The sequence below is a fragment of the Ochotona curzoniae genome, unplaced genomic scaffold, assembly GCF_017591425.1.
Source record: "Ochotona curzoniae isolate NIBS_2020 unplaced genomic scaffold, NIBS_Ocur_1.0 scaffold_2683, whole genome shotgun sequence".
NCBI lineage: Eukaryota > Metazoa > Chordata > Mammalia > Lagomorpha > Ochotonidae > Ochotona > Ochotona curzoniae.
The window spans coordinates 2,025,877-2,314,234 of NW_024467100.1; the positions used below are offsets into that span (position 1 = coordinate 2,025,877).

Genomic DNA, 288,358 nt, shown 5'->3' on the forward strand with positions numbered 1-288,358 from the left:
CCCAATGCCAAGATCTCCGGGCTAATGCCCTGGACTAAAGCTGCGTATTCTGTGTTTAAGATGAATCAGCAAAGGAATGGGTTGGGAAACGCAAGTCACAAATACCCAGTGGTAAGGGGGTTTTTAAATAAAGGTAGAACTTGGGCAAACAACTTAGCATGCAGCCAATAGCTCCTGCAGGAACAATCATTTTTTCTTGGCTAATTCGGTTTCAGACTGGTATTCAGAGAAAAGTGACCTCTGATTGTACAGTCGGGAGTCATTCAACAGCCTCCACCATGGCCCAGCGACACATGTCACCCCCCCCACCTGGATGTCCCCTACACACCAGGTCCTGACTCCTAGCTTTTATTCTCCCCATTATTTCACAACGTCCTGAAGCCCATCTGTCTGTGCAAGGTAGGTTTGCCCCTTCATCTGTTGTTTCAGGATCAGTTTCTTCCCAACCCGTAATATCTTAGACCTCACTTCTCAAACCCCAAGAGCCTTCACCTCGCAGCAGGGAGAGCGAGAGCCTGCTCTGGCTCTGGGATCTGACTGAGGTGGCTCCTGGCAGGGACTAAGAAGAAAGTGGAAGAGACGCCCAGGGCTCCCCTCCTCGTCCCCACTTCCCCTAGGGCGGGCAGGCAAGGCCACCCTGGCAACAACACCCCTGCTGGCTTGGGAAGAGGCTTGGAGACCCAAACTCTTTCCCGGCCAGGGACGGGCAGCTTGCACCCTCCTGCTTGGAAAAGTCCGTGGCAGCGTCTCCCGCGGCTGTGCTGGCGCGCACAGCCGTGTCTGACCGCAGACCGCAGAGGAGCTGGCGGCGGCCCAGACTCCCCCAGGGAGCCGGCCTGGGGTGTGCAGCTGCGGGCCGCTCGGTGCAGGATTGCCAGGCACGGGCGCCCTCTGCTGCTCGCTCCCTTCCCTTCCCGGGAACGCGGCTGCCGGCGAAGGAAGGGGTCGCGTTTCGGAAATGAAAACAAAAACAGCAGTTTGAACTGCGGTGGGGTAGGGAACGAGTTTGGAAACAAGCTCAGAGGATGTGTCACCCCTGTTCACATATACGTATGCGCTGCTGAAAATGGCATTAACAGAATGCTTTTTTCAGACTGGGGGATGTGGGCACAGAAACTCCATCTCGGGGGCGAGGGGAAAGGCGCTCCCACAGCCAGGCGTAGGCTCCAAACTCAGAGAAAACCACACTTCCTCCCGCCAGCCCCCTCGCAGCTGCCACACGTCCACGCCTTGACCTCCCACACGAGCACCGCCTGGCCTGGGACGCTGCAGGCAGGCAGAAGCCTGGGCTGTCCCTGGGTCACCTCTCTCAAGTGTCAGCACTGACACTCGGTCCTTTCTTGGAGGTGGAGTTTGGCACCTTTCCCCTAAAATGCATTTAATTTGAGAAAGGTGAGGGGGAGAAAAAGGGCTTTCATCCGCTGGTGCACTCCCCAGACACCCACAATGGACCGGATTCTGGCAACATCTGAACATGAGTCCTCAGCGAAACCACGTTTTAGGGAAATTGTACTTACGTCTTTCTTCCTAGCAGGTTGCAGAGCTGAGATGGAGGGAAGGTGTAAGAGCCACAGATGAGCACATCTCCAGCCTGCAGTAGCCGCCCTGCTGTAATCAGCAGTGCTTATCCAGGTCAGGTTCCTGGGGAGGAAGGATGAAGATGGGGAAGGTGGTAAATGGAGTCCTTTTCAACTCCAGCTGTAGGATCTCCCCCGTTGGCGGATTCGGAAGGCCGGGATTTGGACTAGGCCACCTCCAAGGTTCCTTCTACCCCACGGGGTCCACAGTATGCTTTCGAGCTGGATTGAAAACTTTCTTCCAGAGAGTTAGATGGAGGCAGGGGGTTCACTGTGAGGGGACAGTGGTTCCTGAGTACACTCTTCAAGATCCTGTTCTTTGGAAAGCCTGCAGTCGGAGGGTTAGGACACACAGACTGGCTGGCTCTGAGACTGAGTGGAGCACATGCTGTAGGCTCAGCACCATGCTAAACCATGAGTTATAAAGATGCTACAAGTGAAGAGATTGGAGTTGGTCAGTCGATGGCAAACAGACCTTTGGTCTCTTGTTTTCCTGTCCAACTGCTATATCCAGTGCTTTGTGGTGAGATCTTTCATATGTTTATTTCTACATCGGACATCCATGAAAATTAAATGGTATTGTTTTGTGTATTTTGAAAGTGTGCATGGATGAATTTTTTTGATGTAAATCTAAGTGATTTGTTTTTCTCCACACTATGCTGGGGAGTCCCTCTTGAATCCCTGTATAACTTTTTCCAATTTCTTTTTATACTTTTTGAGGTGTGGATGGGGTTGGGAGAGAGATAGAGAGAGATGGAGAGCTTCCATTTGTTATCATGCTCCCTCAAACACCTGCCTGCGGTTAGGTCAAAGTCAGAAGCCAGGAACTCACCGTGGGTTTCCCGCATGGCTGGCAGGAACTCAACAGCAAGCTAGTACCTACTGTCTCTCAGGGTTTGCGTTAACGGGAAAGTGGGTTTGGAAGCAGAGCTGACACTCAAACCCAGAGACCTTAGCTCCTATCCTAAATGTGGTGCCGAAAGCCTGCTTCTAACCGATCCATTCAATAACTACAGAGCATTCCAACAAGCACGTGGTAGCTTGCAACTGTCTCAGGATAGGCAGCCTTGGGTGATGGTCCTTGTTGACCTGCACAGGAGACACAGCTCCCGTTACCCCGTGTCGCTCTGAAAATGTTTGTCTGATACACAGATACAGCATCAGCTACCACCAGGGCGTGAGACGCCCACTCCAACACTGCTTCCTAACACTTGGTAGGTCTCACATTTCTGACTTTGCTAGTGTGCTGCCTATAAAGAGATACCTTTCTCTGATTGGCCTTCTTTTTGTTACTGGAGCAGTTGAGCTCCTCTCGGTGGCTTTATTAGCCATTCAGATGCTCCATTTCTTTGTTGTTGCTTATTTTTTAAAAAGATTTATTTATTTATTTTTGAAAAGTCAGATATGTAGAGAGGAGAGACAGACAGGAAGATCTTCCGTCCAGTGATTCACTGTCCAAGTGGCTGCAATGGCCGGAGCTGATCTGATCTGAATTCAAGAGCTTCTTCAGGGTCTTCCATGCGGGTACAGGGTCCCAAGGCTTTGGGCTGTTCTCAGCTGCTTTCCCAGGCCACAAGCAGGGAGCTGGATGGGAAGTGGAGCTGCCAGGATTAGAACCGGTGCCCATATGGGATCCCTGCCCGTTCAAGGCAAGGACTTTAGCCACTAGACCTGTTGATACTTGTCTTAACAGAGTTATAGACTAAGCCTGGCCCGGAGGAGTATCAGACCCCATCCCTGGTACCTTGGTATATATTGCAATATGCTAAATGTTTGTGTGCACCCAAAATGCATAGGTTGAAGCCCAAACCTCCAAGGTGATGATGTTAGGCGTGAGGCCATTGGGCAATGAAAAGGGCTGAGCTCTCCAGAAGGGGGCCAGTGCCCTTAGAGAAGAGGCCCGAGAGCCCCATGCGGATGCTGCGGATACCTCTTACCCCGCACACAGGTCCTTGGCAAGCTCTGCACTTGCCAGGACTTGCATCTTGGACTTCCCGGACACCAGATTGGTGAGAAACCTGCATTGCTCATAAGTCACTCAATCTAAGGTGTTCTATTCTAGCAGTCCGAACAGATTACAAGATTTTATATATGTATGTGTGTGTAAGGGGCGGGGGCAGGCAGTGCAAAGAGGCAAAGAGAGAGGAGGCTTCAGGAAGTTTGTGAACAGGAAGTTTGAATTAAAATACAATGCTTATTCCCCGTGAAGCTTTGGAAGCCCCATATACAGCTGAGTGTGTGTGTGTGTGTGTGTATGCATGTATAGACACATTTATGTGGATATATATCTGTATATCCTTTGTTTTCCTATTATGTTTCTTGACATTTTTCTTACCGACTGGTAGGAGTTCCTTAAATATTTTGACACAGTGGTAACTTGAGGAGTTATAGCCAGGGCAGGGGGAACATGGAGGGAGGAAACAAAGGGAAGAATCTATACCTACAAAACTGTAAAAAAAAAAAAAAAAGGAAAAAAATTGATACGTCACATCCTTGAAAGCTGTAAATGTTACAAGTATCTTGTAAATTGGGAGATTTAACACCATCTATTACCTTGAGAAGAACATTAACTTTGATTTGCTCAAACGTACCTAGATGTCACTTTCATAGCAGAAGGGATCAGGGGATGGGGACCCTCAGTGGTGAGCCCAAAGTTCCTGTGGGATTTATTCCTTAGGTAGCAGGAGTACTTGGCCTCTGAACTTGAACCTGCTTCATGCAGGTAGCAGGTCAGGCTTTTACCCATCCTCTGGCCTGGTGGAGCCATGTGGCTGGATGGATGGCTGCTCTCCCAGCCACACTAATCAGACCGACAACCAGGGAGAGCAAGGGACAGGATGGAGAGAGAAGGCCCAGGCTCTGTCCCTGTACCCCTGACGGCAGTAGAGAAGCAGAAGCCTTTCATCTTTGGACTAAAATAGAGAAGTGAGATTAGAAGGAAGTAGGGGCAGCATGGTGGTGCAGTAGGCTAATCCCTACCCTGTGGTGCTACATCCCATAGGGCCACCAGTTCATGTCCCAGCAACTCCACTTCCAATCCAGCTCTCTGCTTATGACCTGGGGAAAACAACAATCAGACTCAGAATCTGACTGGCTCTATAAACAATGCTGTTGATACAATCTCATAATCTCTTCTGTCATCCAATACTGAAGCACAGCCTGTGATCTAGCCTATAGAGGTATTCTGTCTCTTTCAAATCACAGAATCCCAGAATAATGGGACTTGGGCTGCCACTCCTTGCATCAGTTTGATACAGCTGCTGACATTCCAGAGAACAAAAGGGACTTGTCCAAAGCTGCCGACAGACAAGCCATGAAAGTTCTGTGTCAAGCCTGTGGAACTATATCATAAAATAATAATAAAATGAAAAAATAAAATAAAAGAGAAATTTATGTGTCGTTGATGAATGCATTTATATCTGAGCCTCTGTTCCAAAAAGCTCCAATGTAAATAGTAGAGACCCAACTCAGGATGAGTTCAAGGACTGGCGTTGTGCTACCACCTGTGATGCTGGCATCCCTTATGGGCACTGGTTTGTATCCCAGCTGCTCTATTTCCTATCCATTTCCCTGTTAATGATATGAGGAAGGCAGCAGGAAAAGGCTCAAGCATTTGGACCCTTGTCACCTACACTGGAGCCTTGATGAAGCTCCTGGCTCCTGGCTTTGACCTGGCTCAGTGCTAGCCATCACGGACACCTGAAGAATGAACCAGTGGGTAGAGGATCTCTCTGTCTTTGTCTCTGTCTCTCCTTCTCTATAACTTTGACTTTAGAAAGAAGCAAAATAAATCCAAAAAAAAAAAAAAAACCAAAAAACCTTGGCTAAGCAAAAACCTAAGAAACCGATTGCTTCACAACACTAGAAAGTCAGCAAGCAGGACCAGCTGCAGGCACAACAGGGTCCAGGCCCTGGAACAGGCTTGCCGGACTCTTGCCAGCTCTTGGGGTCTGCTGCTCTTGCCATCACAGATTTTTTTGGCAAGCTTGACCAAAGGAGGCTACAGGAACTCTAAGCTGGCATCCTTGCAGACTGGTAACCTAACACAAGAAGACAGAGAGCCTCTCTGTCCACATTCAGAGGGACGTTCTGGAGCACACAGTTAGAGGCTTCCATTGGTTAGAACTGGGTCCCAGATACAGCCTCGGGAACTATGGTAGGGACAGCAACACGGGCTAAGCAACATGGACTAAGACCAGGAAAGGATGCATTCCTAAAACAAAAACTGAGGTGTGGCCACAGAAGTGGGAGATCAAGCATTGAAAAACAAAGCACACACACAAATACACACAATCCCAAGATGTTAATAAAGCTGTCAAAAATTTCACATGTTGGTTCCAGCATGGTGATGTAACAGGTTAGTCCTCAGCCTGCTGGTGCCAGCATACCATGTGGATATCAGCTTATGTCCTGGCTGCTCCATTTCTGATCCAGCTCTCTACTATGGTCTGGGAGAGTGGTAGAGGATGGTCTAAATCTTCAGGTCTCTGTACCTACGTGGGAGACAGGAAAAGTGCTTGATTCCCAGTTTTGGACTGGCTTAGCTCTGGCCATTGCAGCCATTTGAAGAGTGAGGCAGTGCATGGAAGATCTCTCTCTGCTTTCTGCCTGTAATTCTGGCTTTCTGAGTAAATGATTTTGTTTTAATTCCACGAATGGCTACGGTTTTGTTTTTCTCCATTCCTGCCTGTAGTCTGCTGTTTGTGACTTGGATTGTGTACTGTTTGTGCCAAACACCAGCTACGCATTTTGTACGCATTTCCTCATTTTCTTTTTCATTTCTTCTAGGAGGTGGGAGCTACAGGGATCCCCTTTGTAATGGTGAGGACAGCAAATCTCAGGAGAGTTACGTAACAGGTCAATATCATATAAACAATCCTGGGCAGAACCCCAATGCCACCTCAGGACTGCCTTCCCCCGAACCCCACACTTTCAGCCACAGCACCCTGTTGCAAGTAAACGTGGGTATCCCACAAAGAGAAAACTGCCTGCTTCTGCAGCTAACACAGCATCCCCATCTCTCTCCCACTGTGGGACAGAAAGTACAAATCTATGTCACTGTGGCTTGGAATTTCTTTCTTGGAATTCTGGGTTTCCGCTCCATTCCCAGCCACTTCCTCCCCTGGATGCAGCTGACCACCCACACAAGAGCCAGGGGAACAAGGGAATGGCTGAGTGGGGTTGTCCCCAGCCAGGGATGCACATTTATTTGTTTTTCAGCTGAACAAGGCTTCTCGCCCCACCCCAACTTGCCTGATTCCAAACTGGCAAAACCATTCTTGTTCAGACTTTCCAAGCAATTTCATCCCTAGCATGGAAACAGAGCATGGAATGATTTGGAGCAAAAGGACAATTTCTGGACAATTATAAGTGAGTGAAAACAGGAGGTTATAATGGAAGTTGTCTTTCAACCTCAAACTCCGACATTTTGTAACCAAGAATTCTGTCTCTCAGGTTTTGGTGGTGGGGCTATAATGCTGAGCAGTTGTCTGGAAACGCTTCTAGATGTTCAGTAATTAGAAACAGCAACGCTGACTCAGGAGCCCTTGGTTGGGTTGCAAAGCTCCAACCTCACATGAGAAGACAGGATGAAAAGTGTTAGAAATGTGTAAAAATCATGCAAAAGTCAATAAATGCATCAATGTGGTTTAAAAATGGCTTGTATTTCTTCTTCCAAAATTGCATTGTCAAATGCCTGCTATCAATAAGTCCTATATGAGGAATGAGCTGAAAGAAAAGTTAGAAATTTTTTAGTAACGATGAGAAGGCAAGCTATTTTATTTGGGGGCATGCGGTCAATGGAAGGAGACAGTGCGGTTTCATAGTTAGTCAGGTGACACAACTAGGAAGTTAATTTGTCTGCAAAAATGCATTTTGAAATTTGTTCCAAGATGGGATCAGTCATGTTCCAATTTCCTTGAAGAGATTTAGCAGTTGGAAAATACCCAGCTATTGTCCAGGACTTAGACAGAGGCTTCCTGGAGACAAAGAAATACTCTCCGAAGGTCCCTTTCAGCGAAGAGATTTCTCTGGACCACCATCTTTCCATCTTGCCACTGCGCAATGCCATGGAAGGTACAAAGGGTTTGCACCGCGCATGCAAGCATGTGAGTTCATGCTGTGAGCATGACACTGCTGTGGGCTGGAACCTGAGAGAGCACAGAGGCATAGGTGGAAAAAGGATTCTCCCCCACAGCATCCAACTGGGGCTCTTGGCAAAGGAGAGAAGTGCTTTGCACTTAACAGTGAATGCATCCATCACAACAGTTGCAGATATTATTGTCACAGTTTTCTTTCCTGGTGGTGCCCAGGGCAGATGAAGCCAGATGATAAACAAAACAAAACAAACCCTACTCTGTTCTTGGGCTTTTTTCTGAAAGTGGACATGGTGGGGACTGGTGCAAAAGTCCTCTATAAATATGTCTAGAACTCACCTCTGCGGTTACAGGCTTCTGGTCCAGAGCTCTCTTGAATCTTCAACTTTCTGCTTCCCCAGGAAGAACAAAGGAATCCCAGGATTAGGGGGCAGAAAGACAGAATCCAGTAAGCTCCAGGTGCTCCTGGTGAAGCATCCCTCCAATCCCTCCGACGGGGCTGGCCCACACTGCTCTGTTCAGACTACTTTTCTGCGGCAGAGGAGCTCCCCAATATGTGTGCGTGCACACCTGTGCGTGTGCGCGTACACACACACACACACACACACACACACACACACACACACACACGCACACACACACATCAGAGGTGGCACCTGGGAACCAGCTACAGGCCTTGAACTTGGCCTTGATATTCAGTGTTAGGAGGGTTTTTGAGACACTCGAGAATCTCAACGCTCATCAAGTATCTACCATATATAAAAAGAAGACATTCACCCAGAATGAAATTTTCTACCAGGTCACAAGTCAGCACAGATATTCTGTATGATAGTATTTCTGCGAAAGGCAACTGTGGAGGAGTTTCAAGTGGTAAAGACAAATGGTTAGAGAGAAAGACATGAAGGATGCACATGGCTGTCACTGGTTACTTCCAGCAACAGGGTGGAACTAGAAGCAGTGCTAATGTGTACTTGTACTTTATTTTCTATCTTTTCACCATGAGTCTGTACTCACATTTGTCTTTTGAACATGAAGAACTTAATATCTAGCAGTACTTATCATGATTCACTGATGGAAACACATGCTGGTTATTTTGTTGTGCAAACATCAACAAATGTATTTGGACACACCTGGATGGCACGGCCTGTGTGGCTGGCGTGGCCCTTGGCTCCAGGCGTCAACCTGAACAAAGCAACAGGAGGTTAAATCAAGTATAGGAGATACAGTCCTGAGACAGGGTAAGTGTCCAATGTATTGGACTGCTGCTGGTTTAACAAATCATCCTGGTTCACAGCAATATTTTCTTTAAAAAAAAAAGTCCATTGATTTGTTTGAAAGGCAAAGTGACAGAGAATGAGGGAGTGACAAAGAGAAAGAGATCTTCCATCTGCTGGTTCGCTCCCTCCAAAGGTTGCAAAGGCCAAAGCCAAGCCAGAACGAAACCAGGAGCTAAGAACTCCACCAGGGTTCTTCGCCGAACATGGCCTTCAGCTGTAGGAGCTGCCTTGCTCAAGGTCATGTCCCTTTTCCAGGAGGTCGGCTTCATTCAGTGATTGAATCTTTGCCTTAACTTGGGATCAGATTGCAAGATGTTCCCAGCTCCTGAGCTCCTCAGCAGATTTGTGGGGGCTGTGGTTTCCATCACATGTGGGAAAACTTCTCCTTCCAGCCCAGGATGTCATTCTCACTTCTTTACAAGTCTGTCTTGCAAGAACATTCCCCAGTAAACATTCTGTACCAAGTTTTTCCTGCTTCAAGTCTGCTTCCAGGACGCACAGCCTACAACAGGGACAACTAGGGATGCATTTTTATATTTATTTTTTTCTTGAGAGGTAGTAGTGTGAGTGCTGTGACTTGGGGAGATCCTTCTAGCGTGACCCCGTGGTCTTAGCTGGAGGAGGAAGGGCCAGAGGCAGGAAGACTACTGGGAATCCCATCACAACAGGTCTAGCACGAAAAAGGAAGAACTTAAAATGAGAAGACAACAGAAATGAGAGAAGAAAGGATGCACAAGAGAATAAGGGTTGAATTGGCAGGTGAGGATGGTTAACTGTGTGAACAATGCAAAGTGACTTTAGGATTCCTAGTTCAGGATGGGGCAGCTTTTATGATAGAATGAGAGGTGGGCTTGGGTGCCCATTTCAGGACTCTAGAGTGAATAACAGGGTCCCTGTGTAGGAGAGGGTGTTTGAGATGCTGGTAGGCATCCTGACACAGGTGCAGGGAGTGGGAAGTGGGAAGGAGAGAGGCCACCACAGTGGGAGGCCTCACCCAGGGAGCGCTCTGGGGAACATTCACTTTATAAGAGCAGGAGGAGCCAACAACAGAGGCGAGGAAGGTGAGTATCCACCAGGAATACCACGCCGGGAAGGGCAGCACCGCTGGCTACTGCAATGAGAACCAGCAGGACTGTGTGTGCTGTGTGTTTGCAGTTCTGTGTACACCAGAAGTGGCTCACCCTGGCTGGAGGGGAATCAGTATCAGAACTCCTCTTCCTTAACTCCTCTCGGCTGCTATCCACTACACTCCATCCATTCAACCCCACAGACCCTTAACAAGTCAGAAGTAAATTCCATTTTCATAATAACGCACAGCTAACCTAGTTGCCACAAACTATGATCTTAAAATACATCACTCTAGCTTCCCGCAGCAATGCCACCCCCATAATAATCTTGCATTTTTCTTTCTAGACAGTACCTTTTTTTTTATAAGCCTGCTTGTGCAATCATTGTCTATTTCATTGTTCAGTGATGTTTATACAAAGATAGCTAAAATGTTCCCATACGTCAGAGCTAAGAAGTGATCCACATCATCCGATATACTCCCTTCCATGGGCATGTAGGACATTGTAATAGATGCCAGTTCCACTTTTACTGGGCTGTCAAGACGCTCAGAGCCAAGCTCTTCGTAGGCTCTCCTTAGATTTGATTTTCCTCCACACCTGTTCCCTGACCTCCTTCCTTCTGTTGATTTTTTGATGATGAGTGGTGTCATTTATCATTAAAATGTTACAAATCTGTTTTTGAAGGTTGGCCAGAAGCAGAAACTAAGTAAGTGGGAGGGCAAAATTCAACTTTGATTCTGCAACAGGCAGATGATTGAGTATTTTGGAAGCATGAGCTTTCCTCAGCATTTCTCCAGTCCTGCAGTAAATGTAGTGACCCAAGATCCAGGTGTGGCTTGTGGGACCAGGATTGTGTGCACAACCTGGGCATCCCTGCTATTGTGTAGCAAGTAGCAGATGGAGATTGCTTGTGCCAATCAGAGCAGCAGAGGCAGCCAATGCCCTGAGAACCTCGTGGGCTTGTAAAGAAGGACCACCATGCTCCTGCTGTCCTGGATGTCCAAGTGTGGCTCAGGTTCCACAGAGAGGCAACCAGCTAAGGCATCACTTCTGTTAGACAGTCCTTCCCATATTGATGATGAAAAGGGTATTAGCCTTCAGTTGCCTTAATTGAATGGCTAATTTGCAGCATGGTTCCATTAGACCCTTAAGTACTTGAATGTGCTCACCAACTGAAGCAATCGCATGCCCTGCCCTGTGCTATGGAGTCTGGCACTAGGGCCAGCCAAGAACCCAATAGCCCTGGTCACAGCACGCCAACAGAGAGTGCACTCTGAACTCTGCCAAGAGACAGCTGGGAGCTGGAAATCTTTATGTTGAGTCTATATTATTGCTGCTGTTTTTCCTCCAACCCAGTTTACAACTAGTGCCACCCATGTCGGGATGACAGTTCCCAAGGGTATGGAGATCATGGAACAGGGTCTGTGGGGAGATAGATATGAGAAAGCCTTGGGGGCAGGCTGGTTAGTTCTGTGCAAATCAGAAAAGGCCTGCCTGTTGAGTCAGTGGGACTTGAGTTTGTAACAGCAACACCCAAGGCAGGAGCACAGGACACCTTCCATGATGGAGCTGCTCTGACCTCAGTGCAAGTATACAAGTATAGGTGCTATGTCTAGAAGGTCTTTTGCTCACTGACCCTCCCAGCCCATGCAGTTCTTTCTTCCCAGACAGGGAGGTCTCATTCATGCTGGTGCAGTTTGAGAATTTGTTTGGGGCTTTTTAGAATTCTGTTGCCTCCTTTAAGGCCTCTGACTTTGAGTGACTACTAGAGTCCTGGCCTTAGATTTGGCTCAAAACATACCCACTATGAGGATGGACCCAGCCACTGAATTAGGAGAAAGCTGTTCTAGAATGATCTGTACTGTGTAAGGCCACCTACAATCAACAGAGGCGTGCGGGCTGCCCCAAGTTCTGCATTGGAATGTCTTGAGTTTAGTGGCTGGCTCCTGCCCATGACTCCAGCTTCCTGCTAATGCAGAACATGGGAAACAGTGATGATGGCTCAAGTAATTGGGTTCCTGCCAGCTATGTGGAAAACACAGATGGTGTTCTTGTCTCTGGCAGTAGCTCAACCCCAGCCACTGTGAGGGTTTGGGAAGTAAGAAGCTGGGAGCTTATTTTCTTTGTCTCTCTGCAAATAAATAAATACAATTTAAAAATAAAATCCTGCAATCTCTGAGAGTGGGTGGATGTTTGTCTTGTTAAAGCTCCCTAGGTGGTGCTAATGTGCATGCAAGATTGAAACCCAAAATGCTAATTCCACCTCTGGGAGCTGGGCCCAGAAAGGTGACTCATCAAGCCCAGTTGAGCCAGGCCTGGAACCCAAGTCTTCTAGGATCCTGTCCAATCTTACATTATTCCTGATGCATGTCAGGGTTCCCTGGACGAGGTCTGCACTGCCCACCCCCAGCCCACTTGGCCCTGCCTGACCTTGCCTCAGTCATCCAGGCTCTACCCATCAGCTAGTGTAGGAGGTACCCACCTTAGAACCTGCTTTTAGGGGAAAGATGTGTTTAGGGGCTGACCTACTCATGAAATCCTAAGGCCATATACTGCAAACCACAACAAATTGAATTCCAAAACAAGGGCCATAAGTCCCAGAGGGCCTGGAGAAACACAGAAGTTGGATCTCTCCCAGAATAGAAGATAACACAGAGTGATGGAGAGGGAATCAGTTTTGGAATCCATCAGTGTTTGAGCTTTGGATCCCGGCCTTGCTATGCTGTAGTTTTATTTGTCTACAAAATAGGGCTCGTGGGGTTGTAGTGACTGCACGAGTTCATGGATGGGAAAGCACCTGCTTTATGGGGGTGGGGGTGAGTTTGTCAGGATAAGCTCAGTTTGTGGCTATAAAATAGGCTCCCAACTCAGCGCATACAGAAATGCATACAGCGCATACAGAAATGCATACAGCGCATACATGTCCCAAGAGGGGACTCTGCAGATAGTAGGCACTCTGGGAGCCACTGGTCATCCCCACCACTATCTGAGCGTCAGGCTTTGGAGTCACAAAGACAGCAAAAGAGAACAGGGAGACTCCCACCCCAGCTCTAAAATGCATCACTCAATTCACCTCTTGGACAAAGTAAGTTATCAGGACACATCTACGTTAGAGGGACAGGAGCACAAGAGAAGGGAATCAGAAAACTCAGTGAGCACCAGCAAAGTCCACCCTGCGTGGGAGGATTTGGGCAGACAGGACAGTCCACCCTGTGTGGGAGGACAGGACAGCTCCAGACCAGCGGAGTCAGCTTTTCATGTCTACATTATGTAGCCCCAACAAATGGCCTTTAGTGATGTGACTCCTTCTCCCTTCTAAAGTCACTCATCTCTCTTCTAGCAAAATACCAAAACGAAGCATTTCTGATGTATTACAGAAACTGCTGTGCACATAGCATGGAATTCCATCATCAAGCCTTCCAGGCCAAGGACTGTTCCTTTTTTAGGGTTCATCACTCCTGTCGTATATCTAAATGGCTTATGCTTGTCAGCGATAGGACTTCATCTCAAACAATGGAATGTGAGGTATGACTTCCCAGAGATAGATCACTCTTCATCCCTTGTGTTTGACTTGGGGGTGTGAATGTCCACCCCGGGTTTCCAGGAGATTCATTCACAAAGAGCTCCTCTGCCAGCAGACCTCCCGCAGAAGTATCATCATTGTTCTCCCTAGGGGAGCCTGGCTTTTTGGGGTGTCTTCGTGCTGGAGAAGATGCTCAGGCCCACTGTAGCTGTGACCAATAACAACGAAAGCAAAGTGGCCCACGGTGTAGGGTGAGGGACTCAGCCCCTGGTGCTTCCCCAGGATATATGCAATGCATCATTATCAGTCAAAGACTTGGGGCTTCCCATCTGCAAGAGAAGATCTGCTCTGGACTTTGGGGTTCAGCAGTGAGGAAACAATTCCTTGGTCTCATGAAATTTACATTCTCAGGGAATCAGAAAAGCAGCCAAACCCATAGAGAAAGAATTCTCCTTAAGAAAAGAGTATGTGATCAAGAGAATAGCACATGATCAAGCCTTGGACTGGCAAGGGGGGAAGACGGCTATCTGAGATAAGGTGGCTGTGGGAGACTTTTCCAAGGAGCAGTGAACTAATCAAAGTTGTGAATGAAGAGAGGGGAGCAGAAACATTAAAATGTGGTAGACCTGTTCAGAAGGTGTGTGTGTGAAAGAGAGAGAGAGAGAGTGCTCACAGGCAGGGCAAGTTGTAGGTCCACTGTGCTCTGTGCCGGTAGGCTGGAACATACGTGGCACATGGTGTAGACAGGGGTCATAGCACAGATACAGATAAAGACCCTGAGACAGGGGACACGATGGCTTGCGGAACAGCCTGGAAGGTAACGGTGGACCGTGCCTGGAAAGCAAGACCTGGCTTGTTGGAGGCAGCAGGCCCAACCTTCAAATGCACCACCATGCAAGCATCTCATCCTTCTCGTAGTCCATGCTGACTTTTGTTACTCAAAATAACACTGCACACAGGAACACTGCAATTAAAGAAATGCTGCCACCACCGGCCCCAGTGGCTGAGGAATAGCACTGAGTTCTTTCAAGCAGGAGTTACCCTGTAACTGGCTTGGGAGGAAGAAAGATCCTCCTTCCCTCTGAACTCACTTCCACCCACCCCATTCCATCACCACGTTTGCAGTTCTAAATCTTTTTTTTTTTATAAGATTTATTTTGTTTTTATTGGAAAGTCAAAAAAACACAGAGGAGGAGAGACAGAGAAGAAGATCTTCCATCTGTTGATTCACTCCTCAAGTGGCCACAACGGCCGGAGCTGAGCCGATCTGAAGCCAGCATCCCGGAGTCTCTTCCAGGTCTCCCACATAGGTGCAGAGTCCCAAGGCTTTGGGTGATCCTTGACTGCTTTCCCAGGTCGCAAGCAGGGATGGGAAGCAGGGCTGCTGGGATTAGAACCGGTGCCCAGATGGGATCCCAGTGCATGCAAGGCGAGGACTGTAGCCACTAGGCTACCATGGCCAGCCTAGTTCTAAGTCTTTTTAAACTCATTTCACTACTGGGGATTTCAGGAAACTGTTGAAGAGTCTGCTAAGACCCTGAAAATCTGAGGGAAAGACAGGACTTTCTCTCTTTGAAGAATGGATTGCAGGACACAGAGATTCCATAAATGGGCAGCTCTGAGCAGTCTCCAGCAGTAGGACCTGCTGGTCCACTCAGTGGTCGACCAGAAGTTCAGAAACAAACCTGTTTTGCCCAGCTTGTCCGTGTTCACCATCTGCTTACGGAGCTCTTTCACCCTGGTAATTGTTTTTCTTGGCATTCCAGGGTACTAGGTCATCGTGAGAGTTTCTTCTTTCAAATAGTCTGCTGACATCAAAGTGGATGGGATGCAAGGTAAAAAGAAATAAATCGGGGAGGATTCCGCATGTTTCACAACTGCTTTCATGTCCAGGATGTGCAGGAATGCCGAGTGGGCACTGCTTCTGTTATCTCCCCCGGTTCAAGGAAGGATGGTGGGTGGGAGTGTGGTGTCTAAATGCAGGAATGATCGCAACTGATAGCGCAGCAGTGGGCTGCTGGAGAGCAGGAGTCAAGGGCAAGATTTTTCAAGTTGAGATAGTGTGTGGATAACACAGGGCTTGATGGAGCAATAAAACATGCAAGCGGGGTGGGGCGGGGGGAGCAGAGAAGGCCCATGTGATGGGAGGAATATGGGGAAATAGAAATGAGGGCTCAACCACTTGATGCGCAGGCTAGGGAAGGACACGTCCCCTCCTCAAGTTCCAATTTCCTCCACCATAAAGTGGGTTCTCTAAGTATGTACGAAAGCTTTTCAGTATCTCATAACTTTATGAACTAATTGGGGTACAGAAATGTATTCTGTTCTCAGACAGGAAAAAAACTGAGTAAAAACTTCATTTCATGACTTCAGCTTGGTTGAGATGAGCATGTGCAGGAGATTGCCAGTGTCCCAGGTGGCACGTCATGTGCTCAGAGAAAAGGTGGCTCACAGGACCAGTGTGGTGGCATACATGCTAGTCCCTTGTCTGCGGCACCAGCATCCATTGGGTGCCAGTTCGGGTCTTGGCTGCTCCACTTCCCATCAAGCTCCCATCCTGCCTGGGAAAGCAGTGGGGGGTGGTGCAAGGTGTTGAGCCCCTGCATCCACATAGCAGACTCGGAAGAAGTTTCTGACTCCCAGCTTTGGCCACAGTGACCATCTGGGGAGTGAACCAGTGGATGAAAGATGTCTGACTCTCCCTCTCTTTCTATAATTCTGACTTTGAAGTAAAATAAATAAATGTTTGGTTAAAAGAAAAGGAAAAAGTCTTAAAGAGGGATGCCCTGGAGAGGAAGACCCCGACCCTGGTGGAAAGAGAGCTGGGTAGCCCTCACTGGTCAGAATTGGGGGTGGGGAGAGCTTGCCAACACCTTGGCACTGGCAGAGGTGGCAGAGCATTTGGGCACACAGGGCTTAACACAAGCTGGATTTTTAATGACTTTTCTCTGTCTCTCACTTTAAATAAAACCTATACTTGTTTTTTTTTTGTAGTACAACTTCAAAAGCATCAGATCCCTTCACTCCAGCGTTCTTTCTAGGAATGAATCCTCAGGAAATAACAAAGATTCATGGTTCAAGTACCAGGCATGGCCAAAGCAATGGAGCGTTAGTGTTCCATTTTGTTCTCAAAATAAGCTTGTAGAGAAAACACCACCATCACTTTCCTCATGTGTGAATGGAGTGAGACCTAGCAACATTCAGCAAATTTGCCACAAGTTATGTTCAGGAAATGTCCCCATCAGAATTCAAATGCAAGTCTCAAGGATTTCCAAAGACTGAGTCCAAGAGCTACAATTTTCTTCCGGTGTAGAAAGTGTATATTCCTTTCTACACCGGAAGAAAATACTATGAAAAAAAATGATACTTAGAACACTTTAGTGCCATGGAAAATTATTTACAATCGAATTGTCATGGGAAAACGAGGTTATAAAGGATGCGAATAAACATGAGCCTAATTTTATGAAAAAAAAAGTGGGCAGGTACAAATAAAGTGCTAATATTTGTCCTGTATTAATATTAGGGATTGTGGATGTTTTTATTTTCTTAGGAAGTTTTCTTATGTAGTTTTTAAATCTTCTTAGAGAAAATGCTATTGCTTGCTGAAGTAGAAAAAGTACAAAAACTGTAACTTTTGGTTCACGAGACGTAAACGCTGGTCGTGAATTTCGGATATGACCTGGCAGTAGAAGTAAAGAAACGACCCTTCTGTCTGTCTGGGCTTTGTTTATCCATTTGTATTTGGGTTTAAATATCAGCTATGTTTTCAGTGGCAAAAAGAAGCAAGACTCTTCCTGCTTCTCCCTGCCTTGACTGTGGAGTCTTGGGAAGGGCAGGGCTTTTTTTTTTTTCCTCCCTCGTTATTGTATTCGTAGCTCAGGGTTCAGGGCCTGGCACGTTATGGAAGCTTCATAAATATTTGTCGAATGACTACATGGTGGGGAAGGGGCGGGGGGGAGAGGCGACAAGTTTGGCATCCACCGAGTCGAAGTGTTGCCTTGGCAGGATTTGGAGAACAGGTCACAGAGGCCAGGCCGGCAAGATGGGGGGCCATTGGGACGCCCCTCGCGCTCTTGGCTAGAAATCGGGATTTGACCGATGGGGCCACTGGGATGCACTCCGGTCTTCCAAGAGGGGATGTTACATGATCAAAACCACGGAACGGAAACGCGATTCTGGCAGCTGGGAGGGCCAGGATGAGGGCGGGGAGCGGTTGGCTGGGGCTGGGAGCGCAGAGCGAAGGGGCCGAGGGCGGGGAGCTGGGTACGCTGCCCTAGCTGGTGGCCGCCAACAGACTTCTGCGCTCGCGCCTCTGCCCCGGAGGCTGGGCTTGGCCTGGGGAAAGGAGTGATTGCGCGCTCCGCCAAAGGAGGTCGGGGGTGAGGTGCAAGGCCAGGGGCCCGGGGGTGGCGGGGGCGCCCGGGGCCCGCAGGCGAGGGGAGCTGGGGCTGCGGCCGTGCCCCCACCTCTCTGGGCTGCTCGGTTGCCTGGGTGTACAGAGGAACAAATTTGTGGCGTGGAAGGAGTCCAGGCCAGTCATCCATCATCCACTGGTGCATACTCTCCGAGTACTCATCGCGCTCGGCAGCCCTGCGTCGTCCAAGAGAGAGCTGGCTGCCGCCCAAGGGTCTGCCCAGGGCCACCAGCCAGATTCCCCCTTGAACTTTGCTCCCTTCCTCGCGCGACTCCCCAGTTTCCCTTTAATTCAGATAAAGCGACAACAAATGGTTCCCAGCCCCCTCCCAACTCGGGCCCCATCCTTCCCTGCGGTTTGGCACAGAAATCGCCTCGGCGGTGCCGCAGCAGATCACCCAACACCGCGCGCGGGGCCGAGCTGCGGCGGCGGGGCGGGTGCTGGGGCGCGCTCCGAGGAGCGCCTGGACCCGCCGCGGCTGCTCTCGGCGGGCAGGGGCTCCTCCGGGCCCGCCCAGCGAGGCAGCCAAAACGGGGCCCGACTGTAAGCCCGCCAGGAGAGGCAGACGGGAGAAGACAACGAAAGGTTCGGTCCTCAGAGTCAGACCAAAGATTTCACCCAGCCTCGGTTTCCGCATCTGTAACGATACACCCCACTCTCTGGGCAGGTGTCTGGGACTGTCTTGAGGTGGCTTAACCCGTTAGGCACCTGCAGTGTTGCCACCCCACATGGACAGCAGTGCCAGCAAGGCTACTCCACTTCCAATCCAGCTCCCTGCTAATGCTCTTGGGAAAGCAGCAGAGGATGGTTCAAGCTCTCGGGCTCCTGTATCCATGTGGGAAACCCTGGATGAAGCTCCTGCCAGCTAGGTCATTGTGGCATTTGGGGAGTGAGCCAGTAAATGAATGATCTGTCTCTTTCAGGGTCTTCCCCCTCGTCACAAAAAAAAAAAAAAAAAAAGAAGAAGAAGAAGAAGAAGAAGAGAGAAAGAACCCACCGTATTTTACTCCTTTGGGGTCAAAGTCAAGCGCAGGGGCATTCATTTTTAGGGTGGTGAGTGTGGTAGTTGTCGTTGTGAAATGAATGCTCCTATGAGTACTTTGAAGTACTAGTGATCTCACACACTACCTTGAACGATGAACAGAAAGGATACAGCCGAGAAAATGTAATTCAATTTAGACATTCTAGGACACAAGGAAAATGGGCACATGGCAGCAAAGGATGGCAGAGCCTTGGGTCAAAGGTTTGACAACTGCTCCCATTGGGGACCTTGTTATAGTCCCTGGAAAGCAGCAGCTTCGAGACATTGTCCTGTTGTTTCCGCACCTGTGTCCACTTTGAAGCACCATTGTCTCTGACCTGCAGTTCTGGCTGTGTGAGCATGCCTCTCCCCCAGTAAAGCCCCGTTTTAGAGCCATGACGGTGGCCGAGGAACCTTGTGCCCACTGGGAAGCACGGAAGAGCCAGCAGACTCAGGATGACCCAGGTGGACCAGTGATTACAGTGGAGATGGCAGCAGTGCGGTGAGTTGATCGGAGGCTGCTTTACTTCCTGCACGTGCTAGATGGCTTCTCTGCGGCCAACAAACGCAGCTTCAGTCCTGCAAAGGTGAGGCTGTTGCCAGTGCAGTGGATGCAGAAGGGAACAAGCTGTGATTACTGTCCAGCTTGCCTTATGGTCCATGGGGATGACTTCGCTTTTTGGGGTGATTAGCCCATGAGCATGCATAAAGTATGTTCCGAATTCCTCTCCTGCGGGGTAAGGGAAGTCACTTATGAAGGCTCTAGAGAGAGTTTGGGAAGCCTATTGGATAATTGCACTCCCAAGGACCGGTCTTAGAAGGCAGAACAGGAAACCTGCTGCCAGGAAGTCAAGAAATTGGTGGCGGGTTCACTGTCAGGAGATGCATTCCCTCACCTGCAAAACCAACGCTGGTGCTTCTGGCCTTTGTGCCACTCTCAGAGTGACAGAAAATAGGAAGTTAGAAAATTCCCCACAGGGAGCTTGAAGGAGGGTGCCAGGCGTGGGACCTGTGTGCTTTGGCCAGCTAGGAAGGGAGGTGGTGTCATGCCTGCTACTCAGGCGAAGGGGTGTAGTGTCAGATAGTGGGTCCCAGAGCTGACCATGGCTCTTTAAGGTCAGTCCATCAAAGCACTAAATGCAAATGTCAGCTTTCATATAAAACAACCTTGGGGGGAAAAAAAACTATAAAACTGGTGTTTTCCTTAAAAACGCACAGCTCTGATCAAACCCAAGCGTCGTTCTTTCTAATGGTAATGGCTCGCTTTGTGTGACCTCTACCATATGCAGATGTGTTGGAGTGGTGCAAAATCGTGTCTGCCATCGCTAAATGCAAGGTGCGTGCAACATCTCATCTGGAGGTGGGAATGATTTGGGTGTCCACTGTGGAGGAAGTAGCCTTCTGGGGAATGTTTTCCCAGCCTCTTCTGGGCTATGGGCCAAGGAAAAGCAGGAAAGGACAGTGGCACCCAGAGCACCGTTCCTTATAGGTATTAGCATCAGAGAACACACAGGCCTGCGGGGAGGGCTCAGCTCCCACTTTCAGGAGCTTGCGGCCTTTGTGAGGCAACCGTGACTTTGAGCAAGCACCACTGGATTGAGTTCCTTGGGATGAAAGGGCAGACCTGTGCTGTGGTTGGAAGGAGATCGCGGCCAGGCCAAGTTAGGAGGACTTCTGGCCATGTTAGAGACAACGTCTTGCCTCACAAATGTGTCCTGTGAGACCACCTAGATGTGCTTCAGGTGTGGGGTGGGCCCTGTGCTGAAGTACTGCAGACACTTGTGGTGTGTGTGTGTGTGTGTGGGTGGGAGGCTTGGCTTTTCTGGGGTGCTAGGGGACCACACTATTAATCAGAGGAAAAACAGACCAATTTATCAATGGGAACCATGAATGAGAGCTGCCTTACGAGTTACTCCATGAAACCTAGCCAATATACTCAGCCTCAAGAGTGTTCACCTTGTCATGGGCCAGGTGTAAGAGCTCAGAAGACTCCTTGAGCAGATGTTTGGGCCATTTCCCTGTCATTGTAGCCTGCACAGCTCATCCCGCTCCATGTGGGAAGAACCAGGGTTACCTGGGAAGCCGGTTGTCAAGCTTACATTGCCTGGCTGAGTGCTGACAGCTTTTATGCACTTGTGTTCAGGGAGGAGCAAGTGGGAAACCCATTGGATGCTATAGCCATTATTAACTTTCTGTGACCTCCTTGTGCATGAGTGAAAAATGCCCACACATCGTGGCATGAACTCCCTGACTTAGCAGCCCTCCCCTGCCCCTCTGAAGCCCAGAGCAGTGGAGCATCTGCGGCCTGTGTATGGCTGCTGCCTGCAGAAGGCCCAGAGGTGAAGCATGAGTGCACACAAATGCATGCACAGGACCCATTGCATTCAGAATTAGCACTCACAGGAAGTGCTCCAAATTGAAATCCACCTTCACACTAAACAAGTACAGGTTATTAGAAAAAAATTATGGGAATGTCACTTAAAATGCCTGGCAATGGCATCTAAAGGTATCCTTTAATATACATGCTGCTTCAGTGTGGTACGTCTGTCCGCATCCAGACCAAGGATGGAATCCCAGTGAAACAGTTGAAAATAGCCTGACCACAGGATGCTGGACTCTGTGACATTGTTCAAGCCTACAAAGTTGGGAAATGCTTCAATAGCAGAATGATGGATTTATAACTGTTCATGAAGGACCACCCATTATAATACTAGAGGGGAAATCAGAGGGGGAAGGGCCTTGGAGATGGGAACGGGAAATACCAGAGCCTGTGGAAGTGTATCATAAAACAATAACTTAAAAAGACATGTGAGGGCCCGGCGCGATGGCGCAAGTGGTTGAGGTCCTCACCTTGCACGCCCGGGATCCCATGTGGGTGCCGGTTCTGTCCCGGCGGCCCCGCTTCCCTTCCAGCTCCCTGCCTGTGGCCCAGGATGGCAGTCAAGGACAGCCCAAGGCTTTGGGACCCTGCACCCGCGTGGGAGACCCGGAAGAGTCTCCTGGCCTCGGATCTGCATAGCATTGGCCGTTGCGCTCACTTGGGGAGTGAATCATCCGACGGAGGATCTTCCTCTCTGTCTCTCCTCCTCTCTGTATATCTGACTTTCCAATAAATAAATAAATCTTAAAAAAAAAAAAAGACATGTGAAAAAACACACAAAAACGATGTTGCTTGTAACAACTAAAAATTTAAAATAGGGCCTGATGTTGGGGGACAACGCAGCTGCTCGTAACAGCACTGCTAGTCCTGGAGGCTCTGCTCCTGATCCAGCTTCCTGTCACTATGCCTGGGAGGGCAGAGGAAGATGGTCTAAGTGCGTGGCCACCCAATGGAAGCTCTGGATGGAGCTCCAATCTCCTGCTTGTGGCCTGGCCCATTTGGGGAATGAACCAGCAGATGGAAGAATTTTTTTTTCTTTTTTCCTTGGTCTCCTGGCCTTTCAATAAAAGAAAATAAATATTTAAGAAAAACTCAGAAAGTTAATTTTGGTGCAAAAAGACTTAAAATGCATACATTAGTTATTCCATCATATTTATTTTTCACGAACTTTTGAAGATCCCATATATGCAGGAATTTGACATTTTTTGCATCAGAATAAATTTCTTTCATCGCATTTTCCATGAATGTTTGAACTACCCTCATGTAATACATATGAAACAATTGGAGCAAGCTGTAACATGTAGTAAGTGTTCAAAAAATAGCCATTGTTGATGTTGTGGTTGTTACTAATTGTCAATGTTGCTATATTTATTTCCTGTTCTTGACTTGCATGTTGCAATTTTGTGCTTAAAGGCACTGACAGTCAATGAGAATCTCATTTTTTTTTCTGGTTAGCAAAATAACTGAATCTCAGCAAATTTCCTGCTTTTGTACTATTTTCATTGCTGCTGATGGCTGAAGGACTCTTTGATTACTTCTGGGTCTGTGGCTTTTCTTGGCAGAAGAAGTGAACTAAACTGAATTGCAATATTGAGTGTCTGAGTGCTGAATAAGGAGGGTGCCCCTGAATTTGAAAGTAATAAAAACGTATTCCACTAAAACATTTAGCAGTCTGTACTCTCCAATCAGTCACTGTGGCCTTGTTTCCCATTCGTGTGACTCAGTGAGGCCTTTCATGTATGTTGAGGGTATGTGTTTTGTATGTTTGTAAATTCTGCCCATTTTGGTGTTTAGGAATGGGAGAAGGAATGGGAATGCTTGAATCCACTGCTGAGTCCCGACCATAAACTAGCATTCCTGTACAGGCAACAGTAAACCCTCATGGAGAAGGTGTCTGCTTTGCAGCAGTCCCTCCCTGTAGACAGAGCGCAGTGAGGTCACCATCTTCCTCTTTGCAACAATCCCCATTTGTTCACTTATCCATTCCCAGGTGTACTTGCTGGCTTGCAGCGTCCATTGTTACCTTGCCCTTTGAGAGCACGAACCGAAAGCTCTTTCACAAGTGAATACAGAAGTTAAGGATGACGAATGCCATGGAAGAATCATGGAGTGAGATACCCTAGAGTGAAGATGGGGCTTGTTCACAGCATGCCGGGGACCCCTGTCTGCGTTGGGGCAATAATGGAGCAAGACCTAAGGAAGCAGAAGCAGAAACGCAGCAGGGATCCAGGGGGAAGAACAGGACAGGCTGGATAAAAGCCAGTGCACACGCCCTGAGGTGGGACTATGCTCTAGAACATATTGGAGGAAGGAGGATTGCGCCTCTGAAGGGGAGAGAGACAGGGATTTGAAAAGTTCGGAAGAGCATCACAGAGCAGATGTGGAGCTCAGCTTTGGAACACTGAGTGTTCCAGGAGACAGTACCTCACACACTTAGGCTTTGAAGATCCTAGCTTTAAAAGCAAGCCAAGACCAATGGGAAGGTTTCATCTTGTTTGTCAAATGCAGTAGATGTGAGGGGCTGTTTGATGTCCCCTGTGCAGTAGGGCTCCGAACTGCATCTTAGCTCATGATTGACATCCATTAGTGTGTCTTCCGTGAGAAAGCAGGGCTGGGTTTCCAGGACTACCCATCCAGGAAATAAAGCAGGCTCAGTAGAAGGTGCTTGTCTAGCAGCTAAATTCCCAAGAAATCTGCTTGTTAGCTGACACCCAAGTGAGATGAGTACTGAGCCCTGCCCTTGCAGTCCAACTGTGTTCATGGCACCTTGAGCTACTCCATTGCACCTGCATCAAGAGTGCAGACAGCTAGAGTGAAGAAAGGCACGTGAGAAGTGTTGCTATCTTGTCCTTCCTTGGAAAGGGGACTGAGCAAGGAATTATGATTCTTACCATCCATATGAATATTTTTGAGAAAAAACATCAATTTGTAAGTTGGCTAGGGATGGGCTGTGCTTACTCAGGAAATACATCTTAGGATACATGTGATGTAGGGGCCCAGCATGATGGTCCAGTGGCTAAATCCTTGTCTTGCACATGCTGGAATCCCATCCCATATGGGCATCAGTTTGTATCCTGGCTGCTCCACTTCCCTTCTAGCTTCCTGCTTGTGGCCTGGGAAAGTAGTAGAGGACGACCCAAGTCACCCTACACCAACGTGGGAGACCTGGAAGAAGCTGCTAGCTTTGGATTGGCTCAGCTTGGGCCATTGTGACCACTTGAGGAGTGAAGCAGCAAACGAAAGGTCTTTCTCTGGCTCTCCTTCTCTCTGTAATGTGCCTTTCCAATAAAGATAAATAACTCTTAAAAACAAAACAAACAGAAGGGAGATAGAGATTGACATGGGGTCATCACGGAGTCAGGCAAGGTAGAGTCCAAATGGAGAAACATCCAGATAGAAAAATCAGAAAGAAGAAAAAGCTGTGGGTCAATTAACTTTCACCTCCAAAACAGTGGTGCACAGCAGGGAACAAGGCTGTTGGGGCCCGTGGCCCTCACGCCCTTGCAGCCATCAGCCACCAGGGAGCGCTCAGGTTCTCAGCAATGTCCCCAAGCTGCTGCTACCCTGGCCAAATGCTCGCTGGGAAAGGACCAGCAGAGACTTCACGAAAAGGAACCCGGTGAAGAATTTGGTTGAGCCTGCCTTCCACGGGGTTGTGCTTTCTGAGTGCCACGGCCCACCAGATGGGTCGATTGCATGGCTCCTGAGGAGGGCGCTGGCTGCACTGGATCCTGCAGAGTCCAGCTTGGCTTGGACCAGAGACCCTGCAATACCCCTGCCCTCCTTGCAGGAGCCCAACCCTGCCATCGGGACAAACTGGAAAGAGAGCAGCTCCATGCCCATTTCTTGGTGTACAAGGTGCCTTCTTTCCACCAGGAGTGGGACTGCCCAGAGGAAGCCAAGCTTGAGAAGTGGAGATAATTTCAAAGATTCGTGGGAATTTGATTCTCTCTCTCCCCTCTCCCACCTCCCCCAACTCCAGCTGTTGGGAGGCACTGGGTAGTTTTAGTCTTCTGAGTTCTGCTGTTTGGATAATGGGGTTGCTTGGACCGGGTGAAGATGGGCACGATGGAGCAGGAAAAGCCCATGTTGAAGAGGAGACACCTGCCAGCCTAGATTCTTCACCGCTCCCGGGAGACTTCCTTGCTGAGCGACCCTGCTGCACTTGACAGAAAGCCAGAGGCAGAAGTCGGAGTGAAAGCTTCTCAACCCAGGCCCAGTGCCCTTCCTGCATAAATGCCCCGTGGGTGTTTGTAGATTTCACACTTCTCCTGGGCTCCACTGGGATCTGTAATGCAATACTCCCAACAGGGTCCACACCTCAGCAGAGTTCTCCATCAGTCAGAGTTCTTGGAGGAAACAGGACCTTCCTCGATGACTCGAACGGAGGGAGTTTGATAGGCATATTGGTTACCCAGGTGTAGCAATGTCTAAATAGGTGCCTGAGAAGGCATGATAACACAGGGTTATCATCTGTGTGGCAAGCACAGAAGTCTTCCTCTACCTGAAGGCTGGGGACCTGGGGAAAGGCTAGGATTACACATACTAGAGAGGAGAGGTTGGTGGCTCTGGGGCCCAGACCTCTGAGAATGGCTCTACCAATGAATGTGTCTGTGTGATGGGCACGGAGGAGTCAGCTGTGCGAGTCCTGGGGGGAATGGGTTGAGGCCATCTGTGGCAGGAACTGCTGCTACTGGAGTGCAGAGATCTGGCTGGGTGTTACTCAGAGCAGCAGGTGAAGGTAAGGAGACCCAGAGAAGCCAGCTCGTAGGAAGGGCTCATTGTCATCTTCCCCTTCCTGAAGCTGTCAGAGCTGTTTGTGGAGTCTCAAGGAAGGCTTGGTTGGAGATGAGTGACAGCACCTTAGGAGTGTATGCTTGACCGGAACAGTAGAAAGTTCAGGATTGAGAGATTCAGTTGATGTATTTTTTTTTTTTTAATTTCAAACACAGATTTGATGATAAACCATCACGATGTCTGGCAGGTTGCCTGGAGCAGAAAAACCTGTGTGGGTTCCTGTGGAAAAATATGGCCTCCTTCTTGGCCATCAAGCTGAAGAAACCCTGTGGAGGATAGAAAAGCAGGCCCATTCTCCAAATCTGGAAAGGCCGCCAGAGAACTGCAAACAGGGGGAGCTGCTGCCCTCTCGTGGAAACCTGCGGTTCTGCAGGAGGGCAAAGTGACCCACAGTGCACAGGAATCAATCTGACGGCTAACTCCACGCGCCCTTCTTGAATTCCAAGAGAAAGTTCAGCATGATTCTCCGATACAGATGAAGGAGTTCTCAGCACTGTTTTTGGGCATGATGCTTTTCTTAAACAGGAATAAAAAGCCTTAACACTGAGATCCCGTTTAGCCAAGAACAGGTCCCTAAACCTGAAAGACAAAGCAATTTCATGTCAACATCTGGTTTGGGTCTTGGAGTGTCTGTTAGAACACCAGTTGGCTGCCTTCTTCTGCACGTGGCCAGATGGTAGGGATCGTAGACTCCCCACCATGCAGTTCTGGCCATTCCGTGGTGCCATGATAGTATGAGAGCGGTCATGGGCAGGAGCTGTAAAACGGATGACTGTGTTCCAATAAAGCTCATGATGGATGCTGAAATCTAAGCTTCCTACCATCTTCACGTGTCATGAAATAGTCTCCTTCTGATTTTTACAAGTCCTATAAGACTGTAGAATGCACTTAGCTTACAGGGAGCGGGCTGGTTGGACCCAGGGTTATGCTTGAGGTAGCCCTAATTTCCAGTGTGCAGCTGGGTGGCTGAGCTAAAAGCACGGAAGCCGCTTCCACAAGTCTGTGGGCACCTATGGGGCCTGTTCCTATACAGCCAGAATGTGACATCAGGCAGGGTTATCAGTTTGCTGATTTTTGGAGTTAAAGGGGATTTCCATGGGAGAAACATTGGCTCCAGATTTTTGCCCTGTTCCTCGTTGAACTTCATATCACTGTGATGGCTGTTTGGAACCCAGCTGGGATGCTTAGAGAAGCATCGGAGCTCAATTACCGACTCTGTGTCTGATTCCAGCTTCCTGCTAATGTGCATGTTGGGAAACAGCAGGTCGTTGGGTGCCTGTCACCTACATAGGAGACCTGGAGTGAGTTTCTAGCTCTGGGCCTTGACCTGCCTGGTCCAGCTTTGCTTCCAGCTCCACTGTGGAAATTTAGAAAGCAAGCCAGCAGGTTGGAGCTCTTTTTCTCTGTCTGTTTAGCGTACTCCTGCATTTGGGTTGTAGAGTGGGAAGGAAGTTATTGAAGTTAGTGATTTGTTGGATGTGCACATAAATTCTGGAGGCTGCTTGTGACCCAATACCTAGATATTACATGTTGAGAAGTACAGAACAGGAAGCAACAAGTGGGAGACTCCTCTGTGCCCACTTGTGTACACCACCTCTCGGAGGCCACAAACATAGGCTTTTCTTTTTTCTTTGTTTCCTTCCCTTCACCTGTCAGTTGTGCTTGGCTCTGGCAGGTGCTGTAGCCCCGGAGATTCCATGTCCCAGAACCAAGCGTTCCCTGGTGATGGAGGCAGGCACTGCACAAAAGCTGGTGATGCTGCACGGCAAAGGTGACGCCAGTCTTGGAGGGAGCCGAGAGGAGAGCTCATACCTGCCTTAGGACATAGGGTGGGGACTCGGCTGCACAGAGAAAAGAGGGGAGGAGCACTTGGCTGAAGGCACACCCTGTGCCCCAACCAGGGTTGTACCCAGGATGCCGGTTTGTGGTATCTTAATCACTTTTGGAGCCTGCAGTTGAGAGTAGAGAGGAAAGGTGTGGGGAGTGGAGATGAGGTAAGAAAAGGTGGTAGGGGCCAGTTTGTGCAGAAAAATGTAGACTTTCCCCAGGATCTGGAGCTCCGCCCAGAGGCTACAACACAGGATCTAAGGCAGCCTATCCCAATGTGGGGTAGCAGTAGCTCCAGATGGGAGTCCTTGCATCTGGGAAGGGAGATTTTGGGCTGGTGGCGTTCTGGGTCCCATCTAGGGCTAACTTTGTCTGCTTGGGGCCAGTGTCTTTATGCAATCGCTGGTGCCCTGCAATAAAGCTCTCTCAGTCAGGCACACATTGAACTCTCTCACCAAGGCCCTGCTGCAGTGAGAAGGTGAGAAATGCATCTGCCCAGAGCTCAGGGGAGAAGCTGCAGCCTGTGCCTGGGAGTGAGTCAGGGATGAAACCAGAGCCCGCTGCCCGGCGGGAGGAAAGATGAGATGCAGCAGAAACTCCTCCCCACCCTGCCCAGATGTTCTGGGAGACTCTGGCTGAACTCTGGGGGCACACCCATCCCCGTTCCTGGCAAGCATGGCAGATCCAAATGTTCATGCTCGCTGGCTTGTAGCAGCTGCTGCTGCTGCTGCAGCTGCAGGACCAGCTTGGGGTGGTTGAGCCCTGGTGAAGGCTCCTAGCTGTCTGCAACAAGCAGGGAGCTGCAGGTGGGCACCCCAGGGCTGTTGCAAGAATCCAGGCAGAAGTTTGGCATTGAAACTTGGCAGCTGCGACAGGACCAGAGCAACCACAGCTGACATTCAGGGTGGATCTAACTGCACTTGCATATGAAATCAGTGAGATAATGAATGTGCAAACATTGGGAAAGTGACCAAACTTCATATTGCATCCCATCCCACAGCTCTTCCTGGAGCGTTTCTAGACTTCACTTCCTGTCCTTGATACTGTTACTCCTTCCTTTGCCCTCCACTCACCACTCTGCAGACCCGGGCCTGCCTGACTGTATTTCTGAGATGTGTTCTATGCGCTTCCCTTTCCAGTTTACTTGTCTTGCCCCTGCTGGGGCCAGGCCCTGCATTTCTTCCACAGCAGTTCATCTGTTCATCCTTTCTCGTTTGAATTCATCAGTCACACTGATAATCAGATTTAGTAATCTCAGCCTACTCTCCTGAAGATTTTACTCCTCCAATCCAAAAGTTTCACAAATTTTCTACTACCTCCAGGGTCATAAACTCTATAGCCTGGTGGTGCAAGCCTCTTGGATCACCCCACTGCCTCGTGCTCACAAAGCACTTTCCCCTCCAAACCTGCCTTGGCATTGTGCCCTCTATGGCTTTGCTCAGGAGATGCCATCCGCTTAGAATGAATGCCTTTCGTCTCAATATCCTCCCGGTAACACTTTCCTCCCTTGGATTTCAAGGTTCCAAAAGAGCGATGGACACCTTGTTGGTGGGAAACATAATGGAAGAAACAGAATCATGTTTTAGATGCCTCAACCAACTTATCTTTTCTATGGCCGTATTAGCAGATTTATGTGGCAAATATTTATTTTGGGCATGCCACTGTGATGAGGATGGTGGCAGAAGAGTGCACCATTTACTAACTTGGAAACAGTACCTAGCGCTGTGAGAGTTAAGGGCAAAACAAATCCATTACCATGGCCCTGATACAAGTGCAACAACAACAACAACAACAACAAAAAGACTTCTTGTTTTTGACCCCCCCCCCCTTTTTTTAACCAGGAATCTCGGGGGGTGAATCAGACTCAAAATTACAGTGTTCATTTGCTCATCCGGGTGTGCACTATAGCAGGTTTCGAGTATGGACTAAGAATTATGTCCTGGCCAGCTTAACTCTTGGCTGCGATGTCAGTATCCATTTAAACACTAGTTCACGTCCGGGCTCTTTCACTTCTGAACCATATTTTCTTTCAACATGCCTGGGACAGCAGTAGATGACCCAAGTGCTAAGATCCCTGAATCCATGTGAAAGACCTAAATTGAGTTCCAGGCTCCTGGCTTTGGCTGTTGTGACCTTTCAGGTAGTTGAGTTGGCAGGTGAAAGATCTCTCTTTCTGTCTTTTGTTCTCTCTATAATTCTGCTTTTTTTTTTTAAAGATTTATTTTTATTATTTTTTCATTGGAAAGGCGGATATACAGAGAGGAGAGACAGAGAGGAAGATCTTCCGTCCGATGAGTCACTCCCCAAGTGAGCCCAATGGGCCGATACTATGCCGATCCGAAGCCAGGAGCCTCTTCCGGGTCTCCCACGCGGGTGCAGGGTCCCAAAGCTTTGGGCCTTCCTCGACTGCTTTCCCGGGCCACAGGCAGGGAGCTGGAAGGGAAGCGGGGCTGCCAGGATTAGAACCGGCGCCCATATGGGATCTCGGGCGTGCAAGGCGAGGACCTTTAACCACTTGCGCCACCGCGCCGGGCCCCTATAATTCTGCTTTTTAAATTTAAAAAAAAAAGCTATTTTAAATCAGTGTCACCACAGTTTCTGCCCTCAAAGAGAAACCATTAACTCTGATATTTAGTGCATCTCTATAATTGCTTTTCTCTGTTCCCAATTTTATAGCTCTGTTTTAGTTACACGCACAAATTGTTAGTTTCACATTTATTGAAATTCTTTCTGGAATACCTAAGATGCAGTTAATATGTAAAGATAAAACTATTCCAATATTAGTAATGGCATCACAAGCACGATTTCCATTGCAAGAGATGCCCTAACTTTTGTTCTTTCATTATAGATGCTTTCCTGAAGCCAATGACCTCTACAGAGGGAACTGACAGTTTGATCCAATCACAGCGATTTTCTTTGTAAACACAGAGTAAGCATAAAATCCTGTAATTTTGCCTTTTTCTACCTCTAGTATGGAATTTTAACTTTAAAAAAGCTCATTCTGATGTTGGTAGCATCTGATGTTGGTAGTGTCCTTAAGATGCTTCTTGAAAAGTAGGTATCGTGTGGTAGTATCTGACTAAAGTGAATGCTGGAATCAGCAGGTGCATCCACCAGAAGAGTAACATCTATGTCTGAGCAGGCTGTATCTAAGCATCCCTGGGTTGGTGTCCTCAGTATGTGCAGATGTAGCTGGAAGGCCTTCTCTTCCCAGAAGCACCTGTGAGCATCCGCTTCCAGCTTAATGGAAGAGACTTCTGCACCTGTTTCAGTCTAGAACTTGTCCACACCACCTGCCTCTGCCCAGACACTAACTGCCTATGAGGCCTTCTCTGAGCTGCTGTGCCTCAGTACTAGACACCCCAGGGTTACAGAAGGCTTCAAGTCCACAGCCTGTGCCGTTGCCCTTGGCTAATCGGCCTTCGTGTTCACCTTACAGCAGCTGAATTGTGTTGGGCACAGGAATCAGGCCTTACCTCTTCACAGATCTCCCAATCTGGTTAAAATCTAAAGAGTCCATCCCACCCTCTACCACCCGCCCCAAAGCTACTTCCAGGCTTGGGTTATTTGGTGTAAGGTAGCCGAGGCAGGTGTCAAAAAGGGCCTATCAAGGCCTGGGAATGAGGGCTGCTGCAGGGAACCTGCAATCAGGGAGCTTGCCTGGGAGCTTGTGGGGTTGCAGCCAAAGCAATGCCATTTCAGTTGTGGCCAGAACCAAGATGTTCCCTCATTCAGTGCCCCGTGGCCCTCACTCAGTGCCAGTAACTGCTTTCAACCCATCTCTGTGTAATTCCAGTCACTCTGGACATCCATGTCCAAGTACTAGGGGCCGAGGCTGTGCACTTGAATATGGCCCTGAAGAGAACTCATTGTTCAGTGATGACTGTACTGATAACAATAGCAAACTATAGTCATCGATCCCTTGTCTGTCATTGTGCTATTTTTATACATTATTTTATTTACCACTTGAACACCTCAACAATGGGCTCTACGTATCAAATGGGGAGACTGAGGCTTGGAGAGCAAGGAGAACATATATGGCAGAGTCGAGCATGGACCCTGACTCTGATCTCAGGACTCATCCCGATTTTTAACAGTGTGACTACCCTCCCAGCCACAGAACACGCCCATCGCAAGGACAGAAATGCTTCGTTTGGAACAGATACACAAACTGTGGTACACTGACTCTCTGGACCGCTACAAAATGGTCCCAGCTGACGCTACTGAAAACCGTGACACTTCATGAAATAAGCCAGTACCCAAAGGAAAATAACATGTGTTCTCTCTGATATGATAGCTAATATGCAAAAGTGCTGTGTTTACACATTCACCTTCACGTGTGAACTGCACAAGGACAGTAGCAGGCCATGAGGTGAAGGTATTACACAGTGCGTATCACTGCTCCCAAGTAAAGGCAGGGCTCCCAGAGACACTTCTAAGTAGACCTTTGCACTGCTGTACTAGGTTTTCTACTTTTTTCTATACTCACCATGTCATGACACATTTCAATATCAGAAAGTTAAGGATGTAACTTGTACCGAGGGAGTATACTATCATAACATGGGGACAAGTGGTGGGAAAGGGAAGTGGGGAAGGAGAAACGGGATGGGAAAGGATGAACCCCATGCTTATAACACTCTATCTCGGAAAAGTAAAAAACTTAGAAAGAGATGCCTCGGTTACACAGTGACGGCTGCTGTTGTAAGGTGGTTTGCTTCCGGTTTGCTCACAAGAACAGGGGCAAGCCAAGGAGACTTTCCTTCAGATGCCAGATCCGCTTGTTCATGGGGAGATTGGAAAGTGACTTAAAGGATCTTTGAATATAAAGCTGACATGATGAGAGATTGTTCACATCCATCAACTCTGTGAACTGGCACCAACAACTCTCCAGCATTGTCTTATCCTACCCAAATACAGGTAAGGAAACGGAAACATAAGTTGAATAACTGAAGGTCAAGTAGCTTACACGTGTCCGAGTTGGGATTTCAAGGCAAGTCCTTGCCTTTCCAAAGCCTACATCTGCTCTTTCTAGTAAAGTGGATCCCAGGGGAATCTGATTTGGATCATTCAGGAGTTCCCAGGTCACCAGGGAGATGTGACTGTGCACAGAGTGGGTGTTTCGATCATTCCACTGCAAGGTCCATAGGCTGCAATGTATAGCTGGGAGGGTGGCATTGCAGAAGGGTTAAGAGGCTGGGTCCCAGGGTCGAACAGATCTGGGATTTCATCCTTGGCTTCAGACAATATCTATGCAAGTCCAGATGGGTCTCCTCCTTGCCCACGGCCATCGCCACCATACTGGGAGAAGCTTCTGCCTCATGCACCAGGCGCAATCCACACTTGCTCCATGTGACTTCTCTTCCAGCAGCTGGTTTGGATGGTCCCTTCACCCTAGAAAGTGCTGTTCTCCCAGCTCCATCGAGAGATCTCAATGTGAACACGATGGGAAAAGAATCCAGAGCTCAGAGTAGCGTGAAGTTCAAGCGAATCTCTCGCCTAGCCAGTGCCCGGCTGCCTCCGTTGCAGTGTTGCCGTCTGTGTCTAGGCAGTTCTGTTTCTGCTTCTTCTCCTCCTGCTGAAAATGTACTTTGACATTCTTTTTTTTACAAATAGCACAATTTTCTCTTTGTGTTTCCCTTAATAAAACACAGAAATGAGAGCAAGAAAAAGGAAAGTGAAAAAACATGTTTCTGTCATCTCCACTCTACAGCAGGAAGCCCGTCCGGCTCCCTCACCTCTTCCCTCCCGCCAAGCATCTCTGAGCCCTCATCTATGCTCCTCTCCCCGCATTCTACACAGAGCCTTGTGAGTCTGCAAAGCTTTGCTTCTGTTTTCTTCCGTAGAAAAGATAGGTCCACAGCTAGTCTGCACAGCATCTGTAAACTGTATTTGACTTCAGACAGAAGATGGCATAGAACTGGAGTAGGATCAGGGAGCCTCCTATGTGTCCTGACTGCTCTACTTCCTATCCAGCTCTCTGCTTGTGGCCTGGAAAAATAGTGGAGAATGAAGTCCTTAGGACCTTGCACCCATGTGGAAGTTTCTCAGTTCTTGCTTCAGGTTGGTTCAACTCCGGCCATTGTGGTCATTTGAGGAGTGAACCATCAGATGGAAGAGATTCTCTCTGTTTCTCTATCTCTCTTTGTAAAAGTCTGCCTTTCAAATAAAAAGATGCAATTCTTTAGAAAGAAAGAAAGAAAGAAAAAAAGGACATATTTCCCAGATGCTTTGGATCTGCTTGAAGTATGCAAGATATCCAGTGTTCAGAGCAGCCACCTACCCCTTGGTAGCAATCAGTGCACATATTCACACCAACTTATCAATGTGCTGTGACAGAGAGGTGTCCTACCAGCAGCCCTGACAGAGAAAGACTGAGATGGTTTGCTCTTTATGGCCTACAGTATGGGTCCACAGCAGCCCCTGGCCTGGAAATGCTGAAACAAAACCGGACCCCATTCTTGGGTGTTTCATTCCCTAAGTAAGGAAATGAGTGAGGCTGAATGTGTCAGCCCACAAAGCTCTAACAGGTCTGGGTGCTGCAATGTGGGGACACAGAAAGACTGTGTCATATCCAGAGAGAACGGCCCAGGATGTGGGCGGCAACTTTGCCGTCACTGAAGGTTTAGGAAGGAGGCTTTACCTTCGTGAACGAGAAACCCTGTGGACTCACTGGACCTGAGGGTGGGAGCTCTCAGAAAACCAACTTTGACCCATTTCAATCCAAATAGTTGGCCCAGACGAGCTCACGGATCACGTTTTCTTCTAAAAGTGCAGTTTAAGAGAAGGGTCTCTTCTGACTCCTGTTTACCTCATTTTCACAAACTCTCAGTTAAAAAAAAAAAAATAGTTGCCTTTTGATTAAAAGAAAACTAGCTTCCTAAAAGGCTTCTGAATAGTGGCTCTAGCTGCTTCTTTCATTCGAAGGTGAAATGACAACATTCACAATTGAAATGGAAAGCCACAAGGCATGACCCGGATGGTCCACTTGTCTGTCCACTCATGATGTGGCCACTGGTCATTTCAGGAGTACAAGCGGGATTCATGATCTTCAGTTGACTGAGGGAGGTCAGACAAATTGTGGAAAAAAAAAAAAAAAACCAAACAAACAGAAAAACCACCTCCACGTGAACAAGTTTGCATCTTTATTGGTTTAGGCTTCTCAGCCAAGTCTACGACTAGACAGCCATTAGGTGGTTGGGTTTGGGGTTGCCTCATTCCATGGAGCTATGGAAGGCCTGCTGACCTTCCAGACTGGTTTGCCCAGAAACCAGGCCTGCGGGTGCAGACTCAGTGGCCAGCCGGGAAATGGCACTGAGTTCTTCTCAGTCCTGCCCCTTCTCTTCAAAGCAGGCTTCATTTCTCCAGCAAGGTGCTTGCTCAGCTCTCCTTTGGGCCTCGCTAGCAACAAGGCCTCTAATGTGTTCAGGAGACACAGTCCCCCAAAAAGACATTCCTACCCAAAACTTGTGTAATCTACACTAATCAGGCTGCCTTCAGATGCAAGAACCGTTGGAAAGATTTGGGTCTTAGAAAAAGCAAGGATCTACCCACTGTCCGGATACTTGCTGCAAAAGGAACATTCTTCCTGCTAAATAAATGTATTACATAAGTTCAAGACTTTCAGTGGAATCAGAATTCTGTTGACCACAGGCAAATTTTCCTTCTTACTGTATTTTCTCCACTTTTTTTTTTCTTGGCAAAAGTTCTATATTACCCTAAGAATACTTGTAATTTATATAGTTAGCACACACAATTATCTAGATTTTTTCACACCCTGCCCATCCTGGGATAGCAAGGACAAGTTCAGATGTTAACAAATGTGCCAAGAACTGTTGGAGCCACGTCAGGGAAATTTCCCAGCCACAGTAAGCCCCGAAGAGTCACCTGAAACAGTGGATGAAACTGTTTGTTCTGCGTTCCTCACGGGTTTGTTGCAAGGATCAAGCAAACTCATTAAGGTGAACCTGCCCTGGAAAGTACAAAACGCGGTTCCAAGTATTATCCTCTTCCACTTTCCCCTTGCTTCTCTGGAGTCACAGTCAGTGTAGACTGGTGCCTGCTGGCAGAGCCTACAATGGCAAGCAGGGGCCCTGCTCCCCAGGAACCCCAAGCTGCCACCCTAACTTTGTCCTTAGAAATGGGGGCGGGTTCAGACCTGTGAAGAAGGCAGCAGAAAACCCTTGCTGGGTGGTAGCTCTCCTGCTCTGGTTCACTTTGGCGAATCAGTTCAGGAAATGTTACAAGAACCTCGCTGAACTTTCCTGTGGAGTGGCCTCTGGGTTCAGGGGCTCTGTGCCGTTTCCCTCACCTGTAAATGTTGGTGTATAATTGCTTCCACTCCACAGATGAATTGACTGTGTAACCAAGTTCAGTGTTCACAGACATCAGCCAGTGCTAAGGCATAGGTGATGAGCATCCACACGCGGCCAGGCACCAGTTAACCTGCTGGGATGCAAGCCCACTGAGAGCTTGCTCCCGTCCCTGGAGAAGCTAAAGTTCTGGCTTTGTAAGCTCAAGGTGTCTGCTATCTCCACCCCCCCCCCCCGACACTGCATTTCGTCAAAGAGTGTCCAGTCTCTTTCTGTCTCTGCTCTGGGCTTTTGCAAGTTCATGCAGAGAGCCCATCTCTTCCACCGATTCAAGCATGAGCGCTGTGTTCCCTTGAGTCTGTAACACCGGGTCAGTCAGTGCACAGGTTTCGAGCCCAGCAGAAATTGGGAACCTGCTTAGGAAGGGGTTGCCCGGTGCTCGCGGTCGCACGCTGTTTCTGCGGGGGGGGGGGAGGTTTCCCGCGCTGTCCCCTCTTACCGGGAGTGGCTGGAGAGCGCCCACCGGCCAGGTGGGGCGCAGAGCTCTGGGAAGGCCCTGTCCGGATGCCCCGAGGTAACAGTTAACACGTGGACACGAGGAAACTTTGCGAGCCGAGGAGGTCGCTGCGGCCGCCAAGTCCGCGGTGCAGCCAGGCTGGGAGAGAGAGAGCCCCGCAGCCCGGCGGCGGGACGCGCTCCCAGCCCCCCGCCCTGCACACCCCACCCCCTTGCCTCGGCCGCGCACGCAGCGCCGCGGGCCCAGTCAGAAACGGCGGGATCCGCCCGGCGAAGCAGGGCCGACTTGCACCCAGGACCCTGGGCCTCCGCCTTCCCCGCTAGTCCCGGAGAAGCATCCGGTCCTTCCCTCTCCGCCGGAGAGCGACGCGGGCGGGCGGGACGTCCCGGGAAGGCCGGCAGCTCGTGGACACGTCTTGGCCCGGCCCGAGCGCGCTGAGGAGCAGAGCCAGGGGCCGGCGTTCGCTCCGGTTCCCTCCCGGGCGCGCCGGAGCCGGAGCCAGAGCCGGGGGGGGGGACGGCTGCTCGGGCTGCGGCGGCAAGGGACGACGTCTTCTTGGGCCGGAGCTTCCCGTGGCGTCCCCGCAACTCCACTAAGATTCCAGTCGGGACGAGCTCGCTCGCTCGCTCGCTCACCAGGTAAGGAAGGCTGCCCTTCCCGGGTTCCGGCTCGAGCGGGCGCGTTTCTGGAAGTGCATTTGAAATGCATCCAAGAGTGAGCCCGGCCAGCCCCGGCTCCTCCCCGGAGCTACTCCTCTGCTCGTCCAGGCATTCCCGGCACTGGCCGACCGGCGGGAGGACCTCCCCGCGCGCCCCGCACGCCCGCACCCGTGCTCCCCTACCCCCACAGCGGAGCGCCGAGCCGGGAGTCAGGAAGCCCCCCGCGTCCCTTCCCCTGCCCCTTCCCGAGCGCGCACAGGTGAGGGCCCGACGACGCGCCCGCGGCCAGGGTTGCACACCCCGGCGTCCAGCGTGCCTGCGCCGCCGGGTTATGCGAGAGGGAGGACGCTCAGTCCCCTTGATGCCCGTCACACTCCTGCAGCCGGGTTCCCCTTACAAAACTCCCTAGGACCTGAGTTCATACAGGTTGGGGCGGAGCCGGACCCGGGATGGGAAACCTGAGGCTGGGGACGGGGGAGGGGGGCTGGAGAAGGAGACACGCAGCTGGGGGGCGGAGGCCTAAGTACATAACGCGCGTTGACTTCAAGTGAAATCAGATCAGTCAGGGCAGCTCGCTGTGCCTCCTCTCCTCCCGTCCCGCACAGTTCTCGGCTGGACCCAACCCTCTCGGCTCCTGCTGGGGGCCTTGGTCATCCCCCCTCCTCTCCCCTCATCTTGTCCCAGGAGTGTGGTAGCTGCGGGCACCGAGTCCCAGGGGCACGGATTCCAGACACCGCCTCGCCTCATCTATTCTACAGGTTCTCCTGGACCGGCCCGAACATGCTGGACGGCCTGAAGATGGAGGAGAACTTCCAGAGCGGGATAGAGACCCCAGCTTCCTTCTCCTCGCTGCTGGGTGAGTGTTCAGGCCGTCCACCCCCTGGCGCACCTTCTTTCCTCCAAGTCCCGAACTTGGAGCCCTGCTCCCTGGGATGTGGTAGGCCACCAAGGGGCTCCAGCCCCTCTTTCTGCACTTAGCCTCCTTCCCGGTTTCTCAGTCAGTCCTCCGGAGTCCTACCTACCCAAGTAAAAACCAACAAGCCGCCCCAGATCTCAGGCGCTGTGCTTTGAATTCCCCCCAAGTGGAGAGAGGGGCGGGCAAACTGCTCCGTTGCTCCGTGGGCATCTGAGTGGCAAGTGATTAAAAGGACCCGGGGCTGGATCTTTTTTTTTTTTTTTTTTTTTAATCACGGAGCTGATGGACGCCTCCTAAGTGTCATCGTTTTCTCGGAGGTCTTTGTGGAACATCTGAAGCCGGGAGCATCCGAGTTGGAAGCAGCTTTTTACCCCCACTAACTCCAACCCCGATTTCGGGCTTTTCCGGGCGAGTGGGCAGCGCAGCGCGGGGATTAGTCCGCACGGCGGGGCTCTCGCCTCGGCTTTAATTAACTGGTGTAGGGTCTCAGGTCCGGCGGTTCCCTCCACCCCCGCCCCAGCCCTTCTCGGAGACCCTGGAGGAGCGAGGAGTCAATGGCTTCGGAAAAGTGTCGTACGTGTGGCTCCCGGGGGCCGAGGCCAAGGGTTCTAATAAGGGGTTTCTACCCGGCTCCTGGTAATTTTGAAGTCTGGGCTACGGGAATTTATTTTTTCTTTTTTCCTACTTAAAAAAAAATACCGGAAAGAATTGTTTTTTCGTTGTGTGTTTTCAATTTCTTGTTTCTTTTCCTCACTCGGGCCCTGCTAAGGCAGAGGTATGAGACATTTCGCCTGGAGATCCTTTATCCAGACATCCGGAGGAATCGAAATCACGCACCTAGACCTCCCTTCTTTCCTTGCGCCTTGGGTGACCTCAGTTCCCTGGGGAGAGGCCCTGGCACGCCGGGGCAGCGCCTGCAGACGTCCACAGTGGGGTCGGGTTTAGGCCGGAGCTTTCCTCCTGGTCCCGGTCTGCGGCTCAAGCCGGTGCCGTGGCACGGGCAGCAGAAACAAAACGGAAGGCTCACCTAGTTGTCTAGGTCATTGCTTTTCCTAGACCCCTTGAACCGCTTCCCAAAGCCACCTGCCCTGCTGGGAGGTCGGTGGCAGGGCCCCTGGAGGAGAAAGAGGCAGGAGTATTAAAGAAGGAAATGGGTAAGGGGAGGCCTTTTCCGACCCACGCGCAAGAGCGTAGTTAAGGTGGGATGGAGGCCACTTGGAAATAGCTGTGAAATGTGAGGACGAAGGTGGCCAAGCACCTGCCCCCCACCCCACCCCAGAAAAAGCACCTCTGCCTCCCCCAGGCAAACAGGAGGCAAACAGGCCAGGAAGCAGGGCACAGCAGTTCTTGGGCTGCTGAATTTGGCGATTTCGCCCCGTGAACCACTGTGGTGCGTACCCCTATTGCCTTAGGGAGTCCGGCCGGGGGTCTCCCCGTACTTTTTCTTCTTTTTGACCATTTTTTTTCATTCCCCGTGTTTGAACACTTCTTAGGATTAACCCGTATGCAGTTTTCACGCCAGCCAACACAGTTTGGGGGTTCATTGGTTTGAACAATACTGTCTTGCCCGGAGGGCGACCTAAGTACATGTTCATTTCCTCCCCTCAACCCCTGCACCCATGGGATATTTTCGGACTAAAAAAAAATTATTTAAACTCTACCCTGTCCCCAAGTAATACTGAGTTTAACCAAAGGAAAAAAAGCAGTTAGCCTCCACTCCTTCTGTTAAAAATGGTCCAGAGACAAGCATAGTGAGTGGTTTACTGGTTCATTTCGATGCCATAAACCTGGGACGCGCACAGTACTTCGGATGTAATTGTACAGAATGCACGTACGCACGCGCTCATCCCTGGGTGTTTTTAAAAACCAAAGACCACTTATTAGTTTCTGCCCCCTTCCTGCTAGGAATGAGCCTTCCCACAAAATTTCTGATTTATTAGAAATGCCAACTTACGTTGATATGATTTTTCCAAGTCCCAGATTGGGTGAGGTGTTGAGGGCTCTCCCTGGGGGAGGATACCGGAGACCCAGGAGAATCCACGGGCGTGGAGGGATCGGGAGCGGGTCTCGGCTGGGGCGGCTCATCCGTGTGATCGTCTGTTGTGGCTACAGGCAGAGCGGTGAGCCCCAAGTCGGTCTGCGAGGGCTGTCAGCGGGTCATCTCGGACAGGTTTCTCCTGCGCCTTAACGACAGCTTCTGGCACGAACAGTGCGTGCAGTGCGCCTCCTGCAAAGAGCCCCTGGAGACCACCTGCTTTTACCGGGACAAGAAACTCTACTGCAAGTATGACTACGAAAAGTAAGTGGCCTCGCCGACGACACGCGCGTCCCCTGCTCCGCTGTCAGCGTGAGGCTGGACTTTGTCCGTCTTTTATCCCCCACCCCCGATCCTCTCCTGGGAGGCACCCACAAAACTCCCTTTCATCCTGTTCCCTGGGTGCCCCGAGCAGCGGGGCTCAGCGCCAAGCAGCGCAGCCCTGGTCGCTGCCCTGCAGAAGCGCGCGCGCGAATTTGCTTCCTTAGAGTTCATTTTTCTGAATTCGACCATCCCCAGACGCAATTTCTCTGGAGCCCCCGACTCTCCCGGGCTCCCCGTTTATTCAATGCCCATGGTGACTGTGTCAGTGACACGCGTCTTTTTGCTAGCTCCGGCTTCATCTCACCCAGGTGTCTGCGCCACCCACGCGCTGGTGCGGAGCCGGGAGCTTCTGTCCCCTGTGGGCTGGGTCCCGCTCGGGTTTGTCCTCAACAGAATGGAGCTGCGGCTACAGCTCCGAGCTAGGCGCAAGGCTCCTTGCCTTGTCCTGTTCTCTCTCCTCCCTCCCCACAGTCCTTTTTTTACCCCGGTCCTCTAGGAACAGGGGTGGTTAGGCCAGAAACGGGGGACAGACCTGAAGTCTCTTGTTCCGCCCTGTGCCTCCACTCTTGTTGCGATTTGAGTGTGCTTTGCTGCCTACCAAGCGGCGGGTTCCCACCTGTCGATCTGAACGTTCTGGGATGTTCAAGAAGCACTGGGAGCCAAGTGTTCAAGGAAGTGGATTATTTCGAATCTAGATTTCAGTAATGCCTAAAGCCAGAATGGGACCAGAAAGAGAGAACTGGAAAGATTTTCTTATTCTCGCCGGGCAAGCCCGCAGGAAGGCAGAGGATAAAAAGAGAGGGAACTAGTTTTCCTTGCGGAAAAATATCTAATTAATAGGGATGTTGAGTTTGCAGGGCTGTGGGGGGGTTTACAGGAAAGAAAAGTGTCTGGAAGCCGAGCTCACTGGTTTTGTACATTTGGGCTGGTAGCCGTGGGCGCGCGCGTGCACGCGCATGATTTTGAATAAAAGGGACCGCACCGTGTGAGGACACGCTAGGGAGGGTTAGTGTGCGTGAAAAGCTATTCCAGCTAAGTTGCCCAGATTTTGCAATAAAGGCCGGCGTGCGACAGCAGCGAGAAAGCACAGAAATGTTTTCGTTTCCACGTTGTCCAGGCTGTGAGACTTAGCGGGTCAGAGCTAGCAGACCTGGTGACAACACAGGCATTATTTCCACTAGACAGAGTTACTTTGCTATACAGTTCTGGGCATTTTTGACTGCTGCTTGGGGAAGATGATACATTCATATTTTTTTTCAGAGCTAATATATGCGTCCAAGTTTGGATGAGCTGGACAGTACAAAAATATCCAAAAAAAAAAAGTGAGCACTCCTCTAGAGGGAAGTGATTATTGGGGTTAGCATTTTTGAAAGCAGCTGTACCTGTTTCTGTTCTTGCTGGCTTGTTTATTGCCAAGGCGTCTTGAGTGTTAAAATGCATTTTTTCGGCTATTATGCAGATTTTAGCAACACAGTTCCAAGTATCACCTTTGGATAAAGCCGTAAGTTGATGGCTTTTTTTTTCTTCTGGTGCTTTTCATCTGAGGGTTTTGTTATTATTGTGTGGGTCTAATCTTTATCTTTGTGCTTATAGATTACTAACGTGCCCACATCCTTCAGGCACAGCACCAGAAAACTCAAAAGTATTGGAGCTTAGGAAAGGATTTGGGTTGTGAATTTCTATTCTGTTTGTTAAAAAAAAAAAAATCACAAATCAAAGAAAGCTTAGGGGTCAGCGCAGCTGTGTGGCGATCTGAGCATCTTTAAGGAAGTCAGGCCATGTCAAGAGGAGAAAAAACAGTTGTTGGAAAAGTGCTTAGCACAACAATGTCCCTTTAGGCTCAGCCCGGCAGGTTTGGTGAGGTTCTGTTAGCCCAGACGGGTCAGTTACCCCTAACCCCCGGCCCCCCTGCACAAGGCTATATCTACAAAGAGAAAAATTGCCAGGATCAACTTGCCAGCTGCTGACCAGAACCAAGATTTCATAGAGGAGTGCGATCTGCCTGTTTCAGAGAGGTGTTGATGTTATAATGAAGGTTCATCGTTTTTATTTAAAAATTGAGTTTGAAGCAATGTTGTTGCCTCTACTCTGCTCCTGGCACACTGTCATTTCTGGTCTATGCCCAGCCCTTCCATTTTTTTTTTTTTTAGATTCATTTAGATGAATTTGTTCTTTTTTTTTTTTTAATTCCCCTTTTCTCCTCTGTGCCGTATCCCAATCAGATTCTTCCGATCATATAGTGTTTTCATACATTTGGTAATCTTAATGGTATTTATCTGTAAGGCAGTGCTATAAAGGAAAGAAGATTTTGTTGTTGGTGTTATTTCAACACAGGGCGCATTACGTTATTCAACAAGCTTGTATTGGGCTTCTAAGTGTAAAACATTGGTGTAGATGAGGAGAGCATAACCAGGAAAGGTCCAGCACCTGCCTTCAGGAGGCTTCCAGCAGAACACCTATTCCAGCTGTGTTGTCTTAACCGGCATCTATTTCCTAAAAGCCTCCCCGACTTAGAGTTCAGGACTTGATGTGGCCCAGAGGCTTTGTGGGGGTGACCAGGTCTTTGTGCTCTAGAGGGACACAACTCAACTTGGAACAATAGTCACTCAGACACATAGGCAGCACTTTTCTTCTTGTTGCATTTGTGAATAATGACTTTGTGACTTTTTTTTTTTCCCAGGAGGGGGGTGGTGATGGTGGTAGATCTTTCAAAATGTAAAAAACAACTTGAAGCCCAAACAAGCTACGTTGAGAGGAAAATGAGATGGGAAATGAGGTGGAAGTTAAGTGGAAACACAATGAAGACATTATGGCTTATAGCGTACTGGAGAAAGTGATTCTTCAGGCAGCTCTTTCCTCTTCAAAATTCCTAAAGTTCAAACGCTTTTTCTGCAGATTTCAGTGAAAGGATGCTATATCTTCAATAACGACCACAAATACAGTCTCAGCAAAGTGGGCTTCTAGTTGTCTTAGCGATTCGTGTGTACATGTCTGCTGTTTAGCAGTTTTATATTTGGGTTAATGACTGTGTGCTAATTGTGTCCGGCAGTCGGTTAGAAGGATGAAAAGTGTGTTCTATCAATTACATTTACATCTTCATGATGTCAAATAACAGATTTTTCTAGTTGACAGTGGCATCTGGGCACACGGTGCTGTTGTCTTAGTGGGGGTTGTCACATGCATTGTGATATCCTTTAGATGGTATTATCTTCTGATTATCCAAAATCTGTATTTAAGGCAAGGATGTGCAACACTGAGTTAGAAACTCCCGAAAGTAAAAAAAAAAAAAAATGGAGTCCATCTTTGTTATTGCTATGTCATGACGGAAAGCTAACTAGTTAGATGGGATGACAACATTTACAAAACTGATGAAGATGTATGATAGCGTGGAAGACACCAGGGTGCTATAGGTGTGGATATTTCAAAGCTGAATTCAGCTGTCTCCCCCATGCCCGATAGTGAGCAGGCAACCAAAATATTTTCCAGCTATGAGCACTTCTATTTATATGACTGTTGTTCCCCATTTAACTGAGTCCCGTATGATCTGCATAGTTCGGAGTTTTCCCTGAATTTGTTCCAAACAAATGCTGTTGTTGGACTTAAGTCTGAGACCGAAGAGACTGCTGAATAACGGGAATGTGGTAATACAATGGATAATTAAGCCTTCTGGAAGGGATCCCACATTTAAATCAAGTTTAGATTGTTTCTTTCATGTGCCTGGCAGCTTGGTGGGTCGGGTGGGGCCCTCTCCCCTCACATATGAAGTTTATCATTATCCCTTGGATTGTTCTGGACATCTAAGGAGCAGTGTGGGATAGTATTGCTGTCATCAGTGCTGTTCTCAGAGCATCATAACTCCCCACATGTCAGCAAATCGCAGGCCTTGGGAAACCTTTCCTCAGAGGGCCGGCTCGTGTTTTCTTTTCTTTCTTCTGGAGAAGCCCAATTTTCCAAAGAAAGGGACTGGAACAGGAAGGGGTGTGTGTGCAAATCACATATTGAACATTTTTTTTTTTTTTGCCTTCTGATTGACCGTTTTGGGGAGAAAAGTACTTTGGTAATGATCTCTATTAAGATCAGTAATGAGCAAATTCTGCGTTTTATCAAGGTCGTATAGGCAGGGTACGTGTGTAAGGAGGAGTTAGTTTGGTTTTATTACTGTGACATTACTTGAGGATCAGAATTGGGCATGCAGTTACTCATAAAATTACAGAGGCAATTGTTAAGAGTTTTGCTTTCCTTTATCTTCTGTTGGCCCCACTCCTGGCACAATAAAATTTAAGGAACATGGAAATCAAACACAACCAGGTAATAAATCGAGGTCTGCACTGAATTGCAAGAGCTTAGCTCGGAGTTCAGTGCAGTGCGTGGATTGCAGCCGTGCTCGAGCAGGCTGACGTACCCCTTTTTGTTTTTGGTTTTAGTTTTAGAGTGTGATTGAAAGCATCCTCATCTCGGAGATGTTTTCTCTTCCTATATGTGTTCATTCCTGGGCCAGACCTTCTTGGATTCTCAGACTTAAAAATTTGAAATAAAATTAAATAGCAGGAATTAATGGCACTTTGGAAATTATAATTCTAAGTAGGAATATTGCCTTTGAGTGTATGCTGATGCAGTGTTTTGATCCTTACATAAATGCAGCACTTTTTAAAAAAAGTGATTTCCTCTTTAGCGTTACATATTGTACAGTGTTGGATGAAATTTGGATTTCTGGTAGTTCATTATCTTGCTCTTCAGTTTTGTTTTGCTTATTTACAGCTTCTGTATTAGCCAAAAGACCGTTACCAGCTTCAGGGGAGTGCCTTTGCTGTTTTTTTTGTTTGTTTGTTTGTTTGTTTTTAATTTTTGCGAAAGTGTTTGGGGCTAATGATCAGCCACTGTTGTACTAATGAGAACAAATTTGTTTATTAACTCATCAGTTAATTTATTTTAAGGTCAAAGAAATTATTTGGGTTATGGTATTTATAAGTGAGGAAAGAGCCAAGGGCTTAAATTATTCATTACACAACCGGAAACTCATTTAAGGTTCTTGGAGTAAATACAACTGCAGTTGTTGAAATTTATCAAGTTTGAGATCCTCAGGATGAAATCACATTAACTTGATTATCAAGTACGATTGTACAACACTGAGGTGAAACAAGGTGTAGTCACATTCACAACGGAAGATTTAAAAGTAATTTTTGCCCTAACGGCAGTATTCGCTCTGCTTTAGTGTCTTGCATCTTTTAAAGAATGTTTTGGAAGTGATTTTGTTAAAATACTCTTTTCTATGTCCAGAGAGGGTTTCTTAGGCGAATTACATGCAAGGTGAGATAACCAGAGTGGGCGGGTGGGGTGGGAACAACTGGGGTGGGGGCATGCCTTGTCTAGCCTCTTTACAGAACCAGGAGGTTCCTCGTTGGGAGGGCCCTGATCGTTTTCCAACAGGCCTTAGACTTCCCTTTAGGAACACGCTCTATGTGTTTCTGGAGACCTCCTAAGGATTTCAGAACAGGGTTACTGCCAGCAGCCTTTCCGGCCTGTCATGCCATCAAGTACAGCCTGCTTTCTGGAAGGGAGAGAGTGGTGCTCCTCAGCATTTACATTTTTCTCCTTTGTCTCTTTGCCTATCGGAATCCGGGTCATTTTAGTCAATTTATCCTAATTAGAATTAGTTATGTTACCATTGACCGATGTTGGCGGCAGCTTTGTGTCTCTTTGTCATATATTAAACGAAACCTATCCAAACGTCTTCCTGAAACCGAGCAGATGCCTTCCAAATGTCAAATCGTTATTTTAGTAAAGCACAATGATCTGTCTCTATATTTTTAACTAAGATGAAATTAATAAAATTGCTGTGGTCCTGGCATTCATTAGCAGGGGGATTAGAGCTGTATTGGCAAAAAAGGAGGTGTAAACACTGTAATCTTGCTACATGTTTGTTTTCACACTACTGAAAATAAATAAAATGAGACTTAGGACAGGGATTAGGTTTCTTCTGGCATTAGACAGCAGACGCAATTGGAATGCACAGGAACACGGAAGCACTAGAGAAGACATTGGGTAAGGAACGAACTGCGAGCCTGAAGCAGCTTTCCTAGCCTGTGATTGTCCTTGGGCCCATCACATACATCCCTGTCTGGGGGGCTAAAAGAAGATCATGGAAATTCCTTCCGTGGCTCCTTTCCATGGTGGGTGAGGCAACCATGTCATCTATGGAGCCTGTCACCTGACTGCCGTGTCTGGACTGCCAGATTTCCCATTATTGCCGCCATAATGTCGTAATAGCTAAAAATACAAAAATGGACTGTGCTTTTCCTGGTCCCGTAACTGAAGCCACATGGAAGACTGTGGTCTCATTCAGCCTTTCAAGCTTGCCTTTGGGGATCCTGTTTTGGGATTAGCAGTAAATATGTCTGGCTCTTCTGACACTGGGCAACAGTGTCTCTCCACCCCATTAGATTTGTGTTTTATCAGTAAGGTTATGTAATGGATGAGACCTGGTAGATACCTGGTCCCTGTGTGTTGGATAACCTTGACTGACAAGTCCGATTAAACTCGTCCATATTAAACAATAGATTGAAAGCATCCAGCCCTGCTGGGAATGTATCACGTTGTGCTGTATCTGACTTCACATCTGGCCCCTCCTCTTTCTCCTTGCCCACTCTCCTATGCTCTGTGGAACTCTGTAAACTTGACTCCTGGAAGCATCAGGGACAACTTAAATTCCATCTCATCAACTGTCTGATTTTTGGTTCAAGGCCAACTTTGTGGACTGTTAGTGCTCTTTCGAATATCGTACATGGAGAAACTTAATCAGCCTTTCAAATACACAAAATAATGCTCCTCCCATATGACCATCCAGCTAATGAATAGTTATTGGGTGAAGCTTAGATAAATACTTGACAAAGAATGTTACTCTCAGGTTTACATGATTCGTTTCGGTCAAGTGAAACCTTCCTGAAGATTCCTGGCACTTTAGTAGAGAGTGAGCTGTATTCTGCTACCTCATGTGGGTGTGTCCTGGGCAGAAGGTGTGGAGGAAGAGACAGAGAAGTTAAACGGATTCTGTCACCAGTGAACCAGATGGAGGAATCGCTGGGCAAGAAGGCTGGTTAGCATTCTGACAAGCTGTCATTGTGTCTCTGATTCCCAACACTTGGTAGTTTCTCTGAGTGTCTACTTCTTCAACCTGGAAAGGACCTGCTTATCTCTGGAGCACCTGGTTGTGCTGCTGCAAGGGGAAGTACTGGTTGGAGCCAGTTGCTCTCTTAATTCCATCCCACCCCTTCAGTTACACCTCCACCATTCCTTGACTCAAGGCACAGTTGCTCCTTCCTTATCAAGCCTCTGGAGCCTTTAAAAGGATTTTTCAAAACAAAACAAAACAAAACACCCCCTCCTGAACTCCAGATTAGCCTCTTAAGCTCATTAAAGTTCCTTTAAATACCAAAATGTTGGGCTCCTGGGGACTATCCCCCCAAACCATATTTTCATTCTTAACATTGTTGTCATTCACTGTGCAGCAGATTAAGGCCAGCTCCCTCTGGGCCCAGCAACAGTGCCCCTTCTCTCTGCAGGAGGGTCCGAATATGTCTTTGTTTGAGCACCAGGACAGCCTAGCCCAACTGGGAGCTCATGCCAGCATGGCCTGGGGTCCCAGGCTCCAGGACAGAGAAGGGGTTGATGTCTCTCCCCAGGATGGGGCCCAGGCAAGGGAATGGGCAGTTGTGTGGAAGGTCTGGCCTCTGCAGTGTTACCAGCCTGGTACTCTTTGGATCCTATTCCAGTTGCTAAGAAGAGCCCAGATTGAAGAGCTGTCCTTGTGCTAGATAATCAGGGGCGTTGAGAGTTCTTTGGCCCAGGCTTCAGTAGCACTGAAACCCGAGTCTCCTTCATCCTCCAAGTGATCCTGGTCCATGGCAGTCTGAAGGTGGATTTGCTGGTCACACCTGCCTCTTGCTGGCTTCCCCTGCTCTTCTTTCTGCCTCCTCTTCAGAGAGCCCCCACTGTCATTTCAGTCTTCCTTCCCTAAAGCTGGCTCTTGGGGAGTGCTTTCTGGTTTTGACAGTGGAACAAATCCTTTTTAACATAACCCTCCCCTGCTGCTGGCTCCCCCTCACCCTTTCTTTCCTTGTCCCTCCTCACAATGTGTCAGGGACTCCTTTTATGCATGTGTTCCCCTGAAATGACAGCCACCATCTTCACAGCAATGCAGGCCCAGCTTTGCAGAGGCAAACCTGCAGACAGTGCCTGGATGTGGAATCCAATGGGGATGGTACATGCCAGGAAGTCCTTCCCTGCCCCACCTTGGGCCCCTGCATCTCTTTTTCCTCTGGAGCCCTATACTCCTTAAATGCCTGGAATTACTCTCCTGTGCTGGTTCCCTAACCCCGTTTCCAGAATCCCAGATGGCCTTATACTTTCATCTCATCTTTGTGACCTCTGGAATTTCAGATGCCTGAACATACAGGTGGGAGCTTGCTGTCACTTCGGAGAAGGTGATAGGAAATGATTTACAATGCAGTGTCCATGACACCATGCTATTATTTTAAGGATACTTTCTAATTGCAAAAATGTTCAATCAGAGAACTGACTATTACAGGGTGGAGTTTGAGACCGTAGGGGACTGACGATGAATTTGGGCAGAAGGCAAATGGTATTTTTTTGGCGGTGGTGGGGGTTGGGGGAGGGCTTTATTGTTCATGTGTAAGCCTGACTGTGATTTTGTACCCACTTACTTTCCTGAGTTTCTGAGTTTCCTGAGTTTCTCTGAGTTCTGTGATTTGCCTGGACTTCGCATTTCAGAAGCCAGTGTGTGTGATTGGCAGGCGATCGTAGACCGGTGAGTGTGAGTGGACTGGAATCTGCATCTCTCACTGCATTATGGAAGGAATAATTTGAAATACATTTCCTTGGTTCCAGAACTATGCAAGCTATACTTCTGTTGTTTATATAAAGGAACCTAGTAAACTCACTGAGTACATTAAATAAGATAAAGGATATGAAACACCGTTGATTGTAAAGTAGTATGTGGGGTTAGGTATCAGTGTGTGTGTGTGTGTGTGTATTTAATTAAAAAACCTAGGCCCGGTGGCATGGCCTAGCGGATAAAGTCCTTGCCTTGAACACCCGGGATCCCATATGGGCGCCGGTTCTAATCCTGGAAGCTCCACTTCCCATCCAGCTCCCTGCTTGTGGCCTGGGAAAGTAGTTGAGGACAGCCCAGAGCTTTGGGACCCTGCACCCATGTGGGATACCCGGAAGAAGTTCCTGGATCCTGGCTTCGGATGGCATAGCATTGGCCGTTGCGCTCACTTGGGGAGTGAATCCTCGGATGAAGATCTTCCTCTCTGTCTCTCCTCCTCTCTGTATATCTGACTTTCCAATAAACAAATAAATCTTGATAAAAAAAAACCCTATACATAAGGAAAAAACCTATACATTTGCTTCAGAGTGTGTGCAATAACCTTACACAGTATGATTAAAGACGTAGTGAGGGGCTGGCATTACGGAGCAGTGAGTTGAGCCCTGGCTGCTTCGCTTCAGATCCAGCTCCCTGCTCATGCGCCTGGGAGGCAGAGGAAGAGGGCCCAAATATTTGGTTTCCTGCCACTCACTTGGAAGACCTGGGTGAAGTTCCAGGTCCCTGGCTTTGGTCTGGTTCAGTCCTAACCACTGTCAGCATCTGGGGAGTGAGCCAGTGGGTGGAAGATCTTTTTCTTTGTCTCTTCTCTCTCTCTGTCATTCTGCCTTTGAAATAAATTCAGTAAATCTTGAACACACACACACACACACACACACACACACACACACACACACAGTGCCGGGGTCCCATGCATCTGGGAATAAATCCTTACTGTGTTGGTCATCTTGTATATACCTTGGTTAAAGGTCTTGCTTTCTCTCTATTTCTTTTCCAATAATGGGGAGAATGGTAGCACTAACCCTCCTGGATAGTTTTGGGTTAATATTTAAAAAACATTCAGTTAATGCTTGCCTCATGGGAAATGCCATCTAAGGACTTGTTGAGAAAAAAATGTTGTCCCTTTCAGACCTCTAAGAGCTCTCATGTGTTTTACCACCATTGATCTTCCTAACAATGTTCTGAGTTAGGAAGTTGTTGTTTTCCCTCCTACACTTTGTAGCTGAGGACACTGAGGTTCTGAAAGTTTAGAAACTGGGACGAGGTCACACTATGGGTAAAGAGAGAAGCTGAGGCCCCAACGGTGGCCTCTGGTCCCATGGCTTCTGCACTAAGTCACACCATCTGCTGCTTTCTTCCGGTGTTCACACCCCAGTGAGATTTGCCCTGTGGAAGCAGCTCTTGGAAAACAAGTCCCCACCTGCTGGATACTTGAGCTTTCAGGCAGCCTCTGAACCATGGTCAGCTGTTTATTCTATGATTTTAAAGGAAATTTTTAGGGTTGAGGGGTTGCCTGTGTGTATGTGTGTGTGTGTATTATGTGTGGTATGTGCATATATGTGGAAACTGCTGGAGTATGCTCATCACTCCCGTGGTCAAGTTCCCACACAAGCATGATACCAGCCTTTCCAAGCCCATGTTGTCTGTGTTGGTCTCCACTGTCCTCTAGCATAACTGTTCTTTCTCAGCAGAAGAGCAACACAAAGACAGACAGCATTACTCTCTTCCTCCCCAGCTCTCATGGTTTGCTCTTGGTGACTTTTGTTCTGGGAGTCCGTCTGCACATTTGGCAACAGAACTGTTAAATGTCAGCTCCAGAGCCTTCCAGACACAGCTTCCATCGGGACTAGCCAGCAGCTGTCCATCCATTCCTTGGATAACCCCTTTCCAATTTTTTTTTTTTTTCTGAATTGCACTGTGTTTTCAACAAGTTCCCAGTCTTCACTTGGAAAGATCCCACTTTGAGGCTGGTTTCCGGAACTGTTGACTTCCCTCTTGTTTGTTAGTTGGCCTAGCTGGATTGAAAAGTGATGTGGAATCTGATTCCTAAAGAAACATAGTATTCCTGAATTGCATTGTTTTTGTCACCACTGCTGACATTTTCTTTTCTTTTCAAACCAGCTCCAGTTGATTTTAGAGAGATGAAGTGAGCACATGTCTGAATGTACTTGCTGTAGTTGTATGTGGATTTCCCAGTTGACTCATTCATTCATTTAATCTTTTTTGTTTTTAAAGATTTATTTTATTTTTATTGGAAAGGCGGATATACAGAGAGGAGAGACAGAGAGGAAGATCTTCCGTCCGATGAGTCACTCCCCAAGTGCCGCAACGGCTGGAGCTGAGCCAATCCTAAGCCAGGAGCCTCTTTCGGGTCTCCCACGCGGGTGCAGGGTCCCAAAGCTTTGGACTGTCCTCGACTGCTTTCCCAGGCCACAGGGAGGGAGCTGGATGGGAAGCAGGGCTACCGGGATTAGAACCAGTGTCCATATGGGATCCCGGGTGTGCAAGGCGAGGACCTTGACCACTACGCCATCGCACTGGGCCCCCATTCATTTAATCTTTAAACTTATTTAAGTTCCTGTGTATGAAAATAGAGAAAATGAAACACTGATGTTAACAGTCTAACAGAGACATAAGCAGATGCCTTAAAATAGTAAAAATATTTTTTTTAATCAAATTAATGTGAGAACAGAACTCCCAAGGGGATACTAGGGTACAGAATGAAGAGAGGGCTGAAGGTGGAGCTCTGGGGAGCACCAGTGTTCAGGAAGTCCTGTGAGACTCCACTGCAGCGAGAGCCGAGGGTGAGTGGGATTCTGGAAGAGTGGACAATGCTGGGGAACTTCCAGAAGTGGGTCCACCTGTTTGTCATTGGAATGGGCAGTTATTGGCAAATTCATGACCCATAGTTTTGTTAGAGGCATAGGGTAAGGGAAAGTACAGCATTTAGTGAACTGTAGTGTGGAAAGAAGTCAAGGGAATAGAGAGCAGATGGGGAGGCTTTGCAGAAGACGGACAGTGGGAGAACAATGGGAGGAAAGAAAAAGTTGGAGAGAGATTGGAGATAAGATGTTTTAGGAAAGAATATTTTGGAATCTACCTGATGGCTCAGATAATCTTAGCCAGGAAAGGAAGGTGACTGAGGAACTAGGCAAGGAGGATAGCATTTGTTCGATAGAGGAGGAACTCAGGAAAGACCGGAGAGCATTGAGGGCATAGGTTCTGCCTCTGTTTTGCTTTTTCTTGACCATTCTCTTTACTCTTTCATGCATTTCCCTGTGGATTAGCTAGAACAGATAACCATAGGATAGAGGCTGATAAAGAGGCTCTGCTACCCTCTGCTCCTCTGGGTCTCTCCTGGGTGTCTGCTATAGCCATCACTAACTTCCTGCTAAGTTTGTTTCTCAAAGTCACTCTGGTTCACGGGCTTGGAAAGCTACATTTCAGTAAAGTTTCAGTCTTTTTTTTCTTCTTTTTCAGATACCAATCATCTCTGTATAAACCTCTCTGTCTTCTTGCTGTCCCTGCTCTTGATTCATGCAGAGTTTTATCTGGGGACAGCAGGGTTCAAGGTAGGCCATTTGGGGCCAATTCTCTGGAACAGGTCTGCAAAGCTCCCTGTACTAGGAATCATCCAGTTGTGCCTGGCAACTAGACCAGCTGTGTGTCTCGCATTTGAAGACCTTTTGCTATCTGTGCTGCTTGGAGGAACTCTCCAGAGAAGGGAGTGCAGGATGGTATTCACATCCTGTACTCTTTTTGACTCTACTGCTGTTCCTCTGTCTCCTTAGTCAGAGAGCATGGTTTTACAGTCTCGTCCACTCTGTTGGTTCATAGGTTTAGTTCCCTTGACAGGAAGCCAGCATGTTGTAGTGGAGAATAGTTGGTTTTTCAGAATCCTTGAGCCTTAATCCTGTGTTTTCCTCTGGTTTGCTAAATGGGCCTAAGCAAGTCATTTAACATCTTTGAGATGATCCTGTTTACTGCAGTATCTTTATCTGGAACTTTGTGGAGTCTGATCACAAATTGTCTGATATGTGCAGTGGTGGTGGGTTAATTGCTCTCACAGGGAGGGACAAGCAGTGTATAGTAGGCGGGTATCCTTCCTTAGTTCTGTGGTTCTAGGAAAGAATAGGTGACAGGTCATAATGGGCCTAGACCTCTTTGCTCAAAAAGGAATTAAATTGAACTGGTGCTGCCAAAGAAGCTAGGTATTTTCCAATGGCTCTGCCTCTGTGGCCAGTAAACTCAATGGAAAAATCTGTTAGTGATAGGTTATTTGATATAATAGACATCCAACTGATTCATGGAATGAATTTTTATACTTGTCAACTGGTTGTTAAGGTTTACTTTAGACTAAACTCAGTAGTGCTACAAAGGAGACTTGGGGGGAGGACTGTAAAACAAATGGCAATGCTTACTGATACACTATTTTCCAACTTCCCTGTTGACAGTTAAAGAGCAAGGGCCAAATGGAATGCACTCTTTTAAATGGCAACATGGACACAGTGGGATTGTTGGAAAGCCATTAGTGGCCAAACCTAGTTAATATCAGCTCAGGTAAAGGCTCTCCATCACTCGCCCCTTTCCCTCAACTTAATTATTAAAGGATTAAAGAACTTCCCCAATGAACTCCCTTAAAATTTTAATGATGTGCAGTACTGCTGAGGTCGAACTGTTACAACGAAGTGATTTCAGCTTTGCTCTGGCATTGGTAGTTAATCAGAGAGGAAAGAAGGATCCAAGGCTCACATTACCTGCAATGCGGTAAGAGCCATCGTGAAGAAACTCACACGCAATTGATCCAGGGAAGCTCACATCCTGAGGTTTACTAGGTTGTACTAACTTCTGAGGGTAAGACGGATGAATTTGTGATCACTGAGTCAGTGTGGCATCTGTGTAGATAGCACCAAACAGTGTTGTTAGAAGAAGCTCATGGAAAGAGATGTGTCCAGGCTTTAGAGTGATGTTACAATTGTGCATAAGAGAGCAAGTCAGTTCTGAACAGTCACTTGTAGCCTCTTTAAATATGAAATGTAGGTTTTGAGTTGGCCTTTTTCTGGTTGTAATAGAGACACAGACATGCTTACAAGCAAGCCACATCCCTGCTGTGACTGAAAATGTATGCCCATAGGATCAGTCAGAAGTAAAACCCATGGCTGTGGAACTGACTCAAATCCACTTGGTTACTGTGGGAACCCAATCTGAATCTTAAAACTCACACGCACCAAAAGCTACATTGGTGGGATAATCAGCCACAAGCAGCCTGTGCCATGAGTATGCAGACTGCTCTGCAAATGTAGACTGCAGTGAGAAGTACAGTGAGGGGTGGGGATAACGTAGCACAGCAGCTAGACTTTCCAGCTTGGTGGCAACTGTCTTACCTTAACAAGTCTCCATGGCAAGGGACATTGAGCCCTGCTGACTACTAATTGATGAGTCATTTAGCACTTTGGAGTTCTAGACATAATTTCTAATTTAAAACTCTATTTGGTGGCACGTGTTCAGGTTAGCTGTTCAGATGCCTGCCTTCCACACTGGAGTGGTTAGGTTCCATATCAGGCTTTGGCTTGTAACTCCAGTGTCCTGCTAATGCAGACCTTGGAAGACAGTGGTGATGACTCGAGCAATTGTGTTCCTCCCACTCACTGGGGGACATGGACTGTGTTTTTGGCTCCTGCATGGGCCTGGTCCTGTCATGGCCAATGCAGGCATTTGAGGAGTGAGCTGGTGACTGGTAAATATCTTATTCTATCTATGAAGAGTTTTCTCTCTGCCTGTCCGTTTCTCCCCTTCCCCAACTCAAACAAATATATTTTTAAGTATTAAGAACTCAGCTCTACTTGGTATAATATCTGTATTTGTTTTGTAAAGTCCATTCTTTATTAGATTGTTTTCAAGTTGCAGTTCAAATCATTATAATTTTTCATGTACCCTTATCTTTCAATCTTCCCTTCTTTTTTTAAAGCTGTATTTTTTTTTCCAAAAAGTGCATACACACACACACACACACACACACACACACCATGGATGGAGAGAGAGAGAGAGAGAGGATGCGGAGAGAGTGAGAGAGAGAGAGATCTTCCATCTACTGATTCAATCCACAAATGGCCTCAATAGTAGGTGCTAGAGCAAAGCAAAGCCAGGATTCTGGAATTTCATCTTGGACTTCCCACATTGGTCCACAGGGGTCCAAGAACTTGGGCCATCTTTTGCTGCTTTTCCAGGATGCATTTCTGTGGAGCTTAATCAGAAGTGCTGTAGTCACTACTTGAATTGACACTCTGGTGTTGCAGGTGGCAGCTTAACTTGTAGGGTCACAGTGCTGATTTCTCAATTTACCTTTCCAAAAAGTGAACTCATATTGATCCAATTTCTTACTTTGGTGCTGTGAAAATGCTATTTAATTAAAGATACATTATGTTTAGGACAAGATTTAGCATTGTGATTCTAGCTTTCAGTTTTGCTCAGCCTCAAAGATATATTTTAACTGATTTATTTATCCAAATATTCTTTGAACACCTATTCTGTGATAGACGTTATTCTAAGTACTTGGGAAACAGCAGTGAACAACAGAGAGAGAATTCTTGACTATGCAGAGCTTACATTCCAGAGAGGAAGAAAAGATAAAAACAACTAAGATACCTTTTTAGGGCTTGCATTGTTGTGTAAGTTGGTTAAGTCTTCACTTGTGACTCTGGTATCCCATTTAATGTGAATCATGTGCTGTCTGCTTCACTTCTGGTCCACCTCTCTGCTAATGTGCCCATGAAAACAGCAGAAGATGTCCTAGGTGCTTGGGCCCCTGCATTATTCAGGGAGACCCAGATTAAGCTCCTGGCTCCTGGCTTTGGTCTGGCACAACACTGGTTATTGTGGACATTTGGGGAGTGAATGAGCAGGAAGATTTCTTTCTCTCTCACTCTTTCTCTCTCCTCTGCTCTGTAACTCTGCCTTTCAAATCAGTCTTTTTTTTTTTTTTCTGTAATGACATCTTTCTGCAGATACCCATAAATTTGACTCCCCTAGCTTATGGACTCAAAGTGTCCACCTGGCCATTCCTTCACACCCCATGCCTCTCCCAGATCACTGATGATCTTTAAGCCTGTGCTCTCATTTCCCTCTTGTGTGCAGCGGTGTCTTGCTTGTTTTGCCCATTTGAGCTCTGTGATCCCTGGGGTGGCTTTTTGTTGGCTGTTTTAATACTTAGTACATGATTGGCACCTATTGATTGTTGTGGAAAACTTGGGGTGATTGAATGAGGTGGTGGATGGAAGTGAAGAGAAGGATGCTCTACTGGGCTGGGTGTGTGGTAGAGCCCAGGGCTAAAAAGAGGTGAGGGTGATGGATGGAAGGTAGCTTGATTTTTTTTTTTTTTGAATGTGGGAAGAATAACATTCTGTTTTGTAGCTGCTTTATTTTATTCTTTGAAACTTTCCCAGAAGCCAGAAAGGAGGGGATGTATAGAGCATGTGAGTGAGTGAAAAATTCAACCATGCTGATGTTTAGGAACTGTCTTTGAATTAGATGTGTTAAATCTGAGTTTCTCTGTAGAATGTCTACGGATCTCTCAAATTATGTAATTATGTCCCAGAAGCACGTGTGTATGTGCATGTTTCTAGGGATGAGAATATACAGAGTTGATCAGATCGTAGAAGTTGCCTTTGATTGCAAACGATCAAGAGTTAGTGATGTGGAAGGAAGGGAAAATGTTAACAGACACTGCCTGACATGCAGAAGATAGCAGGGACAATGGAAGCCGTGGGGCTGTGCTTGATATGGAGGTTGGGTTACCCACTGTCCATGTTAGAGTACCTGGGTTCAAGTCCCAGCTCCATTTCTTTTTTTTCTTTTTTTTTTTTTTTAAGATTTATTTTTATTATTTTTTTCATTGGAAAGGCGGATATACAGAGAGGAGAGACAGAGAGGAAGATCTTCCATCCGATGATTCACTCCCCAAGTGAGCGCAACGGGCCGATACTATGCCGATCCGAAGCCAGGAGCCTCTTCCGGGTCTCCCACGCGGGTGCAGGTTCCCAAAGCTTTGGGCTGTCCTGGACTGCTTTCCCAGGCCACAGGCAGGGAGCTGGAAGGGAAGCGGGGCTGCCGGGATTAGAACCGGTGCCCATATGGGATCCCGGGCGTGCAAGGCGAGGACCTTTAACCACTTGCGCCACCGCGCCGGGCCCCCAGCTCCATTTCTAAGTCCGCTTTTCTGTTGAGGTACACTTTGGAAGGTAGCAGTCATGTGGGAGACCCACATGCAGCTCCTGGCTTCTGTCTGGCACAGCACCAGAAGTCATAGATATTTGGGGAATGAAACATCAGATGGAAAATCTATGTGTGTCTGTGTATCTTTCTGTCTCTGTCTCTCTGCCTCTCAAATTAAAAGAAAATGACAATGGAGGGCAGGAAGACTGAGACTACCTGTCCTTTTGCCATATGCATACACGGCTCATGGATCCAAATCCTAGCTCTGTTAAGCTCCAAGGAAGTTGCCTCCTTATCTCTGAAAGGGAGGAACCATCTATTTATGTTGTGGAGGTGGAAGAGTATGTTTATTTATAAAGCATCTAGTTAATATCCTCAATAAATGGCAGCTGATTATACTAGTAATTTGCTTGCTAATGTTTAGCAATATCAACCAATGGTAGATTATGCCCATATGGGCAATTTTATTCTCATATTGGTGGTTTATTTCTTTCATTACATTCAAACCTCAACATTATTTTTCTAAGAATTCTCAATGGATAGATCTAATATTTTAAAGGGATATAAAAGCTGACAGATTGCCTTGTAAAGTAAAAATACACACAATATTCAAGAAAAAAAAATCAAGAGCAAGAAATACATGGTCTGAGAACCAGAGCGTTGAAGCAGATGGAATGTACTTATCATTGTTGAGTTATATGAACTGTGATCAATTTCAACTGCAGCCATCCCAGTTTTTATTTGTTACACTCATCCTACACTGAAAAATCATGAGCAAGTTTATTAAGAAGGATCATGTTTACCCTTCTTTGCTGATTGTGATCATGTGCTGGTAACTGGAGGGTGAATGGAGTTCCTCTGAGTTGATGATGCACTTGAATTCCACAAACATGTGTGAACTATTCAGTTCTTACTGATGTTTAACAGGACTCCAGTCTTTTTCAGAAGGTGTACATAATGATTAGACTCACAAAGTTATTGACTGTTTTTCTTAAATAGGACCATAGAATGGACCCTAATTAATCAACTTGCTAATAATAAACCAGTCAATGGATACACATTTGATGTTTATATGTTTAAAACGTTGATGGAAAATGTGTATTAGAATTCTTAAATTTGTGTTTCCTTTTTAAGATCTACGGTATCTCTTAACCTCCTAATTGCCTTGAAAGAATGATGTTATGCAAAACTGATAATAATGGGTATATATAGATAACCTAAAAGCATAAAAGATCATATTTTATGAAACAATACAGATCCTTTCCAACTCACAACCTATCTTCTATCTTTCTATTTCAGAACTCAAACTAATTTGCAGGGAAAAAAAAATTCCCTCTAAATGTGAAGAAACAATAAAAGCTCTTTTCACAATGGGATGGTGTTTTGGGACATAATTCAAGATCAAAAGGTTAATGAGAATTCTTGCTGCATCTGGGAGGGCTCTATGATTCAGTCAGTACCTGGCCCATCTTTTCAGGAAACTTGGGCAGTCCTGGCCCTGCCTGAGGTGGGTTGTAGCTCTCAGACTGGTGATCAGAGTGGACACTCCAAGAGGACTTCTTTCCCTCTAGTTTCCCCCATGATAAGTCACATGATTGTGTATGCAAAATATTGAAGTGTTGGCAGGGTGCTTGGGAATCAAATCTGGATTTGAATCCTGGACTTTTGTGACCTTGGACTGACTACTTGATGTTTTTGTGTCTCAGTATCTTCCCATGTGACATTAGGCTAATGTATTACCAATCATGCAAGAATGTTGTGAGTTTTAAATGAGACATGCATGTTCATAACTTGAAACAGTCAATGTTAGCTCTGATCATCGTCATCGCCATCATTATCACGGTATTGAAGGCAATCGTGGCTGTAATTACTGGAATATTCTGCATCGGTCCATTTTTGCTTGTGCCTCTTGAACTGAACTGTGACATGGATAGTTGATCTATCCAGCAGTGCACTAATTGCTTTGTTTATATCAGTTGTGGGTCACACAGCAATCTTCTGTAAATAATGCATACTAACTCGTTCCGGATTTTGTGATGCAACTCTTTTGTGCATCTTTCCCAGCTTTGTCTACATGAACCCATCTGTCAGTTGACTACTAGTCTACTTTTCACATAACATCCATGCTGGCCACTGTATTTCACTTTTTCCTAGAATGTATTCACATATGTGAAGAAAGTATTTGTCAGTGTATGTCATATGCAGTTGTCAAATGAGAATTCTCGCTAATGATGCATCAAAAATGAAAAATACATAGAACCTACAAGGAAAAAAAAATGCAAGACGAAAGACAAAAAAAAAAAATGGAGCTACAAAATCTTCAGATTACTGAAGAATCACAGTTCTATAAGAAAACCCCTGATATGTGCAATTCCTTTTTAGCAACAAGAAGTTGAGATCTGTGAGGGCATCATTATTAATAGGAATACTGTTTGCTTTGTGTGTGTGTGTGTTTAAACAATAACCTTTAAAGCGCTATGAAATGTGTTCTTGGAGAATGAAGTTGTATGAAAATAGAATAGAGAACAAATGATTGTGTTATGTACAGAGGACTACATGGAAGATAGTAGTTACAATAGGAACTTAAAAAAATTTTAAATTTAAAATGAAAATTCAAGAGTGAGTTGGATGCTATTTGGGATTGGAAGGCACACTGTCATGGAAAAGATGGACGTAGGTGGGACTTTAAAGAATGAAAAGTAAAAGCAAATGTGAAGAGAGGGAGCAGTCTGCTGGAAAGAACAAAGACTGTGGAGTTTGTGGTAACAGACGCTGTATCATGTGATTCTCACCACACTGTCATGCATGATGAGAAGATTGAGACTTAAAGAAGCTAAGTGATGCCCCCATGTCCCATGGTTTCTAAGTAGTGAATGTGGGAATCAGGCCAGGATTGCGAATGGCGAGTCCAGTGCTCTTTGCTCTGTCACAGCTGCTTAGTCTGTAAGCAAAGCCCTGGAAATGCCGTCTGCTCTAATCACCAGGCTATGTGGAAAGGTCATGCCAGTCCTTTCCATACAATTTTAAATTCCGTTTTGGGACAGCTCTGCTGCAATGTCAATAGGTTTGGGTTAACTCTCCGAGTATAAGGGCAGCAATGTTTCTGGACATAATTACCCCAAAAGTCCATTTGGTTACTTGACAGAAGTGTTATTGAATGGGAAACAAAATATGTAGTGATGGAGGGGTATACTCAGTAAATCTTTCTTCTACCATTGTTCCTGAGTTTGAGCACACATACATTTGGCTGTTAATTACTGTAACTGCATCCTGACATGTATTCGTATCCATGTGGAGGTGTTGGATTTTAGAGACAGAAGATACTCTGTAGATCAGCTGTAGTGTAATAGTTAAAAATAGGAAATATACTTCCTGTTTTTTAATCTTTTCCTTTTAATTCATGTGTCTAGTCCATTAACACTTAATGTAGTTATAGTTATCCTTAAATTTAGGACTATAATTTTGCAATTTGTTCTCTATATACTTGGAGTTTTTTTTTCTCAGTTCGTCCTTGTATACCTTCTTTTGATTAAAATTTTCTGAGGAATCCCATTTAAATTTACATAGTGCCCTTTTAACTGTATAGTGTTGCAATTTTTAGTTTTTTCGTGATTCCTCCCAGGATTGCAATATACATAAGTGACTATTCTTACTATACCTAGGGTTGATATTGTGTCTTTGCACATGACATATATGAGACTTGGACGTATTTATGCTCATTTTCTCTTTCCTGCTATTCCTTTGACTATACTTGCCATTCCCTACACCTCCTGCCCACTTTGTTCTTCAGATTGGATGATTTCTATCAGTATCTTTACTCTGATGTGATGCTAAGTCAATCTGGGAACGTGAGAGGGAAGCATACATGTGTGTATATAGACACATGGAGCAGTGGAGCGCTCCCATTCATTGGTTCACTCTCTAAGAGCTGGCCGTGGCAGGGGCTGGGCTAGGACCAGTGCCACAAGCCAGGAACACAACGTAGGTCTCCTGCATGGTGGCAGGAACCCAATTACCTGTGACATCACTGCTGCCTCCCAGGTGTCAGAAGTGGAACTGAAGCTGAAACCACTCTTCAGGATAGTCACCTGCCCATGAATGACATTTGTGTTACAGCACTATGGATTGTGTTAACTTTTCATGAGTTTTGATGGTTGGGAAGGTAGGTGAGAGGGCAGTCTGACAGGTTTCACTAATACCAGCCTTTTCTGTTTGCTGGCACCAGGATCTTTGCTTCCTTTACTCACCTGTACTAAGGTATCTTTGAGGGGAGGATTTATTCGTGTTTTTTTTTTTTTTTGTAAGTAGTCACAAAAAAAAAGTTACCTTCAGAATTCTGTTCTTTCCTGTTTGGTGGGCATTCTCAGTTTTACTTCCTTTTGCTCTACATGTGAGGTAGTCTTCCCAGGCCCTTCTCATGCCAGTTTTTATTCACTGAATGCCTTTGGAGTTGCTGACACTTTGAGGGCAGAGAAGTCCAGTCTTGTGCAGAGACTAAACGAGCTATTTCAGCTGTTTGCACATCTTCGCTGGATGTTCTCATTCACGGACTCTCTCTTTCTGGTACACATTTTTGCATCCAGGAGCAAATTGTTCTGTGTTTTGCAACTTATTCTCAGAGAGACTGTTTCTTTCTGTGAGCTGAGACTGTCTCTGGAAGTTGCATTCCTTTCCATTTAGAGTGAGATTTTAGGATGAGACAGGAGACCCTATAGCGTGAAAGAATAAGGCATTTTTTTCTTTGTTATTTAGACAGAAACCTTAAGCCCATTGGAAAATTGAGGCCTGCTGTGTCTCAATCTAGTTGTGCCAGAAAGCCCATCCGTTGTGTCTTGTGATTATGAATGTGAGTGGAAATGAGTCTTTCTGTTGGTTCCTTTTCAGGGCCCTCTTTCACAGTGCTGGGCCTGGCAGCATGGCCTAGATGCTTAAGTCCTCACCTTGAACACGCCGGGATCCCATACCAGTGCCGGTTCTAATCCCGGTGGCCCTGCTTCCCATCTATCTCCCTGCCTATGGCCTGGGAATTCAGTTGAGGATGACCCAAAGCTTTGGAGCCCTGTACCTGTGTGGGACCCGGAGGAAGCCCCTGGCTCCTGGCATCAGATTGGCTCAGCTCTAGCCATTGTGGCCGCTTGGGGAGTGAACCATTGGATGGAAGGTTTTCCTCTCTGTCTCTCCTCCTCTCTGTATCCACCTTTCCAATAAAAATAAATAAATTTTTTAAAATATAAAAAAGAAAGAAAAATTCTTTGCTGGATTGTTCAAGTAAAGGTGGTGACTGTGCAGGCAGGTCTGTCCCCTCCACACCTTTGAAAATTCCCTGGTTAAGGCCTCTTAGTGAGAAGGATTTGCAGTTGAGACAATACTGCTTTCACAGCTTTTAATTACAGCTGACTGTTTCTGAGGCCTCCTGCTAGCAGGCACTACCTTCTGAAAGGGGCTGGACTTGGACTGAGAGCAATGTGAGGCCCTGGCTTCCCACCTGCTGCCCTGTAAGTGTCCAGACCTTGCATCGCTCCTGTAGTCCAGTAGATTGCCCCGGCGGCAGTGGGGAGGTTCCTAAGTGTTCTGGGCAATGGAAGAATGCTCTCTTCCTCAGCGTCTCACTTTTCTGTTTTCACGGGTTCCAGGATATGATGTGGAGCGTAGGGCTCAGCCACAGGACTTCTGGTGTTCTGCCGCCCAGCAGCTCTCTCTGTGTTTCTGAGGTTAGGTTTGGGATTTTTCTCGGTGTCCATACCTGTGGGGGTGGCTCCTTGAAGCCTAAAGTTGGTTCTCTGTGTTGTGAGATGCAGAGTTAGCTCCTGGTTCAGGATGGATGGGGATCTCTCTGCTCTGTGGAATGCTTCTCCCCCCTCCTTTTGACCTCTCACTGATCCTTTCCCATAGTCCTCTCCTTGTCTCTTTTTGCCTAACTTCTCTCAATCCATGGGCTTGCCCCACCCATTAGTGCAACCTCTCCTAGGACACTGACTTGGACTCTGAACTTCCTAAGCCCATCTCTATTCCCATCCACAGAGCTGTGTATTCTGCAGCTCATCAAGGAGATTGGAAGGTGACTTAGCTATCCAGTTGGTGTTGCTGGGTTTCTCATCTTATCTCCATTTGGGACCACATCAGGCTTCCCTGTCCATTGTGGGATAGTCAGCAGCAGCACTCTTGGTCTCTACCCTTTAGATGGTGCCAGCCACCTAAGTTGTGTCAATCAAGAAGGTCTGCAGACAGATATTGTATCATCTTCCCTAAGGGATGAAATCTCCTTGAGTGGGAAGTTATTGGAGAATGGTAATGCTGATCACTGGAACAGGAAGCAAGTGCAGCTAAGCACACTTTGGGGAAATAGATGAGTTGAGCTCCGGAGATTTGTTACCCAGAGGTATTAATAGAAAATAGGATGACAAGGTCCTAGGAAGAGCTGGGGGAAACAAAGTATCTGTTCACCTGTAGAAAGAAGTTGTTCTGCAGATCAAAAGGCTAGGGCTGCAGTCAGGAGTGCTCCTTACCCAGCTGGCCCAGGGACTTGACTGTGTTGGGCTTGCCTGCCTGCTTCCCTTCCTTCCTTCCTTCCTTCCTTCCTTCCTTCCTTCCTCCCTCCCTTCCTTCCTTCCTTCCTTCCTTCCTTCCTCCCTCCCTCCCTCCCTCCCTTCCTTCCTTCCTTTCTGTTTTTTTCCTTCCTTTCTTCTTTCCTTTGTCTCTCTTTCTTTTTTTAAAAAATATTCATTTACTTGAAAGATGGAGCTACAGAGATAGAGACAGAAACATAGAAAGATCTTCCGTCTGCTGTTTCACTCCTTAAATGGCTACATAAGCTGGGGCAGCAGGAGCCAGGAGCCAGGAGCCAGGAACTCCATCCAGACTCCTACATGTGTGTAGGGGTCCAAGCAGTTGGGTTTGCCTCTACTGTCTCCCCAGAAGCATTAGTGGGAGCTGGATAGGAAGTGGAGCGGCTGCAACATTAACCAGAACCCATATGGGAGGCTGTCATTATAGGTGGCGATTTTGCCTGCTATGTTGCAAAGCCAGCCATGGGCTTCAGTTTCTTTAACCACATTTACATTGGCTTGGATGAAATCCAAGGCCCTGCTAACCCATGGGTATTTTCCCACTTGCTCAGTGCGATTGGACAACTCTCAAAAGCTACCATCTCCATGTGTAGATGGATGACTTCAAAGGCAAGGAGCAGGTGAAGAAGAGACACAATTGGCTGGACTCTGTAATGCAGTTCTAATTAACAATGCCCTGATTCATAGATATTCCTAGTTAATTCTGAGAACTATGCCTCTTCTGGAAGATTTGGAGTTCCTGAAGACATTAAGTGGAAATTGGAGTCTCTGACGGTGCAGACGTGTCCAAATCCAAATTTCTTCACTCCTATCTCATCTGCCTGCTTTCCCTCCTCCCTCCCTCCAGCCTCTTTAATCATCATTTTCATCCAGCTTCCTCCAGCCTATTGGAAAGAGCTGGGAGGCCGGTGATGGATTTGACTGAGCAGTGTGTAATATAAAAGGGCAGAGCTGAGCCTGAAGGGACTGGGGGCTGCACGAGCTCCAATATTGCTTTCTCCAACAGGGCAGTGCTGGGGAGCCCCTCTGGGATTACTCACACAATATTGCTGCCACCGGTGAGGGAGGAAGGGGAGGGGAGGCTGCAGGCACGGGGGAGGGTCTTAGGCTAGCTGCAGATGAGGCCAAGAATAACAACAACAAGAATAATGGCAATCTTTTAAGAATAGTAAAAGTAGTAATAATTGTGTTTTTCTAGGTTTATTAACTTTGTGAAGTCTGGTTTATTAACTCTCCTGGCTTATTAACTTTGAGAAGTCTTTGCTCGTCACAGCATATGCCTGAGGCTTGCTGGTGTGTTTGAGTTCATCAGTCTAAGGCTCTCCAAGAGAAAGAGGGGGCACAGGAGAGAGGGGAGGAGGGAGGCACAGTGATATTTGAAGTAATTAGAGAGACTTTATTGAAATCAAATGCACAGGCAAGAAATGGTAATTAACTGAGAGGAGAGGATGCTCTGTTCTCTCGCATCCAAGGACTGTGGGGCTGTCACAGATAATCCTCATCTTGGGGGCTGTGCCTGCTTTGTGAAAAGGCAGTGTTGGAAAGAATATATATGTTTTTTTTAAAGATTTATTTATTTATTCTTATTGGAAAGTCAGATATACACAGAGGAGGAGAGACAGAGAGGAAGATCTTTCATCCGATGATTCACTCCTCAAGTGGCCACAACAGCCGGAGCTGAGCCGATCCGAAACTAGGAGCTTCTTCGGGTCTCCCACACATGTGTGCAGGGGCCCAAGGCTTTGGGCCAACCTCAACTGCTTTCCCAGGCCACAGGCAGGGAGCTGGATGGGAGCTGGGGTTGCTGGGATTAGAACCGCCATGCATATGGGATCCTGGCCCGTGTAAAGTGAGAACTTAAGTCGCTAGGTTATAGTGCTGGGCCCAGAACATGTATGTTTTATACATGGAGATTTAAATTGAACAGTGCAGGACAGGCAGCTTACCTGTGTGTGCCTAGATATCATTTGCACAAAATACAAAAATGGAGAAAATAAAAAGTAGGTAGACTGGCTGGATTAAAAATTCCAGCTTTGTCCCTGATGCTGTTCACTGGCACAGGTAATTCAGGACTGGATAGTGGCAAAACCTGAGTCTTCTAGAATCCTGTGGAGGTCAAATAGAAAATGTTGTTGAGAATTAGGATTTAGAACAGGATCTTGGGGTAAGTTTTTATTGTGTTTGAAACCGACTTCATGGTATTGGAATTTCAGGATGCAGTAGGCTGAATTTTATTAGGTCTGGTTTGGGAAGTGTACTTTCTGAGGGTCTCATAGCGGGAAACATGGTGGTTGTCTGGGGCTAAGGAGTGAGAAGGGACCCCCGTGGAGAAGTGCTGAGTCCGCTCAAGGAAGACTTCATGATGTTGCCTTTAAGCTCAGACAGTGTGAGTCTTTTGTTATGATATTGACGCCAAAGGTATTCAATATCCCTTCTTGTATTACAATTTTTTTTTTAGTATCTATTGTGTTTCATACAAAAGAAGAAAAGTGGGCCAACAAAGTGACACAGAGATTAAAAACAGCACTAGATTTTGAGTAAAATCTAACTGTTTCAGACTTCCGTTGAACCTGTTTGTTCTTTTCTGAAAAATCCCTGATAGGGCCGTTATGAGGGTGGTGTGAGGTAATGAAGTTTGAGTAGCACTCGGTAGACCGTGGAGAGCAGTCCACCTTTAGGATTGCAAGCAGTGATTCCTTATTAATATTTATGGTTATTGTACGACTGCGAAGCTCTACAGTTGCGTGGCTGCAAACATTGTTTTTCTCCCTGCACCTCCCATGGCTTTGCCATACGTTCACCCTCATGGAGCCGGTTGATAAAGGGCTGCTCTGTCAACATTGACACAGGGATTGCTCACTGTCTGCGTGTATTCAATCAGTGATTTCACTTGCAGCTTCTTTTGTCATTGCTTTGAGACTCATGGTCAAAATGCACTGTGGACATGCAAAGGCTCTCCTGTATTAGAGGGATTAACTTCTAATTAGGAGAGATCAAGTTGAGGACAGGGCCCCTCATCTGAGCAGGGCCAGTCTTGAGCTGGAGGGCACAGGCTTTGACCACAGTCCTGGGTTGAACTGTGTGACCCAGGCCTTGATAATGCTCAGACATTCAGTCTAGTCTTCTCATGCAGGCAGGCCTGCGCTCATCGCTGAGAGGGCAGGGTCTGTTCTCATCATCCAGTGTTAGCACTGATCTTATTTTAATCGCGTCATTTTTTTCTTACTGGTTGGATCTGTTTTGGGCTGTGGATATGGCTACATACACGACTAGGAAGAGATGTGAGTGAAGTGGGCTTTAACTTTATATTGAAAAGAAATCTAGCAATGGGCATTTTGTGGTGATTTTTCACTCAGGAGGGAATGTGATTCTAATACCATAAAATTCACTGTCTTTTCAAAATTTATTTTTATTCGAAAGGCAGCATTATAGAGAGGAGACAGAGAGAGAGAGAGAGGGAGGGAGAGGGAGAGAGAGAGCGCGCGTGCTTCCTTCTGCTAGTTCACTCCCCAGAAGGCCACACTAGCCAGAGATGAGCTGATCTGAAGCCAGGCGCCAGGAGCTTCTTCTACATGAGTATAGAGGCCCAATGACTTGAGCCATTCTCTGCTGCTTTCTCAGGCCATAAGCAGGGAGCTGTATCAAAAATGGACCAGTCAGGACATGAACGGAGACCCATAAGGAATTCTGGTGCCACAGGTAGAAGCTTAGCTTTATATGCCACAGCACTGACTATGAATTCGCTCTTCCTTCCTTCTCTACTTCCTTCCTTCCTCCCTCCCTCCCTCCCTCTTTCTTTCTTCCTTCCTTCTTTCCTTCCTTTCTTTTCTTTTCTTTTCTTTTCTTTTCTTTTCTTTTCTTTTCTTTTCTTTTCTTTTCTTTCTTTCTTTCTTTCTTTCTTTCTTTCTTTCTTTCTTTCTTTCTTTCTTTCTCTTACTTAAAACAATTTTCCCAGTAATATCTTTTCAATTTCTATTGTAGTGCAAACCATAGAGCTCCGCTAAATAAAGGGTTCAATAAGTAAACAGTGAAACGTCCACGGTTCAGTAGGAATACAGGCAAAGGCTACAAACCATAGTCAATGAAAGGTGTTAATTTTACTCACACACTGCAGAATTTTAAATAATTGCTGATTAGAATTGCATCTGGGAACTACATTAATCTTTGCCATTTGTATTGATACCTTAACATGAGAACTGGGCACAGCATTGCAGCATAACACCTAAAGCCATTGCCTATGATGTAGTATCCCATAATGTACTGGTTGCTCCATTTCTGATCTGGCTGTGGGCTAGTGTGTCTGGGGCAAGTAGTGCAAGATGGCCCAGTGTTTGGGTCCCTGCATGGGGACCTACATGAGGCTACAGGCTCCTGGATTTAGATAATGAGGCAATTTGGAGAGTGAGCCAGTGGATGGAAGATCTCTCTCTCTCTCTCTCTTCTCTCTTTTCTCCCTCTCTCCCTCTTCCCAGCTCTCTCTCTCCAACTCTGTGTTTAAAACAAAGTAAAATAAAACCTGCGAAAAACAGGTAAGAATTTTATTTTAATCATCATGCATTTGCCAAGATACTGAGAATCTATTAATAAATCCCTTCAAGTTAAAAAATATAGAAAAATTTCGTTTTTTAAGGTATGCAGTTCAGTGACTTTTAGTGTTTTCAGAGTTGTGTAACTGTCATCCCATTTTCATTTTAGAACATCGTCTTCACCCAACACAAGCATTCCGTACCCATTAACAGTTACTACCCATCCATCCATTCAAGGTCTCATGCATATATTTATCCTCTTTCTTTTTGTTGTCATTCTCTCTCCTTTGCAGAATATCCTTCAAGGACCTGATACTTGAGTTTTGGAGAAAAAAAAAAAGATTTCAATCTCTGCTCTTAATTTGTTTTTGTTGTCTCAGCTGGTGGTTATGCTCAGGACATTGTACCAAAGGCATCAACTTCAGGTTTTATACATTATCTGTAGCATGTACATTTCTTACTGTACTCACTGCTTCTCGGGTTGTGTTGCTCACTTGGTGAGAAAACTATCGCTGCCTTTCAGTTGAGTGTCCATGCATTAAAAACTGTGTTTTCTTGAGCTATTTTAGGGTCTGTGATAGAAATGCTTTTATTATTATTGTTTTTTTTTGTTGTTGTGAGAGAGCATTGGAGGGGTTTTCTTTATTTTTTAGATTCATATTCTAGCATTGATTAAAATAATGCTATGGGGCCCAGCGTGGTGGCGCAGTGGTTAAGGTCCTCGCCTTGCATGCCCGGGATCCCATATGGGCGCCGGTTCTAATCCCGGCAGCCCAGCTTCCCTTCCAGCTCCCTGCCTGTGGCCCGGGAAAGCAGTCGAGGACAGCCCAAAGCTTTGGGACCCTGCACCCGCGTGGGAGACCCGGAAGAGGCTCCTGGCTTTGGATCGGCATAGCATCGGGCTGTTGCGCTCACTTGGGGAGTGAATCATCGGCCGGAAGATCTTCCTCTCTGTCTCTCCTCTCTGTATATCTGCCTTTCTAATAAAAAAAATAATAAAAATAAATCTTTAAAATAATGCTATGGATTAGTAGAAACAGCAAGAAACCAAAGAATTAAAATGCATTCTGTGTAAAATCCCAGCTAAAATTCCAAAAGTGTACAGTGCTTTCATTCATTCATTAACTAAAAGCTCAAGAAAGACAAGACATCAAATATTATAATAAAGTATCACAAAGCGATTGGCAGTTTTCAGTGGTCAGAATTGTGAACTTTTCATTTGTATTCTTTTCCCAATCAAGAAAAAAATTCTTTTTTGGATGCTATATAATATACATATAAAACTAGCTAGACAAATACGTTATAGACTTAAAACAATGATTATAAATATATGATCTTACCTGTTTCTCATAGGCAATGAAGCTACTAAGATAATAAAGAATAGACAGAAATACATGTTAGCTGTATGGTGACATCCAAGTGACACTCCCATTGACCCACACTAAAACGTTACACAATACTGTCAGGAAAAAGCCTTAACAACTATATATTAAATGAGAAATTCAGTAAGACATTCAGAGATTTCAAAAGTCATGCTTTTCTTTTAATTGATCCAAAATTTTTCTCAACTATGTTTCCAAAAGTTTGTTCAGAGTCAGCAAGCCATTCATGATAAATGTGTACTATGAATGTGCATGGATTTCATATTTTTCCACTAAAATAAACATCTTTTATGACTTAAATTTTAAAAAAATTACTTATTTTCACTTTATTTGAAAGGCAGGCTGTGGAGAGAAAGGAATGGAAGGGTTTTCCATTTGCTCAGTCACTTTGCAAATATCCGTAACAGCCTGGGCTGGGCTAGGTCAAAGCCAGTGTCCTAGAACTCAGTTCAGATCTGTCATATGGGCAGCAAGAACTCAGGTACTTGAACCATCGCTAGCTGCATCCTAGAGTGCATGTTAGCAGGAGTCTGGAACTAGATGCAGAGCCAGAACGCAAATCCAGGCACTTTGATGCAGTACCCAAGTTGCATCTTAAGTGTTGTTTAAAACACCTACCCGAATATTTTGTTTTTCAGAAAACATTTATTTATTTATTTATTGGAAAGTCAGATTTATAGAGAGAAGGAGAGACAGAAAGAAAGATCTTCTATCTGCTGGTCTACTCCCCAAGTGGCTTCAACAGCTGGAGCTGAGCTGATCCAAAGCCAGGATCCAGGAGCTTCTTCCAGGTCTCCCACACAGGTGCCGGGTCCCAAGGCTTTGGGCTGTCTTCCAGTGCTTTTCCAAGTCACAAGCAGGGAGCTGGATGGGAAGTGGAGCTGCCAGGACAGGAACTGGTATCGTATGGGGGTCCCAGTATGTGCAAGGTGAGAGCTTTAGCCACTAGGCTACCATGTCAGGCCCCCAAACACCTTCTAATTTCATTTTCAAGAACTTTTTGAAATATCCTCTTCTATGCTTTAGGAGAAGAAAAAGAAAAAAAAACATCTAGGTGGAGGTAGAAATTGTACTATCCTATTGGTTGTTATGCAGAAAATTGTAACTTGGCTAAAGCTTATGATCCATGCTGTGATGGTTAGTTACGCTGAACCCTAAGGTAATTGAGTGCTTACTGAGAAACATGTGAGTTTATATGTGTTTTAGATATCACATGTTATATAACACAAACATGGTTTTATATAAGTGTTATATGTGTGATTTTTGTGACATATATACAATATATACTATAGATATATGTTGTATCATATATATCTCTGTTATATATCTATACCATGATATATGTGTGTATGAATAAGTCATACACACATACATGTAAAACACACACACATATATATACACACATACACACAAATATACAGTCAGGTGCCTGGATGTTATATATATATATATATATTAGTGGCCTCAATGGTAAGTTGTAACACTTTGAGAGCAAGTTTCAACTCCTTTAGATAAATACAGTTGCTGGATTGAACAGTAAGGATACGTTTACTTTTAGAAGAAACTACCAATCATTTCTCGGCCTTTTGCCTAAGATCAAGTGTAAAAGAAACTACCAAATTGTCTGTTAAAGTACTTTTATTATTTTTCATACCCTCCACCACCAATAGCATGCTTTATACAAATTTAAAATACACATCTTCCTGTATCTTTGATTATTTCCTTTGATGAGTAGTGGAAAGATCGTGGCATAAGATGTAGTAACATTTTCATTGCATCTGTATTTAAGACACTTTTCAGACCTTTTCTGCCAATTTGTATTCTTGTCATCAGTGTATGGAGGTATTAGGCCTCTTTCTTTTTTTCCACGCTGACTGCTGGTGTTTGCGCTGGTGTGAGTTTATAGCAGCATTGAGCTGAAAGTGTAGGGATTCTCCATTAGCACCTTCCCCATGCATGCATGACTTCCCCCTGTCAGAGTGGTCAATTTATTACAACTGACAAGCCTCCACTGGCATATTCTAATCACCCCAAGTCCATAGTTTATGTCATGGTTCACTCTTGGTGTTGTGCAGTCTGTGGGTTTGGACAAATGTGTAATAGCTGCTTCCTTGTTTGTTTTGATACCTAAAGTCCTCTGGCCAGCACCAATCTTTCACTATCTCCATAGTTCTGCCTGATCTGGAATGTTGTGTAGCTGAGATTAAATCATAAAGTCTGTGGCCATTTAAAACTCACATAGCTTTTTTGAAAAGCAAAAAGACAGCAAGAGAGAATGTGAGAGACATGCACCTATCTGCTACTTTGTGCCCCAAATGCCCTCAACAGTCAGAGCTGGATCAGACCAAAACCAGGTGCCTGGAAGTTAATCCTGTTCTTTCTCAAAGGCAGTAGGGATTCAAGTACTGAAGCCATCATCTGCTGATTCTCAAGATGATGTTAACAGAAATGCCTGCTTGGAACTGGACACTGCAACTCCAATAGAGAAATACAGACAATCGAGGAAGCAGCTTAACCACTGCACCAAATGCTGAATCCCGCTACATAGAATTCAGATTAATTTCTTCACTCAATAATACATAGTTACAGTTTCTGTAAGCCTTGTTATGGGTTGACAACTGTCTCTTTTTATTGCTAAATCGTATTTCCTTATTTGGATGTGCCATAGTTCATCCATTCGCCTACTGAAGGGCATTGTGGTTACCTCTGAATTTGGTGACTGAATGAAGCTGCTGTCCACAGCTTCACTGCCTCACTTAATGTGAGTATACAGTCATATATGACTCCAAGGGGTTGGTAATTTGATGTAAACATATTTTCAAATGTTTATTGGCCATCTGTACTTTATGCTTGTGTTTTCCCTTTTTTATAGCATAGTTTTTGTTGTTCTTCATTTTTGTGTATGAGATAACCCTTTGTATGTCATATCTCTATCAGTTGGATGTATTTTCCTAGTCTTTCATTTGCCTTATAATTTTATCACATATGCAGAGTTTATTTTGTAATTAGATGGCTTTTTGCTTTTATTCCATGCCATTGATGTTAATTTGTCAAGAAATATGTAGGGAAGCCTTGTGTGCCAGGAATAGTGCCAACCACCAGAAAAGAAATACTGAAGCTGTAAGTCTGTCTATCCTGAATCTTCACGGACTGTCTGAGGTTACCTCTAGTTTATTTTTGTTTTTGAGTTTCATTTTTATTTATCTATTTATTTATTTTGCAGGCAAAGAGAGAGAGAGAGAGAGAAAATGCTGCCATTTTGGTGGTTCATCTCCAAGTGCACTTAGCAAGCTGCACTGGGCTTGATCCAGCTTTGCCTCCAGTTTTTGATTGTTTTTCCATTGTGATAAGAATTAAGTTCCAATTCTGAACTTCTTTCTTCTGTCTCATTCATTCTATTTTTGAAACTTTCCACTGATTTTTTTTATTTTGCTCTATTGCATTCTTCACTTCCAATAATTCAGCTTGATTTTGTTTCAGTATTGCTATTTCTCGTGTTACATACTCCTTAAATTCCTTGAACTGCTGTGTTTATTTCTCGTTGGTGATAAGAAGCGTCATAATGAGTTTTCTGAATTCTGTATCCCCCATTTTTTCGATGTATTACTCAATTAACTCTGAGGTTGACAAAGACTTTCTCCTTTGCAGAGGAGTCTTTAGTAATATTTATTGTGCCTCTGTCTCTTCTTTGCACTTGGTCATTGTACTTCTGGCTAGAAGATTCTTCTCCTTGGGGCAGGTTTCTAAGCTGTGGCACCCACAGGTCTACAATTCGATTTTACCGATTGTATTCAGCACCTGGTTCTTCATTTGAAGTTACTTGTGCCACTCCCTCCAGTGGTCTCCATAGCCACACCTCCTGTGATCTTGTGCTGAGATTGCAGCGTTGCCTGTACGGATTTTCTCCTACTTCTGGTATGAGCAGTTCCCAGGATTAGGGAGACACCAGGTGTTCTAAATAACTAGGTTGTTGTTGGTGCTGGTCTTGAAGGAACCTGCTGGCCATTAAGTGTGAGAGCTACATGGACTTATATTGAATTGTAAGATGCCAAAGCTGGTGTTATTTTCGGTGTGGCACCAGTGCAGCATGCTGAGCTGGGAGTGAGTTGACTCCCAGCTCAGCACCTGCACAGCTCACTGTTGTCCCTGCAGTCTCAAAGCCTTTGCCTTCCTGTACAAAATGGTGCCTGATGTACCACTGGTGGAGTGCTTGATCTGTTGTTTGTTAGGTCTGAGGGTCATCTGTTTTGGGTGGAATCTGTAGGACGCCATGTTGGTGCAATGCACTGAGCCAGAAATGAGTTCACTCTCTTAGTGCATGCTCAGTCTTGTCTCACAGCCTTTGCCTTCCTGCACAAAATGTTGCCTGATGAGACTCTGGTGGAGGTCTGAGCTGTGAGAACCACCCCGTTCCCGTACTCCCAGTTTGGGATCTACTGCTTCTGTCTCTGCTCCTGATCAAATCAAATGAATCAGCAGGACAGGCAGCTCTTTGCCTGGGTTCACCTCCTGAGCTCTTGGGGAACTCCTCTTCCCACCTGGCTGCTGGTGGAGTTCTGGCCACTGGTGGTGCTCAGATCGCTGCTCGTTGACTGGTTGCTGTAGCACCACACCATTGTTGTTGCTGCTTTCATGTGTCTGTGAGTCTCCAGGTGCCCCTCTGCTGCCAGTCTGTCCTCTCCTATTTTCTGGAATGTGCCTTGGCTAATGTTTGTCTGTTTAAATGTCTCCTCACCCTATTTTGCTATCTTGACTCTCCTCAGGAATTGTCTTTCCATCATTAATTTTTGCTGTCTCTAACAACATAAAAATATTACTTTTTTATACAGTTTCCTATCTCTGTACTTTATGACATCTAGTATTTTTAATATTTTCTTTGTATTCTTGGTTCTACTTATTTGTAAAGTGACTATTGCATCTTATTAGTCCAAGTAACTTCATCTCTATGAGTGTGTTTCATTTGTTTCTTTTATAAATACTTATTTTATTATTTTTATTAGGAAGTCAAATTTATAGCTAGAAGGAGAAATGGAGAGAGAGATCTTCTGTCCACCAGTTCACTCCCCAAGTGGCCACAATAGCTGGGACTGAGCTGATCTGAAACAAGGAGCCAGAAGGCATGAGCCAGGAGCTCCTTCCGGATCTCCCATATGGGTGCAGGGTCTTATGGCTTTGTGTCATCCTTTACCGCTTTCCCAGGCCACAAGCATGGAACTGAATGGGAAGTGGAACATTCAAGATATGAACCAGCACCCATATGTGCTGGTATGTGCAAGGTGAGGACTTTAGCCATTGAGCTACCATACCAGGTGCTCATTTTTTTCTTAGGATATAACTTCTGAGGCATTTAAATAGAAGATGTAGTAGAGAACATTCTAATCTTTCATGGAATTCAAGAGGAAATGAATATCTTCTATTTTAAAAAGATTGATTGATTTATTTGAAAGGCAGAGTTATGAAGGGATGGAGAGAGAGATCTTTCATCTACCGAGTGAGTCACTTCTCAAATGGCTGCATTGGTTGCAGCTGCACAGAGGTGAAGCCTGGCCCCAAAAGGGAGCTTCTTCCATATCTCCCACATGGGTATGGGAGCTCAAGCAGTTGGCCATCTTTTGCTGTTTTCCCTGACAGAATATCAGGAAGCTGTATCATACACGGAGCACCCAGGACATGAACCGGCACCCATATGGGATGCTAGTGTCATAGCAGGTGGCAGTTTTACTCTCTATGCTTCAATGCTTGCCCCACTGCTGACTTTTCTTACTGACATTATTATTAAAAATAATCAATATTATGTTGAGCACTCATTATATGGTACAGTTCACATATACTGTCCTCTTCAATATCAGTAATTACTTGGTAAGATAGGTACTTGATTATTTTATAGATGAGGAAAATGAGAAGTTGGTAAGCACACTGCCCATAACAGCACAGCTGATAAAATATAAATCTGGAACATATTTAACATTGTTAGTGTTCTGTAAGAACTCAGAAACTGATATTATGCTCTTTGAGTTTTCAATATTAGCAGTGATCACCACTACCACTTCAGAATTGTCACAGCGTATTAAGTATTGCTTGATTTCAGAGTTTCACAAGCTAATAATTTGAGTCCCATTTGCTGATGATAAAAATGCAGACGCCTGTGGAGCAGAGATCTCTGTCTCACCCTGTTTTAGCCAGAGTGGAGTTTCTTTTTCTCACCTTCCAGGAAGCCTGGGGTAGGGCAGCATAGAGGTGGTGTAGTGGCTCCTCATTGCCGTTAGTAATCTGGGACCATTCTATGTTTCTCTCCACTGCAGCACGTTGGCTTTTATTCCTTCCCCTCCCACCCCCAAAGATTTAGTTTACTTGAAGATTGGAATTACAGAAAGAGAGGAAGGGCAGGGGAAGAAAGAGAGAGATCTTCCTCCATTAGTTCATGTCCTAAATGGGTACAATGACCAGAGTTGTGTTGGCCTGAAACTGGGAACCAGCAGCTTCTTCTGGGTCTCCCTTTGTGGGTGTAGATACCCAAGGACTTGGGTCATCTCCATTGCTTTTGCACGCTGTTGACATGGAGTTGGATCAGAAGTGGAGCAGCTGGGACAGGAACAGGCACCTGTATAAGGTGCATATGTCATTGGCAGAGGATACATTTGCTTTGCCACTGTGCCAGCTCCTGGTCTTTACTCTTATGGCTACAGAAACACCGTGCAGTTGCAGCCTATAATCACATTCCAGGTAAGAAGAAGAGGGACAGATGAATAGGTGAAGTGTTAAAGGCCCAAGAGTTACAGTGGATGAGTTTTTTTTTTTTTAAAGAGTTATTCATTTTTTATTGGAAAGTCAGATATACAGAGAGGAGGAGAGACAGAGAGGAAGATCTTCCATCTGATGATTCATTCCCCAAGTGACCACAACAGCTGGAGCTGAGCTGATACAAAGCCAGGAGCTTCTTCCAGATCTCCCACACAGGACCGTGCAGGGTCTCAAGGCTTTAGGCCATTCTCAAGTGCTTTACCAGGCCACAAGCAGGGAGTTGGATGGGAAGTGGGGCTGCTGGGATTAGAACCAACGCCCTCATGGGATCCCGGCATGTACAAGGCAAGGACTTTAGCCACTAGACTTGTGCCAGGCCCAGCAGATGAATCCTTTCCATTAAAATTTAATTTATTTGGCGTCAACTTTATGGCATAGCAGATAAATCTGCTGTCTGCGATGCCAGTAATGTTGGCTTGCATTCCAGCTATTTCACTTCTTGTCCAACTCCTTGAGAATGGCTTGAGAAAAGCAGTGGAGGATGGCATGGTGCAGGTGCTCAGGCCCCTGCTCCTAAAATGAGAGACCTAGAGGAAGCTTTGGTCTTTAGCATGGCTTGGCCCAGGCCTGATTGTTGCGACCATCTAGGGAGTGAACCAGTGGATAACCCCCTTGGCTACCTCTGTTACTTTCTTGCTCTCTCTCTTTCTGTAAGTGTAACTTCCAAGTTAAAAAAATTTTTTTTCACTTATTTGGGAAGGAGTGAGAAGTAGCGATAGATGGTCATCTGCTGGTTCACTCTCCAAGTGCCTGGATCGCTGGGACTGGGCTGAGGTCAAGGTTGGGAGACAGGATCTCAGTCCTGATCTTGGAGTCAGGAACCTAATTACTTGAGCCTTTATGGCTGCCTTGCAGGGTCTGCTTTAGCAGAAAACTGGAGGCACCTTATTTCTGTCGAATTCACAGTTACCTGATGGGGGATATGGACATTTTACGCATTAGGCCAAATGCCCACCCTTTGTTTCCTCCTAAAAAACAAAAAACAAAAACTTATCTTTTCCCTAGATTTTAAGGGAAGCCAATGACGTTTGAATTTTCAAGCATGATGTTATTTAATATTTTTATTCTTTATTATGTTTAAGGTTATAAGGCATATAGGTTTCTTTTTAAACTTATGTGTTATTATGTTAAACAGGCAATTCTAATGTTAGACTTTGGAAGGGGTCAGAGGATGCAGATTGTTCAATGAACCAATAGCATGCATCACTGTTTGCAAGCAAATGGCTTAGAACCTCTTGAGAAGAGAAATACTGCAATGTCTTTAAAACTACCCAGGACCTGGAAAGAGCTGACTTTGTTTGAATTCTGCTTCTCTAATCTGTGCAGAACCAGTCGACTCTTTTTCTGGAGGGGGCGGGGTTCTTGGCTACCTAGGAAAGTGTGAGTGTAGGTGAAGTCAAATCCTGAAAGTATTCCTGCTTTCATTTCCTTTCCTCATTAGGATCATTTGGCTTGGGTTAATGAATAAACTGCTTTTTATGATTGTTATGGTGTTGTTATTAAATTATTTTTGCACGAACAAGATGTTGAAGAAGGGATCATGGACAGCTGGTAGCAACAGGGGTAGTTCTTTTGAGAAGCCATAGAAATAATTTGCAAAGATCAGGCGACAGAGATGATGCTCTGCAGCCAGCAGGAGGAAGATGGAACACATTAAAAAAAGGATTCAACCCTTCTTCTCGGTTTGCTTCTTTTTCCTTTCTGCCTTGGGCTAAGAGAAGTGCCTTGCTTTAAGTTCTATTGAGAATAGCACCCTGAATCATGCTGCTTTTGTGGCAACTATTAATTGCTTCCTGAATTTATAAAGCATAAATAAAGTAGGTTGCCAAAGAGTGAATTACCCAGTGGATAAATGGTGGGTCATTAATGTAGCGTTGACCCTGAACCCAGAGGATGACGTGAGATCCGCGAGAGCTCTCAAGAAATTTACCAGAACGCATTTCAGCTGGAGGTGATGTGTTTTAAATCCCCCTGTAATACAGTGAGGGGAATCAAATTAGATAATAGTTTGCAGAAATCTGCTCAGCTGGGAGTCTTGCTCAGAAGGATGTTATCATCTGGCACTACCATACTTCCCATTTGGGAGCTGTACCTGTGCCTCAGTGGTACCCATAATGGGAGAGCTCAATATGATATGCATGAAATGTCCTGATGTTTCTATAGGTTACATCTATTTTGTCTTAGTAAAAATATCCAAACTACACCTTATTTTGGAGTCTCAGATTAAGGAAAGAGTAAATTCAGACTACGTGGTGCTCCCCTCTTTGCAACTTTTTCCTTTAAAAATGTCCAGGGTACATTCTCCCTGCTTCCCATTAAAATCATTTGAAGGTATACTTTATTAATATTGTAGATAGTTTCACTTCTTTTTTAAATTAAAAAAATGGTAAAAAGCATATGAAATGAACAGATTCCACATATTTCATAACATAGATTTAGGAGCACAGTGCTACTTTCCACCTCCTTTCCATCCTTCATGCGTTCCTCACTCATGCTCCTTCTTCCATAGTTCTTCCTAGTAATTTAAAAAATAGTGTGTTTTCATTTCACTTTGCAGTCATAGGCTTCATGCTTCATTAAAACATAACAGTACTTCTATGGGCTTCACACACTCACACACACACACACACACACACACACACACACACACACACACACACACACGACACCTAGGTTTGGAACAGCGGAGGCTCTGGTTTTCACCTCAGCTGGCTCCAGTGGGTTTGCACCATCTCGGAGCACCTTGGAGAGGGACAGTCATTAGCACTGGTTACAGCGTATCACACAACTGTGGATAGTGCAGGGTGGCTTTCTGACTTATTTACAAGTAAAGATTCATGGATAATCCTGACAGGGCACTTGTTTCCAGAGTATATTTTTTTCTTTTAGTTTTTCCAAACTGCTGCTGACTGAACCAGCTCCCGACCAGTAGTGTATGAATACCAACTCTTGTCAAGGGCAGAAGCTTTCCAAATCAGGATGTACCTTGGGACTCAGGTGCGAAGGTGTTGATACAAAGGAAGGATGTCTACTGGGCTTTCCTCAAACTCTACCTCTTGGATTCTTCCATGTTCCCCTTCTGTGCTATTAAATACAAGTATACATGGCTCCCTGGGCTGGTTTTGTGTGTGACTGTGATGTCCCTGGGTTCTCACCTGCATGGATGTACAAATGAGGGGAGTATTAACATAAAGATCCTGGGGCTGGCATGATGGTGTAGTGTTAAGCTGACAATTGTGATGCTGGCACTCCTTATGGGCACTGGTTTGAGTCCCAGTTACTCTGCTTTTCATCCAACTCCATCGTGATACACTTGGGAAAGCAGCAGAAAATGACCCAAATGCTTGGGCCTTTGCCACCTGCATGGAAGACCCAGATGGAGTTTCAGGTTCCTTGCTTCAGCCTGACCTGTCATTGCTACCAGTAGGGGAATGAACCAATGAATGGAAAACTTCTCCTTCTCTCTTTCTGTGTAGCTCTTACAAACAAACAAACAAATGCTACAAACACATATATCCTCCTTCTAGTTTTTCACTATCTCCCTGTTCTGTGTATCCCTCTATCTCTGCTTGTCAGCCTGTCTCTTGGCACTCAGCTTTATTTCACTCTTGGTGTCACTTAGGGAAGTCACAGGCTTTGCTACCCAGGCTGCTAGTGTAGGGCCTCCTACACTACTCTTTCTCTCTCTCCCTCCCTCTCTCTCTCTCTCTCTCTCTCTCTCTCTCTCTCTCTCTCTCACACACACACACACACACACACACGACAGGACAATGTTCATTAGCTACCGCACTAAAAAAGAAATCTTTCTGCTATGAGAAGGTGATAGGCCTCAGTGCTCAGCTGGGCAGTGCTCAGTTCCTTCTCATGACAATGACTGAAATATTTACCTTGGGGTGGAGGGGGCTGTTCTGGCTGCCAGTTTGCAGAATTCTTGATTTAAAACCTGTACTACTGGGAGGGGTGCTCCCTGAGCCATTTCTGCAGGCAACACCCTGGTGGAGCCCCGCTGTCAGTTGCTGGTTCTGTGAATGCCATGTGCCAGGACCAGATGGGCCTCCCCAGAGTGTCATGGTGCCTCCTTGCTGGTTTTGAGCTTTGCCTGCTGACTAGAGGGGCCCATGTGCAAGGCTGTGAGTCCAAGCAGAGGATTGTGAAACCCTGCCCTGTGCTTCAGACTAAGAAGGAGTCAGGGTGACAAGGATTTAGTTTTACAGTGTTGGATTAAGGACCAAATACAAGATGACTTGGATAATTTTCACTTTGCCGGCTCCTTAGCTACAAGTAATTCATTCTAACCTTTTCCCATAATGTTAATTACAGCTGTTAGCACATACTTCAAAGCCAGTATTCAAAGCACAAAACTACATTTAGGGTTTCTGGAGTTCTTGTGCTGATGTCTCCGGGGGGGCTTTAAACCAAGGTTGGCGTGAGTGGAGATGAAAAGAAGTGGAGTTTTCCTGGTTAATGTGGATGCTTGGGAGAGGGGGCTTGAGGAAGGAGGGTGAAGCCAGCCTACAGAAGGGCATGGCAGGCTGTGAGGTCTCCTGGGAGCTGTGGTGTGGTCTGTGCTGACATCTCCTTTGTGCCTGTAGAGGCTGTCTTAACCAGAATGGTTGTCACTAAGCAGGGAGGGTTAAAACAAAGTGAAAGGGAACCATGAGGAAATGGGACAGATCTCCTAAGGGTCAGAATTGATAGGACACAGTCTTGCTGGACACATGAAAAGATGCATGATGGTGTCCTACCAGACTCTCCTTATGCAGGGCATCTGATTAGTTACGTAAGCCTGATGGAAACCAGGTGGCTAGGCGGTCTTAGGAACCCAGGGGTGCAGCTCTCCAGAGCCTCTTCCTGGGTGAAGTGAAATGTCTTGTGATCACTGTGCTTCCACCTGAGATAGAGTGGATGTCACTGTCCATTACCTGTTGGAGGTACCCTTCTTTAGATCATCGGGTTTCCTACTATCTAGGGCTCCCTGGGTCAGAAGCCCATGTGTCATACTAGGCAGAGAAGGGAAGCAGCTTTGCCTAAAGGGAGAATGTGCTGGACCCTAGAAGTCTTGTGGGACTGGAAACAATCAGCATTTTTTTCCTCTGCTCAGGTTCGGGACAATGAGAGGAAAGGGAGTGAATCCACAGAATGAGAGATGAAAAGGAAAAATAAGGGTACTGGTATTAAAAAGAAAGGAGAGAGAGAGAGAAAGGAAAAAAGGAAGGAAGGAAGGAAGGAAGGAAACATAGAGGAAAAGCTAGAAAAAGAAGGCAAGACTTGAGGAATAAAGAAAATTGGTGCAGTGGCAGACCAGCTAGAAAGCAGGCAGTGTACAGGAGGGCTCATGTTTGCTGTCATGGGTGACATGGGCTGGAGACACCCTCTGTCCAGAAGGCACTCACACAGGTAAAGTTGCTCAAGTACGTTTTGAAGCATCTTGGGAAGTTGTGTCTATAGAGGTGGACCACAGGACAATCACAAGTCTTCTTGTCCACACTTGCCCCTATTTCCTGGTGCTTGGGAATCTTGTGTAAGATGACTGTTGCCACCGTTGCAAAGGTATCTCTCACTTACATGACTGAGGTAGCAGCTGTTTCTCAAAGAGTTGTCAGTTTGGGAGATGTTTGCTGCTTGGCTCAGGGAGTGGGTGTAGTGCCGCCTTCATATGGCAGTGGGTGAGATGGGACCCTGGCATCTCTGGCATGATCATCAGTGCCTGCCGCTGCCCAGCTCAGCCGTCACTTCTGAGAGCAGCTGGGGAGATAGCAGTTGGGGGTTTCTCCTGTGATGTGGAGCTTTTAGTTTGGGACTAGCAGCAAAACGTTGGGATTTTCTAGAGGACTTCATACATTTCCTTAGAAATAGGCCCTGCTTTAGTGTGTGTTGCCATGAGGCTGGTCTGCAGGTGCTGCCTCTGTGTGCAGCTGTTCTCTGGCTTTTTTCCATCGGCTCCTTGAAGAGCACTGATAGCAGAGCTAGGACCAAAAGGACAGTAAGGTTGAATGTTTGTTCTGGCTGTTTCCCCCATGGGGTCCCTACAAGTTTGTTTTGTCTTTTGCTCCAGAATCTTTAACTCTTGTCCTAGGTTTCCATCTATTCAGCTCTTCCCCCAACCCTCTGGGTTCTAGTAACTTTTCCTAACTTATACCTATTCTAGTGAAGAGGGGCCATAGCTCTCTGAACTTTACACACATAGAACACCATGCTATTTTTGGCTATTTTTCCTTAAAATCTGCCCACATCTTTAAAAAAGAGGGAAGAATGTGAGTAAGTAATATGAGTTCAGTTGCCTTCACAATGTGAAGTTGATTTTGTATGGCTAGTGTGGAATAGGTTCAGAAAATAAGCAGAGAAGAAGTCTTCATAGGATTTAGGATGTATGTGCCTTGAATATAACTCAGGCCATTAAGCTGAATTGCAGGGCCAATTTCGAAGTTTAAATTTCTGCTGTTTCCTCTTTAAATTCTTTAAAATTTTATGTAAGTGTAAATTCTAATTCTTCAGAGCCTGAAGTTTTGCTTTGCTTTTAGGGCCCCTAAATTATGCTGATCCTCCTGGGATAGGCTTGCCAATGGACTTGATATTGCTTTGAATTAGACTGACAGTCTCACTCCCTTCTGCCAGTAATGAGAATGAAAGTTTGTTAGAATAAAATCCTACTCTTTAAGGGGACTTTCCCCTGATGTTCACCCTCGTTCTGTGAGCTTAAGAGCTGTAGTTTAAAAATAAGATAAGTTCTCTGTATTCCTCCTCCTTAAAATCTAAATATAAATTTTTGCTACTTACTGAAATTTAACAAACCAGCCCAAAGTTAGTAGTTTGAAACAACCACCAGTTTGTTGTTGTTGTTGTTGTTGTTAATCAGCATGTGATTTGGGTAATGCTCAGCAAGGATGGCTTTGGTTGTTGACTGTAGCTAGGGTGGCTCAACTCAGAGTGGAAGTTCTATTTCTTAGATGACTTGTGCATCAACCTACTAAGTTGACCAGGAGTAAGCCAACTAGTTCTTAGCCAGGAGCTCAGCCAAGACTTTGGAGGAAGGTCCTTTTCTTCATGTGAGTCTTTACACAGGTTGCTTGAGTTTCTTTATAGCGTGGTGGTTGGATTCCAAGCACAAGGGAGACCAGGGACAGAAAGTGGAAGTTGTGGGTTTCTTCAAACCTGGCTCAGGAATTGGTATATCATCACTTTTTCTGTCACTGAGTTCACCCATATTCGTGGAAGAGGGGCATAATCCCAACTCTTGATGGGAAGAGAATCAAAGGACTTAGGACCAGTTATTTTTCTTCTACCAAAAACAACTACACCTATTTTATATGTGAGAAAATCAAAGATAGCAATGCAATACAATCTTTTTCAGAGCAGCATCAAATATGGGATGGAGGGGATTTAGTTACCTGAAGTTTTTGATATGTCAGACTTTGCTCTGTCATGAATGCTCTATTGCTATTTTGCTAATCTAATTAGCAGCAATAACTCTTCTCCATCCTCCCAGTCCCAGTTCTCAAATTCAAAATACAGTAGGATAATAGTAAGGGAGATGTCAACTCTAAACTGCTAACATGGAATCTAGTCATTTCGAAAACAAAAAGAAACATATTATTAACAACAAAGACAGTTCTTCCTCTGGGCTGATTATGCAATAGTGGCATCCTACTGTTTTTTGCAAGACAGAATAACTCAGGACTTCCTGCTTAGTTGGACTTGATGGTATTCGGAGTTCTTTCCTGGGTGACTTTGAAGCCTTGAGTTGAGAAGTTTTTTTTTTTTTTTTTTAATGATTTATTTTTATTGGAAAGGTGGATATACAGAGAGGAGAGACAGAGAGGAAGATCTTCCGTCTGATGATTCACTCCCCAAGTGAGCGCAACGGCCGATACTATGCCGATCCGAAGCCAGGAGCCTCTTCCAGGTCTCTCACGCGGGTGCAGGGTCCCAAAGCTTTGGGCCGTCCTCGACTGCTTTCCTGGGCCACAGGCAGGGAGCTGGAAGGGAAGTGGGGCTGCCGGGGATAGAACCGGCGCCCATATGGGATCCCGGGCGTGCAAAGTGAGGACTTAACCACTTGCGCCACCGCGCCGGGCCCAGAGATGGGAAGTTTTTTAATATCCCTTGGCCATTATGAACAGAACATCACACACTAATGCCAGCTGAAAAATTCCATGTAGAATTAAGCCTTCTATCAATCATTGCCCCATTATCTCTCTTTTTAAGGAAAGACTTACTTACTTTTATCAGAAAGGGAGATTTACAGAGGGCAGGAGAGACAGAGAGAAAGATCTTCCATTTGCTGATTGACTCCCCAAGTGGCTGCAACAGCCAGAGCTGAGCTGATCCAAAGCCAGCATCCAAGATTCAGGATCTTCTTCCAGGTCTCCTGTGTGGTTGCAGGGTCCCAAGGCTTTGGATCATTTTCTGCTGCTTTTCCAGGCCACACAGACTTTAGAGAATATCACTATGCAGGGGAGCCTGAAGAGCTCACTTGCCCAGGAGTATCTGGGACAAGCAAACCCTTTTCTTTCTCTAAGTGGAGGATCTGCTGATGAGAATTCACAAAACCCAGGGTGATTGCCTTTAACCTTCTATATTTCTAAGAAGGAGGTTGATAAATCTCAATGTTTGGCATGTGCAACCCTCTGGTTGCAGCTCCTACACTCAAGTGTGTCTTTGAAGTAGCTTTTAGGGCTTGAGGCTAAGAACCAGCCAGAGGTCCTCCACCTCTGTGAAACTGCAGAACCTGTGGTTGCACAGAGCAGGAGAATCCGGTCACCTCTTAAATAGAAGTGGATTGGGCACAAGTACTTTCAATTGTTTCAGAATTCGGTCAAGTAGGATTCTTGTTGAACAAGCCTACACGGAGCTGGGAGTGTGGTGTGGAAATGACAGAGAAAGAGACACTTTACACATGGCAGATCGTTCTTCATGTGATTATGAACTTCGCGTATGGAACATTTGAGGCCTTAATGTCCATCGCTGTGAAACGCTCTGATAAGCTGACATAGTTTATCTGACTGCTCTGATTCCAGGCAGACATTCCTAGGGAAGAGTAAGGAGCCCTGGGACAGAAAATATGTGGCTGTTGTTGAGTGAAATGCTTAGTTCTTGGTATTCTGTTACATCAGTGGGTAAGATTCCAGATAAGTACTAAACACTTGGAATGTTAGAACACAAAGAAGTGGAGAAGTCACAAAAGAAATAGATGCTTGAGTTTGGGAGCCACGGTTCTAATGATAGCTTTCATAGATGAAGTTTTTTTCAGTGTTCTGGGGCTAGTCACACCTATCCAGGATTGTTCTAGGAGGCATAGGTCTTTACAGTGAGTTGTCTTGAGTCCTGCTCCACATAGCACCTTTCATACAGCAAGTACTTCAGTGCCTGTGGATAAAAGGGAGCTGAGGTCTGCAAACTCTGCTCTGGCATTTGGTTGTAATTACTTTCCAGTAGATCTCAGGAACCCAGCCCTCACATATCCAGAGTCTTCTGCAGAAGCACCTGCATAACTCCCAAAAATCACTCGCAAAGATTAAATAAGCCCAAATTATAGGGGCAGGGAGAAGGAAAGGGGAGGAGAAAAGTGTGTGAATGACATCTGCATTTCTCCCTGGTTGGGTGCAGGACCCTTCTGTTAGTTGCTTATCAGCACAGAAAGACCGATTTGCTTTGCTTCTACTATGGTCAGGGGCTGATGAAGACCAAACATGCGTGTTGACTCTATTACCTGTTCTATCTTGGGTACCCTGTTTTGTTTTAAACTATTTATTTATGTATTTATTTGAAAGGCAGAGGGACAGAGAGAGAGATATCTTCCATCCATTGGTTCACTCCCCAAATGGCCATAATGGATAGAGCTGAGCTGATCTGAGACCAGGAACCAGGAGCTTCTTCCTGTACTTCCACATTAGTTTCAGGCTCCCAAAGCCTTGGGCCATCCTCCACTGCTTTCCCAGATCATAATCAGAGACCTGGATGGGAAGTGGAGTGGCTGGGACATGAACAGGTAGCCGTATGGGAACCTGGTATTTGCAGGTAGAGAATTAGCCTGTGGAGCCATTGTGCCAATCCTTACCCCTTGGCTTTTGATTGAAGCAAATATGAGTTACAAATGTTTAATGTGATGACTTTCTGTTAAGAACACAATAGCTCTAGGTCAAAAAGAAAATATTACTTCTTTTTTTTTTTTTTAAAGATTTATTTTTATTATTTTTTCATTGGAAAGGCGGATATAGAGAGGAGAGTCAGAGAGGAAGATCTTCCGTCCGATGATTCACTCCCCAACTGACCGCAATGGGCTGATACTATGCCGATCCGAAGCCAGGAGCCTCTTCCGGGTCTCCCACGCAGGTGCAGGGTCCCAAAGCTTTGGGCCGTCCTCGACTGCTTTCCTGGGCCACAGGCAGGGAGCTGGAAGGGAAGCGGGGCTGCCGGGATTAGAACCGGCGCCCATATGGGATCCCGGACGTGCAAGGCGAGGACCTTTAACCACTTGCGCCACCGCGCCGGGCCCGAAAATATTACTTCTTAACAGCTCACCCCACTTATTCATTTTATAATTCAAAGCAGGTCAAATTTTCTAACCAGAGCTTGGGAGAAGGGTACAAAAAATCAAGAAGGTGGAAAGAGACCACATTTGCATCAAAGAGGAGCTGTCATTGTCACTCATTACTGACAAAGAATTTGAGATTTTACCGCAAACAGGTAGGATGAATTTTGGTGAAACAGCAAGTTTCTCTATCTTCAAGAAATCAACCAGGCCACTCAGTAAAGGGGGTAAGAATCTGGGGAGCTTGAAGCATTGTGAGAGCAAAGAGCAATATTCTTTCATCACAAGACATGAATTCAGATTGTGATTGCCACTTACTGGCAGTGGAACACTGGACGGTCTTTTGTATTCATGGGGATTTGTTCATTAGTAAAATGAGAACATTTGTGTCATGAAATGCCATGAATATATAATGAGGTAGCTCTGAAGAAATGATTGTTCAGAATAGTGGACTTTTTTTCTCACTTCTGTTTTTCTTTATGAAGTCAGTAGTGGGGTGGGATGTGGCTTCTTTCTGGCACTTCATAGTATCACATTTTTGTAAAGATTTTGATGCTGTGATTTATCTTGCCAAGACCTGACTTCCAACAAGCTTCTAACTCTAGACACAAGGACTGCTTGGGTCAGGAGGACGGTGGAAAGTCACTTGTCTTCTTGGGCATCTGGCAGTGCTAGGGTCACAATGGAGCTTGCATTCTTACTCACTGGAGACTGCTGTGAGCTGTGTGAGGAGTGCATATGATCCTAGCGATCTTCAGTACAAGCTGGACCTGCTATAAGGATTGGGTGCTATTTGGCTGGAGGTGGTAGAGGCAGCTTCCTTGAGGAAAAAGAGAAGAAGCTACTCTGTAGAAAGTTGCTTCTGTTGTTGGATCAGAGGCAGAAGGCATGGGGGAAGGTCACAGGGTGCCCTTGCATCGCAGGCAGGAGGTAACAAATGAGCTGACAGTCTGCCCTCCAGCCCCCAACCAGGACTTCCTCAGTTTTGCCACTGGAGGCTCTTGCTAGGCAGAGGTGCCTTCCCTGCCAGGTTTTTGTTATTAAAGTTGATCCCATGTATCAGAAAGTGGAAAGCAGGCCTTGGAAATCGGCATCCAAGTGGGATTCCAGGCTCTCAATAGCAGCGTGTGCCAAGGGCTGGGGGTGGGGAGTGTGCAGCGAGCTCTTCGCTCAGCATCCAGGAGCGAGCCCTCAGCATCATTCACTCTGTCAGGGTATCTCAGTGGTAATCACTTCCAAATGGCGGTGGGCTGAGGAGGGGGCTCCCCTCCAATCACCCAAGGAATGTCTTGACTAAGGACGGAAAGGGAGGTTTTCCATAAGCATCTCCTCTTTCCAAGGGGGACCAACAATAGAATATGAGACGTCCATGAGCCTCTCTTAGCATCATCTATAATAATATCCATGTCAACAGAAGGGAGGGGGAGGGAGTGATGATGTGGAGTGGTTTTGGGTCCCATCGGCTGACCCGGGATGAGCAGCCCACCCTTCAGAAATGACACATTACCTCCCGGGCGTCTTCTGAGCCTGAGATTGTGAGAGTGTAGGCACAAGCTCTGTCTCAAAGTTGACAGATAGGCACAGTCAGTGTTACTTAGTAGACATGAACAGGCCCAAGCTGTAGGATGGAAGTGCTAGGGAATAAAAAGTCACTCTATGTTGCCATTATTAGCTCTGCAGTTTTAATGGAGACACTTTGTTTTTTTGAGCCTCAATGGTCTTACCCACAAAATGGGGGTGGTAATGTCTATTTAGAGAACTATGAAGACTAAATTATTAAAATTTCAGGACATGTGACTTGCCAAGTAGGTACTTAGTGTGACGTTTAGAATTGTCTCCTGTTCAATAAGTTCAGGATCATTTTGAAGAGATTCTAATTTTTATTTGGAAGGTAGATTTTCAGACGGAGAGAGAGAGAGGAGACAGAGAAGGAGAGATCTTCCATCCACTGCTTCACTCCCCAAATGTCTGCATTGGCCGGAGCCAGACCATTCTGAAGCCAGGATCTTCTGCATTTCCCACATTGGTACAGGGGACCTAAGACTTGGGCCATCTTCCTCTGCTTGCCCAAGTATATTAGTAGGGAGCTGGATCAGACGTGGAGGAACCAGGACTCAAAATGGCTTCCATATGGGATGCTGGTCTGAAGCTGGAGGCTTAACCTACTATTTAGCACATTGGCAGTCTTGAAGTTCAGATCTTTCTCATCACTCTACTTCAGGACCTTGCTCTCTTCAATTGTCACTAGACACTGTGCAGAATCACACAGTAATGTTTCGAGTGTCACAAATTTCAGAGCCAGCAGTGCTATGTTATTCTTCCATCTGCCTCCATTTGCAGCTGAAGATCTGAAACTGGGGATACTGGTGTGTCTGGCCACATTGCTCATGTGTAGGCTGTCCAGACTCTTAGTTTAGATCCGCTTCCTAGCATCTGGCTCTCAGAGCTTTGGTCCCAAATGCCTCAGGGGCCAGTGAGCATTGCCAGTGGCACACAGGCTGCTGTCCTGCTGTCCTGGGGGAGTGCTGAATATGGTAGCATCTCTAAATCCTGTTTCAGATTTGGACTAATGATTTTCTTTTGAAAATGCTGATTGGTTTTGTTTCCCTTTGGAATGATTTTTTTCTTTCCACTTGTAATTCCTTTTCTTTTTATTTTTTTCTCTGACATTGGCAGGTAGACTCCAGAAGTTCTTTTCTGGCCACTTGACTGCCTATAGTGGTTCTGTGACTCACCTTTGATGGGACTAAGGGGGAAGGGCACAGTAACATTTGTAACCATAATTAGTGGTCTTTGGTTAAAAGTTTAAATTTAAAATGTGCTGTTGTACAGAGGCCATTTTTCATTTAAATCCTAAGTGAAATACTAATTCAAATGCAGGTGGCTGGGTGAGGCCCCAGTTGGATACATGATGCTATGGGCCAAGCACCAGTGGATAGAAATTTTCTGGTTGGGTCAGTACCGAATGCCTGGACCAGCCGATCTGGGGTAGGCTGGCTGCTTGCCTGCAAATTGAGATAGATTTGTTGCATGGATAGTGGAGTTAATAACATTCCTAAGTTGTGCTATGGCCTTGAAGCTGCTCCAACCAGCCCATTCTGTCTCCTGTCAATATGGTACCTTAGCTGTACAGATTTCTTGTGGAATGTCAGCCAAGTTTTCTGCATAGCAGTTATTTATGACTTAAGTCTTTTGGAACTGCATTTGGTAAGGTTTGGATGGACAAAGTTACAAAGGCCAATGATGTAATGGAGGTTGATTTTCCCACAAAATTCAGGGTTCTTCTCTCATTTCATTGTCCTTTCTCCCTTTTATCTTTCCACCCACTTTGCTCTTATTTCCATAGCTGTGCCCTGGCAATTCTTCCTGTGCTGGTCAGCAATATGAATTTCCTGCCATTTGTTTCACTTTCGTTTCTGGAACGAGAAGGGAAGTTTGGCCTGCTTTGCCTATGCTGCCTGATTCCCTTGCACAGAGCCATAGGGAGTTCTTATTACCACTGCCCATATGCACAGATACAGCATCTGTCTTCTGCCCAAGAGGACATAGGGAGAGTTGCTGCCAGCAGCTCAGAGCTGAGCTTCATCTCCTGCTGTCCACTCTGTGTGCTGCCTGGGCAGCAGGAGAAAAGGGAGGAGGGTATAATGGCACACACAACTTCCAGTACAGACTGGCGTGGAAATCTTGCTGATGCTGGGCAATCAGCAGAGGCAGCTAAACCACCTCATCCTGGGAAGTGTTAGGCACTGTATGCTGCATGTACAGTGGTGTGAGAGCCACCAGCAGGCTTTTGGTGATGTACAAACCATCCGGTGTAGACTGCAGTTGGGAAAGAACTGCCATTATGTGATACAGATAACTGGAGAACAAACTAACACTACATCTTAGTGTTTTTCAGCATTTTATTGGTTAGTAATTGCTGAGGGAATGCTGCACATTGAAGCATCGTTAAGCATAGCGGCTTATCAAAATCAATCATTTACTCTTCTCACTCTTGGATCTCTGGCTTGATAGAAGCACTGTTTCAGGCTAAGGACTGTCTGGACCTGGTAGGCTGGTTCGGTTCTTGTTGGTTAGATTGCTCTCCGCTGTCTGGATCAATAGCCACCTAGACGCGTTCTTAAGGTTTGTTGACAAAAGGCAAACCATATGTTCACATTTAGGCATATAGTCTATTACCAAACAAACATATGATGATGTCTACTATCACTGAACCAGAGTTTATTCTACATCAGAGGGAAATGGAAGGAGAGGAATGTTTATTGAGTGACCCTCTAAAGTATCATGTGAAATTGTTTGTCTAAAAATTCCATTATCCCAGGCTCTGAAGATTCAAAGTATAGGTTGGAATAAGAAAGATGTTCAGGATAGAATGAGGATGTCCAAGTTTTCCTGGAGGGTAGGGAGCAGGATCCAGGTGGGAGTTAGGGAATGAGAAGGCTTATTTTTCTCTGTAGGTGCATCTTGGTCAGATAGCCATGCTGGTTCCTGCTTGCTAGGGGTCTTGGTTGGTCAGCCCTTGCTCTATTCACCATGCCTTGCATTTAGGCTCTGACATTGAAGTCCTGATACTAGCCCTGTTGTAGTTTCCAGGGAGCTGTGATGTGGGCTTTACGCCTGTCAGTAAGACCAATAATAAAGACAAAAAGAATCCAGGCTCAAGTTGGATGCTGCCAGCACTTGGGTCAGAGCCACTGATAGATATCCAATTTGATGTTTCCATTGTGGATGTGCAGCCAAGTTCTGCCTAGGAGCCGTGTCAGGAAAAACACAGGGACTTTTCTGCTTCTTAAAGCAATCCCTATTTTGCCTTAGTTCTGTAGAAAGAGTTTTATTTTAAAATACAGTATTTGGCCTTTGGAAAATGTAAGGTCTTTTGGAACTTAAGCTGCAAGCTTTTCCTTTTGATGTCTTTCCTTTACTTTGTCCCCCAATTCTAGTTTTATAGAACATTGCAGTCCATGTAGTGTCGTGTCACTCCTCCTCCCTTCCTACATTCTCTGGTGCTGGGAGAATTCCAAGTGAAGAGGCCTCTTATCCAGTGCCCTGTCACTACTGGGTGCAGTGGGTATTGGAGTGGCTCAGATCCCATTACTTGGGTAGGAAGTTATTCATGTGAGTTATCCTTACCTGTAGAACAATTTAGCTATACATTTCTCTCTCTTTCCTCCCTGTCTTTGTTCCCATAGGCACCTATTATGTGCTGGGTACTTGGTTCACACTCAAAAAAACCAGATTTTTTGTGGCCGGCACTCTACAGATCCCATTAGGCAAAGACTAGAGATCAATGTCATATAGAGTGGGGTGCAGGTAATCCCTGGAATGGGAAACAGTGTGCCCTAACTTGCTGGTGGGGTGGGAGTAGGGCAGGTATGTGGAAGTAACCAGAAGGGGGTGGTACCTGAACAGAATGGGTAGAGACAGAGAGGAGAAGCATTTCAAGATGGTGGGAAAGCATGAGAAAGAGATCCAGACAAGGAGGAATATCTTGAATACCAGGAACAAAGAAACAGCTTAACATTGCTGGGTTATAGAGGCTGAGGCAGGGATGGATAGGTAATGAGGAAGGAAAGATCAATAGGAGTTAGAACTTGAAAATCTTTGGCTGTTTTTTAAAGGAGTTTGGCTTCAGGGATCTATGGAAAGGCCTGAATCAAAGGAGTGGCATGGTAAGATTTACAGCATTGTTTATGTCAGAGCATTAACCATGTAAATAATTCTTAATTATCTGGGTTTAAGGAATAGAAACAAGGCACAGATCCAATAATAAATCATTTCCATCTTTCTCTGCACACTCAGACCATTTTGTCTTTGATGACCAAACTTACAGGAGGCACAGGAAATGTTTTGTTTGTGAAAACAGTTGAGAGAAGACTGAACTCTGATAGTTATGGAGTTTCTTTCTCTTTCTAAGACCAGGCTATGATTTTAGAAAACAGAGTTTTTGATGAAGGAGAATCTTAAGCTTGCATGACATTGATCCCTGAGCCTAATACTTACTAAGGGCTTCCCGGTCCTGTGAAGTGGGTGCATTATTGTTCCCATTCTACAGATGAGGATATTGAGGACCAGATAGGTTGTGTTATGTTTCCTTGTTAGTAAAAAGTGGGGCCTGATATCACCCTCTCAGTTTTAAGCAATTCTATTGCTGAATTTTTCGCCAATAGATGACATAGTGACCATCCTTGATTCCTATGGAGGGTCTGAGCACCTTGGAAGCAGGGAAGGTGGGATGATCTTTGTGTTTCAAGAAATCAACGACTTTGGTCTAGGACAATCCTACTTATGTACCAGATACACTGTCCCATGTGGAAGATGAGGCCTCATTATAGCTCCCTTGTTTCTGCTTTGCTTGATCTCAAGCTCCATAGCTGGGAGCAAGGCTGGGTTGAGGAAAGTGGTGGTTAGGACCGAGAAGTCTTAGAATCCAATAGAGGACTGAACATGGAGGATATGGCTTCCTTCTTGGTCCTGTGTTGACCTCTCACTTATGTACCCATCTCCTTTCCGTCTTGCTTTGCCTCTGGGAGACCCAGAGGGCTGGTGGTCTGAGTGAGGAATCACTGGCTGCATGCCGGCATAGGCAACGCCTCGAGGAACGAGTCATTGGGTTGCTGAAGCCAAATCCGTGACCAGCGCTTTCCCAGGAGGACCAGCAGTTTGTGGTTACTTGGCCACTCTTCCAGCTCAGGAATGTGCTTCCCTCTTCTCATTTGTCTTGCACTTTTGTAAATTCTGATGAGGATCAAGAGCAACTCACAACACCAGCATGGGTACAAGGCCAGCCAACCACAAAGCATTTTCAGCCCCCAGCACATTTGGGGTAAAACCGATGTCATTTGTGAGCCCTAAAGGAGGTACTCACTTTTGTGGGTCAATGCAGTAGTGATGTCACAGGCCACAGAAAGGTGGAGGCTCAGGAAGTCGATCCCAGATTGACCTTCACATTCAGGAGCATCTTGGAGTTCTCCGTCTGTTTCATGTCATAATCTTGGCACAAAGTCGTGTTCTCACTAGCTCCACATTCCTGGTTTGGGACCAAGATGCATGAAAATTATACATTATCTTTCTTCTCAAAGCTTGAAAAGTCTTGAGAGTTTCATTACAATACTACACCCTTCCAAAGAAGATTTGAGGCGATTACAATAAAGACAAAGAGGCACAATAATAACATGATTGAACAAGAATTAAAGAATGAGAGCAAAGTAATGAGGGGGTGGGGTGGGTGGGGAATGTGGATCCATGTGTTCCAAAAAGTATTGCTAAGGGCACCACCTCAATTGAATATATGAAGCCCTGTTTGGGGATTCCAAGGAGCCAGGGAGGTCAGGCATCCATGTGGATTCACAGCGAGCTCAGCCTTGAGCAACTGATAGCCTCCCCATGCATTTGGAGAGAGGAACCTTCCCTGGATCTTCTCTCTAAGGTATGTTCATCCTAGGATTATTGGGCAACTTAATAGATAGTAGTCTTATAAAAACCATCTTACTCCAAGTTCAGTAATATGAAGGCACTTCAAATGCTTGTGGAAGATGAAATTTAAAAAGCGTATTCACTGTGAAATAGTTAAAACACATTTATAGTTTTCTCATTGTAGGCATTTTTCACGAACTTTTTGAAAACTCCTCATATACATGGATTTCAAAAAATAAATATTATATAAATATATAAATATAAATAAATATTTAAATACCACTTTTCATGAGTTTTTAAAAAGTATGCTTTCATTGCTCTGCCATTCATTCATCTTTATGAATTCAAATGATTAGGCACCCTTAGTTATGGTGGACAGAAAATTGAGGTTCAGGAATCAGAGCGTCACTGTCAAGGACAATCAGTGAGTGGAGAGTGAGGTTTGAACCAGTAGTGATGTTAACATCACCAATGTCCTTTGCTCTGAATAGCATAGACACAGGGGATAGGGACCCGTATCTCCTATGGTCTTTATGTGGAAGGGTCTGTCTGCATGACCTTGGGAAAGTCACTTCGTAGTGGCTGAGCGAAATGCAGGCTTTGTAGCTTCCTTCCCTCCAAACAGAGAAGGACAGTGACAATTCGAAGATCCCTTTGTACTCCAGCACTTGGCGATTCGTTATTTCCCCTTCAGCTGAGAGTCACAGACTGAAGTGGAACCAAGTGAAAGAAGTCCACTCACCAAGAAATACTTCACCTTGAAAAACCAAGTGGCTTTCCAGGGCTAAATAACTTGGCAGCAGTTGAAAACAAAGAAAAAGAAAAGAACCAAGAAGCCATATTTCTTTCCACCTCTGCTTTTTTTTTTTTTGTTTTTGAGTCCTTTCTGTATTTACTCAATATCCCATTGAGTTTGCCTTGATTTTGCTTTCTTTTTAAGGAACATGTTGAAACTGCTTGCTATTTTTGACACTGAAGGAACACATTTAGCAAAGTATTCTTACTTTTTTTTTTTTTTTGAACACCGAATTCCTGCAGGTTGGAAACTGCTTGATTGTGTAAATAGAGGAGGGTACTTTTCAGAGTGAGTGCTGAGTGAGCAGGAACCAATATCTTGGTGTGATGCAGCTTATTTCTAACTCCCTTGTATCCTCCATATGTGTGTATGTGTTTGAAGTGAACGTTAGTTATCATGTTGTGCTGGCAGAAGAATGTGTTTTGGGTGGGGTTGTCTTGGACTCATGCTAGTTTTGGGTGAGCAAAGCTCTGTGCAGGGGCAGGAGGCTGTGGAGTTGGGCACTGAACCATGCAGGTGCCAGGTGGGCCAGTAGGCGGGTGGGTTTAGCACTGAAGAGAACCAGAGTTGCACAAAGTTTGCTTGTTAGATGGGAAGGGATATTAAAACAGAGCGTCAGGGTTTTCCACAGATGGCACAATGCGGGTGCCTCGCGACTCCTTACTAGGTTTGCAATTGTGTTAAGCCATCCATCCCTGAGTGTGGGTGATTTTGATTCAGCATCATGCATATTTGCACAGTGGGCAAGGAGGAGGAGGGTTTTACTCTAATTTCATAGAAAAGAAAAGCAGATATTTGGGCTCTGTTTAATTATAGATTGTGTCTGTTGCTACCCAGCTCCTGCAGCTCACGTGCTTAGGCCTTAGATGCCACCAAGAGCATCTCCTGGTTAGCTTTCTGGGGCAGCGGGCAGTCTTTCTGCAGTGTGCCTGGGTCCACAGGTAGCCTGGAAACCAGGAATAATGTAAGAAGGGAGGGAGAGTTCTGGGCATTTCCACAATATTATATGCAAGTGCTCTGCAAATAAAATGCAAATTAAAACCCAGTGCTTCTGCACTGAGCAAAGGTGATGCAAATTTGCTTTTAATTTCTTCTCTGTGTAGTTGCAAGTGCTGCCAAGCCATCCGGGGAACTGTCATGGGAAGTGGGGAAGCAGGGGATCTGAGGATGTTTTGTGGTCAGTTATGGACTTGGCTGATGAGGCTTCCTGCTTGATGCATGCGTAGAGTGTGCTTTTCCGAGAGAACCTGATGAGAACCAATTCCACTCGGGAGTATTCTCGGCACTTAGAAATAAACAAGTGGAAAGAGAAGAGTGATTTTCTTGGGAGAAAGACAAGCATTTAACCTGGGTCAGCTCAATGTTTTGAGGGGGAAGCAGGATGACTTAGGCACTTCCTTGCAATTCTGAGTAACTGCATTGAGGAAGGTCTTTGAAAGCTGGCCCAAGTCAAGTGAACATTAATGATGAGAAAAACCTTTCCAGAAGGTGAAGGGGAGAGTTCAATGGGTAGGTCACACATCAGGCCTTAGCACATTTGAGTTAATGGCAGGCTCTGATCAGCTCAGGGCTTACATACGGAGTTGTAAGAGTTCAGGGTGTCAGTCAACAATGGCATGTAATTGAGATTTGGACCCTTGAGGGTATGGCCTGAGCTGAGCTGATGGAGTCATGCTCAGTAAGGCATCTGATGGCATCAGATCTTCATGTGAATGACTCTTCTCAAAGGGGCTTTTGGGGAAGAGTTTCCTGAGCAATGCTCCTTTTCCCAAGGAAGGTTTCTGGGTAGTCAGTCCTAGGGATGTGAACCAGTGATCACGTTGGTCTCAAGTCAGAGCGCCCTCCTCTCACTGCCCAATTTGCATACCTACAAAACCATATCATGAAAATGATAATGATAAAAGATTTAAAAATAGAAAACTAAAATTTAAAAAATAGAGAAAAAGAGAAAATATGTAGCCCTCAATGTGTATATGTGTGTAATATACACACACACACATATATATCTATATATACATATAGATAGATAGATACCCCTGCCCAGAGGGAAGATCAGAGGAGGCCAAGAAAGACCAGCTACCACCTAGAATGGTAGCATTCCTAGAAACTTTCATTTCATTTTTTAAAGCATATTTCTTGGTTGCCTGGTTATCAGTCATACATGCAGGAGCTGCGAAAGAGAAATATGTTTTAACGTCCTGAAACTGAATTATTAAATGGGGATTAACTGGATGTTGACTTTTCTTCATGGCTGATTTGCAGTATGAACTGGGTTTAAGGCATCTTTTACTAAACCTTCTGGATTTCAGCATATCACATTGGGTGAGCCGTTCATTAAAGATTTCATGCTGATGTTATTTGTTTAGGCTTTGGTGCCCTTTTTCTGTTTTCCCTCCCCTTTTATTCAATAATGATATCTTTCAGGCAGAAAATACCTTCCGTCCTGTGGTATTAAGGGCTTTCCATGATACAGCATAGCCTCGTGGCCAATGTCTAGGCAGGAAATAAGAGAATTGTGGCTCCTGCCTCGCAGATCCCTAAATAGCTATACAGCTAGGACTGGCTGCAAGCGTGGAACAGGTACTGGATTCCATGTTTGGCAATTGCTTCCCCTTCTTGGTTACTGAAACCTCAGGCCCATTAACAGGGGAATCTATCTTTTATATTTTCCTCCGAAATACCCAGGGAGAAGTAAAGGCTTAAATTCATGCAGATGTGGAAATGTCCCTTTCCACTTATTAACACGGCAGATCTGAAAGAAGATGAAGGAGGGGATGTCTGAGATTAAGACACAGCAGAAGGACAATGGCTTTGAGGTGAGGGGCGTATTGCCTTTGGACAATTATTTAACCTGCTTGAGTTTCATTGTTTCATCTACAAATTGGGAAAAATAAAAATAGCTCTTGATGTTGAAAGGAATAAATAAAATAACTCTTGGAAAAAGTTCAGAGTATAGTAGCTGGTCACATTTGTTCCTCTCCACATGCAAGCACACTTCGTATAGCTGAAATCCTGGTGCTGGCTAATATGCTAACTCTGTAAAATAAGCACTTTCTTGGAGTGTTTCGCTCAACAGTTAGGTTGCTAGCATGGCACCTGTGTTTTACGTTGGTGTACCTGGGTTCACTCCCTGGCTCTGGCTCCTGACTCCAGCTGCCTGCGATTGGAGACCCTGGAGGCTGCAGTGATGACTCAAGTAGCTGGAATTCTGTTTCCTGCTTGGGAAACTAAGATGGAGAGTTCCTATTGCCTGGCTTCAACCCAGCTGCTGCAGGCATCTAGGAAATGAGCCAGGGATGGAGCCCTATCTTTGTCTTTCTGTTTGTCAGATACATAAATTAGAACAAATATAAGACAAAGCACTTTGATTCTTCAGCTTTTCTGCCATCATTGTGGGTAGGGTAGCTGCCCCATAGTTTGTGTGGAGACTTGCTGAATTTGTAATTGTTGATCATTTTGCTGGTTTCCAAAAGCTGCAGTCCTTTCTGTAGGTCTCAGGGGACTCTTTCTGAGGGGAAAATGAACATTGTGTGATTTCATAACAAGAAATGGCCAGAGCACTGTGACAAGGGATAATCTCTAATGATGTGGCAGTGTTTCACACTGGCCAGCTTCCTGGACAATGGGTAGGGGAAGCTGATAAACTCTGGCATGGTGATTATGTTATCATCGCCAGCCATTTGGGCCCCAGTAAACAGCATGTCCTTGCACCTGTACCTGCCGACTGCATCCTGGCCCACAGCACTGTAAATGTCCAGCTCTCTTTTTAGAGCCACTGGGCTGACTGTGCAGAATCCTTCCACCTGACTGCTGATGTCTGCTTAAGCTCCAGGCTATGCTTTCTTTCTGATCCAGCCACAGGCTGAAGGGACTACATTTAAAGTCCCTGGAGTCATCTTAATCAGCCTTCAATTGACTGAGGTCCTCACAGAGGATAAATTGGTTCTCATCTCTCTGATTGGCTGTGTGAAAAACAGTGCTAGCAGAACAAAGCACATGTTCCTGAGGCCCAGGCCCAGCTGGTGAACGAAAAGAAGATGACCTGTGAACTGGAGGTGTCTCTCAAGGAACACTTCAACTGTTAGCTCAAGTTCATTCTGTTTCTTTCAGGAACATCTTATCATGTAGCAAGGGTTTCTTTCCTGGCTTAGACCATGGGAGTTGGTTAAATAAAGAGATAGACCCGTTTCATACATTGTCATATGGAGGCCTTATTTCTAGCTCCATACAGTGGTCTGGCCTTTGTTATCCCCGTTTTATGGATGAGAAATCAGACTGGGAAGGCTGAAATGATTTTCCTGGGATCCCAAAGCTGGAAGGCGTGGAGTCTGACTATAGGGCTTGGTTCTGCAGGCACGGACTTGAAGTGGCAGAGATGAGTGAGTCTCCCTGCTTGGCCTCTTCCCTCCATCCGCAGGACTGACTGGGAACTGACTGGGAAGGGTCTTGGAAAAGCTCACTGGGGTCACATCCTAAAGATCACATTAAGAACAGAAAGTCGGAGCCTAGAGTTTCTTTCTGTTCCTCCAGTGTTGAGCCATTGGTCCTTCCTGATCCCTGCTGTCTCCGTCTCAAGCACATTCCCCAAGGTCTTCGTTGCTCCTTTGGTTTTCAGTGTTGTATTCTGATCCTTACCTGCATACCAGGATGATCAGACAATTTTAGACAGCTTCAGTTCAGAGTTTAGACCTACTTGTAGATTTGTGTTTCTCTGCTATGATAGACGATGCAGTTCTTTCTCTTTTGTCAACTTTAGGGGACTACTGAAGCCCAGATGCTATCCAGGTCAATTACATGAGAATATCTAGGAATGTGGCTGAAGCCTCTTAGACTTTTTAAAGCCTTCCCTAGGAACTGAAAACCTTTATTTTAATCTCTGAAGGAAGGAAATTTCTTTCAAGCACCTGAAAGACACAAAGGCAGATGTGGGAGAAAGGTCAAAGTGAGCAGAGGCAGAGACAGAAAGTTCTACTTGGTTCATGGCCAAGCACATTCAGAGGACTGCGCTAGATGCAAGGCTTGAGGAATGTTGAAGACGACTTCACAACTCAGGTGGTATTGGATCTGGTTTTCTAGGAGCAGATCTTTCTCAACAGAGCCACGCTCCCTCCATGTGGTGCACTGGACACTTAGCAGAGTCAGCCAGCACCTCTCCGATGGGATGATAAACTCTCATGTGCCTTATGGGACCTTCCCGAGTCTCTTCTCCTGCCTGTCCCTATGTTACTTTCCAGACCCTGCAATGCATATCTGTGCCTTAAACATACTATTCCCTGACTGCATCTTTCCTGTCTCCCCTCAACTCACTACCTTCTTTCTGTCATTCAAATTTGGGCCAGGCTCCCTATTTTGTAGCAAGATTTTTGCTATAGCTGAGAGTTTCAGTTTGGAAAAAAAACTGAAACATTTCATGTAATTTGCTATTCATGGTTTCATTTTGTTTTTTAAAAGTCCTCACCTTGCACACCAGTATCCCATATGGGTGCTGGTTTGTGTTCTGGCAGCCCTGCTTCCCATCCAGCTCCCTGTTTATGGCCTAGGAAAACAGTCGAGGATGGCCCAAAGCCTTGGAACCCTGCACCCATATGGGAGACCCAGAGGAGACTCCTGGCTTCGGATTGGCTCAGCTCCAGGCATTGCGGCCACTTAGGGAGTGAATCATCAGACAGAAGCTCTTCCTTTCTGTCTCTCCTCTCCATATATTTGACTGTCCAATAAAAATAAATAAATATTTTAAAAAATATTTCTTTATTTATTTGAAAGGCAGGGTGACAGAAGAGATTAGAGAGGGAGAGAGAGAAGGATTAAGGGAGAGAGAGAGAAAGAGAGAGAGAGAGAGAGAGAAATCTTTCCATCCATTGGTTGACTCTCCAAATGGCTGCAATGGTTGGAATTGGTCCAGGGTGAGGTCAGGAGCCTGAAACTTGAGCCGGATCTCCCATGTGGCAGGGACATAAGAACTTGAGACGTCCTCTGCTGCTCAGGGAGTTGGATTGGAAGTGAAACAGCTGAGACTTAAACAGGTGCTCCAGTGTAGCACAGGTGGTAATGCAACCCAGGGTAACACAATGCAGTTCTTCACTTTGTCTTTTGAGGAGAATAGCATGTAAACAATTTGTCAACAGGAGGCAGAGGAAATTTGGAAAAAATATCAAGTTGCATTTATTAGTTTCTGTTTATGTTTTGAGTGGAGACTGCTAAACTGGATATTTCATCATTCCTCTAAAGGTTAGATAATTGGTTAGGGACGAGTAAGAACTAGCTGGGGAAGAGTAAGCCGTCAGTGTATCCCGCCTCCCTCCCCAGGTTGTTGAGTGTAACCCATCCTCGATGCACAGACACCAATCTGTTCTGTGCGGTAATAGTGACTTCAAGAATATCCCAGTTCTCCTCCAGCCTGTCCTGTCGGGGGTGGCTTTCTTGTGGGCATTGGCAAAGACCTTACACTTAGAGGATCTTCTCAATTTTCTGTTTACCCGTTCGATACACACTTGTCTCAACGTATCTCTTAGGGAAAAGGCATACCTACAAGTATGTGGGATGTCCCAGGATCATTGACTGTGCACTGAAGACGGATTTGTCTCAGATGCCCTTCTCCTTGGACAGGAGCTTGCATCTGAGAACTCAAAAAAAAAAAAAAAAAGAGAAGAAAAGAAAAAGACAATACCTTTGTTACTTCTCTTGAAAAGATAATTATATCTAATTATATAAGTTTGATTTATGGTAGCTCATTTGGCTCATATGAAAAAATCATAAAGAAGCAAAGACCAATGAATCTCACTATTATGTGTTGGTTTCTCATCTTCCATGGTTTTCTTTTTCCTGCTCGTGTGTGTGTGTGGTGATCAGGATATTACATACCATACCTTATTCTCTGCTTCTGCCTTTAACAACTTATCATAAATGCTTTTGTGTTGTGAGAAGTTCTTTCACATTTTCAACATCATCTTAAACAGTTACATGGCATTCAGTTCAAGTAATGTATCTTATTTTGTAGATGTTGGGCATCAGTGTTTTTTTCTTTAGGGAATTTTAAATGAAACTCAGAGATAGGCTTCAGACTGACATCGATATATCCTGTGTGATTGCCTGCCAAGGTTCATTGCCTTTGAAGAATCATAGCATTTATTAGATATCCAAAGGGTTAACTGCTTAACAATCAAGCACAGATAGGAAATTTGCCTTAATTAAACTCCTAGAGGAGGTGTTGCAGCGTTTAAATGAGCTGTGCATTTTGAGGCTTGTAAGATTGTCTTCCCAGAGGACAACTGTGGTTATTTCTATCACCCAGTGGCTTATCCTAGCAGTAGTAAAGGGTGCTGGTTTTTCTGAACCTGGCCCGACACTGGCCAACCTTGACCAACTCTGGATATTGTTTCTTTTGCAGTTTGCTGTCAGCTGTGCTGGCTCTTGGCTTATACTTTTCTCTCTAGCATGGTAGAGTTAACACTACTGTTGGAGTCAACAGCCACATGAAACTAGTGCAGAGGTCTATGAGGTTCAGCTCAAAGTACTTGTGTTTATAGCTAAGAGCTCTGCGTTCATTCCCTAATCAGCATGGCATCTGAGCTGAGCTTACCAGACATTGCTGGTTAGAAATGCAGCTGTTGGGTTCAGATTTGATTGTCGTTTGACTTTACTTTCTTTATTTCTAATTGTGTTACCTCAACACAACGTGCATGAGACGTATCTCTGTTCCTTTGTGGAAATCTGATGGCTTTGGTGTCTTCTTTATATGGCTCTTGTGAAAGCCAGTGAGAAGATTGGTACTGTGACTTTGCTTCGTGTCCAGAATGTAGGAGGCCACAGTCTGAGTGCAGGTTATGCACAGAAATCCTAACCCTCTCCAACATGGTATTAGGAGGTGGAGCCTTTGGCATGGAGCCCTCATAAAAGGGATCAGTGCACTTATAAAAGAGGCCCATGGGAGCTTCACCTATCCTGAAGATGCAGCAAGAAGATTCTTCATGAACCAGAAAGCTGGCTGTCTCCTGTGCTGAATCTGCCCTATCTTAGACTCTGCAGCCTCCAGACCTGAAACAAATTTCTGTGGGGTTTTTTTTTTTTTTATGAGCCACTGGTCTGTGGGGTTCTATTGCAACAGACTGAATGGGCTGAAACAGAATAATACTCAACAATATTAGCTACCATGACCTATGTGAGAGTATAGGTCAGTCTGGCTTCCCAAGTCTTAAGTGTGTAGCTGTGAGCTATAGCCTTTTTGAGATGGATCTGAAAAATATTCGTACTCAATTCTCTTATTCTACAATTGAAAAAATTTAAGTCAGAGTGGTGATTAACTTGCTACATGATGTGAAAACTATATTTTAGACTTACTCACAAGTCCTATGTTAGCTAATTGAGCATTATCTAGATGAAGAATAAGTCTCCAGGAGAAATTGGGTAGCTAGAACCCTCCCTCAACTAATTCTTTCTGCGCTGTCAACATTTTCCTAGGGGTATCTGGTCTGATGTCCCACATGTGGTGTTAATCTTGATAATGACATGGAGTGTGATAAGGTAGCATTCCCAAGATATCAGATAGAGGTGGAAGATTGTGTTCCAAGGTTCTGCTTGTTTGTCCCAGTCTTCCAGGTCTTGTTCCTGTCTGAATATCTACCTCACAATTTCAGAGAATGAACTGATGAGTATGGCCTACCTAGAAGAAATAAAAGGGGAATGATTTTCATTGTTGGGCATTTTAAAGTACATGCTCCTGGCTGAGGGAGCCCAGATGGGTGCAGTGACCTGAGCACTCCTGCAGCATAGGTGGTGGCCCACGAGGTGGACAGCTGCCTGCTCTGCTGTGTGAGCCCTCAAGCTGCTTTCTGTGTCTCTCATGTCGCTCCTTCCCTTTCTGGTTTTCATCTGTAACAACTACTCATACTATCCTATGACCTGCTTCCAGCTCTTATCTGTGTGGTTCTCAGAGCTTTACAAATGAAAATAAGTGTTTTCAGAATGGGCAACTATGATATGGGCCTCAGTAGCCAAACTCATTTTTAACTGTGTGTTCAAAAAAAAAACTCCAACATCCTACAGAAACATGATACCAAATTTTGCTTTTTAATTAGTTTATATTGCCTGTCTCTTGAAACCATAAACAAATATGAGGAATATTCAAGAAATCCATGGAAAATGTGTACTATGAAAAAACTAAGTATGAATTTCAACTTTGTACTAAAATTGATGTCTTTGAATCCCATTTTTGCATAAATTATTTGAAGTGCCTCTGTATAACCAATTGCCTTTCGGAGACATCCCTACCCATCTCAGTCCATTGGGAGCAGATATGCAGCGTACTGGGTAGGAGTAGAGTCAGATCTCAACTCCGTGTTTGTCCAGCTCTATGATCTTGAAAAGGCTATTTAAAATATCCCTGTACCTCAGTTGCTCATCTATAAAAAGACAATACCATAACTTCACAAGACCGAAATAACTCGCAGATTTTAAAAACAGTAACTACCACATGTTATTCGGTATTGGGCATTATGATTAGTTTGAGTTCTTGTAGCCCTTCAGATATTCTAGGAGTCATAGAAAATTAGATGTCCTACCATTCATTTACCTTATGTTCCAGACAAAGAAATTGAGCCACATAGAAGTGAAGGGATGGACCAAGTTCCAGTCAGCTATTTCAAAACAGGTAAGGAGAGGCAAGCTGAAGCACTGGCCTCTCCTCATCCCTCAGCCAGCATCAAGTACCAGCTTCTGCTTCACACTGATGTTCTACAGGCCTTCCACTGGTTCTGTATCCTCAGCGTCCTGTCTGTAAAATCAGCACCCATGTGTTATATCCCATGCCCAGGGTCGTGCTGTAGACCAGACATATCCATATAATCTTGAGCTTCTCCCTAACCCAAGCGCAGGACTGTGTATATTGCATGTGTTTTGTTTAGGTTGAGAATATTGCTGATATTCTAATGTTTGTAGTATAAGTGACTGCTAATAACAATTCATAAATTTTCTGTTAATGACTTTCAGCTGTTTCTAACCATTTTAACTGTGAGCAATGGGATGGGCAGACATATAAAATGGTATCATTTAAGCAAAGAGAAAGAACGCCAGAATGTAGGAACTCTGTTACTCCAGCCAGTGATTTTCTAACATGAGCATGCATCAGAATCTCCTGGAAGGCTGCATTAAAATACGACATTTGTAGGCTTTGCTACTGAGTTTTTGATTCAGAAGGAGCAATGAGCAAGAATTTATCACTCCAATAAGTTCCCAGGTGATGCTGATGGGCTAAGGATCACACTCTTTGAACCACTGCTGTGATGTCTTTTCCAAGTCTGAGAGGCTATGATTTTAATATCCCTTGAGAATCACTGCTGTATTCTCCTCGCTAAACATGATGCCTGATTTATCGTAGGTTGAAATATTCCTCAAAGGTAATTCCTACAACAATAAGTAAACATTATTTTATCGAAGATGTGATTAAATTAAGGAGCTTGAGATGAAGGTATAGGCCCCAAATACCCACACAAGTGTCTTTGTCAGAGAGGAGTGGAGTGAGATTACATGCACACACACACACACACACTGATATACACATACCCTTAATGAGAGAGAGAGAGAGAGAGAGAGAGAGAGAGAAATGGAGAGAACATACAGCACGAAGACCTCCAGAAAGATTGACACTTTGCCAAAGAGGAGCGGAGGTAGATTATGTATAAACACACACACACAGCATGCACTGTGAAGACCGAATCACACAATTACACACAACTGCTAAAAGTAGCAACCATACTGTGAGATACCAGGAGCACTGAGTGTCGTGCCAACAGACCAGTCACCTGGATCACTTCATTCTTCCTGGAATACTTTATCCATCTGGAGAATTATTGGGGTGGTGTGGCCACAAGCTGAGGGTACTGAGCACTGTGGGGAGAAGCAGCAGCTGGCAGCAACAAATTTTCCTGTTGCGCCTCTGGAGGGAGCATGGCCTTGTTGGAACTTCCATTTTAAGTCTAGAGAAACTGAGTCTCAACTTCTGGTCTCTGAGAGGATACATTTGCTGTTTTAACTGACCAAATTTATAATAATTTGTCATAGGAAATGAGTATAGTTGATATTCAGGAAGCCTTGGTGAAATGAACAGAGGAGCTAGAGGGACATTGGATTGGCTCTCTCTTCCTGCGTCTTCTCAACAAACCCACTGTGTATGTATGCATGCAGTCAGGGCACCCACATCAACCTGTTTGCTGTCCACCAGCCCAGTGATTGTCATCCGCAGCTGGACACGAGGAAGTATAAATAGGAATCCCTAAAGTAGGCAAGTGCTGAGTTTTGTTCTTGCCTAAGAAGTCCTGCAGGTAGGGGTCAAAAACTACCTAGATCATGCTGCTTCAGGGAAACCAAGAAAACCTCCTGGGGACCTGTAAGAGCAAAGTGCAAGTGGCTTTAGCTTTTGCCAGGCATACCAAGCAGATTTAACCCCATGAGCCAGGGACAGGTGGGACATCCTTATTCTCCAGATGGATAAGATATCCCAGGAAGTGATCCAGGTGACTGGTCCACTGGCACTACACCCAGTACTTCTGGTATCTCACGGCATGGTCGCTATCTTTAGGAGTTGTGTGCAATTGTGGATACTTAAAGGCGAGTCACACAGAATTGTTGTCAGTGCCATGGCTTGGGACACTGAAGAAGACCTGAGGCTTGATAGCTAAGTTCAGAAGGAGTTTCAAGTTTACCTTCAAACCAGTTCCTGGGCATTATGCCACTGATGCCTGGCTGGGTGGGGGTGACAAACAGCCTCGACACACATTAGTGTGCTCATGTCATCAGAGGGTCTGCTTTGGCATTAACTAGATCCCCAGGCTGTGTTCCTGGTGCGAATTTTGGAGCAATTGGCTCTAATTCCCCCCCCCCCCCCCTTTTAAAATCTACTGTTAGAGACAAGCAGTTGGGCTCACAAGCCAGTGAATTTGACTCGATGGCTCTTTAACAATTTTAATCAGCAATGCCTTTTCTCCTCTCAACTCCAGATGGATTCATAGTCATAACTTCATAAATATGACCATGAAAGATTAAATGAAGGCTCTGGGCAAGCAAACTGGAATCTGTACCGTGGGTACCTTTTTAAGATACCCCCAGCAGGGGCTGGAGGTCTGTTTGCTGTGTCTGAGAGTCACAGCTGCTAGCTCCAATGATTCACTCTGCCAATTGGATATTACCTAGTGATATTTTATGGAGTTGAATGTAAAGGAAATTTGAGTAGGAGATCACTTCCTCTATTTTAATTAGAGTTCTGAGACTGTTTTGGACTCAGACACAAGCTTGCCCTGCACATCTGTAGCAGGCTGGCTGCAGGAGCAGCAATAAAGCACTGTGGATTTTGACTGTCTGCAGAGAGTTATTTGAAGAACTGGGTCGCGATCGCCACTGCCTCCTGAGCATGTGTGAGCATAAATGTGTGTGTGTGTGTGTGTGTGTGTGTGTGTGTGTGTGTGTGTGCGAGCGCCTCATACAGATGTTTGAACAGTCTCCAGGGAACACACATTTTCTGTTGTAATAAAGGAAAACACAGTCCTCAGCTGTAACCTAGGAGACATGGGATCCCACCAGAATTGGAATCTTGAACCACACCGTGGCTGCTTGCAGGATCAGCCCAGGAGGCGTCCTGTTGCCTTGAAGTTCCCGGTGGCAGCCCCAGCAGAGGAGACAGCTGCCTGCTGTTCACTCACACATCAGTCCCCAGGGAGAAATAAGAGCTAAGTGGTTGCTACAGAGGGGCTGTGGGTTTGACTCCCACGGCCGGTCACAGCGACGTTTTTGGCTCAGGCAGACCGCATTTTCTCATCCCGAGACACCTTGCTGCCCCTGATCTCTGCGTGTTTTGGAATCACAGGGCTGGAAGTGGACTCAGGAGACTGTCTGCCCATTTCCTCACTGCTTGTCAATTCTTTATCCAAGCCAGCCTGGCTCTGGAGAGCTGTCCATCTCCAGGACCCCCTGGGAAGGGCATAAATACTGTTATCTCCATTTAATAGCATGGAGCTAGAATAAGGGAGAGCAGATTTGTTCCCGGGGAAATGACAGCGGTTTTAAGCCTAGTGACTTGGAGGTGATTTAAACTCCTTCATCTGGATTTGTTTAACACACTTCAGTTTTATTATTCGGTTTCCATACAGGAAGTTAATGAATAACTCAATCTGTCTCTACAGCTACACTACCAAACAAGGGACCCTAGCGGGGAGACTCTCCCTCAGGACAAACGTGCCTCAGTTTGTACAATAGCAACATTCCTGGGAAGTTGTCTGTAAATCTGTTTTTTTTTTAAGTAAAGAGTTTTGAGAAGAACAGTCAAAACAGTCATTAAGCGTGTTGTACACACACACATACATTTACACATATACATACATTTTCTTGCGGTGCCAAGGTGCATCTTGGAATATGAGTAATTTCCCCCGATTGACATTTTATAGAATTTCTAGGTTGACCTGTTCCCCAGGGAGCCTCTGTTTAAAGGCTGGGAGTAGTTGGGGGGGAGGTGGCAGTGCAGGTATGGCTCTTGTAGGAACTGTTGCCCTGGAGTTGAGTGGAACAGTGTTGCTGGGTCCTGGAATGTCTGGGATGAAGACCCCGTTGGGGACAGGGACCTACCTTCACTCTTCCCAGATGAGTAAGCAGGGGACACACCAGTGCTCTGGGACACAAAGGAATAACATGGCTCTAACTTGTAACCCAGCCTAAGAACCCAACTCCCACCAAGTCTTGTTACTCTCTTCCTTTTGGTTAATTATTTTCTGAATTCCAATGTATTTAATTAGGGTTCCTGCTCCAATTTACCTGCTTGGAACACACTGAGAGGGTGTGGAGTTCTTTAAGTCGCTTAGAAGAGTGGACTGGCTCATGTGCGAAGAGGATATCAGAAGTCACAGATCCTTTTCTGCCTTTGGAATTGGACTGGCTCATGGGTGTTATCTGAGAGATGCCTCCCCTGCTTTACTTGGGCTTCTCATTGGCCTGTATTCTTCGCAGGTGCATAGTTAAAGATTCTTTGCTTCCTATTATGAAGACAAACACAGGGGACCATCTTGATTTCTTCTTTCTGATAACACATCCTTAATGTCCATCTCATCATATTTGCTTCATCAACGTTCACCTAGTTGGGTAATGAGAAAGGGAAGAGGGGTGAGGAGCTTAAGTTGGGTTCGCTTTTGCCTTAGCATACTTATGATTGGTTACATTCTTAGCAGCAAATAGCCTTTATAGTGTGATATTATCATTTATTTCCCTCTAGTTGTTTTCAGACACAATCTCAGAAATACATAGAACACCTCTGGAAGATGTATACAATTGGAGAGAGTTTTGTTCTCCAAGTTGAGTGGGCTGGGTTTGAAGGCAGGTATCAAATTTGAATGCTGATTTCCAGTAATTTCCTGAATTTCCCCAGTTTTCTCTTGTGCAAGATGACTCAATGGCAGTAATCCTACAGGAGTCCTAAGAGGATTCAATGAAAGAAAGTTTAGTGTGCCTAGCATGTGATGGGCACTCTTCCCCTAACTCCAGATGCTCTCGTTCCTTCTTCACTAAGAGTAAACAGAGGCACAGGGACCTAACATAATTTTCCCAAGACAAGCAAGGTGTGTGAAGTTTAGACACTGGTTTGGGTACCTGTAGTCTTTCATTGCCCAGATGTGCAGAGCTGGGGTCACTGAGGCCAGTTGAGGGTGCAACCTGACATGAGTCAGACCCTCCCTGGCTCCTTCCTGGCTTCTGTCTTCTAACAGAATTCCTGCAGTCTATTAGGTCACAGATTTAGGGCCGGCAAGAGAAAAAGAAGAGAACTGATCGTTATTGAATGTCCAAATAGTAGATGCCTTTATGTATATTATCAGATGCAAGAAGCTTCCAAGGTTGGAACTGCTAAACCCATTTAACAGATGAGGAAATTAAGGCCCAAGGGGTTTGGGCACTTGATCCATTCTTGCACAGAGATCATGAAAGAAGACATAGGAATCAACCCAGTCTCTGCTCTGCAGGCATGGGCCCTCATGACAGTTCCACTTGCCTGGTATGATGACCACCTGGGAGTCTTGCCTCCCCTTGCATTTCAGCTTTAGAACCAGGATAAGGCTTGGGTTTGTGTGTGTGTGTGTGTGTTTTACTGGGCAAGGAGAGGGTTCAACTCCAAGCAGCAATTCTGTGTGGCTGCCTTTCCTGCACATTTCCATGCCCAGAAAACCGAGTCCCCTCAGCTGGACCACAAAGCTGATAAAGGCATTTTCAAAAGGGGCTTGCATGTCTGTCTCAGTAAGTGGTTGCTGTGTTTAACCCTCCATCCTGGCTGGGAAGGCTCCCCTATTTCCAGCCTAAGCTCCCGTCCATCAGGCTGAGACCATTCCTTTTCATTTGATCCTCGGTGGAGATGGTGAACAGCTGGCCCTCCCGGGCTTCATGATAATCCTCCACAAGGAAGCCCATATGCACACGTTCACCTTGGAGACTGAAACCTTCTCCTGTCTTCTGTGCATGTCGCCTGTGCCTCCAGGCAGCCCTGAGACTCTTAGATCGGAAGAGGTCTGCAACATCTCTGAGCCTTCCCTGATTTCCTTGCAAAGGCTCCCTGGTTGTGTAGGTGTTGTGGGAAGCAGCGAGAAGAATCAGTGAATTGCACTGTTCGTAACTGGAAGCATTGTGTGGCACAGTGTGTTCCAACCATCTCGTTTTACAGTTGAAGACTCACCCGGAATCCAGAATGAGTGAGTGGTGTTTAGGGCTCCTACGGAACGCGCTTCAACTAAGGGTGCCCTTCCAGGTGTGGGATGAGTTGTAACTGTGGCAGTAAGAATTCTTCTATTTCCCTTACTTGTATCCGGTCTAGAAGAACCTGATGCCAGTTTCAAATTGAAATTTGAATCAGAAACTTTTTTTTTTTAAGGACAGAACTGTGGGTATGTGAGTAGGGTATAAATTTTTTCAAATTTCAAGTGCTTCCCGGCTATCAGTTTCAACCCATTTTATAGACAGGTGATGGAAAGACTGAGGCACTTGAGCTCCCCTAAAGCTGATGGCCACATGTGCATTTATTTCCTCTGCCTATGACTGCTGGATTTGGTGGCTATTGCAGGATGATCAGAAATGTGAAGACAACCTGCTGTTTGTCCACGGGGAAAGGGAACAACACCCAGATGGACGTGGCCTTTCTTCCCAAGAGGATGTCCAGTGAGTGCTGGGCAGCCACAGCTTTGTAGAGGGAAGGACTTCCATGTTGGCAAATCTGCTTGCACTCCGCAGACGCGCCTATAAATCTTGCTGAAAACAGATGCTTTAACTAGAGGAGGAAAGTTTAAAAGGCCCTGTGGGCATATTCTAATCACTACTCACTAATATCAGCCAGCTCTGATTCTGAACGTGGCTGTTCCCAGAGGAGAGGGTCTGGGTAGGCACCATGTAAAATGCCGCCGGCTGTAATTAACTCTGACCTCTGCAGCCTGCTGCTCACTCGTTCTTAATATTAGCTCTGACTCCCACAATGAGTCTGCACTGTTTTATTGTTCAAAATTTTTCTTCAGCAAACTCTTTTTTTTAAAAAAAAAAACTTTTATTCCAGCCCTAAGTACCACACACATATATACACACAGCCAAGATAATCATATGGCATCAGATGAGATCAATAATCAGGTAGATTTTCGCAGTCAGTGCTAATTCCACTCATTTCAGTCATGCTAATGATCCTTGTGATACAGCTCATACTTTTTACTGTGCAGAATTCAGATGTGCAGAAGGGCTTCCATACCCTTATTTGTTCCTCATTACAACCCTGTCAGGTGGGCAGGGCTGATATTATAATCATTTTGAGATGAGAAGAGAGCTCAGTGAGGAGGGTGGAGCCTGTTTGACATCCCCCCTCTGTAGTAAGTGTCTGTGCCTAGGACCTTTTGGCATGTGGCTTCTTAAATACCAGTTTCTGAATGGACTCCTGAGATGGATTTTTATGATGAAGGTTATAGAAATGAGGGATATCTTGTATCTTTTCTTTTATGTCTGTGATTTGAACTAATAATGATGCAGCAGCTTCTTTCTTCTGCCACCTGCAGCAAAAGGGGTGTTCAATTTAAACCAAGCATTGGCTTATGGTTTGTGATGGGTTGTGGGCCCTATTAAAGGTGAGGACAGTTGCATGGAATGTATTACAAACTAAATAGTGGTGACTAGGAGTATGTGTTTTGTGTTGGTTCTAAGAGCTATACATTTGAACACTGTTTTGAGTGTCTGCCACGTGCCATGCCCTCTGTTCCAGTCACTCAGAAGTGGGGTTTCTGCTTCTGGAAATACAGCAGGATGGGAAGAAAAAAATCAAGAATAAAGAGGCAAATAAGAAAAGCAAGTACTATGTAGATGATGTGGTAAAGGCACCGGATGAGTGCTTTGATTTGAATGATCAGGGAAGATCTGTTGCATTGACTGCTGGTTTCATCCCTGTAAAAGAAGGAGGAGCTCCCAGACAAGAAACATAGTCAGTGAAAGGTTTGTATTGGAAAAAAAAAACACTTGACATAGTTGGGGCCTAGAAGGAGACTGATGCTCTGTGCTGAGAGTGAGAGGGGGAATAGTGCAATGGGGTTGCACACAGTGGTAATGATCGACCTGGAACTTTTGGGAATCAGAGTAGTGATTTTGGCTTTATTTCAAATCCATCAGAAAATCACTAGAGGTATTTTTCACAAGGGCATGATACTTGGGAGATCTTTTTTTTTTTAAGATTTTATTTATTTTTATTTGAAAGTAGTCAAATACGCAGAGAGGAGGAGAGACAGAGAGGAAGATCTTTCATCTGGTGATTCACTCCCCAAGCAGCCACAATGGCTGGAGCTGTGCCAATCTGAAGCCAGGCGTCTCCTCTGGGTTTCCCATCTGGGTGCAGGTCCAAGGCTTTGGGCCGTCCTCGACTGTTTTCCCAGGCCACAAGCAGGGAGCTGGATGAGAAGCGGGCTGCCAGGACATGAACTGGCACCCATACAGGATGCTGGTATGTGCAAGGTAAGGACTTTAGCCACTAGGCTACCGGTCCAGGCCCTTGGGAGATGTTTTAAAAAGCTCACTCTGGCCACTGCACAGCAGCTAAAATATGCAAAAGATGGAACTGGCAGTGGAAATGGTGAGGGAACTGTAGACATGACTAGGGGATACTCTGTAATCTTGAATAGGCCAGGTAGGGCATAGAGAGGAAACCCCAGTAACTACTAGGTAGATGGAGCCCCAGGAGCTTCCCTATGCATGATTTCAGGAGTGGATGCAGAGCAGGCAGGGCTCCCAGTGCCAGGTAATTTGAGATGTGTGCTGGAAATGTCAGATAGGCAACGGATGCATGCTTGTGTACCTTTATTTTCAAACAGCACTCTGAGGTCTCTCTCCCCCTCCCCTCCACCTCTCTCTCTCTCTCTCTCTCTCTCTCTCTCTCTCTCACACACACACACACACACACACACACACACACACACACACACACACTGTCTGTGAGTAAATCTGGTGGAGGGGTGTTCCTTAGCAAACAGTCCCTGTTTACACGTAAATGCCCACATTGATCTCCCAGTGCAGCTGCATCACTGGGTAAAGCCAGCTTTCCTTTTTGCCTGTGGTCAGTCCTGAAACCTCCCTTCAGTACAGGTCCGTTTGACTTCACTTCTTGGGGTCCTGTGGTCTCGACTGTCTCTGAGAATGGAGCCAAACTCTCTTGCCAAGTTCTGTACTTGCAACTTGTCCTAACCTCTGTGTTTGCACTGGCCACCCCAAAACCAACCAGATCTGAATTGCTCAACATTTGAGTCTCAAATCTAAATAGACCCTAGGCTCTGTTGATCTCAAAGGCCAATTTCTTGCCTTTGGGTTTGAGTGGGCCTTCTCATTGACACTTTCCAGCTGGGTATTCAAGGTGGCTGCATAGAGGAAGCTCCAGGAACTTGAGAGTCCTGGAAATTTTTCAGAAAGTATAGAGCATTGCATTTCTGCAGTTTCTTTCTCAGAAGCACTCAGTGCCTTCTCTTCCTTTTGCCAGTCACCTGTGGATAGGAGTTCCATGAGGGGTAGCCATTGGCGTTCTCACTTTACAGAGAAGTCCTTAACAGAATCGACTAGGACACAGGTCTGACTCTAGTCCCAAAGGCTAATTTTCCATGTTCTGTGGAGCAGTTCCTTCTAATGGCAGGAAAAGTATCAATCCCGTTATATTTGCAGACAGTATTTATACAAAGAGCCTAAAATAGCTTCCAGATCTTAGGTTCCTGGTCCTGACAAAAGATCCAAAGGTTCCATCCGGTACCTTGATGCCTTGGACCTGGAGTCAGCGATCAGTAGAATATCACAAGGGGGTGAAAATGAGTGGGCATTGTAGTTAATAATACTGAAATCTAGTGATATGTGTGTTTGGTCTGACCTAGATGTATAAGACTATTTTCATGCCTCCTGCCATTTCTGTCTCATCCCATAAATTCTGCAGTAAAAAAAAAAACCAAACTCAAATATATAGCCACACCTAACAGTTTGCGGAGTTGGCTTTCTGTGTGGGTGCCCGAGCCCTAAAAATACTGATTGCTACTGCTATTGTTTTAAACCTAGCAGTGATAGTGTCTAAATCAAAAATGAAATGAGCTCAAGCTGAATGTATAGGAGCGTTGCAATAAACAACCTTAAGTAAATAGGGGAGACATGGAGGGAAGCCCTAAACTGAACTCCCTTTCCTTGGTCTTTAAGAAGCTGGCCCTTAACCAATTGAAGAGGATTGGCCTGAAATGAAGACTGTCAGGGATAAGGGATGCTTTAGGGGGTGGGGAAGGTGCTTTTGAGAGTTAGGATCACATTGAAAAGTGTCACCATTTACCTTGGTTGCTAAGCCCCCCTGAGCTTGAGGTGAGGAATTCTGATTGGCAGAATCTGTAGGAATTTTGAGGAGGGGAGCGGCGCGGAAAAACGAGAAAACTCCGGCTGGGGAACCCTGGCTGTAGAGTCACTTGGTGCTTCAATAAGCCCGAATCTGCTGAGAATACATTTTACGAACATGCAGCTAAGTTGGCTGCCTTTGTTTAGGGGTTTGTTAAGCATTATCTAAAGAATGCCATGGTTCAGCCTGCTCGGTGTGAAGCCTAATTCTTCCCCTTTCTGGAGCCACAGCCTGGTGTGTTCAATTTTTCTCTCTCCATAGGGCTGCAGGCTCTCTGGTACTCCAGCCAAAAAAACACTCATATTTTAGCCAGCTTAGTCCCAGTCTGGTTGCCAGGCAGTAAAACGAGCACTTGCCCGCCCCAGGGAGAGGGGGACCATGAGATGGAAAAGGGTCATGTAAACCCCTTGCTCAAGCCCTCCCCCCAGATCTACACTCAGGCAGCCCCAGGGCAGTTGATATGTTTATTGATGTGGAGGGACACTGCTGCTGAGCCCCAAATGGAGGCCATTGGTCTAAACTAATGATACAAGTGATTTTTATTATCAGAGTGGTGCGAAGATTTGGCTCAGTTCACCCTATGACATTTCTGTAGGGTCTTAGATAAGTTCATTTTGAACAATGTTGTTCTGGGCAGATGGCATGAAGCCCATTTAACTGATGGGAAATTGAGGTCTGAAGATGCTGAGCTTCATGCATAGAATGAAGGGACAAGCCAAGCATTGGAACTACTCTCTCCTCTCAAAAGAGAATGGTGGTAATGTAGGAGAGTTTATGCCAACTGCTTGTTCATTTTTTTTCTCCAGTACCCATCTATAGAAAGGCCTGCAAAAGAGAAAGTTATTACTCTCTGGAATTCTGGAAATTTGTAACTGTGATTGCTAGCATGAATAGGACACTGAACTGGGGCAGGAAGCCAAGCCAGGCTACTTGCTGGCCACAGTGGTTTCTGGGGACTAGGCTTCTCTCCATGGGCTAGAGTTCCCACTCATTTATTTCTCATAAGTTGCAGAGTCCCTGTCAGAAAGTAGCAGACTTCAGTCTGCACTGGACATGTCTGGTGAGTTCGCAACCCATAGTTAAAAGGCTGCTGATTCTATGCTGGAACTTGTTGACAAATGAAAATGTTTTGATGCCCATAGGATATGTAGTTGGTGGTACAAAGTTTAACCTCCAGGCTCTGCAAGCAAGTTTTCCGGTAATGCCTTGCACTGACAGGGAGGGGAAGGCAGGGTGGCTTTCATTGGTGCCTTATGGGCTGAGGTTCCCCCAGGGTTTGTGTGACAGGGCTCACCCCTCGGCCCCTGGCTGCTGTGGGCCTTGCCCTCAGGGACAGGGTTAGTATATCCATGGCGCCCTTTTGGCCTCCTGAGTGATTGCCTGGCAGGCGAGCTTTCTCCGGGTGAAAGCAGGACTTTTTCTCTGTAGCACTGCAGACATTGCTGTCCCTTGCGGGCCTGCAGGGAGAAGGAAAGGCCATGCTGAGTTTTGTCCAGTCCTTCCACCTCTTATCCAACTGTCACTCAAACCAGGAGGTGATTTGGAAGCCAGTGCTATGAGCTGTCCTGGGGGTGTGTGTGGAGCAAGTGAGGCTCAGAGGGAGAAGGGCAGATCAAAAAGAGAAGAGACAGAGAGGAGAGTGGATGTAACAGGTAGGCAGAGGGAAACGGAGCTGCAACAATGAAAATCCAGTGTTTGATTAAGGACCTGGTGACATCTAAGTGCCCAGAAATGAGACAGAGGTTATTACTAAAGAAGCAGCAAGCTGCCAAAGAGATCCTTGCTTGCACGCACCATCCTACTCTTGAGTCCCCTAAGCACCTACAATGGACCAGGTACAGGTCTGGCTCCTTGGGGTTTGAAGGAGTATGAGGCAGAGCCATAGAACAAGACATCATTAACCCTGTTGAAGCCTGTGAGCTCACTAGAATTATACAGCTCAGAGTATGAAATGTATAGGGCAACACTTCAAGATGGCTTTAGGAGCAGGGTCTCTGGAACCTGGTGACCTGGTTTGAATCCTGACTTTGCCACATACCAGTTCTGTGGCCTTGTGCAAATTATTTAACTTCCTGTTAATCGCATTTCTTCATTTTTAAATGGAGATGACACACAGTGTGTATCTTCTAGGTAAGGACTGAATTGGCTGGTAGGTGTTGCACTTCTGTGGAAGAGCCCAGCACATTGAGGTTGACATTATGAGCTGTTATAGTGATTTTCAGAGCATCCCATAAACACCTCAACACTAAGAGACAGTTTCTGGGGCTTTGTAGAGCCTCTGCCATCCGTCCACTTGCCATCTGCCTTTATGTTACCTGGCGAAACTGAAGAAGATGGGCCACTCCCCCAAAGACACCAAATCCCCACCCACTTCCTTCTCTGCTGTTCTGGCAGGAAGCATTTTAGGTGCTGTGGGGGTGCTATGGAGGAGATGGAGAGAGTATACTCAACAGAAGGATTGGACCTGCCTGTGGCTACAGAGAATGGAGCACAGAATTCCAGGAATTTGAAACTCAGAGATGGCTGGCAGAACAAAGGAGAACTCAGGTTTTGCTGGCAGCCAGGTACTCTGTTGAATTCCTGTGGAACAATGAGAACCTGGGATACATTCGTTGCTGATGCTAACAGACGTTTACCCATGATGGGGGGAGTATGACAGGGAGGAATACCCAATGAGTGACATTGTCATGGCACTACTCTGCTTGTGGCTTCTGGACAGTCTTTTAGACTGGCCCTGGAATGCCCCATTTCCTGAGGTGAGGATTTGGCAAAGATGCCTTCCTGAAGCTGGCGCTCCTGGTAGTGAGCCCTGGCGAAGAGTGGGGAGGTGGGCAGCTGCCAAGACAACTTCATCGGGTAGACATGCCACCCACGGAGACTTTCTGGCCCTTGCCTCCCCTTGCCAGCATCATCCCCTTCTGTCTCATGTTGTACTCAACAATCCACTAGTTCCAGTGAACTTTCCGTCACATCCCTACTTGAACCTTCTAATACTGAACCCATATGGGTCTCTTCTTCCTGTTCCCATTGGTCAAATGGACATCCCCAAAGTTGTTGAGCTGTTGTGCTTTGTGCAAAACTTGTGATGTTCACTGGTATCTTCTCCCTGTAGATGGTGAGCAATATCAGAATTGTGGCGTGTCATGTGTGTCACTGATTTTATTGATTTGAGATTTTACATCTCAAATCTTGAGACCCTGCCTCTGCTCCACTAGGTCTTTCCTGTTCAAATCCCTACTTCTCTTCCTGTAAGTTTGAATTTTAAACAGTATCCATTCAATATCAAATTATGTATTTAGAATTCCCATGCATTTAAAAATATTTTAATGTGAAATATGATTTATTATTCATATCCTCTTGACTGTGTACTGTTTCCCAACCACTTTCTTAAGCACTGAGAAATACATTGCAAAGAAAATGACCATCAGTTTTACTTAAAGCCTGTTTGTATCTCTTGATACATGCCATATATGATTGGTGTGGTGCAATGTCCTTCAGGGTGATTTTGGTGTCCAAATCAGGACAGGGCAATTATAACCTCAGCTTTTGATTTCCATGTTCACCTTGGGTGAAAGCACAGTCAGTCAAGGTTGTGGATCATCTGGTTTTCTGTCTCTACAAGAATGGGAAATAGAGACTGCTATTCATGATTGGGGTTGCACAGGCTAATTCTTCCCACAGACCCATAACTGCATTCTTGTGCCTGGATTTTGCCAGAGACAGAAAGAATGAGTGTAGAAGGTAGGTTGCTTCTTGTGTAGGCATCTGGTAAAATATTTTAAAAAATTATTTAATTATTTGAAAGAGTTACATAGAGGCAGAGAGGGAGAAACAGAGAGGGAGATCTTCTGTTTGCTGGTCCCCAAGTGGCCCTGAGGTTGGGCCAGGCCAAAGCCAAGAATCAGAAGGCTCATCCATGTCTCCATGAGGTAGCAGGAGCCCAAGCACTTGTGGACCATCTTCCACTGCTTTTCTCAGGGCATTAGCAAGGAACCAGAACAGAAGTAGGACAGCAGGGACATCAATGAATGCATGTATGGGATGCCAGCACCACAGGTGGAGACTTTACTCATTACACCACAACATTGGCCCCTGGAATCTTTCATGTTAAAAAAAAAAGTCCTTCATCCTCAGGGTCTATTTTTAAAATTCCAGCAGGCTCCTGGTATCAGAAAAGGAAGATCTTATTTCACTCAGTACCCAAGAACTCTATCAATCGATTGAATGATTGACTGGAAAAAGCAGAGGGTGGGGGCTCCCATAATTCTCCCTTTCGGCACAATCAGAAAAATGCATTGTCAGGACTGTAATCAGTCATCCTAGAAAAGTACACTTTTGATATTTTCTCTTTTCATATTTCTCAGGCACCTGCCCTCTGCCTCCTGCTTCCTGCTCTAGATACTCTGAAAGAAGACACACACACACACACACACACACACACACACACACACACACACACACACACCCCGTAAATATTCTACAAACCAGACAGGTGGAGCAGTCTTGTTGCATGCTGCACTTTTCCAGCCCTGCACTTTGCTCTTCTTGCTGCTGACCCCCTTCTACTCTCCCCACTTCCATGGCCACTTGGTTGACTTGACTGCCTGCAGAACAGCTCTACTCTGACAGGAGAAGGATATTTTGGTGTTTGGTGTCTGGCTTTGTTCTGTAATAGAAGAGAGAGGTTTTTATGAAGGGTTGGACATGAGGTTGAGGAGATGGAATGAGATGGAGAGGGGACCTGTAGGGATATGTAAAGAGGAAAGTATTTTGGGACAACTGAAATTACCTAGAAGGGAGCAGACTTCTGTCACCACAGTCAGATTTAGTGCGACACTGATGCTTAAATTTTTTTCCTCATAAAACCTGAAGAACAATTACATTGGGTTATCTGGCACAATGCAGGCTGCTGCTCATTGGGGTTGTTATTTACACTTATTAAGGAATGATGGCCAATGGTAGATTAACTAGCAAAACCAAAAACATGATAGAGGGGCCCAGAAGCAAATTAGTTGCCAGGAAGAGGCCAAGTCCAGTACCCAGGGACACTGGGTGCTGTGAAGTTGGGAAGGGGTGACTTGTGTAGCTCTCTGGCAATTTCATATATCTATCTGCTTGTATTTGGCAAAGGGAAGCCTCATTTACTACAAATCTGAAGTTTTCTTTTACCATTCATCCCAAGAGTTCCTATAAGTCCTGTATTTAAATTAAACTTCAACAGAAGACCAAAAAACAATGACTCTGACAAAATGAAATCATATGGGAATGGGGATTGCGTTCAGTAATTGAAGCTGTACTCTGTGCCAAGCATTGTGCTTCATGTGTGTTCTTTTATTTAATCTCCCACCTCCCTTCTTGTGCATGTTACCTCCATTTTACAGATGGGGAAGCTGAGGCTCAGAGAGGGCAAGGAATTCCTGGCTGTCAGTGAAATGGTTCCCACCAGCATTTCACCGCTAGAGGAATTTCAGTTTTTTCCTCCATGGTAGGTTACATCCGTGACCACCATGGCAACAATGCTATAAAGTTTCAAGGAACTTAGCAGCCCTGAGGCTGTTGCTGGAGACTGCATCCCACAGTTCTTTATGAGGGTGGCGACCATCCATCAGTCCCACTGCCACTTCTGAGATCTGCCGTAAATACTCACCCCTGGAGTCCAGTGCTGGGAAGGTGGATTAGCTAAGGGCAGTTTGGTCACCCCTCAGCTCTTAGAGACAGTGGGCAATACACCGTGACTTCTCTGCCCCCACCTCAAACCTCAAATCCGTTCAATTCAGTGCAGTTTAAATCGATGTGACGAGTGTTTATTAAGTATCTAATGATGTATGTTAGGTAAGATGCTATGATCTGTGAATTTAAAAATGAATGCAATGCTATTGCTTTTTTTTAAATGTAGTGAGAGCAATATGTATGAGAAATTTGGACGTTAAGCTAGAATAAATGTCCCCAAAAGTCCTAGAACAGAAAATCAAAAGTAGAAATACCTGTGAGTGACGGGTGCTTGAAATGGGAATGGCATAGGACTGGGCAATGAAGCCTGCATTGTTGCCTAAAAGGTAGAAAAGAGAGAAAAATGTTATTTCAGGGATCCAGGCAGGCAGGTATATTTTGCACAGAACCCAGGAAAGATACATTGTAGTCAAGCTAGGACCAGATTATGTTATCACTCAGATCTGTGTGTCCAGCTGTGTAACCTGCAAATGTGGATAGTTATGTCTGATTCAGCTGATTCAGGGGTGGTTCTGAGCAGTGAATGACTTCGTGAAATCTTAGAAGCTCCTCAAGGAGCATCTTGTGATGAACACTGCTGAACAAGATGAGACGCTGCTGGTTGTGCCCACTGTCTCTACTTGGTTCTACCCCATGGCAGCAATCTCTGGTCCTGCATGCTCACCTGGGATGCCTGATTTGTGTCTGGCACATTCCATGGAAATGTCCTCTTATCTCTTCATCTTGAATTCTTACTCAACTCTTGCACTGAACTTCCAATTAAAGATTTCTCTTGGTAACAGACAATATAGATTTTGATGACACCATAGCCTAGAGTGACAATAAAGTGGGTGCTACATCCATATGTGTTTATTCTAAGTAAGATAGTGCATAGCAAAGCACTGAGAAGTATCTGGGGGAGGAATCACATCATAGGGAAAAAAAAAACAGGAGTATGGGTATATTGGTGTCCTACATACAAGAACCTGGATAAGAGGGTGAGGGCAGACTTAGTGGACAGGAAGCCCAACCCCTGATCTCTTGGCCTCACTTTTTGGGCTGGTTTTCCCCCCTTTGATGTTTGTTTGACTATGCTGGATGAATGCACTCCAGAGGAACACATGATGAGGACATGCTGCTTAAAGGTACCCACCATGGGGTGAGAGGTCAGGAACCCAAAATCCTCCTTGGAGAGCACCCACCCTGCTCACTCTGTAAAATTCTGGGGATTAGGCCTTAGACTGGACTGGTCATTTGGTAGCACGTTTCACCTCCAATACCTTGTTCAGGAAGAGTTCTCTCTTAGTCAGATAGACATTGGGGCTCTTTTATGTACTGAGGGAGAGAAATGGCTCCTGAGACCCCCTCCGTGGTGCTGGTCCTGGAGCAAGAATGCTTATTGCTGCAGCTCCTCCCAGCTGGGGTCATGCAAATTCCAATGACAAGATGCTGGGATGGGTGTTCTATAGGTTCCTCTTCCTTTTTTTTTTAATGCCAGCGATGTGCTCCACAGCCCATCGAAGAATGTTCATGGGAAGCCCAGGTCCTGCTATCCTCCCAGCTGTCCAGGTTGTTCGGGGATTTCCGTGGGCTGCATCTTAAGCACAGGCCCTTGTCAGTCCCAGGTTTACCCTCCCTGGCCTCTTCCTAAACCACACCATCAATAACTATCACTCATACACACCATGCGGACCCCCAGCAAGTCAGCCTGGATGCTCCAGGTCCTCTGAGGCTGCTGGGTTTCTCTGTACCTCAGATGTCAGCACTCACTGGACAGCAGAGCACAGCCAGCTGCCTTCCTGGTTCATCCTCATCCTTCATCTTTCCTGCCATTGTCTCTCTCTGCCTCTACAGCCCCAGTCCTCCCAACTCCCCCGCAGTGCTCTCCCTGCCTAGGCTGATGGAGTGATTGTACACTCAGGGTTGCACCTGGAAGTGTGTACTTGCTTGAGGCCAATGGAAGAAGAGACAGATTTCAGGGATGGATACAGAGTGTGGTGAAGGTGAGAGAGGGATGAGGGTCTCTTCTACAACTAGATTGCCACCCTCACCTTGTTCCTGCTGCTTTCAATGAGTGAATCAGGGTAGTGGCTGCTTCAGCCACCGGTGTAACCAGATCTCTGTGGGCTCTTGAAGAATGGCGTTCTCTTCAGCAGCAAATGTTTGCAATTAACTTTAACATATGGTGGAATTTGTTTCTGTGTCTGTAAAGCATGATCGGCAGCAAGGATCTGGCAGGGAATGCACCCCGCTTATCATGCCCTGGGCTGAGCTGGGGGGAGGGAAATTTTTCCACACAGTTTGGAGCAGTGAGACTTGGTAGGTTGTGTGGTCATAGGTGAGTTAGCTGAGCCCTTGAACCCTTTCTCTGGCTCATTATATCCCCTTCCTGGCAGTATTTGCACCTGCCTAGCAGCAAGGACAAAGTGTAGCTCTCTTGCTTTGCGCATGGGGGTCAACATCCTCTTGCTCTAGTGATGTTTGCTTCTCTGTTTCAGCCACTGCTCTCCTCCCACATTCTTGGTATACTAGGCCTTCTTCTATAAGGATGAAAAGCAGAAGCCACATGCTGTGGTAAGCCATGAGTCATAGATCAGCTTTGTGAGCAGGGTTTGGGTGATCTGTATGAGTTTAGCAAGTATAGGGTTGTTGGAAATACAAAACAGGATGGACAGGGACTTAAGCCAGTAGGAGAATTGCTGTTTTTCCTAAGCCTGAGGTCTGGAGAATGTGTTACAATATTTCCCAAGTAGTTCCACACTAACATCAGTGTGACCCAGACTTCCTCGAAACTACTTCCTTCCGTCTTTTATCAGCTTGTCCCCTATGCTACAAAATGGGTCCAGAGTGAGAACGAAAGGCCAGAATCTATGATTGTATGCATTATTTACCTCTCAGTGTGGAAAAACTAGTTTTCAAAAGCCCCAAACAGGGCCTGCCACGGTGGCTTAATGGCTAAATTCTCACTTTGCAAACACTGGGATCCTATATGGGTGTTCGTTAATGTCCCTGCTGTTCCACTTCCATCCAGCTTCCTGCTCATGGCATGGGAAAGCAGTGGAGGATGACCCAAAGCCTTGGGACCCTGTACTTGCCTGGGATACCTGGAAGAAGTTCCTGGCTCCTGGTGTTGGGATTAGCTCAGCTCTGGTCATTGTGGCCACTTGGGGAGTGAACCAGTGAATGGAAGATATTTCTCTCTGTCTCTCCTTATCTCTGTAAATATGATCTATTTTTTTCCAATATAAATAAATAAATCTTAAAAAAAAACAGGCTTCTTGTATCTTCTTAGTCATGACTGGGCTGCACATCTACCCTCTGGCTAGTCACTAGCAAAGGGAAAGAAATTGGTATTCCCGGCTAAGTACATCAGGATTCATCTCTGGAATGAGACACCTGCTACCCAACAGAGTCAGGGTTCCTTTAGCCAAGTGAAAAAGTGGCTGAGCAATAGCTGTTAGGAGGAACAGCCAGCATTGTCTGCAGTAAGTTGCTGTGGTACTCTTCCTCTGTGGTCGCTGGAATGCCTGAAGTTCCTGGAAGGGGAGAAGTGCCTTCTGGAAAGTTTTCCCAGGCTCCTTTCCTGTCTGCCTTGCATGCTAGCCTTAACTGTATCCTTCCTGTCTCAGTTATTGTCCAGCCCCTGTGTTCTTGGCACACTGTACTTTCTACTCTAGGGATGTTGAGCTGGAATCATATGCCTTAGCTGACAGTAGGATCCATAGATCAACCCTGTGACCAAGTTCCAGGTGATCTATATGAGTTAGAAGATGTATTACTGCAAATATCACAAAACTAATGGATAGAAGTTTAAACAAGTTGACAAACACTTTTTCTTACCTTACCCCTATGCTCAAAAATAGGTCAAGATTCCCCGTCTCCTATGAATTAGAAATGGAAATCAGCTTAGCATTCAAGGCCCTCATTCTACGTGCAACAACCTCACATCTGGCAGGAAACACAAATTTCCTGTTTTATCTCCTGAGCAAACCAGATATTCTTAAAGTTTTATTTGTTTATCTGAAAAACATGGAGACAGATAGATACAGAGAGAGATCTTCGATCCAGTGGTTTACTCTTCTATTGTCCGCCATAGCAAAGGCTGAAACCAGATTGAAGCTGGATCTTCCAAGTGAGTGGCCTGGAGCCATGGCCCACGGCCTCCCAGGGTGTACATAAACAGGAGCTGGAACTGGAAGTGGAGCCACATCTCATACCCAGTCACTCCAATATGGAATGTGGGCATCCCAAGTTTTGTCTTAACTGCCATACCAGATGCTGACTTCAAGTTGGTTTATTTTCTGTCTTCTCAACACGTTTGTGCAGTTTGCCTGTACACCTTTTATTACTCTTAAATCTCCATTTGGCCATTCTGACCTTATAACTCTGGTTCCTTGCTCTTTCAGGTTCTCATTGATCATTTTCTTTGATACATCACCTTTCCTTGATTTCATCACCAAGAAGTCTCCCTCAGTCTTTTTGAAAATTTCTGCAGAATGGATGGTCTTGAGCTGGTTCTTGAGGTCAGAACCATGCCAGGCAGCTGGGACAAGATGAGATCATCTATAGGAATGCACTAGTTTCCACTTTCCTTTTTCTGTAATGAATCTTATGATTCTTTTTCCAGTAGGATGTGAACCTGTGGCTGTCAAATTGGATAGCACAGAGTGGTCATTTTATCACTGCACAATGTCCTCCTGGATGGTGCTGATCTAGCATGTCCCCAGGAGTGGAGTATGGTGGAACTGAATTATGGACGTGCAAGGACACTTCCCACAACGGTTCTTCCTGATTCCTGAGCTATCTGAGGGATGTGTAATATGAAGGTGCATATGCAAGCCGTGTGAAAACAGGCTTTCATGAAGCTGATTCTTGGCAGGGTGCTCTCAGAGGTGCTGTTCTCAGTATTGTCAGGAACAGTACTTCTGGAAGTGGTCTCTAGAGAGTCTAGATGCATCATCTCACCCTCTTTGGGCTCTGAGTCTCCAGGCAACTGAAGTGCACTTGGGGAGATGAAGGGAGCAAGTGGGGAATCAGAAAGTCCATCTCTGGCAGACCCTTGCTGAGCCCCCGGTGCCTTCACTGAGGAGGAGGTAATGAAGAGACCAGCACCACTGGGTTTGTTGGGGATATTCATGTTCTGTTCTGTGGCTTTGAACTGAGTGCACAGAAACTACAGCTTTCTCTTTCGGAATCTATGTTGCCTGCCTTATGGTCTTTGCCATGGCTTTCAGAAATTTTTATAGAATGTGAAGCACATGAAGACAAACATAGCTAGTGGGTAAGTGTAACCAATTCCATTTCACAGTTGAAGACATTCAGGCTCAGAAAGGTTAAATAGCTTCACTGAGGTAATAACTGGTAGAGTGGGGACTTGAATCCAGACCTCTGGGTGCTGCTCTGCTGTATCAGAGTTGCCCCTTAAATGATATTTTTAAAAGGCGTTTTGGAGCATGAAAGTATTTGGGTTCAATTCCAAGCCCCAGCTTCAGACCCCAGCTCTTGCTAAAGTAGAACTTTAGAGGCAGCAGTAGGTGATGCCTCAAGAAGTTGAGTTCCTACCTCCCATGTGGGAGTCCTGGGCTGAGTGTTTAGCTCCTGGCTCCAGCCTAGGCTAACCGAGAAGATGTGGGAATTTAGATAACGAATAAGAATAGTAACAGCGTCTCTTTCTCTCAGTTTTTAAAAAGGTTTTTAAAGCTCCTCCACTTTTCTGTTTGTACCCATTGTCAGTAAGTATGGAGATTTTCTTTTTAAGTATGAGGATATTTATTGGTGGTTCTATAAAAGCAATTGCCACATCCTCTCAGTGTCTTAGCTGTGGCCTCGCTATTGTGTATATTATTTAAGGTGGAGCTTAGAATATCATCATTGCTCACTCTGGTGCCATCTGCTCTATCATTTAGGATTATGGTTTTAATATTATCTCAAGGGCCTTGTGAGGGGAGAGTACCTGGGACAAAGCATATCATGCAGTCAAATAATAGCCATTTGGGTTATTCAATATTTAGACTGAAGCTTTGCTTTTCTTATTACTACCACCACATAACGCAGTGTAGCCAGACCCAGACTCCTCCCAGTGTGAGTTTCTAGGCATTTTGCCTGCATGTCCGGGAGACTTTGCTTTCTGTAGGTTAAGGTGGATGTTCACTCTGGGTTTGCTCTCATTTCTTCCCCTCTCATTTGCTTGTGGGTACCATTGTGGCATTTCCTTCTGATCTTTCCCTAAATCCTTCTTATCAGCAAACATCCATATTACTCCAGTTAGTGACTCTAGATGGCCCTCCATCCATCACTGTGTTTCTCTCTGTGTGTTAGAAAAGCTCCTTAGCACGTCCTCCTATCCCCTGAGGTTTTCTCCCACATTGTGTCGCCTCCGCTGATCTCCAAAGTGCCGTGTGCAATGAGTGGTCCATGTTCAGCCCTCCTCTTACTTGATCTGTCAGCAGCACTGGATGGGTTTTAGCACTCCTGTTTCATTGAAGTGCTCACCTCCTTTGATTTCAACTCCACATCTCCATCTTTACTCTAGTGGCCCTGGTCTCTACTTCTTGTTTTATTGTCACCTCTCATCCATAATTCTTCGATAGGTACCTAGCTTTTCTGCTTCAATTCTTGTCCCCTCACCCCATAGATATCTCTCAATGCTGCCATGGTACAGATCTTATAGAAAATTCATTCTGGACATATATCCACAGAATTGGAAGCAGGGACCCACGCAAATACATGCATATATGCGCACAGTAGCACTCTTCACAAAAGCTAAAAGGTGGAGACAGACCAAATGCCCATCCATGGATGAATGGATAAGCAAAATAAGTCATACAACAGAATGGGATTTATCCAAATGGGGAATGGAGTACCAATATGTGCTACTGAAAGCAGCCAACCTAGAAAGCATTACAATGCATAAAGAAAGATAGACCCAAAGGATTTCAAATTGTGATTGCATGTGGTATCTCTAACCAGTGAATCAATACGTGCAGAATATAAGTGAGTATTTTCCTGTGTTAGAAGGCAGTGAAGAATGGCCAGAAACTGCTTGTGCGTGAGGGGTATTTGTTTTGGAATAGTGCAGCTATTGGGAGACATGGAGGGGTGATGATTGGGAATACTGCAAATGTACTAAATGCCATGAAATAATTCCCTTTGGAATATATGTGAGTCTCACTTCCATACATTGATAGGATAAAAGAAGAAAGAACTTTTATATGTAAGATTCCACTGCTCTGTAGACTGCTGTCCTCTGACTTCTACAGGAAAAAATATTGAAGTCCTCTGATTTACAAGGTTGCTTCTGGCTTTCCCAGCCTTTTTCCTTGTGACATCTTTGCTTTCAACTGTTAGGACTCTTCCTCTTGCCCAACCCATTCCAGCCACATGGGACTCCATGCTACTGCAATAACCTGCTGGTCATCTCTCAACTTCAGGTACGTTGCACCTGCCTTCTCTTGGCCAAGAGCGTTCTTCCCACAGACACTGATGAGGCTTACACCTGTCCAGCTCCCTCAGGTCTTTACAATTACACTGAAGGGCTGAACAATTTTTTATGCCTGGAACTTTCCATCCTGTCTTACTGCTTCATGTTCATCTGTTGCACTCATCTGGCATTTCCTTTGATACCTGTTTCTTCCAGTCTGACTTCAAGAGCTGCGACTTAGGCTTTCTATGTTCACTTTTACATTCTTGCACCTAATAATGTGTTGATATTAGGAGCCAGAAAGGCAGTAACCTGATAAATATTGATCAATATTGAATTAAAACCATTTCATTGAATGATCTATCTGGTGTTACAACTTCCTCCCCAATATTTGCTGCTTTTGAGGATCTCTGTGTCTCTTTGTGATGAATGCTATGAAATTCTTAATCTCCCCCTCATCATATGCCCATAGGTGGAGCTGGTTATGAGCTTTTAGTTCCTTTGTTTCCTCCTCCTATTCTACCACCTGGGCAATGGCTCTAAGTGTTGGTGTTTGGTTGTAGGGGATCTGGACCCTGCATCCAGATCATGAAAAGGGCCTTTCTCCTGGAACCATCAAGAGAAGACTCTGGATTATGTCCTGATTTGAAAGAACAGATCGGCAACTTCCTATTTCTTAGGGTTGCAACGAGGAACTGGAAGGTCTCCAGGAAGCAGGGAGTAGTGGAATCCTAGATTTCCTCTTCCTTTGTCAGCCTCTTTTCACTGGTCCTACCTTATGGAACACAACCATCCCTAAAAGCTTATGCTGTCTTCAAAGTTTCCTTTGTTTTTTTTTTTCTTTCTCGTTATTTATGTTCTTGGTGGAAAGGCATTGTTCAAAACATTTCTTCCAGACTACTGATTATAGTATGCTATAAAGTCAAATGGATCCCGAATCTAAGGAGAGAGGTGTGTGTGTGTGTGTGTGTGTGTGTGTGTGTGTGTGTGTGTGTATCTGTCATGTGCATGTGAGCATGCACAGGTTATACTCAGTCTTACACATAACTTGCCACTGTGATTCCAAAGCAGGAATCCTGTTTCACAGAGATTTTTGTGGTTCTTTAGTTCTTCATGTCTGTCCCTGTTCTGTAATCCACCGAATGGAGCTGAGTATGCAGAGTGGAGCCATATGAAAGGCATACAAAATGAAAATTATGTTTCAGACTTGCACATGAGTGTTGTGGTTGGTGTGGGCTGGAGGGTGGGCTGCTTGATGCCACTATACACTTGTCCCCGCCCCCCCCCTCCCCGCCTTAGCCCTGGCTTTTCCATTTTCACTACTTGATTATTTTAGCACAGGCTGCGAGATTGGTGCTTGCCTGGGTTAGACCCAGCCTGCACATTGCTTTCAGGACCTGAGCTCTTTTCCAAGAATCAGAGGGCAAGCCCTGGTCTTTCTTTCCCAGCGTTGTTGATAGATTCATTCTTTCATCCTTGTGTTGTCAGAAGATTCAGCTGCAAAGTCACCTACAGCTTTTAACTTTCAAAGGACAGTCATGTCATCTGATGGGCAGACCCCATGGAGCCTAAGCAGTGATATAATGGCAGGCTTGATTTTGGTTTTGGCACTCTCATGTGCTAGCTATGTAAAGTTGAGCAAATTACTTCAGCCTTCCTAACCATTTCTTTTCTTTCAATTTTATTTTTTATGATATAATTCCATAGGCTCGGGGGTTTCCCCTTCCTCCACTCCCGTTTCCCATCCCTTCCCACACCGACTGATTTCTCTAACATATACAGTAGTATAGTCCTTCAACAACAGTCACAAATCCCTCTTTCTGCTATTTAAGTATATCCTGACATTGTGGCTAACCATTTTTTCCTCACTTTTATGTTGGGAATAAGTTTGAAGCACATGAATGATGTCGTTGGATCTAGTTCTTGCTAGGACTGCTCTGACTTTCCAAATGGTAAAGAGGAAGCAAGTGGTGCTGGTAGAGGCTGTTGAGGTAACTCGGGAATATGTAATGGAAGCATGGCATTCAGTGGCACAGTGAGCTGAGATGTGCCCAGTCTTCTTTTATGAGGGCGTGTCAAAAATTTCATGAAAATAGGGTTAAAAATATGTATTTTGGTGCAAAAATGTTAAAATCTGTACTTTTTAAATAATATGTAGCCATGAACTTTTTGAAGACCCGTCATATGTATATATTTCTCATACTCAAGGCAGCAAAAATAATATCTGTTCATTCCCTATTTTTCACAAACTTTTTGAAGTAATTTTGTGTGTAAAAACATATTTGCAAAGAGGGAGAATAGGTAATATAGCCTTTGAGTAAACATGAGGTGATAAAGTCCAGTGCCTAACAGGGTGTGGGGGTACACAGCAGGCATCAGATAGCAAGGGAAATCCCTTTAGCAGATCAGCATGTAACAGCCTGGAGTAGGACAGTAGGACCATGATTTGCTTTATGTACCTGCATCCTGATACAATGGGTGAATCCCAGAGAAGCTGCTCAAGATGGCTTTCAAGGAGTCAGGCTTCCTGGAAGCCTTCACAGAACTTCCAAGTTAGCTAATCTCTTGCTGGAAAGGAAGGCAGCACAGGGGGCTATGCAAGGAGCTTCTGGGCCACGGGCCTTGTCTGGGCACAGGCTGTACTCAGAGGATGTGTGAAGTGCAGCACCTTTCTCTGGTGTCAGTTCGCACTTTGAAAGATGGAGATCATGGAGTGAGATCATACGATCCGACTCATTTCTCACTTGTTGCAGGGTTGGGTTGCTACACAAGACTGCATGTGATAAGCATCCTGGAAATTCGCATAACCCAGGGATACTTCCCAGCCTCATCTAGAGAGTCCCTCAACAGCTCCCTGCTGGATTCCTGTTACAGTGGAGTGTCTTACTCACACTGCCTGTGGGCCTTTCTCTTGTGGTCTGTGTGGAGGATAAGGGAGAGTGTTACAACGATTAAAGTTTTGAACATTACCATGTGCTAAGCAGTTCACTAGATAATTTAGGAATCAAACCAGTGTCCTACTGTAGTGCTATTAGTTTCAGCTGATTCTTGAATTGTGGCAGTATGGTTTTGTTTGTTGTTTGTTTTTGGACATATATGGCATTAATGAATAAAAAGTAATGTTGACCAAAGCAGATAGGACCTATGGAGAGGTCTGTGTTGCCCCCTTCTGGGATCTCAGAATCTTTTCCATCAAAACACCCTCAATAATGCTCTTGTCTTTCATGTTACACACACACACACACACACACACACACACACACACACACACACACAACCTAGGAAACATATATTCTTTGTAAGGATATGCACTGAATTGGCTACATGCCATCCGGCCAAGTCAAAAATTGTGGAACAATAGGAATCTTGTATCCAGATTAATAAACTAAAAATACCTCATTCCCCCTGTTCTGCTGTTTGCTGGGTACATTTGAGAGTGTCCCAGGAGGTTAATATGGATGGGAAGAAAGGAAAACTGACCTTTTCAAAGGAATCCAAACCTTTCGTTGCCTAAAATGAAAGCATATAATTTCTGAGTCTGTTTTATGTTTCTTGCCATTTTTGCTTGCCGGTGTGACAACATGGAAAGTCTATAAACTAAGTCATGCCACCTTGGCTTGAGGTATTGGAATCCACACTCTCATTGCAATCTTTTGTTCCATGGCCTGACTTGTAGGTGGTTTACAGGTTTGGCAAAGAAGGGGAAAGGGAAAAGAAAACTGTGAGTAGGAGAGCTGCGCTGTTCCCTGCTCTGTGCATTCGTTCAGCCTACCTGGCATCACCCATTTGTTGAGCTGGTCATGCACAGTGTGTGCGTGGTGGGGGACTGTGGCAGAGCAGGTTAAACTATCGCCAGCTCCCTGCTAGGCCACCAAGGAAAGCAGGAGAAGGTGGCCCAAGTACTGCCAACTGTTTGGAGCATGATACAGCAGATAGAAGATCTCTTTTCCATCTCTCTCTTCCTCTGTAACTCTGCCGTTCAAATACACGACTAAATATTTTTTAAAAAAAATTAAGCTGCAGGCACAGATGCCTTGCCGTCCATGGTTGATTCTCTTTAGTTTCTTGGACATTGACTGAACTTCAGGCTTCCTGACAATCAGCTTTGGTATGGGAATAGGTCATCACTCTTTCCTAATCTCAACTTCTTTCCATTTGTGAGATGAGGGAATGGACAGACTGATCTCCTGGGGGTTGGGGGCTGTCTCACAGTGAGGGGAGCATGATAAGCACATGAGTGTCTCAGTGTAGGTCTATGCAGTGGTCAGCAGCCTCAGAAGGAGCAGTCATCTGAGAGCTGAAATGATCCGGGGAAAGGGTCTGGTCCAAATATTTGTCCGATAATGTCAGCATTAACCAAATAGCAACTGCTGGATCTGGTTGGCTAAACATGGAGATGCCGACTTCCTGAACATATGCTGGGTGTTAGGCAATGAATGTGGATGTTGGTCAACACTGGGTGGCCGTGTCAATATTTACCTTGAGGTAAGGTAGAACATAGCCATGGCTGCCTGAATGAAATGAACCCCCTGGTTTCCCCTCAAGTCTTTTTTGTTTGTTTTCTTTGGTCTCTACTAACATATGAAAGGCTTGTTGAAGGTTGATTGAACTTATTATAATAATGAAGAATAGAACTTTGATATGCCTACTAAGTTCTAATTTCAGCTCAATTTGCCATCTTGAAATAAATTGCCACATTCAAATATTTACATGGGCTGATATGTTAAATTGGTTTCAATAAAGGGAATTAGTAGCAACGAGTTATCGAGAGCAGCTAGTATATGACAAGTACTTCAAATACATGACCATATTTAATTTCCGAAGTATCTCATAAGGTAGTTTGAGATACAGATATCATTTTGTAGATAAATAAACCAAGGCTACAGGGGAGTGTGTAACTTGCTTATGGTCTTAAAGATGGAATCAACTTTTGAATGCAGGTGAGTTAGGCTTCCTCACACTGTGTCTTGTTGACTAGAGCAGAAGGTTTGTGAGAACAAAGATAGTGCTTTACCTACTATTTCCAGGTAAAAATCCACACTGCCCACAGTACTTGTGAAAGGTGAAGTACCAAGTGCATTGCTTTGCTTTTTGCTGGGATGCCAGAGGACCACAGAGGCCCTGGGACTTGCAGCCCTCATCCTCAGCATCTCTTCATCCTATTGTTTGGTCCTCCATACAGCTCCCCAGGAGCTGTGGGGAGACAGAATCTCTGATTGGCTCTGCTAGCCCCTTATTGTTTTCCATTTTCTCACCACTGCGGAGTCTTGAGACTGTCTCCTGTAGATGATCCTGCCACTTCTATTGTCCCTGCCGACTTTCCCACCGTCCCAGGACCACGTGCTCAGTGGCTCATTGTGGTGCTGTTGGCTCAGCCTCAAGGACAGAGACCTTGAGCCAGCTGACAAGGTTGCTTGTGTCACTACTTCTAAGGCCACAAGCCATGCTTTTGGTTCCCAGTACTTTTGAATACTCTTCTTTCACTATCGCTCCTTCAGTTTAGCCACATGGTCTCCCAGACTCCCAGCAGCAGATTTTCCAGCAGACAGTTTTGGCTTGTGGCCAATCCTTGTCTCTGCCTGGGTGACCCTAGTTACCAAGTCAACATGGCGCTTAATGAATGCTGCTATGCTGCCCCCTGGTGGAGAGGGTGGGAACTGGGCGAAGGACAGGTTTCTGCCCTCTTACAAAGGCCTGTCCAAGACCATCTCCTACTCACTAAACTTAGTGGTTTCTATTCCTGATTGGAGCTAGTTTTGGCAGTTCTAAAGGCAAGGAGGCATAATTTTTAGTAGCTTATTGTTCAAGGCTATAAGAGGTGCTGATTTCTTATTTTGGAGGGCACAAAAGCTGCATAACAGCTAAATTTGCATCAGGATTTTTCCATGTGTTTATGTCATCCTCGGTCTATCCACTCATTTGTCTATGGTGTGGAGTCTTTAAGAAGCTCCTCTTACGGGGGGGAGAGCGAAGATGGCCGACGTAGGAGGAAGGCTGTGAGGGAGCGTCTAGTGAGAGAGGGATAGAACGCTACAGAAGCAGCAAAGAGGAACAGCAGGGAACCGCAGGGAGAGGTCCGTGAAGCTCCCTGGGACAGTGTGGAGCCAAAAAGATCCACACAACTCGGAAGAACAACGAGAACGGAGCAGGGCAAAGTCAGAGAAACCGACATCCCACTCTAGACCTGCTGAGTCACTTTTGAAAACGGCCTGACGGGAGACGCGGCCAGCTCGGAGGCAGGGAGATCAGGGGGATCGTCGCTGGCGGGAGGCCTTCGGCAGCGGTGGAGGCAGACTGCAGCAGCCGGACGTTTGGTGAGCTCGGGGTTGACGTGGCAGCCTCCGCATTTCTCGCCCCCTGCTGAGATTCCAGCCTCTGAGAAGGCGGAGCAGGCGGCCGAAACTGTTGGGTCTGTGTGGAACTACGCACAGTGGTGTTGTGTTGGTGGCTGAGGGGGGCCGCGGGAAGGCGCCTCGGAAGTTCCTGCGCTGAGGGGACCAGTGCGGCTCGGTGCGCAGAGGCAGCTGGCGAGGGTCTGGAGTCCCCCACATCCTGCCTGGTGAGTGCACGAAACCACCGAGCGCACTGGTGAGTGCGCGCCGCACCGAGCGGGCTGGGCGCCCCGCCTGCAGCAGCAGCACCTCCGCAGCGCAGGTGTCAGGTGTCAGGAGAGCTCAGATTTGGGAAGTGTAGCGCTGTGTGTCCCTGACACGCAGGTACCACTCCCATAGAGTGAACTGCTCACTTCTCGCCTCCCACCCTGCAGTTCTGAGCGTGGGCGACCCACCAGGAGAGCCCTGAAAACTCCTGCACCAAACTGACACGGTGCGAACCTGCCGTGAAGTCATTATAACAGGGCGCCTGGGTCACTCCTCCGCTAAGGGCCTGTGTGGGGGAGCCACACGGGAGCAGGGGCTCTGAACACCCACACACCACGAGTGGTGGATTCACTGCACAAGAGCCACGCCTGGAAAGTGCCTCACCCACAGTCCCGTGTGTGGGAGACGCACCAGGTGGGCTCTGAAAAACCCTGCAGTCCCTGACACGGAGAACGCAGGGAGAAAGCACATAAAACCTTCTACGCCCTGCGGATTCCCGTGAAGGGGGCACACCCAGAGAGCGCCTCCATCCCTCCACGCCCTGGGGTGTCACACCTGTAGAAGAGGTGCCCAGAGTGTGCCTGGAATCCACTGGGCCCCCAAGGTGGTGCTCTACAGCCCCGGGCCCTGAGAACGCACCAACGGTGCCTTGAAAATAACCACGCCCGGCAACACCACGCCTGCAGGCTCCAATCTCTACAGGAAAGCACCTGACAGCCCCTCAACACACGGGTCCATTTGCCTCACCAGAATACACCAACGCAATGGGAAAAACCACCAGAAAGAGTTGTGCTCCAGATGAAAGAGCCAGCACCCCACCAAACAAGGGCCAAAAGCCATTATCAATATCGACGATACGAGATGAAGACATGGAAGTGTTACCAGCAAAGGAATTGATGAAAATAATGCTAAAATTTCTCAGAGACGTGGACACAAAGCTGGAAGACTACCAGAACCGCATAATCACCGAAATACAACAAATCAAAACCAAACTGGACGCCCAAGATAATAAGATTGAAAGCCTCATCAACAGAATAAATGCGGCAGAGGAAAGGATCTCTGAAACAGAAGACACACAAAATGAAAGTGCCCAGCGAATCAAACAGCTGGAGACAAACCTCAGCAAAACTAATAAAATGATGCAAGAGATGAAGGATTACCTTAGAAAATTGAATATTCGGATCATCGGCCTCCCCGAGGGAGTAGAAAGAGAATCTGGGATGCAAGCAGTGCTCAATGAAATTATACAGGAAAACTTCCAAATCATTTGGAACACGAATCCACCCCGCATACAGGATGGACAGAGAACTCCCAACAGACATGATCCAAAGAGATCTTCACCCAGACACACGGTGCTCAAGTTCTACTCCAATGAAGACAAAGAAGGAATCCTGAGACAAGTACGAAGTAGAGAAAAGATCACATACAGGGGAAAACCCATCAGAATCACTGCTGACTTCTCCGAAGAGACCCTACAAGCAAGGAGAGAATGGACAAAGATCTTCCAAGTCCTGAAACAAAACAACTGTCAACCAAAAATAATCTACCCAGCAAAGAAGCTCCTCTTACGGTCTGGGGGACACTGGGTCAAGGTCACCCAAACATACTACTTGTTCAGGAATTGTATGGAGTGTTGTAATGGAATTTCCCTTGCTCCTTGCTCAGCCCTTTTGAGTCCTAAAACCCTCAAAAGCTTTGAGGTTACATAAGAAAGTTATACTTCAGTTCACCTCTTGGTTTTTACTTTGATATACAAAATAGGAAGAAATTTCAACCAACCATGCCAGAGGATCTGGCGTAAGAACCTAGTGGCTAAATCCTCCCCTTGCAACTGCTGGGATTCCATGCGAGTGCCAATTTGTGTCCCAGCTGCTCCACTTGCCATCCAGTTCCCTGTTTGTGGCCTGGAATGACCCAAAGCTTTGGAACCCTCTTTGGAGCAGAAGCTCCTGGCTTTGGGTAGGCTCAGCTCTGGCCATTGTGGCCACTTGGGGAAAGGACCAGTGGATAGAAGATCCTTCTGTCTCTCCTTTCTTTAGACCTAACTATCCAATCAAAATAAACAGATAAACAGATCTGTTTAAAAACATGCCAGAATAATTAGTTGGATGTGTTAGGATTCTCCATAGAAAGAGAACAGAAAGTATAGAGACTTATAAGAAGAGATTTATTGTTTGCTTAATCTATCAAGCGACTGAGAGATCGCACCAGTAATGTAGCTCTCAGTTCAAGGCCAGAGGCCTGAGAACCTGAAGGGATAGTCCCAGAGCCTAAAGGCTGGAGAAGCTACTGGGTGGTGCCCATCACACTGGGTGGTGCCCATCACACTGGGTGGTGCCCATCCACACTGGTGCTGCCCATCACACTGAGTGGTGCCCATCACACTGGGTGGTGCCCATCACACTGGGTGATGCCCATCACACTGGGTGGTGCCCATCACACTGGGTGGTGCCCATCCACACTGGTGCTGCCCATCACACTGTATGGTGTCCATAACTTTGGGTGCCTGTCCATATTGGTGGTGCCCATGAGCACTGGTGTTGTCCATCCACTCTGGGTGGTGCCCATCACATGACTGAGGGCAAATCTTCCACTGATTAAAAGGCAAATCTCCTTCAAAAACACTCTCACAGATATACCAGGTATGCTTTACCAGGTATCTACATATTCCTTTACCTGGTCATGTTAAATCCTAAAGTTAAGCATTACAGTTAGATAAATCCTGGTTGGATCCTCTGCATGCAAATCCTCTCCAGAGCTCACCATAACAGGTGATAACTCAGACCTAGGAGGTGTTCCTGGTTCCCTTAGACTCTCTAGCCTGCCTTCTATCTGCAGCCAGCACCACTCTGACCTCTGACACTCTTGTATCATTCATGGCCTACGTGCTGATTTACTTGCCCAATCCTTCGCTTTCTTTCAGCCTATGACATTATTATTGATTGTGTGTTAAAGGACTTGTTTCTGTCTCATATTTCATATCGAGCGGTCTTCTCTGCCACTGTCATCATGTAATAGTGGTAATGATTTAATTGAGGATTTATGATGTCAAGCACAGTGCTAGCAGTCTTCATGTGTCAGTTAAGTTCATTCATGTTGAAACTCTGTGAATGAAATCCATCATTGTTCCCATTTTGTAGATGAATAAACTAAGACTGCTGGTTCTGACCAAGGTGACACAGCTAAGAAGTAATGAAATAAGGATTTACGTGTGCGTCCCACCATATTGCCTCTTTGTGCATCCCTTTGCCTAACACAGTGTCTCTAGGTGGGTTTTTTGAAAAGAAATTCCTCAAGATCCCCATCCCTGCTGGCCTGTATGTTAGCCTACATCTTGAAAACAATGACCCACCAGATTCCCCAGTGGATGGTAAGAACTTTCTAGTAAGAACTTTCTTGTTTCCCATTCTTTAGAGATCAAAGTAGACTCTTGCATGATGGTGCTAGGGCAAGGAGTCACAGAGGATAGGCCTCTTTCAGGAATTCCTTTGGATTCTTGGAGTCTGTGAGCTGAGCAGCCTCAAGGCTAAGAAACCAGCTTATTTTATCACGCTTGCCTTTCGCCTACCTGCCTGTGGGCGGCAGAGTCTTAGGAACACCCCTGAAATCATGAACCCATCCAGAAACCCTCTCACGAGCAGAGGTTCCCATCACAGCTTCTCAATCTTGCCACTGGTGTCTCCTATGAAGATAGTGTTAAAAAGGAAATGGCAGAGAAAAATGGGAAAATAATTAGGACTCTACCCCATCCCCTCCAGAGTATCTCCTACTTATGCTGAGGCATTGTGAGCCCAGCTAAGCTGAAATATGCATAATTCTGAATTTGTAAAATAGTTCCATGAGGGCACATCAACGTGTCTGTAAAAAATGAATGAAAAAAGAACACTTATTTTGCAGCAAAAGATTTTGAAACATAAGTATGATTTTTCATATGCTACTCTTGCATGAAGTTCATCCTTTCATATTTATTGTTAGTCCAAAATTTTGGTGAAATGATAAATAAAAGAAATGCCACAGCTTCCAGCAGTGAGTGGGTATTCCATAAAAATTAATTTTCCTTTTCTTGTCCTCTGCAAGTGTCTTTTTTGCTTTGCAGTAATGTGATTTTGGAGACCTAAATGTATTGTGTTTATGACGATGCCAGTATTCGGAAGGGTGGGTGACTTCCGAAGATCGCACAGTAAGCATCAGATCCCAGACGCCCAGGCGCGTGCTGGCGTGTTGTCACCTGCTGATGTACTTCTTACTTTGTTGGGTGTGCTGTGCTTTGCCCAGTTCTGTGCCTCCTTGCTGGTGCCGTAGTTGTTTCTCAAGTGTCAAACCTTCATTTTTGTCTTGGAGACATTCTTGTCTCCTCTGTTATAAATGAGACATTGCAACCCTGCAACAAAAAAAATTACATAAAAATGGGAATGAACTAAGAAATTATCCAAGCTATTGGATTTCAGACATGATTTAGAAGTAAAATGCTGTCTTCCAACTTTTACTTTTGTAGAAATATCGAAATAGACACACATATTTGTGTGTAGTATGTATACTTTTCTGGAATTACACATATATACAAACATGCATACATGCATATACTGTAATACGAATGAAATCAGTGAAAATAGAATTAAAAGAGATTTATTTTGGTACAAAGTAATTTTGAAATTCATGTATATTTTTTTGTAATTTGAGTGTGCCATGAACTTTTCGAGGCTCCCTCGTGTATTTGTCTTTAGAATTTTTGGTACTAAAATGAACTTCTAATTCCATTTTCATTATTTTTAAAGTACTCTGATACACACATACACACACACGTATGTTGACAGTCTGATGGAGGGTGTATGTGTTCTCATCTATGTTCTTTAGGCTTAATGTACTTTCTATATACGTGGAATGATATTAGTTTGGGCAAAGACTTTGAAGAGTTCCTGTAGCAAGGCTGTGTCATACTGAAACACTTCCTGGAGACCTGGATTTAACTCCAGGCAGTGTGGGTTGCTTTAGGGTTGAAAGTGTAAGTGAGCAGACACGGGAACTAAAGAGAGATTCTTCCCGTGTTGCTGAAAGCTAGGACAGCAATTCCCCATTGAGAAACTGAAGCCCGGGAAAAGGCAGTGGCTCTATACACAGGTTCTCACGTAACCTTCACTAATACAGGACTGAAAGTGTCAATCTGGTTTCAAGTCTGTGCCAATGGAGGCTGCAAGAGAAAAAGGGATGTGCACCAAGTCAGAGTGCTCAGAAGGGAGCCCAGGCTCTCGCCCCTGAACCTGGTGTACATCCTGTAGCTTCTGGCTGTTCCAGAAAACATATAAGCAAGCATTGCATGGTGTCTTGGCCCTCCTTTGTCTCTGCCTGGTAGAGTGAGTGGGAAAGGAAGCAGGGAAAGGGGTGGGGAAGGAAGAGGAAAGGAAGACATGCAAAAGAAAAAGAGGACATTCAAGATTCTGAGGCTAGCCCAAGCCAGGGGTAGGGATATTTCCCTGTGCCATTCTCACCTATTTCTCCATATCTGAAACGCATCGTTCTGTGGCAGTGTTCTTGAAGCTGCTGCAGACCACGAATTCCCAAGCACATAGCTTATTTGTTAAGGACTCACCAGTGTGGTCCCCTGTCCTGCCCCCATGAAAAGGATAGCACTGAATGCTTTGTCTCTGGGACAAGCACTGCACTCAGTGCTGTTCCATGAGGGAGACACTGTTATTCCCAGCTACAGGTGAGAATTAGATGAAAAGAAGAGATAAAAGATCACGTAAGAGCCTTATGAACAGGAGAACACACACACACACACACACACACACACACACACACACACACACACACAATTTTACTTATTTGAAGGACAAAGCAACACAGAAGGGGAAATCAACCATCCACTGCTGCCTCCTCTTAAATGGCCACAACAGCCAAAGCTGGGTCAGGCTACAGCCCAGATCCTGCAACTCCATGTGGGTCTCCTAAATGGGAGGCAAGGCTTAAATACTTGGGCCATCATCTTAGAAGGGAGCTGGATCAGAATCAAAGGGACTGGCACTCAAACCATTGTGCCCATATTGGATGCTGGCATTGCAAACAGTGGCTTCAACTACCACACCACAATGCCAACTACAGGAGAATTTATAATGACGAGGGAAGTTGAGCCCTGTTGTAAATGCCTAGATGAGCTAGATGCTTCTGGAAACCTTGCCCAACTTTCAGGGGCACAGCATGTCTGCCATTCTCCTAACCCAGAGTGAGGTCTCATTAGCATTCGGAGGGAGAAGTGATCATGAGGGATGCTGTCCAGAGCATCGGGAAGAGACAGGCTGTGCTTTAATTATGACCTGCACATTGGAACAAATCATTTTCTCTGCTGGTTTGACCCTTAGAGAAAACAACTTGTGGGAAGTGTGCAGTCTGCAGCTGGGTCCACAGTGGTACTTATACAGCTGTGTACACATCTGGCACACAGGTGGTGGTAGACCGCATGTGCCTGTTTCCCTTGAATGCCCTGGGGTCAGTGAAGGTACCGAGAGCCAAGATAGCAAGGAGAGGATGAGCTGGTTGGAAGCAGGACTGATGGAGAGAATGGAGAGAAATGAGACTACCCCTTCATCCCCCAGTTTGTAATCTCCTGTGACCATGACCATTGAGTCCGAATAACTCCTGCCACTTCCTCTTGCCACTCTTGAGTCAATATGATGGGCTTTCTTTTTGTGTTCACTTCAACCCTCCCTTCTCCAACGTAAGGGAAATTTTTGGAGTGGGGGGTTGAAATTAAGAAGGGAAGCAAAAGAGGAGGAGATTAGCAGAGTAGAAGTTAGACAAGCACAGATGCTACCACCTGCTGCTGCGGATTCTCAAGTGCTTGTTGACTCCCTGGGAGCGTTTGCCTTGAGTCTGTTTAACAGTCCATTCCAGGGCAAGGGGAGGAGAAGGAGGGCTTGGGGACAAAAGGCCTTTGACCAGCTCCTGGAAAAGCATTGATTAGTTTGCTCAGGTTGGCAAACAGTGACTAGGGACAGGGGGCCCAGGCGTAAACCGGGTGGATTTTCTGCCTGATGCACAGCATCCAAATGGGGGAAGGGAGTAAAGGCAAATATTCAAGGGGCTAGTGTGCCCAGAGGTGCAGACATGGAAAGAAAAATCACGCTGAGCAGCTGGAGGAAGAAAGAGGAAAGGAGAGCTATGGGTCCCTGGAGTTGTGTTTTGGGGGCTCTGGCATAGCTTGTGGGTGATGACAGAGCCACGCCTTGAACTACTCCTCAGTTCCACCCCAGCTTCTCAAGTTGAAGGGCAGGGGTGTGCATCTTGAGATGAGTGTTTTGGAGCTGATCCTGATGGCCAAGAGCAGGAAGGAGCAGAGTGGTGACTGAAGACCCATGTTGGCAGAGACAGCACCTGCACTTCCATCCCCGCGGAATGGATGCCGGTTCCCCTGTGGATTCGTGGGAGGTGGCCTCATTCTCCTCTCCCAGCTGTGTCTTCCCTCTTTCTGTAGCCAATCTGTGTGTAATGCCTCCTTGGGAAATCCTCCTTAGCTTCCTCTTTGCTCCACCCTAAAAACGCTTCCCATTTTCCAGGATGCTTCCAAGATAAACACACTTTAGTCATACATGTGTGATCAAATATTTAATCAAATATTTTAATTATTCTCATAGCTTTATAAATGGGACATTGCTTTGTATTGTTCCTATGTTGTTTACTAAAGGTAAGTCCCAGAGGAAAGATATTATTCATCTGTTAACTTTTGTTTTGTTTATTCGCGGTCCCCAAGGGCATGTGTTGTGTGGATTTGGAGATCTGTCTGTTGTCCTTGGATGCCTGTGGTAATGCCTGGCATACAGCAGGTACTCAGCATAGACTTGTTTATTTATATATGGGTGCTACTGGTGTCGTGATTTATGTCCCTCTCTTCCCTGTCAGGGGACAGAATGATATAGGGTGCACTGTAAATGCTTCTGATGAAATAAGAGACCTCAGGTAAAACAAACCAAAAAACCCAATGAATGAGTAGATGCCTGTGAGAAGAAGTTTTGAGAAGGGATTGGCCACACTTAGGTTGTCGTGGTAGCTGGCTTGACTATAGGAAAATACTCTTCAGTTGTTCTTGTTTCCTTAATGCCTGCCAGGGTGGGGCTCGCTAGCAGAGCAAGCTGGCATCTGCTCCTTGGCTCTGCCCTCAATCAGCTTGTGTCTGTCTGTGTGAGGAGCGGCAGAGTGATGTGGGGTTCTGTGTGTTCACTCTGGCTGCTCTAGTTCTCCTTGCCATTCTTTCCCTTCCACCGCTGGCTTTTTTACCCACCTCTGTTGACTTCTTTGGTATATGGTTACAAACAGAGAGTTTCTGAGATCATTTTCTCTGCCTATTATGTTGCTACTTGAACAGAGAAAACAACTCTTACATTGGAAACAATATAACAAATGCTATAATGAACAAATCCAAGAAATATGTGTAGGGTATATTATCTCTGTGTTTAGGTCAGAGCCTTGACAAATGTAGTTATGGTATCATCAGGAAACTTAGAAAACAAAGACAGATTTAAAATTAGAGATTTCATACTCCACCCTGGACGATTATTGACTGGGGTGGTTTGGAAGACATTTATTATGCTCCTGTTAATCTGTTAGCTCCAGTGCTAACAAAGGTAGGCGTTTGGGCTAAGGGTTAAGATGCTGACATATCAGAGAGCCTGCGTTTTACTTCCAGCTTTGGCTCTCAGTTCTAACTTCCTGCCAATGCAGATCCTGTGAGGCAGCCGGCAGTGACTCAGGTTGTTGGGTCCCTGCCACCCACATGGGAGATCTGGATTGAATTCCTGGTTCCTGGCCCTGCCTGGCCTTGGCCCAGCCCCAGCTGCAGCAGGCAGCTGTGGGAGTGGAGCAGTGTATGGGAACACTCGCTGCTTTTCTTTCTGTGTGTATCCCAGCCTCTGAAATAAGTACATACACATTTTAAAATAGGCAAAATTGATTTTTATAAAAGGAGGATGAGCAAGTTAGAACCATATGTGAAATGAAATCAAATTTTGCTAAGTCCCTACCATACATAAGAGGCTGTGCACTGCATAATAGTCTAGAGGCATTGGTTTCTTGAAATATGAGTTGTTGAAAACAATGTTATGAACATGGAGAAATTAAAAATAATGAAAGAATTAAGATAATACTTCAAGTCCTCAATAGGAGGCAATAATTATAGAAGTTTCAGCTCTACGAGAGATGGGTCTGGCCCAGCATTTCTTTTTACTCTTTAAGGTTTATTTATCTGAAAGTCGCAGTTACAGAAAGAGATAAAAAGAAGCAGAGAGAGAGGGAGAGAGAGAGGGAGAAAGATCCAATTTCCTTTTTCATTACCCAAATGACCACAGGTGTTGGAGCTGGGCCTTCTGAAACTAGGAGCCCAGAGCTTCTTCCGGATCTCTCCAAGTGGATCCAGAGGAAATATTCCTTTATTTTGCCAGGCCTATTAGCAGGAAGCTGGATCAGAAGTGGAGCAACAGGAACATGAACTGGTACCCATATGGGACTCTGCCATCACAGGTGGAAGTTTTACCTACTGTGCCACAGTCCCAGTCTCTGCCCAGAGAAACAACAGCCAAAGAAAAGGAAGTGTAAACAGGACGCAGCCTGCTTGAAGATTTGCACACACAGTTATCTGCAGAGCTGGCAGCAGAACTCAGGCCCCTCCAGCCGATATTGCCTTTTTTTTTTTAAAGATTTATTTTTATTATTTTTTCATTGGGAAGGCGGATATACAGAGAGGAGAGACAGAGAGGAAGATCTTCCGTCCGATGAGTCACTCCCCAAGTGAGCACAACGGCCGATGCTATGCCGATCCGAAGCCAGGAGCCTCTTCCGGGTCTCCCACGCGGGAGCAGGGTCCCAAAGCTTTGGGCCGTCCTCAACTGCTTTCCCAGGCCACAGGCAGGGAGCTGGAAGGGAAGTGGGGCTGCCGGGATAGAACCGGCGCCCATATGGGATCCTGGGCATGCAAGGCGAGGACTTAACCACTTGCGCCACCGCGCCGGGCCCCGATATTGCCTTTTGATGAAAAGTCTCAGGCTGTCTCCTGATATCTGCCAAGTGAGCCGCACAGTCAGCTCATGATAGAGGCATTCAAAGCAGGAGCACTTGCTCAAGGCTGGCGAAGGATTCAAGGAGAAGGAGCCGTTGTGTCATGGCTTGGGTTTAGAGAGATGAGAGAGTGAAGGGCTCTCCCGTAGGCTACAATCTCATATGCAAACCCAGAGAGAGGAATGAGGAGTGTTGTTTATAGGAGCCCCGGTTTTATCAGCTCTGAGCCTCTGAACCCCTTCGAGCCTCCCTCATGTTCCCCATCTCTCAATTCTCCCGGATGTGGTTCTTGCCCTCCTCTCTCTGCTGCCATGTGAGTGCTGATTCTCTTTTGGTAAAATTTTACTTATTTTCATTTTATTTAAAAGGTAGACACACACACACAGAGAAAGAGAGAGAGAGAGAGAGAGAGAGAGAGAGAGAGAGAGACTTCCACGTGCTGTTCACTCTGCAGATGGTAAAATAGCCAGAAGGACTGGGCCATTGTGTCTTAGTTGAAGCTGAGAGCCTCGAGCTCCATCCTGGCCTTCCACTTGGATGGCAAAGACATAAGCACTTGGCCCTCATCCCCTACGGTCTCTCAGGGTACACATTTGCAGTCCAAAGTGGAAGGGATTCAAGCAGGCACTGTAATAGGGCGTCAGGCGTTCCAAGCAGGGACTTAAGCTCTGTGCAAGATATCCTCTCTGTGAGTGCTGGCTCTGGTCATTTCTCAGCTGCTCTTTTCATCTCTCTGGCTCCACTTCCATCCAAGCTTTCACTAACATCTCTCACCCCACAGTCTAATAATCAGTATTCTATGCTCATACTGAGGTTTTTCTTGCTTTCTATACGTGAGAAACAACATATACTATTTTTTATTTCTGTGTCTTACTTGTTTTTACTTAATGTCCTTTACTTCCATCCAGTTTGTATAAATCATTGCATGACAGGATTTCGTTTTTTATAGCTAAATCTATTTCATTGTGTGCATGTAGGTATTTATGTAATTCATGGGTGTCTTAAATGCATCGATCTGATATTGGGCACTCAGGTTGAGTCTGTATTTTGACTGTTGTGAATAGCGCTGCTATCAATATTGTGGTGAGGGAATCTCTTTGATAACAACATGTTCATGTATTTTGGATATTTATCTAGTAGTGGGATTATCGAGCCATATGGCAGTGTTATTTTGAACTTTGAAAGAAATTTCCAAATTGTTTCCAAAAGTGGATGCACTCATTTATCTTCCCAATAGCAAAATACAAGCATTCTGCTTTCTCTGCGTCCTCACCTGAGTTTGTTGCTTTTCTGTCTCTTCAACAGAAGCCGTTCTGGCAGGGTGGGCTGATTTACATTTCCCTGATGTCTAGGGATACTGAGCATGTTTTTTGTGCGTCTTTTGTATTTCTGTATGTTTTCTTTTGAGAACTGTCTATTGAAATATATTGCCCATTTCTTAACTGGATTGACTTTTTGTTGTTGAACTTTTGAGTTCCTGATGTGTTCCAAATATTAATCCTCTGTCAAACTGCAAATACTCTCTCCCATTCTATTGCATGTGTGTTCACTCTTTTGATTATTTTCTTTGCTATGTGGAAGTTTCTGAGTTTGACATACTTCTTATTTGTCTAGTTTTGATTTTGTTGCTTGTGCTTTTGGGGTCTTGTCCAAGAATTTGCTGCCTCCACCAATGTCTTGAAGCATTTATCCTGTGCTTTCTTCTGACAATTTCATAGTTTCAGATCTTTTATTCTGATCTTTGATGCATCTTGAGTTGATTTTTGCATATGGTGAGAGATAGGGATGTAATTTCATTCTTCTACATGTGTATGTGCAGTTGTGCCAGCACTATTTATTGAAAAAATGTCTTTTACCAATTTATATTCTTGGCACCTTTGTCAAAAATCAGTTGGCTGTATATGCATGGATTAATTTCTGGGCTCTCTATTCTGTCCCATTGATCTCTGTGTCAGTTTTTGTGCCACTACCATGCTGTTTTAATTACTACAGCTTTTTAGTATGCTTTGAAATCAAGTAATGTGATGCCTGTAGCTTGATTTTTTTTTCCATTCAGGATTGCTTTGGCTATTCTGGGTATTTTGTGGTTCCAAATGCATCTTAGGATCATTCTTCCTTATTCTGCAAAGAATATGATTGATGTTTCAGTAGGCATTACATTGAATTTATAGCTTGCTCTAAGTAACATGAACATTTAACTCCATGAATACAGATTATTGATCAATATGATGATGTTATTTTTTGATTATATAAACATTATATGAAGCTTGTATATGAAAACATTCTTTTAACGATTTCAGTTATATTTTAGGATGTGTGTGTGTGTAAATTCACTACCACCAATGTACAACATTATTACCGTATGCTATAAAACATGTATAAAATATGTAAACTTTTATAGAAACACATAGGAAAGGCAATGATCAATCTCAGTATCTACCACATTTTCCGAGATGTTAAAAAGAAATCCAGTATTACGTTATAGACAAAAAAAGTCAACCCCTTAGCCAATTCTCACCTTATATTTTTAATCCTTTTGAAGTTTGCATTAACACAAGGACCTACATATCTTCTAGTGTCTAGTGCGATATTTCAACAGATAGATACAGCATGAACCAATGATAATAGCAACTGGGTTCTGCGTTGACTTGGTGGCAGATGACATTGATCGTCACTATTATATGGAGCATAGAACACATGACCTTATCACTCAGTCTTATCACATCCACCATTTCCAGACTCTCACATCTGGGAAGCTTGTGAAACATGCACACTTGGGGATCACCCTTTTGCCTGCTGGTGGGAGTAGGCCTGGCCACTTTCAAAACTGTTATTGTTGATTTAAGTTGTAGGTTCTCCCAGCAATTCCAAATACTCTGTGTGGACCAACCGTGGCAGGACAGCGCCACAGGCCAAACAAAGTCCACTCTGAGAATGGGTTCAGATACTCTTCTTTAGTATTCTTTTCTTAAGCCCTTGTGAGAATAATTCACCTACATGCTGCAGTTCGACTTCCCCAGGGAATAAATAGCCTGGGTTCAATGTGTGTTTTAGGCCAAGTTTATTCATTCCTGATATTAAAGACCATATTTAGTTATTTATTTATTTTTATTTTAATTTACATCTCATTTGAAAGGCAGAAAAACAGACAGGAATAATTTTCTTCCTGCTGGTTTACTTCCTAAAAGTGAGCACAGTTAAGGCTGGGCCAGGCTAAACTCAAGGGCCAGGAACATTTTCCTGTTTTCCCTGTGGGCGCAGGGGCCCAAGAATTTGGACTTTCTTCTCCTCCTTCCCCAGGTGCATTAGCAGGTAGCTAGATAAGAAATGGAGCCGCTGTGACTCCAGCCAGTGCCCATAGAGCATGCCGGCACTGCAGGCAGAGGTTTAACTGGCTGTGCCACACCACTAATCCTTTTAATAACATTTCCTTTTAATACTGACCTAAGGGGAGACCCAACTGAAGCCAAATCTTACAATGTAAGTCTTCCCTTTGTGCTCTCCTGCCAGGCTGTTTGCTGTCAAGTGCGGGGGCTGCTTCGAGGCCATTGCACCCAATGAGTTTGTTATGCGGGCCCAGAAGAGTGTGTACCACCTGAGCTGCTTCTGCTGCTGCGTCTGTGAGCGACAGCTACAGAAGGGAGACGAGTTTGTCTTGAAGGAGGGACAGCTGCTCTGCAAAGGGGACTATGAGAAAGAGCGGGAGCTGCTCAGCCTGGTGAGCCCAGCAGCCTCAGACTCAGGTGAGTGCTGATGCAGTGGGGGACTGGGGCCTTCTACCCCTTCTGGGTCTTCCTTCCCAGAGGGACAGCTGTGTGCACAGCCTTGCTCCAAGGCAAGGCAGTTCTGGATATTCTGGCAACTTTCTTTGTAAGTCTTGAGTGTTTCTTCTTAGTAACTGCATAACCAACTATGCAACAATTCCATGGAATACAACCATAGACATGTAAACATTCAAAGACCTCTGGGTTGAGTGGAGTGACTGCTTCAGGCCTAAGATTTTCAGGCTAGCTACTGATAGCTGGGCTGAGCTCTGAGTTGCAAAGCAGGTTCTGATCTCCTTTACGGGATTCATTCTGGGGTGCAGGTTTGTGGAGCAGCAGCTGCTGGTATTTCTTGGTGGTAATCTAAGTGCAATAAAGTATGCCCAACCATATGGACATGTTTCACACATCCTCATGTCTTCTTATGTCCCATTGGCCAGAACAAAGGTTAGGATCAGCTCTATGGCCACTGGAAGGGGACATGCACTTAATTCAGTGTAGAACCTTGCCAGGCCTCCATGCATCATTACCTCACACACTGTATACAGATATGCAATAGTGTTCTAGGCAACAATGAACTAGAACCCACAATTCAGTCTACCACAATCATTCAGCAGTTCCAAGACTCTGTCTTCTCATGGGTAAGATGTACTCCATCATAGGCTTGGTGGGTCCCATAGAGGAAAGAACTATAATGTAAGAGGGAGCCTCTGAAAGCTCATAGGGAATTCACATAATCTTTTAACTGCACCTTTTTGCAAACTGTTGGAACCTTTGCATGTGTTTTTCTTGCCCATCACCCACCCAAGTCTCAGCCATCACTGTTCTGGAGGAAGGAGAAATGGAGGAGAACAGAGGGGGTCAGAGATGCTACAGAGTTCTTTCACAAGGCCGGGGAATGAGATTACACGAAGCTGGGTCAACGTTGCCTTTCCAATGAGAGTGTTGTCCCCACAGATGGGTGTTTGTCTTCTCCCCAAAACTAAGACCCAGGGAGGCTAGACCTGTGAGAGACTCAGGTGCCTTCTCCAGGTCTTGCACTGTCAGCTCCATTTCACTCTCATGCCCCTTAACTGGTGTCCAGGCTCTCTCGGAGGCTTCACGCTGCCCATTTGCTCAGCTATTGGGAGAGCCTGTGTCCCTTCCATTCTGACTTCGAAACCTAGCACTGTCATTCACTTACTCGCTAGTCTTAAAGGTCTATGTTTTCCCTGTTACTCTCAATTTCTCTTGTCTCAATAGCATATCCTCTGAGCTTCCTCCTACAGGCCACTTCATCAGAGAGCCTCCCACTCCCTAAGCTGGCTGAGCATACCCTTAACTTCTTCAACTGCAACACTATCCCAGGCCATTGTGCCTGAGTGCATGGTTGCTTGTTATTCTTGCCAGAGCAGTAAGCTCCATGAGGGACAGCGTGTGTCCCTAGGGCTTAGCATAGGCCTGGAACATTGGAAGCACCAGATAAACTGTTAAAGAATAAATAAACACATGAAACAAGAGTATCCCTGCATGGTGCTTCAGTGAAAGAACTTGGGAGGCAGGCAAGTGGGTGGCTTTTCCTGGCCATCCCATTTATGTAAATGTAACTTTGGGTAAATTTCTGAAGCTCTATGAGCCTCAGTTTCCAAGGCTGTAGGATGGTGGATAACGATGCTGGCCAAGTATGCGTATGTTGGGCAATAGAAGATAAAATGCATACAAAAAGTTGGTGTTCATTCACTGCCGGTGCTTGACATCTGCTGGCTGGGGTCAGCAACCTCATAGCAGTTGTGTTTTTGCTTCCTTTGCCTCCCAGTTGGCTTTTCCCACCTGACCCTGCTTGCAGTCTCAAGTAAGCTGACACCAGGACAATCCTGATTTCTACTGGGCTCCTTGGTTGTAACATTTTCCTGGATTTGTTTTAAGCTGGGGGAAATTTCTCTTTGTCAGAACACTGGCGCTAGCATAGTGAATAACTCCTTCTGGGGGAATTAAGCCTATTCTTAACTGAACTTCTTGGTCCAAGCTTGGGATAAGATCAGCCTACCCTGTCATTTCCCATCAGATGTCTTTCTTTGCCCTCCCACGTATGCCTGCTTCCCAGAATATTGCAAAATCTTTAAAATCCCAAAGAACTTAGGTGCTGTGGTGATCAGAATGCCAAAGATGTGCACACCCAGAGGGACATATATCTGCTAACTGCCAGGGAATACCCTTCCTCCATATACATATGTGTGGTGTTTGATCACTAGGTTATCCATTTGGCCTCGGATATTAACTGCTGCAAATACAACAATTGTATAATTATCCTTCCCATTGTTTGCCAAAAAGAGACAAAAATAAAGAAGCTAGATCTAAGCAATGCTCATACAATTATAATTGTCAGATCAAAGAAACTGCAAGAAGACATTTTGGCACTTTTTAGCAATAGATTTATGTTTCTAAGTATTTCTCTATGTGGCTGATATTGGAGAACTAGAACTTTCCATTCATTAACTTCTGCATTCATTCAACAAAGGTATATCATGAATGCTTGTGCATGCCAAGCATGGAGTCATTGTATGAATGACAAGAAAGGTTCAGAAGTAGGCAGGTCTTACAACCATGTCAAAGGAAGGCATTAAAAATGTTCAGGCTAAAAAAATAAAGACTGAATGCAAACACCATTGTTGCTTGCATCACTTCTGAGAGCAGAATTAGAGTTTATTCACAGAATTATGTAATAAAACAGCTGAGTATTTACAATATATACAGAAAGATACTAGAAGCAGATTCTGACTCAGAGAATGTTGGGAGCCATTTTAATTGTAATTCTGACAAAGAGTTGGGCTACTTAAGAAATCAGCCTTTCAGGTTTGGAAACCAGTATTGTTGGAATGGAAAGTGAAGGCGGTTCCAGAGGACCTGTGTCATCCCTTTCATCTCTAAATATCTTTGATTGTAAGTGAAGTTACAGTAAAGGTTCAACCAGAGTCAAATAAATTGCCCCTACCACTGATTCTCTCAGTTATAGAAAGGCTGTTTGTCTTACATCATAAAGTGTTTTGTTAGCCAAACCTTGCTTCACTAGTGAGAGGACACATTTCTAGAGGACCAGGCTGTGGCATTTAATTTCTTTTTTTCCCTTAATAAAGCTTAGCATGATGTCAAGAGAAGTACAGATGACAGATAGGTAGCTAATGAGTTGAATTAGCTCTTTAAAGAAGGAAGGCCACTTCATGTTACAGAGAACAAACAAACAAACAAAATTAGGGTCAGTCCCAGTACAAATAAAATTTCTCACATGATTTCTGTCTTGAGTGTCTTACAATGTTGTTGGTACTTGACAAATACTTCATGAATGAATACATGACTAACCTGTCCCATTAACTTTTTAGAGTGATTTTGATAAAGACACAGAAGGCAGGTTTATTCAATTTGAAGATGACACAAATGTGACAGGGAATGCTGTTCTGACAGCTGATACTCTTAATGTTCAAAAAGATTTTGACAACCTAACAGAACAGCACAACATCAGCAAGACGAAATATAACCACTGGATTCCAAAATTCAATACCAAGTGTTGTGTATGGAGCCTTTTCTATGGAATTTCATAGAAATTTCATGTGGGACTATACTTGCTAATGTCAACAAGATTCAAAAGGATGCATGCTTCACTGATAGAAATATGGTTGGTGTCTCCAACATGTAATTTTAATTGTATTATTATTTTTCACATTGGTCAGAATGCATTTAGAATATTTGGGCTAATTTTAAATGGTGCATTTGAGGAAGCCACTAGATAAAGTCTTGGCAAGAGGAGTTAGTTTGTTAAATTGTGTATTAGCTTTGTAAAATTAAGGCTGTGGGTGGGCATTGTGGCACTGAGTGTTCAACCTCTTCTTGGGACACCCTTATCCTGTATCAGGATAGATAAGTTCAGGTCTGGCTAGTATACACCCAATCCAAGTTCTTGCTACTGTGCCTGGGAAGACAGCTGATGACAGACAGCCCAAGGGCTTGTGTCCTGGTCGTTCACATGGGAAAGCTAGGTGGAGCTCCTGGCTCTTGACGTCAGGCTGCCTCAGCACTAGCTCTTGTGGGACAGTTGTAAAGTGAAGTAGTGGATGAAATATTTCTATGTCTCTGTCATTCTGCCTTGCAAAAAAAAATTACACAATATAAATCTTTAAAGAAAAAAACAAAGCTAGGGGATAAAGGAATCACATCTAAGGTTACACATCCATTTCACTGGGAGTTTTGGGCTCTGAGTAAAACTGCATCTGTAAAACACGCTTTGTTGTTACTTCAATGACAATTCTCCAGTGAATTTCAGCTTGCAGTTTGGAAGTTCCAGTTCAGGATCAGGTGACTCCTCAGTGTGGTTTCTGGTGGAAGCAGATCATCTTGGACGCAGTGAAATATTGTAAGTTAGAGGAAGGAGAAGCTAGACAGAACCTGAACTCCAAGAGCCTCACCTTCCATCACATGCCCCTAGTGACCTAGTGATCTCCCACTAGAACCACCTGTCATACACCATAATTAGATCAAGTCTTGGTCCAGCAACTACTAATATTAAGGCATCACCATTTAAACATCTGCGTGAATCTTTGGCAGACAGGACCTACTCAATCCACAACACTTCCTTTAAGTAAATGAACTTGCTTCTCTTTTGATTTTAATTATAGATGGTAGAGGATTTTGTTAGTGGCATCTAAGACTGCTGGAAGCTAGGATTCAATCTATCATTTCAGGATATTGACTCAGCTGTGGTACACAGCAGCATGTGTCACAGTCACAACTACATGGGACACCTAACTTAGGAGGCTTCAACTGCTATTTACACTTCTCTGGTGTGGCCCAGCCTCTTTTTGTCAGTGGTATTGAAACAGCCTCCAAGGCAGATGAGTGAAAGCTTTGGCCAGAGCCAGAGAAATTTGTTCGGGGTCACTGGAAAGCTTGAATACCCAGAGTCTTCAGGAAACACCTTGTAAATACTCACGCTTGATCGCTTATCTTCCACCACGAAGTCACAAGCTCTTGCAGCTGATATGCATATGAAGGGTCACCCAGTTCACTATATCCTATGCTCCTGAGCCTCTCTGTGAGTGTCTACAACCAGGGGAAGCTAAAGGGACATGAGGAAATACAACCAGATCCTGTTCGTCTCTCTGCTGTCCATTCAGTATAACGCTTCTATCATCAGATAACCACACACCAAGCAATTCCCCAGCATACCAATTCAAGTGAATTCTGACCTAATCTGCCTGGAAATAATGTGAGATTCCACAAGGGCTCAGTCCCACGAGTCTGCCTCCTTTCATTACTTCAGATGCCAGTTTCAAGGTGCAGGTTGTCTCCTATACCTGTGACTGACTGAATGTAAGTTGGTGTTCTCGGGTCCCTCTCTTTGGCTATTCAATGAATTTGTTAGAGTAGCTCACAGAATTCACGGTAGAATTTTATTTAAGCTTATGAATTTACGAAAAAAGGTACAAATGAGCAACTTGGTAAGAACACATAGGCTGAGGTGTGTGGAAAAGGTTTGGGAGTTGCCATAGACATGCTAGCCTCCATGTTATCAGCTACCCAAACTTTGTCTTTCTGAATTTTTACAGAAGCCTTGATATAGGCATGATTATCTATGTCATTGGCCTTCTCCCTTCTCCTCCCCTCTGAGATTGAAGTTGGAGCTTGATCGTAAGTGGCATAGCTGGGACTTGACCAGCTCTCAAGTACAGGATGGAGTCATTCCAAGGGATGACTGAGATGCTGTACCAAATATCTACCCCCAAACTATGTTTTCTATTCTTTGTGGTGGGGCTTATGCATTCATCATTTAAACAGTTTCCTCCTAAAGACCAGTGTACATTGCGGCCAGATTCTAACGCTGTAATCATGCCTCAATCCTCTCAGTGACTCTTACCTTGCAGTGACGTTGGGGACCTCAGACATCAGTCATCTCATCAGCATACAGAAGACACTCCAATGACCCCGAGATTCCAGGGACTTCTGGCAAAGGAACTGAAAAAAGTCATCTACACACACACACACACCACACCACACCACATACGCATGCACACACACACTTGCACACATGCACCACACATGTGCAAACACATGCACACACACACGTGCACACATACAACACACACAACACACCACAGCACACCACACCACACATATACACACGCACGCACACACACCACATTTCACTGTATCACAGGAACTTTCAGCCTCACATTCTGTGTTAGTATTGTCACAGTCGTTATACTGAATTCCAGCATTTGTCTCTGCAAGTGGCCCCAGGCCTTGGAGTTCATGCTACCTTCCAGAACTCCCCCAAATAAGTCAGCCTCCCCTGTATATGGCAGCCCTTTCAAATGAAGACAGACTTGCTCCCTGAGATCTTAGATTCACTAAGTCTTTGCTCTTCCCCATTTAACCAACTTGCCCTTAGTCAAATTTTCACTGTCTTTGTGAAAGTAAAAATGCATCACCGAGAAGGTGATAGTATTTTCCACATGTGGTCTGCTCTAGCACAGTGTGGCTATCATGACCTGCTTTGGATATCATATTCTGTTGATGCAAGTTGTGATTTCATTAGCTTTTTTGGACCTTTAGTTTTTTGGTGGTGGAGGTGGGGCTTAGGGCCTGACTGTGAATAATCATGACTCCTGGCTGGACCATGTTGTATTCCTTAATTTGCTACTACTTTTCATATATATATATATATGCCTGTATATACATATATGTATATATACACATGTAATGCATATATACACAAATATGCAAATATTTTAAGTTTTAAATATTTGATTTAAAATATATATGATATGTATACATAAATGATACATATGTATATATATTTTAAATCAAAGATCGTTTAAGAATGTCATGTGCAGTGACTTCTTTTAATTAATTTCTTTTTATTGCGAAGTCGTTTACAGAGAGAAGGAAGGACACAGAGAAAGATCTCCCATGTGGCCCCAGTGGCCAGAGCTGAGCCAATCCAAAGCCAGGAACCAGGAGCTTCTTCTGGATCTCCTATGTGGATGCAGGATCTCAAGTCCTTGGGCTGTCCTTGACTGCTTTTCCAGGCCACAAGCAGGGAGCTGGAAGGGAAGTGGAGCCGCTGAAATACGAACTGGTGCCCATATGGAATCCCAGCAGATGCAAGACGAGGTTGTTAGGCACTAGGCTGCTGTGCTGGGTCCCATGTGCACTAACCTTTTTTTCTCTCGCTCTGTCTCTCTCTCTCTTTTTTTTTTTTTGACAACGAGCAACACCTATTTATTTTATTAAATACAAATCTGAAATGATAAGAAGCTATCACAGATTCCCAGCAATTACATTCCAGTCTCAAAATGTCCTACTGGTACTTTGACAACTAAAATAAGTCTTTGAAAGGTTTTCTACAAATTTCCTACTGAAAAAAAAAAACACAAGGGTCCAAGTAGGGTATACAAAACAAATGAAATCCAAAATGTGGAAGAAAATTCAAAATGGACTGGAATCCTAAGGTGGCTGTAAACCGTTTACTTTCAAATCTCCATAGCAGAAACTGGTGTCGCGTGCTAGAAAGCCATTGCAGCAGACCAGCAAGACACAGGCTTGGCATGACTTCTGGGACGTAATTGGAATTCCAAGCAGGAATGGAAACAGTTTATCAGAGGTATTCACTCTGCTTTCATAGAGTTCACAGCACTGTGGTGTGACCTTTTGTTCGGGACAAAGTGCCTTCTTATTCCTGAGCATGAGCTGTGCATAGTTATCCTTAGTGGCTGCTTCTGTGCTCCTTGGTCTAAGGAGGGTGATATATTCTGTCTTTGAGTGAGTTTCTATTGGAGTGGATTACACTTCTTTGATGCAACACTAAGTCTTGAAAGAACATTGGATCTGGCAACTACCTGTTAAGTAAATCCATTGTATAGTCAAGGTCAGAGTCATTGTCTTTATTCCTCAGTAGGTCTGTTACTGTTTCCTTCCGACACACCGTCATCTATTTATGTCCTCCTAGGCAGTCATCCTACTAACCTACAACTCACCACATTTTCTATAGACACCTGTATTGTGTCGGGCTTAGGCACAGAAAAAGAAAGAAGAGTTGGCGAATACTGAGCGCAATTGAGAAAACTATCTGATATTGGAGGACAGTGCCCCAATTCTGATATAAAGGAACTGAAAGGTAAAAGAGAGCCATCCATAGTTTTGCCATTCTTATTTTGACCAAAAATAAATAAATAAATAAAAATGGTGAGTCGCTTTAAAACACAACTTGAGAAGATATTGAAAAGTTTTTAACTTTGTTAACTTTAGCAATTTTTTCTTGTAATGAATTATGCTTTTTTGAAAATTATGTTGTTATATTCTTTTTTTTAAAGATGTAGTTTATTCATTTGAAGGGAGAGTTACAGAGAGAGGGAGAGACAGAGATGAGATCTGCTATCCTCTGGTTCACTCCACAGATGGCCAGTACAGCTAGGGTTGATCCAGGGCCAGGCTGAAATCAGAAGCCAGGAAACTTGATCTGGGTCTTTCAAGGATCCAGGAACCTACGAACTTGGAAAATCTGCTTTTCCAGGCACATTAGGAGGGAGCTGGATTGGAGGCACAGCAGTTGGGACTCAAACTGGTACCTTATATGGAATACCAGTGTTGCACATGGTCACTTAACCCGCTGTCACCACCACCAACCCCCAAAATATTCTGATAAACATAGGCTTGTGAAAAAAATTATTTTAAGCCCTACTTCACATTTTCCTCTAATATAACAATTTGGAAAACCTCTCCTCTGCAGTAGTAATTTTCAGAAACACTTGACTGAAACTCAGCTTAAAAGTGCATTTTTAATCATGACCTGCCATAAAAGGTACTTCAAAAACTTTGCAAATTAAAATAGCTATTTTTGCTGCAAACTTTTGAAATCAATAGATATGTTTTGTTAGCATATATTCTCTAGGACTTTTTGAAGCTTGTTTTCATATGTGTATGCATAAAATAATTTATAATACTTCAACTGATTTACTTCTTGACCTACATACTGATATGTTCCTCTTATTTATTTTTTTAATATTCTTTTTTTTCCAGAGTCCTTCTTGTTTTATTATATTTTTGACAATCTTTACATAGTTTATTAGGATAAAAAGGTTCAAGGGCTATAGGAAAGTGGGTAAGACTATTAATTCCATATTGTTTCCTTCATGTATCTGAGGTAAAGGGGGATATTGAGGGAGAAGCCCCACCTAGTTTCCCACCAACCCCAGGTCCCAGATGTGGGGCATGCTCTGAGATACTTGCTCAAGTGGTTTTGATAGTTCACCAGTTATGAATCACTGCCAATCTCGCCACTCCAAGCACAATGAGGTCGCTGAAGAATCCACTGATTTTCGTTTATTTTTAAGTGCTAGTCTTTATTTTTAAGTGTTAGTCTTAGCTCAGTATACTGCATAAACTCCAGGTTATTTGTAACCTGAACTTAGAAAAATACTGCCTCAGAGCACAATTACTTACAAACCACCCTCAAGTTTTGCAGTTAGTATACATGCTTTAAATTTCAAGCTTGTAAATGTTTTAATTATTTGTACTGTGTCAGGTTCAGAGAACAGAACAATAGGCACGAACTATATCATCTCTGGTCTCCAAAGACTTGGTGCAGTGCTGGGTCTAGAGCAAACATGTGATAACTGGTATCCCTTTTTATTGTTGTTGTTATTACGGAGACGCGAGACACATGTATTTATATCATGACTGGCACAGAAGTCTGTATGGACATTTTCTGATTTATTAATCTAACTTCTCTGGATGGTAGACAAGAGGCAGTTATAATTACCCGAACCTTCGAGGATGTTTTCAAAATCAACAATTTTGTCTCTTGTTAGTTATCACAGCCACAAAATTGAGTACTTGAAACATTTGTTGTCCTCTGTGTGAGGCTCAACATTTCTTTCTTGTACTGAACCTTTGTCTTCTAGTGTCTTTGTTTTGTCTTCATAATATAGGTAGAGAAATAAAGACATAGGATACTCAACTCGTGGATAAGCCAGGGTAAGAACTTAATTCTACCAATTACCGAGTCAGGACACTTGATACTGAAACAGAGGGCGCAGCCTCTGCTGTAATTGTCAGCCGGGTAGAGTTTATCTTTGGTGCTTAAAAAGTTACAGGCAATATACAGATTCAGACAGTGCAGTATTTTCCATAACTTCATCTTAGAAATATGCTCACACTTGGTTTTTTTACGAAGATCAATTAAACACACCCTAGTTGAAATTAGCACAGTTGCTTCATAGCATATCTACTTTGTGATAGTGTACTATCTATGTGTTTTCTTCTGCATAAGCTCTGTGAGAAGAGGTTGGCTAAATGCACAACTGATAATTGTGATTTTTTTCTATGATGACCGTGATAATGATGGTGGCAGTTACTGAACAGAGCTGAACAAAGCATTGCCTTTAAGCACTTTGCATGCATTAACTTTATCTTCTTATCGAGCTGAGGAGGAAGCAATCTTAAGACCATTCTCTTTCTACAGAAGAGAAAAATGAACATGGAAAAGTTAGTCGTCTGCTGATGGTGCTCGAGCTAGTCAATGAAGGGGCCTGATTTTGAACCCAGGCAGTGCAGCTCCAGGGCCATTAAGCACCATGCTGTTAAAGATGTACTTACACACGCACTCGGGCCTCGTGTTTTGTTCTCATGTTTCACTGACAGCTCTCCATGGCTCTGCTCCAGGTACTCAGTAGGACTCCTGCCTTGAGACACTTCAGCCGTAGAACCTCTCACATGTAATTAAAGCAATGAGAGCAAGGCGCTATGAACCAAGTGTCCACTCCCTCCCCAAATCAGTAGCAAGTTCACCTTCTGCTCTCACCTCCAGAAATCCCTTCATCATAAATTGCTGTCACTATCACACCACCCAGCAGACAATAGGAAGATCTGTAGTATCCACAATCAACATGGCACACAAATGTGCAACTTTGTAAACAAAATTGCCTGCAGGGTATTTGCAATGAGTTTTTTATTTGCTTTGTTTTTACAATTACTCAACACATTTCTGGTACTACTCCTGTTTGATGGTATCAGGAAAAACTGACCATTTTATGCAGATGAGAGATATCATCTGAGCGAGCGACAGCCCTTATTAACTAGCTGAATCAGAGCTGAGCGGTACAGTACATCAGAACGTAGGAACATGCCTTTTACTGGGGTTCTTCTACAAACTGACCTGAGATTCCTGTCATCTGTTATGATTTCATGCTCTGGAGAAATGAACCCAGTTTGTTTTTCTCCAGGTAATGATGGTTTTTTTTTTTTTTAAATTTACCTCTACTATCCACTTGGACACTGGCTCCTCCATGGGTATGATGGCAGTACTTACAGTATGACTGTTGAATGTGCCAGTGCAGTCGCCAGACACGTATACCTAACGCATGACTTTGACTTTCAGTACTTCAGGGAAAAGATCAAGGATTCATTTTCCTCACTTCATGTGGTAAGGGTTGGGTGGAGGGGCAGGGGATGTGCTCCACTCCAGCCAGTCCTATCAACTTGAAGATTTCCCGCCAAGAGGCTTAAGACAGATCTGAAATTGCTTTAGGATATATCTTTTTTTTTTAAAGATTTATTTTATTTATTTATTTTTATTATTGGAAAGGCGGATATACAGAGAGGAGAGAGAGAGGAAGCTCTTCCGTTTGATGATTCACTCCCCAAGTGAGCGCAACGGCCGATGCTATGCCGGTCTGAAGCCAGGAGCCTCTTCCGGGTCTCCCACGTGGGTGCAGGGTTCCAAAGCTTTGGGCCATCCTTGACTGCTTTCCCAGGGCCACAGGCAGGGAGCTGGATGGGAAGTGGGGCCGCCGGGATTAGAACTGGCGCCCATATGGGATCCTGGGTGTGCAAGGCGAGGACCTTAACCACTGTGCCATCGCTCCAGGCCCTTTAGGATATATCTTGACAGTATGATACTAACTTTTTTACTTTTGCCTAAACCTACAATACTAGGAATAGCAGACTGCTAAACTTGTAACTCTTATGAAAGGACTGTACTACTGTGATAATATGGGGGTGGAGAGGGGAAAGAAATGGCTGGAAGAGGAAATGAGAAGAGATGAAGGGGAGGGAGAGGGAAGAATCTCTACCTATAAAACTGTATATGGAAAACAATAACAATAAGAGAACATTTGCTGGGTGAGTGGGTGAATCACCTCCAGTTGTTCCTATTCCGTCAGTGTCCACAACCCAGGAGAAAGCTGAAGGTCTAATTAACCAAGGATCGGTGGGAAAAGAGGTTATAGCTTCATTTAAGTGGTTTGGTATAGGGTGCTGTAAAAGTATGCGAAAACTGGGTAATTTAAGAACTGCTTGGATTCCTAGTGGCCCAACTTCAGGTTTTCAGACTGGCAGACAGAGGCACATCTCAGAATTTTGTTGATTCTGACCTCAGATTTGAGCATTGTGTATGTATGTGTTTGCAAGTCGGGGGCAATCAATGGACACAAATATAAAGGGTCCAGGTATTCGTTCTTAGCAGTCAATGAGGATAGGCAAGCAGTAGCTAGAGCAACTTAGCTTAGCTTCTTCCAGTCTTGGGAATCTGCTGAACACTTGCACAGAGCCAAAATTGGGCTTGGGCATGGAACATGTAGAAGTCTACAAGCAGGGGCAGGGATGCTAATTCTGCTCTCAAGAAGTTCCTACCTAGCAGGTCATGTCAATCCCGTGGGAGGTGGACAGCAACCCAATATGTAAATAAGAAAATACATGAGCAAAATATATGCACAATACATAAACAAACCTGAGGTTCTCCCTCAAACTAGGCATTCTGCAAGATTTATCCTACATATGTCTTAGGAATACTTTGGATTCCGTGGAATGGATCTTGGGGAATGAAACGGTCTATCTAGAACTTCCTCCCTGGGCAATCAACTGTGAGGTCAAGACTGAGAACGCTGGTCCAAAACCATGATGTTTCTGCCCATGGAGTTAGGTTACCTGAAATAGCTCTTCTTTACGTTTGCACAGCTTGCTGCGAAGCCGGGGGATTGTGCAGCTAAAACAGAAGGCAGTATTTTTCTTAGGGTGAGGACATTATTTAGCGCAGTGAGATATAGCAGACAAAATTCCAGGGTACTGATATTAAACTTGAATTTCTGATAAACAATGAATCACGAATCCGTGTGTCAGATGTAACAGAAGAATGCTTGTCTACTGGAAATGCAGTTTCAACAATGTGTCCTGTATTTTATCTGGCATCTCGAGAGAAGATGGGAATCTGGCTCCCGGTGGGGGGGGGGGGGGCAACAGGGTGGCGGTCAGCGCTGGAGCCTGCAGGGATGCATGGATGAATGTGTGATTGATGGACAGATGACAGGGAGAAAGAAATGTAATTCTGTCTCAAGCCACCCGTGCTCCCACTTCCCTTGTGTACGCGGACTTGGCCTCAACCAAGCACAGGCTCCGCTCTCCGGAGCCTTGGAGGCAGGCGGGTGGTGGGAATCTCTCGTTCCCTTGGCAACGCCCTCCTGCGGTTTGCGCCCCCACAGTGACTTACACCCCCGCCACGCCGTCACCAGCCCGCTGTCCTTTCTTTCTAACTCTGATTTTCTCTCCCAGCGCTCAGGCTGCAGGCGGCCTCGGTGCCAGCCTGGTCGTGCGAGGTTTCCAGGAGCGGCCCGCGCCGCGCTCCTGACAGCGCCACCGAGCGCAACGTGCGGGCGCCTCCTGCCCCCCGCGCACCACTGGCCCGCTCTTCAAAGGCCCTTTAGAAATGTAAAAGGCCGAGCGCAGAAACACACACGGACGGCAGTTTTATGAGAAAATGCAGATAAAGAGCCTGGCGGTAGGGCCATATGTTCCCCATAATCTGCAAAGCCGTCCCTTCAATTAGAGCCTCCCCTGAGTTCTAATGCCCAATCCTGAGTAAACAAGCCTCTCTGAAAGAAGAACTCGGTTTCCAATTAAAAGTGTACTAACATTTCTCCTTCCCTTAATTCCCGCCGAGCAAAGCCCCGCGCGGGCGGAGGCGCGGCCGGGTCGCGGCGAGGTCGTTCCCGGGGTCCGCGCCGCCCCGCGCCGCTGCGCGTTCCCAGGTGACGTCAGGCGGGCCTGGGATTAGGGCCCACCCTGCGCTCCCCGCGCCGCGCTGCAGAGTTAATTAAAAGTAATGCCACGGTAAATCCGCCGGCTCTATGGCGGCCGCGCCTCGTCTTCGGCGCGCCTGCGACAGGGGGCTTTCCGAAACAGGTGCTGGGGATTTGTGTGTGCGTTTGGGTGCGCATGTATGTGTGTGTGCGCGCCTGTGCGAGTGTGCACCTGTGCTTGTTGTGCGCCTGTGCGGGTGTGTGTACCCACGCACTATGACGAAGGGTCAAGTCGATGTTTTTAACACTGCCCGCTTACTCTCACGCCTCTAAGCCCTCCGCAGTCTCCGGGAAAGAGGCGCACTGAAACACTTGACACTTGACCTTACTTTCCATCGGGCTGCCGCGGCCCTGAGCCCTGCTCAGGTTGTAGCTCTCCCGCTGCCCGGCTCTTCTGCCTGCTATGCAGTGGGTGAATAGTCTGTCCAGGCTATTTGCTGTCTGTGCTTGATGCCCTCCACATCCCCTCTGCCCAGCCCCAGAACTCTAAGGGCACAAATAAATGATGGCCAGATGTGAGGTTATTCAAACACCAGGAAAGCAACCGAACACCTCCTGGCATTCATTCTGTAGGAGTGCTTGACAGCACTGAGCTTGAACATGGCAGGCCCTTCAACCTCTGCATTAGGACATTCTTAACACTTGGTTTCTATTGATGTTTTCTCTTTGGCAGAACTCACGGAAAGTTGCTCAGTTTCAGATGGGAGAGTGATTGATAGATTAACTTTCTGGCCTACTCTCTATGCCGTGAAAGAATCAAAGAATTGAAGCCATTATCTGAAAAATTCCAGAAACATCAATAAGCAGAAAATCCTCACTAGATCATTCAAATGCAAATGGTTTTCCTTCTTTCATGAAGTATCTACCCAAGTAATTACTTTAGTTTTCAGTTTGGCCTTGGCGGTGAAGACCTCAGAGAATTATTCTAAGTCTGTGAGGGTTTATTCCTTATTCTCTGATTGATGCTGACTAAATTAAATTGAGGCCCATTCAGCAAACATTTCGAAGACTCATCTGTCAGACACTGGGTTACACACTAGTGCTTACAAGAGGAAGGGAAACCACCTGTGTGATTCAGGTACTTGGATCCCTAGAGAAAAAAAAAAAAAAAAAAAAAACTCCTGTAGTAAAAATCATTGCAGGAGGGGCAGGTGTTTGAGTGGTTAAATCACCTCTTGGGAGGTGTCCATCGCTTCCAAAAGTGCCTGGTTGAAGTCCCTTCTCCTTGCTTCCCAGGCAATTTCCTGCTGATGTGAGTTCTGGAAACAGCAGATAATGGGCTTCAAGGACTTGGATTCCTGCCAGCCAGGAGGGAGACCCACAAGGAATTCTAGGCTCCTGACTTCAGCCCTTCCTACACCTGACTATTTTGAGCATTTGAGCAGTGAGCAAGCAAATGGAAGATCTGTGTCTCACTGCCTTTCAAACGATTTCAGTAAAATAGAAAAGAATCAAATGCTATCGTAGAAATGCAAAGTGCTATGTGGTAATCAAGATGAGAACAATGACTCCAGTCAGTGTGTGTGTTACAGAGGACTTGGAGAATTTTTCTTAAGGGTTTGCATGTTTATTTGAAAGGCAGTGATATAGAGGTAAGGAGGCACATGTGTGTGCCATACACACACACACACACACACACACACACACACACACACACACACACACACACACATCTTCGATCCACTGGTTCACTTCCCAGTGACACTAAGGCCAGGTCAGGAGCCAAGAGCTTCAATTGGGTCTCCCACATGAGTGTTGGGGGGGGCAACTATTTTGTGCCATTCTCCTCTGCTTTACCAGGTGTGCTAGCAGGGAGTTGCATCAGAAGTGGAACAGCTACGATTTGAACTGGAACCCACATGGGATGCCAGTGTTGCATGAAATGGCTTAGGCAGGCTGCCACATTATCGCTTTCATTCCTGCCACTAAACCATTGGCAGCATGCTTTCCATGGCTGTGACATTGCCCCTAAGACTTGACAGAGCATGTTGTTTGCCGGTGATGAAAGGCAGATAAGTGTGCTGTTAAAAAGAATATTTCTTAGCATGTGCTAATACCCGTTGGGGTCTGAGATCCCATGGTTTGGCGATGGTAGGATTGATGGCAAAATAGGAAGTGTTTTATACATATTCTTTGAATTTATTTTGAGGGCTGTGGGAAATTAAATCACATATTTTTAAGTAGGATTGCAGTGTTAATCTGTTCTTTCCAGAGAGAAATAGGGACAGAGATGGATTGGAGTGGAATGTCATTGCTGGCAAGGAGGATGCTCAGGAGGGTATTACAGTGTCCCAGGAAGAGATGATGGCGTAAACCAAAGCACAAATGAAAGAGAGATTTCAGAAATTTAATCCACTTGTGTATTCCTTCAATATTTAGTGAAATCTTCCTACGTGCCAGGCATCATTCCAAGTGTTAGAGATACAGTGGTGGAGAAAACAAGCCAGCTATCTTACTTCAGGGTGTTTAAATTCTAGAATTTAAGTGACCACTCAGTGCAAGAACAGAAATTGAATTTGAGGATGATTTTGAGATTTCTAAACTGTATAAATAATGATGTCATAAGAAAAGAAAATTTATAAGAGGTTGAACTCGTGAGTATAGTATGGCCATGCTGAGTTTGAGGATTTCTATGGACCATGTACATGTGGATGTCTGGCAAGCAGTTCAGCATATGGCTGTAGAGTTCACGGAGCAAGTTAGACATGAATTTGGAAATCACAAAAATCTAAACATTTAAAACTTGCTTGTCTTCCAAAAGTGTCTTTATGCAGTTGTCTGAATCGTGTGACTGTGGGAAATACACACACACACACGAGAGAGAGAGATGGAGAGAGGCAATAGCAGCACTGATGGCAAACATGAAGCAGAGCAGTGTTTTTCAATATGTCCTGAGACCAGAAGTGTCAGTATCTCCTGGGAGCTTGTTACAAAAGCACATTTACAGACCTCACACCAGACCTACCATGTCTTGATTCTGTTGTCCTGAGAAGCCGAAGAATTACTCAAGTAGAGTATTGCAAGATGCCTATCAGATACAAGTCATAATGACTACAACTCAAGTGTGACCAGTGGTTATCTTCGTTGTGTCAAAGGCTCAGCGGTTGAAGCCCAGTCCAGGGCAGCTGCATTACTCGGATTACTCCAGGGAACATCTGGACCTGGACAGTATGCCCTGCACTGTTGGCTTACTGTCTCAAATTTGTTTTTCATTGTAGAATTATCCTATGACATTGTGGAACTTCCTCCCTGTCCTTCCCACCTGACTTTGGCTTATCAAGTTTGCTGTCTATCCTTATTTTTGCTATATCCCAACTACACAGTGAGTACATGGATATGGGAAAACTTAGGCATCGGGTAAGATTTGCACAAAACAGTTTCTGAAACTCCTTTTAGTCTGAATGGATGATATAAACGATGCATATATATGCATGTGTGTATGCACACACACATTCTCCAAGTCCCTTCTTGCCACCATCACCTCCAGTGTCATTCATTCTGGCAGTGCTTGAGTCTACCCTCTGTGACCAGCCCCCTGGCCACCCACGGAGCATGAAATAACATAAAAGACACTGCCTTTGTAGTCCAGATGAACTTCAGCACACTTGAAACAATTGACGAATAGATCTTCATGAACTGTGAATATACTGCCGGTGATTGATGTGCAAGTGTTGAAGCGATTTAGAAAAGAAAAAAGCTGGCGAGGGCAAGAGTAGTCAATTATTGAGACAACACATTATCTTTAGATGAAAGTTTTAAGGCTGTGAATGGCTGGATTTAGTTCCAAGATCACCTAGCTAATAGCTAAGTGAGCATGTTGAGCTTCCCCTTTCCCTAAGTGTTGTGAGGCTTGCACAAGGTCATATAATATAAAATGCTTATTGTGGTGTCTGGGCACAGGGCATAAGCACTTATAGAGGGAAGCCATTGCTATGCATATGTATCGGAGATTTCTGCTGGTTCTTTCAGCACCCTGTTCATACACTGCCCAAGGAAGAGAGGCAACACTTCAAGGACATCTTCTTGACTCACAAAAGTGACCTTTTCAAATAGTGGGAAGCCTCATGATAGGATGTTTGACAGTGGCACAAGCAGCCACAGCTGGCATTACCTATTCTAACAGCTGGGGTGTGACCGGAGGGATTTTGGGTTCTTGAAGGAGGGACAAAGGACATCGGCTACAATCTCTGCAAACGTGCCAAAGGGGGGTGACGTGGATTCTAGCACTTTCCTTACGAATTGACTTTGATCTGTGTCAATGGTACACCAGTTTGTTTTGACTTGAGTTTATTTTCTTCTTATACAGTTGCTACAGCTTGAGAAGCTCCTTATCTTTGTAGAAGTATGTGATTTCCTTAGTGCAGGGCAGGCATTGATACCAGAAGCCGACTGCTTGAAGTTTAGGGCAATGGCTCATCTTCCACTGTGTTCTTTGCTAATGCCCATGGCTCTCCAGGGTGCTGTAAGCATACTCCATACCACATGTAAGGCAGACCCCTTTAACCTAGTATTTCCTTTCAGAGACTGCTGGGCCATGCATTGACTGGCATTTTCTGGTGCTTTTCCGGTGTTGAAGGAAATAATGGAAATTGTTTCTCTGTCTTGCTAAACTCTGAATCTCTGGGCCTGGATGCAATAACTCCCAATAGGAAAAGTTAACAGCAGGGCTGTCGCTGTCCCCTGATGAAGTGAGGTTCTGTTGGACCTCCTGGCTCTCTCTAGCAAAAGATGCATTTCCAGCATTGTCCACATGGTCACCTTCAGATTTACCCTGATTCATTTTCTTTGACGTTGGATGTGCCCAAGAATAAGTGGAAGTAGAAGGAGATTTTTCCTGCTCCTTGTCTGTGCGAACTTCCTTGGGAATGCTTTTCAGAGCTAAAAGCCATACTGCTTTCAGTTGTTATGCTGAGCTTGATGCGTTTAGATAACCTGGATAAGAAAACTTCTAGTAATGACAGAAAGCTCTACAAATTTGGCAGAAATTCATGTCAGAGTCTCAAAGTATTGAATTGTCAAATAATAAGCTTTAAGATTTAGCATTTTCAGAATGTACAGAAGTCTATTATATCACTTTAAGGGGGAGGAAAAAAGGATTATTCAGATTTAATAACTATAGCAAATTTTGTACCAAACATTGGCTCATGGAACGCCAACTAACTACAATTCTCAATAAAGTGCAACATATCATTTAAATCTTCCTTTATGGCAAATAAGAAGCTAGTCAAAATATATCTGATATCAATTATTTATTAAGAAAAACAAACTTATGGGGTGGGAGAGCAGAGAAATCTTCCATCTCCCTAGAATGTGTGAGGAAGACATGAAGACTATCAAGAACATATCAGGTAACGTATAAACAACAGACTTGAATCAACATTAGACAATAGTAAAACCACAAAGACATATAGGGGGAATCAAGTGTGATCCTGACAACTCTGTGCATATGACGTCCTGTTAAGCAACAGCCAGGAGCCCTGAGCGGTGTGCAGAAACAATAGAACAGTAAAATCCCTTCGGGACTAGGAAGAGGAGCTTTCTCTGGCCCTTACTTAGTTCCAACTTTGGATCCCCACCCTCTCTCGTGATGACCATCAGGGTCGCCCCGGAGCACCCCCCCCCAAAAAACAAAACAAAACAAAACAACAAAATTAGAATAGATAGACAGAGAACAACAAAGAAAGCCTAGAACCTGACAGGAAACAGCGGGGACTCACATATACCTTACTAGGTAGGACACGAAAATAAGTTACTCCTCACTGGGGAATTGAAGATTTCTCTGCACACCCCTCCTAAAACTGTTCTTGCCTCAACTGTAGACATATGTCTTGTTAAAGTTATAAGCCAGTTTGGACTATCCCAAAATCTGCCAAGTTCAGTAAAAATTATGCTCCAATACAATAAACTGCTAAATACAAAAATGAAAATAGACATGAGACAGCTGAATAGTATCCTATAGTCATGTTTAGGTGGGTAGAAGATGGTTGTACATAAACTGAAATTGAAATGTCAATGAAGTAGACACAGGATGTGATTAAGAACTTGCATTTTCTAAAATATCAGTCACTCAATTCCATGTCATTTAACTCCATGATGTTGTAAACTGTTATCGATGTTATGTTATGGCTTTTAATTGGTCTAGATGATGTTCTGCCAGCTCTGCTTTTAGACCAGAGATGGTCTCCCCAAGAAATGGTTGAATTTATCTGGCCAATATGACGCTGGACTCTATGCATGGTACATGTTTGCAATAAAAGAAGCATGGCTGGATTTGAACTGTAATACTGCAATAAGGTGGAGTAATCCACCATGGAGTGAGGTACGGGGAGGGGATGGGGGAACCTCAGAGCCTATGAAACAATGTCATAAAATGAAATGCAATAAAAAAAAGAAAAACAAACTTGAGGAAATGTTTTTCCATAGTTGATCTGTACTATAGACATGACCTCTCGTATTTGCTTTTTGCTTGTACATTTGTATAGAGCAATTGCTTCCACTTAGGACAAAAACATGGGCCCAGCGCAGTGGTCCCATGGCTAAATCCTTACCTTGCATATGGCAGGATCCCATGTAGGTGCCGGTTCATGTCCCAGCTGCTCCACTTCCCATCCAGCTCCCTACTTGTGCCCTGGGAAAACAGTGGAGGTCCCAAAGCCTTGGGACCCTGTACTTGTGTGGGAGACCTGTAAGAAGCTCCTGGCTCTTGATTTCAGTTCATCTCAGCTTGCCAAGTTGTGGCCACTTGGGGAGTGAACCAACAGATAGAAGATCTTTCTCTCTGTCTTTCCTTCTCTCTCTAAATCTGCCTTTCCAAATTAAAACAAATAACTTTAAAAGATGACAACATTCAGGGCTCTCCAAAAGATCAAGAACCACCAAGAACAATGAATTAAAATTGTGTCCATAAACTCTCATCTTAGCAAACCAGGAGCATAGAATAATTTTTTTAGAAAGTTTCTTGTCCATACCTAATAAGAGTATTACTGCTCAACCCTTTGAGTTCATGGAGTCAAGAGCAAGTGGACAAGTGCTCACTAGCTGCCAAGTCTGGACTATCCAAGACTGCTTCCTTTCCCCGCCTATGGTAGTTGGTTGGCTGGGGCAAGAGCATTAGATGAGGCAAGAGACTTAGGTCCTACATTTGGGACTACTCAGCAGTGATGTGGTTTTGGACAATCTCTTTTATCTACTGAAGCCTCAGTTTCCACATCTGAGAACATTGAAGGAATGTGAGGCTGTTGGTCCATCTAGATGTTCTCCAAGTTTCTTTATCCTCTGGAGTTGTGCTGTTTCCCAGCAGGCCCCAACAAAGGGCAGCTGGAGGGTATGGTGTCACTCCACATTCATGTGATTTATGAGGAATTTGATAGAGCAGTGGGAAACATGGAGAAATCACTGTTTGCCCTGTGCATGGAGTGAGTACTTCACATGTAGGGCTGGTCCTACTGTCAAGAAAAGTGAGACCTGAAAAGTTCAGAGGAAAATGTTAGATTCACATTGCCATATAGGAAATAAATTGTGGATTTTATTTAGGCATTGTCTTAATGACAGCTCCTATAGCTATCCACATTAAATCATTTAAATACAATGATATGAGAAAAGAACTAATTATAGAAGTACGCCATAAGCTCTGAGATTTATGTTCACTGTCATAAACATCTCAGATGATTTCTATCATCTACTTAGACTGCAGTAGTAAAATGCTATAGACTTGGTGGATTCTAGACAATAGAAATCTGTTATCTCTTCTGGAGGCTAAAAGTCCAAGATTAGGTGCCAGACTAACCGGTTTCAGCTGAGCACCCTCCTAAACTATGAAATTTTCATTGTCTCCTCACATGGAAGAAAACAAGCAAGAGAATTCCTAAGGATTCATGTTATAAGGGTACTAATGCTATTCATAATGGTGACACTATCCCAATGACCCCACTTCCTAAAACCATGACACTGGGGCTTAACATTTCAACCTAGAAATCTTGAGGGGGACCCAGAAATTCAGCATACAGTTACCTCAATGATCATTTATCAGTTGGAGCACTACTGGCACTTTCAGGGAGAGAGTTTGCAATTAAACATGCATGGTCACCATCCACCAAGCACCAAAGAGCCTGTAACATCTCTGTAATTCTCCCTGGAGGTCTGAACATTTCTGAGAACCAGTGATGAATTTAGTGATAACCAGAGAACTAATCTGTTACTATTTCCGTTTTGATGTGCAAACTATCTCAAAGTTCTCAGAAAATACTCAGGACAACATCATTGCTACTGGAGAAGACATGTCAACAACAGGCTTTCTCCACTCCCAAACCCCACTGGAGGGCTCCTTTGGTATTTTATAAGCTTGGCTAAAGAGAGATTTGGGAACATGCCAAGGATTTAGGTCTAATATTATAAATGATCGAAGGGCCATCTATAACTTCTACTAATGAGTATCCTCCCCAAAGTCCCAAGCTTCTAGAATGACCAGTCACTTAAACAATTTACCTAGTTTAAGAGGTTGTGTGGGCTTCGGATGTCTTCATTTTCTAGTCCCTTATTGCATTTTAACATGTTCAAAATTGGTGTATAACTCACCATTGTATGATGAAGAAACCTTGCAACTAAGTTTAATTGGTCCATTATTTCTCTTTCCTGGTGATCTGTGAAATAATGACATGTTTTACAATTAGAGATGTCTTATATTTGATAAAAAAAAATATATAATAGCTCATTTCTAGGACAGGCTGCAGAAGTCATGCCAGTTTTAACTGTTCCAAGAGGTGGTGTAGCATCGCAAAAACCTGTCTTTGTAATTGTTTGGTCTGTATGTGACTCATGAGTAAAAATGTCGGAGATAAATTTAAGAGGGGCTCTTCAAGCATAAGTGTCAAAGTGTCCACTTTTTCCAGTCCCTGGAATAAGTTTTCTTTAATGTCCCTTTGACTTCTAGTTTTTGTCTTGCCCTCCTGGATCTGGCCATGGTGCTGACTGTTTAAAGTACCATAGTATGAATCTCCAATGAAATTTCCACCTAAGGCTGCATCTTGGTGTAAATGTTTTCCACATCTTATTACTAAGGTGCTACTCTGAAATTAGCCTTGCAAAGGCTGTTCCAAGAAAGATAACAAAGGAAGAAAGAAGATGATTTTACTTAATTTTCAGTATGGTTAGTGAAATGGAGTATCTGGAAATGCTGACCTGGCACATGAAAGACAGTCACCAAAGTTGTGGAGTCCGTTGTTGGTCTCAATACCCAAGCCATCTAGGGTCCAATATGGAGAGAAACACATCTGACAACATTTCATACAGAGTGTACTACAAGGAAGTGATTATATGGCCGTAAAGTCATGGAGATTTCATCAATTTAGAATACAGAGACAGTCTACAAATCAGGAAGAAGCTGTTAACACCCCTGAGCAGGGCAACCCAGCATGGAGGTGATATGTCTTTTGAGACATCTAGTAAAAGCTACAGCTATCAAGTGTAAGCCAATACCATGGGAGAAATTTAGCAGGTCCAGAGATTCAACCCAAGGCAGGAGGAGGCTGAGGAAATACTATGGTGTCTCTCTCCCTCCAACTGCATTGTAAATGCCTCTGACTGGCTGAAACCAAACATGTGCAACAGCATATGAGGATCAGCCCTCAGGTGACACAGAAGAGACAAAAGGGGAGGTGAAGAATAAATCTGAGGGCCAAAGAATGGCATTTGGCTTGCGAAGTCCAAAGAACAGATGGGGAGAAGATTAGGGGCATCTATAGTAGTGGAAAGAAAACTTGAAAACGATGATTTGTCAGCAGAGTTGGGACTTCCTTTTTGCATTGAGTGGAGAGAAGGTATCTTGATCTCCTAGGATGGCTTAGGCAGGAGCAGAGTGTAGAACTAACGAGGTGAGAGAAACAGGAGCTGGGATTCTACTCTGATGTTTTCCATTGATTAGTTGAGGGCTTCCCATTGTACTTGGAGTATATCCAGAGTCTCCATCATGGCCTGCATAGCTTACCATGTTGTGTGTGCTACCTGCCTCCTGCCTTTCTTCTCCTTACGGATAATGATCTGGCAGTAACAGCTGAACATATTAAGCCTGGGACATCCCCTCTGTGTGGCACATCTTTCACTGAGCACTTTACCTGGTTCAGTCTTTCTTGTCACCTTCAAATAACACTTTCTCATTAGGGTCTTGACTCTGAGAAAGCTGACCACCCTATCTACAATAGTACACTGAGAATGGAAATTAGTTCTGGTGGTTAGTAGAATAGTAGAGTAACTGCAGTCTAAAAGTGTATGTTCAATTTTAAAACAGCTGAAGCAGGATAAAAAAGTCAGATGTTCCCAACACAATCTTTTTTATTTGATAATTACACATTTTATACTTACATTAAATTATTGTATTGTAGCTCATAAATAAGTACAATAGGTCAATTAAAATTTCAAAATACTGCAAGATGTATTAGCTGTTCTTCCTCACTTATCATTCATCATAGTCACCTGTTTTCAATCTCTGCTTGCCACTCCACTATTTAAAATCCATCTTAGACTTCAAATTGATGTAGTACATTTTTTACTTATAGGCAAGTTGCTCCCTGTGTGCCTAGGTTCAAATATTTTTTTAAAGATTTTAAAAATATTTTTATTGAAAAGTCAGATATACAGAGAGGAGGAGAGACAGAGAGGAAGAGATCTTCCATCTACTGGTTCACTCCCAGTTAGCCTCAATGGCCTGAGCTGCGCAGATCCAAAACCAGGAGCCAGGTGCCTCCCCCAGGTCTCCCAAGTGGGTGCAGGGTCCCAAGGCTTTGGGCCATCCTCTGCTTCTTTCCCAGGCCACAGGTATGGAGATGGAAGGGAGATGGGGCAGCCAGGATATGAAACGGCACCCATGTGGGATTCCAGTGCATGCAAGGTGAGGACTTTAGTCACTAGGCTATGGCACTGGGCCCCTAGGATCAATTCTTGATTCTAGCTTTCTGTTAATTTAGACCCTGGAGTGCAGAAGTAATGGTCAACTAATTGAATTACATCCAACAATATGGGAGACTTGGAATGACTTTCTGATTCCTGTCAGCTATCTGGCCCATTCCTGATTGTTGCAGGCTGTGGCAGAAATGGAATAGAAGCTCTGTTTCTCTCTCTCTCTCTCTCTCTCTCTCTCTCTCTCTCTCTCTCTCACACACACACACACACACACACACACACACACACACACCAACGTTTCCTGCTTCTCAAATAATTAAAGGGTATATTCTAAGAATATACTTCAGGCCCGGCATAGTTGCCTAGCAGCTAAAGTCTTTGCCTTGAATGTGCTGGGATCCCATATGGGGACTGGTTTATCTCCTGGCAGCCCCGCTTCCCATCCAGCTCCCTGCTTGTGGCGTGGGAAAGCAGTGGAGGACAGCCCAAAGCCTTGGGACCCTGCACCATCATGGGAGACATGGAATAACCTCCTGGCTCCTGGCTTTGGATCAGCTCAGCTCTGGCCATTGAGGTTAACTAGGGAGTGAACCATCAGATGGAAGATCTTTCTTTCTGTCCCTCCTCTCTTTCTGTAAATCTCACTTTGCAATAAAAAAATAAAATACATATTTTTTTAAAAAAGGAATATACTTGAATGACTGCCTCTCTAGTTGATAACGTTTTCCCTACTTAGGTTTTTTTTCCTTCATTTTTAAAAGCACAAGCATGTGAAAATCTTTTCATTATTCCCATATTGATCAGACTCTTGGAAGGAGTATATAATGATGCTTAATACTATTATATACATTTTATATATGTACACACACACACACTATACTGTTATTGTGACTAAGACTATTAATGATTCGAATTCCTTGAATGGTTTCTGTGTACCCAAGACAAGAAGGTGAAATCTGGAGAAATTTATTAGCTTAGTTTCAAGAGTTGCTATTGAGCCCAGGTTTTTCTGACCCTAGAGTCACAGGCACTATAGCTTGCTATCTATCATTTCCCTCTACTTTTATTGTGGTTTACAAAACAAGGTGCCAGGCCTCCGTTTGCCAGCTCTGCTTATACTCCTTCGGTGATCATGCTCCTGTCTTTTCTCTCATACCAGATCATTCTTGCTTCTTCCTCCTTTAGGTTAAATCATCCTGTTAGGCTCATCCTGTTCTTCCTCCAGGTCTCCATAAAGCAGCCTGCTCTGTCCGCCCAGGGCCACCTTATTGTCACTTTGTTGTATTCCTCAGCATCCTGTTATTTAGCAATACATATCTCTCCTGTTTTTTAAAGAATGTTTACTGATTTTTTTAATTGGAAAGTCAGATACTTTCCAATTAAAGTAGGGAGGAGGAGAGACAGAGAGGAAGATCTTCCATGCGATGGTTCACTCCCTAAGTGGCCACAATGGCTCGAGCTGAGCCAATCTGAAGGCAGGAGCCAGGAACTTCTTCCAGGTCTCCCATGCAAGTGCAGGTTCCCAAAGCTTTGGACTGTCCTTGACTGCTTTCCCAGGCCACAAGCAGCGAGCTGGCTGGGAACTGGAACTGCCAGGATTAGAACTGGTGCCCATATGGGATTCCAGCACATTCAATGCGAGGACTTTAGCCACTAGGATATGGCACTGGGCCTATCTCTGTGTTTTGAGGCTTCTTAACTGGCATCTCCTCTACCAGACTGTAATTCTTTGAGCCAGGCACTCTGCCTTATTCATGGATGTACTTGAAACACTTTGCCATATAATAATTTCTGGATGAATGCATAAATGATGGAAGTATGAAGATTGTTTGCATATTGAAAAATATTTATTTCTGAAGATAAAATGAGTTCTAGGGGAATATAAAATTCAAATTGACATAAGATTACTCTATGCACAACTTCTCAGGAAATGCATGCAATTTAGAGAGAAGCTATATTAAGTTAGAACATGACAGCAATGTTAAGCTCCAGCTGCTGGTATACTGTGTTAGCCACCCACATTTTCCAAGAGCTCAGCTATACACAGCATGGCAAAGGGTGTCTGCTGTGCCACGCTTGCCTCTGAACCCTTGCTGCAGCTCTCACTGACAGCTGTGGAAAGGAAACAGCTGACTGCAGGGCTGGACGCAGTAAAGATTGGCCTGGGACACCAGTTAAATGGACACCTTGGATGACATACGTGTTTTGTGAGCAGTGCACAGCTTTGAAGTCTTCTGGGTCTTGCAAACAGAAGGGCTGCTCAACACTTGACTCTGTCCTGGAAGAGGTGATAATGAAGAGAGGTGGGAAAGAGCGACTTGAGCAGGAGGGGAAAGGAGAGATGAAACCTGATGCCTTTCAGGGCCCACTACCCATCAGCGTGGGTAGCCATAGCTCTGCTCTTTGGTGGCTGCTGGGTTGACAGAGAGCAGGCAGAACTGATTTGTGCTTGGCAGGACACTTTAAGACCATGCATGCCAAGAATGAACCCTGCCTCAACCTTTTATTTCCTGAAAGTATCTGTTTATTTACCTGAAAAGTAGAGTCAGAGAGAGAGAGTCAGAGAGAGAGAGAGAGAGATCTTCCTTCTGCCCGTTTACTCTCAATTTGGCCTCAACAACCAGTACTGACCAGGCTGAAGCCACGATCCAGGAGCTTCTTCTGGATCGCCCCTGTGGGTATAGGAACCCCAGACCATAGCCAGGCATACCAGTAGAGAGCTGGATCAGAAATGGAGTAACTGGGTCTTGAAATTATACTCCTCTGAGATGCCAGTGCTGTAGGTGGTGACCAGTGTTAGGCCCAAGTCCAGTCAGTCTTTTCTTATTGTTTTATTTATTTGAAGGTCAGAGCTACAGAGAGAGAGAGAACTTCCATCTGCTGGTTCACTCCCCAGATAGCTGCAACAAACTTGAACTGGCACCTGTTGGAGTTCCCAGAATCCCAGGCAGTGGGTTGATATGTTAATCCACAGTGCCACCCACTCCGCTCCCCGCCAATCTTAAGTAACCACGTGCTCGCCTTCGCTTTTTCCTTCAGTCATACCACTGTCTTCACAGAGGAAAACACGGTTTATCAAGTGTAGTTCTATTTTCTCTTATTTACCACCTCTAGCAAGGATCCCTCTGAAGATCTGGTCCAAATAGATGACAAGCTATGAAGTGAGTTGAGTGTAAAAGGTGTGGTGATTCTTTACACCTCTTCAGAAGCCCTGACCGGACATCCTCTAGCACTGTGACAGGGGAAAGCTAAGTGTCTGGCATATTCCAGATCATCACTCTGCATCTCAAACTGTGGTCCTGGTCCAGGAGCATCAACCTCCCTTGGGAACCTGATAGAATTGGAAAGTCAGAGCTCCCACCAACACCCACTGAATCAGAGGCAACCATCTGTGTTCTGAGCAGCTCCCCTGGTGACTGGTTCTAAGAGCTGCTGAATTTGAGCGGACTGCCCTGGAGTCTGAACTATAATTACAATGTTCTGGGATTTAGAGTAATAGCATATCCCATTTAACTCCCTTTGCAACAATAAACTCTGCACTTAAGAATGATGACAGGATTGGGAAGAGGAGTTCTTAGGGTTAGGAAATCAAGGCTGGTTAATGACATGCAGTGTTTGCAGTGGTGCTGTTAGGACTGCGTCGTCATTGAGATAATCCTGAGACATCTCGTTTTTTTTAGGATCATAGTCGTAAATTCTTCCCAGATGGTTGTGAGGAAGTTCACTGCACATGGTTCTACTCTATTTGCAGTTAATTTAGGGGAAAGTTTTCCCTGTGAAGAATATTGACGCTCTCCTGACTTAATCTTGAGGAGTCTTGGGGGAAATGGCTGTTGAAGATCCCTTAGTATGGGAGGGAAGCCCAGCCTGGAGGGGCTGCGGGCCTTCTGACCAAGCTTCCCTCCTCCCCATAAGCTGTCCTTGGAGGCAGCATCTTCCAGTGTCTTGTGATTAGGCACCGTTTTGTGTGGCTCCCGTTTTCAGTGCTGCCCTCTCCCACCCCCCTGTTCTCTGTTCTTTCCATCAACCTCCTTGCATCCTCTCCCTGTCCTGAGCTGTCATAATTTTGGGCACGTTCTTTTCATAGCCTGCTCAGCAACTTGATAGACATTGAAGAAATGGGACCATCATAATCAAAATTAAGATGAAGGAAAATTTGTGAAGTTCATTTTAGCTTGGTCATCTAGGCAAGTTCTGTCCTCCATGAGATCCACAGTAACTTTGGGCCTGCATTCTTACCATATACACAGGGAACTATGGTTGGTGTTAGCAGATACATTTAAAGAGACAATGGAAGGATGGGATTTTGTAACATGCTTTTCTATGCAGTGCACTGGCAGTGTGATCATTATTTCTGTTTATTAATTGATCACGAACCAGTTGATAGATACTCATCAATTTCCTGCAGGCTCAGCATGGTGTTATTTTGTAGGGGATATAAAGATGATTTGGGCTTGATCTCTGTTGTATAGAAGTTTGTAATATGGAAGATAAAAAGTATGGTCATGATGGTATTTAAGCAGCATTTTATTAAGTTCTTACCATAGGTTCTGCACCATAAACACAGCCTAAAAATTATCTCATCTGATTCTTAGGAATATTCTGTTGGGTAAATGATTTCAATCCATTTTATGAATAGTAAAATCTAAGGAATGCAAAGACAGCTTACTTAAGACCACTAGCTAATAAATGATGGCGTGAAGCATTTTAACTCAAAGTACTGTTCTCAACCATTATGCTATATGGTCTTCAGAAGTGTTTCATAACAGAACCTTAGTCTATAAGCCTATATTTTAACTTAAAATGTGTTTTCAAAATAAGTTTATGAGTATGAAAGAGGAGGGCAGGGTGGGAGAGAAAGAGAGAGAGAGCGAGAGAGCGCTTCTATCATTTTTCAAATGTCTGCAGTGGCCAAGGCTGGCCCACACTAAAGCTGCAAGCTAATAACTCAATACAAGTCTCCTACATAAAAGGCAGCAGAATATGAGCCATCACCTCTGCTTCCCAGGGTGTGCATGAGCAGGAAGCAAGAGTCCGGAGCTGGAGTTGGGCCAACTTCCACCTAGCTGTTGCTATTATTATTGCTGTTATCTTAATTCACACTTTTCCCAGCAATGACTGGAAAATAACATATGAAGTTTTCTTCTAAGTTTCCTATCTGGAGTGACTAGAGTGAGAAAGACAAGTATTGCTGTGGGTGTTTGGAAAGGGACTAAATCAACACAGATAAGAGGCAAGGAGGCTTCAAGGAAAAGGAAGGTTTGGATCTTTTCATTGGCATTGTTATGGGACCTAAGGAAGCCATCCCCACCCCCTTGTTCTTTTGCCAGTTGATTTATAGTGGTTTCTTCCCAACAGTTAACATTGGTGAAATTGAATTTCTTTCTTTCTGTACTCTCCTTTGAGAGGTAGGAAGGTAGGCTCTGTTGCTCTTGTTCCCCTCCCTAGCCCCCATTAGAGACGCAGCTGCACATAGCAGACCTGCTCAGATGGAGTTGATGAATGAGGGAGCTTCAGTGTCAGGAGGCTGTTTCATAGATGTCAGGGGGCTGTGTGGCCTCCTTACTCCTATAGTAAGTTCCTGAACAGGTGGAGGCATCATAAAAATATTTCAGATACCTTACATTTTCATGACAACCTTTTTTTCAATTTACTTGAACTGACTGCATCTTTACTGAGACCGTAACAATCCTGTCAGAGTCCACTTGACAGGTCTTTGTCCTTCTGATTTTATCCATTAGGAGGGTATGCTCAGAGGAGTTAGGTCATTTGCCTTAGGCCACACAGCTGGTGAGGAATGATGGTAAGAACAAAGACTGTGTATCTTTGTTCAACCGACCAGTGACATGGAGAATTGACTGCACTGTGAAGGCACAAATCCAGCTGGAAATTTGCCTTAGCTGACCCTTCCAAACGAGCAAAGGGCGTGGTTGAAGCCAGGATCTTGTAGTCAAGGGCTCGATCATTCTTACCAGTTCAGTCATCAAGGCAAACTCTCTCCACTACGACCTCCACACCCAGTGACTTTGACCCTGAGGGTTTGTTAACTCCCTCATGCTCCCCAGGTGCCTGTGAGGTTGTTGTCTCAAATTAACCCTGTGTCTTCCAACTCTGCCTGGAAATCATATTCCTGGCTGATTTACTTCCGTCTCCTTCCCAGACTAGTAAAACTGCGTTACTCCAAAGGGAGAGAGAATTCTATCCACTCAAGTCACTTCCTAGTTTGAAGGGAACACACTCAAGCCTTATTAAAAGAAACTGAATACAGTGTCATGCATATCACACCCTGTGCCTGCTGAAGTCCCAGGCAGAAGGACTAACCAGCTTTCTCTAGAGTGAGCAACTGGTTCAGATCTCTGAATCAGCTTGTTTATGAGCCTCTCAGCCCCCCTCTTAGGGCTGGCCAAGTCAAAAGAGAACAAATTAAGGCTTTCATTTAGTGTGTGTAACCATTCCTAGGTTGAGCACAGTGATGTTGGTACAGAAGAATTCACTGTTAGGCTGATTTGCATCCTTTGAGTGGCCAGCATTTACACCTGTACTCATCAGGGCATGTGCATGTGGCCATGCTTCCATCAGGATGGAAGGAGAAAGATACAGAAGCTCAGAGAGGGAAAGGCACAATGTGAGTGTGTGTGTGTGCAGGGGAGGGGGGAGAAGAGGAGAGGCCAGTTACGTATTAGCATCAGACTTTACAAAAGTGAAAAAAAAAAAAACTCAATCTGCTGCAGATCAGCACTCATGCCACCCATCAGTACCAGTGCTGCCCTGCGTCTCTGCAAACTTCCCAAGCACAACATCTCCCTTCATGAACACCAGCCAGATGAGGGAAGCAAAACCAGAATATCACACTGGTGGCGGGCTGCCAGCACTCGGAGTGCAGACATAGCTCCCCTTTGGGGCCTTGCCTGCTTGTCTGAGCGGCAGTGCCCTCGCTCTGACCTGCCTGGCCCCTCCCCCTACCTGGCACAGAAACCCCTGTCTGCAGTGGACATCTCTGAACAAAGGTGTCTTTCTTGAGATGCTTTACCTACAACCCGACTCAGGAGTGCAGCCTGGCTTCCTTCCTCTGCTCTTGAAATGCTCAATCCACTGTGAGAGCAGCAGTCCTCTGCTTGACTCTGGACTTGCTCTCAGGGTCCATGGCAGGCAGCATAGAGGGGCATGGGAAAATTAGGATTTAAAATAAACTCTGTCCCTTCTGGACTGCGCAGAGTGCTTTTTCCAGCAGCGGCTTGGGGGTAGGACTTCCATCCCCAAGCAACCTTCCTTGGATCCTTTTCTTTCCTCACTTGTTAATAACAGTACCAGTGTTCTCCCGACCCTAGTTGGGCAGCACCTGTTATTTTGTAAGCACCAGGTATCCGTCTATCTTCAAAACAGCCGTACAAGGAGCTCAGACAGTAGGGGGAGGGGGCAAAGAGAAGGCATCCCAGCTGTGCCCTTGGGCTAGGGATCACCTCCCCTCCCTCTTGGGCCTTAGTTTACCCATCTGAAGGATAGCACTGCCTTTGCTGCTTAGAGGATTGTAATGGAATCAGTGAAATAATACCATTGTAAAATGACACTATACCAAGTGTGAAATAAGAACTCTTATATCACTTTGTTGGTAGACAAATGAAATCTCAAAAAGTGTGAGGTTTTATCCAAGGGCACATAATTTAAAAGCAAAATGAGAACCTGAATCCAGGTCTCCTTTGCAGATCATTTTTTTTTTCCTGCTCAATGGACTCTCCACCAAAAAGAATGAGCTTTCAGTGGTCTGGGGGAGACAGCACATTTGGATGTCCCCACACCTGGGCCAGGACATGCCCACGTGACTTGCCATTTACAGGTTATGAACCTATTTCCTTCCTTCCTGGAAGGCTGTTCCTGGCTGTGGATTTGGAACTGGATTAGCATTGCATGAAACCTAGGCCAACCACCTGGGACCTGTGTGTGTGCTAGGGGAGGGTCCTGAAGCTTTCTGTGGCTGTATTTAGCCCAAAGTTAGGAGGAAAGATATGTTGAGGTCTCCTACATGTGCTGCAGTAGAATTGGGAGAGAATATGTACACCAGACACAGGACTAGGCAGATTTTTCTCATTTGCTTCCGGGTCTGCTTGCCTAGAGCTGGAACCCAGCAGACTTCAGCCCAGTCTCAAGGTAGACCTGTGGACTGGGGTTGTCACTCTGCAAGAGCACAGCAATGCAGAGCCCAGTGTCTGGATTCCCTCTGCTTCAGCGCATCCCAACTCTGGGTCCATGCTCTCCGCAGCTAGCTCCGGTCACAGACCAGCCCTTAGGATCTGTGCTGACTCATTGTAGATGACTTTGGCTCTGGATCATCAGACCCTGCAATGAATCCAGGTGATCTCTCCGCCCTACACTGCTTCCTCCCCAATGTGCACTGTTTGCTTGAGGCCCCTACTCGCTCCTACACACTCTCCCTCCCTACGCTTCAAGTTTTGGCTGGGCAGGAACCTTCCCTAGTACTTGTGGCTTTTATTTATTTTTTTGGTAAACTTTTGCTTGTTTGCCATTTTTGTGTATTTAAAAGGCAGAGACCAAAACAGACAGAAGAGATATTCCATCCTTTAATTTTCTCTGCAAAAGTCCCCCAAAGTTAGGGCTGGGTCTAGCTGAAACTGAAAAAGTCCAGGACTCCATTTGGGTCTCTAATGTGGGTGGCAAGGATCTAAGGACTTGAACCTTCCTGCACATTAACATGAAGCTGTTTGAAGAAATAGAGCCAGGACTCAAATCTAGGATTCCAATATGGTCCCAAGTAGCATACTGGACACTGCACTAAATACTCATGTCCCACAACTCTGGCTTTCCAGTCACACTCCTTCCTTCCTTAGCTAAGTCTCTTCATTAGCCTATCTGGCTGATCTGTTCTCTCTTCAGTATGCTCACATTTTCACTTCTGCTCTTTGCTGTGCCTGAGGAACCCAAACATGCACTATTTTTTGGGACCGTTTTGCCCCCTCCTTGCTTGCCCTCTTCCGATGCAGTGTTCTGTTCCTTAAGAGCACAGGATGAGTCTCACACTTCTTTTCAATTCCTTTGCATACACACTAAAATTTTAGATTTCAGGAGCCTTGTGCTCTACCCACCCCCTTTAATGTCTTAGTTCCATATCATGAAACATTCTTTTCTACCTGGCCTCTCTTTCTCCTTTCCTGCCTGGCAACTTGTGTTCACCCATCTTGTCCTTTGTTTGCAGCACAGGTGGCATTTGCACTGTGCAGCCTTTTCCAGGCTCTATCTCTCACTCCTCCAAGCAGAGCTTGCACCATGTTGGTGCTGGGTCTTTCTGCTCTGCTCTTCAGATGTCTCTGGGAGGCAGAGGCTGAATTTTCATCACTCTGTTTCACAGTGTCATCCTGTGCACAGCCCATTGGCAACTGCCTCTCAAGCATATGATGAAAGCAGCCAGTGGAAAGTCAGATCTTTCACTGGAACCTGAGCAGTGTCTGAGTTGAGATCACCGGGAAGAACTATGAGTGAGGTATCGTCCAACAGTAGCTACATGGTCTCTGCTTTGTAAACAGCTGCGCTTTTGCCACTTGGATATTCAATGCTGCTCTTGAAGTGTGTCACACCCAGAGCTGACCACTGTTTCTCAAGATGAATGGAATTCCAGGCCCATGGCGCAGGACGTGGACTTAAAGAGCTTCCTATACACTCTGTCTTCATAAATTCCTCCCCCTATCTTTTCCTTCCTCTCTCTCCCCTCCCCCAGAAAATCCCAGGCCCTTCCTCCACTCCCGCAGCCTGAGAGACATTTATGAGGCTCATCACTGGGGAACTATCGGAGGCTAGTTCCTGCCTCTCCCTCCCCGCCCCTCGCCTCCTGGGCCAAGCTCAGACATCTCTGGCCATGTTTATGAGCCGCTGGGAGGGTTCCAGAAACCTGAAATGGATCTACAGGGCCTCACAGGTAGTGCAGCTCCATCTCCATGCCATAAACCATGGCTGCGGCTTTCATCTGCAATTGCTTATGTCATAATCGAGTAGGAGGGACAGTTAGGGGGAGTAACAGTCCTGAACTGCTCCAGATTTTTTTCCTTTCCACAAGAAAGAGGAGGAGGAGAAAAGCCCTGAAAAGTATGTTCCATCTCTGTCTGTGCCAAGCTGATTCATGTCACTCCAGTAGACTGTGCATGGAGGCCTAATCTCTGGGCTTCCCCACTAGGAGTCAGATTTATACCATGCTTGTGTCTAAGTGGCCTGTAGGATGCAGACATTTCTTGCTGGAGAGCAGTGAATGGTGTTCCTTTCATCTTTGCTGAAGGGTGTTAGGCTAAATTACGAGGGATTGCTGGGCGTGGGAGTTCCGGGTAACAGAGACAGGCCGTCACTCCCTCCACTCTGCTCATTCGTTGTTTTCAAGTGTTTCTTCATCTTATGTTCCCCAGCACTCCTGCTGGTTTCAGGAAAAATCCTCTGGATCATTTAGAACTTTTCCTTCCCTTGTACAAAGTGGCAAGTGTCTCTTGAGACACTGCAACTTTTTGTGGAGAAGCTGGGATCTGAATCAGGCAGGTCTACACTGCTGGCAGAGAAGAAAGAGCCCCCCCCCCCCACGGAAATTCCAGAAGCATCTTGGAAGTGTCCTGTGCATCAGTTCACACGACAGACACCATGAGGCCTATGACATTGACACATAATAGATGAAAGCTGGGTGGCGCTTAGCAAAGACCTGCATCTCCACTGTAACAGGGTTGCAGCATCAGTCTGTGCTTTGTGAGGTGTCCAGTGGCTTCTCCATCTCCCCTTTGCAGAATCTGTCTCACTCTGACCTGCAGAGACACCTGAGATTTCTCACTGGTGATTGCTTGGGTGGAAGCTTTTCCTGCTCGGTGTGTTGGGGGTAGCACATCAGACCATGGTAACCGTTAGTTCCACAGTACTTTAGATGAGCAGGGCTTCCAGACCCTGGAGTCAGAGCCCAAAGAATGGGACGAGGTTGGGAGGGAGGAGGGGGATGATAACCATGCTTTGGTGAATACTAGGAAGTAGGAAGAAGTCTCGAGCTGGGTTCAATAAACTATAACCAAAGCTGGCATGGTGCCTGCTTTTGAAACAGCAATGGATTGTACGAGGCCATAATGGTTCATACATATTGTCTGTGTCTGCATTCATGCTGTAATGCTGGAACCAAGTAGTTGCCATAGAAGTCACCGACCTGCAAAGACCGAAGCATTGACCGTCTGCCATGTTACAGAGAAAGTTTGGAGACTCCTGGCCTAGGGCATGAATGGTTTTTGGAGGGTAGCATGGGAGAGTTGCGGAGTCAGAAGAGAGAGGGAGATACTGAACAATGAAAAAGGTGAGTGAGAGGGAGGAAAGACATTTCAAAGAAACAGACACCCTCCAGAGAAGACCACCATGATCCTTCCCCTTCTTCCTCCTCAAGACAAGCATGTTTTCCTGTCTGCCATCATCCCATCATCTATGGGTGTGGAGGGAGTGTGTGAACAGCCACCTGCAGGCCACTCTGTCTCTTCTGGAAACGGGCCTTGACATGACAGCTCCAAGAGAAGATGGTGCTCCGGGGTTCCTGATGGGGCAGTAACTCTTCAGAAATGGATGAGTGCCTTAGGCCAGGCTGAGTGCAGGGCCAGAAAACTGAGACCTCTGGGCCCTCAGCCTTCCTGCCTCTAAACATACATCAGGAGTTGCTTCTTGATCCAGGAATCAGCCCTGTCTCCCCGGCTCTCTCTCTTCTCTTGCAAGCACTTACACACTCACATTCTACAACACTGACTCACTGTGTTGGCTAGGGCGTATCTGCAAAGAGAGAAATAAAACAATGTGTTGTAAAACCTTAGCTTGGGGGTGTGTACATTTGGCCTAGCTGTTAAGTGTGTTCAGGTGCCCATATCCCACACTGGAGGACCTGGTTTCCATCCCTGGCTCGGCTTCCCTGTTCCAGGCCCTGTAAGGTAGCAGGTGGTGGCTCAAGTAATCAGGTTCCTGCTACTTATCTAGGAGACCTGGACTGTGTGGCTTCCACCTCCAGCACTGGCCCAATCTTGGGAAGTTGCAGGCTTTGGAGGAATCAACCAGATGGTAAGGGTATTTTGTGTGTCTCTCTGTCTCTTGAAAAAAAAAAAAAAAAACAAAAACCTCCTTTACTCAGTCCCTCATGGATATGAGACTGAAAACATGTGCCCAAGACTAAGAATACATTTTTATATTGAAATGATAATACTATTTATTGAGGACCTAACTGCTAAACCCTTTGCATATATCACCTCATTTAATTTCAACAACACTGATGCTCTTCCTGTTGAGAAAACAAGAGTCCTGAGAATAGATTCAAAATTACACCTAGTAACTGGCAGAGGCAGAGAGCCACCTGAGTTTTGTTTGTTTTGGTTTTGGTTTCTTTTGGCTGCCAAGTCAGGCTCATAGATATACCGCCACCTGGCTTTCCTGGTGGCATCAGCAGACATGAAGCATTGTCATTATTTTGACTTGGTTCTTTCCTTGGTTAGCTTGTTATGAGTTACCACTTTGCATTTGGATCAGCTTCTGTGAGGAATGTAGGAATATCAGATTTGACTCTACGTGCATGGTGTGTAACACTTTTATTGATAAAAGCGTGACGTTTATGATGCTACTATAACTGTCTTTTAAATATACTGTACAGCTCTTTCCCCCTCATTCACAATGTTGCTTCAACGTATTCCAATATGGGATGCTGCTGTCACCAGTGAGTTACCGCACTACATCATAATGCCATTTGCTTAGTTATCACTTATGCCTTGCATTCTCAGTTTTCTTTACTTCTAGTTCCTTTCATGCTGGTCTTCTATGATATTCTGAACAGCCCTATTTTCTGTTTCCCATCAGTGGCTAGAATTGCAATCCCAGTCTTGAGAAAGTCATCTAAGAATCATAATCGGCATGTACTGAACAATTCTTATATATGCCAAGCAGCGTTCTAAATAACTGCTGGAAATTAGCTCATCTAATGCTCATGACAAGTGCAAGGACAGGACTTTACTTACATTATGGTTCTGCAGGTGGGGACGCTGTGCTGCAGAGAACCCAGCAATCTGCCCAGGGCTACCCAGCTGGTAAATGTGATAACGCTTGAGATATAAAGGTGGACTTTCTGGTTCCTGCCTGGGGTTTTGAATCATTTCTCTTAGTCCAAAACTGCACATTTTCAAATCAGCATCCTAGAAAACCATCCTGGAAAGGAACCCACATGCCTTGCTGTAGAATCACATTTAGCTCCAGGAAGTGGCTTTTAGGGGAGATTTAATATTCTTTTTTTTTTTCCTGCTTCTTTTAGGCAAAAGTGATGATGAAGAAAGCCTTTGCAAATCAGCCCACGGGACAGGAAAAGGAGCCACAGAGGATGGCAAGGACCACAAGCGTCCCAAACGCCCCAGAACCATCCTGACAACCCAGCAGAGGAGAGCATTCAAGGCCTCCTTTGAAGTCTCCTCCAAGCCGTGCAGGAAGGTATAGGAGTAAAGGCAAGAGGGAAGAGCTCCAGTTCCCACTTCTCTGAGTGCACCTGGGCCTCTTTGGGACCTCAGCAGGCATGTGGGGGTCAGAATGGTAGGAAGTGTTGTTCTGACAAAGCCTGTGCAGGTGGATCCAGGCACTTTCCATCCAAGGCAGAGCTGACCTCTCTGCCTAACACCTGCCTCTGGATGACAGATGTTTAAGCACAATTCTTTGTGGTATGGATCCCAGTGGTCTTGGTACATGGGCCCTGGTGCTTTGTCTGCCTCAGAGCTGAGTGCTTGGCAGGGTTGGTATCCTTTTGGCTTTTATGCTCTTTGCGTAGGACTCATTTGGGGTGGCAGTGAATGTGAATATCCTTGGACACCCAAAGTCACATAAAACTATGTAGGCCAAAATGAACAAATTGTAGATTAACGAATTTAAGCGAGAGAGTTAGAAGTGGTTTTTACTCCAATTTCTCCTTAAGTGAGTGAATAAATATAAGGGGCTTACAGCAAGAGCGTGGCAGTAGACTTGTAAAGTCTGAGAGGTCTGATTTCCAGAGTAAGGGGAACCTTGAATACACCTTTAAATGAATGGTTGTTAAATCTTTTTTTAACCTGGTGAAAGACTTTCATATCTGAAGGGTAGCATGATCCTGGGTTTGGGTGTGTGCCGAGTCCTCACACTGGTCAGCTTCTCCTCTGGGAGAAGAGCCTGTTGACCTTCCCTGCACTACCGACACAAGCTTGCCCGGAATCCTGCCCACGTTTCTCCATTTCTATGTTCAATTCTTTCAAGGTGAGAGAGACTCTGGCTGCAGAGACAGGACTGAGTGTCCGTGTGGTCCAGGTGTGGTTCCAGAACCAGAGAGCTAAGGTAATATGCGTCTTGTTACTTTGGTCTGTCTCCCTGATGCTGGTTTCTTGAAGTCCTGCTCCTTGCCCTTGCTGTTAGGTTTTCTGACCTGGAACCATTTGCTAGCATGGCTCTCCCAATTAAAAAGCCCTGTTAGCGATCATTGCTTCAGTCTCAGAGGCCCTGCAGGAGTTGGAAGGCAATGACCCTGAATCAATAACTGTCTCTGTGTCTCTTAGTAAAAAGTGTGTTCTTTAATTTGCATCTGTTTAATGCTATACTAAAGTTCTTTGGAAATATCAGGGGAGTGTTACATCAGCATACATGATGGGACAGCACAACCTGGGCATGGTGCACTGCCCACCTTCATGCTCTCTCCTATGGCTGTTCCACACCAACATGGGCCCACACCATCCTGCTGTGCTCTGGGTCCAACCAAGCCTTGTATGCCCCCACCAAGGTCTTTGTTTTAGACCCGTCACTCATTTACCTTGCTGCCTCCAAACAGGAACCTGTTCTCTGGATCCCTGACCTTGAGTGTGTAGTGAGTTATGATTGCACTGCTTGATGGTGATCATTAGGGCAGCATTTCCCCCACAGAATCCTCAGATTACGGTTGTTGGTGTGACTACAGGATTCCAGAGGCAGTGTGCTGGAGAGACCCATAAACTCACAAAGCAGAGGAGGGTAGCTGCAAAATTTGGGGGAAGCTTGGAGTAAGGAAACAATTTTAAAAGTGGCATACTCCATGCATGCTCAACTATGCTTGGACATCTCACAGAAACTCGGTGTTCCCCAGAGCAAGTATTTCATTAGGAAGTAGGGGGTTTGTATTTCCCTGTAGTTGTCTCAGGCACCAAGGCCAGCAGATAAAAGGAGTAGTGAGGGAAACTTTAGCTGCTTGGCTTGTTCCAAGTCACACTCTGTCCTCAGCCCATTATCCCTCATGTGGGTATTTATGAATCTGTCCTGTTTGCTGTTCCCACAAAGACAAGCTACAGCCTTACTTTTTGGCCAGCTACAAGGCAGATGAGCCTCTGCTGTGCTGCCTCTGACTCCAGGAACTAGTCCTCAAATGTGGCTCTTTCATTGATTAGCAGCTGGGGAACCACTCGTCCCTGCTTCGTGAACAAGCCCTCACAGGGCATCCTTTCTGGCTTTCCCCTAACCTTGTGAGCCTGCTGCTGCTTGTCACCGACTTTTAATCCTTCTGGTACTTTCCCCATCAGATGAAGAAGTTGGCGCGGCGGCAGCAGCAACAGCAGCAGGATCAGCAGAACACTCAGAGGCTGAGTTCTGGTAAGTTGCCTGTTTCTCCCTGTTAGTCCTGGCTGGGATCCCAGCCTCACCCACTGGGGGCCTCCAGTTCCCCAGCTCCTTGATGAACATCTGCACACAGTGAGCCTGTCCACACTGCCTGAGAGATGAGACCTTTGAGAGAGGGCAGAGCTGGGAGGACCTTGTGAGAGGGCTGAAGGCACTGAATTGCAGGTCTGGAATTGCTAAGTATAGATAGTACTAACTTATTTGAATCCCCTTTGCTTGGGTCTGCCATAGTGTGCAGAATCAAAGATATGTCTGGGCTCTCATCTTGCCCAGTTGTGTTAGTTCATTGGCTGTTGCTGTACATGCATACCCAAGGCTGAGTATTTTATGGAGAAAAGAGGCTTCTCCAGGTCACACTTTAAGAGTCTGAAAGGCTAAGGTCTCACCTGTTTGGCCTCTGACGAGGGCTCTCCTGGTTGCATCACAATGCACAGGAGATGCAAGAAGGGAAAAACCACTTGCAGAAGAGATCATAGTATGGAGAGACAGAGCCAGAGGTTTCAGGACTCAGGCTCACTGTTATGACAGCCCCTTTTCTTTTTTAAGATTGCTCTTACTTGTTTTGAAAGGTAGAGTTATAGGAAAAGACAGGGGAAACACACACACACACACACACACACACACAGAGAGAGAGAGAGAGAGAGAGAGAGAGAGAGAGAGAGAGAGAAAGCTTCCATGTTCCGGTTCACTCCCCAAAAAACTGTGATGACTAGGTCTGCACCTGACTGAAACCAAGAGCTAGAAGCTTTCTTTGAGTCTCCCACCTGGCCTTAGGAGCCCAAGCACTTGGCCATCCCCTGCTGCTTTTCAAGATGCAGCAGGAAGGAGCTGAACCAGAACAGCCAAGACTTCAGCTGGTGCCTGTATAGGCTGCTGGCGGTAGAGATGGCGGCCTTACCCACTGCATCACAACACCAGTTCCAAAAGCCCCTTCTTGCAAAAATTAAGTCACTTAGTATTGATCTCCGCTGAGGCTCATGGCTCCAATGATCTACAAGATTATTGATGATTGATCTATGAGACCCTGTACAACTCTTATTGTCACTGGCTAAGTGTCATCCACAGGAGTCCATGGAGTCCAAATCTAAGCCATAGCACCAAGTCCTCCTTCCGGGTTAACACTTAAATAAGGACACTTCTGTGACATCCCTGTTTCCAGCAAAGAATAGAATAATAAAACAATTTTAGCACAAAGATGCTCACCTCTTTTGCTATATACTTTGAAGAGCTATCTTCAAAAAATTCATGGAAAATATGTATTATGCATGGATTTCAGCCTTTTTTTGGCACCAAGAAGATTTTATCTTCCAATTTATTTTCTCTATATCAGAAAAGATAATTATTAGAAACATTCCTTTAACTCAGCCATTCAGGAGAATTTCTTAGGTGCCTCATACTATAGTGTGCAAATAGATCACCTGGAATCTTGGCAAAGTATATATGCTGATTCATAAGCGCCAAGTATGGCCTGAGAGTATGACTTTTAAAAAAGATTTATATATTTTTATTTGACAGGTAGAGTAAGAGAGAGGGAGAGAGGTCTTCCATCTGCTGATTCTCTCTCCAAGTAACAATGGCTAGAGCTTACTGTCAGTTCTCTCATTAGGATGCAGGGCCCAAACTCTTGGACCATCCTTTGCTGCTTTCCCAGGACATTAACAGAAACTGGATCAAAAACTGAGCAGCTGAAACTCCAGACAGTGCCAGTATGGGCTGCCAACACCACAGCCATTAGCTTTATCTTTCACACTAAGGCACTGACCCCAAGAATGCATTTTTAACACATTTCTGGGTGATGTCATTGCTGCTGGCCCCTGGATCATACTATGAAGATTGCGCAACATGGCTCTGGTTCTTGGGTCCCTCTGAGCTCTTTATTCTTGTATGGACTTTGCCTTGTGTTTGATCTCTGAGCTAGGGTCAATCTAGAATTCAATCTTGTAACCAAGAGTTCCCTTAGCTTCGTAGCCTCTAGGCTAAATAGTATTTTAGCAACAAATAGAATGCAGGGAGAGAAAAACAAACAAGGGCACAAGTGGTGAGAAAGGTAGAGCAGCTGAGTCAAGAGAATTGATTTCTGGGCTCAGCTCCACTTTCAGTGCTGTTTGATTTGGGACCACCATTTCCATTTATTTGTGATGCTTTAGGTTTTGTGTCCCTCGGTGGAGTAAATAATACCTGGCGGCCCTATCTTGGAGGGTCCAGGTGAAGTTCAAAAAGGGTCGTAGACATGGGAGGGCCTTTGTAAAGAACCATGCAAGTTGACTTCATGTAGGCCAACAAGTTGAGGGAGAGAAGAATGCATAAGGGTATTGTGACAACATAAGCATGTGGTGCTTGGGGCTGTGTTAAAACATTCCAGGAGCAGCTCCTACAGTAGACCTAGGAAATCAGAGGCCAGTGGGAAAAGTCTCTGATGGTTTATGGAAACCAGGTGAGGGAACTACAGCATGACACGATGGTAACAACTGAATCCTCTTTTTTCCTCACACAATTCCTTACCACAAGCAAAGCAAGCTGTAGTCATAAAGCACTTGTACTCCCATCTTATGGAATCATCAAATTAGCCCCAAGGTGGCCAGTGTAACAATTCCCACTTGACTGGTGGGTTTGTAGTGGGTTATTGCTGGAAAAACCTTTAGATTCATCTGCTCCAGAAGCTTGCAAATTTGTATATAGCATCAAAATCCTGTGTACGTGATATATGTCAAAGATCTATCTTCAGTTCCACTGTCCAGCCACCACCACCACCACCTCAATTCATCAAGATAATGGCCTTTGGTAGGGCATGTGCTGGGAACCACTGATATCACCTGACTTGTCCAGCCATGATCACACAACGTGGGCAGATGCAGCCTGTCAGAGAGCACTCTATGGTTTTTGCCTGCTGGTACCTATACTGTAGTGTGATTGCTTTCAATATCTGACCTAGAGCATGATTTTTGGAGCCGGGCCATCAAAGACATGTTTGTTTCCATTCTATTCTCTGTTGGATCCCTGGTTCTTGTGGAAGCCGACTGGATGCTCAAGGATGGGGAAGAATGGACACCTGCCAGTGAGGAACGTGCAGCCTGGAGGATGCTCTGTGGCCCTCACAGCGTGGTACCCTGGGCTGCACTGTTGAGAGTGACATGCTTTCTTCTTTGCCCTGCAGCTCAGACAAATGGCAGCGGGAATGCTGGGATGGAAGGGATCATGAACCCCTACACGGCCCTGCCCACTCCACAACAGCTGCTGGCCATTGAGCAGAGTGTCTACAGCTCCGATCCCTTCCGACAGGGTCTCACCCCGCCCCAGATGCCTGGAGACCACATGCACCCCTATGGTAAGAGGGACTTAAGTCCCCAGCACCCTCTCACAACTTGCTCATGTGAGTTTCTGCTCTCCCAAACACTTAGGTGCAGTTCGCAGTTCTCCAAAGTAAAATAAATGTCTCACAAAGTAGTGCTAGAACAGATGGTTAGCAATTGCCACAAAAAAAAATAACAAAGAAAGACCCCTGTGCATATTATGTTTCCATTGATTCTAGTTTTCAAAACATTTGCTTGTTTCAGTAGCAAGTTATGCTTCCACCTGCAGGTTGTGGTTGAATTCCACAACTTTCATGCCAGTTACATGTTCAGAAGGAACAGTGGTGCTAATGTAGGCAGAAGACCTGAAATAAGCAAACATTTACCTACAGAAATAAACTATTAAAGTACAGAAGATGTTTTCTAATTGGACAGTCCTACCAGTAGGGTCTACCCTTAGGGGTTCTAATTTTAATTTATAAAACACAAACTGTCCTGTACATTGAAAAGTATCTTTCCTGTCTTCACCCCTTTCAAATTAGGATTGATTTAAATGCTGAGTATGTGGATAGCTGAGCTGCCAGCACTTGTCCACACCGATATTGAAGCCAAGAGACAACGGCTGATGTCCTAGAGAACTTGTCAAGGGCAGGGTGAGATGGCGAGCCCTGGAGTAGAGGCTCAAATTCAACCTCAGGGCTATGTTTGAGCCATTGAATTTTTGTACAGACAAGGTTTCTGGTGTATGCAGTAAATACAGCATGTTGATATATACTGTGGAATCTGTGATAAATTACCCTGATAACTAGAAAATTGTTTTATTCAGTAACTCTTTAAAACATGAATTTTAGAGACATATGCCCACATTCACAGATTTTTGTCAATGTTTTCTTTATCGCCTTCAATTTTTTCCCATTTTTTAAAAATAAGAAGCTCAGTTAAAATAAACTTTACCTTACACATCCATTCAACAGACATTTACTGAATTAATGAGATGGGCCCTGTGCTGGTTAACCTCATTCATTCATACCCCTGTGTGTCCATGCTCCTCAATTCCTGTGAATATACGTGTCGTGTCTGTGCTATTCTTCACTTCATAGCTGTAGGAAAACATGGCAAATGATTATTTTTCCATTTGTGAAACTGTCTCCAGGATGCTGTGATTATGAGCCTTTTACTAAGATGAACAATGAAAGCCCCATGATAAGTGCCCTAAGCTCTGTTGTTCACCTGTCCTGTTTCCTTGAAGTGGAGGTCAAAGGTACCATTCAGGTCCCACTGCAGTGGTCCCTCCGCTGATTCTAGAACACCCTGCTGCTTCGCTCCTGAGTGTAGATGAACTGAGTGCAGGCTGCAAACCTTCCTCTTCTCTGCAGTGCAAATCTGGGGAAGTAGCAGGTGCTTCCTATGTGTTTGCTGTTTGAAAGGAGACATGTCATCATGAGAGGTCTCCTTAGCCTCAATCAAGAACCTGATGTCAGTTTCTCCACCATTCTCCTTGAAGAGCCATGTCATGCGGCCTAAGTCCTGTAGGAGCCCTGCTCCTGTGCTTCTGTCTCTGGTGAATATCCTGCTCGCTACCCCATGAACTGTCTAGACATCTGACATTTGCTTATACTGCACTCAATTTAGTACTGTGTCACATAACCATGTATGCTGTTTTTACTTGTTGCACTTTGGACACAACTACTCCCAAGTGGCTATGGAGCCCAGGGCGTGCCTTTTCCTGTCTTTTTGTGTAATTGTCCTCCTGAACACCCTCACCTGTTCCCCAGCACCCAGGTGACAGTTTCATCTAGGGAGGTGCATCTCGAATTCAGCTGCATTTTCTAGAGGTAATGGGAATCACTGCTTCTAGACCCTCATGCCAGTGTTTCATCTCCATTTCAGGTGCTGAGCCCCTTTTCCACGACCTGGATAGTGACGACACCTCCCTCAGTAACCTGGGTGACTGTTTCCTAGCAACCTCGGAAGCTGGGCCCCTGCAGTCCAGAGTGGGAAACCCCATTGACCACCTGTACTCCATGCAGAATTCTTACTTCACCTCTTGAGTCGCCTCCCTCTGGAGTTCCATGGCTAGGCTCCCGTATGGAACAACCATATCATGGCAGACAGGGATCACTGGCTTGAGGACAGGGAGGCTAGGAAAGAGGTGGGCTGGGGAGGGAGTTTTGTTGGGGATGCTGTTGTGTAATGATACGGGGTAGCTCAGCATTTCCAAAGACTGAATACATTATGGGTTGCATAGTTTAATGTTTCTAATAAGAGTCTTAGCATTAGATATGAAGATGTGTTTATCATTAAGGACAGGGACTTTTAATATAGACCTTCTCATGCAAACTAGATACCTAGGGACTCCTAACAACTTCCCGTCGTTTTGGGGAAGCTCTCTTCAGGAGGTGCATATTTCTATCCACCTCCACACCATAGGCAGACAGACAGGTAGATGTGTGAGTGTGTGGTCTTTCATACTTTATCATCAAAGTTTATTCTTAATTGTAACAGACACCAACTGTACAGCAAAAGTAACTTTATTTTCAGTGTGAACTATATTTAAGGAAATGCTTGATGCACTTAAGTTATAAAATGAGATAATTTACTTTTATAAACTTTATTTTTAGTTTGAAGAGACTTGTCGGCAGGGCAGAGGAGGGCGCTCCACCCAGCCCAATAGCTTTGAGTGCTTGAGTTTATTCTGTCTTCAGAGTGTCCTTGAGGTCTGGAAAGCCACTCTAGGTGGCTGATAGTGTTCTCTTGTAGAGTCTTGCTTGCTTAGGGGTGCTGAATCACTGGGCTGTTGTGAGCTAGAGCGATCCCTATTGTGTTTTTTTTTTTTTAATGGGAAGCCCAATCTTGGGGTTTCTCGTCAGTCCTGAGACATGGTTGTCAGGCAGTGTTAGGAGGGCTGGCTCTTGCCATTGAACTTCAGCATCTGCCAAGTGAGGATGAGGCTGACAGCATGCACCTACCTCACTGGGGGCAATGGGGATAGTTCATTCCCATGGCACCTGGGCAGGGCTGAGACTGAAATTTCGCATTGGCTTCAAATTCTCCTGCATTCCTCAGGCAATGAAGGAGTATGCCTGGGGCAACATTGCCTGCCAGGACCCTCTGTACTACATGGGTTGGTAGGGACAGCAGCATGGGGCAACTCAGGGGATGCCTCATCCTTCAGAGGAGAGGAGTCCCAGGATGAGGGGAGCTTGATAGCAACAAGCTATAGCTTCAGGGCCTGGTTTTTATTTTCTAAGGGATTATTTTTTAAAAAGGAGGAGAAAGTGATGGATTAGATGTAAAACCTGAGAGTGGCCATCTCAGACGTAACAGGTTGAGGGCCCTTGTTGCAGAGAGTCATTTTCTAAACTGCCTCATAAAACTCATGGAGACAGGGAAGCCCAGCGCCCTTCGCCTAGGCTCAACTTGTCTGACCTTGGACATGGATGACCCAGCAGCGTTTGTACAGGAAGTCAGGTCCACACCCTGATCTCCCATTGCAGTGCTGGGAGGCCTTTGAGGAAGCCAGAGTGAGTAGGTGGAGAAACAGAGGGTCAGCTTGGACTCATGTCAGAGGGGCGATGCCAGACTGACCTCACACCCAGGAATGTTATCAGAGTCTTGAATTGAGCGTCATGTCCCCTTCACTCTGCAAGGCCAGGGGGAACATGTCCCTTACAGTAGAGTCTGTGTTGTGTAATTTTTGTGCTCTTGTTTGTAATTTATGCAAACCACCAAGAAACCCGAATCAGTCTGGTGCGTGAAAATTATGCAGCTGCTGTATGGCTCCGCAGGCTTCTGTGGTCAAGATCAGTTGGAGAATGTGGCAGATCCTATGTGACTGAAAATGAATAGAGATCCTTATTCCACTCCTTAATGACATACTGAGATGAAATTAAAAACCTCTTACAAAGTGAATTGTTGTTTATTCGGGGCTGGGATGATGGATAAGCAACCAGGGGAAAGTGGGGGAGGGGGCTGGAGTTGTCCCCAGATCTATAACGATGAGCTTTCAATGAATAGAAAGAATGATGGCAGCAAGACATACAGAGGTATTTTCTACCTTCTGCCCGGACGAGTGCAGACCCAGTCCTCGCCACACCCCCACAGAAGCAGGCACTGGAATCATTCCATCATACCATGGAGAGCGCTTGTGGCAGAGTAGCTTGTACGAGGCACTGTATGAACATGTATTTGGAAATCAGAACAGCATTATAAGGCAGGAAAAAGATTCCTTCCTCAGAGCTGAACACAGATGCCTAGCCAGGTTGTGAGAGTAGAGCTGCAGATTGTAGCTCCATCATAGATTCTTCCAAAGTTCTTAGTGAACTGAAATGTTTTGTTTTGTTTGAGAGAGTAAAGCAGACATACAGAAACAATGTGCTCACATACTCAGCACTCTCATCCACCGTCTCCTGGTTCATTCTTTTTTTTTTTTTAAGATTTATTTTATTTTTATTGGAAAGGCGGATATACAGAGAGGAGAGACAGAGAGGAAGATCTTCATCCGAGGATTCACTCCCCAAGTGAGCACAACGGCCGATGCTATGCTGGTCTGAAGCCAGGAGCCTCTTCCAGGGCTCCTATGCAGGTGCAGGGTCCCAAAGCTTTGGGCTGTCCTCGACTGCTTTCCCAGGCCACAGGCAGGGAGCTGGATGGGAAGTGGGACCGCCGGGATTAGAACCGGCGCCCATATGGGATCCCGGGTGTGCAAGGTGAGGACCTTAACCACTTGCGCCACCACGCCAGGCCCTCCTGGTTCATTCTTTAGATACCTGCCATGGACAGGGCTGGTCCAAATCAAAGCCAGGAGCTGAGAACGCAAACCGAATCTCTCAGTGTGGGGACAAGAACCTAATTACTTGAGGTATCACCACTGCCTCCCAGGTCTACATTATGCAGAGTCTGGAGTCTGAAGCTGAGGCAGGGAATCCAGCCCAGGCACTAGATGTGGGACAAGGATGTCCCAACTGGCACCTTAACTACCTGGCCACCTGGCCATTCGGTTTAAAAATGTGATTGTGATAGTTTTAGCATTCCCTCATCTGAAAATCCAAGATATGAACTGCTCCAAATTAGGAAACTTTGAGTGCTAACATGAAGCAGGAAGTGAAAATTCCACACCTGACCTCATGTGACAATTTGCAGTCAAAACATGGGTGCACTAAGAATATATGACAATTGTATATGATTACCTTGGGCTTTCATATAAAATAGTTATAAAACAAATGGGTTTTGTGTCTAGCCTGGCTCTCATCTCCATCAATGTGTTTATACATATAATTCAATATCTCTAATGTATGTACTTATGCAAATATTCAAAAAATCAGAAATCTGAAGCACTTATTTTTCTAAGTGTTTTGGATAAGCGGTATTCAACCTGTATATGAATGTGCAGTTTTTATGGTTCTAGGGGAAAGTAACAAGCAGACAGTATTAATGTAAGAGCAGGCAATATACTAAAAGGATGACAGCATTCTTCCTGTGTTTTCTCATCCACAATTACTCAGGCCCCATTGTCCCTGACAGGAGGAGCCCACCAAGAAGTCTGTGACTCGGCCAGGACTCAGCCGAGGCAGCTTCAGTTTCCTGCTCCAGTTCAGGCATCTGATTGCCAGCTGTCGCCTGCCACCTGCCAGCTACCAGATACCTGCCCATCAGGATAACTGTCCTTGGTCTTCTGAAGAAGCTTGCATGGCTGGTTGGATGCGACACAAGAGAATCGGGCTAGATAGTACAATAGTTCTATTATGACAGAAACAGACAGAGAGGTAGGGAAGAAGAGATTAGATAAATACATGATAGATAGATAGATAGATAGATAGATAGATAGATAGATAGATAGATAGATAGACATCCTGCATCAGTTGGTTTAGTCTCCAGTTAGCCACCACAGCAAGGGATGGGCCAGGCTGAAGCCAGGAACTTCTTTGATTCTTTCATGTTAGTACAGGGCCCCAAACATTTGGGCAATCAATCCTCTGCTGCTTTCCCAGTCCATTACCCAGAAGCTGGATTGGAAGTGGAGCAACCAGGACTCAAACTGGTGCCACATGGGATGCCAGTGTTGCAGGCAATGTGTTAAACCCCTATGCACAATACCAGCCTCTGAACTGTATAGTTTTACCCAGGCAGAAAACCCAAGAAAGAGCTGGGCTAGAAAGGTGCCTTTTCTTGTCTGCCCCTGGGAACAGAAATGGTCATTTCCTGACCCTGGCCCAAATCCCGGCTCCACAACGTGCTAGATGTGTGGCCCTTGAGCAAGTTACTTTATTCTCCTAGGCTGGTTGCTTATGTATGGTAAAAGGATGATGCTTGTCTCTGCCTCAAACGGATTATGAAAGCAGTTGGGCAAACTCATACATAGCACTTAGTCTTGCCTCGGGTGTGTGGTAAGGAGCAGGCGCATTTGCTACTGGTCCGTGAGCCAGATTCCAACTTCCCTGGAGTTTGACCATTGATAAAAAGGCTTTGGAAGCCTCAAACCCTACCTGAAGAAATCAAAGAACACGGCATGGTATCTCTTCTCATCATAAGATTTTTGTCTTAGTGGGTGTCTTAAACAGCCTGAGCCAGAATTGTGGGGTGTTGGCTTGTGTTTGGTGATCATGTGAAGGCATGTAGATAAACCCTCAATTGTGAAGACCCCTTTGGAGAGTGGTCAAGTCACAAGAGATTTCTGCAGCCATCTGTTTCCTCTTTATGTGATCTGCATCAAGGAGGAAGGCATTAAGACTGGTAGTGGAGTGGAGAGCTTGGATCCAGAGGCTAAATCTGTACTGCTTAGAAGAAATTTATAGTGGCCTCAGCAGAATCACAAGTCAGAAGAAAATGAAGTTAATTCATCAGACTCAAACTCAAAGACAAAGTAAAACTTTGCTGAATTGCAACTGAAATTAACATCAGTCTGCTTTTAAAAAAAAAGATTTATTTTTATTGCAAAGTCAGATATACAGAGAGGAGGAGAGACAGAGAGGAAGATCTTCATCTGAGGATTCACTCCCCAAGTGACTGCAATGGCCACTGCTGTGCTGTTCCGAAGCCAAGAGCCGGGAACCTCCTCCAGGTCTCCCACACGGTTGCAGGATCCCAAAGCATTGGGCCATCCTCGACTGCTTTCCCAGGCCACAAGCAGGGAGCTGGGTGGGAAGTGGAGCAGCCGGGACTAGAACCGGCGCCCATATGGGATCCTGGCATGTTCAAGGTGAGGACTTTTAGCCGCTAGGCCACGCCACCGGGCTCTAGTCTCCTTTTTGTTCTAACTCAGTCCAACGTGGAATGAAAACTAATATGATTTAACAACAATGAAACTTACTGTCAAGAGTCACAACAGAGCTACATGAATGCACTCTTTTTCCTGAATCCCTTTGTGATCTTGTAACGTTATGTTCAATGGCAAGAAGGGTATTGCTGTCTTTAGGGCTCACTAGAAGGACCTGAACTTTTTGATGTTGACAGTCCTTGTACATGTGGATGATAGGTAGAATCAAAGATAGCAGCTTAGGTTATAAGTGGAGTTCCCTAGATAGTCAACTTTAAGCAAAGTTCGGATCATTTATTTCCTTACCTATCCAATGGGACCAAGAACGTTTGCCTGATTACAGTCTAATCATTGTGAACATTGAAGAAATAACTATAAAATGCACCACTGCAGGGTGTGAAGTCTCATACAAATTGCAAAGTGTCTTAACATTTTGTCTAGGTGTGAATTGGCCCCTGGGGAATCATGACAGCATGCACGCAAGTGTTCTAGCTTACGGGCTGCCCTTATGAGGAGGGGCTGTCCTTGATCCAGGTGTGAGTAATGGGTTTCCTCTTCCCAGCATTTAGGATTGCTGCTGCCATGGCCTGGTGGATCTTCTACCCCTCTGCCCTGTCCCTATGGGAAAATTCTGGAAACTGAGCTTCGGGTGGCCCAGCCTCTAGTAGGTGCTGCATTAGCTGTCACTATTTCTGGCACTTTATGTGCTTAAGAAGGGGAGATAATGCTTGACCCTGTCTTGTGGGGGGAAGGTCCTTCCTTGGTTAGTTGTGCAGCTGACCAATTTCCTAGTGCTTTTAGCACATTATTATTTTATTTACTCATTCATGTCATCCAGTTAATAAGTATTAAACACCTAGAGGACACCAGGCTCTAAGAGAGTTCATAGAAATGCAGAGATGTGCAAAAAGAAGTAGAAGCTATGCCTCATGAAAATTATAGCTTATGGGAGAAAAATATACATTGGTCCAAAATCTCAATAAATTTAATTTGAACTGCACTGTGAGTCACAAAGAACACTTAAGAACTGTAAGCGTGGAATATTAAGGGGACTAGCCCTGGCCAAGAGGCTCAGTAAGGATTTCTCTGAGCCAGTGATAATGGAACAGAGATGTGAGTCCTCTCTTCCACTGTCAAGCAGCGATTGTTTCTCCTTCTGATAATCTTGTTCTCATTTCCCTGGATAGAAGGAACCAGATGAACTGGTGCTCTCCAAGGTGTTCACTCCTAAGGTTTAGTGCAAGATGACGTCAGAAATGTAAAGAATGGGCCATGGTCACTCAGTCATCACTTTCTTATTAAACCCCGCAGAAGTGGACACTGACATTCATTCACCCTACTTCTGATAACATCACTCAGACTTCCTTTGGGGACCTGACCTTCCTCCTTCAGGGACAGTCTTTGTGGGACTGTAAGTCAAGGTGAACTGGGCTGCTGTCACCCAGAAGGTGGAAAAGCTCCCCAACTCTTTTCTAGGACTGGGATCTGATGGAGTTGCCATAAAGTTGGAGATTTGATTGGAGCCAGTTCATTTCTGCAGAAACCTCTGATGTGATGGGCAAACAAACCCTGCTGCCTGGACCCTGGAGCTGCCCTGGTGCCATCTGTTCCAAGATTGGGGTCCAGATACCCTTTGATTCTGTGAGGTGTTTTGTACTGTACAAAGACTGGTGTGTGTGTGTGTGTGTGTGTGTGTGTGTGTGTGTGTGTGTGGAGGGGGGTCTTTGGTACAGCCCTGTGGGTTAGTTAGGCAGGAGCAGCTTCACGTTACAAATGAGAAGCCTGAGGCTCAGTGATAATTGGGGTCAGATACAAGTTTCTCAGTCATCTTTCCTGCCTCCTGGTCTTAAACTTGTTTCCTGAGCTTTGACTTCCAAGTGCCACGGTGTATAGGAGCACCTGCAAGCACAGGCACTGTGAGGCACAATTGAGACATTCTGTCTTTCCTGTCTTCAAGGAACTTACAGCCTAGTAGAAAGGAAAAGACAATGCATGTGAACTTAACACTTATGTTTAGGTATTACAAGTATCAGATTGCTGGTGTGGACCATGTGTGCTGTGGGACTTCAGCAAAGAGAGATGTTATTGGAACACAGAAGGGAAAAAGAGTCTTCCAAGGAGACAGAGCTGGTTCTAAGCCTTCAAAGGGGTGGAGGTGGGGAGGGAAGAAGAGGGTAGTCAAGTGATGTATCAGGCTAATCCTCTGCCTGCAACACTGAATCCCCTATAGACAGTGATTCACGTCCCAGCTGCTCTGCTTCCCATGCAGCTCCCTGCTAGTGGCCTGGGAAAGCAATAAAGGATGGTCCAAGGCCAGGGGACCCTGCACCCGTGTGGGAGATCTGAAAGAAGCTCCTGGTTCCTGGCTTTGCATTGGCTCAGCTCTGGCTGTTGTGACCATTTGAAGAAGGAACCAAAGGATGAGATTTCCCCCCCCCCCCCGCGCCCTCACTTTCAAGTAAAATAAATACATAAATTTTAAGGGTGTGGAATAGAATTTAGATAGGATGAGAAGAGGGAGGGCATTCTAAACAAAAGCAAAGTGGTTAAAATACAACAGAGCTATCCACGTGCATACGTGACTGTACAGACTGTTCTGGTGGAAACGGGGCACTGGAGGAGATGGAGGCTAAGGGATTTGTGACAGAGACCTGTTGCCAGTAATTCCCCAGTAGAAGGCGCTGCATTCTATGATGTGACTGAGGCTGCCATCATTTCCCATGCCTATTCTCCTCTAAGATAACACCCTCATTCTTCACTGGTACAACATTGCTTGGAATAAAAACTACATCTCTCAGAATCCAAAATGTGTCCTGAACTGTGAGATAAACACAAGTGTCACATGGTATCTTTTAGGTCCATTCCTGAAAAATAAACCTAGCACAGTCTCTTCTTCTATATTGCTTCCTTTCTTCTGGTTGGCTGGAATGCAGATATGATGGCTGGATCTGTAGTAACTCTCTTAGGCTGTGTGGTGAACTTGTGAATGGAAATCACACATAATGAAACCACAGCACGGAAGTCGCCTAGATTCCAATCTTCAAGATTACTACCAGGAACCAAGCTGCCATTCCAGCTCTGAACTATGTGTGTGTATGAAATAAACTTTTCTCTTCTTAAAACTTACATTTTTTTTTTGTAATTTGTCATAGTCAAATCCAATCCTAAGTGATACACAAAGCTAAACTTGGTTAGGAAAAGTTATAAGCATATTTTGTTTCCCCTCATGCCACTAAGATAAAAACTCAAACAATACAGTCTTAGGTGGTGGGGTAACCAAGGCAAGGCAGACAGAAATGGAATGATGGCCTCTTGAGTTTCAAATGTGTAGGTGATCTGCAGAGCACAGATTTTGACCTGGGTTACCTTGACTTCTAAAGAAAAAAAGATAACAGGATCACTTGCGTTTTGCCCATGCCAACCCAACATGCTTTTCTAAATGCCTTTTTATATATCTGAGCATCCACCACCAATATAGAACTTCATCGGACTACCCACCTTCCTGAAGGAGAGTGAGAAAGCAATTCTACATATCTATTTCCTACTTATTGCAGTTCCAGTATAACTTAATAAATAAATAAATATATGTGTGTGTATAAACACATTTGAATGTATATCTGCACACCAAGGTGTGTATATGTACACACCAAGGAGATTTGTTCAGAAATCACACTTTCATGGCTGGCCCATTGTTTTCTCTTAACTCTTCATTATAATCTAGACAAAGTACAAGGCAGGGGTGTGTGTGTGTGTGTGTGTGTGTGTGTGTGTGTGTGTGTAAGGGATCCAGGAGAAAAGGGAATGGAAGAAAATCAAACTGTGCTTCTCATCCGCTCCGGCCTGCCTCTGCCATCCGTCAGCTACACCTTTGGGCTGAGAGGAGCAAAGAGGGAACGGAAATGGGACTGTAGGGATGTTTGCTCCCTTCCTGAAGTAGGGACAAGGGTCTCAGGACCCCAAGATCATCAGACCTACCCAGCTCAACCTGGGACAGCCTTCATGAAGGCTCCAACTAAAAGCGTTAGGAGAGGATTAAGGCACTGAGGGGCCAGATGGAGTGCAATTCATCACGAGGTATGTGTCATGTCAATAACCAGGTATTTGTTGATTTTAGAGAGGAGCTTTTATTCCTGTGGGCTCAGGTTTCTGTGTAGAGAATTCCTAGGGAAACGCTCCCTGCCTCTCCAAGTGCCTTCTCCTTGTGGGAAGAGGGTTATCCCTCTGACTGATGGCTTGGGGAAAGGAGCTAAGCAGGCTTGGCTCAGTGCTGATGGGTCCATGGTCACTGGTGTCTCTCTGTGACCTGTACTCCACACATGGGTGTTTCTAGTTCATCTCAGTAGGGGCTAACAAGTTAAAAATGAAGTTTGGGGGGTCCAACACAGTAGCCTAGTGGCTTGAGCCCTTGCCTTGCACTCATCAGGATCCCATATGGGTGCTGGTTTGTGTCACAGTTGATCTACTTCCCATCCAGCTCCCTGCTTGTGACTTGGGAAGGCAGTGGAGGACAGCCCAAAGCCTTGGGACCCTGCACCTGTGTGGGAGTCCCAGACGAAGCTCCTGGTTCCTGGCTTTGGATTGGCTAAGCTCCAGTCATTGCAGCCACGTGGGGAGTGAACCAGCTGGGATAGGATCTTTCTCTCTGTTTCTCCTTCTCTCTGTAAATCTGCCTTCGCAATAAAAAGATAAATAACTCTTTTAAAAATAGAGTTTGGAGAAGAGTTCAAGGAGATTGCAGCAGGGATCCTAACATGGACTATAGATCTAGGCTTTATCCTTTAGGTTAACCAATAGAGCTAACTGTTTTTATTGTTGTATAACACAATTTGATAGGCATGGTGGTCTCCCTTCCCCCTCTCCAAGCTCCCTCCCCTCCCCATTGTTATCCCTCCAGTCTCATGATAGGTGTTTTTCGTGATTTTTTCCACAAATCCATCATTTCCCAAAAGCTCCAGTAACAGGGCACCCAGCGGGAACTCTACAAAAGGCTTATCTATTGTGTGATGAGCTGTGATGAGCTATGATTACTCATCTACCCAGCATTTGCTGGCTGTGCAGGCCACTAGGCTAGGCTAGTGAGTAGGATCTCAGCTTGAAACCCCGGTTTTGAAAAACAAACAAACAAAAATTTAAATCTATTTTTATTTTATCTGAAAGACAAACAGAGAGAGACAAAGGCAGATCAGGAGAGAACTTCTACTCATTGTCTCACTGTTAAAATGCTCACAGCTATTAGGTGTGGTGCAGATCCAAATCAGAAGGCGAGAGCTGAATCCGGGTTTTCCATGTGGGTGGTGAGAAGCTAAGTGTTAAGTCATCATCTACTGCTTTTCAAGGAATCAATATAGAGGAAGCTGGATTGAAGTGGATTCCAATGTTGAATGAAGTGTTGACTTCACTACTGGACCACATGCCTGCCTCCACATCATCTCAGTTTTAAAAATCATTATAGTTTATTTGAAAATCAGAGTTAGAGAGAGGAAGAGACAAAATGAGACAGAGCTTTCCTTCATTGGCTCAGTCACCAGAAAACTGCAATGACCCAGACTGAGCCAGGGCAAAGCCCTGAGTCAGAACATCCTGGTCTCACACACTGGGTTCTAGAGGCCATGCACCTGGGTTATCTTCCCCTACTTTGCCCCATGCCATTAGCAGAAGTGCATTATCTGGGACACAAACCAGTGCCCGTATGAGATGTTAGTGTTTCAGGTGGCTTTACACCCGAAACGCCACAGCTCCAGCCCCTTTCTATTTACTATATGGTAAACTAGTGTTTAGGTTCAGTTCCTTTTCCCGCTAGCTGAATTTCTCACTCCAACTCCCTGTCCCTTTGATGTGGTTAGGAAAGGTCAAGATACCCTAGGAACTAGAGAAAGGGCCCTTCTGCTCTCACGAGAAAGTTCCCATCAGCATTATATATTCCATCAACATCTTTCTGAATGGCCACCAAGATCTGCCACTAAGCTGGGCACATTTTGATGTCATTTCTCTTGTGTCTTCCAATAATTCTACTAAGAAGTCTGCATGATCTATCATGCTTTCTCCTTTTTCCTTAATCGGGCCAGGAATTCCATTTGAATATGAGGAAATGTTTTCCTGTAGCATATTTCTGATCAAGATGCTGTGTCTGTGTCTTGAAATTTTACTCCTGGGCCTTCATTTAACACTGCTGAGATAGAATAAAAGAGTGCTTTAGGGGCATCTGTTTTCCTAACACACTGGGTTCTGGAAATAATCTTCCTTGCAGAGTATACTTCCAGCTGGTGGGAAAAGATTTGTAAACATTTCATTAGGCTTGAATTGAGCCCTTCACAATGCTGTATGCAGAGTTCCAAAGCGAAGTAGAGAAAGAAGGCTAAGAAAGGCTTCCTGCTGAGGGTGATATTGAATCTATACCCTGAAACATGAGGACAATACCAGGAATACAGATAATCGAGAAAGATGACATAATCAGAGCATGAGAAAAATATACTGTTTATGTTAAAGAGGGCTACGAGACTGGAAGCGTGAGGGAGTCTTAGTGGTGGTCACAAGGCTGTGACATTAGGGTCATGATGGTTGAACAGGATCTCAGATGCCTCCTTAATGTGTAGACTTTCGCTTCTAGGCACCAGTAGTGATTCAATTCAACAAGCCTTTATTGAGACTACTAGAAGCAGGTACTACCAGACATGCAGTCAAGCTAAGGAGAGCTTCCAGCGTAAGAGTTAGAGGATAAGTCATATTATCATCTGTCTATGGTATATGTATCAAAAGATATAGGACAATTTATTTACCTATGATCATAAGACAAATGCATAGAAAACAAGAACCAGCCATCTAACAATGACTTACATATAAATCCCAGCAAGTCAGCCAAGAGTCACTGAATCCCCTGTCAGCTGAATGCCTGAAACAACCAGTGTTAGGGATTAACTTCTTCACTTTTCACTCAGACTTTGACCAGTGGATCAACAGACACAGAAAAGGCTTTGATTGTTTCTTTTTCCATTACATGGAGATAGAGAAGCCAGCATGGACAGAGCACAGCTTTGGACTCAGTCAGATTCGAGTTATAATTCTGCCATTTGACACCTCATAGCACATAACCTTGCTTCCGCAACAAATCCCTGTTTGTTGTTATCAGCAAATGAGAACAAAGATGCCTGCTTTTCAGACCGGTAGAAGAAAAAGTGCAAGGCAACTAGCTTCCTGGAATGTGTGCCTGGTAACTTCATGCAGGCCCATAAGAATGGAAAAAGGGATTCCTGATCATCTTTCAGACAAGTGAGAGTTAAAGACATTTTGAACTTGAGTAACTGGGAGCATGATAATATTTTTACAAACAAGAATATTGGGGCAGATGTTTGGCACAGCAGTTAAAATACTCCTTGGGATGCCTAAATCCCACATCAGAGTGCCTGGGTTTAGGTCCTGGCTCCACTCCTGAGCCCAGCTTCCTGCTAACAGCACCCTGGCAGCAGATGATGGCTCAATTAGTTGGGTCCCTGCCACCCATGTGGGAAACCCAGTTTGAGTTCCTGGCTGCTGGCTTTGGCCTGGCCCAGCCCCAGCTAGAATGAGCAGCTGGGAAGCAAAGCCACAAATGGGAGATCTCTTTATCTCTCTCTCTCTCTTTGGCTTATAAATTAAAAAAATACATAATTTCATATCACAATTAAAGAAGACTGAGCAAATCCTGCCACATTCTGTTACACTTGGTCTAGGAAGATTGCCTTTGATGGCTACATGTTGGATTTGTACCAGCCCTTGGGAATGTCAGGCAGGTGTCTGGGATTCTGCTTCGTAAGGTAAGCTGGTAGAGTAAGTTTGTCAGGAGGTTCCATTTCCCAGCTCAGAGTTGCTGCTAACTGTGGTACAGGGGGGAAACTGGGGGGCTCAGAGATGAGGATGTCATTTGCAGGGGGAGCTTTGCAGGCGGAGTGAAGTTCTTCTTAGGTGCAGCAGGAGAGGAGAAAGCAGGGTTGACATTGACCTTCCCGGAGAGCTAGGAACGCTCCATCAACGATTTGCCCTTTGTCTTCACCTCTTGCCTAATGGCCAAGCTGAGATGTGCTGGGAGATTGCCTTTCTAGGGGCAGTGCAGTGATGGTATCAGGGGAGGCAAAGAGCTGGCTCTGAGTGATCCCGTGTTAATTACCTCACCTTGCAAAGGCAGGCAGAGTCCTTTCTTAGAGTTATGTCAGAATTCCTCGCCAGTGAACATAGGCAAAGGGCTGGCTTAAACTTTTTAAAAGGGCAAAAGTCTTCTGCTAACATGATTGGTTGATGAAGAACTTGAGGTGTGGTTCAGATCCACACTGTCCGACAAAAATAGGAAGCCAGTCATCTGTATAAGTAAATATTTTTGAAAGATCTATTTATTTATTTATTTCAATGGAAGGTTTACAGATAGAAAGAGAGAGAAAGAGATCTTCCACCTGCTGGTTCACTCCCTAAATGGCTGCAATGGCAGGAGCTGGGCTCATCCAAAGCCAGGGGCCAGGAGCATCTTCTGGGTCTTCTGCACAGGTGCAGAGGCCCAAGGACTTAGCCATCCTATGTTACTCTCTCAGGCCATAAGTATGGAGCTAGCTGGTTAGTGGAGCAGCTGGACATGAACTGGTACCCATACAGGATGCCAGCACTGTGCATGAAAGATTAACCTGCTAGGCCAGTGTGCTGACCCCATAAGCAAATATTTTTCAGCAACTATGTTTAAAAGGTTAGCATAAATCTGTAGTGCTATTAATAGATTTCATTAAATTCAGTATATCCCCAATATTATTTTTTAGCCCATTCTAGCAGCCACACCTTAAGTTTGCAGGTGCCATGTGTAAGCAATGGCTGCTGTATCTCACAGAGTACATTTAGACAATATGAGCATTTAAAATACTGATTAAGCAGAAAAAAGAAATTTTTTAATATGTTTAGCTGGAAGAAGTGGATCAATTGCAAAGAAATTTGTTGGCATTTGACTGACTTTTATTAAGTACATCATTAATTGAATTCTCTGATGGGCATCTGGGTTGTTTCCATGTCTTTGCTATTGTAAATTATGCTGCTATAAATATAGGATTACAGATCCTTTTCTCACATCCAGATTTCATATCCCAGGAGTTGGATAGTGGGTCATATGGCAGATCAATTTTCAGTTCTCTTGGCACTCTCCATACTAACTTCCATAGTGGTTGTACTAGCCTACACTCCCACCAATAGTGAAGGAGTGTATCTTTCTTCCTAAATCCACACCAGCAGTTGTTGTTAGTCCAGTTCTGAATGTAGGACATTCTCACTGGGGTTAGGTGGAACCTCAACATGGTTTTCATTTTTGTTTCCCTGTTAGCTAGGAATCTGAGCTTTTTTCATATATCTGTTAGCCATTTGAATTTGTTCTTTTGAAAAAAAGTCCTCATTTCCTTCACCTGTTTTTTGCATTGTTTGTTTTGCTGTCGTTGAGTTTCTGAAGGTCTTTGTAATCTTGGATATTAGTGCCCTATAAGTTGTGTAGTGTGCAAAGATTTTCTGCTATTCCTTTAGTTGCTTCTGCACGTTCTCGGTTGTTTTCTTTGCTATGAAGAAGCTTCTTAGTTTTACGTAGTTCTATTTTGTTTATTTTGGCTTTGACTGCCTGAACTTTTGGTGACTTTTCTAAGAAGTCTTTACCAATTCCTATATCTTGTAGAGTGCTTACTATGTTTTCCTCTAATAATTTAATGGTTTCTGTGTGCAGATTTAGGTCCTTGATCCATTTAGAGCTGAATTTTGTGTAAGGTGACAGGTGTAGGGGGGTCTTGCTTCTTACTTCTAAAAGCTGATATCCAACTGTACCAACAGCATTTGTTGAAGAAACTAGGGTTTTTCCTCTGGATTATTTACAGTTTTCATGTGAAAGATTAGTTGGGTAAACATGTGTGGGCTCCATTCTGGTGTTTCTATTCTGTTCCACTGATCTTCTGTTTCTGTCTCAGTACCAAACTGTTTTGCTGACCACTGCTCTGTAGTATGTTTTGAGGTCGAAATTGTGATTCCCCCAACTTGATTTTTACTCTTCATGATAACTTTGGCTATTCAGATAAACTTTTGTGTCATGTTCCATTTCTGAGGAGAATGTTAGGATTTTGATTGGGATCATGTTGAATCTGTATATTACTTCTGGTAATATGGATATTTTGATGATGTTGAACATGCTGATCCAGGGAAATGGTAAGTTTCTCCACCTTTTAATGTCATTTTCTATTTTTAAAATGTTTTATAGCTTTCATTGTAGGCATCTTCCACATCTTTGGTTAGGTTAATCCCAAGGCATTTGAGATTCCTCTCTGTTATTTTAAAGGGAACAGTACTTACACTTTTTTTTTTTCTTAGCCATTGAGTTATTTGTGCTTGCTAGTGCCAACAATTGCTGTTCACTCTTTGATAGCCTGGTCTGTGCCTGGCTAAAGCCAGGAGCCCAGAACTTAATGTGCATCTCCTATGTGGTGATAAGGACCCAGGTGTTTGAACCCTTGCCACTGAGTACCAGGGTGCACATTAGTGAACAATTTGATTGGAAGCACAGTACCTAGGACTTGAATCAAGCATACAAGTTACCATAAAGGCATCCCAAGTGGGGTCTTTTTTTTAAGATTTATGTATTTTTATTGGAAAGGTAGATATTCAGAGGAGATATAGAGAAAGATCTTCTATCTGCTGCTTCACAGCAGATGGCCACAGTGGATGGTCAATCCAAAGCCAGGAGCCTCTTCTAGGTTTCTCATGAGGGTGCAGGGTCCCAAGGCTTTGGTCCATCCTTGACTACTTTCCTAGACCACAAGCAGGGAGGTAGATGAGAAGTGGAGCAGCTGAAACATGAATCAACAAGCATATGGAATCCTGGCACATGCAAGGTGGATTTAGTCACTGAACTATCACGTCGGGCTCCCAAGTTGGGTCTTAACTACACACTTTCCATCACTAACCAATCTTGAACTTTTTCTATGTCTATTTAATGTTGTAACATTATTCATTGGTCTTTTGGCAAATGTTCACTAAAGTACGTAGATCTTACCAGTGTTCACGCATTTTGTTACATATTTTTATTTTTTATGAAAATTGAGTTGTTAACAATCATTGATTGGGAACTATTTCGCTAACAGCTAGGTCATCTCTCAAGCAATCACAGAAGTGCTTTGTGTATTCTGGGCATATCATCATTTTGAATATTCAGATGTTTACTCAAGAATCAAAATTCAGTAAAATGAATAATTTTATTGGCTCATATATTACATTCATAAGTGAAAATAACCTTTTAAATTTTATTTATTTGAAAGGTCTAAAGCAAGAGAGAAAGCTCCCACTTGCTGGTTCACTACCCAAATACCCACAAGAGCCAGAGTTAAACTAGGCCAAAGCTCGGAATTTGATCCAGATCTGCTTTGAGGGTCACAAGGGACCCAACCTCTTGAGCCATCACCTACTGCCTCCCAGGATGTGCCTTAGCAAGAAGCTGGACTCAGGGGTTGGAGCTAGGTAGTGAACCCATCTTCAGTGGTGTCTTAAACACTAAGCCTAATACCGCACCCCTCCCACACACACACACACACACACACACACCCCAAACACTGGGGATGTGCATAAAAGAAGAATCCAAAAGATTAGGACAATTTGAAGCTATTGCAGGGGGTCGTGCATAAAGCTCTAGGGGTTTAGCATACATTTCTTTGAAGAAAAAGAAGCAAAGAAGTGAACTGATGAAAAATAATTTATACCAGATCCCACCAGCAGCAGAAGAAAGGATCATTTTGAGAACAAGGGACTTGAAGTAGTTGATGGGTTGCCATGGTCCCCAGAACAGGTGGTGAACACTAACAACCACAGACACCATGTCCCTACTTGCTCTGGTCTTGTTCTCTGCCCAGACATGGCAGCCTGAGGGTGGAACCTGCCCGTGTACCTCTGTGGATCCCTCTAGGAAGAGATTCAAGCAAGGCAAGAATGGATTCTTGCCCCATGAGACTCTAGTACAAATGCCTACTATGTCCTTCCTCAGATGGCTGCTTCTAATGCTATGGGAAGGGAACTGCTGCAGCATCAGGAGCCTCTGTTGGTCTTCTTGGGATTCTTTGAACCCTGTGCATAATAAACTCTCATTCCCACCTTGTCTACCACAAGAACCAAGTTTGGATAATAACCCTGTTCTGCAGTTTGCATCCTGAAGCCATAACCTCATGAAGGCATGTTTTTTAAAAGATTTATTTATTTTTATTACAAAGCCAGATATACAGAGAGAAGGAGAGATAGAGAGGAAGATCTTCATCTGAGGATTCACTCCCCAAGTGACTGCAATGGCCACTGCTGTGCTGATCTGAAACCAGGAACCAGGAACCTCTTCCGGGTCTCCCACGCGGATGCAGGGTCCCAAAGTTTTGGGCCGTCCTTGACTGCTTTCCCAGGCCACAAACAGGGAGCTGGATGGGAAGTGGAGCTGCCGGGACTAGAACCGGCGCCCATATGGGATCCAGGCACATTCAAGGCGAGGACTTTAGCCACTAGGCCATGCCACCGGACCCATGAAGGCAAATTTGATGCCGTCACTGTCACATGCTAAGCATGCCTCACATGGGAACTTTGCACAGGTTGTTTGCCCTAAGCCTTCTTCCCTCATCTAGCTAACTAGCTTAGCCTTAACTTTTCAGATAAGAGACCTCTTTTCTGAGGGCTCTGCTGACCGCTCCTCCGATGGCCAAGACCTCTGCTCTTAAGGGATTTGCCATCTCCTGCTGGACTGTATCAAAAGTCATGGGAGGGGAAGGCTGTTTCATTCATGAGTTCATACTTCAGCTCTACTTTATACCTAACTTCCTTAGCGTGGTCTCAAGCGAGTGTTCTGGTGCACAGTTAAGGTCACCACGTGCCATGCCAGGACCCCAAATACAAATTGGTTCAACTCCTGGATGGTCCACTTTTGATCCAATTCCCTGATAGTGCACCTGGAAAAGCAGCAGAAGATGGTACAAGTGTTTGGGTCCTGTCATCCATGTGGGGACTCAGGGAATGAACCAATCAGCAGATAGATCTCTCTCTGTCTCTCCTTCTCCATCTGTAACTCCACCTTACAAATAAAAAAAAATAAAAAAAATTAAAAATAAATAAATAAATAAATCTTCTTGTATTTGTTAAAGAAAGCTAACTAAAAAACACAATGCTGCTCTCAATAGCAAGAAAGCAGAGAGCTTAGAAGAGCAGTTCTGGAGTCAGACGCCCTGAGTTCCTAACCAGGTTCGGTAGCTCCCTATTTGCAAGAATCCGAGCAACTAGGCTGATGTGGTCCCAAGCATTGAAGGACATCATGAATAGAAAACTGTGGTATACAGTGTTCATACAACAAACTATACCTCTTACTGTTTTATTGTTGCTGTGCTTATCTCTTCCCAGCAGCTCCCGATCTCATTGTGGCCAGTGCTCACTCCACCTACACTCCCTATTGCAGTCTTTCAACTCCCTAGGACTTCTGCATAGAATTGTGGCTGCCACCAGCTGCCCTGCAGCTTGCACCCACTAATTTGAAAAGATTCTTCAGCAGCATCCCAACACCTGACTCGTGGGATGTAAAGTATGTGCGCTCTCCTGGGATAGATGCTAGAAAGTGGAGGGGAGGGCTGGCAGGGTTGGCATCCCAGCCTTGGTCTCTACTTAGGAGTAGGGCTCAGGCAGCTCTCTTCTGGGGTATGTGGGCTTCTTTCCATGGGAAGGCTTGAGCCAAGCAGTGATTCTTTCCTCCCTGTAACCTCAGCCATCCACCTCCTGGGACTGTACCTAGATTCAGCTTGGATGACATGCCTAAGCCTTCCATCTTTCAGAAGTCAGGGGAGGGGGCTAGGAGTCCCTGAGTGATGCAGGTGAAGGCCTTTCTCCTGAGGTGAAGAAAGGATTTGAATTCCAGCTCTCTCCCTGGTCCCCAGGGGCCTCTCAGTTTCTTGACCTGAGCTCATTCCTGACCTGGCTGTGCCCTCTTTGGGAAGTCGGCCCCAATAGGCAGGTGAAGCTTATTGTCAACACCCATTCTGCCTCCTTATCTCTGATTGCAGGAGGAAGATTTTGTCTGCTATTCAAGAGGCTTCAGTCTGTGGCCACAAGAGAAGGAGGGGTTTATATCCCCTTGGGACCACCAGAGACCAGTGATCCAGAAGGTTGTTTAGAGGGAGCTCTTAAAACCCTGGGGCCAAATCCTTCATGGAACAGCTACCATTGGCACCAATCTGATCACTGTCTTCCAAGATTTGCTGTACTTTGACTCTCTCCACCACACAGTTACAGATGGGTTGTAATCCTTTAAACCCAGAAATGGTTCTCTACACTTAATTGTCTTGGGGCCTGGACTCAGTCTGAGGACTGCAAGGTCACAGATTATAGAATAAGGATTGAAAGACTGCAAGAATACAAAATCTGGAATGTCATCTGTGTTCACTCACTCCTTCCTTTCTTCCAACCTGTCTTTCTTCTTTCTTTTCTTCTATCCAATAAATATTTAATGAGTACAAAAAGTCCTTGATTGACAATGGGTTGATCTAGTCTAGCAAAAGCAAAATGTAAAAATGTACAATTTGATACAGACCAGCAAAAATGCAGTACCATGATGTTGGGCAGCAGCTGTGGGCTGCAGTTCCTGGTTAGTCCTATGATAATGAGTAAACAGTCTAGACTCTACTGCTCATGCTGTTGCTGAGCTCTGATGTCCAGTAGGTTAGGGATGTCCAGTGCACTTTTCACTTCATATATTTTTGTTGCAATGGGAGTTTTGCAATGCAACCTCATGACAATTGAGACAGTGACAGCCTTTGCAGGGGCCAAGATTCCAAAAGAGAGAATAGCCATCTCTGTCACAGAGCTTTATGCAGAAGTTGCATGAAGGCTTTGGTCCCAAGGTAGTTTCTTTTATTTTTTAAACTGTTAGATTTAGTTTTATTTATTTGAAAGGCAAGGTTACAAGGAGAGAGGGAAAGATACACAGAGATCTTTCACGTGCTGGTTCACTCCACCAAATGACAGCAACAGGTATGGTTGAGCCAGGTCAAAGGCAGGAACGCCACCTGCATTTCCCATATGGTGGAAAGGGCCCAAGTGCTTGGGCCATTGTCCATAGTGTTCCCAGGTACAAAGGAACTGGATCTGAAGTGGAAAGTGCCAGCCTCCTATTCAGTGCTCTTTTTTTTTCTTTTTTATCATTATCATTTTATGATACAGTTCCATAGGCTCTGGGATTTCCCATAAACCATCTACAAAACTATCCCCCCACCACACATACCACACACACTGAGTTTTCCCATATCATTACAACAGCATAGTTCCTCATAAACAATCATAATTCCATCATCATCATGGGCATGGACAATGGCAGAGAGTCCAGCATCCAACTGTCAAGACACATTCAACAGTTTCACTGCGAGTCCACCCTCAATCCAGAAGAAAGATGCACACTGCACCATATCCTCACATCTGGACACATCAGTCTCCACTACACAGTCACTATAAATCCCCCAGGTGGAAAGCAACTAAGCAAAACCAACAACAGGAATGAAAAACAGAAATTTACAAAGCCACAAAGTTAAATAACATGCTACTAGATATGATAGTCTCCATTACACAGTTACTCTACTCCCCTTTAAATGAAAAGCCACAAAACAAAATCAGCAACAGAAAGAAAAAAAAGTTTTAAAATGCCATGAAATTAAATAACATGCTACTAGATATGATAGTCTCCATTACATAGTTACCATACATCCCCTTAAATGAAAAACCACGAAACAAAATTAGTAACAGGAAGAAAAATTAGAAAGTTACAATGCCATGAGATTAAATTACATACTACTGAATAACTAATGTGTCGCTGAAGAAATGAAAAAGAAAATAAAAACTTTCTTGAAGAAAATGATGCTAATATATGATCTATAGCTCATTAAAGAACTTAATGAGCAAGAGGATGATTTTGAAGAGATGAAACTAGAAAAAAATCAAAATCCATGAGATATAGTTTCCATTGATCTTGGTTGGTGAGATGTATCTTCTGTAGGCAACAAATAGATGGGATTGCAGTTATTAATCCAGTGTACTAATCTATGTCATTTGATAGATGAGTCTAATCAATTTACATTCAGCTTTAATAAAAATAGATGGTAATTTGTTCCCATCATTAGCAATGGTTTGTTCACTGATTTAGTCTTCTGACGTTATTTTACTGAGATGTTCTTCATAATTGCCTTTGATTTGGGTGGGTGCTATTCCTTTACTCTGTCAAGAGAATATTTTTAAGTAATATTTGTAAGGCAGGTTTAGAAGAGGCATATTCTTTTAATTTTTCTTATTGTGGAAGAATTTTATTTTTCAAAGACAAAGGAAAGTTTTGCTGGGTACGTTATCCTGGTCTGACAAATTTTGATTTTGGAATCTGGAATATGCCATTGTAGTCTCTTCTGGCCTGTGAATTTAATTGCCATTCCACTGTATGTCAACTAATTTTTCTCACGTGCACATTTAAGGATCTTTTTCTTCAGGGTGTGTTTGGATGAGTGATTTGGTTAAAGGTGTATTGGTGTAGTTAGTTTTGGTACTTTAATGTGGGGTGTATGGTGGGAATTGGGATGGGTTGTAGATGTATTTATATAGTGGGGTTTTTTGTTTTTTATGGTTATTTTTAAGGGGTTTAAATGAAGAGAGGTATGGTAAGTATGGGTATTAAATGATATGGGTATCTGTAAGTGGTGTAGTTGGGATATGTTTTAGTGATTAGGGTTTTAATGGTGTGTAAATGATAGGAGTAAGAAGGTGGTGGTATGAGAATTAGGAATATTGTATTAGATTATTTTGGATTTTTGGATGGGAGGAGGAATGTGGGATTTTATTGTGGGTGAGGATGTAAGTGGGATTAGTGTTTGGGATAGTTGTGTAAGGATTTAATGGTTGGATGTATTTGGGTTTTAATGATGTGGTTAGTTGAGGTGGTTGAAAATTAATTTTTATAGGTTTGTGAGGATAATTGGTGTTGTTAAGTTTTTATTAATATGTAAGTTGTATGTTTAAAAAATCTGATAATTAAATTCATATGGTTATATAGGGGGGGGATTATTGTTGTTGATTATTTCATTTGTGGGAGTGGTAATTAAGGGATTTAATGGTGAATTGGGAGAGTAGTGGGTGAAGAGGGGTATGGGTTATGATGGGGGTGATGTGGAGGAGAATTTGGATGGTGTAATTGAGGGGGATAAATATGAGTAGGATAGTGTTTTTTATCTTTTGGTGGGTGGTATATGAATTAGTGGGGGAAGTATTAGTGTGAAACTAGAAATAATTTGTGGGTAAGAGTTATATATGTTGTGTATGTATTAATAATTGGGTATAATTAGATATGATGATGGATAAGATAGATAAATAATGTTTTATGTGAAATGTTGTTGAAATTTGTTTGGATATTAAGTCTAGAAGTAATGGAAATTGCAGTTCCCAGGATTAGGGAGACATCTGGTGTCCTGAATGGCTAGGTTGTTGTTGGGTGCTGATCTTGCTGGAACATGCTGGCCCTTGGGTCTGAGGGCCACCTGACTGATTTTTGATGTGGGACCAGTGCAATGTACTGAGCTCGGTGAGTTTATTCACAGTTCAGTGCATGTGCAGATCACTATTGTCCCTATGATCTCAAAACCTTTGCCACACTGTACAAAATGGCTCCTGATGCACAACTTGCAGAGTTCTTGATCTGCTGGCTGTTAGGCCTCAGGTCTACCCATACTTGTTTTGGGTGGAACCTGAAGGATGCCAGGTTGTTTCAATTCACTGAGCCTGAAGTAAGTTTGTTCAAAGCTTAGTGCCTGTACAGTCCTGTCCATAGTCTTTGCCTCCCTACACAAGATAGCACCAGATTGAGCTGTACTGTGGATTTGAACTATGATATCCACCCTGTTCCTGCACTGCCTGTTTGGGATCTGATGTTCTGTCTGTGCTCCTGGTCAAATCAAACAAAGCAGCCAGATGGGCAGTTCCTTGTCTGGGTTTACTTCCTGAGTTTCCCATGAATTCCCCTTCTCACCTGTGTTGAAGGTGGAGCTCCGGCTGCTGGTGCAGTTCAGATCGCTGCTGGCTGAATGTTGCTGGGATGTCTGGTCCTCCCTTGAACTCGCCCGGGATCCCATATGGGCGCCAGTTCTAATCCCGGCAGCCCCGCTTCCCTTCCAGCTCCCTGCCTGTGGCCCGGGAAAGCAGTCGAGGACGGTCCAAAGCTTTGGGACCCTGCACCCGCGTGGGAGACCCGGAAGAGGCTCCTGGCTTTGGATCGGCATAGCATTGGCCATTACACTCACTTGGGGAGTGAATCATCGGACGGAAGATCTTCCTCTCTGTCTCTCCTCTCTGTATATCTGCCTTTCTAATAAAAAAAATAATAAAAATAAATCTAAAAAAAAAGACATTTGCTTTGGAGCAAAAACTTTTAAAATTTTTGAAGTATTTTTTCATAATATGCATTTTCCAAGATTTGTCTGAAGATCCACTGTATGTATTTTGTTCTAAGCCATTTTTGACTCGATATTTTTTGCCTGGAATTCATTCTTATTGTTACATGTAACTGCAGTCTATCCATTTCCGCTGCTGAATGCTATTGTACTGTAGTGCTAAGAACACCGTATGTTTATTTATTCTTGTATATTTCACTTGTCTCCTATCTGGGGATATTATGAAATAATACTCTCATGTACACCTTTTAAAGATTTATTTTACTTATGGGAAAAATAGTGTGATGAGTGTATGGATTGGAGAGGGAAGGAATGAGAAAAAGAAAGAGACAGAAAGGGAGGGAGAGAGAAAAATCTTCAGTCAACTGGTTCACTCCCCAAATGGACGAGGCCGAACCAGGAACCTGGAAGTCCATCTACATTTACTACGTGGGTGGTAGGGTTCCAAGGATTTGGATCAGCTCTGATGTTTTTCCAGGAACATAGCAGAGAGATGGATCAAAGGGGGAGAAGCCAGGATTCTAGTGGGCACTTGGTTATGAGAAGCTGGTCTTGCAATAGCCAGCTTGATGCATTGCACCAATACTGGCCCCTGTCACAAACATTTCAGTGTAAGTTTTCTGGTACATATATGCTGGAGCATTTTGGCAAATCTGGGTGGTGACTCAGTTCCAGATCAAGTAAAGCTGAACGCATCAGAATCTGCAACATAGGAAAAGAAGTGCTGTGTTTGTTTTCCTTTGATTTGTTTTGAATGTACTGTTTTCCAAAGCTTTTCTTATATGTGGATTGTTCTCCACGCGTACCCACGAACACATGAACACATGCATGCAGCACCCCACTCTTCACATCACAGGCATTTCAGTGCAGTACTGAGAGGTGCACAGTACCTCCCCCAGACGGCCTCCTGAGGGACAGAGCCACACATGCCAGTGAGTGTGTGTGTGGACCTGCATGCCTGCTGAGGCTTGATATGCAACATACATTATTTTTATTGTGGGTGAAGTCAAAGACTTTAAAGTTTTTGAGTGTGTACACAATTGGAACCAAAAAGTCATTACAAATGTGAATTTTTAGCTTTATTTAGGTGAATCATTTTACAGTGTGATTTTTCCATGCTATCTACAGCTGCACGTTACAATTTAATTATTTTTTGCATTTAGTTTACCAGCTTTTTAAAGTCATTGGCTAACACTGAAAACTATGATTAATGTTGTGATTTCAGTTTTTATAAAGAAGATGAAAACCCTTAAAAAGCTTTATTTATTTTTTATTGGAAAGGCAGATCTACAAAAAGAAGGAAATACAGAAAGAATGATCTTCCATAAGCTTATTCACTCCTCAAGTGGCCACAATGGCTGAAGCTGAGCTGATCCAAAGCCAGAGCCAGGGGCTTCTTCAGAATCTGCCACGCAATAGCAAGATGCCAAGGCTTTGGTCCATTCTCCACTGCTTTTCAAACCACAAGCTAGGGAGCTCAATAGGCAGTGAAACCACCGGGACATGAACTAGTACCTATATAGCAGCCCAGTGGCTCCAAGCATTTAGCCACTGAATCATCATGCCTGGCCCATATCATCTCACTTAATTTCCTTATCAATCCCATGTCTTTTTTTTTTTTTTTAATGGGAGGAGAAGAAATCCCCAAAAGCTGGGTTAGCAGTTGATTCATTAAGTTGGGCATCTTGCAGCTGTGTCCAGTTCTGTCTTAATAGTGAGAAAACAGGTTTACAACAAGTAGGACCCTTTTCCACTGATTAGATCCATCATATGGCAGGCCCAGTTTTTAAAAACTGTTGGTTCTCAAAACTAAGTAAAATAACAGGTTCTTGTTTCTTAGCTCTTTGGAAAAACTTAGAAATGGATTATGAGATCTTTAGTTCTATGTTTTACAAACATTTTACAAATAGGAGAGATATTGATTTTCCATTTAAAAAATCTATATCTGACCTTTGTCTTTTCACGTACACATAGTCCTATTAGTTGAGGCACTATCACAGGAATAGAACACATTAGGAAACCAATCTTCTAAAGGCAGTGTTTCTCAAATAAAGAAATTTCCAAAAGTAAGCTGGTTGAGATGAATGAGATCTAGACATAAAATTAGGGACCTTGTTCCCAGTTCTATGGTACTCATGCCAGTAAGTAATAATCTTAGAGCACATTATATTGGAAACTAAGAAAAATTATACTAAATGGTTGGTCTATGCCTTCATGCTATTCAAGAAAAATAAAGTACTTAAAATGTCAAAAGACTGATTAGGGGGCGGCACCGTGGCGCAGCCAGCCTCTCTCTACGGTGTCAGCATCCCATATGAGCCTGGGTTTGAGTCCTAGCAGCTTCACTTCCTGCTAATAGCCTGCAAAGGCAGCAGAGTATGGCTCAAGTTCTTGGGCCTCTCCACAACATGGGACCCAGTAGAAGTTCCTGGCTCCTGGCTTTGGACTAGCCCAGTTCCAGCCATTGTGGCCATTTAGGATGTACATCAGCAAATGGAAGATTTTCTTTCTCTGTCTCCCCTTCTCTTTCTATAATCCTGCTTCTCAAATAAATAATTTAAAAATACTTAACTATTCAAAATTTAAAATATTTAAATATTTAAATTTAAACTAATTTAAGTGGGGGGGGGAGGTTGACTAGTATCATTCACATAGAGATTTACCAAATCAGATGCTGCATTTTCAAGGTGAACTGATTTTTATCAACACAACAGTAGACAATTCAATCAATGAGAAGCAGAAAAAGTAACACTGATTCATGTGAATTCAACAAGAAAGCAGGTAATCTCTGGGTGTCCCTGAACCGTGATTTTCTTTCTCACTTTCAAACTAGGTGTTATCGCCACCCAGCTCTGAGAGTTCAATCCAGTGGTGTTTCATCATATTTCAAATTCATTGGGTGATTACACAGTCTCTTAGTTTTCTATCCAAATGGGACAGAGTATTGATTGGATTAAGGCTTTGAAGTTAGCCTCTGGAGTTAGTTAGCTTGTGCTACTAAGTAATTGGGCCTCTAAAAGTTACTTTGTCTTTCAGCATCAGATTTCTTTTATGTGAAATGGGTACTAATAATAATGTATGCCCACAATAGGGTCATTATAAATATTTAAAAAATTTTTTCTCATTTATTTGAGAGGCAAAGAGAGATAGAAATGAGGTAGAGATAAAGACACAGAGAGATTTTGAGGGAAATAGAGAAAGAGAGAGGGAAAGAAAGAGAAAAATGCTCCCATTCAATTTTCAAATACAGTGGTTAGAATTAGGCCAGACTAATGACAGGACGCAGGGACTCAGTGCAGACTTCCCACGAGAGTGGCAGAGACCCATCCACTCAAAGGATCATCTGCTAATTCTCAGGGTGTGCCTTACTTAGCAGAGAGCTGGACAGGGAGCAGAACCAGGACTCAAACACAGGTACAGTGACTGGCCCAGCATCTACCTGTGTCTCAACTATTACACCAAAGCCCATCTACCAGTGATAATATACCAAAACACTTAGAGAACGGACCAGCAAATATCTGCTTGAAAGTTAATTCCTCAGCCTTCAGTAGCAACAATGGGAATGGGAAAGCCAAGAACACAGTCTCAAGTAAACAAATAATTCTTAGGATCTTGAAGCCAGACATTTCTAGGAATATCATTATTTGCTTTCCTGTGGTATTGGTGCTCTAGCTCTGAGCTTATCTTTACCAATATACGCAAATGAGATATTTCTTATACCCCCTAAACAACAGGTCCAGGTAACTTCATCCAATCAACAAAACTGCAAAAACATTATCTCCTCCAGACTATGCTGAGTGTGTTGCGTGGCATCCAAACTTCATTGAACAGGTCTAGTTTTGGAGAACAAATATGCAAGGATCATAAACATTTAATTTTTAATTTGAAAAGTTTCTTATGATTCCCCCACCTTGGCCATCTCTCTTCTTAGTGGGTAGATTGATCTTACTCATGTCTGTAAGATCACAACACATCCAGCTTGGACATATCTCGCTATGGATTTCTGAGAAAGCAGAACTGAATCTCAGGTTTAATAGCGGAGACAGGCTATAAGGAGAAGGTGTGTGGCACAGGCCTATCTGTACAAAGCATGGAGCAGAGAACTGACCTTCAGCATAGGGGACTGATCGCTTGGTCCCACTGGCTGTTATGGGAAGCCCTATGAAGTACATTTCAAGATCCTCCGGGGGGAAACAAGGGGAAAGGACTTAGCTATTGGCCCATATCTATTGCTCATGAGAGCATTAATGCCCTTTGTATGCAGGGTTGTGCTGGGGTGAGGGTTTCAGGAGTTTCTGAGGTTACCCCGCAAAGCACAGAGTCAATAGAGAATGCCAGAGGAAGGAGAGAAGCGGTTAATGAGGACTGTTCATCACAGCTGTGTGCAGCAAGTAGGCCAAGAAGACTGAAGTGAGGCAAAGGCAGCGTCCAAAAGGAGGGCATTAAGAGACATATCAGAAGGTGTTTTTATTGTATTCTTTCATGAAGCACCTAGATCAAAGACTAAAATGTGGTCATTTCAACCAACTGTTTTCATTTTGTATAGTAAGACCCTGATAAATGACATGCCCTAAATGTTGATAAATTTCTATTTGTTCCATTATTGGAGAATCTGAGACTAAAATTAGACTAAACTCCTGAAGACAGTTCTTGCCTCCATTATACAGTTTGTGCATCTGTTACATTAAATAGCTATGCCCAGTCCAGTACCAGCTGATATGAGTTTGATTTCAAGCTGGGATCATATTAGTACTCTTCTTTTGTGACGGGGCCATGATCCCCACCTTCCCATTCCAGTATACCATGCCCTGGGCCTCTGGGTCTCACTTGATGGACAGTCATGAGCACTCCACCTCCTACCCCATCTGGTACATTGCTGGGATCCATCCAAACCCCTCCCATGCAGACCCCACTCTGCTCTCCTGACACGGTGCTGTGCCAGCATCTCATGATGGAGAATGATGTGCCCAGCATGACACTGTGCTCCAGGTGCTCTCACATGTGACGTTCCTCATCACCTCTGTACCATTCTATAAATGTGCTGCCCCTTGCCTTTGAAATGCTCTTCCTATATCCTCTGTTGTAGTCTATGAAGCAGCTAGATTCTCACTTTTCATGAGACTGTTCTACACCAGTCTTATCACAGATCTGAACATTTGTTCTATGCTATGACTTCATGTCTTACATGTGAACAATTAGTAATGTCAATTTGGTGTGCTGGTCAATCTGCTCTCCCATTGAACAAAGAAAAATCTGATGTGGAGCATCTGCCAATTTCCATGCGGTCAATATTTTCACAATAGTCTATTTCAAGCTGCAGACAGTGGAATGACTGGTTTGCAAAATTCCTAAATATTTAACCACGGACTCTGCTGAAAACATCACTGATGTATTCCCACAATAGAGTTGATAGCTACTGATTTTCATAACCATTAACTCGGGTGGTTGTACTTAATTGACTCTAATGTGGGTGCATGATTGTAGCAAGAGCAAAGGTTCTGGAACTAAACAAGGGTTCATAATCCTGGGTTAGCATTGCTGGTGATGTGATTTGCTTAAATGATTTTTTTTTTACCCCTCTCTGCCTGTTTTCTGATCCTAAAATGGGTAGATTTGCCTTTGCACAGCCTGTTACATGCTATGGCTTCTCCTCTCCAAAACCTGTGTTGAAATTTGACCACTGTTGTGGCAGTGTTCAGAGGTAGGACCCTAAGGAAGTGATTAGATGGTTAAGAGGGATTCAAATGCTTTTCCCACGGGACTGGTTTAGTTACTGCAAGAGCAGTTTGCTATCAAGTGAGGTCTTTCCTTGTGTTTTGTTTCTCCACAGGAGGCCACTTTCCCTCCCTTTGCTGTGCTGGTGTGTGCTGGTAGGCCCTCACAGGATGCAGTCACCTGACCTTTAACTTCTAGTTTACTGAACTTCTTCCCTTCATAAAATCAGTCCATGTCAAGCAGAAAACAGACTAATGCACTGTGCAGCAAATCGGTAAAAATGCAGCTGCTGAAATACTACCCACTTGTTAGTACACAGTTCTATAGATCAGACGTCTGAGTATGGGGCTAGCATTGCTGGTATTGTAGTGCAACAGGCTAAATCTTATTAAATGTGTTTGCATCGGATTATGTTTTGTGATGCCAGTATCCCATCTTGGCATTCTGGTTGAAGTAGTGGCACATTATGATCCCAGCTGATGTGCTTCAGAAGCCAGCGGATCAGGGCACAAGGACTTGGGTCCTGCCACCCATGAGGAGATGCAGGTGGAGTTCCTGGCTTCTGGTTGTGGCTTTTGCCTTGGTTATGGCAACTGTCTTGGTTGGGGTCATTTACATAATGAACCAGTGGATGGAAGATCTGTCCATTTGTCTCCATCTCTATGCCTAGCAAATAAATACATTTTTTCATATATATTTTTTAAGAAGCCCGAGCCTGGGTGCTTGCTTCAGGGCCTGACAGGCTTAAAGATGTCCTCAATTGTGCTTTCCTCTGGAGGCTTGGCAAGGGAAAGATTTTTTTGCAGATTTCTTTCTACTCCAGTTTCTTCTTCATGTCTAAGGTCTCTGTCTTCATACTGGCTGTTGGTTAGCCTGTTAGTTGTTATTCTTCATTCCTTACTGTGTGGTCCCCTTCATTGTCCAAGCCAGTGGTGGCCAATCTCCTCATCAAATACCTCTCATCCTTTACAGTTCTCCAGGGACCCCAGTTTCCTTTCAGTGTCCACTGAAGTTGATCAAACTCACCCGCGATAATTTCCCTTTCTTGAAGTCGACTGATTAGGGACATTGATGGCATTTACACAGAGCCATGGAAGCAAAATCTCAAGACACTATCAATGGAAGGCATTCTACAAAGAAGGAAGTCATTTAGGGGATCTTAGAATTCTGCCTTCTCTCCTCCAACTGCTAATTCACTCTCCAAATGGCCGCAATGGCCAGAGCTGGGCTGGTCTGAGGAGCCAGGAGCTTTTCCAGGACTCCCATGTAGGTACAAGGGCCCAAGAACTTAGTCCATCCTCTGCCAATTTCCTAGCCATTCAGAGAGCTGCCTCTGAAGTGGAACAGCCAGGGCTAATACTTGTATGTACACGGAATGCTGAAATAGCAGGTGGAGGCTTTGCTTCATATGCCATGGCTCTGGCTTCAAGAACAATTCATAAAGAACATTATTCACCCACTTTTCCCTTCTAATCCAGTACTCTTTCATAATTCACTGCATTCTATAAGCCTTACCATTTCCAAAAACGTTGTGTATTTTCACTTTCATCTTGCTTGTGATATCTGTCCTCTCCTAAGATTTAAGTTTCTTGCAGGAAGGAACTTCTGTGTTTTGTGTTGTTTGCTGAATCTGCAGCTGCTGGAAGCATGTTTGGTAGAAAGCAGGTGCTCAACAAGTACTATTGATTGGGAGCATGGATTGGTCATGGGAAAAGCTGTGTTATGAGAAGGTGCACCAGGCTCCTTTCTTCAGCTCCTCTCAGAGCCCTCATTCTAGGAACATGGGTCCAGACTGCTGGAGGGAATGTGGTGCCCTGTGGCGGTCCCCTGCCACCATGTGTCAGACAACACTGCTCTGCAGTTAGAGATGCACTCACATTTTCTGTATCACCTTTCCAATGAGGAAACTGAGACCTGCTGAGGATATGTGACTTAGCCCGGATCTATCAAGTTCAGTCTTTGGACTGGAGTAGCAAATCTGCTCACATTCAGACAGCCATTCTTTCAACTACACTCTTCCTAAGGCATCATTAAATTCATTCCTCTGTCAGATAATGGCTAATATTTTAAATGATTACCCTGGTCCAAACATCTTTTATCAGGTAGAAGCATGAAACTTGATAGAACAGCTTCCAGCTATAAGGAAGGTATGAGATACCTGAATGGACAGATAGATCAGCTCTATATGAAATAATGCTGTGAGTCATCTAAATTCCTTCCTCATAATGGAAGGTAATTATGATTGTACTCACCTGGAGCTATATTTTTGGGAATTCAGGAAGAATATATCAGGCATCTAACCTCTTTGATGGATTTGAAAATCAAAGAAAATGTAATGATAGCAGGAAGGAAATGTGTTTCTCTTATACACGCACGTGTACACTCACACATACAGGTATGTTACTCCTTGTCAGCAGGTTGTGTGCCTCTTACAGGTCTTTTGTGAGATGCTGAGAGCTCTTTGGAGGAAAAGACTGAGGGCAGTCAGTGGGTGGAACAGCCTGGTACCATGGAGACAGCTGTACCCAGAAGCATCCAACCTGGGTTTTCTTCTGTCTCTACCACTCACCAGCCATGAGTGTTCAGGTGAGTCTCTGCCTTCAGGCTTATTGGCCCCAAGGAAAAGGTCATTTCACTGCTAGGAATGATTAGTGGGACTGATGGATATTGTTTTATGCTTAGTTCCAAGAGTTTAGGCCCTAGGCTTACCTCGTAGGGAAATAGATGTCAAATTTCCAAGTACATTAGTAACATTTGAATGCTTGGCAAACACTTAGATTCCAGGCTGTGTTCCCAGAGACCATCACTCAGCATCTGTAGGATACGCCTTGAGAATCTTCAGGTTTGCATACTTTCCTAGAGATTCTGATGTAGCTAAATAGAATTTTACACTATCAGACCCATTGATCTAAACTTGCGGGGTTTCCATTCCATTTTTGGCCAACTGATCAGAAGAAAGTCTTTATCTCTGAGATCAGGTTACCATGATGCAGAATTATTGCAGCTCAACTGAGAGGATTATTATTATGGTAAGGGTGGGGTTAAAGCAGGGGAAAATAAAAAAGAAACAGTACTATTGTCTCATAGGAGCAATTAATGATCTCCCATCTGCATATGTCAGCAATGTCCATGGGCTCACTGCACACTTTCCTCAGGCCTAGGTCTAGTTGTCAACAGAGAGGAAAGGAGACAGCTTCTGATGGATCATTAACACAGTGGCCACAGTACAGTTAATCTTCACAGCCTCCTGCTAGATTGATATTATTTACTTCTCAATTTCCAAATGAGGAAAATAAAACTTATGACTTACCCTAGATCATGCAACAAGTAAGCAGTAGAAGTGGATTTTGAATGCAGAATTTTCTGATTTGTCATATGTGGTTTATCATATCACACTGTCTCTATGCTAAAGGATGTCTGTGGATGTACACAGGGTCTTCAAAGCATTCATGAATCACTCAGATACTGAAAAGTTTAAAAAGCTATGCATGGGGCCTGGCGCGGTGGCGCAAGTGGTTAAGGTCCTCACCTTGCACGCCCAGGATCCCATATGGGCGCCGGTTCTAATCCCGGCAGCCCCGCTTCCCTTCCAGCTCCCTGCCTGTGGCCCGGGAAAGCAGCAGAGGACGGCCCAAAGCCTTGGGACCCTGCACCCGCGTGGGAGACCCGGAAGAGGCTCCTGGCTTCGGATGGCATAGCATTGGCCGTTGCGGCACTTGGGGAGTGAATCATCGGACGGAAGATCTTCCTCTCTGTCTCTCCTCTCTGTATATCTGCCTTTCCAATAAAAAAATAATAAAAACAAATCTTTTAAAAAAAAGCTATGCATGCATTCAGAAACAATTTCCCATGAACTTTTTAAAGTACTCTTGTATAAGAATGCTCCTGCAGGCTTGTCATTGATGGAATAGAAAGGGAAACACAGTAGAAACTGAATACTTTTCAAAAAATGGAGGATGAAAGGACAGAAAATGCAGACAGAAAAAAAGGCAAGTAACTACGGTGAAGAATATAGCTGAGTTGCTACTGTCTGACAGACACCCCACATTAGGCAGGGCAAAAAAATAAAAATACTTAGAAAATTGGTAACAGGGTGACATTGATTTTAGTAGTTGAAATTCACCGTACTCCCGACTCTCTTAACTCAGACCACAGATCCCAAGGCTTGGAGTGCATGATTTCAAGTTTGAATGACTGGTAGGGTTCCAGGCACAGGCTTCCCAAAGGCTTGTCTTCTGTCAAGGCAGCAAGCATGACACCAAAAGAAAAGGTGTTCTGTGGCAGAATCTCTAGCCAAAGTTGACAATCAGAAGTTGGTAAAGTGCCCTCCCATCCTGCCTTGCATCTGAGGAAGCAATCCCAGGATGTAAGGAGCTTCCTGCTTTACTGCTGACGGCCGCATCCAAGCACAAGTGGGCTCTTTCCTAGAGGGCAAGTTGACTCCCTGGACCTCATCCTGCGGATTACAGGTGTACCTCGATGTTGAAAGAAGGCTGACTTCAGCCCATTGTCTTCTGATTAATCACCCGTTTCTTTCTTTCACGTCTATTCCCATGCTCCCACGGAAGGCAGAGCCCTTCTTCCTTTTCAGGGTAGCCCCAGGGCTGGCTACTGAGTGATCGCCACACCTCTGACAGCCACCTGCAGCTCCTTTGTGTGACTGGTCACTGGCTGTCACAAGCAGGGAGACCTGTGTTATCAGGAAAGCATCCCTGACCTGTACAAGGTTTCTTCATTCAGGTCAACAACCTCTGCAAGCCCTTTGAGGTCTGGGGTCAATGACTTAAGCAAATGGTGTCCATGATTCTTGAGAGGTGCCCTTAGGGAATAAGCCCTTTGCCCTCTGTCATTTGATAAGAGAAAGTTTGCTTTCCTCACCAGCCAGCAGCTGCTGCCAAAGAACAACCCCGGAGGGTTCCCATCCTGACGCTGCCGCTTGTGGGTACTACCCAAGGATTGCAGAGTTGACTTTCCCCCAGTCTTTTGTGTCTGTTGACAAGTAGTGATGGAGCATTATGTTTGTCAGTCCCTGTAAGCCCACAGGCTAGCGGGGAGGCAGATGAGCGCACAAGTGATTGTCACCTAGGGAAGGGCAAGTTGCTACCCAGACACACATGGGGTGGCAAGTACCTTCTCTGGGCTAGGACATAAAGATTACTACCTGCAAAAATGACCAGTTAAGGCACATCATAGGGAGAATGTGTGTGTGCGTGTGTGTGTGTGTGTGTGTGTGTGTGTGAGAGAGAGAGAGAGAGAGAGAGAGAGAGAGAGAGAGATGGTAACTTTGTGACATAATTTATCAGAGTTCCTGATTTCCCTAATTCTAGGAACAAATCTGTAGCTATAGTATAAAGCAAAGGTTAAGAACTTGGCCTTACTCTATCTGTGTCTCCCACTGGAGTACCTGGATTTGATACTTGACTGAAGCTCCTGAATCCAACTTCCTGTATTGTGGACCCTAGAGGTAATGGTTATTCCTCCAGTGGTCAGTTCCTTGTCCCCCATGTGATGGGCCTGGGTTGAGTCTCCTGGGCCAGACACAGTCCTTGGCATTGCGGGAAGATGGGAAGTGAACCAGTAGATGACAGCACTTTGCTCTCTCTCTCTCTCTCTCTCTCTCGCTGTCTTTCAAATAAACAATAAAAGATATTTTAAAATCCCAAACATTTCAAATGAAGCAAATAACTATTTGAGCTTTCAATACATCACAGCTACCATTATTTGCAAGTTTTAACTTAAGACAAAATTAGCTATTAATGCTCTTTGCTAGAAACGTTGTAACTATGCAAAATAGTATATACATATAAGCAAAATAGTATGTAGTTAAAAATATGTGGACAAACATCAAAATGTAGCAGATGGTTAATTCATAAAAATGCATCGCTCCTGGATTTTATGTTTATTGTACATTATAGCTGCTTACTTTTTATAAGTTTTTGTTATATGAATTTACTTTTATATCAGAATTGATTTATAATTTTATGTCCTCTCTTTCAAAAAGCTTCTTCTTTTTACTATTATAAATTGAATAAATTTTTATCTCAGACAACCTGGGTCCACTTTGGCTACACCTGTTGCGTAACCCTCATGTATTATGTTTTGGTGGTACTGAAGGTGGTTTGGCTGAGAAGGGGCTACTCAACTTGGTCTTTAAGGAGGGAGTCTCTGTGAAGTGTCCTGCCCAGCTGGGTGTCGGGGCATTGTAGTTCTAAGAAAATTTTATGGAAAACTTAATGAATCCTATATAGAAAGAACAGAGTCTAACACAGTCATAGGGAGTAATACTGCCCTAAGCAGACAGATTTTGCAAGGGAATTTTTTTGTCTCACTTTGCAATCATAGGCTTAACATTCAAATAGGTAAAAATATGAACACATAGCAAATAGAAGAAAAAATAGAAAAGAAAAAGGAAACTCTACTATTCCTCAGGAGTGTAGATAAAGGCTGTAAATAATAGCTAAATCACAGCATACTAATCCCTGGATAAAGGAAATGCAGTGTATATACACTATGGAGTAGTACTCAGCCATACAAAGAGTGACATCTTATCTTTTGTAACTAAATGGATCCAACTAGACAGTACTATGCTCAGTGAAACAAATCAGTCCCAAAAGGACAACTCTCATGTTTTCCCTGATCTGTGATAATTCCTACGCAGAGTCCAAAAAAAAAAAAAAATGGAATCACTGTGTGTGAGAAACATCCTGGGTAAATGAACTTACATGCTAGAGCTGAATCTTCTTTCCTTTTCTCATCCAATGCTTAGTGTAGAACCTGTTGATAACAGATGTTAAGTAGATGTTCTTGATGGTGGGATGGAAGAAAGGAAGAATGCAGTGAGTTAAAGTTCCTTGACAGCTCTTTGTATGAAAATTATCCATCATGTAACTTGGGTTTCCTTAATCTGAAAGTCCAAGATCTGAACGGACTCAAATTTTGAAACTTTCTGATGTTACTACAAGTGGGAAATTCTGCATTTGATGTTATAGAACAACAGATCATAGGCAAAACACAGGTATAATCAAACTACTGTATAAAATTAAAATATGTGTATAAGGTGCATGTGAAATGTGAATAAACTTTGTGTTTGGATTTGGGTCTCATCTCCAAAATACGACATTATACCTACTCTATGCAGATATTTCAGAATCAGAAGAAAACCTGAAATCAGAAGCACTTCTGGCTCCAGGGATTCTAAATAAGTGCTCAACCTGTACTGAACAACTGTAAAGATCAAGATGGGCAGCACTAGTGAAAAAAGTTAATGACCCTTTCACCTGGAGGAATATCTCACAAAAGTGAAAATTGGTACAAAGCTTATTGAAGACACATGGAAAAGCAAAAATTCGGAAAAATGCTCACACCTGTGATCATGTGGCAGTTACACAGGGACTGGGTAGCAACACAGTCCCAAGTTTTTGACCGTGTAACAATATCGAGCACAGAGCAAGAGAACAGACATGCACAGTTGTGGATGGTGCCTCCAAGCATCTGCTTATGTCTTACTGTGATATGTTTTCAAAAACAAGAACACATAAGGGTAATGGGCTTGCTAGAAGCCCAGCTGACCTCTCCCAGAGGTCATTTCCCTTCTGACCAGGTAGTCTCCAGGTTTGACTATATCCTAGGTTCCTATATCCTAGGTGTGGCTGTGTGAACCATTTTTCTCAAGTGCATCCTGAGAAAACATAAGGAAACTAAACATAGTTTGCAGAATGATTCTACATCCTTGCCACATAAAAAAAAATACCATGCGAAATATTCCCTGAAGTCTTTAATTTGAGGCCAGACTCCCATGTTCTGAGCAAATCTTGGAGGGGATTTGATAATCAGAGTTTCCAGAACTCACTGAGGATAATTCGGATGTATGCCAGATAGTGGATGGGTAGTGAGTGGTGCAGGAGAAGAAAGTACATGGCTTTTTTATCAGATGATTTGGGCTTTGGATTTTATTCATCTATTTATCTATTTGCAAGGTAGACCTGCAGAGAGGAATTTGCTTGCTGGTTACTCCCCACCTGGCCACAGCTGGCAGAGCAGGGCCAGATTGAGGTCTGGATTAACTTTGGATTTTGGGTTTTCGCTTTATCGGCTGAATAATTCAGAGCAGGTTATTTAGTTTGATTTTTGTAATTCATTGCTGTTATTTCTGTGACTGGGATAAAAATGACCTAATTTGATGGTTAATAAGGAAATAGTACTTGTTAAATAATCAAGTGTATATAATCTATGCTCAAAAACTTTGCTAGTATGAAAAAAATCCACACAGAAATCAAGTTAAAATAAGTTTATTTTGGTGCAAAAATATTTAAAATCCATGCAGTTTTTTCATTATACATATATTTTCATGAACTTCTTGAAGACTGTACATCTACATGGGTTTAAAAAAATTGCACCAAAAAAAACCTTTCAATTCATTTTCCATTAGCTTTTTTGAACTCCTCTGTTTAAAAAAAAATATGTATTTTTATTGACAAGGCACATTTGCTGAGAGAAGGAAAGACAGAAAGGTCTTCCATCTGCTGGTTCATTTCCCAAGTGAACACAACAGCCAGACTTGAGCTGATCTAAAGCAGGGAGCCAGGAGCTTCTTCTCGGACCCATGCGGGTGCAGGGTCCCAAGGCTTTGAGCTATGCTTAGCTGCTTTTCCAGGCCACAAGCAGGGAGTTGGATGGGAAGTGGAGCATCCAGAGCAGGAACCAGCACCCACATGAGATCCCCATGCATACAAGAAGATTTACCCACTGGGTCATTGTGCTGGTCCCTGAAGTACTGTCATAATGTCTCTGCGACTCAGTTTTCTTTTCTGTCCATAGAAATTTATTAGGATTTATAGAGTTGGTATAAAAATGAAACACTGTATCATGTAATGCCTGGTCACTCACTGAATATAGTAGGCAATAAATCAATGCTACCTGATTTCCATTTCTTATTCTCCACTTACTCAAGCTTTAGTTTGGCTTCACTTTCTTTTCCAAAATCTTCAGGAGGAGTTTGGTATACATATCATTCTGCCTCCTACTTGCCCTGCATGATCAGAGGGTGGCACAAATGATCTCTTTAAGGTTTGGCCACCAGGTTTGCTCCTCATCATGCCTTATAGTCACTTGGTGTTCTGAGGGGACCCCACAGGGCTGGAGCCAAGGAAAGCCACATTGTCCCTTCCATCCAATGTCAACTGCAGCCTACAGAAACCTATACAGTTTGGGAGCTAAACGTTGGGAAAGAAAATGCTCTGATGACTGCAATGTTAATAAGAACTTAGCCTAAATATGATTTGCTCCTGACAGAGGCCACTCTGTCCTTGGTCGGCAGTATGGGAGTCCTGTTTCAGCTCCAAGCCCGGCCACCCTGGCTCAGCTGCTGTCTTACCGCGTGCAGCAGGCCAGGCCTACCTGATAACATCACTCAGGCATAGTGGCGCTTTGTGCACATTCAGAGCTCCAGTTACCTAGGGCAGGCAGGATGCTGGCTCTGGGGCCGGAGGCCGGGAGGGAGGCAATGACTAAGTAAAAACAAGCATGAAATAGGAGTGTTTTGGAAACCCCAAAGGAAGCTTTCTTCTTCCCTGTATCCTCAAGGTGCTCCCCAAGGAGGCTGCGTGATCACTGCCATCCAAATGGGTGAAGGAAGGAATTCGGGCAGCATGTTTCAGCCTTTGGAGCCCCTGGGCTTGTGTGTTTTTACTTATGCACCAGGGTGCTGCTTCAGATTGTGATGTCTTGTCCCCAGAGACTCCTCTGTGAGCATCACAGGCAAGCTGCCTTCCCTGCACTGGGTTAGTAGCTGTGAACTTGCAGCACAAGTCAGATTGGTTTCTCAGTTTTGTGCACTGGAGAAAGGCAAGCCAAGGAGTCTGTGTGTCAACCTTTTTGGTCAGCCCAGAGCCTGTGTGGAACAGGCAGTAGAGGATTTGCTGCTCTTCTGGGGGAGACCTGGAGTCTTTATTGAGTCAGAATCCAAGAGCTTTGCACTGGAAACTACAGCGACACAAAATTGTGGAGACATCAAGGCCAGCAGTACAGGAGTGGGCCAGGTTGAGGTCATCTCTCTAGTGCCCTGATGGTGGCCCTACCTATTGCACTTTGGCCTCACTCATCTCAGATGCTCCCGTCCTAGTCCCCAGGGTGTTCCATTGTGCCCCCTCTCTACCCTCCATGCTCTGCCTGGGTCTGCTCTTCACTCACTTCTCTGCAGCATTTCCCAATTTCTTCTTTTCTCTTTCCTACAAGACATACAGATGCCTGGGGCCCAGAGATTCGAGCATTTGGAAAGTAGCAGAAGCTATTATTGGAAATGATTATTAAGGCATTCTCATGTGCCTATTGGAGTAATTACTACAAACTCAGAGGCCTAAAACAATAGAAATTTATTCTTAAGATGTTCCAACTGTTGGTTCAGCCTCAAGATGGCTGTAACAAAGCCAGCAGGCAGAGGCTTCTTCCAAGCTTGAGTGCGGGTTCAGGGGTCTAACCACTTGGGCTAGCCTCCACTGCTTTTTCTTGGATCAGTAGCAGGAAGATGGATTAAAAGTGGAAACAGTCAGGTCATGGATATGTCACGCTGCAGCCCATATGGGATTCTAGCATCCCAAGTAGCAATTTCACATGCTAGGTTGCTACAACACCCACCTCCCAAAAGGAGACATTCTAAGTACTTTTTAACACTGTGTTTTATTTACATGGTTACAAATGTAATTGCACTGCTTTGATTTAAAAGGTTTATAGACAGTGGTACCTTGGAAGGATGCTGGCAGGCAGGCCTGTGGGGGCACTTTGGAGTCTTGCTTTCTCCTTTACTGGCTTATGTGGTTTGCAAACTTCACTCAAGGAGACAAGCTTCCAGTTTGTGTGACTTGAAGAGGATGTGGTCCCTGAACACAGATGACAGTGGCCAGAGCAAAGTTCGTGAGAGTTGTTCCCACAGTTCTCTGCATGACAGACTCCTGGGGACACAGGGGACTCCTTTGAAGCCAGGATCTGGGAAAATCCCTGCCCACAGACAGATGGTTACAATCTAGCAGGGTCTTGGAAGGAACAAGGAAGAAAGGGGGATGTCCCTCTCCCCTAATTCCCAATGCTTGCAATTCCCGAAGCACAGGAAACCAGGCATTCCCTCTCCTAGAGCTGCTGAAAGAAGCAGTCTTTTGGGAGACCTATTGTCCCTGTGTCAATGCCACATCCCATAATCCCAGGGGATGCACTTGCTCCTGCTGCTTTTTTGTTCTTGGGATGACTTTTCCTCCACAAGGTGGCCTTACATCAGGGTGGTCTTCCCTGGCCTGCCTGGAGAGGGCACATAGTCTCATGACTCTGCATCCCCTTTCCTGCCTCAGGTTTTCCTTGGACACTGGTCACCTGTCTTGAAGGTGGAGCTTTATGTGGATTACTCACTAACTGTTTTCAATCTCCCTGATATTTAATGGAGCGTAGAAAATGCTGGTAAACAGCGCGATGGCGAAAGTGGTTAAGGTCCTCACCTTGCACTCCCGGGATCCCATATGGGCGCCGGTTCTATCCCGGCAGCCCCGCTTCCCTTCCAGCTCCCTGCCTGTGGCCCGGGAAAGCAGTCGAGGATGGCCCAAAGTCTTGGGACCCTGCACCCGCGTGGGAGACCCGGAAGAGGCTCCTGGCTTCGGATCGGCATAGCATCAGCCGTTGTGCTCACTTGGGGAGTGAATCATCGGACGGAAGATCTTCCTCTCTGTCTCTCCTCTCTGTATATTCACCTTTCCAATGAAAAAATAAAATAAATCTTAAAAAAAAAAAAAGAAAGAAAATGCTGGTAAACTAAATAAACTGTGGAACTGGAAGAGATCCCTTTCACCCAGACACCTGCCTTCAGTACGGAAAGCCGTATCATGACCTGTGCTTCACGGTAGGAGCAGGTGAGACCTTGGGAAGGGAGTCACTGCTTGAGGCCTCAGCATTTTACAAGATGAGGATATGAAGCTTGAAGCTTGTGATTTCTGGTTTCAGGACATTCCTGTTAACTGCTGAACTTGAGTACATCTCACTCTGGTTTAGTTCAACGAGGGGCTTCACCTAGGCTATTGGTGTCTTCACACAGGGAGCGAGATGAATGTGCAGAAGTGTTCTTTAGATCAAAGTGCATGGCCAGTGAACCTCAAAACAGAGAGCCAGCTATAATAGCTTGAGTTGGAATGTGTTGTCCTGCTGCTGCTGCTGCTTTGTGTGTGTGTGTGTGTGTGTATGAGAAAGAGAGAGTGTGCATCAATGCATGTGGGGAGGAAGCTGTGGAAAACAGGGCAGTCAGTCAAATGTTTTCATTGTAAGTTATTTGTTTTCCTGAACCTTCTCTGTCTATCTGTGCAAGGATCAAATTTTTTTCTAAGCAGCTTTGTTCCCTGGGCACTTTGGAAATTAAGATTTCATTTTTCTCTCACTCCCCCTGACTGGCCCAGCCCTTGTGCCCAGTGATCCTTACCAAGCCAAATGACCTGGGGGAGGTAGATCTCGGCCTGTCTCTTACCTCATCACAGCTGTCCGTAAGCAGATGTAGACTCACCTGTGTCCCGATTCAAGAAGCAGTCTTTATATGCAACTGCTTAGCTGGGTCACAAAAACTAAAAACAGAACAGAAACAACAGAAATCTGAGGAAATGATTCAAGGCTTGGAAAAGCAACTTCAAATAAAACTGCAAGAAAAGGTGCTCTTGGCCCTGGGGAAATGGGACTGAAAGGAGTTGGTCTGGCAAGGAGACACAGCCACCTGGAACTATGTGCAAAGGGACCTTGGCTAAGTGGGTCAGGTGAAAGCAACACGTGACATCAGGCCTGGTCCCAGGCTGACAACATTAGCAAAGTCCTTAAACTTTCCTGGAACTTGATGTCCTCATTTCTGAGGTCTCCAGAAACTCTCCCAGCATCATACCTCTGTAGCTCTAGATACACGCTTCATCTCATCTAAAAAAAAGCAGGGTAAAAATGCTCTAATTTTTTTGCTGATCCTTCTATGTCCATAAACGAATCCCAACCTGAGATGTTTGCATAGATTTAAGTTGGAGTGTGATGCATTTTTGTGAGCCTGGGTTCTCGTATCTGGCAGACTGAGGTGAAAAGCTTGGGCTAATCCCTTATGCTTGCTTTCCTCACCTGAGCAGTGAGCATGATGGAGTCTTCCTATTAAGCTTGTTGAGAGGGTTGAATTAGATAATAGTAGCCAGCATTTATTACCCTAACTTGGATACTAGGCAAAGTTCTTTACTTTGGTTTTTCATTTAATCTTGATTCACGTACGTTTAGGTTTTATACATGAAGAACTAACTTTAAGTCAGTGTAATGGAGGAGTCCAAAGTTGTACAGTCGTCTGCTTGGATCCAAACCCCAAATCCGTAGCAGTAATATTCAGCACCCACACTAATCTTGCTCTCATTCGGACTTGGTTACAAACAAGTGTCACATTTCTTTGTCGATAGCTAAAAGTTCCTCTCTGGTATTTAAACTTTATAGTTTTCCAAAAAAAGAAATAAAGGTTTTTGTGATCATATTGGCACACCCCAGAACACATTTCTGGAGAATCATGACAAATACAACAATGTAGCACAGATAACTTTTTTAAAAAGGATTCATTTTATTTTTATTGCAAAGTCAGATATATAAAGAGGAGGAGAGGCAAATAGGAAGATCTTCCATCTGATGATTCACTCCCCGAGTGACCTCAACAGCCAAAGCTGTGCCAATCTGAAGCCAAGAGCCAGGAACTCTTCCAGGTCTCTCACACAGGTGCAGGATCCCAAGGCTTTGGGCCATCCTTGACTGTTTTCCCAGGCCACAAGCAGGGAGCTGGATGGGAAGTGGAGCTGCTGAGATTAGTGCCAGCGCCCATATGGAATCCCGAGTGTTCAAGGCGAAGACTTCAGCCGCTAGGCCACGCTACCAGGCTCACGGATAACTTTTAGTATTCATTTTCCATGAATGAGTTTTAGTAAATGTTATGTGGTGCCAGTGATAATCAGGGCAAGCAGATTAAGACAAATTTGTTGTGGATTTCCCATTGTGCTGTGGCAGATATTAATGAGCATAAAGAAGAGCAAATCACATGAAGGAACACCAGGAAGGTGATGTGTTCCAACAACAAGAAGAAAAGGAAGAAAAAAAAGGATGTGTGTGGATGGAGCAAGAAAGAGAAAGGAAAAAGGGAAGGAAGGAAGGAAGGAAGGAAGAAAGAAAGAAAGGAGAAAGAAAGAAAGAAAGAAAGAAAGAAAGAAAGAAAGAAAGAAAGAAAGAAAGAAAGAAAGAAAAAGAAAGAAAGAAAGAAAGAAAGAAGGAAAGAGGAAGGGGAAAGAAGGCAGCAGGGAAGGAAGGAGGAAAGAAAGGAAGGAACAGGGCAGGCAAGGATTGGACTGCATTTTTATTGAAGGTGGTTCAAGTGGACCTACTATGAAGCTGTCACTAAGTTGAGACTTGAAAGAGGTGAAGAACTGAGCCCAGTGATTATTTCAGAGTTCCAGGCGGAGCCAAAAGCTGGCAGTGAAGAAAGTGACAAAGCAACTGATTGCTGGATACATTTGGAGGGACCCTGCCCCATCCCCAATTTCCTAAAAAATTACCTAAATTACCTAAATCCAGATTGAGTGGTTAAGTGGGAAGGAGAAAGGCTTGTGAAAGACTCCAGGGTGTTGACTAGAGCAACTAGAAGTACAAAGAAAATGTTACCTAATAAAATGTTATCTAATATAGGGAAGATTAAAGATGGAGTAAGGTTTCGAGGAAAAATTATATAGTCAGTATTGGATTATTAGATTTGTATTCATTTGAAAAATTAAGTAGTAAACCAAACACATGAATTCATTAAACAGGGGGAAGGTTTGGACAGTACATATAAATGTGGGAGTTATCAATGTACATTGACAAATGTATAGGTGTTTAAAGCAATGGGCCTTATGAGCTCGCCAGAGAAAAACGTGTGAGTAGAGAACTGAACCAAGGGCACAATTTCCAAGGCTCTAGTCTTGGTTATGAGGAGACAGAAATACGGAGGGAGGCTGAGGAGGAGAAGTAAGAGAGGCAGAAAGACAGTCATGAGCATCTCATTCTGGAAAGTCCGCCAAAGTATTTAGAGAGAAAGGGAAGGGTCACTTGCTGAATGGTATTGATCAATCAGGTGATGTGAAGACCAAGGACTTGGGCCATGAATGCAACTCCAGTGAATGCTTAATATAAAGGAGCCTCTAAACACGTTATTCAGGGAGCTATTCTCCAGTGTTGTAACTGCTGACAGTTATGCTTTGCTTGCCCTGCTTCTTTACGATGGACTCTTTCCATCTGGTCCTAGTGCTGTTTTCACGAGCCCAGGTTATTCTTACAGAACTTACTTATTTTATGATGAATATTTCAATATTTTCTCTGAGTGTCTCCTTGGAGAGATAGTTTTGTATCTTAGTCACTTTTTAGCTTACTCTTACTTTGCAACATTTTTGTACCCTGATTATTTTCTTTTCACATTTTTCCTTGTATGTATCAGTGTTATGTATTTCCTTCTCTGCTAATGATGTTTATATATTCTTTTCCTCAAACAGAAGTCACTTTACTTCACTGTTCTCTGATTAACATACTTGCTGAAAATCCAACAGATATTACAGAAAATAAAATTTTGAAAAGGTACATAATAACTCAGCGGAATGAAATAATTGGCCAAGAACTCCGCGAAGCATGTTTTGCAACCCTTCCTTCTCTGGGTGTGCCTTGTGTGGATGTGTATATACATATGCCTAAATGAAATCATAATACTACCAGCAGATGGCCTGTCATCCGTGTGTCCTCACTTAATGACATTTAACATATGTTGAAACAGAAGATAATCCCCTTTCTAAGCAGAAAAACAGTGACAGAAGAGTCTCAATATGGATGCTAGCTTTTCTCATTTTATTTACCTGGTAAATACTTCTTGCGTATCTGCTTTGTATCAGGCTCTCTGATAACGCTTCAGTTTCTACACGGAGTATGAGTGTTTGAGGATATTCTTTTTTTTTTTTTTTTTTTTTTTTTTTTTTTGCTGTTTTTTACTGTTTGGACTGTTTCCTCATTCCAGACAACATGGTGGCGTCCTACTTCCCCTTGGAGTCTGGCTGTGGACATAGGGCTTGGTTTTGTTGGTAACATGTGAGTATGTGTCACTTCCATCCCAAATCTTTAAATTAGGGCAAGACTTGCCATAGTCCTTTTCCCCCTGTGTCTGTACTGGGGAAACACATGTTACTATGGAACTTCTACCAGTCCAGATCCTCAACTAACTATATCCACAGCCAGTTCCTTCGCTATACGTACTGAACGAGAAGCTTATTTTTACTACATTTGCTTCTGGGATTTTTTTAATTGATGTGACTGCGGCTACACTCTCATATCCCGACTGATAATATCTAGGCAGTTATTATTAAACTCTCCATCTCATAGGAGACTGCCTCCCTTGCCTTATAGGTGCCAGATAGTCCATAGCACCATTTCCTCTTGATCTGCCAGGCTAATAATTCTATGGATGTGAGATGAAAAATTACCTAAATCCAGAGCACAGTGGGAAAGTTGTGAGGTAGTCCGTGTTGATCATAATCTGGTATAAAGAATACCCACACCAGATTATTTAATGGATGCTTAGTTAATGGAACAGAAATCAATAAATTTGAGTTATAGATCTCAAGGTTCTTCAGATATACCAAGCCACTGGTGCAACATGTTCACTGTGTGAACATTTGAGGGGTCTGGAGAGGAAGGGTAGCTACAAAGAGTTCCTCAGTGTTGAGCATGTGTTTCCTACATGCCAGAGATGATTCTGGATTCTGTTAATACATAGACAAAATAAAATTCCTACCCTGAAGAGGCTCAAGACTGTTGTAGTGGGAAACGTTTTCATACGCAATTAGTTTTAATCCGTTATAAAACAGAAGGCACCACAAAATGCACAGTGAGCTCCAAAGCACAGGTGGTTACCTAGACTTCATAAAGACATTGCTGTTTAAACTGACCTGACAGGCATGTTTAGAAAGCCACTATAACTAACCAGAAGTTGATAGGATTATGACGAGGAGGGACCCTTGTAGTGGGATCTAAGAAAACACTTAAGTGATGAAACAGTGGCAGACAACACTTTCAGCGATGAAGAAAGTGATTTAAAGCAGGTATACATGCTCCAAGATTTGTCTCTTGTAAGGAAGAGAAGCTTAATGGATGCATCTTGGTGGGAGCAAAGTTGGGACTTGGTTGCTTGAATCAAAATCTGGTTTGTCCAGCTCCCTGCTTTTGACGTCATTTGACTTTCTCACCACACCTACCATTTATTCTCCTAGTCTTCTTCAGGAGAAAGTGATCCTGTCAGATAAGATAGAAAGATACATTCCTATACTGGCAGCCCCAGCAGAGAAGGTTCCTGCTGGAATAGAACTAAACCTGTGTTAAATCATAGGCCCAGACAGACTAGAAGTCAATGTTGCTGGTTGATCCACAAATAAAAGCCTGAACCTGAAAATGCAATGCCCTCACAGGCTCTCAGGATATAGGGCACATAGCTCTTAGCTTTCAAATGTAATGCTTCACTGGGATGCTGAGTAAGATCTTCCCTTGAAGCTGGCTTGAAGGAAAATCAGGAGTGTGCTGGATGTAAGGAAAAGCCTTCAGCTTCCCCCAAAGTGTTTGCCTCCTCTCTGAAACTGTGTGGCCATCCCATTCTGTCCCAACAGGCATTGCACCCTAAGGGAAGGGACTAAGTCTGAAGAATTTGCAGCATCTGCGGGAGAAATCCAATCCTGGCAGGGAGACTGGAATGCTGAGGTCCTAAAGTCATGCAGCTTGGAGAACTATGGAAGGAACTTGAGGGTTAGCTTGCCCAGAAGAAGATTACGCGAGTCTGAGGATGATGACTACTAGAAAAATGACTATGGAAGAATAGAATAGACAAGCAGAGTAAGAACTACTGCATGGAAGTCTGTGGAAAAGACATAGAGGCAAAATGTAAGGATGAATTTTCCAATAATAATACTTGCTTAACTGTGATGTGAGCTGTCTTTGGAAAATGCATTCATCTACATCCTCAATGATCGTTACTGGAATATTATCTAAGCGTCAGGTGTTGTGGTAAGAGGTGATGATATAACTTCATAACATATAGCATTCTCCCTGGCAACGCTCAGAGACTAGTGCCAGAAACAACTGTAGAAGTAAAAAGATTAACTCCAGTACAATATGCTCAGATGGAGTGAGGGCAAAGTGCGGAGGGATCTCAAATTATGGATAATGGATCTGCCCAGGTGAGTTGGGAGTTTTCCAACGCAGATATTTGATCAGGATCTTGAAGGATGGGTAGGAGTCTGCTATCAACAGTGTGGAATTCCTTATTGTTGGAAGTGTTCAGAGACTGAGTGGCCACCTGTCAAAGGTGTTTTAGAAGGATTTCTGGGGAGGTGGGGATACTGGTCACTCAGGTGACCCCTAAGGCCATTCTCAACCCAGGATCCCATAAAAGAGTCATAGAAATGAGACTTCATTGTCCCAGCATATATGTTACCATCCATCAACAAATCATTCCCTTCTCTGCTCACGGGGCAAAAGGGGAGTGCTGTCAACCTGAAGGGGGTTTAAGGTGGGATCAGGAAAGGGGGAGAAGTTCTGTCTTCTTTGCCCCGAGGGTGAGTATCCCTTTACACTTCTCAACTGAATATATCACAGAGGGTAAGAAAGCTGGACTTAAAGAAAAAGCACCGAAGATTGGAAATGGGAAGGAAATTTGCTTCTCTCTGCACTTGGCAGAGTTGTGGAGCAGCAATGTGTGTGTGGGGGGCGGGGAGTGGGGAAGGGTAGAGGGTGTTCCTTTTTGTCCAGGTGGGCTCAGATTGTTCCTGGATGGGCAAAAGATCTGAAGCTGCTTCCTGTGTTGTGGCACTGTTGGCGTGAACCAAGCAGCCGTCTGAGACTCCCTGCCTGCCACCCAAGGCCACCTGCACCCTTCTGCCAGGAAAGCAATGAAGACAAAGGAAAAATACCCACAGAGAAAGGTGCATCCAGCGGCTCTCAGTCATCACAGCTGACTTTCTCGGCTGCAGGATACTTGAATTGTTCACATTCTTGACTCTGCCCAGGGGAGCACAGGTGCACTCAGGTGGCGCCTCCATCCTTTCTCTTCACCTGGGGGGCTGAGAGGCCCCACTGACAGGCGGGCAGACAGACCTGCTATTGTCACACTGCATGAAGTGGTATATCAAGTGCATCTTAAGAAGGGCTTGCGGCTTGAGGCCTGTGGGTCTCCCAAGTACAGACTTACGAGAGAGATGAAGAGGCCTTTAATACGTAGATTTTTTTCTCAGGATGAAAATGAAGTACCTAGGCCAGGCAATCCAGCCACTTTTTGGTGACTACACATGGCCATCAATTGCACAAGTAAATCACTCTACTACCAGCCTCCAAAACACAAACCTTGGCTTTCACACTCGTTAAACTCTGGAACTAGTTAGCACATCAAGCTTCTTCTGGGATGTCTGTCAGGACGGATTAGCAGGCAGTTGATGGATGTGGGTTCAGGCTGCAGTGAACTTGTAATATCCATTCTGCTCAAGAGAGCTGGCTCAGCATTGCCGGCTGACCCCTGCCGGCTTCGCCAAGTCAGTAGGAAAAGCAACCTGATCTTACTGTGTGGTGTATACAGATGGTGCCTTACTGTAAGCCAGGCGAAATCCTGGCACGAGCTATGTCAGGGAAGTACACATGCATCTGCTCATTTCTTCCAAAAGAAACACAGGAAGAATAAGCCCAAGGTTTGTGTAACTTGTTACATGTAGGTGATGGGGTAGGGTGCAAGGAATTGGCTTGGAGAGGAGAAGTCTTTAACATCTCTTTGCACAGTTTTAACTCCTGGAGCCATGGCAATGTTTACTACTTAGCAAAGTGACTTTGGAAAGGTGGGTAGAAAACATGAACAGGTAGATCTGTTTGCATTTCCTAACATGAGAAATAAAATTCATTCAAATCATCTATTTTTTTCTTTTTTATTAATATTATCATATTGTTATCATTTTATGATATAGTTCCATAGGCTCTGGGATTTCCCATATGCCTTCTACAAAACTACCCCCCCCACCACACACAACACAAGCTGAGTTCTCCCATATCGTTACAACAGCATAGTTCCTCATAAACAATCATAATTCCATCATCATCATGGGCATGGACAATGGCAGAGAGTCCAGCATCCAACTGTCAAGACACATTCAACAGTTTCACTGCGAGTCCACCTTCAATCCAGAAGAAAGATGCACACTGCACCGTATCTTCACATCTGGACACATCAGTCTCCACTACACAGTCACTATAAATCCCCCCAGGTGGAAAGCAACAAAGCAAAACCAACAACAGGAAGAAAAACAGAAATTTACAAAGCCACAAAGTTAAATAACATGCTACTAGATATGATAGTCTCCATTACACAGTTACTCTACTCCCCTTTAAATGAAAAGCCACAAAACAAAATCAGCAACAGGAAGAAAAAAAAAGATTTAAAATGCCATGAAATTAAATAACATGCTACTGAATGACTAATGTGTTGCTGAAGAAACGAAAAAAGGAAATCAAGAACCTAATTGAAGAAAATGATGCTACTAAATCGTCTAGGCACCAAAAAAAGGTGTTTTAAAGAATTGAAACTAAAAACAAGAACATCAAAATCCATGAAATATCATTTCTGCTAATTTTTGTTGGTGAAATGTATCCCCTGTAGGCGACAAATAGATGAGCTTTGCATTTTTAACCCTGTCTACTAATCTGTCATTCGACTGATGAGTTTAAGCCATTTACGTTCAGGGTTAATATGAATAGGTGGTAATTTGGTCCTGTTATTTTAGCAATGGGTTGTTCATCGATTTAATCTTCTGATGTTATCTTACTGAAATGTTTTTAACATTTGCCTTTGATTTTGGTGGGTGCTATTTCTTTACTCTGTCAAGAAACATCTAAGTATCATTTGTAGCGCAGGTTTGGAAGAGGCATATTGTTTTGAATTTTTATTGTGGAAGAATTTTATTTCCTTTTCAAAGACAAAGCAAAGCTTTGCTGGGTATATTATCCTGGGCTAACAATTTTTTTGCTTTTAGAATCTAGAATGTAAAGTTTCCTGTGAGAGATCAGCTGTCAATCTAATTGCCATTAGTCTATGGTTCAATTAAATTTTTTCTCACGTGCACATTTAAGGATCTTTTTGTTATGTTTGATTGAAGAGAGCTTAATGATCATGAGTCATGATGAAGATTATGTTGCAAATTCTGTGACCTTCTTAGATGTTGTTTCTCAATTCTCCAGATTGGGGGAAAAAATTATTATTTCATTAAATACACTCTGCTCTTTTCCCCATTAAATATATTTTTATTCCCAGCTTCTCATTCTGTACCTTCTGGGACTCCCAAAACTCTTTATTTGTCCTTTTAAGAATGTCTCTTAATTCTTGAATACTGTTTTTTCAGGTTTACCCAGCTATGTTTCCAGCCTTTTGATTACATCTCCATTGTCACAAGAAATATCTTCAAATTCTGATATTCTTTCTTCTGCCTTTTTCATTCTATTGTTGATGCTTTCCATTTCACTTTAAATTTGCTCTATTGTGTCCTTCATTTCCAGTAATTCAGACTGATTTTTTTCCAGTGTTGTTATTTGCTGTGTGGCACATTCCTTAAATATCTGAATGTGCTTCTCCTTGTTGATGAGAAGTTTTATAACAAGTTATGAATTCTGTATCCCACATCTTCTCAATACATTCCTCAGGTAACTCTGAGGTTGGCAAAGGCTTTTGCTCCTTTGTGGGAGAGTCTTCAGTGCTATCCATGTGCCTTTGTCTCTTCTTTTGCTCTTGTTCATTGTACTTCTGGTTAGCAGATTCTTCTCCTTAGGGCAGGTTTCCAAGCTGTGTCACCCACAGATCTGCAATTTAATTTAACTTATTGTGGTTGGGACATAATTCTTTGTTTGCAGTCACTTGTGCCACTCTCTCCAATGAGTTTCAGGGTTAGGCTCTTATGTTAGACTTCCACCATGGTCTCCATAGCTCAGCTGCTGGCTCAGCACTCTACCTCCTGTAATCTTGCCCTGTTGTTGAGCCATTGTTTGCACAACATTTCTCTCAGTTCCAGTCCATGCAGTTCCCAGGATTAGGGAGACATCTGGTGTCCTGAATGGCTAGGTTGTTGTTGGGTGCTGATCTTGCTGGAACATGCTGGCCCTTGGGTCTGAGGGCCACCTGACTGATTTTTGATGTGGGACCAGTACAATGTACTGAGCTCGGTGAGTTTATTCACAGTTCAGTGCATGTGCAGATCACTATTGTCCCTATGATCTAAAAACCTTTGCCACACTGTACAAAATGGCTCCTGATGCACAACTTGCAGAGTTCTGGATCCACTGGCTGTTAGGCCTCAGGTCTACCCATACTTGTTTTGGGTGGAACCTGAAGAATGCCAGGTTGTTTCAATTCACTGAGCCTGAAGTAAGTTTGCTCAAAGCTTCGTGCCTGTACAGTCCTGTCCATAGTCTTTGCCTCCCTACACAAGATAGCACCAGATTTGACTTTACTGGGGGATTGTTCTGTGAAATCCGCCCTGTTCCCACACCACCTGTTTGGAACCTGCTGCTCTGTCTGTGCTCCTGTTCAAATCAAATAAAGCAGCAGGAGGAGCAGCTCTTTGTCTGGGTTCACCTCCTGAGTTCCCAATGAATTCCACCTTCCAACCTGGTTGCTGGTGGAGTTCAGGCCCCAGCACAGTTTAGGTCACTAGTTGCTGAATGCTACTGGTGTATCGTGTCACCAAAGCACCACACTGTTGTCTCCTCCTTTTCCTGTGCCCATCAGGTGCCTTTCTGCCTTGGGTCTATCCTGTCCTATTTCCCGGAAGGTGTCTTCTCTGCTTCACCCTGGCTAATATTTCTCTCTTTAAATGTGCTGTCACCCCATTGCACCATATTGATTTGCTGGGGTCCGTGTGATGGGTGTGGAAGACAGGAAGGTGTGAAGAGTATCATTCTATTGCAGGCAAGGCCGCAAGGAACTTCCCGCTGTGTGGCAAGGCCCGGTGGATGTCTCTACAACACCTGAATGCAGCTCTGCCTCCTTTTGCATGGACACCGGACAACCCCATTGAGATTTCTGTAATCTATTTAGGCATTGTCTGCCTCTGCGGAGTTACTGTTTAATATCAATAGGAACTTAGAAGCTAATGTTGCTGGTGCCAAAGAGCTATTATCGCTGTTAGGGCTGCATCCTGTGGCAATATGCTAATCAAGGGTGCTAACTCCCCTTCTAATCCTATGCTAATCAAGGGTGTTCTGTCTTCAGGTGTAGTGGGAATCTATTCTTTGATCTTTTAGGTCCCTTCCTTCCTTGACTGTCTCAAGACCAAGCTGTAAAGTAATTGTGGTAGGAATGTGTTAGTGACTGATATGCACCATCTATTGAGAACCTTTTCCTAGCCAGGTGCCAGGTGCCAGGCACCAGGTGGTTAACATTCTAGCCTTAGGTGAAACAAATGGCAGAGTTATCTTTGGAAACACCCACTTGACCATGATGTGAAAAGTCTGAGCCAGAGTTCGACTGATTTTGTATAAATAAAGCGGACAGCTTTTGTGCGTGGTCCATTATGATGATCAAGAGTTGCTAGTGGTCCGTCTCTTTCTTTCTCTTTCTTTGCGCCTCGTCCACGCACCCTTCGCGAGTTCCGAACTCAGCTGGAGCTGGACTCCGGCATTGATTCCTCTCAAATCACTTCTGGACCATTTTTTTTACCAAGTACTTTCAGTGTAAATAGAAAAGGAACTACAAAGGAATACTGAATTCTACTTGGTGATTTATTTTCACACTTCATAGATATATAGTTCCCGAAACTATTGTGTGGCTACTGCAGCACTTGGAAAATTAATTAACACAGTGTGCAAGGGAGTCAGTATTCTTACTCTCAGAGAAAGGAAATACATGGAAGGGAAGGACTGGAACAGGCTGGTAACAAATGGTCGAAATAGGGCCCGGCACGGTGGCGCAAGTGGTTAAGGTCCTCACCTTGCACGCCCGGGATCCCATATGGGCGCCAGTTCTAATCCTGGCAGCCCCGCTTCCCTTCCAGCTCCCTGCCTGTGGCCTGGGAAAGCAGTCGAGGACAGCCCAAAGCTTTGGGACCCTGCACCCGCGTGGGAGACCCGGAAAAGGCCCCTGGCTTTGGATCGGCATAGCATCGGCTGTGGGGAGTGAATCATCGGACGGAAGATCTTCCTCTCTGTCTCTCCTCTCTGTATATCTGCCTTTCCAATAAAAATAAAATAAATCCTTAAAAAAAAAATGGTCGAAATAACCATAAAGTTCACTATCTGTGTTTTTTTCTTAATATGTGTCTTCGATATAATATATATATATATGTTAGATGAGCTGTCATAGAACAATGTGTTTATCTAAGTATTCTTCTGTCATTATTGGAAAACCTTTTAAAGTGATTCCTGTTTGTTGAGGTGGTGTAAGCGTCATGCTCCTGGGAGGCCAAAGGGAGAAGGGGAAGGCAGATGGAGAGGGAGGATGATTAAGTAAATGTAACAAACCGTAACCCATTGGTCCACTTGATGTATCTGGATGAAGAAACTGCAGGCTTCTTTGGACTTTCTCACAAAGGTTCTGTGGTTTGAAAATTATATCAAAAAAATGAGACAAATGTGAAAAATTGTTACTATGAGGAAGACGATGATCCTTACCCCCCCTGCACTGAATGGGGGAGAATTAAATACCGATTAAAGAATTTTATTTGTATACTAAGTGTACTACATGCTTTGCTTTCACATTCACCATCTCATTGGAGTCTCACAAGAGCCTTTGAAGAAAACAAGACAGGTGTCTGATTTCACTGACTTCGCAGAGCACCCCGGGTTACACACCTGAAATTCCCTTCTGAGAATCACACAACTACAAAGTGATAAGGCTAGGAGTCAGACCCGGGGCCTTCCAATGTTTTGACCTGCTGACAAAGGTCATGTCTTTGGTCCCTGTGGTATGTGACCTCTGACATCCCTAGGTGCTAAGGCTGTATGGATCTTCTGCAGCCGCAGCTCCTCACCGTACCTGTCATGGATTGTACACTCCTGGAAGGTTGCTGTCTCCTGACAAAGCACTCTGGGAACTGCACTTATTTCATATTTGTTTCATGGTAGGTCGTCCTACCAGAGTCAGTGCCCAACATTACTGTAATGAATGGACATCTCATTCCCCTCACTTGTGCTGCTGTAAGTTAAATATTTATGTTCCCATGTATCTTTGTGTGTGTGTGTGTGTGCTGAAACCTTAACCCCCAAGGTGAGTAAGGTGAGGTGTTTGGGAAGTCATGAGTGCTTCTCACTTGTGAATGAGATTGGTGCCCTCATCAAAGTGGCTGCAAGGACCCTCCTTGCCCCTTTCAGCATGAGGAGTTGCCATCAGAAAGCATCCTGTTCTGAAGGGGATACCTTGCGGCTAGGTTCCCCAGCCCCCAGAAGCGTGAGGAATATGTCTCTGATGTCATCAGCCATCTGGTTGCTTATGATGTTTTGTTTCAGAGGCAAAGGCAACAACTTTGACTTTGCTTGACAACTGAGAAACCAGCAGCTTGGGATACATATACTGTCTTAGGTTCCTGAGCTTGTTTCCTTGAAATTATTCAATCCCAGGTAGTAAAACTCTTCCATCAAGGAAGGGTCATGGGCAAGTTAAAAAGATGCCTTGGATGGACAGCGGATGAGACAAAAAAGCCCGGGCTGTGGGAAAGTCAACAGTACACCAGGGGCATTGGTCTACTGAGCAGATCCTGGGAGTATTAAACTCCACTCTTTCAGACTCTTTCACTTAAAATAACCAAAATCTGAATTTCTGGGGCTACTCCTGTCCCCTCAATGTAAATGTACTTATTAACTGAAATATAGAGTTACAGAGAGGCTTGCAAAATGTACCTTTCATCCCCTGGTTCATTCCACAAAAAGCCACAAAGGACTGTGTCAGACCAAAGCGAGGAATCTTGAACTCACTCTGGGTCTCTCCTGTGAGGAGGACATCTTCCTGGAACATCTTTTACTGGTTTCCCAGGCACATTAGCAGAGAGTGTATCTGAAGTGGAACAGCTGGGACTTGAACTGGCACTCATACGGGATGCTGGTATTGCCGGCAGTAACGTAAACTACTATGTCACGATGCCAGCCCTATGGTAATGGAAGCCTTTGTCACAGAAGCTATTCAGATCAACTCCAGTTCTGGTGTAAGCATTGATTTTTTTTTTTCTTTATGGACTTTTGGGGCTCTGCCTGCTCCATGGTGATTTGCCCTCATCTGAATCCTAAACTCTGAAATGGTTTGTGCTTTGGTATTTACTTTATCCTAAGTACAGGTGTTAGGGACTTGCACACAATAGCACACATACTCCTTAACTGGAACTGATTTCTTACAAGATGCCAAGTCCTGTTCCTAATCTTCATTCTCCTCCATTTATGTACTGCAGGACATGACTAGGGCACATTTCTGCTAACCCATACCTGTTACCTGAAATCTCAATCATTCCTTCACCTGAATCCTCTAGGTTAATATTAGGAACAAGCCTTTTTAAAAAAATTATTTATTTCTATTGCAAAATCTGATATACAGAGAGGAGGAGAGGCAGAAAGGAAGATCTTCTGTCTGATGATTAACTCCCCAAGTGACTATAATGGCCGGAGCTGTATTGATCTGAAGTCAGGAGCCAGGAGCTTCTTCCAGGTCTCCCACACTGGTGCAGGGTACCAAAGCCTTGGGCCATCCTCGACTGCTTTCCCAGGCCACAAGCAGGAAGCTGGATGGGAAGCAGGGCCACTGGGATATGAATCAGCAACAATATGGGATACTGGCATGTGCAAGGTGAGGACTTTAGCCACTATGTTACTGTGCCAGGCCCTCAAAACTGGTTTTCAATAGGCCTCTGCTTAACTATAATTCTTTTGCATCAGACTTCTCTGAAAAAAGCACACTATGAAGTGTGCTTGCAAAGAGAAAGATTGGAATATAAAAGAGGACTTACGTTATGGTTACAGAGAGCTAAATCCACTGTTTGTGATGCTGGCATCTCCTGTGGGAATGTCAGGTTGAATCCTGGCTGCCGTTTCCAACCCAACTGCTTGTTAATGTGCTTGGGAAAACAACAAAAGATGGCCCAAGTACTCAGGCATGGTTGTTGTGGCCAATTGGGAAGTGAATCATTGGTGGGAAGATCTCTTTCCACTCCTGCTGCACCCTTCTCTTTCTGTGTTGCTTTGCCTTTCAAATAAAGACATTTTTTAAAACGGGGTGGGGAGTGTTACAAGGTGGGGACAGAAAGCCTGTCGCCTGGCTCAGCTTCCACCGGCAGCTCTTCTTTCCTCCCCCCCGCCCCCAAACATCAATCCAGCCTCAAACACTTGGATCACTTTCCTATATGATGCCAAACATCAGAATTGACTGCCAAGGTTTACAAATTGATCAAATGTTCTGATATAAGGCAGACATACCTTTAAAACCACACTGTGAGCTTCTAAAATGCTTTCTGCTTCATGGGGATGTTTGGAGATGGATTACACCACATCTGGGAGTGAACTCTGAGCTTCTTGAGAGAAATTATTACCCAACACTCTTTTGCAAATCTTTTCCAGAATTGCCAGGTGGCCAAAATTGCGTCCATCCCACAAAATTGACTTTAGCCCTGCCCATGTTTGCAATGTTATATCTTAATCAGTAAGTTGTCTCTTCTAGTTTCTTTCCACTTCGTGTGGATGAACAGGAATTCAGGGCTACTGCTGACTCCAACAAGGGCATTCCCTGCTACAATTGTTGCAGTTGTTGAGCGAAGCAGTGGAGAGCAATAACAGCATGAGTATGGCTGCCCAGACTGGAAGAATACACGATATGATTTGGACATGAGCCTTACCAGACAAGCCTGATTTTGTATGTCAAAATTTGCTACGGTAAGTTCCTTGATGTTTTAGTTTCCCAGAATTCTGACAGGTGTTATAAGGGAGAAAAATCTCATCTGCTAGAACTTGGTGGGACAACCTGGTGACTCATCATCCATGAGTAACTATTTTTAGGATATGTTGGCATGCAATAGAAAATCAGCGAAAGTTTGTTGAGTGACTACACAGATAAGTGAATCCTTGAATTTCACAAAAGTTAATGTGCTTATTTGCAACGGGGTGGGTCGAATTGTCCTAGAAACAGGTCCTGAGGTGAGGATTTATGGGGCAATTTATGAAGGCTGTGTTCCCCACAGGAGCCAAAAACGGAGGGAGGAAACGAGTTAGGGAACAGAAAACCAATGAGGGGAGTAATTCCAGGTGACTCTGTTTCAGGCTGCTCTGGAGTTTCCAGGACTTCATAGGTTCATAGAAAATCCTGGCGCGAGGAGGATGGGGTGGAGCTTCCAACCCCACCTCTCCATCCATTTTTGCTGTCATTGGTGGAGCCTCCAGGAGACATGAATGCTGAGTTGGTTCAGGCTCTCCGCACACCTCCAGTTCCCAGAAGAATGCTGGGAAGGAGCCATAAGCCAAGAAAGATCACGGAAAAAGGTAGAGATTTTCAGGGGTTAGAGAACAACTCTTTCTTCCAGTTTTAAAGCCTTCACTCTATTGATACAATTGGTGAATGAACAAGGGAAAAACTGAATACTGTTTTTCAAATGCCTGCTGAGTAGGTCTTTCCCCAAATACAAGTTGCATTTTAAAAAAAAAGACATTGTTCGTTTGAAAGAAAGAGGGAAAGGGAGAATATTTTCCATCTGTAAGTCCACTTTCCAGATGGTCACAGTAGCAGGGTTGTGCCAATCTAGAGCCAGGAGCCAGGAGCCAGGATTCTTCTAGGTTTCCCATGTAGGTGGCAAGGACCCAAACACTTGAGCCATCTCTGGCTGCTTTTCCCGGGTTATTAACAGGGAGCAGGACTGGAAGTGGAACAGCCAGGACACAATGCAATACCCACATAAGATGCTGTGTCCCAGGCTGCAGTTTAATGGCAACCTTACTATATCACCCTCTTGGCTGTTTTCTGTGTGTGTGTGAAACTTCTTTTGGAAAATGCTGCTCATGTTTTGTTCTCCCTTGTAAGTTTAAAGTTCTGTAAGGAGACAGAAGATTTTCTAATAATTCCCAGGCTTCTAGCACATGCCCGCTGATTAGCTTCTGCATAACTGATTTGACAGTGAAAGATACATAACGTCAGCTGGGGTAAGTGATGGGGTGAGGGACATTTGGAATTTAGACATTTTTGTCTTAAGATTTCAGGGACCTGAGGAGCATGCATACCAAAACAATAAGTAAGTATAACATCTTTATACCTACCAAAATGCTTAAGTTGTAAAGTAGCTGAGAAGGAGGCACTTTTTAGATGTCTCCCTGCCGGGTGTGTGTGTTGTGTAGCTGAAGAGGCTGCTGTTTGTGATGCCCACATCCCATGTCGATGCTATAAGAGCACTGCTTGAATCCTGGCTACTCTGCTTCTGATCTGCCTTTTGGAAAGGCAGAGGATGATGCCCACAGTGTCTTTGGATAGAAGTCCTGGCCCCATCACTGGCTGTTGCAAGCATTTGGGAAGTGAATCAATGGGTGAAAGATCTCCGTTTCTCTCTCCTCCATCCCACTCTGTCACTCAGACTTTTAAATAATACATAAATCTCTTTTAAAAAATGAGACTTTTTTTTCCCCATGAATTCAGCAGTGGGGCAGGTAATTTGTCTAGTGGTTGTGATTCCAGTTAAGACACTGACATCCAATAGGGGACTGCCTGGATTGGATGTCCTGGCTCCAGCTGGAGTGTCCTTCTAACAAAGATCCTGAGGATGGCAGAAATGGCTCCAATAGTTGGGTTCCTGCCGCATCTGTGGAAGACCTAAGTGAAGTGCATAGGTTTTGCCGTTATCCAAACCTGCCAGTTACAGACATCTGCAGATGGAACCACTAGATGGTTAGTAATATTCTTTCTTGATAACACCCCTGGCAGCCATTAACCCATGGATAGCAAGTCCTGGCTTTGCCCACCTTTGTTCAGAGAGTGAGGAAACAATGTTCCAAACTTCATAAGTTAGTTTCAGATATGAGAAACGAGCAAGGATGAAAAGAGTGTGGGTGAAGGGACCACCTGCCAGCTGCTCCATGGGCAGGCTGCACGTGTGCTCCTGCCGGAAGCCCTTGCAAGACAGCAATCGCCAATATCAAAGCTGAGAGTTTGTATTTTGAATCCAAAAGCATTTGGAGAGTCTGTAAAAGAGGAAAAATATCCCAGTCCCCCAGGTATCAAAGGGTACAGGCAGCAGTTGGGTTCTGTGCAGTGGGGGACTCTGCTAGTATAAAAACAACAGATTGGCTTTCTGCATTCAAATGTGCAGTGCCAGAGCCGAGCCACGCGGCTGCTGGTCCATGAGAATGTAGCAGCCTGGTGGTGTGGTTCACACACTCTGACACCCTCTGCTTCAAGTCAGAAGAGATGGTGACTTTCAAGTGCTTCTGTTTTGCTTTTGATGTAGTTTCTATCCCAGGAGCAGACATCTTTTTCCTTTAGTAATCCTTTATTAGAGGGTTACCACTCTGAAGTGGTTGAGAAGTACAAGCTGCAATTTATTGTGGGCACTTACTGGTGTTATAACCAATCGGAATCATGTAGACAACAGCTTTGCAGAAAATGTGTGAGCAGGCCTGGAGCCCACACATGGACAACTTCCAGGCTGCAGGCCTTTAGCCTTGGCTTTGCATTTACACACATTGTTTTTCAATGAAAGTGTGTGTGTCCTCACTTAATTTTTCCATGTATGTAGAGATGGGTGTTTTATACAGCAGTTGAGACATCCCACATTCGCACCTGGTTTGAATCCTGGCTACTCCACTTCCAATCCAACTTCTCATCAATGCACATCTCGAGAGGCAATGGGTTATGGCTCCAGTACTCTCTGCCACTCACCTGGGAGACGCAGATGTAACTCTAGGTTCTCTGCTTTAGCCTAGCACAGTTCTTGTTTTTGAGGCATTTGTGGGAATGAAGCAAAGGGTAAAAGATCTCTCTATGTTGTATCTCTGAATTTCAAACACTTTTTTTAAAAATGGAAAATATGTGTATCTATTTTCTCTTAAGCAACAAAATATTATATAGTGCTTTAGCTCTAAATTACTGTATATTCATCAAACTCACACTGGGCTGAGATCCAATATAGCCAAAAAGGAATATTAACCCAGGTGATGAGCATTTTCTTAAGTGGGAATGGGAGCCTTCCCATGGAGCCTGTCTTTAACGCTCACTGTCTATATATTTTTAGTACAGCCAACTCAGTTCTCAGGTAAGGTGCCCTTGCGTTGACATTGCTGTTTCCTTTATGCTGGAGGGTGGTGAGAGTGCCCTCTGGTGGTCACCTGATTGGAAACATAGCTTCCCAGCCAGGCAAGGGAGACTACTTGGGAGTGGTGTACATGGAACAAGAACCGGTTCTCTTTATTCCTCCTCTGTGTGGCACCTTCTCCCCCCATGGTGGTCAGAGATCACTGTCTAAATTAGCTTTGTTCCATAAAGCTTTCTGCAGCGATGGTAGTGCTCTCCAAGGTCTGCTCAATGTATTAGCCACAGCTGCCAGCATTGAAATGTGACTAGTGATGCTGAAGACATGAGTTCCTTTAGTGAGGTGAAATAAAACCTAACACAAAAGGAACCATTTAAATTTATACAGTGGTGCAATGGTACAGTGCTGTTGTGCGTTTATGTTGCTGTGTGAACAGCATCTGTCCCGAGTTCCTAACTATTCTCATCACTCAAAAGAAAATCATATAGTAAGTAGTCACTTTCCATTTCCGGCCTTTCTTCAGCCCCTAGCGACCACCACCAATATGCTTAGTGCCTCTATAGGCTGCGCCTTCTGGGTAATACAGAGGCATGGAATTGCACAAGACGTAACTTGTTATCTGTCATTCCTTGTAATGTCTCTGAGGCTCACCCACATTAGGGCATTCCATTTTATGGATAATATTTCATTTAATGGCTATGCCACATTTTTTAAATCTTTATATCCTTTGATAGATACGCAAATTGTTCTAACTTTGGGCTATGATGAATAGGGCTGCTATGAGCGTTCAGGTACCAGGATCTGTTTGCGTATCTGTTTTCAGTCCTTTTAGAAGTACATTATGGAATGGAATTCCTAGATCATATGATAAGCCTGCATTCAACTTTTTGAAGAACCACCCAGATATTTTCCAAGAAACTGAATTATTAATGTATTATTTTAATTAGTTGAATTCCAACGCTGCAATAAGAATGAATTATTCTAGAGCATTGTGATTCCTTCTGAGTAATTGTAACAGGTTGTTTGAGATCAGTTGAGGCAATTTAAAAAAAGACTAAATGAAAGTTATATCTTATAATTTATAGTTATAAATTATAATTGTAACCTTACCTCCTCTTTCCCACTACTTTACAGAGAACAGATTTCAGATTGCAGGAAGTAAGAACTGAAAAGAACTTAAAGGACAGTTCTTCTAGTTCTAGCATTTTATAGATGAAGAAACTGAGTTCAAGAGGATGATTTTTTTTAAGTGTTCAGTGCACACACCACTTGGGGCAGGACTGACAGTCCAGCGGCAGTACAGGGTGTAGGTGTCAGCACAGAGCAAGGGGCTAGTAACAAAAAGGAGGCTTAAGGAGGTTACTGCAGAGAGATGAGACCTACTGTGTGATGCAGTGACCAGGGGCTGGGGTTGGCTGCTGCTACCTTGCCTTGGTTTAAATTCAAATGTCATCTTATTGTATCATAAGGAAAACTATTTTGACCCTACCTTCAGATTAGATCCCAAGTCCAGTTAAGCCAATTTTCACTACCACTGCCTTTATCACTCTGGCACAAGCCTATACTATTGCCATCAACAGTTTCCACTGAGGCACATGAGAGTGGTTCTGGAATGAACATAGCAATCGTTTCTAGAGTATCCATTTCAGGGGTAATTAATTTAAATCATTGTTTGGAGCATGGGTAAACTATAGATACTACAGATGATACTATTCCATAAATGCTTAAGATAAAGTATTAATCTTCAAGGACTGCTGCTTGTGGAAGGCTGATTCAGTCTACCTTCCCAGGCCCCTTACATTCATGTCCCCCAAACATACAGGCTCCCATTACTCTCTCTTTTTTTTTTGAGTATTTTGATGGAACAATATGATATACGTTATAGAGGTGGTATTTGGTCGTAAGAAATTTGCATGGTTTGAGCAGTTAGTTGAGAGCAATCTTGGGCCAAAAGTTGATTGGATTATTGTGGCTTATCCTAAATAGAGCCCAGTCATCCTAAAACCTATACTTCATCTCATTCTAAAACCTAAACCTCATTCTCTAAAACCTAAAACCTAAACCTTATTCTCATCTCCTGAGAGCATAACCAACTTAATCAATCTGGATCTGACACAGGTTTCTGGGAGAAGATGCTTTAGTTGGGTTCCAAGAACCAGTATCAGTAAAAGTATTTCCTCAACATATATCCATTGCTTTAATGTGGGGTCTGGAGGTCCTTAGCTTTTCAGGTTTTAACAGTGGATATTTTACCTTCCTTAGGATCCTGTTAGTGTCTTTTGGTCTTTGAAGCAGCCACTTGGGCCCAAAATCACCCAGAGGTTTATAACTCTCGATAGGTGAGATGTTTGTGCATAAAAAATACAACTATACAAAAACAAAAAAACAAAACTCGATACAACAAAACATGTATACATCTATACAAAAATACAAAAACAAAACTGTGAGACCTTCATAGTGCCTGCGGTTGGTAATTTTACTTAATCATAAGGTTAGTTCCGGGATTGCATAGTCAAAAGTGTAGACTAGACAGTTCAAAAATTCATCTTGTGGCCGCCTCTGTGTTCTTCATTCCTGGACCAGCTTTCTCAAGTTACTCTCCTTTTGACCAAAGAAAGTCATAATCACAGGGAAAGGACATCAACCGAACATCTGCTAGGGAAACAAGTAGTGCTATTCACCTGTATAATCAAAGAGGCTCCTAAATTACACAGGGCACAGTGGTGACCTGGAATCCACCCACAGGAGCAGCCATACTGGAGGTCCTTCTTCTAATAAGATGTAACTGATTGACAGGGAAAATTGCTCATGGTGGGCACTTAGATCCAAACTTAATTCAAAGTTCCAGTCTTCTCTTAGGTTGAAGTTCACTTGGGGGTCGGAGGAGTGGGTGATAAGAGCCAGAAGAATGATGCTTCATGGGACATGTGATGGCAAAAGAAGATTGAAATCCACTGCTGAGTGGAACCATTCCTTAGAATTGGTTGATCCTCTTTCTGGCAGATATAAGGCTTGTTGTCGTAGAAATAAGCTATGTTTGGTGGGCATTGAGATGTTAGTTGCTGAAAAAAAAATCAATCTTCCCTTTTGTTCACTTGTACAGTGGTCCCAGGCTCTCTTTCACAGCAAGATACTCTTTGCATAGGTTTGGCTCTTAGAAACCTCCTTTACTTTAACCTTGTAGAAGTTGGAGAAGCTTCTGAGCTCCGTGGTCCTCCGGGACCAGTGATTTCTGCTTGTCCCCAGTCGTATTAGTGATGCTGGTTACGATATTGTGAAGTTGGGCATGTGAAGAAGCACAGGAAGTTTTCGTGCCTTCGGAGCTTGGCCAAGGACCCATTGCCTTATCTTTCTGTCTGGGAGACCCTTGTTCCTAAGCTGACAGAGAACCAGGCAAATGCTCACTCATGCATCCACAATGTGCTGGGAAAGAACAGGAAACGTTGCTCCTTTCCACAAGAGCATGTGCTGTCACCAGCTATCTGTGGTTTGCAAAGTGCTCTGTCTGGGTTCATTCTAAGGCTGTCACGTGCACAACATGACGTTCTGCGAAACTCTCAGACACATTTTCTAAAGGTTCTTCCATCCTTTGGAAACCTACTGTCTTCTCCCTCTCTTTCACTCCCTCTTTGTTTCTTCCTCTTTGTTCCCTCCCTCCCCTCCTTCCCACTTTCTCCCTTTATTCATTCATGATACATGATTGGTAGGAGAGAGAGGAAGTTGGAAGCAGCCCTTTAGGACCACAGAGAACAGTCATGAGGCTTCACTTGGGCTGGCTATCTATTTCGAGTTCTAGTTCAAAAGCCTCAGCTTTGTGAAGCTTCCATAAGTGCTTCAGACATCTATCTGGTATTCCAATCAGACTCTAATTTTGTGTTCAAACATTCATCGTAGAATTTGCTGCTTTGTGTTATTCCAAACACAGTAAAAGCTGGGAGAGAAAGAACTTACCTTACTGACTGCTGAGCCTGCATTGGAAGCCTGTTCTTGGTCCACAATATCTGCTGTTAAGTGTTGCTTGGATAAGTGAATGCGTAAAATACGTCACTGGTTTACTGTGATCTGGAGAAGTGTCAGAATCCCTTAGGACAATCATCATTTCCACATACTCCGTTCTCAGCTTGCTTGGTCTTTATGTTGTTACAATCTAAACCGCCCACAATAAGCTGCGTATTGCCTCCTTCGGACACAGCATGTGTTCCCACCTCCTTCTCTGAGCAATGGTCCTGTCTCCTGTCCAACAGCATACTACTTAATCATTTTTTCACAGTGGAATTCACTCTCCATCCTCTGTGGAGACTGTCTCAAACCTCTTCTTCGCTGCTTTCCTATTCTGAAATAGCCATAGGCATTCAATCATTGATACCTTGCAGCATCTGTTACAGTGTTTTTGAAATTGCTCAACTGTGGTTGATAACTTCCCAAGAGTGCCTTCTTTGTCTTCTGTAAGCTTCCTGAAAACAGGAATGATGTCATATGCCACCTGATCCAAGCTCTGCATGTCAGTATAGGGAACACAGGATCTGCCAAATGCTTTCACTGAATGAATGAATGAATGAATGAATGGAGGCCAGGTCAGAAAAGAAAGAATGTGAGCAACCCAGACTCAAGGGAAACCACAGAGACATGCAGAGAATTTAAGGCAAAATAAGAGAAGGTGAAATACTGGTACTTTGAGAAGTTTGTGAAATGTGGAATTAAAAGATAAGCTTGTTGTGATGCAATGTTTTTGAAGATCTATTTATGTTTATTGAAAAGGTAGATCAGATTTACAGAGAGAAGTCAAGAAAGAGATAAAGATCTTCTGTCTACCAAATCACTCCCCAGGTGTCTGCTGAGCCAATCTGAAGCCAGGAGCCAGGAGCCTCTTCTGGGTCTCCCGTGTGGGTGCAGGGTCCCAAGGCCTTGGGCAATCCTATGCTGCTTTTCCATGCCATAAGCAGGAATTGGATGGGAAGTGGAGCAGCTGGGACATATTATCAACCAGCAGCCATATGGGGTGCTGGTGCTTGTAGGTGGAGGACTAGCCAGTTGAACCCTGGCCCTGATGCAAAAAAAAAAAAAAAGAATTCCATGCACATATGAGTTCTTCATATTGAAGTTCATGCAAAAGTGTATGTTCATGAAGGACTGCCCATTGTAATACTAGAGGGGAAATCAGTAAGGGGGGGCGCGAATTTGAGAAGGCGGTGGGGAAGTCCCAGATCCTATAATAACAGTAACAATGTGCATGTTGTGAAAAGAACTATTCATGAATTTTATTATTTTTTTACATGAGGATGAACTTACCTTTTGATTCTGTTTTGCATGAGCTTTTTGAAATATCCTCATCGTTCCTTAGAAAATGGCACCCACAAAGATGTATAGCTTCCATGGCAGGACTTGGTGCGAAATGCAATCAGAACTACTGTGATTCCTTCGCATGCCCGCGCAGCTGACAATGCACCGGCTCATTTCCTCTGTCTTATCTTCATCCACATCCCTCAGTCTCCTGGATTCCCATGCAGCAGAACATCTTCTAGAAATTCAGAATTCTTTCATGAGGAAGAAGAGTTGAACTTAGGGTTTCATTTAACACCAGCAGCTCCATCTAGTCCCATTTTGTTCAAGAGAGAGCTGGAGGCATATCAAGCTGTTCAGCTGAAATTGTTATGCATCTTTTGCCCTCTGCTCTCAGCACACCCAATTCCTGTTGGTCTTTTTGTAACTCAATTGTGTCTCATTTACAATGGTAGTGGGGTGGAGGCGGTGAATGTAAGCCTAATGTTTACCTTACAGTGTGGGTCCTGGATCATCAGCAGCCACAGTAGCACCTGGGAGATTGTTGGAAACACACATTGGCTGAATCAGACACACAAGTGGGGCTCAACGTTACCTGGGAGGTCATTAGAAAAACACATGCGCTGAGTCAGACATGCAGGGTTGGACCAGCAGTCTCCAGATGTTCCTGATGGACCATCCTTAGCCGTTGAACTCATTGAGGGACACAAGAATACAAGTCAGGACTGCTCAGATCCATGCCATAACACAGCCATAGACCACTGGATTTAGCAGTTAGGAGCACAGTGGCCCTGTAGTTTGTTTTCAAACTCTGATGTCCTTTCAACAGGAGGGGGAGAGCTACCTGTCTGTCACCACACACGCCCTGATCTTTTTCTTTGCTGCCCTTGATTTGCACTTAGCTTCCCTGTCCCAGCATCCAAAGACTAAGAAGAGAAATAAAGACAGTACTTCATGCGAGCAAGCCCTCCTCTAGCCCCCTGTGCTATGCATGGCATCCCTGCAGCCTGGCCAAGCCACCCAAGCCCCTGGTCTGCTGGGATTCACCTGCGCTAGGTAGACAGTGAGGGATTGTTCAGAGCAAAACACTGTGCAATCAATTGGAGATAACAGAGGCACAGGGGTCAGGCGGGCTGCCCAGAGCATCTTTCATCTTTGACTTATATTGGTAGGGTGTAAAGTGCGGCATCAGCGCAGCCCGCCTGGCGGTCAATGGCCGCCTTGTTCTGCCCCCCATTTATCTGCCATCTCTCTGATGTCACAGGTTTCATTTGGGTAGCTGACTTCAAAGGTGCTTTTCAAATTTTTTTAATTTTTCTATTTCAGGGATAATAGCCCAGCTTTTCAAAAGCATTTTGCTCTGCAATCAAATCAAATATTCTTAAATGGACGAGGCCAAGTTATCCCAGTGCAGGCACACAGGCTCCCGAAAGCTCGCCAAGAACCTGGGGCCAATTCTGACAGGTGGACAAAGGGAAGCTGTTTTCTGTTCTCCTCCACTGTGTTCTCTTGCTTTCAAACCCATCCTTGTGCCCAAATTTGAAAACTAACAATCATCCTTTTGCCTTCTTTGTCCTCTGTGTGCATAGACTCAAGTGTGGGATTTTCCACCAGGATCTGCTCTATGCTACCAAGGAATAACTGGTCAACAGAATCAAGTGACCAGGTCACTGGGACTTTCTGATGGCCTGGACCTTGGTTCCATGGAAAAGCCAATTTGTATTCTGGCCCCCATGTGTTGCAGATTCATACAGCATTGGAAGCCAAATTGCCAAATAGATTAAAGAATCTGCCACTTTGTGGTCTGTTCCTTTGCCGTATTATCATCTTGATGGTTCCTTCATGCCTAAGTGCTCTATCGTGGGTTACCTGGATCAAGTGGTAGCTTGGCCAGACTATGAGTGGACACAGGTTTGTCCTTTCAGTGGGAGGAAAGGTGTTCAGTAAATACTAATGGCATATTTTGGTTGACGTTTGTTGGTTTCAACATACAGAGCTAAGTGGTTTATAGACATTACCATACTTAATGTTTATTCGGCACTCATAGTATTACTCTGTGTCAAATTTTGCTATTACTACATCTTAATAGATGAGAAAATGTAAGGCTCAAAGACATCCCATATCCGAGGACTTGAGCTTGATGCTTGATTTTGACTCACCAGTCTAGGTAGCTTCCTGTTGATGTGCACACGAGGAGGTGGTAACCCAGATGTCTGAGTTCCTGCCACCTATATGGAAGACCTGGCATTAGTTCCTGACCCCTGACTTTGGCTTGGCTCAACCCTGACCGTTGCAGACATTTTGAGAACAAACCAGTAAACGTGCAATTTTTTTCTATCTTTCATGTCAAAGCTAGTGTCTAAGCTCAGATCTGCCTTTCCCCAGAGCCACCTTCTTTGCCCTAGTATTTAACTTCCTAGTGCTTGCTGCAAGAAGCATCTGATAAGTGGAGTGTAGAGAAGGGGAAGAGAAGGGAGCCATGGTTTTGAGCAGAGAATAATTTCTTCTGGGTTTCAGAGAAAAAGAAAGAACTCTGTAAGGGTTGAGATGAGAGGAGCCAACATTTATGGGTATTCACCTTCACTTACCCTCCCCTGTGAACCCAAGTTCTGTCTTTTCTCTAGATATATAGAGTCCTCTATCATCCCTATGAGACAGGAGATTACTTTGCTGTTTAGAGTACTGTGTCTGAAGAGTTAAGCTCAAGTTCACTCTAAAAGCTCAAGGTTTTCAGCAGTTGACTGTTCATGGCACCAAAGTGTTTATAGAATATTATGCCTATGCTTTTCTAAAAAAAAATTTAATGTCTCTGCTGTTACCTTGGAAAGGGTCTGATGTTTATTTTTATTTTTATTTGAAAGGCATTTCCCAGATTGAAGGAGAGGAACATGGTAAAATATCTTCCATTAGCAGGCACATATGTCCAAATTGCCACAATGGCCAGAGCTGATTTGATCTTATTTTAGGAACCAGGAACTTATTTTAGGTAGGAGCCCAAGAACTTGGATCTTCCTCTGCTGTTTTCCCAGATTATAAGCAGAGAGCTGAACTGAAAGTGGAGCAGTCAGGACAACAACTGGTGATCATATGAGATGGTGATGCTTGAACAGGAGGATTACCCTGTTGGGCCACTATGCTGATGCCATGTACATATTTCATACTTTATAAATTTAATTTCAAAAAGTTCAGGAAATAAGAAATTCAGGGAAAAGAGAGAAAAATCCACATATTAGCACCAAGAGAAAAAGGTTCCTTGATGTAGAAGTCCTTTAGTAGCCCACAGCATAGAAGACAGAAGGAAAATCACATTCAGAAAAATGAATGCAAGTTTCTCCGGAAGTGAATAGCAGAGGTTGGGCATAAAAGGGGCATGGAGAGGATGTGTATGATGTGACAGATGGACAGATACTGTCTCCCTGGCTGCTGGAGGTAATTTGCAAAAGCTAAGCCATCTTATGGCAAAAACAAGTGGGGATTTTTACATTTAGGGCTTTTTTTTTAAGTAAGAAAACCCAGCAACCAAAGGGCAGTTCCTCTGTGGAAGCTCAGTATTGAACTGGGAGAGAACTTGAATTGGAACCAGATCACGACAGAGATCAGCTACTTACAGGTCCTTTTGCTTCTTGGGGAGGCAGGATGGAAGCTGGGAAGGTCAGCACTGAACGTGAATCCACAGGGATTGAAGCCCCCAGAGAAGGGGACAGCAGTGATGGGGGCACCTGGTGCCCCACCTGCAAGCAGGTCTCTCGGGAGGAACAGACTGCATCCAGGGAATGACATGAACTTGCACCTGACTTATCTGCGGTGACTTTGGAGGGATCCTGAGAGCCCTGGTGATTGAAAAATAGGCTTGTGAGCACTGCGCAAGGAGGTGAAGGTCTCTTGGGTCCAGCATGAGTGTACTACGGGGGCAGGTGATGCCAAAACTGGTATCACAGGTATTTAATGAAACCTTTGATAAACCCCTATGGTTTGAAGCTGGAGCTGCTAACTAAAATATTGGGTGAGAGAATTACAATCCCAGAGGCTTGGCAGACTGGGCCAATAAAGCAAATTCAACAAGATAGACATAAAACTAACTACTATGGAATAGGACAAAGTACCTTTGAAAAACATTAGGGTTTCAGCCACACATAAATGCGATAGGCATGTTGGATGTAATATTGTCTAATCAGTTAATTCAGACTTTATCTGTGCGCATGGAAATGCAATGTTCGGAACCAGGAATACAAGGAAACCTGTATATTTTAGAGGTTTCTGCAAAATGCTTTCAACTACATCATCTCGCTGTTTTTCCACAACCTATAAACCTCACATTTTACAGACGAGTTAGGAGTTCATGACACAGAAAGGCTAATTAATTTTCTCCATATCATGTAGCCAGAAAGTGGAAATGTCAGAGTTCAAACTCAGGTCAGACTGATTGCCAGGTCCTTCTCTTTGCACCGTCCCACAATAAGGCTTTTAGAGACATGTGTGGGGCTCCGCTTACACGGCAGCACAGTGCTGGGCTTGGCAGCAGGAGCGGCGATGGACTGAAGGAATAAGTACCCTACAATATTTGCAGAGGGGAGTCCTCTGCATCCTGCTCTGGAGTTGGTTCAGGGCACCAAGTTTTTCTGAGAGACAGGACAAATACGGTATGTAGTCGCAGTGACAAGATATCTGAACTCTGTCGTGCAGGGACGTACTGACAGTATTCAGACCATCAACTAAAGCTGTAGGAGCAATCTGAAATGTGAATGTGTGCCACGAGGAAGACGCAGAAATGCTCTCCTTACTCCTGAGGCAGATCCGGAGCCAATGGGGCAAGCGACTGGAGTGTTGGCTTCTGATCTGTGTCAGGGTCCTGCTGCTACTATTACAAACCACACGAGCCTTAGCGGTCCCAGTGCCACCAGCGTGCAATCCCACAGTTCAGCAGGTCGAAAATCTAACATGAACCTCAATGGACTAAAACCAAGGTGGTGACAGGGCTGCTCCTGGTGGCTCCAGCAGGCCGATTCCTTGCCTTTTTCGGTTCCCCAGAGGATACTCACATTTCTCAGGTCATGGCTCCTTTGCTACACCACAAAGCCAGCAGTGCTGCCTCTCTGCAGCTGCTCCTGGGCAATCACATCTCTCTCTCTCTCTCTCTCTCTCTCTCTCTCTCTCTCTCTCTCTCGGCCAGAAAAGTCTCACTGCTTTTCAAAAGCAGGGTAATTAGATCTTGACTAATCAACGAGATGCTCCTTATGTCTAGATTCTTCAACTTTTAAGAGATTAATTGATCTGTTTATTTGAAAGTGAGAGAGAGAGAGAGAGAAATCTATGCACTGATTCACTCTCCAAAGGGCCACAATAACCAAATCTGGACCAAGCTGAAGTCAGCGGCCTGGAACTCCATCCTAGATTTCCATATGAGTGGCAAGGCCTCAGGTGCTTAGGCCACTACTGCTGCCTTTCCAGGTGCATTTGCAGGGAGCTGGGTTAAAAGTAGAGCACCCAGGACTTTAACTGACATTTCCATAGAGAATGCTGATGTCTCAGGTGGTGGTTTAACTTACTGTGCCACAACCCTGACCCCAGATTTGTAAACAACAACAACAACAACAAACAAACACAAACTCCTTTTGTCACGCAAGGAGTAGAATTTCCAGGTTCCAGGGGGAAAGACCTGGGCATCTTTGGGAGGACACTACTCTGCCTGCCACACAGTCACCATAGGCTGGCTTCCTGAGAAAGCTGCCCAGAAATACCAATAACCCTGATCCTGCAAGTAATCCAGCAGAGGATGAGCCGACTTCTGATGGTGATACTGGAGAAGGGATTTAAGTACCTGATGAGAAGATGATCAGATATTTTCCTATGATTGCTCCAAGTCTGGGAAGAGGACTCTGGCACAGACAGTACAGTGGATTGAATAAGGGCCCTCCATGATGCACATCTATTTGGAAACACAGAATGTGCCCTTACTTGAAAGTGTGATTTGTCAAGGTGAAGACATGTAGGATTAGGATGAGTGTAAATCTAATGACATGTGTTCTTAGGAAAAGAGAAGTTGACACACAAAGACGTGGAGTGAACAAGGCCCCATGAGGACGGAGGTGAGATTGGGAAGGAGGACGAGGACAACCAAGGAGTGCTGAGGGGAGCCACCCGAGGGGATGAAGACCTTGACTTCAGACTGCTGGGCCTCTAGGCCTGGGAGAGAAGAGACTTGTGCACTCCTAAACCTGCCAGTTTGTATTGCCAGTTTGGCAATGTATTACAGCAGCCCTGGAGACTGACACTGAAAGAATTAGACATCTCCCAGCTATTATTTTGTTTCAGAGTCTTGGTAGCGTTCTAGCTGTAGTCCTTTGGGGCTTGCTGCAGCACATAATTTTCCACTCCGACCAGCTTCCTCCCAACGGTGAAGGGAACGGGCCTCAGAGTCTAACGGTTCAGAGCTGGGCACTCAACTTCTTGGAGTTACTTTTTTCTTTTGTAAACCAGAGTGTAGAGTTGTAAAATGGTTTAAATCGAATTATCTCTATTAAAAAAAAAAAGTGCTCAGGGCCACCGCTCAGCTTAGTTCTCAGCATGCCTGTATCCCCCCTCAGCATGCTTGGGATGGGTGCCTGGTTCTTTCTTCTGAGTCCAGCTTCCTGCTGATGCAGATGCAGATCCTGGGCAGCGGTGATGATTCAAATAATTGAGTTCTTGTTTCTCATGTGGGAGACCAGGTTTAAGTTCCTGTGATGCCTGAATTTGTAGCTCAGTCACAACCAGTCTGGGTATTCTGGAAGTGAACCAGCTAGATATGGGAACTCACCCTCAAAACTTCATAATTTAAATATAGAAACTTTCAATAAAGTGTCCATGCTCATTCTATGATCGTTTATGGGTGCCCAAGACATTCGAGTGAACCATGCAGATAAAAGCCACTGGGACCACCATGCTTAGACTCTAGCATGCAGCAGGAAACAATGAAAAATAAAAACAACAAGCATGCAAATTTCACAATATTCTAGCAAAATGTAATAATTATGGGAGGGCCCAGTGCGATAGCGTAGTGGTTAAGGTCCTCACCTTGCACATGCTCTAATCCCGGTGGCCCTGCTTCCCATCCAGCTCCCTGCTTGTGGCCTGGGAAAGCAGTCGAGGATGGCCCAAAGCCTTGGGACCCTGCACCCACGTGGGAGACCTGGAAGAGTTCCTGGCTCCCTGCTTTAGATTGGCACAGCATCGGCCGTTGTGCTCACTTGGGGAATGAATCATCGGATGGAAGATCTTCCTCTCTGTCTCTCCTCCTCTCTGTATATCTGCCTTTCCAATAAAAATAAATACATCTTTTTAAAAATTACAGGAAAAAATAAAGCTTTAGAAGTATGTGTGGGGAGTTGTAAGTACAAATGTTAAACAAAGTCAGAGAGGGTAAAATTTGCTCAAAACTTGAAGATGAAGGAGTTAGTCTGGGAAAGAACATTAAAGACAGAAAAGAGGTAGTGAAAGGCCCAGAAGTAAGGATATTCCTGGTCAGTTAAATGCCTGATAAGATGTAGCTGGAACAGAGCGATGATCATGCTGGCAAAGGGAAAGGGGGAGATAGGGAGGGAGAAGAGAAGCAATGTGAATTTGTAATACCTGAAGACCTAAGATACTGATTTTGTGTGGAGACTACATTACAGGAGACAGAAATCATGCCTGAATTTCATGGAGTAATTCCTGGAGAAATATTGACTGTTGACTTCTGCCTTACTGAATTTGTAGCCAAGTATCCTTGACCTTGAGCCGATGTGCCTAAACTGCATCTACATAATTTCTCCTCTGCTAATGAGAACTTCATCAATAGCCACTGCAAAGAGCAGAGAGCTCTAAGCACCAACTCCTCTTTGGTCTTCAGTTTTTTCCTCTGCAATTCTGAAGTATTCTGTTCCTTTGGTGGTGGGGTACAATTGGGGAAGAAGTAGGCTATGGGGCTCCTTAAATGTCAGTAAATTTTTTCATTCACTATAAAAAAAATAACGAATAGGAAAAATTTGCCACCCACCTCTGCAAAATTTCCCTATTCTCTGTATTTTTTTTTCATCTATATTTAAAATCTAATCCTGACCCACTTTCATCCACCCAAGCACCTGCTCTGGACTTGATAAGGGTGTTTTCATTTAAAAGCATGAGAAAAAGAATGAGCTCTTGATCCCCTCAGAGACTTGAACTTGTTTGTAATCTCAAATACTAGCAAAAACCAGAAGAATCACCCAGCGGCTTAAAGTTCTCATTTTGTCTCGAGCTTAAGCTAGGAGCTCTCTGTCTTGAATCTTGTTTTCAAATCAGTCCCAGCCTGAACTTGGCCTGAATGTGAGTATGTACCCCTGGCCCGGCACTTCCTAAACCCAGAGATACATACAAAGACCTGTTTAAACCACACATCCCAGAGCCATACCCAGAACCGCTGGACCAGAAACTTGCAGGTGTTAGGCCCAAGACTTTGCATCATCTAAAGTTTCATTGTTGATTCTGACACAGATGGTCTCTGGATTTAGTCTATGCTACTTCCTAAAAAAAAGATGGGACTCCCAATTAACTATGTAAAGATTGTCCAAAATATAATAAAAAAAAATAATTAAAAAAAAAAGATGGGACTTACACTACCTGAGGTACCACTCCTATTTTTAAAGACATCACAAAGAGAAGTTGTTCAACCCACCTCTGCAAATCAATTTTCTAATGAAAAATAAACAGCTGCATTTTGAAAGCTTTTGCAAGTTTTTTTGGAGTGATAGCTATGCTTATTATTTATTCCTTTTACTAACATTGATTAAGCCAAGCCATTTGCTAGCTCATGGAGATATAGCCATAGACCAGACACGATCCTGACCCTATTTGGGCTCTGCCTCTAGGGCAGAGACAGGCACGTATCCAGTGCGTCATGGGAGGCAGGCAAATAAGCAATGCCCCGGGTGGGGGGTACTAGCAGGCACGCCCTACACAGATACATGTGTATTGCATGCGTCAGGACAGGTGTGTGCATGGATCCATGCAATTTGCTCATAGATCCTTTGTATCTACATCACCCTCAACTTCCAGGCTGGAAGGGAATTGGTTGATTTGCTAGCTATCCCTGTAAATGGATTTCCTAGATACCTGTTGAGTATTTCCCTATGCAAACCTCAGGGCTGCCAGGCAGAACACGGGCATATATCAATGCAAACACTCCAGCCGGCGGAGCTGACATCTCGAGCAAGAGCGTGACGTGACTCACTCTGGTTTACCAAATACGAGTCCAGACTACTGCCAAGGACTGGACGTGCATAGCGCTCGTTCTTTATGTCAGGATCAACTTCCTGCATGGCTTCATGGTTTCCTACATAGCTTCCTATGCACCACCCTGCTGTTCATGCATGCTGTGCAGGTTACCTTTCTATTACGCCTATCAAGGCCCTGCAAATGGTTCTGCATTTGTTTGTGTTTATTTCACAGGGTTGGCAATGAGTGTCCTGAAGGAAGAAGGATAGACTGAAGAATTCTTAATAGCAAAACTTTGATGCTGTGGGCGCACACACATGGATCATGCATCTATATATACAGAGACACATACACCCACACATAGCATATATAAGTATACAGTATATATACAGTATATTACATACAATATACACCATGTGTAAATATATAACGTATACATTATATAGTATATATATATACACTATATATATATAGTATATATAAAGTATATTGTATGTGTTAATTCTCTCTATACATATACTGTTAAGGATCTGCATGTATGCATTGAACCTTTACTATTTGTGGGTGGCGTGCTTTCATGCTGTCCTGAAATTCCTGTGAAGAAGGTAGGGGCAGAGGCTAGTGCACTCATTTTGAAAAAAAAAAAAAAAAAGAAAAGAAAAGAAAAAAGAAAATTAAAGGCTTAGTTTGTGTTCTCTCTCAAGTTTCCTAGCTAACAGAAGCCTGAATGTGACGTTTCTAGACTGTTTCGTGCGTGCCGTGAAGGCTTTTTGGTGCATACCCTACCAGCCTCTTGAAAAGTTGAGTTGTGGCTTCCATGAACTTCTCTTTCAACCACCTCTTAGCTTGGGATCCGAACTGAGGATGGCGCCCTGCTGACTGAAGTCTTGAGCAGAGACAATCACCCGCCCACTTGGTCGTGCCTGGGATGCCTTTGTGCAAGTATCTCCATCACACAGGTCGTGCCCAGGCACCACTGGCTGTCTGCCCTTCATGCCTACTCTTGGCAGAGGAGTTGGGTGACCTGTTGCAAGTTCCTTCCCATCTCTCTCCAAGATGTATCTCCCAGTAACCAAAAGAATGGCTTGTGTGTAATGGGAAAGGAACACACTTGCTTGGGACAAGTCAGAGTGGGCTAAGATGCGGATTCGCGCAGCCCATGTGGCTCCTGTCCCTGAGCACTGCTGTCATTTACAGTAATGCTTTACATGGATTAAGCCCCGCTGCCTTCCAAGGTACAGGGAAAGGATAATTCTGCCGTTATGAGATGTCACACTGAGGTCAGCAAATAAATGTCACGGGCACCTAGAAAAGCAAGTTGAAGAGGTTAGGGGCATGGAGTCACGCCTCCAGGGTGACCGGGGGTGGTTCTGCATACCCCACACAGGCTGCACCGCTTGTCCTGGTCTGCGGGAAGGGCAATTCCCCAGAGCCTCTGCTTATTAGTGGGACACCAGCTGCTCCGTCTTTATTGCTGTCAGTCACTGAGCTTGCTTCTGCCAGTCTGCCCATACGCGGAGCGGTGGTTGGGGTGTGGCGACTCACGTCTGGGTTTGCTTTCTTTCGCTCGGCCATTTCTTTCCTTCCATTCCAGCGCGGCCTTACTTGGTTGAGCAGTTGCCTTGATTCCATGGGCAGCTTGGGGGACAATCAGTGTCGGACAGCGCCACCTGCTGGGTCGCAGAGTGACCCAGCTCTGAGCAAGAACCTGGATCTTTGGCCAGCCACCCATCTCCACGTGGCTGCCTGCTGGATGACTTACACATACACTGCCAAAGCATGCAGCTTGCAAACAGACAAAGCGGAATTCTGGTTCCCAGGGGCTAAGAAGAGGAGAACAGGTACTGTTTAATAGGTACAGAGATTCAGTCATGCAAGGCCATCAACGGTCACTTAATGTAACTGTGTTTTAAAAAACCAAATTCCTAGAACTACTCGAAGAAATAATTTTCCAGCAAATGAAACACTTCATTAGATCATCAAAAACAAGTAAATATCTTGAGAAGGTGAATAAACAAAGAGATAAATAAAAAAGAATAAACTGAATAGACACAGTTTAGGAGGACTTTCAGTTCTAAAAGTTCTTTCTTTGTATATCATTGATCTCAGAAAAAGGTATGCTACATTTGGAAATGGCTCCATGGCATGAGAGGGTTCGGCTCCCCAGCTCTACAGCCACCAAGAACTAAACTTTTTGAGTTGATCTACTAACTCATCAATTGCAAGAAAACAAACCCTGGATTTATTATTTTTTTTCTCTAAGTATGCACATTTATGTGTTCCTTGTGAAAGCAACAATTTGACTCCCATTCTGGGTGTGGTGAAGGTGGCTGAGCTTATGTTGAGGCTTTATGCAAGGAAAGCAGAAGGGAAAGGGCATGCTAACGCAGAGACAGGAAGCATCCCTCAGCTTGGTTGCGGTAATGCAGATCCTGGGAGGTATCCGGCTGATCCTCGGGGACAGTATTGACCCACGTTCTTGGGTTCCTGCCACTGGCATGGATCGAGTTCCTGGTTCCTGGTGCTGATGCTGGCTGTGGAGGCATCTGAGGCGTGATCCAGGGACTGGACCTGTCACTCAGTCCCTCTGCCTCTCAAAAACATACAATAATTTTGAAGGAAAGGTATGAAACTACCTGGAGTAGGTGGGACAACTTTCTGATTGTTCTAATTCATCAATGGTCTATGAAAAATGTTGGCTTTTTAAGTTAATATTTTTGTTTTAAAAAATAGAAAGGATCTGCCTACGTCGCCTGGAGGTGTGGGGTAGGTGTTACATTGCTATACTTACATTTCAGTTATCTGTATGTCCGCCTGCACCTTCTAGTTCATGATTCTGGATGAGAGAAACCAGACTAGAAGCTCCGCAGAGGGTTGGGGGGGGGGGGTCATTCCTCTGTCCCCCGAGGACCGAAACAGCAAACCACATTATTTGACTGGTGGTTATCCATTAATCCATTATGTCAGTCTCTCCACGCCATACCACATCTAATTTGTTAGTGTGACTTTTTGTAAATCAAATATACACAAAATGCTGCAGGGCCTGGGTGGAGACAGTAAATGGACAATTCTCAGTGTTCCATTCTGCAGGCCTTGGAAGCTATTCCTCTGAAATATGGCCATCCACCAATGATCTCACTGGCTGTCTTTTCCAACATTCCACTCAGTAACTGGGCAGTTGCCTTTGAGCGACCTTTGCAAATGTGAGTATAAAATCTCTTCCAAGAAACAATGAATTAAGGTTCTTCTCATTTTTTGGTGAGAAGTTGTTTGTGTCCACATTTTAAGACATGCCCCCCCCCCCGAGCTGGGAGGAGGCCTTTGAAAAACTCCTAACATTTTCTTTTAAAATTATGTGCCAATGAAATAAGATCATAATAGTGGGAGACTATAATAAATGAAGAATTTATAACCCCCTTGCCTATGTACTTAGTGTTACTCAAGGATGGTTAAATTCTGTAAGCACAACTACCCCAGAACTCAGAAACTTCACAAAATATGTACAGTATTTTTTATTCACCCTGAAATTCAGGGCAGTCCCCTTGGTTGGCTGGTTCTTCTGGGGGCCTCTCCTATAAGTGGTGACTCAGTGTCCAGGTTTCTTCCATGACACCTGTTCAAGGCCATTGTAGAAGGGCAAAGAACATGGGAAAGGTGCCCTGGACATGAACAACCTTGGCTTAGAAGTGACATCACATTGCATATGCCAGGACTGGTCACTCAGTTACGCAAAGGCCTGGGTATGTAGCCCTGGCTGGAGAACAACAAACTCACACTGGGGAACACGGACCTCTGTTAGTCACTACCACACCCTGCACTTGGCAGAGGTAAGTATCTTCAACATCTGCTGGATCTGTGGGGGAGGGGCAATGTTAATGGGTGAATTCTGTAATTAGTGTATATATTCGTGACTGCTGTTCCATCTCTTGTTTTAATTCAGTTTAAAGACTATTACAAAGCAAAGCTTTTATTCATTTTTGCTGCTTTCCCTGGAAGATCTTCCAAAATTACTTTGTATCTTGTCTCAGGTTTTCAAAGATTTTTTTATTTGTTTGAAGGTCAAAGTTATTGACAGAGAACAGTCCCATGCAGGTCCAGCTGTCTCATGTAGACAACAGGGGCATAAAGTGTTGGACCATCTTCCAGTTCTTTCCCAGGCCATTAGCAGGGAGCTGGGTTGGAAATGAAGAAGCTGGAACATAAACTGGCATTCATATGGGATGCAGGCATTGGAAGTGGTTCCTTTACCTATCATGCCACAACCCTGGCCACCACAGAAATTTATTCAGCAATGTGATAAGTGCATCTCAAATCCTTTCTGACTTGTACTGTTGTAAATTAGATAGTACCCATCTTGTCCTTGCCCATAACCCATCAAGTAGTTGGTTCCATGTTCTGTTACAGTAAATTTGATTCCGCTAATTGTGAGATGTGTTTAATGTCCTTGGCAGTGTGGTCTGAGTTGGACCAAAGCTTGGATCCATGATCTCAATCCAGTTTTCCTACATGGGTGGCAGGGTGGCAACTGCTCGAGCCACCACCTGCTGCATCTTGGGGTGCGCATCAGCAGGAGGCTGGAATTAGGAGCAGAGCTGAGACCTGAAGCTCGGTGCTTTCACACAGGAGGCAGATCCTCACACATGTCTCAAGCGATAGATCAAGTGCCCACCTCTATCATTGGTTCTGACATCATAAGAAAGAATACAAAATAATATGTTCAGTGTTTCCAAGAATTATGGTCACAAGAGATGAGTGTTCGTGAACGTGGATGAAGCCTCTTGAGATTTTCTCTAGTTTGCATTTTGTCTGAAACCTCTACGTATTCTAGAATCTGATGGCTGTTAATTGATTATCCCTTAATCAATGCACCAAGTTGACTAGCACTTTCCATTTCTTCCATAAACCTGAGAGACTGAAGTCCACAGTGGCTTTCCTGGAATGGAAGTCTGGAGGCGGGGAGCCAAGGCTCACTTTGGCAGTTCCATCAAGGTGCTAGGGATCCAGGCTGCCTCTGCTCTCTTCTTCCCTGTCTCCAAAAAGCAGCCCTTATCCTCATGGCCCTTTATGGATCCCAGAGCACTAAATAGAGTAACAGGTGGTAAGCCCATTTCTTCTAATTTAAGAAACTTGTGGAAAATATTCTTTATTAAATCAAAATGTCTAATATATGTTTGTATCATTTTTCTTTTTAAAGAGGTGTATGCATGGAGTCAGCAGTGTGATGTCGCATGTTAAGCCACAACCTGCAGTGATGGCATCACGTATGGCTGCTGGTTTGAGTCCTAGTTGCTCTATTTCTTATCTAGCTTCTTACTAAAGGGCTGAGAAAAGAAACAGAAAAATAGACCAATTATTTGGGCTCCTAAACCCACAAGGGAGACCCAGATGAAGTTTCTGATTTCCAGATCTGGCACAGCTCTGGCCATTATGCTTATACGGGGAGTGAAACCAACGGATGCAAGAGCATTCTGTCTTATTCTACCCTTCAAAAAATAAGATACATTTCTTTAAAACAACAGAGTAAAGACAGAGAAGTAGAGATAGAAGTCTTCCATTAGCTGGCTCACTCTAAGTAGCCTGAATGGCTAGGGCTGGCCGGGCAGCAAATCCAAGAACCAGGGGCTTCATTTGTATATCCCACATGGGAGGTAGGGGCCCAAGAACTTGAGCCTTCTTCTGCTGCTTTTCTCAGGCAATTAACAGGGAAATTGATTGAAAATGAAGCCTCTGAGACACAAACTGATGCCCATACGGGATGCCAGTGCCATGGGAAGTGGCTTAACCCATTATGCCATGAAGCAGTCCCCTGAATTGTTTCTCCACTGTAACCAACTCCTCTAGATTAAAAATCAACGAGTAACTCTAAAACTATCTGATAAAAGAGCTTCTCATTTAGTTTTCTCTGATTTTGGATACCAAATGAGACAAGGATATTTTTGTAGAGTGAATTAAACATTTAGGGGAGATATGGACAGTGAGGACAGCTGGCAGGCAGTTTTCTCATTGGTCTTATACATACATGGTAGTCAGATTATGTTATGGTCTAAGTTGCTATGACACCAAGATCCAAAAATGCAGTACCTTAAATTAGGTAGGAACTAATTTTTTCTTGCAGGTAATAGTTCAGTGTTAATTTGGTGGTTTGGGGCTGGTAGGCTTGCTCTCTTTGTTTTGGGAAAAGATATGTTCTCCAATGGGGAGGATTTTTTTTTAAAGAGTCAGAGGAGAACATACCTGATCTTTTTTTTTTTTTTTTGAGTCCCAGGGTGGTAGGAGCTAGCGTTATAATGCAGCAAGTAAAACTGTGAACTGTAACACCTGCATCCCATGGGGGCACCGGCTTGAGTCCTAGCTGCTTCCCCTCTTCTATTCCAGGCCCCTGGGAAAAACTGAGAAGAATGGCTCAAGTGTTTGGGAACCTGGACCCACATAACAGAGACAGAGATATAGAGATAGAAATAGACATAGATCTTTCATCTGACAGATTATACCCCAGACGCCTGCAATAGCCCAGCTGGGCCAGGCTGATGCCAGAAGCCGGGCACTCCATGAGAGTCTCCCTGATGTAGGTGAGCAGCAAGGGCTCAAGTGGATGAGCCATCATCTGCTGCATTGGAAGGAAGCTGGACTAAACGTGGAACACCTGAGCCTCAAACCAGGCACTCCGACACGGGATGGTCATTCCAACTGGGCGGTTAACTGCTACGCTCCGTGCCCATCCCACTTGTGCTAATGTCCAAATAGAATGACTGTCTTCTTATTCTTGGTTGCAGGCACTGTATTCTAGATAGAGTCTCCTACCAGATGTGAAGGGATTCTTCAAATGTATATAAAATGTGTATTACAAAAACTTTGCACATAAATTGCAGATTTTTGTACCAACGTAAACATATTTTTAATTGAGTTTACACTGTCTGAAGTATCTTTGTGTATAATCTGCAGGTCTTTTTTCCAAATTCTGTGAGCTGTGCTTTTACTCTCTTTGATGATGTCAAAGACAAAATTCTCACCTGCAAGTACAGTACAAGGGAGAATTTGATTACAATGAACTAATTAAAAAAAAAAATCCCAGGTAGAAAACAGATTTCCTTTTGGCCTACCAGTTTAGTCAAAATAGCAGGCAGTCAGTAAAATGCCTATCTGACTGGGTTTCTTTATCAGTATCTTGAGTGACTGAATCAGCAGGTCTTTCGGAAATTAAAAAATTGTCAAAGAACCTTACTGTTTCTCGTTTAACTTATGACTGCCTTTTTTACTCTACTTGGTTAAAAAAGATTTACAGCTGACTTGGAACAGAGAGGAAGTCAGAGTTGCAGGCAAGGGGTTGGTCTTTTGTTTCACGCTGCCAGGTAGGGCAGAGAACAGAAGCTTTCTGCCCTAAGTTCCAGGCTGATTCTTTCCACTACACGGCTCCGTTAGTGGCCCATGGCCCACTCTGCCCAGCTGCCTGTTGAACTTGCTCTCCTGAAACGCTGCCCTAGGAAGTGAGCATGTCTGCATGGTGTTGTGGGCTGACCGCTGAAGCAGGCAGGGCGGAGGGTGGCTGGGCCCTGAGCTGGAGTCCCTGTGTCCTCTCCTGGAGCAGGTGGAAGCCTCTCTCGGGTTGCCAGGGGCTTGGCGCACAGAATCTGTCAGCGAGACCTTCTGGCTGAGGCTGCTCTTGCACAGGAAGAGATGACAGGTCGGCAGGCAGTCTGTCCCCTTCTAGGGAATAAGGCAAGGATTCCTTTAACACAATGTGACAACTAAGCTCTCTGTAGCACCTGACTGAGAGGTTTTAATTACTCCTGTGCTATGCACACGTGATTTCGTAGACACATCAACAGCCGGGGCTTCTCTGGTTTTCTGTTGCTTTTGCAGAGGACATAGGAGCAGAGAGGGTTCATCCTGCATCCTTCTCCTCTACCCCTCCTTGCTCCGGCCTCTCCCTGCCTCCTTTGTTGCTTCCCCTTTGCTTTCATGTCTTCTTAGTTTGCGAGAAAGGACTTATCGGTTTTGTGCTATGAACATAAGGCCGGGTCCTTCAGCTCTCCTTCCCCTCCCAGCTAAGGTAGCAGCCCAGTAGTCTCACAGAGAGGAATGTTTTTCACAGCCTTTCAGGCATTCCGACAAAATTCAGATGAAGATCTCTTTAGGAGGGGGTGCGGGCTGGTGTGTGGGGCTGGCAGGAATTTCTGCCAGCCAAGGACTTAGGCTGTGAGCCAGATCTGAGCCTGTCTCCCCATAATTGAACTCTTGGTGTCATTTACCAAATAAGAAAATAAACACCTCAGGCCTACCATGCCATGCGCGTGGATATTTTGAAATCTCAGGATATTTGGCTTTGATTAGTTGTTTGTATTCAAATATGAGGTGACCCAAATGACCACTTCAAAGGAGTATTTGAAAAACTCATCTGTATAGATCTTCCTCTCCGTAGACAAAACAATATTGCAAGAGAAGGTACGTTTTCTGCAAATTAAAATATTGGTCAGATGTTTTTGAGAACCAAGGCCTCTCTTTCAAATAAAATCATTATTTATTTGAGAGTCAGGGCTAGACGGGGACAGGAAAAGACACGGCAAGAGATCCTCCAGCCACTGCTGCACTCACCCAGTGGCCGCCACAAGCAAGAGTGGAATCAGGCTGAAGACGAGAATCCGCGGCTTCTTCTGCATCACTCACTTGGGCGCAGGGGTCCAAACACTGAGTCGGCTTCCATTGCTTTTCCAGGCATATTAGCAGGGAGGTAGACCAGAAGTGCTGATCAAACTGCTGCCCATATGGGATACCAGTGTTGCAAACAAAAGCGTTACGTGTTATACTGCCACGCCGACCCCCCGCCAAGGTTTATTTTAGAAGTTCTGTGGTATTGGATTGACCAGAATTTAAACATGCATGCAGCAGTACCTGTTTTATTGAAATGGAAAGATATGATAGTATCAGTTTGAAACCATGACAATGATACAGGGACCAGAATGAAGCCAATGCTTGGTGTTCTGTATAGCATTGTAATTCCAACCTTGTGGGGGTGGGGGAGTAGTGTCTTTTCTTTAAGTCCCATGTTATCTCAACAGTTGGTAGAGAACTGAGAACCTGCAACTTTTTCCTCTCAATCTCAGATATTATGAAACACAACACCAGAGATAATGTGAAGAGGTGAATTGATCCACTTAATCTGCTACCAGGAGTTTTGATGGAAAGAAAATTTAGTCATCCCTGCTCCCCGCGCCAGAAACAGGCTTGAGGTCCACAGGGTTCATGGTCTAGATGGGCTTTCCTTGGAGGACTTATGAGTTTTCCTCCTGTGTATCTGAGATCTGGTGTCTCACCCTCTGTTCCCCGCTATGCTGCCCTTATCCTCAGCTGCATGACTTACTTTGGCCTGGATAACCTCACAAAACTCACAGTTTCTGCGTGCGGTTCTGATGATGCCCCGCCAACCTGATCTTGCCCTTGGCCTGACCCTTTGGGTTGTCCTAAGTTTTGGCTCTACTCATTCTTTACGAATCCATGGGATCAGGCATATTGCCAAGGCTGGGATTGCTTTCCTCTTATCAATAATCACCCTGTAGCTTTCATTTACTGTTCCATCCCCCGAGATGCTCTTCTCTTCTCAATGCTGTTATCAACATGTCGAAACCCTACACAATTTTAAAGATCGGATCTGAAGGCTTAAGTTTTCAGGAGCTTCTCCTTTAAATTGCCATTGAAATTTGAAATGTATTTGCTTAAGCGATATGGAGAAGGGGGTACGTGAGAAAAAAGGAGAGATGGAGCGAGAGGGAGAGAGAGAGAGTGTATGCATGTGTCCCAAGTGCCGGCTCACTCCCCAAATGCCTGAAACAGCTGACTTTGGGCCTAGACTAAAGCTGGAATCAGGAAAAACAATCCAAATTTCTCACGTGGGTGGCAGGAACCTGATGATTTAAACCAGGCCTGCTGCCTCTCAAGGAATTCATGTCAGGAGTCTGAATTAGGATCCTCAGACATCTTAATCCAGGAATATGATGTGGGCATCTTAATTACTAGGCTAAATGCCTGCTTCCCTTCCGTGGCACTTTTCCCAAAAGATTTATTTGTTCATATATTTGAAATGCAAAGTGCCGGAGAAAGAGTGAAAGAGAGTGATATCTTTCCTCATGTGTTCATTTCCCCAATGTCTGCAACAGCCAGGAGAGGGCCAGGTGGAAGCCAGAAGCTGAGAACTCTGTCTGCATCTGACAGGGGCCCACATGCTTGTGCCAACTCCCTTTGCCTTCCCACACGTGTTTGCAGGAACCTGTCTCTGAAGCAGAGCCACTGAGACTTCAGTCCGCTCTTGGATATGAGATGTCAAGACTGCGAGTGGCACAATACCAGCTCCAAAGTGCTTTTGCGGCAGCACTGTGGGAATCTGGAGTAGCAGAAGGGGAATGGATGGGTGTCAAGGGGCGATGCGTGAGCTTCACTATTTTATGAATGCAATAGGGTGGCCTGAACTGTCCCTCAGTGTCCCTGACCCTCACTTTTCCTCAGGGGGTCAGTGGGAAGGCTCTGGGTTGCATGGCCTCTGCAGTTCTTCTGCTTTAAGTCTGGTGAATCTGTGACCATTGTTCACATTCCTACAAACCTTCTTACTCCTTTAAAGCAGTACTGACAGCTTATTCAGCTAACTCTCTATTCTTTTGCGCGATGCCTGTTGAATGGTAGTCAGCAATAACTACGTGTGAAACGGAAGCGTGGCTGAAGCCTTAGCTCTTGCTATGTCAGATCACAGTTTGCTTTTGGACAGGATATGGATAAGAGCTGCCAAGTCTGTTTATTTAATAACTGTCCATGACCTCCTTGTGTTCACGCACAAGCCTTGCTTTGCCTAAACATTTCTGTGCCAAAGAACAAATGTGATTTAAAAGGAGAGTGTCCCATCTTTGTCTGATTGTCTTTTTCTGTGAGCATATGTACTTTTTTTTTGCTTTGCAGAATAAATTGTGTGCAAAAAATATGAAGTTGTTTGAGTGTGTTTGTTTCAATGTTCTGTCTTCTGTCGCAGGAGGGGCAGGCTTTGATTTTTGCCGAGGAATCTGGTGCCTTTAACAACAGCTTGGTTTCTCGATCTGTCAGTGCTGATTGGCTGCCTGGAGTAGGTGATCACCGAACAGATGTGATTTCCAAGGTCTGATGAGGCAACAGTCTTCCAACCCCATGGCTGTCATGAAAGAACCACTCTTTCATTCTAGAATGTTCTACATCTTCCAGAGCAGCCTGGCAAAATGACATACCTCAAAACGAAACACCTTTTGGACCAGAAACATGTGCCTCAACTGCATTCTACATAACTCATGCTCCATGAGGTGCTCTTAGCTGTTGCATGAAAAGGGGGAAGAAATTTGCCAGGTCCAGTAAACAAAACAAAGAGATTGTTCCTAACAGTAGGACCTGAAGGGGTTAATGTGCATAGTGACTCTTCATGAGAAGGATGAAGTAAGCCATATGCAACTTACACGGCTACTGCATTAGAACCCTGGCTGTCAACTCTCTTATTTTTTTTTTTTAAAGTAAGCACTCCACAAAGTCTAGATTTCCACTGAACATGTCTGGGATAGCTGCCAGAGGAGGTAACAGAAGCTAGCCAAATTCAGAGAAGCAGGAAGACTGGAAAAAAAAAAAAGCCACGGCCAAGACAGACTGCCACTCAGCAAAGCTCTGTGTGGCAGGTGGAAGTGCTGAGCAGGTGGTAGCGATCCCAATCCTGCCCGAGCCTCTGCTCTCGCCTCTTCTCTCAAAAGCTGCACCTGACTCAGCTCTGACTTGCTGTCCTCTCACTTCCACTAGGCGACCTTGAGGGATCCAAGAAAGCAATGTGCTTTCACCATCTGGGCTCGTGCACTTGGCAGAACGGAAGGAAGCCTTGTGGATTCTGACTCAAGGACTTCAGGTACGATGCCCAGCAGATGTTAAAACTACTACTATTTAATTCCGTCCAATTGTATAGGGCTAACACTGTGGCACAGTTGGTTAAGCTGCTGCCTGCAGCAGTGGCATCTCTTAGAGCATATGTGTGAGTACTGGTTGCTGCACTTGCATTCCAGCTCTCTGCTTATGTACCTGGGAAAGCAGTAAGGTGGCTCCAATCTCTTGGCCCCTGGCACCCATGTGGGAGACCTGTATAGAGTCCCAGACTCCTCACATTGGCCTGGGTCAGCATGACTTGCTGTGGCCACTTGGTGAGTGAACCAGTTGATGGAAGATCTCTCTTTCTCTCTGTCTCGCCTTCTCTTAATGCAACTATGCCTTTCAAATAAAAATAAAATGCATCATTTTAAAACTCAGTCTGCTCTGGAAGTTGCTGTCAATGGCAGGTGAGGGCAATAGGAAACCAGTAAAGTCCATTTGTGACAATACAGAGTGAAAAATGTAAGTAACCACTGATCATTTGCTCTCAGCCTTCCAAAAACGTATTGGATTTTTCAGTATGTAAAGTCCCCTTGACTAACAGGTTGACTACAAACTTTAGGGAGTGACTTAAGCTGTAGCTTGCGACATCTGCATCCCAAGTTACCACCCCTTGCTTCAAATTTCATCTCTACTTCTGATCTAGTTCCCTGCTAATGCACATCCCGAAAAGCAGCAGAAGATGTCTCAAGTACCTGAGTATTTGCCACTCACAGGGGGAGTCCCACATGGAGTTCCTGGCTCCTGACTTGAACTTGTCACAGTCCCGGTTGTTGTGGTGTTTGAAGAGCAAACCAGGGGATTCTAAGATCTTTTTCTCTCTGCCTTTCAAATAAATAAAGATGGAAATCTTAAAAGAGTTCCCAATAAGCAGCTACATGCACCATGGTCTAGGAAATGCAGGCAGGCCACTGTCAGAGGCACCTGGGGATAAAGAATAAGAGAGCAGTGATGAGCGTGGCCGAGCTCTGAGAAGCTTCCGTGGGAATCTGATGCCCACAGGAGGTGGACGGTGGTCACATGGGAAGAGTCAGTGAGAGGGCTGACTGCTGCTTATCCAAAGTCCTCCTAGGGCATATACTGTGCCCTGACTGAGCAAGGCTCCTTGGGGCAGTCACAGTCAGCGCAGCCTCCCTGTCGCAGCCCCATCCTGCTCATCCCATCCACACCTGCCACTCCTGCTCCTGTGCTCTGTCAGCTCTACCATGCTTTCCTGTCTTCGCCTGTGCCCTTCCCGCTATGTGCTCTGTCTGGGATATCACCGGCTTCAATCTCCACCTTCCCTGTAAGCTGTGCAGCATCACTGGCCACAGCTTCTAGGTTAGTCACTGTAGTCCCAGGCAATAGTACATAGTAGACTACCAGTCAAGAGGTTTTTTTTTTTTTTTAAGATTTATTTTTATTTTTTTATTTCTAAATACTTATTTATTTTTATTGGAAAGGCAGATTTTCAGAAAGAAGGAGAGGCAGAGAGAAAGCTGCTCCATGCACTGGTTCACTCCCCAAGAGTCCGCAATAGCCAAAGCTGAGCCAATCAGAAGCCAGGAGCTTCCTCTGGGTCTCCCATATGGGTGCAAGGTTCCAAGGCTTTGGGCCGCCCTTGACTGCTTTCCTAGGCCACAAGAAGAAGCTGGATAGGAAGAGAAACAGTGGGAAGCTGAACCGGCACCCATATTGGATCTCGGCACATACAAGGCAAGGATTTAGCCACTGAGCCATCACACTTCTTTTACACTAAGACATCTCTGGCATATTGCCGTTGCTTCCTGTATACAGAAGACTGGCTAGACTGCAACAAGGTGAAGTAGCACTCACGTCTGGTCTGAACACAGGTCTCAATCAAGGGGGTGGGTGCACCTGCTGGTCTGTGGCTGGAGGACAGGATGGAGAGCAGCTCCTCTGTGTCGAGCAGGGATGTCAGATTTTGACCATTGTGGAACTAATGGTGGAGCTGACTTCTCCCTATTCTGTTTTGTTGTTGTTGTTGTTGTTTGTTTTATCTTTCTGATTCCAAAGTTTGAGGACAGGGATGCAGGCATCAGGTAGCACATGGTGGTTAGGGGAGGATAGGAGCAGTAGCATGCTGGCGCTGGAGCTGGCTGGGGCACAGCAGCACTTGCTCAGCTGCCAGAGTGGCAGCTTGGCGGGGGGCTAATGAGAAGGGAGGTGTGATGCAGGGCTTCAGCTGGAAGGGCAATTAGGGGCTGCTCAGCTGGCTGTCAGCACGGGCTGGCTGCAGGATGGCTGGCAGCAGCGGCTGGGGCTACCTGTGCTGGGGACTCCATCCCTTCTAATGAGGTTATTACTGCCCCAGTGGCTGAGGGGACCCCCCAGACCTTCCCCAGCTCTGCTCTGTGTTCCTGTTCGTGGGCCTGCAGTCCTCCAGGGATCTAAAAAGATGGTGGTCCTGAGTCGGGGGTCTCTAGGTCTGCATGGTAAAAGCAGGACATGCCCGCATCTACCCAGCTGGCATTCTGTTCTTGGCCTTCATCAGGTTCCAGTCAAGGAGAAGGGCTGGATCATGACTAGGGTGCTCCCCACATGAGCCAGTTGCCAGCCCAGGGGCAAGCTTACGTCTCTCTTTGCCTCAGCTCTGCCGAGACCCCTTGATAAGGTTGGCTGCGTCTTTACCAGTCAGCCCAGCAGTTCTTTCCTCTGGAAGCCTCTTGGAGCCTGAACACTCTCTCTTGTAAGATTTCTCTCTCCTAAGACCCTCTGCACTCTGGGTTGGAATGGGGATTGCTTTTGAGTTTCTAACCTCACCCAAGTACTCCTTCCACCCCTCTCTCCTGGGTGCCTGGCATGAGCCCAGAGTCAATTCCCTGAAAGTTGTCCATGCAGAGAAATATTAAGTCAAACGTTCAAGCTGGGTGCCCAGCTCAAGTCTGAGTCGCAGAGCAAGCATCACCCTGGGAGCTACCCTCCCTGGCCAGCGGCAGCTCAGTAAGTATCTGAGCTGATCCCTTCTGCTCTTTCCTTGATCTAGACACACAAAGGCATCTTTTTGCCAGAAAATCATCAGAATGATTTTCAGGAACACCTGCTGCTGGGGAAGAGCCATCCCAGGTTGCTTTGCAGGGTGCTTTTTAAGCGAGTGTGCTTTTCCTTGAATCTTACTTGCCCCATGTGATGGGCAAAGCCCTTGAGCTCTTGTGTGTCATTCTCAAGCCTGGTTTCTCCCCTGGCCTCAGGCCAGTTCCTCTCCCTCTCTGACATCTTCCCCCAGCCCATGTCCAAACATCCCAAATTACTCCCTCACTTCCTTTCCCCTTCTCTAGCCGCAGCCCATATTATCCTTAAAAACAGAAGTAATCAGCTTCAAGGTGAAGAACAGTGGCGTGGTGCAAGGATTTCAGTGAGAATGGAGTGTTGGTTTTCAGTGCCAGGGGAGCAAGATGAATCGTTGTGGCCCCCTGATTATCTGTCCCACATCGATCTGACCCTAATCCTATGGCTGTGATCCACAGTAAAGGCAGAGGACAGAAATAGAACACAAAAGCCCGAAGCCTACCCGCGCGGGTATGGAGACAAAGCCAGGGTGGCCAGTGGTTGGCACCCGGACAGGCCCAGGAGCATCCACCTGCCCCAGCCTGAGTCCCCCAAAACACCCCGCCACGCTCCACCTCTCACAACAGCTGGTCCGTGTGTCACAGCCAATTAGGCTTCGGAGGGAGTGAGAGGGAAAGGAGTGACACCGCGTAGTGACCCCTGCTGTCAAGGGGCAGATGTGGAGGCCAGCACGCGTCCCCACACGGCCACGCTGCTAATTAATCACCTCGGCCGCCGAGTCGTGACAGCGCTTTGCGCGGCGCGGGGCACGCGTGAAGGCAGGGCCCTGCACCTGCCGAGAGGCTGGCCGCCAGCAGTGCCTCAGCCTTCCTGGCAGGCTGGCTTCTGGCACGCTTTCCTGGAAGCTGCCCGGGCTAACAAGAAGGGTGGCAAAGAAGGGGAGACTGTGGAACCACAGAGTTCAGGCTAGTAGGTAAGGAGCTGGGCACGCAGGACAGGGCTTGGAGCAGCTAGACAAAAACCCTGCCGTCCAGGGCCAGAATCTGAGAAGAGCTGGTGGGGAAAGAGGGTGTGCAATGATTCCTAGGAGGGTGAGCCTGGGACTGGTGGCCCTGGGCTTTCCTGCTAACCCTGAAGTTTCATCATGCTATTGCTTGGTTGGACACGGTGTTGTAGTAAGCCTCCTTCGGGACACTGCATCCTATGCAGTTGCTCCCTTGGGAGGCTTGCTTCAGATGGCCTGAGTGCTTGGGTGCTTGTTGCCCACGTGGGAGACCAGGATGGAGTTCTTGGTTATTGTCTTTGGCCAAACAGAACTGTCTGTTGCAGGTATTTGGGGGAGTGACACAGCAGATGGAAGATCTCTCTCTTTCCCTCTCTCTCTTTTCCTCTGTCTTTCAAATGAGCAAAAGCCATCTTCAGTTGCTTTCCCAACCTCCTTATTAGCAGGAAGCTGGATCAGAAGCTGAGCAGCTGGGACTTGAACTGATGCTTGCCAGTGTTGCATGCAATTGCCCTAACCTCCAGGTCTGGCCCTGCCGCTCTGCAGAGTGGCGCTCTCTGCTGGAGAACCCTCTCCCTGTAGCCCATTGGCTGAACAATGACTTCTGAGACTTCTGTTGCAGGAGAAAGCCTGAAACAGGAACTTGATAGGTCAGCCACAGGTCCTTCTGTCCTACTGGAACAGTGTCACAAGTGGCTCAGACAATGAAGGAAGACTCTGGAAAAATCCTTCCCAATTTATCAACTTGCTAGTGGATGAAAATCTCTACAAACAGATGAGGGAGATTTTAGCCTCTCTCTTGAGGGTGATCTGTCAGCCTGGCAGTTGAGCAGCTGTTGGGGAGGTCCTCTCCCATGTGTGAGTTCTGACTTTGTTCCTGGTTCCAGCTTCCTGCTAACACACAGCCTGGCAGGCAGCTGTGCTGGCTCAGACACTTGGGTCCCTGCCACCCCATGAGGATCTGGATTGAGTGCCTGGTTTGCGGCTTCACCCTGACCCAACCCCGGCCGTCACAGTGGTTTGGAGAGTGGACCAGAAGACAGGAGCATTCTCTCTCTCTTTTTCCCTCTCTCTCAAACAAATAAATGAGCATTGGGAAAAATAAATGGTCAAACTGTTGGGTGACTTGATTTAGAAAAAGAAAATGGTTTCTCTAAAGAGCAAAAAGTCCAATGTAAGTACTTTGCAGCCTCAGAAAAGCAGCCCGGGATTGGGATCAGACACATCCTCTGTCCCTTGGAAATGGATCTAATTAATATTCAACATCCCCCACCCCCATCCTTCCTGAAGCCAGCACAGATGAGCTGGCAGCACATCTCAGGTCTGACCCGGAGTTGAGTTGTAAGACAACAGGCTGGTGTGCAGGGTGGGGTGGGGCCTGGAGTTCGCAGGAGGCCTGGCTGTGTTTACAGGAAGGAAAAGGGAGCAGGAGGGCCAGCTGCTGCAAACAGGCCATTGTCCCTTCTTGGCACTGGCTCCTGCACCTGATTGTCCATCCACTGCAGTCCTGTGGGCTTTGTGGACCCAGCCTCGAGGGCAGCAGAATGTCAGGAAGGGCTGGTGCTTTGTTTAAGTCTGCCTGCATGGAGCAGCCTAGCAGGTCTGCAGTCTCATGCTTGCTTTGCAGGCCTGCCCTCACGTCTGTGTGCTGGACACATATGGGTGTTGTAGGCCCTTCAGGTGAAGCGTGCAGCTGGCTCAGGGGTCTGGGGCTGAACCAGAGCCAAAGGGCAGCCTGCTTTGGCCTGAGGTCCTTCTCCTCCTCTTCCACCATCACCACCAAGAGGGACTCCCAGGGGACTCAATTTTTACTCCAGATCACATTTTTGTTCTTTTCTCTGCCTTTGAATAATTATTTTTTGTTACTGTCATCATCATCATTACAAACTTTGCTTTCACTCCATGAAAGCAGCATGTCTTTTGCATTGATTGTGTGTGGGATGCTTGGGGGCACACAACAGGCAGTGGGGACACACCCATCCTCACTCCCA

The 288,358-nt window shown here is 44.9% G+C and overlaps 1 protein-coding gene across 1 annotated transcript; it reads left to right on the top strand.

Moving 5' to 3' along the window:
- Positions 1-38,243: 38,243 nt before the first annotated feature.
- On the top strand, positions 38,244-195,387 carry LMX1A (LIM homeobox transcription factor 1 alpha). The gene is made up of 8 exons (XM_041003355.1): positions 38,244-38,319; positions 40,492-40,678; positions 149,037-149,269; positions 187,580-187,752; positions 188,542-188,619; positions 189,828-189,897; positions 193,079-193,249; positions 195,105-195,387. Exons 1-8 carry the CDS (start codon positions 38,244-38,246, stop codon positions 195,263-195,265), a joined length of 1,149 nt encoding a protein of 382 aa, XP_040859289.1. The 3' UTR covers positions 195,266-195,387.
- Positions 195,388-288,358: the final 92,971 nt, after the last annotated feature.

Bases quoted from the DNA above. Each gene is read 5' to 3' on its own strand.
- LMX1A (XM_041003355.1), top strand. From the start codon at position 38,244: ATGCTGGACGGCCTGAAGATGGAGGAGAACTTCCAGAGCGGGATAGAG. The intron at 38,320-40,491 runs GTGAGTGTTCAG...TTGTGGCTACAG, and splicing joins TTCCTTCTCCTCGCTGCTGG to GCAGAGCGGTGAGCCCCAAG. The intron at 149,270-187,579 runs GTGAGTGCTGAT...TGCTTCTTTTAG, and splicing joins CCCAGCAGCCTCAGACTCAG to GCAAAAGTGATGATGAAGAA.